Source organism: Musca domestica, unplaced genomic scaffold, assembly GCF_030504385.1.
Source record: "Musca domestica strain aabys unplaced genomic scaffold, Musca_domestica.polishedcontigs.V.1.1 17, whole genome shotgun sequence".
Lineage (NCBI taxonomy): Eukaryota > Metazoa > Arthropoda > Insecta > Diptera > Muscidae > Musca > Musca domestica.
In genome coordinates this window covers 14,101,541-14,389,898 of record NW_026712230.1, presented here as the reverse complement: position 1 = coordinate 14,389,898, position 288,358 = coordinate 14,101,541, and the positions used below count along the sequence as shown (strand labels likewise).

At 35.9% G+C, this 288,358-nt stretch overlaps 8 protein-coding genes across 12 annotated transcripts; 4 read left to right on the top strand and 4 right to left on the bottom strand.

Moving 5' to 3' along the window:
- Window positions 1–32,822: 32,822 nt before the first annotated feature.
- Window positions 32,823–56,042, top strand: LOC131801758 (cilia- and flagella-associated protein 61-like). Its single transcript, XM_059120704.1, has 16 exons — window positions 32,823–33,307; window positions 33,367–33,511; window positions 33,566–33,698; window positions 36,965–37,110; window positions 37,171–37,287; window positions 37,350–37,426; window positions 42,989–43,266; window positions 43,338–43,753; window positions 43,817–44,006; window positions 44,064–44,386; window positions 48,135–48,368; window positions 50,790–51,364; window positions 51,423–51,586; window positions 51,646–51,900; window positions 55,359–55,571; window positions 55,848–56,042. The coding sequence occupies exons 1-16, from the start codon at window positions 32,857–32,859 to the stop codon at window positions 56,019–56,021; spliced, it is 3,891 nt and encodes a 1,296-aa protein (XP_058976687.1). The 5' UTR covers window positions 32,823–32,856; the 3' UTR covers window positions 56,022–56,042.
- Window positions 56,043–56,115: 73 nt separating this feature from the next.
- LOC131801728 (uncharacterized) lies at window positions 56,116–61,644 on the bottom strand. The gene is made up of 4 exons (XM_059120671.1): window positions 61,413–61,644; window positions 61,296–61,343; window positions 56,596–56,712; window positions 56,116–56,529 (listed from the first exon to the last, which is right to left on the bottom strand). The coding sequence occupies exons 1-4, from the start codon at window positions 61,470–61,472 to the stop codon at window positions 56,173–56,175; spliced, it is 582 nt and encodes a 193-aa protein (XP_058976654.1). The 5' UTR covers window positions 61,473–61,644; the 3' UTR covers window positions 56,116–56,172.
- Window positions 61,645–70,931: 9,287 nt separating this feature from the next.
- Window positions 70,932–218,062, top strand: LOC101887337 (protein N-terminal asparagine amidohydrolase). 3 transcript variants are annotated; one of them, XM_059120597.1, is made up of 8 exons: window positions 70,932–71,171; window positions 185,543–185,575; window positions 211,075–211,455; window positions 211,760–211,942; window positions 216,394–216,602; window positions 216,682–216,843; window positions 216,911–217,024; window positions 217,799–218,062. In XM_059120597.1, exons 3-8 carry the CDS (start codon window positions 211,203–211,205, stop codon window positions 217,808–217,810), a joined length of 933 nt encoding a protein of 310 aa, XP_058976580.1. In that variant the 5' UTR covers window positions 70,932–71,171; window positions 185,543–185,575; window positions 211,075–211,202; the 3' UTR covers window positions 217,811–218,062. The 3 variants fall into 3 exon arrangements, with proteins under 3 accessions (XP_058976580.1, XP_058976581.1, XP_058976579.1); XM_059120598.1 differs by having other exon boundaries at window positions 70,932–71,176; window positions 216,911–218,062; XM_059120596.1 differs by lacking the exon at window positions 70,932–71,171 and adding an exon at window positions 163,881–163,938 and having other exon boundaries at window positions 216,911–218,062.
- Window positions 218,063–218,317: 255 nt separating this feature from the next.
- Window positions 218,318–220,557, bottom strand: LOC131800395 (uncharacterized). Of its 2 annotated transcripts, none has more exons than XM_059120670.1 (2): window positions 220,400–220,557; window positions 218,318–220,341 (listed from the first exon to the last, which is right to left on the bottom strand). In XM_059120670.1, exons 1-2 carry the CDS (start codon window positions 220,426–220,428, stop codon window positions 219,348–219,350), a joined length of 1,023 nt encoding a protein of 340 aa, XP_058976653.1. In that variant the 5' UTR covers window positions 220,429–220,557; the 3' UTR covers window positions 218,318–219,347. The 2 variants fall into 2 exon arrangements, with proteins under 2 accessions (XP_058976653.1, XP_058976652.1); XM_059120669.1 differs by having other exon boundaries at window positions 218,319–220,324; window positions 220,400–220,556.
- A 388-nt stretch (window positions 220,558–220,945) lies between these two features.
- Window positions 220,946–222,838, top strand: LOC101901694 (CDK5RAP3-like protein). 2 transcript variants are annotated; one of them, XM_005183209.4, is made up of 3 exons: window positions 220,946–221,024; window positions 221,091–221,265; window positions 221,329–222,838. In XM_005183209.4, exons 1-3 carry the CDS (start codon window positions 221,019–221,021, stop codon window positions 222,693–222,695), a joined length of 1,548 nt encoding a protein of 515 aa, XP_005183266.1. In that variant the 5' UTR covers window positions 220,946–221,018; the 3' UTR covers window positions 222,696–222,838. The 2 variants fall into 2 exon arrangements, with proteins under 2 accessions (XP_005183266.1, XP_005183267.1); XM_005183210.4 differs by lacking the exon at window positions 220,946–221,024 and having other exon boundaries at window positions 221,085–221,265.
- A 5,057-nt stretch (window positions 222,839–227,895) lies between these two features.
- Window positions 227,896–259,702, bottom strand: LOC101888706 (uncharacterized). The gene is made up of 8 exons (XM_011294099.3): window positions 257,867–259,702; window positions 232,230–234,869; window positions 232,036–232,168; window positions 231,555–231,820; window positions 231,284–231,475; window positions 230,921–231,020; window positions 229,264–230,765; window positions 227,896–229,188 (listed from the first exon to the last, which is right to left on the bottom strand). Exons 1-8 carry the CDS (start codon window positions 257,951–257,953, stop codon window positions 228,310–228,312), a joined length of 5,799 nt encoding a protein of 1,932 aa, XP_011292401.2. The 5' UTR covers window positions 257,954–259,702; the 3' UTR covers window positions 227,896–228,309.
- Window positions 259,703–263,068: 3,366 nt separating this feature from the next.
- LOC131801672 (proteasome subunit alpha type-4) lies at window positions 263,069–264,263 on the bottom strand. Its single transcript, XM_059120595.1, has 2 exons — window positions 264,107–264,263; window positions 263,069–263,956 (listed from the first exon to the last, which is right to left on the bottom strand). Exons 1-2 carry the CDS (start codon window positions 264,107–264,109, stop codon window positions 263,174–263,176), a joined length of 786 nt encoding a protein of 261 aa, XP_058976578.1. The 5' UTR covers window positions 264,110–264,263; the 3' UTR covers window positions 263,069–263,173.
- Window positions 264,264–266,703: 2,440 nt separating this feature from the next.
- LOC131801671 (augmin complex subunit dgt3-like) lies at window positions 266,704–270,607 on the top strand. The gene is made up of 7 exons (XM_059120594.1): window positions 266,704–266,837; window positions 266,908–267,236; window positions 267,297–267,474; window positions 267,538–267,722; window positions 269,249–269,902; window positions 269,991–270,168; window positions 270,280–270,607. Exons 1-7 carry the CDS (start codon window positions 266,820–266,822, stop codon window positions 270,436–270,438), a joined length of 1,701 nt encoding a protein of 566 aa, XP_058976577.1. The 5' UTR covers window positions 266,704–266,819; the 3' UTR covers window positions 270,439–270,607.
- Window positions 270,608–288,358: the final 17,751 nt, after the last annotated feature.

Sequence of the window (288,358 nt, the reverse complement as noted above, 5' to 3'; positions counted from 1 at the left end):
CCCCCATATACTCACCGGAATTGTTTCAATCGTCAATCGACATTATTCACCGGAATTGTTTCTAATTTCCTATTTGAAGTTATAATTGGTACAACAACGTAAGACGAAAACTTTTCTATGCAGGTCCACGTCTATGTAAAGCCGGTCCACGTTGCCGGCCAGTACTTTAAGTCTTTAATGCTTATTTTTTGAAGCATAACAAACAGATCTGACTTATGTAAGCGGCACAATTTTTATTATAAATAATGACTCCATAGAAATTTCTAATATAAATAAAAAATCATGGCAAAAATTATAATAGATGTTCACCTATAGTCGGTTTCAGATATTTTGAATAGCCTGATCTTATTTTTCAGCCATAGGCTTCAAATTGATTGTTAAAAAGCTATATGATATAGAACATCTATAATAGCCTCAGGTTCTCACCTGAGCTCAATTTTTGGTATTGTTAAGAGCTTAACAACAATTTCAATTGAAATGAGCTGTAATGTGGAATTGTATTTCCAATGTCTAGAATACAGTGCTGCGTGGTATTTAGTTTTGTCCGCCTCATAAGTGAGGGCAGAATGATTTAAGAATAGTCAAAGATAATTACTCTTTACACTCAATGCCGCAAGATGGGAATTAATAGTTTTGTCAATTAAATTGTGAGTTGGAGACCGCATAATGTCCATATGTTTAATCATAGAATAATTCAATAACGATTAAACAAATGTTCGGTCCCGTGTTTCTTTCTAATATTCGTAATTTTTTCCATGTTTCTGCCACAATTTCTGACTGAATGAGTCCCAGTTTGACATTTCGGAGTTTATTTCATATAGACGTGCATCTCAAATCTAAGTTCCCAACCAATATTCCTTTGAGGATAACAAATTCAATAGAATACAAAATGTTCTTTTCTGACCACACATTGGTCACCAAAGTGGACTTGGGTGTACATATAATGTGGGGACTATACATAAATAAATGCCTATGTGGACAATTATCTGTAAGATGGTTCTCTAACTCAGAATTAGCCTAAATACAATTTTTAGCCAACGAATGTGGTCAAAACCAAATTAGGCCCTACTCCAGAAATTGAAAATTGTATGCTAAGAGGTTTTCTACCCCTTTAGAAGCTAAGATGCCAAATAAGGGCCAAAAAATGAAAAAAGTTGCCAATCCCCGGAAATTGCTTAAATCATATGATAATTATATAAAATGGATCAGTTTTCTCAAGGATGGTTTCTCCCCGAATTACCAACATTTGTCGAAATTGGTATGAAAATATGGTTATGGATGTAAAATATACTTGAAATCGGGTTGTACCCTTATCCGAGGTTTATGACCCATATCATGACCTGCAAAAGCGATTTAAGTTATCTGAAAGTTTATGAAAATTTTCTAAAGGATGGAAATCATTTTCTTACTACTATTTTGCGCCTTTATATTCGGTATTTCACTGATTGCAGTCCCAATGAATTTAGCATTTTGAGTTCTCATTGGACGGATTATTGTCATGTGGAAGATGTAGGACCACGTTTTGAAATGAACCCCATAGCGCTTGGTCATTTTTGTTTGTTTAAATGTGTTGGCATTTTTCAGCTGAAGCACAGTGTAGGTCCTGAAGTTACAAGCTAAATGCCAATTTTAGACATCAAAATCGACATTTAACATCGAATTGCGCACTATTTCATTTTTGGTATTATTCATTAAGAATTCAAGACAATAAAAAATAAAAAAAATACCAAGATGCCATTCGGAAATTGTATGAATTGTCAAAATCCGTCAAGCCGTTCTTGAGTTATTAGCATAGTAACTAATATAACATTCTTTGATATGGTGGAAAAAATTCTTTATTTTGTTCGCACAAAAAAAAAAAACGATTCAATTACAGAAATTTTACAGAAAAAAAAAACAAATTGAAACCAGTAAAAAAAGTCGGGTGGGGCCGACTTTATGATACCCTACACCACTTTGCTAATTTAGTAGAGCTGCGCATAACAATTAAAAGTTTTTATGGGAGAATTCAATCATACACGATATGACTATAATTATAATTTAAAGTTCAAAGGACTGAATATGCCGAAGCATTTGTATCTTTTAAATTAGGACTTGTATTACCCATTTGGTGGACAATTAACTTGAAATCGGACAAAGATATATATGGGAGCTATATCCAAATTGAACCAATCTCGATAAAATTTGGCAAAGATATTTCTGAGCTGTATTTGATATATTTCCCTGAAAATCGTCGCTACGGAGTGCATATTACAGCTGTGGGTAACAAATATATCAAATCGGATGAAGAGTATATAGGGAGGACGGACAGACGGATGGACGGACATGCATAAATCGACACAGAATGTGATTCTATGCAGATCATCAAAAGGAACTATGGGTCTATCTCGTTTCCTTTTACCTGTTACAAACAAATGCACAAAGACATAATACCCTACCACCTTGTGGTGTAGGGTATAAAAATTGTGCCGCTTACATAAGTCAGATCTGTGATTTATTATGCTTTAAAAAATAAGCATTAAAGACTTACGTTGTAGTACCAACTATAACTTCAAATAGGAAATTTGAAACAATTCCGGTGAATATGTGGGGGCTACACGATATCGTAGACCGTTATAAACCATCTTCGGACTTGTCCTGCCTGCAGACAAAAGACAGATCTGTGCAAAATTTTAGCATTCTATCTTAATTCGTTTTGACTGTAGCGTGATTACAACAGACGGACGGACGGACAGGGCTAAATCATCTGAGAATTTTACGCTGATCAAGAATAAGAATACTTTGGTGGGTCTGAAATTATTATTTCGATGACGAAATTAATATAGTCTCCATACTTGCATGGCGATATCGTATAGCTCCCATACAACGGTACCCTCCGATATTCGATATTTTGATGATTTTAGCCACATTTTTCAATAGCATTGTCTGAAATTCTACACAAGGAGTTCTTTATGAGTACTTCACTCCCTTGTCTATCTATACTCCCTATATATAGGTCTCTATAGGGATATAGTATATCCTCCATATAACGGTACCCCCTATATTCGGCATTTTAATGACTTTAGAAGAGTATTATCTAGATAGGTCCACGTAGACGTTTGGTGCACAATCAAAGGCAGCCGTAATATGCACTCTGCAACAACAATATTTGGGGATATATATCAAATACAGCTCAGAAATATCTTAGCCAAATTTTATCGAGATCGGTTCAGATTTGGATATAGCTCCCATATATAACTTCGTCCGAGTTACCTTTGATTGTGCACCAAACGTCTAATATTTGTCTAAATGGGATGAAATTTGGCACTTATGACCGAATTGAGTCTAGAAGCTAGTGTGTTAAATTTTGTGAAGATCGGTTCAGATATAGCTATAGCTTCGACATATATATTTCATCCGATTTGTTATACTTGTTACCCACAACCGTAATATGCACTCCGTAACAACGATATTCGGGGAAATATATCAAATACAGCTCAGAAATATCTTTGCCTAATTTTGTCGAGATCGGTTGAGATTTGGATATAGCTCCCATATATCTATCTTTATCTGATTTCAAATTAATTTTGCACCAAATGGGCAATACAAGTCCGAATTTAAAAGATACAAATGCTTCGGCATATTTACTCCTTTGAATTTTAAATTACAATTAAAATCATAGCGTATATGATTAAATTCTCCCATAAAATTGTTATGTGGAGCTCTACTAAATTAGCAAAGTTGTGTAGGGTATGATAAAGTCGGCCCCGTCCGACTATAGGACTTTCTTTATTGGTCTATCATTTTGAAAATAGATTCCATTGAAAAAAATTCTCGTTTTTTCCCGATTTTAAAATTTTTGCAATGCTCTTTTTGATTTTTGAGCGATTTGGAAAAAGTAATTATCTTTTAACTTTAATTTGACTGCGTTCAATTATTTTGACATTATAAATTCAGGTTCGCCACGTCGGTTTATATTCCCCAAAAAGACTACACTTCATATTAAAATTCAAAAGGAAAAAAACGCTATAAATTGTCTAAATCGTTAAAATCAGTTCAGCGGTTCTTGAGTTATAAGCGTAGTAACTAACACAATTATTCACCGGAATTGTTTCAGATTTCGTATTTGAAGTTCGGAATCGTAACTACAGCCTATGACAAAAAATTACTGATGCAGAACCAGGTTTTCGTATAACCCCCATATAATGGTTTTTGAAATTTTCAATTTTCTTTTCCGAATGGTGGAGGGTATAAAAAGTTCAACCCGGCAGAATTTAGCTGCTTTTTTACTTGTTATATTTCATTAATAATTACTATTCTATTCAGTTGATATTATCTAGAAACGTTGCTACCAAAAAAGTATCAATATATAGGTCCATGTACAACCCTTATACAAAGACCCTTATTTCCGATTTCAGATATTGAGGGGGTCTTGGCATTTGTGAACTATTCAGTGTATATACCAATGAATTACACCATATTTAAAATTGGACTGCATGTTGTTCACATTAAACAAAAATTGTTTTTTTATTCCCCCAATTTTGCAGACACTTCCTGCCCTTATCGAGAAAACATTCTTTTTCCAAAAATTTATGGTTCTTAATGTAAAACCTTTCACTCCATCTGTGCTGCCAAAATTCCACCAACAAACATTTTCGATTATTAACAAACCAATAAAGCCGTCAACACTTAGGGTCGTTATTACATTTTCTTGCTTCCGTTCTATGGAATTTGACTTGTTTTATCTTAAGAAAGTGTTCTTGGGTCTTCTTCTCTTGGTTAGGGAATTTTATATTTTTTATTCTATTTTGGTTAAGCTGTTGTTATTGCCGTGGCCCAAAAAAAAAATTATTGCATAAAAGTACACGTGTGAACTTCCAACATCGGGGAGTCACAACTTATAAACTCACACCCACAAAATTTTGTATTTATGTGTTAGTATGTGTTTAAGTACTCTCAGATAACTCCAGGTTCCTGGCTAAATCCTGTTCGCTTAAAAGCCATTAAAACTACTGCGAACAAAAAATAACAAAAATTTATGCATTCCACCCGGCTACAACTCCGGCAAATACCAAAAATTCCTAGACTTGAAGTGCATTTGGTATTGGTGCAGTTGGATATTGCTGCTACTGCATTCCACCTATTCCAGGCATACAAGCTGGGATGATAGCACTCTCTTTCGTACTTTATTAATGGCAAAACTGTTGGAAATACTTAAATCCTTTATAAATGCCATTGTTTTTACCTCCTGCTAATGTCGTTCGCCTCGATTTTACAGAAAGAGCAACAACAAAAAGAATCGTTTGTGGTTACTCCATTCGAGCATTTTCAACAGCTGCTTAAGGTGCTTCATCTAAATGTTACTTCACAAATGCTTGGACCATGATTGTTTGTAGCCATTTTTATGGAAACGATAATCGTTTCGTTTAAGCTAAATGTGTCTAGTGCAAACAAAAATAAAAAACGCATAAAAATATTTTTAAACTTCCCACCCTCGTAGCACTATAGATTGGAGAGCATAATATACTTATTGTAATTTTTGTGACAAATTAAAGGAAACCGGGACCGCTGAGTGAAGAAAGAATTGCCCGTTAATATAGACTGCAACAATATGTCGTGTTTTTATTGTGTATGTAATCTGGCTATGCTTCTAACACCAAGTTCAGAAACGAAGTGACCTGTATCAGTTTGGCTCGGCAAATAAACAACAAGCAGATGTTCGGCGCTCTGCTGTAAATTCAGGCGACTTGTTTATAGAGGCTGATCAATATTCATGTTAAGAAATTCTTCTATCAATATTATTGACATAAGCTTCAGCTCTCCCTCTAGATCGTTGTTGTTGTTTATATATTGTTTGACTGGTCTTGATTCAATATTCATGTTAAGAAAGTCTGCTATCAATATTATTGACATAAGCTTCAGCTCGTTGTGCCTCCTGTTTTTCCGGTTTCTCTAGGGCTTGCTGTTCACAGGAGTTCGGCTGGCTGTTCCAAAGTACATCCATTTCGCTATCTTAAAACAAACTTCGACTCATTTCAACCGAAATTTATAGTTGTGACGTAGAGGTAATCATAGAATGTAGAATAACCCGACAAACTGACTTGCGTAAACTTTCGAAGATCGCAATCCTTGATCACCCGACGTCCATTCAACAGAGTTCTCGATTATCAGAACAGTGTTGGCTTGTTTGTTCGGGATACCATAGTATTTTGTTGTGGCAAAATGGTCAGGCCTTAATCCCTTTATTGTTGTTTTTATAAAAACAACGTTTGTTTATTAGTGGAGAACGATGGTAATGTTAGGTTTTGGAAAGAGCCACCAATCCTCATCAAATCCCTTGTTTTTATACCCTACACCACAAGGTGGTCAGGGTATTATGTCTTTCTGAGTTGATTTATGCATGTCAGTCCGTCTGTCCGTCCGTCTGTCCATGTATTCTTGTGAACAAAATGCAGGTCGCATTTATTATCCGATTGAGATGAAATTTTGCAAACAACATTTGTTTGGCCCAAGGACGAACCCTATTGAAATTGGAGATAATCGGTAAAAATTTAGATATAGCTCACATATATATCTTCGTCCGATTTGCCTTTTATTGTGCACCAAACGTGTAATATCAGCCCAGCTATAGCTCCCATATATATTGTTCATCCGATTTGTTATTTTTGTCCTCCGCAGCCGTAATATGCACTCTATGACAACAATATTTGGGGAAATAAATTTTATCGAGATCAGTTCAGATTTGGATATAGCTCCCATATATAACTTCGTCCGATTTACCATTTATTGTGCACCAAACGTCTAATATTTGTGGGATGGAATGGAATTTATGGGATGGAATTTGGCACATACGACCGAATTTAGTCTAGAAGGTAGTATGCCAAATTTGGTGAAGATCGATTCAGATAGAGTTATAGCTCACATATATATTGTTCATCCGATTTATTGTATTTGTTACCCACAGCCGTAATATGCACTCCGTAACAACGATATTCAGGGAAATATATCAAATACAGCTCAGAAATATTTTTGCCAAATTTTATCGAGATCGGTTCCGATTTGGATATAGCTCCCATATATATCTTTATCCGATTTCAAGTTAATTGTGCACCAAATGGGCAATACAATTCCGAATTTAAAAGATACAAATGCTTCGGCATATTTAGTCCTTTGAACTTTAAATTACAATTATAATCATAGCGTGTATGATTGAATTCTCCCATAAAAACTTTTAATTGTTATGCGGAGCTCTACTAAATTAGCAAATTGGTGTAGGGTATCATAAAGTTGGCCCCGCCCTACTTTAAGACTTTCTTTACTGGTTTTTGTCTTGGATATTCTCCTCTCTCTGATATTGGTATCGGTAAACAAACAAACACTTCCCTCCATACATCTTTTCTTCTCCTATTCGCTTCTTTATCTCTCTTATCACCAATTTTTTCCATTTCTTTCTAGGATTAACACATTGGAGCAAAGGTCACTGAGTAAAGCAGTTGCCGAAAAAAGTCGAAAAAGTCGAAAATCGAGAAAACTCAATTTTTCGATTTCGCACGAATAGGAGTGAGCCTATTTTCTTCTATTTTGAGTGGGAGCAAAATTCGTTAAAAATCGAGCAGATTCTACTCTTGCCGAGCACTCTTTTAGTTTTGGTTATGGTATTGTTGAGTTTTCATGTACGTGTATTGTTTTTTTTTTTTTTATACAAGATTGCCTCCCCACCTAAAAGGATCAAATCCTCCCCCTCTTCCTCCTGCAGAACACAGCAAAATCAAAACCCGTTTGCTATTAAACACACACAAAAGTCATTATTTATGTTATCCACTCCTTTAAACTCTTAGAAACGCTTGTTCTATTTTGAGCAATTCTACTCTCACTCTATTTTTTCATACAGGAGTGACTCGGGAGTAGTCCCACACAAAACAAAGGATTGAAAAATAGACTCCCACTTTTCGAACAATTCTGCTCGCGAGCAAGTTTTACTCTCGAGTGAAAATAAGCAAATCTCTGCACTTGAAAAAAAATTAGGTCATGTGCAAGAATTGACAATTTCGACTCACTTACTCCTTCGGTACCTCCCCTATAAAGGGTCAAAAGCTGTTGTATGGAATCAACAGAACGTTGCTGCCGGCTACTCTTCTACGTAACATTAGTTTTAGCCAATGCAAATGTATTTTGGCCTACCCTACCTTAGAAATTATATGAACCTAAATCCCATTGAAGCATATGTCGGATGGTAATTTAAAAACTTTACCGACTTCCTATCTAATAATAAGTAACTATGTAATTTTAGCATATTCGTAACTGTTTTACAGGGATTTATAGTTAGAATGACGTTTTCTATTTCACTCAAATGTTCTTTTATAATCCAGCAAAAAATGCACACATTTTAAAGTGTAGCAAGATTAAGTTATTCAGCGGTTAGTTAGGTATGTGGGTAGGCGACCACGAGATAAAAGGCATTTGATAGGAATTGCCTTACAATTTTAGACACAATCGTGCCCATTCTACTTGAAATTAACCAATACAGTACCCCTACCCTTAGAATTTTCTTTCACCATCTTCCACTGCGTCAAATAACTCGTTAAAGTACCGAAAATAATAATAATATCTACCAGATTTAAATACACCAGTGGGAATAATTCTCACAGACTTGGGGGCGGAGAGTTGGTTCAGAAGACATGTTAGTGTAGGCGTATTCTATAGACTACAAAAACTACAAACTTTCAAAACTAATCATAAATTATTGTCTCGTTAGAATGCTGTTGTCTAACAAATGCCAGAATATGCGTTTGCTGGAATGCTCAAGTGGCATGGCAGGCAGTCTTATGGGAGAACGAAAGCAAAAAATAGTTTAGATTCATAAAAGTTTTTAATATTTCAAATAACTCCAGAGATTAGAATAACGACGAGCAGTGCTTAGAAGCAGGGTAATAATGGCAAAAAGATGCAAATTCGAAAACATTCATTGAAATTGTAGTTATGCTGCGATAACTATTGTCAGGAATTAAGACAAATGGATGAACGAAGTTATGTTGTGATGGGGGAGGAGGTTAAAAGGCACACTATTTTAGATAGATAAATTGTGCTTTAACTGAAACGAAGTAAAAACCAGTAAAGAAAGTCTTAAAGTCGGGCGGGACCGACTTTATGATACCCTACACCAATTTGCTAATTTAGTAGAGCTCCACATAACAATTAAAAGTTTTTATGGGAGAATTCAGTCATACACGCTATGATTATAATTATAATTTAAAGTTCAAAGGACTAAATATGCCGAAGCATTTGTATCTTCTAAATTCGGACTTGTATTGCCCATTATGTGCACAATTAATTTGAAATCGGATAAAAATATATATGGGAGCTATATCCAAATCGGAATGGACTTCGATAAAATTTGGCAAAGATATTTCTGAGCTGTATTTGATATATTTCCCGGAATATCGTTGTTACGGAGTGCATATTACGGTTGTGGGTAACAAATATAACTAATCGGATGAAGTATATATATGGAAGCTATAGCTATATCTGAACCGATCTTCACCAAATTTGACAAACTAGCTTCTAGACTCAATTCGGTCGTAAGCGCCAAATTTCATCCCATTTGGACAAATATTAGACGTTTGGTGCAAAATAAAAGGTAAATCGGACGAAGTTATATATGGGCGCTATATCCAAATCTGAACCGATCTCGATAAAATTTAGCAAAGGCATTTCTGAGCTGTATTTGATACATTTTCCCAAATATTGTTGTTGCAGAGTGCATATTACGGCTGCGGTGGATAAAAATAACAAATCGGATGAACAATATATATGGGAGCTATAGGTATATCTGAACCGATTTCGATAAAATTTGTCACACATATTTTCAGGCCTAATATGAGTGTATATGCAAAATTCCATACAATTCGGGCTGATATTACACGTTTGGTGCACAATAAAAGGCAAATCGGACGAAAATATATATGGGAGCTATATCTAAATTTTGACCGATTATCTCCAATTTCAATAGGGTTCGTCCTTGGGTCAAACAAATGATCTGTGCAAAATTTCATCTGGATCGGGCAATAAATGCGACCTGTACTTTGTTTACAAAAATACATGGACAGACGGACAAACGGACGGACGGACATGCATAAATCGACTCAGAATGTGATTCTATGCAGATCATCAAAAGGAACTATGGGTCTATCTCGTTTCCTTCTGCTTGTTACAAACAAATGCACAAATACATAATGCCCTGACCACCTTGTGGTGTAGGGTATAATTATAAATTGGATTTTTCCAAAAGAATATCTGACACTAGTGTGGTATTTTGTCCTGAATCATCAGAGTTTAGCGGAAAAAAATTTCTTAACAAAAGGGGGAATTTGTTGATTAAATATTAAAAAAGAGTAATTTTGCTAAAGGCTGATCATTTCCATAAGGAACCGCTATTTTATTCAACTTCCAATAATGGAGTAAGAGAGACACACTTCTCTACTAAACATAAATGGCAAAAACGAGGACGCCTTGAAGAACAAAAAAACAATGCAATAGTATTGACACTTCTTCTTAAGACAAGTTAAAAAATATCAGTTGTTTTTGACGACAGATGTAAACCCTCAGCCAAGGTTTGATTATCTAAATATTTTATTATTGTTATGATTATTCAATAGATGACCGTCTATGGACTAGGTTCGGAAGGAATATTATCCATTTCGTATCGGACCTAAATAAGTATATAAATATTGCGACGTACTGGGTTGGTATATATTGGTTACCTCCTTCACTTTATAATTTAAAAAAAAAAAAATTAAATTGAGCGTGCGGTACCAGATGCAAAAGTATACAATTTTCATGCTTTATCTAATACAAATAAGGACATTGGAATGGGCCAAAATACAAGAAAATCGAATATTTATATCCAATTTTATGCGAAACCATAAATTCTACATTCATCTCAGGTTGCTAGTTGTGAGAAATATTTAGTTATACCAAGTTGTAAAGAATCACTGACTTGACTCGCAAGTTATTACAGATAAAAGAATTGAAAATTGTGACCCTTTGTGGATGAAGTACCTGAACGGGGTTGTCTGTACGTGTGAAATTTGAAGATAGTTGGATGGTTATTTCGCGTTTTGTTTTCCAAAATCTGGATCCTAATGTGGGGGAGTCAGAGAAATTATACGATCTCTACCATCTTGTGTTGATAGAAATATTGAGATTCACCAAGTCTGAACTGAATCGGATGATAATTTTGCGTTTTGTGAGCTATATGGGTACCCCAAATTTTGACCCAGTATTAGGGTAGGTACCACAGGCATCGGACCGATATATTCCATCTTCACACCAGATCTTGGGTTATTAAAAATATTTTAATGTGTGTAATTTGAAGATAATCGGATTCTTACATCACATTTTATAAGAGTTATAATTAATTATTCAAAATTTGACTCTTTGCGGGAAGCACTTGATGGAGTGGATCGATATTATCCATTTTTGCACCTGACAAGAACTGAGGCAAATATTAGGATTTGCAAAGTTGAAGCAAAATCGGATTATTGCTTATCTTTCTGTGGGTATAACAATTCGAAATACAAATGAGAAAATTTCGAATTAAAACTTAAAAGGGTAGGTAATACATTCTCTGATAGAAATTAGTCTATATAGGTGCAGATTTTGGTATATTCTCTATATAAATATACCTCCCCATATTCGGCATTTTGATTATTTGGAATTTTTAAAGGAATTGTAATGTTGATCACCTCCGTTAACAGAATTTTGCCACATTTCTTAGATGAATAGATTCAAAGTTGGCATTTGCAGATCGCAATGGAGAGGCGATACATTAGCATTTGCAGATCGCAAAGGGGGCGGTAAATTACTCTGTGCAACAGCCAATATGGGATGAGAAATTTTAGATAGAGGTGATAATATACGTTTAGTAAATCAAAATCCCAAAAGGTTTTGGATTCCCAGGCAAAACTTTTTAGGGCCTTAGCCTTTACCAACACACAATTGAAAATTGGCCTGAGAATTCTAAACCCTTTAAGGGATTTGCTGTAATTGCCCAATGCGATTGCCTTCACTTAATATTTCCTAGAAAATATTGGTTGGGAACGTGGACCTGGTTTATGTGGGAACTATACCAAAATATATGCCTATGTTGAAATATTTCTATAAAATGGTTCTCTACACCCAATTAAGGCTAAATACGATTTTTCAGCCAAATCGATTTGAAATGTGGACAAGTTTCTGGAAATAGGTAAAATCAGGAGGTATGGGTGCTACTCCAAAACATTAAAGTACAATGAATATTTCCTGCGAAGAGATTTTCTATCCCCCCCCCCCCCCCTTAGAAACCAAGATGCCAATAAGGGCCAAATCAAGTTCCCAGAAATGGCGGAAATCTGGGGATAATTTCATATGATGATTATACCAAAATATATACCGCCGTGACCTATATTTCGTACCAATGATTCTACATGTAAATATTTGAAACTTTTGTGTATAATTAAGGCTATATATAATGGGCCCGAAAAAAAGTTTGAGGGAAACCCGAAACCCTTTTGGGATTCAGATTTACTAACCGAATGCTATCACCTTTATGGGGAATTAACCATTACCCGAATATTTCAGTTTCCATATAGATGTATGTAACTGTACCTCCTGATATCTAATAAATGGTATGACATGCAGCTGAAAATTGCCAGCAAACACGACTTCAAACGGTGCAACAAAATTCAATATTTTCAATAATTACAGAAACAAGTAAAAAAAACATAAAGTTCGGCCAGGCCAAACTTTTAATACCCTCCACCTTAGGGTAAAGGAAGAAATGTGGCAAAAACCATTCAAATGCCGAATATCGGAAGGTATCGTTATATGGGGGCTATACCAAATCGTGGACATATACATGTAATGTTTTGCCAAAGTAGCTAGAACCCATTATGACCTACAAATAAGTGAAAAATGTTGCAAAAATCATCAAATTACCGAATATCGGGAGGTACCGTTATATGGGGGCTATACCAAAACGTGGACCTATAATTGCAATGACTCGTCATACGAACTGGGACTCATTATGATCTACAACTACCAATTTTCAAACAAATTCGTGAAAAAATGTGTCAAAAATCATCAAAATACCGAATATTGGGAGGCACCGTTATATGGGGACTATACCAAAACGTGGACCTATGCATACAATGTTTCGCCACACAAATTAGGACCCATTATGACCCACAAATGCCAATTTTTAGACAAATCAGTTAAAGAATGTGGCAAAAACCATCAAAATACCGAATATCGGGAGGTACCGTTATATGGGGGCTATACCAAATCGTGGACCCATACATGCAATGTTTCGCTACCGAAGCTGAAACCCATTATGACCAACAAATACCAATTTTAGACAAATCCGTGAAAAAAAATGTGGCAACATTAATCAAAATATCGAATATCAGGAGGTACCTTGTTTTTCCACACGTACAGGGACCCATTATGACCTACAAATACCAATTTTTAGACAAATCCGTGAAAAAATGTGGCATAAATCATTAAAATACCGAATATCGGGAGGTACCGTTATATGGGGACAATACCAGAACGTAAACCGATATATCTCATTTTCAATACCAACCATCCTAGACACAATACAAATTGCTCTGCTAAATTTTGGCGCTCTACGTCAAATAATGTGGGCTGTATCGTGATTTCAACAGACAGACGGACAGACAGACAGACGGACATAGTTCAATTGACTTAGAATTTTATGATGATTATGAATATATATATACTTTATGGGGTCTACGACGAATATTTAAGGATGTTACAAACGGAATGACAAAGTTAATATACCCTCCTTTCCAAGGTGAAGGGTATAAAAATAGAAGACACGTGTGTCGGTGTTTTGAAAATTTACTAGCCTCACTATTTTGATTAATGTTTACAATGTAAACTTTCAAAGCGCCATTCTAAGACAATCTAGTGATGTATTTCTGTCTGTCTGTCCGTCTGTTGTAATCACGCTATCTTTCGAACGAATCGAGGTAGAAAGCTAAAATTTTGAATTCATGCATAGTTTACCAGTTCGTAAATGGGCCATGTCGGTCCACGCCTTCGTATAGCCCCCATATAACGGTAACTCCCGATACTCGGTGTTTTGATGATTTCAGCAACATTACTAACCGGAATCGTTTCAAATTTCGTGTACGAAGTTCGCAATGGGTATTACAAACTAGGGCACAAAAAATTTGTATGCAGGTTCACGTCTTCGTATAGCTCCCATTTAACTGTACTTTCCGATGGTCGGTATTTCGAGATTTCAGCAACATAATTCACCGGAATCGTTTCAAATTTCGGATTTGAAGTTCGTAATGGGTTCATGGTCCATGTCTTCGTATAGCCCCAATTTAACTGTACCTCCCGATATTCTGTATTTTCATGATTTTGGCGACATTAATTACCGGAATTATCAAATTTCGTATTGGAAGATCTTAATGGGTACTACAACCTAGGGCAAAAAAAATCGTATACAGGCCAACGATTTCGTATAGCCCCCATATGACGGTACCTGCCGATACTCGGTATATTTATGATTTTTGCGACATTATTTACTGGAATTATTTCAAATTTCGTATTTGAAGTTCGTAATGAGTACTATAGTCTATGACAAAGATGTTTGTATGCAAGGCCACGTCTTCGTATAGCGCCCATATAAAGGTACCTCCCGATAGTCGGTATTTTGATGATTTCAGTAAAATTAATCACCGCAATCGTTTCAAATTTCGTATTGGAAGATCTTAATGGGTACTACAACCTTCGGCAAAAATTTTCGTATGCAGGTCCACGTCTTCATGTAGCCCCCATGTGACGGTACATCCCGATACTCGGTATTTTCATGATTTTTGCGACATTATTCACCATAATATCGGTTTTCATGTAAGTGGCAGTTTTCGGAATTTTTTGAAATTTTTCAAGTTCCTTCCCCTCCTTGGTGGAGGGTATTAACTTCATTAACTCCGAACTTAGCTGCTTTTTTACTTGCTATTGTATATGAATTCCGGGGGTTTTAGATGAGATTTAGACTTTTGATGTATTCTTTACGACAAATAAACTTGTTGATCATTGATTATCACATAACGGAACTTTTTACCATATTCGGAAAAGAGGACTAAAAATACAACTTTCTTATATCCCTTGAGTGTTAAAAAATTCGACCGAAATATTTTTCGTATTTTTTATTGCAATATTTCCGAATATCTAAAATCAACAGATTCCAAGGATCCTTAAACGGAAAGTTTCAAAAAATAGAAGAGGGGGGATCTTGCTATATAACAAAAAAAAACAATTCCTTAAAAACTAAGTTAAAGACATCTATTCGGTTTCCCACCGAAAAAAAATTAAAATTCGAGGTAAAACTTAGTTGGATATTGTTCTTGCTGTTGTTTGGTAATTTTTCTCTTCCTAGACGCCATAAATAACACTAACACATAGTACTTAGAAGACCGCTGAAAACTACCAGTACCTACAAAGGGTACATTTCTACGATGGAAAGAAAGCAGGCAACAGAGTCTACTGAAGATGAAGTAGAATTGCTTCACATTTGTCTTAACATCACCAAGAAACTACTTACCCACACACACTTTCTCACCCTCAAACCATAGCCTTCGTCTTCTCCAAGGAAAACTCGTTTAAGAAGAATATAAAGAAGTAACGGATATTTGGATGGTTTTCCTAGATTTTCTTTTCGTTTTGTTTATTTCATTTATTTTCACATTTATATTTGCTGGGAAAAAACACACAACACATGTGAAATTGAAAATTGGTTTGGCCAGCACACTTACATACATACACACACACACACACACTCTGAGTGCTGGGAGTATGTCTCCGCCGGAAATGGAATTGTATCAATTTAAGTGATAAATAAATCTGCTGAAGTTTAGAGAAATTGAAAACATAATTCTTGCATCTGTTACGTTTGAAGAATTCGTTATTTCTTGTGTGATTCGCTCACACATGCAAAGCGTGAAATACACACATACGTACTGCTCCAGCTGCTGATGTGCATAGTGAAGTCAAGCAACCAATGGCCACTTGAAAATCTTGATATCCTTAAGATGACAGCCATAAATATCGAGCTTTACTCAGTGGAGTAAACGACGTAACACAAGGAAACAACACTTGCCTTTTGGCAAGACTTACAGTCAATCTCATTGGTTTTACATGTTTTTGTTTTCTTTATTTTTCAATCATTTTCCGTTCCATGCTGGAGTTGAAAAAAAGCTATTCAATTTTATTACCATTAATGTTGAAAATTATTACAAATGTCGAAAATCAAATTTATTGGCAAAATATTTGTATTTCTTTGTTGGCCATTTGTTTTCTATGTTCTTTATGGAGGAGAGTGTGGCAAAATAGCCCCTAAATGTTTGTTGAAAACATTTTTCGAATTGGCTCTTGAGCTCTTGGTCGGTCTTTTGAAATCGACTGGCCCTCTCCTCTATAATCGTTTTTTCGTTTTCTTTATTTGGAAATCTCTTCTCATAAAAATATCCCATTTTCTTATTGAAAAACACTATTCGTTTTTAAAGGTGGTCATTTTGTTTGAACGGCATGCTAGAGTACCTATGGCCTCTGGCCACCAATGCAATGCTTCCAAGTTACATCCAATTTTTTTCTTTTTTGGATTGTTTGCGAAAAATACTTGTATATGACCGACAATAAAATTAAACTCACAGATGTTGCATTCTGATGATAGATGCTACAGTTTTTTGATATGGCATACTTAGTTTTGGCAAAAAGACAAAACAAGTAAAAAAAACATTGAGTACGATACAATGTTCCGCCGCGGAGCTACACCCAATAATAAACGAATGAATCTGAATCGATTTTCACTCAATTTACATTTTAATCTTGTATACCAAATAACATTATTATAGCGTGCATGATATCAATTCGAGAAGGATTATATTAAACCAGTAAAGAAAGTCTTAAAGTCGGGCGGGGCCGACTTTATGATACCCTACACCATTTTGCTAATTTAGTAGAGCTCCACATAACAATTAAAAGTTTTTATGGGAGAATTCAATCATACACGCTATGATTATAATTATAATTTAAAATTCAAAGGACTAAATATGCCGAAGCATTTGTATCTTTTAAATTCGGACTTGTATTGACCATTTGGTGCACAATTAATTTGAAATCGGATAAATATATATATGGGAGCTATATCCAAATCTGAACCGATCTCGATAAAATTTGGCAAAGATATTTCTGAGCTGTATTTGATATATTTCCCTGAATATCGTTGTTACGGAGTGCATATTACGGTTGTGGGTAACAAATATAACAAATCGGATGAATAATATATATGGAGGCTATAGCTATATCTGAACCGATCTTCACCAAATTTGACATACTAGCTTCTAGACTCATTTCGGTCGTATGTGCCAAATTCCATCCCATTTGGACAAATATTAGACGTTTGGTGCACAATAAAAGGTAAATCGGCCGAAGTTATATATGGGAGCTATATCCAAATCTGAACCGATCTCGATAAAATTTTGCAAATGTATTTCTGAGCTGTATTTAATATATTTCCCTGAATATTGTTGTTGCAGAGTGCATATTACGGCAGCGGTGGACAAAAATAACAAATCGGATGAACAATATATATGGGAGCTAAAGCTATATCTGAACCGATTTCGATCAAATTTGGCATACACATTTGGTTGTAAGTGCAAAATTCCATACAATTCGGGCTGATATTACACGTTTGGTGCACAATAAAAGGCAAATCGGACGAAGATATATATGGGAGCTATATCTAAATTTTTACCGATTATCTCCAATTTGAATAGGGTTCGTCCTTGGGCCAAACAAATGATCTGTGCAAAATTTCATCTGGATCGGGCAATAAATGCGACCTGTACTTGGTTTACAAAAATACATGGACAGACGGACGGACGGACATGCATAAATCGACTCAGAATGTGATTCTATGCAGATCATCAAAAGGAACTATGGGTCTATCTCGTTTCCTTTTGCCTGTTACAAACAATGCACAAAGACATAATACCCTGACCACCTTGTGGTGTACGGTATAAAAATATATATCGGAGCCGAGTTCCACAAAATGAAAACGTACGTCCCGGAATTCACTCCATTTGGGCTGATATTAGCCATTATTTGCACAATGAGTTTGAAATTGGATTAAGGATATAAATGAGAGATAAATCTAAATCTTAGCCGTTCTCGATAAAATTTGGCAAAGGTATTTCTGAGCTGTATCTGATATCTGGTACCAAAGATTATTGTTGTCTACTGCATATTAGGCATGTGAGGAACATCAAAACATCAAATCGGATTAAACATATATATGAGAGTTATAGCTATATCTCAACCGATTTTCAACAAATTTGAAGTACTTTTCTCTAAGATGAATTCATTCGGAACTGCCAAAACTCAGTCCATTTGGGTTGATATTAGTCATTTGATGAACAGTAAACCTGAAATCGGTCGAAGATATATATATGGGAGCTATATCGTCATCTAATCCGTTCTCTATAAAATTTGACAGAGATATTTTTGACCTCATCATGTAATCTGGTACCAAAGATCATTGTTGTGGACTGCATATTACGTATGTGAGGGGCTTAAACCCCCAAATCGTATGAAACATTTAAATGGGAGCTATAGCTATATCGAAAACAATTTTCACCAAATTTGACGTACTTGCTTCTAGATTGAATTCTGTCCGATGTGCCAAAATTCATGTCAATTGAACTAACATTTTCCATTTAGTGCACAATTAATCCGAAATCGGTTTAAGATATATATAGGATTTATATCTGAATTTGAACCGATCCTCGCCAATTTCAGTAGGGTTCCTCTTTGGGCCAAAGAAATATTGTTTGGAAAATATTAAAAACACACAATCTACATCGCTTTATCCTAGACACCAATAGTGATCTAAATCTAGTACTATTTAGCACTTTTCGTACAACAATAATACACATTTCAAAAACCACATCCATATCTCAATCCCAGATACCAACAGAGACCCCAATATCAAATTTCGGAATTCCAACCCTATTCCTTAGCCCAATACCAAATGTAGTACTATTTAGTACTTTTCGTACAAATATAGTACATATTTCTAAGATCACCTTCATATCTCAATTCTACATAACCTCAATATTAAGTTAGAGAACTCAAGCCCTTCACCCAATACCAAATTTAGTACCATAAAGTACTATTAATATAGTACGTATTTCTAAACTTCAGACACAGATACCACCAGAAATCTAAAAATAAAATATCAAAATGTTATCTTTATCCCTTCATCTTTATACAAAATATTGTAACATTCAGTACTTTTCATACAATTATTGTACATATTTCCGAATCCACACCCATCGTGAAATATCGGTGTTTTGAAATTTCTAATAGATTTGTGTGAAATTTGGTATTCTATATGTACTTCGTAATGGGTTATACAACCGGTGTCAAAACATTGTCCATATTGGTCTACAGCTTCCATATTACCGTTTGGTATTTGAAATTTGATAAATAGACCGATATTCGGTATTTTAATAATTCTAGTCACATTTACCAACGGAATTATGTCAAATTTCGTATCTAAGACTCGTAATCGATTACAATCTTTGTAGTATAAAATTATCTATATATGCTGCCGTTTTGGTATGGCCCCCATATAACGGCTCCAACCATTATATTGTTTTTTGAAAACTCTAAATGCATTCTCCTACCGATACTACTAAAGTTTGTAATTTAAAGTGGAAAAACGTATTTTTTTATACTTTTTTCTAAAAATGTTTTCTCTGCCTAAAAAAGTTCGGCCCGGCCGAACTTAATGTTTTTTACTTGTTTTTTTCTGTGTTTTGCCAAATTTAACGCAATTTTTACTTGACTATTGAACAAAGTGATGAGATATAAACCAAATAATATAAATTTTCGAATTATTCCCATTTTTATTGCCTAAATATAAGTGCAAGTTAATGTAGGGTATTGCCAACAAATTTCCAGTATTTTCTTTGATTGTTTTTTTTTTTTTTTTTTTTTAAGAAAATTTTCAATTTGCTTTCCTTGGCTCTTATCAAAAGTTATGGTGCGGAAAGTTTACTTTTTCAATTGACCGAATTTATTTCAAAGTATAAAACAAATTTTCTGCATTATATTCAGTAGCAACAAGAACTGTTGCAACAGCAGCAGCAGTTACTCTCTTTATATTGTTTGTCGTCGTAAACTTTATTGCGGAAGTATTAATAAATAAATGAATGAACGAATGAATAAAACGAATGGCAAGGAAGCCAAAACAAAGAGCAGTGAAGAGCGTGCAATGTAAGAAATACTTACGTTCTGAAACAAGAAATTGTGAAATGCATTAAAATATCCCGGGGGATATGCAAAATTAGTGAATACATAGTTGAAATTCAAGGAACGTGGAAGGCAAGGTGATGGAGCGATACCGTGGTTCAGAATTCATTTTTCCTGGTTTTGCACATATTTGTCTTAGTTTTAATGTGTCGACTATACAAAAATAGTAAAAAAGCATAAAGTTCGGCCGGACCGAAATATTAATACCCTCCACCATTGGGTAAAGAAAACATTTTTATATAAAAAGTATCTGAATTCAAACGTGTTCTCCTTTAAACCACAAATACATCCGTTTGGATAATGCTGTTAAAGTTTTCGAAATATTATAAAGTGGGTGAGGCCGTTATATGGGGGCCAGACCAAAACGGGAACCTCTATTGACAATTTTGTACTTCAAGATGACAAATCTACCAAATCTTCTTAAATAAAAACTTTGAAACAATTTCGTGGGTAAATGTGACCAGGATTATCAAAATACCGAATATCGGTGGATAGCGTTATATGTGCTCTATAGGAAAACGTGGAACTAAACATTCAATGTCTGCCACCGGAGATAGAACTCATTATGAACTACAAATACCAATTTTTAGAAAAATCAGTGGAACATGTGGCAAAAATCATCAAAATACTGAATAACATTATGTGGAGCTACACGTGGTATCATTTTCAATACAAACCATCGTAGACACAATGCAAATTGTTCTGCCAAAATTTGAAGGTCTGCATCAATTTTATGCTGCTTAGAATTTTATGCTGAACATGAATATACAGGGTGAGATAAAAAAACTACATCAAAGTCAAATGCCATAATTTTTACATTTTTTTTTTTTAAATTTTATTGAATGAAAACTAAAAACGTCGGAAATAGCAACAAATTTTAGAATAAGTTTAGATTTTTCGTATTGGTCACCTTTGGCACGAATTATGGCCTTCAAACAGCCAATGAAACCGAACATGAATATACAGGGTAAGAATAAAAAAAAAACTACAACAAAGTCAGAAGCCATAATTTTTAATCTTTTTTTATAATTTTATTGAATGAAAGCAAAAGAAATAGAATTTGTTTGAATTGGTCACCTTTGGCAGGAATTATGGCCTTCAAAGGAAAATGAAACCGTCACATGCTGCCCGAATGTTGCTCTGCGGTATCTTGGCCCATTCCCGGCGAAGCGCTTGCTTCAGGTGATCGACACTTTGGTATATTTCAGTGCCAATCTTGCTTTCCAAAATACTCCAGACAAAATAGTTCAATGGATTGGTATCCGGAGATTTTTGTACCCATTGCACTGGAAATGAAGGAAGGAACCTCATTTTGTAATTATTCTTGTGTGGCGCGTGCTGAGTGCGATGGCCCTGTTCGAATGTGCAAGGTCTGCGGCCAAAATTTTTGCGTGCCACAGGCTTAAATACAGTCTCCAGAATATTTAAACGATAATTCATTTATTCTGATGCCACGGTCAATTAATACGAGCGAAGAGCGACCATCGGCAATTATGGCGGCCCATACCATCACCATGGCCGGCGCTTGAGTTCTGGTGGCCAGTAAACATGATCATTTTGTTTGTTTACAAATCAAATTCGCCAGTTCACACTTTCGACCAAGCGAAACAACTTTTTAGCTGTTTGGAGCCTGTTTTCTTTGTGTTGCGGTGTAAGTTCATCTCATTTTTCAATATTTGCCGAATGGTATATTGCGATATGTTCAGCTCACGTGCCATTTTTGGGCCACTGCGACGCGGGTTTCGATCAAGTCGCTTCTTTACTTTTCGAACCATTTCTGCTGATATTGCTGTTTTCTTCCGTCCACTTCTTTGACATCGGGCTACGCTACCAGTATCACGGTAACGAGCGATGGTACGGAATACAAAAGATTTATTCACATTTAAATGCTGGAGTGCTCTAACGATAGCCACTTGTGTTTTTCCAATCAAATAAAATGAAATCATACTATCACGCTTGAATTCCATCACGAATAACTTTTTTGGTGTGTAGATTTCTGGCTACCTCAATTCTTTAATCTTGTTGATCATATTAATGAAATCGCTAATATACCTTCACACCAAATATAACTCCATTTCAATTTCTAAAATTAATTGTGTATATTTACCGGATCTACAACATCCATTTTGATGAGTTACGAAAACATTTTGTGACCACTGTTCCTCAATTTACCTGTTGTCAGAATTTTTTGTTGGCCTCAACGTGAATGAAGAAACATTACAATTCCATTTCGGACTCATTTTGCAATTCGGTTTTGTTGGTGAACCCACGAACCAATTCTCAAGTCGGCGAACTGGCATTGAGTTGAGTCAGTCAGTTAGTCAGCCCCTCCCAAAACTCATTTGATATTCTGACATTTAAAATAGTTTGAATTGTACTTAATTGACCCAAAAATTACTTTCAAGTTTCAAGTAGATACCTGGATGATGATGATGATGATGGTCTGTTGAATGCATGAATGAACGAATGAGTGGATGTTTGGTCGAAATATTGGTCAACCACCGGAACAAAACAAAAACCAATGAATGAGTAAAGTAATTTCTCCAAACAAAAGTTTCATAGGTTTTAATAAATTATTTTATTGTTGTAAACACAATAATGTTATTATTATTTGATTACAATAGTCGTGTTTTGTTGGAGTTACAAAGATAATGTAGGGCGCCAAAAACTTTGCTTAAAAGAATGAAGGTTTTTGTTAGCTTGCACATATCGCCATGGGTTTTCTTCTTTTCCAGTTAGCTTTCGAATAGTCATAGAGAAATAGACCATTAGTAAGTATTTTTCATTTCACTTTTTTATAGAAGACAAGTAAGCAAAGGCTACAGTCGAGCGGGGCCGACCGTTGAATACCCTACAACACTATAATAAACGATACTGTTTATATAGGCGAGATACTCGAAAGAATTCCACAAGATATTGTGACAAATAATAAAAGAAAATCATCAGGGTTCGTTCTCTAATTTTCGAATAATAGCAACTTAAACTAATTTGCTCATTTCCAATTTATTGGTAGATGTTGCACGTAAATGGTCTTCCTAGATCTGGAACCAATATTTCCCAAAGATCTATAATCTCTCAGAAGTGGCAAAAGATTAACATTTATTATTGGTTTTTGACTGAAACGCATCTATATGAGATACAGACATTTGACTATATTCTTCCACGAAATCAGCGTTAACGAAATAGTCAGAAGTGCGTCTTTCCTGTATTTGTGAATTCTCCAAAGAGTCACTGGAATAAACATTTTCGTATTTTGTCTACAAAAGTTGGCAAACTGCTTGGCTTTTGCTATGTCCGGTAACCCCCATTCAAATGTGCGTGAGGATCGATCGATATTTACGACCTGCTGACAATTTTGCAGTTTTTAGGACCATTTCAACCCCTAAATATATTGCGATCATCTCCAAAAAGAGTAGGCTTCTATTCTGACCCTCATCTTATACCCATGCAAAATTTCATAAAGATCGGGCCATAAATGCGATCTGCATATGATATCCTGATATCCTAACTACTTAGTTTTGTTAGCTGTAGAAATATAACCAAATGTTTAATTCAAAATGAAAATATGCCAAAAATATGACAAAATTGAAAAAATATGAGAAAATGTTACAAAATCAATATTTTCATCTTTAGAGCGATATTTTTATGCGATTTTTTAGACGTTTTTTGTTTCCTGCCAAGAGGCCATCCTAAATTAAAGAGAACTGTCGAAATCAGTTCAGCCGTTCTCGACATATAAGAGATCTTTGAAGCATATCTTCTTTGATAGACATATATATATCGCACATATGTTGCTATGTATCCGATTTGTTGGATGTTAACATCAATGTAAAGGTCAGAAGTAACCTTGTCATGGCTTGGTGATTTCGCCGGGATTTAAAATATTCGCGGTTTAATGAAAAATGTTGAATTTTTCCAACACAAAATATATGGTCTACTTTACCCGCTAAATATTATCCGATGACCACCCTAATTGGTAGGCTTCTTCCCCGCCCTTAACTCTAGCTACATACGAAATTCCGCGTCGATTGGTCTATAATTGCGACCTGTATAGCTACTGCAAAATCCGATATATTTTCAGTATTTGGTCCATTTCGACCTAAATATTATGCGATCATTTCCAAAAGAAATAGGGTTCTATTCTGACCCTAGCCCCACCTCCATTTTAATTTTCGTGAAGATCGGACCATATTTGCGACCTGTAGAGTTATTACAAATTAACATGGACAGACGGACGGACGGACATACATAGCTAGATCGACTCAGCTCGACAAGCTAGGAAGATCCATATGTACTTTCCTATATGGGAAATCAATATTTCGAGGTGTTACATAAATTCTGGCCCAATCAAACTTATAATACCCCCAACACATAGTGTTGTAGGGTATAAAAATCCAGAACCTCAATTCTTGTTGTATGAAAATGTGAAATGAAAACTTTTATAAAGGAAAGAAATGTCAAATGATAAATTTTATAAAGAAAATATTTCTCATTTTTTTGGGTTGAATTATTTTAAAATCTCTTACAAAGCGGCTGATGTATCCTATTTCAAAAAGGAAATCAAGTTCAAGGTCTGGTACTTCAGTCCACTCTTTATGGACTTGACATTTTTATATTTCTATCAAACTATGATCAAGTTTGAAAATGAACTTCATCGTTTCAGCTTTTTATACCCTACAACACTATGTGTTGGGGGTATTATAAGTTTGATTGGGCCAAAAATTATGTAACACCTCGAAATATTGGTTTCCCACATAGGAAAGTATATATGGATCTCCCTATCTCGCCGAGCTGAGTCGATCTAGCTATGTATGTCCGTCCGTCCGTCTGTCCATGTTAATTTGTAATCACTCAACAGGTCGCAATTATTAACACGCGCAATTAACACGCGGTTTGATTGATTCTCATTTTTTAACTGGGGAAGTTACTTATAATATTCCTTCTCGTAGAACTCGTCATTTCGAACCTTTAAAGTTATCTCTCGCAAGAACTAACTTCGCAATCAGTAACCCATTGAGATCCTCATGTGTAATTTACAATAGTCTATGTAATAGTATTTGTTTAAGTAATTCGTTGAACTCTATTAAAAGATCTATTCTCCACATGTGATTGTATATGTTCACTTACCTATTTTTTTTTTTTTTTTATTTTAAAAAGCTCATTTTTGCGGCACCTGATCTACATCTCCCTTTGCGGAACCAGTAGACCCAGCTTTTGAGCACTAGTTGTCAGAATCTTTAAGTTCATTTTAACGGCACCTAGTCTACAATTCCCTCTGCGGAAACAATAGACACCAGCCTTTGAACAGTAGTCTTTGTTTAACACATTATTTTCACTGTTATTTGTTTATATTTGTTATATTTGTTATAAATGTTATATGTATTGCTCTAATTCCTTTCTCTTTAGTGTATTTTTACCTATTACTATGCCGGCTGATGTACTAGACTGTAGCTGGCACCACTAACTCACAACTAACCCACCATTCCCGGTCTTTGGTGTGTACGCGCTCCCTACGAATGGGGAGGTCGTCCCCTCGGTCGGCAGGGGTGGGAGTGAGAGGCGTGGGAACGAACGATAAAAAAAAGACATTAATAATGATGTTAATATAGATTTTGTTGAATTTTGTGACATTTTTTTTAAATTTTTCATATTTTTTATCGCATGCGATGTTTTCAATATGACTTATAATATTTTTTCATCTTACATCATAGGTTGGGGATATTATATAAGTATTGCAAATATCGTCCGATCCTTACGAAAATTTTCACAAGGGTAGGATTGGGCTCAGAAGGGCTAGGCCTATTGTTTTCTGAGATGTCCGCAATATATTAGGGGTTGAAATGGACCAACAACTAAAAATGTTCCTGATTTTGCAGCCGTTATAAAGGTCATAAATAGAAGCCAAAGGACACGAAATCTCGCATAAAGTTAGAGTTTTGGACAGCGGGTACAATAGACCACTAATTTTGTGTGAAAAAATACCAGCATTAATTACAGGCAATATCCAAAATACACAAAAGCCGAACTTCTGGCTTTTTATGTTGATTTCGTTGACGAATATAGCCAAATATCGTGGAGAAGCAAATCATATAGATGAGTCTAAATTTGGAGGTACGGAGGGGCTTCTTGCTTTTGGAGATGATTGCAAAATATTTAGGGGTTCAACCAAAAACATAAATGTTTTTCCGATCACACAATTGAATTGAAGAGAGTTAAGGACAGTGAAGAATTCTAACATTTTGGATGACCATTGGATTATATTTAGCTGTAAAATGGACTTCAACAACTAACAGCCCGACGGAGTGCATAAACATTGGGCAAATGTCCCTAGTCAAAATCCTACTTTCAAAAGCGAAATCTTCCAAAATGGATTTGGACATAAGGGGGCTTCTAACATATTGTAGTGTTGTAGGGTAGAACATAGTCGGCCCCGCACGACTATAGCCTTTGCTTACTTGTTTATATTAAGTTCGCCATTCCGTTTGTAACACCTGGAAATATAAATTTTAAACCCCACAAAGTATATATATATATATATATATATATATATATATATATATATATATATATATATATATATATATATATTCTTCATCAGCATAAAATTCTATGTCGATTTAGCGATGTCCGTCCGTCTGCCCGTCTGTGGAAATCACTATAACCTCCGAACGAATTGAAGTAGGTTGATAAACTTTTACTGAAATGTGTGTTTAGTCTGCAGGAGTTCTGTTACTGAAAATGGGCTATATAGGTGATTTTTTAAATATTTTAGCTACATTATTCACCGGAATTGTATCAAATGTGTTATTTGAAGTTCCTTATTGGTACTATAGCTTGTGACAGGTCCAGGTCCATATAACTGTACCTCCCCATATTTTGATGATGTAGCCAACATTATTTTAGAATTTAATGTTCCTAATGGGTACCACAGCCTGTCACTGAAAATTGTCTTTAGCACGTCCACGTCTTCCTAATGGTACCTCTATATATTCGTTATTTTGATGACCTTAGCTACATTATTCACAGGAACTGTTTCAAATGTCGTATTTCAGTAATGGGTACTTCAGTTTGTGAAAGAAAGTTGTCTATGCCGACCCAGGTTCTCATACAGCTCCCAAACAAAATGGTACCTCCAGATATTCGGTATTTTCATGTTTTTGCTACATTATTCATAGAATTTTTTTCATGTTTCGAATTTGAATGTTGCTATTGCCTATGGCAAAACCAACCTATGGAGAGAATTTCCCAGACAAAATATTCGTGAAGAATTCAGGGGCGATAGTGTGATTTCTTTGTAAGAGCACTCTAGGATTTAAATGTGAATAAATTTTTTGTGTCTCGTACCATCGCGTAGCCCGACGTCAACATTTTGGCCGCAGACCTTGGACATTCCAACAGGACTTAACACCATCGCACTCAGCACGCGCCACCCTAGAATGGTTACAAAATGAGGTTCCTCACGCACAGTGGCCACCAACGCACAAGGAGCAAGGTTGGCACTAAAAAATACCAAAGGTTCGATCACATCAAGCAAGCGCTTCGCCGGGAATGGGCCAAAATACCGCAGATCAACATTCGGGCAGCGTGTGACCGTTTCATTGGCCGGCTAAAGGCCATAATTCGTGACAAATATGACCAATTCGAACAAATCTTCATATTTAAAGTTCGTAATGGATGACAAAAACATTTGTATGCAGGTCCACGTCTTCGTATAGCTCCCATATAACGGTACCTCCCGATATTCGGCATTTTCATGATATCAGCGACATTATATACCGGAATTATTTCAAATTCCGTATTTGAAGTTCGTAATGGGTACTACAGCCTATGACAAAAAATTTCGTAAGCAGGTCCACGTCTTCGTACAATCTCCATATAAAAGTTTTCATTTAAGTTGTAGTTTCCGGAAGTTTTTTGAAATTTTTTAAGTTCCTTCCACATGGTAGAGGGTATTAAAATTTTGGCCCGACCGAACTTAGCTGCTTTTTTACTTGTTTGCTTTCATTCAATAAAATTGTTGCTATTTTTTTATCTCACCCTGTATATAATGTTATGATATATTTCACCCGATAAATATTATTCAATGACCATCCAAATTTGTACGTTTCTGCCCAGTCCTAAACTCTAACCACAATCCTTGGATTGGTCTATAATTGTGACCTGTAGAGCAACTGCAATATCAGGATTTTTTCTAATTTTGGTACATTTCAACCCCTAAATATTTTGCGATCATCTCCAAAAGCAATAGGCTTCTATTCAGACCTTAATCCCCCCTCCATAATTGCGGGCTTTATCGTGACGGACAGATATACGGACGGATATACATAGCTAAATGGACTCAGCTCGGCGAGATAGGAAGATACTTGTATAACATATGTGCAGTACCAATATTTCGAGGAGTCAAACCTATAATACCGCCAACACATCGTTTTTAAGGGTATAATGACAGAAAACCGGAAAGAAAAAATACCACCTTAGTAGCGAATAAATATAGTTAGTGTCAATAAAAAACACACCAAATATACATTGCTACTCATAAAATGATAATGCAATCATATAGATGAGTCTAAATTTGGAGGTACGGAGGGGCTTCTTGCTTTTGGAGATGATTGCAAAATATTTAGGGGTTCAACCAAAAACATAAATGTTTTTCCGATCACACAATTGAATTGAAGAGAGTTAAGGACAGTGAAGAATTCTAACATTTTGGATGACCATTGGATTATATTTAGCTGTAAAATGGACTTCAACAACTAACAGCCCGACGGAGTGCATAAACATTGGGCAAATGTCCCTAGTCAAAATCCTACTTTCAAAAGCGAAATCTTCCAAAATGGATTTGGACATAAGGGGGCTTCTAACATATTGTAGTGTTGTAGGGTAGAACATAGTCGGCCCCGCACGACTATAGCCTTTGCTTACTTGTTTATATTAAGTTCGCCATTCCGTTTGTAACACCTGGAAATATAAATTTTAAACCCCACAAAGAATATATATATATATATATATATATATATATATATATATATATATATATATATATATATATATATATATATATATATATTCTTCATCAGCATAAAATTCTATGTCGATTTAGCGATGTCCGTCCGTCTGCCCGTCTGTGGAAATCACTATAACCTCCGAACGAATTGAAGTAGGTTGATAAACTTTTACTGAAATGTGTGTTTAGTCTGCAGGAGTTCTGTTACTGAAAATGGGCTATATAGGTGATTTTTTAAATATTTTAGCTACATTATTCACCGGAATTGTATCAAATGTGTTATTTGAAGTTCCTTATTGGTACTATAGCTTGTGACAGGTCCAGGTCCATATAACTGTACCTCCCCATATTTTGATGATGTAGCCAACATTATTTTAGAATTTAATGTTCCTAATGGGTACCACAGCCTGTCACTGAAAATTGTCTTTAGCACGTCCACGTCTTCCTAATGGTACCTCTATATATTCGTTATTTTGATGACCTTAGCTACATTATTCACAGGAACTGTTTCAAATGTCGTATTTCAGTAATGGGTACTTCAGTCTGTGAAAGAAAGTTGTCTATGCCGACCCAGGTTCTCATACAGCTCCCAAACAAAATGGTACCTCCAGATATTCGGTATTTTCATGTTTTTGCTACATTATTCATAGAAATTTTTTCATGTTTCGAATTTGAATGTTGCTATTGCCTATGGCAAAACCAACCTATGGAGAGAATTTCCCAGAAAAAATATTCGTGAAGAATTCAGGGGCGATAGTGTGATTTCTTTATATTTTGGCTATCGTAAGAGCACTCTAGGATTTAAATGTGAATAAATTTTTTGTGTCTCGTACCATCGCGTAGCCCGACGTCAACATTTTGGCCGCAGACCTTGGACATTCCAACAGGACTTAACACCATCGCACTCAGCACGCGCCACCCTAGAATGGTTACAAAATGAGGTTCCTCACGCACAATGGCCACCAACGCACAAGGAGCAAGGTTGGCATTAAAAAATACCAAAGGTTCGATCACATCAAGCAAGCGCTTCGCCGGGAATGGGCCAAAATACCGCAGATCAACATTCGGGCAGCGTGTGACCGTTTCATTGGCCGGCTAAAGGCCATAATTCGTGACAAATATGACCAATTCGAACAAATCTTCATATTTAAAGTTCGTAATGGATGACAAAAACATTTGTATGCAGGTCCACGTCTTCGTATAGCTCCCATATAACGGTACCTCCCGATATTCGGCATTTTCATGATATCAGCGACATTATATACCGGAATTATTTCAAATTCCGTATTTGAAGTTCGTAATGGGTACTACAGCCTATGACAAAAAATTTCGTAAGCAAGTCCACGTCTTCGTACATTCTCCATATAAAAGTTTTCATTTAAGTTGTAGTTTCCGGAAGTTTTTTGAAATTTTTTAATTTCCTTCCACATGGTAGAGGGTATTAAAATTTTGGCCCGGCCGAACTTAGCTGCTTTTTTACTTGTTTGCTTTCATTCAATAAAATTGTTGCTGTTTTTTTATCTCACCCTGTATATAATGTTATGATATATTTCACCCGATAAATATTATTCAATGACCATCCAAATTTGTACGTTTCTGCCCAGTCCTAAACTCTAACCACAATCCTTGGATTGGTCTATAATTGCAATTGCAATATCAGGATTTTTTCTAATTTTGGTACATTTCAACCCCTAAATATTTTGCGATCATCTCCAAAAGCAATAGGCTTCTATTCAGACCTTAATCCCCCCTCCATAATTGCGGGCTTTATCGTAACAGACAGAAATACGGACGGATATACATAGCTAAATGGACTCAACTCGGCGAGATAGGAAGATACTTGTATAACATATGTGGAGTACCAATATTTCGAGAAGTCAAACCTATAATACCGCCAACACATCGTTTTTAAGGGTATAATGACAGAAAACCGGAAAGAAAAAATACCACCTTAGTAGCGAATAAATATAGTTAGTGTCAATAAAAAACACACCAAATATACATTGCTACTCATAAAATGATAATGCATCCACAATTGCAAATAAGCGATGCATTTCCGGTGAAAACTAAATCCCATATTTATTTGATTGAAACGAATCGGCGGAAATGGAAGTTAGCAAACTCGTTTACAAGTTAATGAATTAATAAATAAAAACATTTTCAAAAATCTGGGTCAATAATTTAAGTGCAGTATTCAACTTTGATATTAATAATAGGGGATAATAATAATGGAATTCAAACCACTAAGCAAACTGTTCATTCGAAACTAGTTGAAGGTATCAAGGGGTTTTCTTGACAGATGCACATGCTCAGCATATAATCATATTTAATTCTACCATATGTGAAGCAAAGATCGCCTAAATTATTGAGATGTGCGAAGTTTGAAAGATTGGGAACTAATTTCACGCTTATTTAGGGATATAATTCAAAATAAAAAAATTATAAGGGTATAGGTACGGGAATGAGTGGATCGATATTTTGAGATAAATAAATATGATCTACAAAAGACGAACATATTTGTATGTTTGTTTACCACCTGGAGATATAGCATCAGAATCGGAGGTACCTCCGATTTAGATTTTATATGCACATATCTATTGATCGATTACAGATACAGTCTCTAAATTTGGAATGAGTAACGGGATTTGATCAGAAAATATGTTTGGCAAATTATATTGAAATCGGTTCAGATTTGGATACAGCTTCCATATATTTTTTCGGCCGATTTCATGTATTTGATGCATTACACACGCTGTATACGCCATATTTAAATGAAATTTGGAATGTGTGATGGAATTTGTCTTAAAAAATTGTTTGGCAAATTATATTGAATTCGGTACAGATTTGGATATTGTTCCCATATATATTTTCGACCGATTTCGTTTATATGATGCTCCTAACATGATATGTATATTTTATTTTAATGATATTTGGAAAGAGTGGAAAATAAATTTTTCGAAACACGATACATAGGTCCGATTTCAATGAAATTTGGCATTAGTGACTAAAAATGGTACAAAAATAGATTTGGCACATTGTATTGAAATCAGATGAGGTTTGGGTATATCTCCCATATATATATTTCCCCCATCTCATGAATGTTATGTACCAAACACGATATATATGTCCAATTCCAAAGAAATTACTTAGAAATCGGCTAGGATTGGGATATAGCTATAGCAGATCAATCTAGAATTCTGAAATTTTGTGGTGGGTTTCCTGTTGGTGGTACGTTTGTGATAAAAAGGTGATTAAGGAAGTGTACGAACATAGTACTATATTTGGTACAATTTATTTAATGTCGCTAAAAAAATGTCAAAGAATGGAATTGAATAATAAAACGTCATATCGAATTTGACAATAGTATTACTAAAGAGTAAAATCAAAACATTTTGAAAACTTAGTTTTTGAAATTTTGAAAACTTAGTTTTTGTTTTTTTCCAATAAAAATAATTTCAATAATTTCATGTATCTGAAAACCACACATGGCTGAGACTTTCTATATAATTGAAGCTATTGCTGATGATTTTCAAAGAATAGTGGGGCTTCTCAACTTGGGGCGAGTTCGTTATTTCGGGGCATCTAAACGGAAAATACGTTCTGCTGAGGAATTCTTTAAAAGTTATGTTACACATCGTTTCCTGGTCGAAGTGCAAGAAACGAAACGTACTATTATTGGTTATGCCGAAGTTAGCAACACGCCCCATATACCCGCATTGCCCGAAGATTGCTGGGAAAATTGGCTGAAACATCACTATTGTTCCCAACTGCCGCTGAGTCAGGGAAATACGTTCTTCTTCAACACCTTCATTTATCACAGGGACTACAATCCACAGCTGCTGCAACACGTCTTGTGTGAAATATTTCAACGTGAAAATAAAATTCGTTATATCATTGCCGTGCAGTGTCCCGAATATGGTGTCAAGTATCCGAAAGGTTTCTATTCAATTTTCGGAATATTGAAAATTTGAAAGAAACAGATAATTTTTTTTTAGATCGTCCTGATTACTATTGCCTGGAACAATTTTCCACGGTCTACTATCCGAAATGTTTCAGTGCCATTACCTGCCCAAATACCGAGCAAATTCATGTGATACGTCGTGATGATGTCATTCCCAAAATGCGTTATCGCAGAGCTTTGTACGGAAAATGTATTTCTATGATCAATTATTTGTTGAAAACTTGTATTTTTAGGCCTGAAGATAATGATGACATTGTTGAGTTGGTGGATCGTAATCGTCCCGATGTCAAGCAACAATTGGGTGAATATTATATAGCCGAAGAGTTGCTATCTGAATCTTCCAATAGTGTAATTGTAATAACTGAAGTAAGTATTAACATATTTAAAAACTCGGATTTGGTACAGTTTGGTCGGTGGCGCTTATTGGCCTCTGTCGCAGAATCAAATAAAAAATTGTCACTAACTTCTTAGCACATTAGATGAACAAACATAGTACTACTCAGGGTAAAATATAATTCAGTCAAGGGTCATGGGCCTCAGACAGAAGTTCTAGTGGGAAGACTTTTCAAACATCCTTTATATTAATTAGATGTCGGAACGATTACCAATTGCTGATGATAGTCATATTGTCCTTGCTAATCTTCTTTGAACGGAAGTCATTGATATCTTACCTGGAGGTCTGGCTAAATTATCTGGGCTTCACTGTTAAAGGTCTTCGCTAGGTAAGCAATGCGTTCTACTCGAGCAATAATCTGAAAGAATATGCAAGGATTCTCCTGCTAAATACCATTATAAATAATCAAGAAAGGTTCTAATCACGGTTACAGAGATTGTATGGATAGATCAGATAAACGGACCCAGATAATGTTGCTCATTAACCGAAGTGCAACTGTTACCACTCGACGTGGGTCAGAAACCTAGACCACTTCAACAAAAACAAGTAAAAAGAAACTAATTTTACCGGGCCGAACTGTTAATACCCTCCACCATTTGGAAAAAAATCCGAAAACTACCACTTATTTGAAAACCGTTATATGGGATCATACGAAGATGTGAACCAGCTTACGAAATTTTTTGTAATATGCTGGAGTATCCATCACGAACTTTAAATATGAAATTTAAAATCAGTTCCAGTGAATAATGTCGCTAAAATCATTAAAATATTGAATATCGGGAGGTACCGTCAAAAGGGTGCAATACGAAGATGTAGACCTGCATATGACATTTTTTTGCCGTAGACTGTGGTACCCATTATGAACTTTAAACACGAAATTATGTTACAATTCCGGTGAATAATGTCGCAAAAGTAATGAAAATACTGAGTACCGTCTTCATATAGCCCCCATATACGAAGACGTAGACCTGCATACGAAATTTTTTGTCTTAGGTTATAGTACCCATTAAAATCTCCCAAAACGAAGTTTGAAATGGTTGCGGTGAATAAAGTTGCTGAAATCACCAAAATACCGAATATTGGGAGGTACCGTTATACGGGGGCTATACGAAGACGAGGACCTGCACAGACAATTTTCTGTCATAGGCTAGAGTATTCATTACGAACTTCAAATACCAAATTTGAAATAGTACCGGTAAATAATGTCGCTAAAATCATCAAAAATACCGAATATCGGGAGCTACCGTTATTTGGGGGCTATACGAAGACTTGGATCTGCACAGACAATTTTCTGTCATAAGCTAGAGTATTCATTACGAACTTCAAATACCAAATTTGAAATAGTACCGGTAAATAATATCGCTAAAATCATCAAAATACCGAATATCGGGAGGTACCGTTATATGGGGCTATACGAAGGCGTGGACCTACATGGCTCATTTTCTGTCTTAGGATGTAGTATCCATTACGAACTTCAAATTCCAAATTTGAAACAATTCCGGACAGACGGACAGACATACATACGGACAGACATATTTTATGCTGATCAAGAATATATATACTTTGTGGGGTCTAAAATGTATATTTCGAGGTGTTACAAAAGGAATGACAAACTTAAGATGTAGTATGAGAATCAAGATTGGAAAGTAAAGTTGATATTTGAAAGTGGTTTTGGAAATGTGTACTAGGTGTGCAACTGTACTAAATTTGGAACAGTTTGGTGAAGCTGTAATTTTGAAATTTTGTCTTGGGTCCCTGTTGGTGGCAGGTTTGTGATAAAGAGTCTAAAACTGCACGGAAAGTACTAAATAGTACTATATTTTGTACAATATAGTATTGGGTGAACAGATGGTGCTTGAAATCTAACATTTGGTAATGCGGTCGCTGTTCATATTTAGCCTGTTCATATATATGGATGTGGTTTTGGAAATGTGTACTATAATTGCACGAAAATTATGGTATGGTACTGTATTTGGTATTTGGTGAAGGGATGAGACAAAAATCTGAAATTTAATACGTAGATGACTGTAGTATCTGTGTTTGAGAATTGGCGGTGGTTTTGGAAATGTGTACCATAATTTTACGAAAAGTACTATGTGGTATTAAACTTATTATTGGGTGAAGGGATAGGGCAGGAATCCTCATATATGATATTGAGATTTCTATTGGTATCTGGAATTGAGATATCGGTACTAAATATTGCCAAATTTGGTATTAAGTGTATGTATAGAGTTGGAAACCCAATATTTGATATTGAGGTCTCTGTTGGCATCTGGTGTTAAGATCTGTTGAGGGTTTTGGAAATGCGTACTATAATCGTTCGAAAGGTAGTAAATAGTAATAAATTTCGTATTAGGTGTAGGGATAGAGCTGAAACTGTGAAATTTTATGCTTAGATTGCTCTTGATTGTTTGAAAATTACTAAATGGTACTAATTTTGGATTACTGTTGGTGTCTTAGATGGGGAGATATAGATTGTTTTGGATATGCCTACTAAATGTTTCTAAATTTGTTATTGGGTAAAGGGATAAAGCTAGAATCCCGAAATTTGATATTAGTCACTATTGGTTTCTAAGGTTTGCATATGGAGACGTTGAAACAGTTTTGTACAGAAAAGTGGACTTGGGCCCATTGTGCCACGGTTTTACTAATATCCTCCTCGGAAAACTTCAAAAGAAAATACTGGAATAATATGTAACACCTTAAAAGTCTGAAAATTTAATATGATGTATGAAGTTTTGATTAAAAAAATGTTTTCAAAGCAAACAAATTGTGCATTTTGAGTACTAAAAAGGCCTAACACGAACTGTTGGAACGAATCCAAAAATTTAAGGTGGACATTTCGCTGATGAAGTATCGAGCACTAGATACTAGATCTCATAAAAAACACTTTTCGATTGTACGACGAATACTCTTTAATAGCAAGTCGATACCTGGCCGCAAATTCATCGATACTTTATAAAAATCTTGTTCATTGTTCGTTGATAGTTTGTGGATAGAACGTGGAAATTTTCTTCAATGCCTGACCGATAGGTCGTCGTTATCTCATCGCCTGTATATTTTTAATAGCACGTTCACAGATAGTCAAAAGCTCATCCAAATATCTGTTATATCTGGCATTTTATTCATTTTATGAAAATATGTCCTCTATGGAAAGTATATTTGATATCAATCATCTGTCTAAGCTCGCAATTCCGATGGATATCTTATCGCAAAATTTCTTTTTTTTATCCTAAAGATTTCCCACATGACTGCCGGTTTTATTTGGTTAAATGGTCATGTGGATATTTTGCCTCTGCTGGAAAACTATGAACTTGATGCGTTTGGTAATTTGCTAAAATTCAATTCCAATGAAATATTCAGAGAAAAACAAATCATTGTAAAGTAAGACATTCTCCGCAATTTATTTTAATTTCAATAATAATGTTTTAAACCAAACTATAGCTCGATACGCCGACACCCAATAAATAAACTTTTTATTCACAAAGAAATCGATGAAGTATTTAAAAATTTGGATGAGAAAATTTCCAATAACGTAACAGATGAAATTAATTCTCAATGGTAAGACAAACTAGAGTATATTCAAGGAATCTTCAAATAAAAATGTAATTTTGTTATTACAGCAGATCAACAGATGAAACGAATGAGTTTTATGGAGGGCCAATGAAATGCTTCGAGAAACTGGAGAAATTCGCGGAAGGTATGAAACGAAATATTAAGAAAATCTCTCTGAACACATGACAGGTTCTGTATTTTTTATACCCTCCACCTTGCAAAGGAGGGTATATTTATAACATCTCTAAATATTCGTCGTAGACCCCATAAAGTATATATATTCATAATCAGCATTAAATTCTAAGTCGATTTAACGATGTCCGTATGTCTGTTGAAATCATGATACAGCCCATATTATTTGACGTAGAGCGTAAAAATTTAGAAAAACAATTTGTATTGTGTCTAGGATGGTTGGTATTGAAAATGAGATATATCGGTCCACGTTTTGGTCCCCATATAACGCTACCTCCCGATATACGGTATTTTGACGATTTTTGCCACATATTTTCACGGATTTGTCTCAAAATTGGTATTTGTAGGTGATAATGGGTCCTAGTTCGTGAGGCGAAACAATGTATGAATAGGTCCACGCTTTGGTATAGCTCCCATATAACGGTACTTCCCGATATTCGGTATTTTGATTATTTTTGCCACATGTTTTCACAGATTTGGGTCCACGATTTGGTATAGCCGCCATATAACGGTACCTCCTTATATTGGTATTTTTAGGTCATAATGGGTTCTTGTTCGTGTGGTGAAACATTGCATGTATATGTCCACGTTTTGGTATAACTCCCATATAACGGTACCTCCCGATATTCGGTATTTTGATGATTTTTGGCACATTTTCCAATGAATATGTCTTAAAATTGGTATTTGTGGGTCATAATGGGTTACAAATGTTTCCTTTACCCTAAGGTAGAGGGTATTAAACTTTCGGCCCGGCCGAACTTGATATTTTTTACTTGTTTTTTAAAGCAAAGTATAGATCACATTTATTTTTCGATTATGATGAAATTTTGCACAAATCATTTGCTTTGCCTATGTCTGAGCCCCATTGCAATTTGAGATAATCGGTAATATTTATATATATCTCCCACATACAGGGTGAGATAAAAAAACTGCAACAAAGTCAAACGCGATAATTTTTACATTTTGTTTTTAACATTTATTGAATGAAAGAAAAAAATGTCGGAAAAAGGGTTTCGATCAAGTCGTTTCTTTAATTTTCGAACCATTTCTGCTGATGTTGCTGTTTTCTTCCGTGCACTTCCTTGACGTCGGGCTATGCTACCAGTATCACGGTAACGAGCGGTGGTACGAGACATATTTAAATGCTGGAGTCCTCTAACGATATCCACTTATGGTTTTCCAGCCACGAATAACTTTTTTCTGGAAAATTCTCACCAAAATGTTTTTGTGCGCTTGTAAACAATATAATGAGCTGTCCCTGAAATAATTTTAACAACTGTTGGACGGGTGACTTAGAAATGACAGCAGTCTGAAGTTGGTAGCAGTTTTTTTATCACACCCTCTATATATAACTTTATTATGCGCCAATTGGTTAATATTAGCCCAAATAGTTTGGATCTTGACACATGCGACCAAGTCGGTTCAGATAAAGCTATAGCTCAAAACAATACATTTTTCATCAGATTTTTTATTTTTATCCCTCACCGCCGTAATATGAACTCCATTACACTATTCGAAAAAAGTTACTAAATACAGCTCAGAAATACATTTGCTAAATTGTGTCAAAATCAGTTCAGATTTAGATATAGCTCCCATATATTTCTGTATCTGATTTTAAGTTTATTGTGCACCAAATATAGTTATAATAAATACTTAACACTAAAAAACACTTCACAACAATGATATTTGATACCGGACATCAGATACAGCTCGAAAATAATGTTGCCAAATTTTATCGAGATCGGCTCTGATTTTTATATACCTTTGATATACATCTTTATCCGATTTCACCGTTATTGTGCACCAACTATGAAATATCCGCTTAAATTGGATGGATTTTTGCACATCCACCGAATTTTTCCAGTTGATGAAACTCGGTTCCCATCTTGACCTATCTTTACTTTTTAGGATAATTTTTGCTACAAATTCCATGTAGTCTGACGTTCTTGACTCCTTTACACGGGAAGTTGTAATTACAGAAACCCGGAAGGTACCGTTAAATGGGGCTGTACCAAAAAGTGGACCTACAATGTTCATTTTTTTTCGAAGGGCTAAAAAACCTGAGTTATGTTTTTGTGCTGATCAAGAATATATAAAATTTATGGACTCTCTGATGAAAACTTTAGAAATTTCGAACGGATAGTATATGTCAATCTATCTTATGGTGGAGTCTATAAAATTAATGATTTATTAGCAAGTGTCCGCTGTTTGGTTTCTAATTTTTCTGTCTAAATTTTTTTAACGCCTCATTAATAAACCATAGAAATCAACAGTGACCTAAATAAAAAATTTCAAGATTTCAGTTCTGTAATTTCCTTTTTTACCAAATGCAGTACAATTATTGAACGCAAATCCAACCACAGACACCAACAGTGAGATCCAAATCAAATTTCAGGATTTCTGCTCTATTCTTTCATTCAATACCAAGTTTAGCAATATTTAATACTTTTCGTACGATTAAAGTACACATTTCCAAAAACAAGTCCATATCTCAATACCAGATACCAACAGATACGTTAGTATCACATTTCGGGATTCCAGCTCTATCCCTCACCTAATACTCGATTTCCCTTTAGTGCTTTTCGAAAAATTATAGTATACATTACTAATACCACCTCCATACCTCAATTCCAGATACCATATCAAATTTGAGGATTCCAGACCCATCCCTACACCCAATACAAAATATAATACTATTTAGTACTTTTCGTTCACTTGTGGTGCACATTACCAAAACCAACTTTAATTATCAAATCTACCACTAGCAGGGATCTCATTACCATATATTTCTGTATCTGATTTTAAGTTTATTGTGCACCAAATATAGTTATAATAAATACTTAACACTAAAAAACACTTCACAACAATGATATTTGATACCGGACATCAGATACAGCTCGAAAATAATGTTGCCAAATTTTATCGAGATCGGCTCTGATTTTTATATACCTTTGATATACATCTTTATCCGATTTCACCGTTATTGTGCACCAACTATGAAATATCCGCTTAAATTGGATGGATTTTTGCACATCCACCGAATTTTTCCAGTTGATGAAACTCGGTTCCCATCTTGACCTATCTTTACTTTTTAGGATAATTTTTGCTACAAATTCCATGTAGTCTGACGTTCTTGACTCCTTTACACGGGAAGTTGTAATTACAGAAACCCGGAAGGTACCGTTAAATGGGGCTGTACCAAAAAGTGGACCTACAATGTTCATTTTTTTTCGAAGGGCTAAAAAACCTGAGTTATGTTTTTGTGCTGATCAAGAATATATAAAATTTATGGACTCTCTGATGAAAACTTTAGAAATTTCGAACGGATAGTATATGTCAATCTATCTTATGGTGGAGTCTATAAAATTAATGATTTATTAGCAAGTGTCCGCTGTTTGGTTTCTAATTTTTCTGTCTAAATTTTTTTAACGCCTCATTAATAAACCATAGAAATCAACAGTGACCTAAATAAAAAATTTCAAGATTTCAGTTCTGTAATTTCCTTTTTTACCAAATGCAGTACAATTATTGAACGCAAATCCAACCACAGACACCAACAGTGAGATCCAAATCAAATTTCAGGATTTCTGCTCTATTCTTTCATTCAATACCAAGTTTAGCAATATTTAATACTTTTCGTACGATTAAAGTACACATTTCCAAAAACAAGTCCATATCTCAATACCAGATACCAACAGATACGTTAGTATCACATTTCGGGATTCCAGCTCTATCCCTCACCTAATACTCGATTTCCCTTTAGTGCTTTTCGAAAAATTATAGTATACATTACTAATACCACCTCCATACCTCAATTCCAGATACCATATCAAATTTGAGGATTCCAGACCCATCCCTACACCCAATACAAAATATAATACTATTTAGTACTTTTCGTTCACTTGTGGTGCACATTACCAAAACCAACTTTAATTATCAAATCTACCACTAGCAGGGATCTCATTACCAAATCTTCGAAATTCCAGCTCCATCCGTTCACCCTAAACTTAACTATTCCAAGATGAGTACCAATTATAGTTTACATTTCCAAAACCACCTCCATATTTTAATTCCAGATACGAAAAGTACTAAATGGTACGAAATTTGGTATTGAGTGGTTAGGCAGGAATTGTCACATTTGATATTGAAGTCTATTTCAATTCTATTAAGTCTATTTCAATATCAAATGTGACAATTCCTGCCTATCCACTCAATACCAAATTTCGTACCATTTAGTACTTTTCTTTAACATATAGAGTGAATTTCCAAACCACCGATAAATCTCATACACAAATATCATCAGTAAACTAAATATCAAATTTCAGAATTTTATTACTATCCCTCAACCCCATTCGAAATTTTGTACCATTTAGTAGTTTATGTACAAATTTGGGACACAATAGGGGCCCCAAAACAAAATTTCCAAATTCTAACTGTTCCAAATTTAGTACCATTTAATACAGTTCGCACATTTAGTACACATTTTCTAAGCCATATATATGAATCAAACTTACCTTGCAACCTTGATTCTCATACCAAATTTCACATAAAACCAAATGGTACCTTTTTAGAAAGTTTCGTAACCTTAACTTCAAATTTCCAAAAAATATCCTATGCTAATTAAATTAAATTTTTAGTACATTATAGTTCTTTTCGTACTCCTTTAATTTTCGAGATTATAGCTTCAGCAGCTTTGTCTGGGCGTTGATCCTCGGTCAGTTAGTAAGTCAGTTATTTCACCACGTTTTATATTTTATAAACAAAAAGTAACTTTTATCTGATCTTTACAACAATTTAAATATTGTACTTAATTTTTATATCCTCCACCTTGAAAAGGAACGCTTATCTCTCTGTTCGTATGTTGAAATCACCATAAAGCCCACATTATTTGACGTAGAGCTTCAAAAATTGGCAGAACAATTTGAATTGTGTCTAGTATGGTTGGTATTGAAAATGAGATACATCGGTCCACCGATCCAGGTACCGCTATATGGCGGTTTTTAGTATAGCCGGTACCGCTACCTTCCGATATCCGGATTTTGATGATTTTTGCCACATTTTCATACGGAGTCTTCTATAAATTGGTATTTGTAAGTCATAATGTGTTTGGTATTTAAAAGATTTGGTAAATGACAATCATTGATGTATAAAATTGTCTGTGGAGGTTCCCGTTTTGATACGGCCTTCATTTAACAGCCTCACCCACTTTATTTATTTATTTATTTATTTATTTTTTTTTTTTTTTTTTTTTTTTTTTGGAAAATTTAACATCATTATCTGAACGGTCTTTCTGTTATTTGTAAGTGGAACTCGTTTGAATTCGGATACTCTTATATAAAAATGTATTCTTAACCCAAGCTGGAGGGCATTAAAAATTAGGCCTGGCCGAACCTAATGCTTTTTTAATTGTTATGCATATAAAATATTTACAAATGAAATTGATATAGACATCCAACATTCAGTCAAGACGATCTGTACGCCACTCTGAAAACTTTAAAACAATTTGCTTTTCCAGAACTCAGAAGTTACGATTTCTATGTGAAACTACGCAAACGGCGCAAAAACATTCTCTACAATGTTAAAAATGAACACCCAACCATGGACTTGAATAGTCAGTCAAATGTGTTTGTTATACACCTATTTGGTTTGATGCAGCCGCATGATTTACGCAGACTATTTCGTTATCTGTTGACTGGTTTTGCTGCATTTCCAGAACGCAACTATTGTCTACTGTCCATATCTGTTGCCCAGCCGATGGTACCGATCTTATTTGAAATGTTGAAATATTTTATTGTAAGTTACACACTCACACTCCTACAACTAGAGTTTCAAACCTGAAGATACATAATCTAAACATTTTTTAGCCTGTCGTACCACGGCCAGGTTGTAAAATCGATGAGCATCTGTATATAACACATCGAAGTGCCATTTATGGTGATCTTACACTCTACCGCGTGGAGCCCGAAGATGTTGACGCTATTAAGCAGCTGCTAAATGATGAAGTGCCCACCATTATGGCCATACCAAGAAGGACACAACAAACCAGGCGTTCAACCATAGCGTCCAAAATTACTTTCGCCATATCGGCCACGGATACTTCGCATACTTCTCTCATTGCCGATGATGAGGATCAATTGCAATATGATTTAAGAATTGTTACGGCCATTTTGCAAAATATTTTATCTGATCCATTTAGTAAATATCAATGTTTTACCATCAAGTGCGGCGACTCGACCCAGCCAAAGGAAAAAAATGTCCTTGTGGGTTTTGTTATATTGAGGTGAGGATATGTAGTTTAGTTTAAAAAAATATTCATGTTTTGTGTCGTCCCTGCCAATTCAAGACCCTTTACCTCCAATTCCAATTTGGAAAAGCATTTCCTTGTCCCCAAACTCAAAGAAGACCCAACCTACAACATAGCCGAGGTGATGATATTAAAATTACATCCCCTTTTTCATTTTCAATCGGATGTTGTGTTTCGTGAGCTGGCCCGTCAATCCAACTTTTGGCATTTTTATTATTTTCGACCCACGGTAAATATAAACGAATCAGAAGCGATTTAGTAAAAACTAACACCAGACGTGTTTTAGTTATATCACTGCCTATCTAATGACTTAATATTGAATATGCAACCCTTGGAACCGCGCCGTAACAAAAAATTATGGTTTGATAAATCAATAGAGGAACTTTCTCGGTCGCAATCATCCATTTCACAGGGAAAATATCAAACATTTTCAATGCATGACCTGGACATACATCCAATTGATTTTTCCCAGGATCACTTTGCAGCATATCAAAATAATTTATCGCATTCCTCATATTTTGGCCATACCATGAATATCGTAATTTTGGGTTTTACCGATATCTGTAAAGCCTTTTTGCGATTAATGATATTCAGCTGGCATGGAATGAGGTAAGTATTATACGTAAAAGTTAGGAGGACATAGAAATCTGTTTCGCAAACCAATAATGAAGTTGAGTTATTTTTAATCAGACTTCAAGTTCAATATCGAATTTTTACCGAACCAGATTCCAGATAAGACCCCAAAAAGTCTTATTAATTGCATAGAACAATAAAACTTTGTTCTTCGTATCTTCGATTTGCATCGGGCGATTTGTATGGAAACAAATTAAAAAGTATCAGTCGATTTTGCCATAGATGTATACCCTCAGCAATTGTTCGATTGTTTAAGTATATTTTGACTTCTGTTGCAATTATTGAAACTGTAGTTCCGAAGGAATGTGCCAGTATCCATTTCGTATGGGACCTAAATAAATATGATATAAATATTGCGATGTGCCAGGTTTGGACTACAACGACTTCTTCCTTCACTTTATATGAAATTTGTAATAGTTTTTAGAAAATGTTACAAAGTGCGTGCGGTACCAGATATAGACGATCGATGTATTCCATTTTCATACTTCATCTAATACAGATATGAACAAAATTACAAGAAATGGACCATTTATACTTAATTTTATGCGAAATTATTCCATATTCATCTCAGGTAACTGGTTGAGAGAAATATTTAGATGTAGCAAGTTGTCAAGAATTGCTGACTTGTTTCGCAAGTTGTGGGTGAGTTATCAGAAAGGGTTCGCAGATATATATCATCTTCACAACATATCTTGGGTTAGCAAAAATGTTTGTATGTGTGAAATTTGAAGAGAGTTGGATGCTTATTTCATTTTCTTTGAGCATTTTGTTTTTAAAAACTTGAACTCTATGTGAGCCCTTATGAGCTTTATAGATATTCAAAATGTTAACCCTTTGCGGGGGAGGTACCAGAAGGAGTGCGCCGATACATCCCATCTTCACAGCAGATCTTGTGTTAGTAGTAATAATGGGATGTGTGAAACTTAAAGAGAACCGGATGCTTATTTCGGATTTTATAATAGTTTTGGTTATTCAAAATTTTGACCCTTTGAGAGGGAGATACCAGAAGGAATCCGATTTCTACCATTTTTATAACAGATCCTGCGTTGATAGTAATATTGAGATATGTAAAGTCTGAATGGAATCTTATGTTAATTTCGCGTTTAATGAGCTTCATGGATATTCAAAATGTTGACCCTTTGTGGGGAAGGTACCAAAAGGAGTAGACCGTTTTTCCATCTACACATCAGACCTATTGCTAGTATTGTGATGTGCGTAATTTGGAGACAATCGGACTTTTACATCACATTTTATAAGAGTTATAATTATTCCAAATGTTTATCCTTTGTGGGAAAGGTACTTGATGGAGTGAACCGATATTTTCCATTTTCTCACCTGGCCTAGCACTGATGCAAATATTAGGATTTGCAAAGTTGGAGCAAAATCGGATTATATTTTCTCTTTCTGTGCAGTAAAATATTTTTTTGAAAATGTTGACCTTTTTGGCGTAGTTACCATTGCCCGATTTAAGTTTGACAACAATATTACGATGTACCAAGTTTGAACCTATCGGATACTCCCTTCGAGAGTTATCGTGCGCACCAGACAGACAGACGGACATCGCAAGATCGACACCAAAGGTCCTGAAACCGTTATTTATATGAGGCACCTTTTGGCCGTCTTTTCTTAGATCCTTTGGTCTATAACCAGCCCAAAACACTTTTTATACCCTCCCTCATACATAGTATGGAGGGTATATTAAGTTCGTCATTCCAATTGTAACTCATCGAAATAATAGTTTTAGACATATATTCTTGATCAGGGTAAAATTCTAAGAATGTTTAGCCCTTCCCGTCCGTCCGTCAGTTGCAATCACTCAAAAGTCAAAACAAATTAAGATAGGAAGTTAATATTTTGCACAGATAAGACTTTTATCTGCAAGCAGGTCAAGTCGTATTTAAAGTTCCTAATGGGTACTACGTCTTCATATAGCACCCATATAACGGTTTTCCTTTAAACGGCATTTTTCGACGTAATTTTTTGGAAATATTTTCAGTCTGATACAAATATTATCACGAACAAAGTTTGTACCATGTACATTTCGTTTTATATGCATGTGCCGACTACTTCGTCGGCGAAAAGTCAACAATTTGGATTCGTTCCAACAATTCGCATTAGGCATTTTTAGCACTCAAAATATACAATTTTTTCACCTTGACGACATTTTTCTTACTTTTACGGTTTTACATATTTTTTAGAGTTTTTCCTTTTTCGGAAAGAATAAAAGAAAAATGTTTACATTTTGTAGCAACAATTCTTCAAATCTTAATTTTTTAAGTTTATCGATGAGAATATTAGTAAAACCACAATAGACCCACATCCATTTAATCTTCTCCTTATGTAAATGTATGCAGGTCCACATCTTCATATATCCTCCATGTGACGGTACCTCCCGATACTCCATATTTTCATGATTTTTGCGACATTATTCTCCCTAATTGTAACAAATTTTTTTCGTTTTCGTATTTGAAATTCGTAATGGGCACTACAGCCTTTGACAAAAAAAAAATCGTATGTAGGTCCACGTCTTCGTATAGTCCCCATATAACGGTTTTCATTTAAGTGGTAGTTTTCGGATTTTTTTTTTTTTTTTTTTTTTTTGAAATTCTTCAATTTCCTTCAAAATGGTGGAGGGTATTAAAAGTTCGGCTCGGCCGAACTTAGCTGCTTTATTTCTTGTTTACAATTGCTCTAGTTTTGTAAAAACTCTCCAATTGTTTTGATATCTTTTCTAGAGGTAGATATACCACAATATCTCTGGATCCAGGAAAGATAGTAACACATATTGAACATTATAGAAAGGTTAGGAAAGGTTAGTGGCGCCTATTTTGTCAACACTTATTCGACTTTTGGCTTTATAACAAACATTCGGTTCAAAAATAATTTTGCTAAAACTTCCAAACCGTTACCATCATGTGTTTTGTTTTCCTTTAATAGAGTTATTATTGATTGAATTTTGGATGAAGAAGGTACAAAACTGAGTGCACCAATATTGTCGATTTCCGTACCTTAACTAAGTCTTATCTTAAAATAGCTATGTACTATGAGCTCAATGTGGGATTTTTATATTTTTGCAAAAATTATAATCTTTAACGGGAAGGTACCAACAAGAGTGGGCCCATAAATTCCGTATTCACACTTGACCATATGTAAGCAAAAACAAGAAGCACAAGGACATTGGTTGTGAGTAGTTTTCTTCATTAAAAATTGTACTTTATGTTTGTGGAGTAACAATAAGGAGTTAACCGGTACTGACTAAGTTTATTACAAATATTCCGATGCACAAAAATTTGGATCAAATCGAACACTCCATCAAACAGCAGACAGACGGACATGGATAGATCGACATCAAATGTCAAATGTCAAATGAAATGGATTTCGTCCATAGAATAAAAATGAAATGTGTCCTCTGGAGCCATAAGGCTGTAGGTATAACAATCTTTACAAAAATTGTTAAATGGTCACCAAAGGTCACCACTTTGGAATAGCTCTCATGTAATATTATACCCCAAGTATGGGAATCTTGAAGGTCCTAACCAAACCTATCAACTAAATGGACCGCAATCAGTCCAGTTTTTTCGGCATATGACTCAAGACCCTACATTTTTGGGAATGAACGACTACTGACATCACAAATAATTTAGTTTCTACTCAAGTTTAGATAAGTTTCCAGCTTTTTCTTGCTATTTACTAACTACTTTTCTTAAATTTGTATCCTTTGTAGAAATATTTCTAATAATTGCAATTGTTTGCCTCATGTACGGCTAACTGTGATCTGTAGTCCCGGTGTAATGGAGGCCGAATATGAAAACGCTTTTCGATGCGACTGCTGTGAAAATGACGAAGATTGCTGGGTGAATTATCGCAATTGTGATGCTTTTGCACGGGATGTTACCGAACGTATGGATCTTAGGAACTGGGTGAGATTTGTGAGCGGTAACGTTAAGGCAGTTGATACGTGAGTTGTAAAATTTTACCAAGGTCAAAAATTGCATTCTGTTGTGGATATCATTCGTAACATTTCAAAATTCGAGGAATCAAATTTTAATACCAAACATTTCAAGCGTAATTCGAGAATTCAAATTATAATTCCAAACATATCAAATGTTTGTAGAGACATTTCAATTTGAAATTCCAACTATTTATTTTAATGTAATTCTATTAATAATAAGATTATTTTTTAATTCGAAAAAGCAAATACGAAGGCAACAAAAAAATGTTACAAGCTTTTTCTAAAAATTTTGCAAATATAGCAGTTATATCGAAGACGTGGACCTGCACATGAAAGTTGTGTCATATGCCATTACAATATTCAAATACGAAACTTAAAAACAAATCCGGTGAATAATGTAGCTAAAATCATCAAAATACCGAATATAGGGAGGGGGCTATACGAAGACTTGGACCAGCATAGACAATTTTCTGTCATAGGCTGTAGTACCCATTAGGAACTGTAAATACGAAATTTGAAACAACTCCTGGTACCATATAACGGTAGTTTCCGATTCGGTATTTTGATGATTTTAGCCACATTTTTCTTTGGAATTGGCTTAAAATCCACACTAGGAGTTCCTTCTGAGCACTTTACACACTGCAAAAGAATTGCCTATGTAGATCCACATTTTTCAATGGAACTGTCAAAATATCCATACCCAAAGTTCCCAATATTTGGTATTTTGATGATTTTAGCGACATTATTCACTGGAGTTGTTTAAAATTTCGTTCATAAAATTTATGCAGGTCCAGGTCTTCGTATAGGCCCCATATAGCAGTACCTCCCTATATTCAGTATTTTGACGATTTTAGGTACAATATTCACAGATATTGTTTGAAATTTCGTATTTGAAGTCCTTAATAGGTACTACAGCCTGCGGCGGAAAATTGTCTATGCAGATCCAGGTCTTCGTATAGCCCCGATATAACGATACCTCCCTATATTCGGAATTTTGATGATTTTAGCTACATTATTACTAAATCCGTTCAAAATTGTGCCGAACTTACTGTTTTTATACCCTACACCACAAGGTGGTCAGGGTATTATGTCTTTGTGCATTTGTTTGCAACAGGCAAAAGGAAACGAGATAGACCCATAGTTTCTTTTGATGATCTGCATAGAATCACATTCTGAGTTGATTTATGCATGTCCGTCCGTCTGTCTGTCCATGTATTTTTGTAAACAAAGTACAGGTCGCATTTATTGCCCGATCCAGACGAAATTTTTCACAAATCATTTGTTTGGCCCAAGGACGAACTCTATTGAAATTGGAGATAATCGGTCAAAATTTAGATATAGCTCCCATATATATCTTCGTCCGATTTACCTTTTATTGTGCACCAAACGTGTAATATCAGCCCGAATTGTATGGAATTTTGCATATACACCTTAATTATTCCTGAAAATTTGATCGAAATCGGTTCAGATATAGCTATAGCTCCCACATATATTGTTCATCCGATTTGTTATTTTTGTCCTCAGCAGCCGTAGTATGCACTCTGCAAAAACAATATTTGGGGAAATATATCAAATACAGCTCAGAAATACATTTGCTAAATTTTATCGAGATCGGTTCATATTTGGATATAGCTCCCATATATAACTTTGTCCGATTTACCTTTTATTGTGCACCAAACGTATAATATTTGTCTAAATGGGATGGAATTTGACACTTACGACCCAATTGAGTCTAGAAGCTACTATGTCAAATTTGGTGAAGATCGGTTCAGATATAGCTTTAGCTCCCATATATACTGTTCATCCGATTTGTTATATTTGTTACCCACAGCCGTAATATGCACTCCGTAACAACGATATTCAGGGAAATATATCAAGTACAGCTCAGAAATATTTTTGCCAAATTTTATCGAGATCGGTTCCGATTTGGATATATCTCCCATATATATTTTTATCCGATTTCAAATTAATTGTGCACCAAATGGGCAATAGAAGTCCGAATTTAAAGTATACAAATGCTTCGTCATATTTAGTCCTTTGAATTTTAAATTATAATTATAATCATAGCTTGTATGATTGAATTCTCCCATAAAAACGTTTAATTGTTATGTGCAGCTCTACTAAATTAGCAAAGTGGTGTAGGGTATCATAAAGTCGGCCCGCCCGACTTTAAGAATTTCTTTACTGGTTTTTTACTTGAATATGGATTACAATAGTTACGACATACAAACGAAGCTCTAAAAATACAAATAAAATTATTCGATTTTCAAAAGAACTTGAAATTACAATTGAGAAGATTTTAACCACAAACGATTTTCCCGTATTACATTTGAAATGTTCAGAATTTGTAATAGGATTCTCGAATTACAAATGAAATGCTTTGAATTACATCGGGAAATGTTGTAAATAATCTGGTACTTTTTTCAGCGATAATCACCTTGTCAAATTGGAAACGGAATGTGAAATCTATTATGAAACTTTGTTGCTAATGTGTCACACGGAATATGGGGTACCCAGAGGAATGTTTGATCCCCATCCGTTACCAGCAAATTATATAGAAATCAATAGTCGTTTCGACAAGCTCTTATTTTATCATCAGCTGAGATTTTTCCAACAAAACATTACTCATCGTTGCACCATTGTGGTCTATGGTCTTCACATTAGGGCCTTTGAATTTATAAACTTTTTAATACAACATGGTGTAGAGTCGAAATCAATATCTCTTGTAATGCCACATGAGGTGGCCAATTTACAAATGGGTCTGATGTTAAATGATTCCAGTATTGATGTTCGTATAGAGACAATTCTTCGCGAAATGGTTGAAGATTTGGGGATACAAATTTACGAACGAATGAATTTAGAGGAATTCGAATATCGCAAAGATTCGAAAATTATAAAAACGGTGGTATTTCAAAGTTTTCTGGGTGAAGAAAAACTGTCCTTGGATTGTGATTTCTTTGCAAGTTTTTGGGAGAAATACATTTCTGATGATATGTTGGAGGGTAATTCTTTAAATTGATAAATTAATAATTAATTAAGAAAAAATTTGTTTCTATTTAGTTATCGAAGAAGCTGACCTGGATACTGAGGGCTCCAGTGTGCTGATAAATGAAAATTATCAAACATCCGACCCGTGGGTCTATGCAATTGGCAATTTTGTCAAGCATCGCAATGAACCCAATCACCAGTATCGTTTTGTTTGTCCCCAGGAAGCAGCTGAAAAGGTTTTTGTTTATCGATACTCACTAATATTCGAATAATTATGTTTTGAATTATCTTCCAGATAATATACTCAATGGGTCTCCAAACACAGGATGCTTCACTTAAGGAAGAGAAATTTTCCAAACCCTACTTATTTCAAGCTCAGCTGCCCATGGATCATTATCTTTTTAAAGTAACCACACCCAAACGTTATTTGGCCAACCACTTGGATAATGAATATGGATTCCCTTTGGTAACTTATTCCAATGGCGATTTTAGTCGGGTCCGACTCAATAAACATGGAATGGTCGAAGAAATTGTCATTGTAACAAAAAAGGTAGGTCGCCCTGAGGTAGAGCCCACTACACAAAATATTAATTAGCTTTATGAAAAGGGATAGTGCTGTGGAAGGTCATGAAAGAGGTTTCTTTACCCAGCAAAAATATTCATAAAAAAAACAAGATGGGTTACTATGTAACTCGATTCGAAAGTTCTAGTAAGCCGAAGGTTTCATTCGATTCGAACTTAAACTCTTGCTATGTAACCGTTTCGAATCGAGTAAAAAGTGACAGTACTAAATGTTGGCAGAACTTTTGAGTGTATTAATCATTCATCGATGGATGTATACCATCAGCCAATGTTCGATTATTTAAATATAAATTGGCATCCGTATTTCTTATTTATCATGTTAAGCCTTTATGGGGGAGTTTCCAAAAGACTTGTCAAATATTGTGATGTGGGGGAGGTACCAGTAGGAATAGATCTTTATATCTCATCTTCACTCCAGATTTTGTGTTAATAAACATATTTGGATGCTTGAAATTTTAAGATAGTCGGATATTTTTTACTTTGTATGAGAGATATAATTATTCAAAATTTTAATCCCTTTGTGGGGGAGGTGCCAGAAGTAGTGCGCCGATACATTTCATCTTCATACCAGATCTTGTGTTAGTAATAATAATGGGATGTGTGAAATTTAAAGAGAACCGGATGCTTATTTCTGATTTTATCTTCTTTTTGGTTATTCAAAATTTTGACTCGTTGTGGGAGAGGTACCAAAAGGTGTGATCCAATCTTTACCATCTTTATAACAGATCTTTTGTTGATGGAAATATTGAGATGTGTCAAGTCTAAATGGAATCGAATGGTTATTTCGCGTTTTATGAGCTTCAAGTTGACCCTTTTGGGGGAGGTACCAGAAGCAGTCTATCTTCACAGCGGATCTTGGTTTAATAAAAATATTGTGAAGTGTGTAATTTGAAGATAATGGGAGTCTTACTTAAAATTTTGTAAGACTTATAATTATTCAAAATGTTGACCCCTTGCGGGGAGGTACTTGATGGAGTGGTCTGATATTGTCCGTTTTGTTCGCAGCTGACTTAGCACTGATGTAAATATTAGGATTTGTAAAGTTGAAGCAAAACTGGATTATCCTTTCTCTGCCTGTACAGTAAAATTCTTTTGTTAAAAATGTCTACCTTTTTTGTGGGGGAGGTGTCAGAGGGAGTGGACCGATATTGCCCATCTCCGAACTCAATCTTAGTTTGATAATAACATTACGATGTACCAAGTTTGGACCCAATCGGATACCCCCTTCGAAAGTTATCGTACGCATCAGCCAGCCAGACAAACGGACGGATGGAATGCCCTAAAACGGATTTGGTCCAAATCGTTATTTTGATCACGCACGTTTTGACCGCATCAAATGATATGTACCTTCTGTAGGCATATGCCTGACGGTATAAAAATTTGCCATCAATATATCTAAATACTAGAAACCAACAGTGACCTCAAAGTCAAATTTCAGAATTCAAGCTCTATCCATTCACTCAACGGTAAATTTTGTACCATTTAATACATTTCAAACAATCATAGTACGCATTCCCAAATCCACCTCCTTCTCTCAAAACTATATGCCATCAATGGCCTGTATATCAAATTTGAGAATTTCAACTCTATCCTAAAACCCAATCCCAAATATATAACCGTACTTTTCGCACAGTTTTACTAGGCATGCCCAAACCAACTTCTTTCCACCCTAAACACTAACAGTCACCGCGATACCAACTTTCCCAATTCCATCTCTATCCCAACACTCAATGACCCATTTTGAACACTCATAGTACCCATTTCCAAAACCACCTCCTCAACAAACACCAACAGTGAGTGACATCCATACCAAATTTCAGGGTTTCAATACCAACTCTAGCGGCATTTAGTACCTGTCGTACAATTAAAGTACAAATTTTCCAAACAATCTTCATATCTCAACCTCAGATACTAACAGTGACGTTAACATCAAATTTCGGCTCTGTAATTATCCCTTTTCCAAATTTAGTAGCAAATTTGATTATTTCAGCACTATCCCTTCACCCAGTACCAAGATAGCACCTTTTAGTACTTTTCTTACAATAATAGTACTCATTTCTACCTCCATATGTCCAGGCTACACATGAACAGTGGCAGCAAGAGCAAATTTCAGATTTCAAATACTATCTGTTCACACTAAGCCAAACTGTTCCAAATTTAGTACCATTTAGTACAATTCGAAAACTTAACACACATTTTTTCAAAATCACCATTGTTTGTCAAAATTACTTTCCAATCCGTTCACATAATACCAAATGGTACAATTTTAAATGTTTAGTACCAATTTAGAACTTTTCGTAACCTTAAAGTTCGAATTTCTAAAAATACTTTGGCACATCAATCCTGCACTCTATGAGTGACTCTCGAACAATCATTATAAATTTCAGTATTCTAGCTCATTCCATTTGTCCAATACAAAGTATTCAATTTTTAGTACCCTTTTAGTACGAAAATTGCTCTCTCTATTTAGGTTACTTTGAGATGTAAACTATCACTATACCCTCCAACAACAATAGTATGGAGGATATATTGAATTCGTCATTTCGTTTGTAACTCAACGAAATAATAATTTTAGACCTAACAAAGGACATATATTCTTGATCAACGTAAATTTCTAAGACGATTTAGCCCTGCCGTCCGTCCATCTGTTATAATCACGCTAGAGTCAAAACAAATTAAGATAGAAACCTAAAATTTGCACAGATCACTCTTTTTTTATAGGCAGGTCAAGTTCGAAGATAGGCTATATCGGTCCACGAAATAATATAGACTCCAAATAACGGTACCCCCGATATTCGGTGTTTTGATGATTATAGCCAAATTCTGAAAATCCACACAAGGATTTCCCTCAGAGTACTTTACCCCCTGAAAGAGAATTATCTATATAGGCCCACGATATCGTAAAGCCCCCATATAACAATTCCCACCGACATTCGACAATTTGACTATTTTATCCTTCTATTGTCTATATTGGGTATTTTAATGATTGTAGCCAAATTTATCAATAGAATTATCTGAAAATCCACACAAGGAGTTCCTTCTGAGTACTTTACCCCCTAAAAGAGAATATATAGGTCCACGATATCGTATAGCTCCCCCCCCCCCCCCCCATTCGGTATTTGGATGATGTTAGCGATATTTTTAACCGGAATTGTTTCAAATGTTTTTGAAATTCCTAATGGGTATCACAGGCTGTGACAAAAAAAGTTGTCTGTGCAGGTCGAAATCTTCGTATATCCCCGATATAACTGTTCTCAAAATGGCTTATGAGAAAAGTTGCCTATGCCGGTCCACGTACTCATATATACCCCAATATAACATCTATTTTTTTAAGATTTTAATCGAATTTTTAATGGATTTTATTTTTTGAAAATTTCAAAATTCCTTCCAAATGGTGGAAGGTATTCAAAGTTTTTCTCATTTCAGAACAAAGACTATGACTTTTTGAAATTCTTTTGTGGCCGCCATGAATTACTGCTGAATAATTTGCGGTCGCGTTGGTATCTCAAGGACATTGAAAGTTTTCTCGACTTTTTTCAAGAACCCTGGGTGGAGCTTATAATGAACGATCATTTCGGAGAATTGCAAAATTTGAATAAACTGTTAATAACTCCCTCTGCCCAGAAAGTTATGAAAATGGTAAGGCAAGCTGTAAATAAAAGAAAAAAAAAATAATAAACTATACAAAATTTTGATATTTTCCAATTATAAAAATTGCAGCTTTAGGATTTTCTACAATGTTCATGTCAGTACACAATAATAAGTTATCACAGACAGTTATTGGGTATTTTTATGGCCATTTATGAAAATCCTAAAGATGCAGTTACAATAAATCCAGACCTCGAACCTGAACAAAATTGTTTAGTTTAATGTCAAACAATAAAAAAATTTAATTTATATTCATTACTTCGCCAGAATGCCGATCGTGAATCACGTCACAAAATTATGCGTAGCTATTGTCAAGATCTGGGCATTACAAATCAATTGGAATATGCAGCATTGGAGTTTCTAAAAAAATATCGTTGTGAATTCTCCACCGACATAGCCTTGCCGGAAGATTTTCCAAAGCCACCCAGGAAAACATTGTAGAAATATTAATAAAAACTTCTATGAGACATTTTTTTTTAATTTTCAATTTTTTAAATAAAAAAAAAAACACTTTTGAATGAAATCAACTTAAAAAAATGCAATCTCTGCTCTTTGTTCCCCCTTTTTTCTCCTTCCATCAATCGATGTTCACCTAAGCACCCAGCGAACATTGTGTCACAAACTGCTTGGCCAGCGAACATTCAGCACTCTCAGTCCATCGATGGGCTGGACAATTTTTAAAGTACTCCATGTAGGTGCAGCCCAACAACATGCCCGCAAATGGACTGCATCCTCGTTGCAAAATGCTGCGACCCATCGGCAACTGTTTGAATGCCTGCAGTTTCCTTTCTGTATTGGGTTGACACTTACGGAATGCTTCGAACATAACATTGGCATATTCCGAATCGTTGGAGAATTTCGTTTGTAAATCAGTGCGAATTGCTGTGAGATCAATGCTATCGGCTGTGTTCATGTACTTCGATTCGGTTAGAATGCATTGGGCCAAACACTGAAATTGGTTGTTAGATTTATTTAGAAAAACTTTTCGGATGCTAGGAGATTCCTTCCAACTTACTGTGGCTGTAGCAACACTGGGCTGTGGATCTGTGGGCTGACCTGTAATACCCATGCGCAGAGCACATTTTTCAGATACATCATCGCGTCCGCCATCTTTGCAGCATGTTGCAGGATCCTGAAATTGAGAAACCAAAAACATTTTAATTGATATTAAGTTGGCAAAGTTATGAGTAGATAAGTCTTTTTCCAACTGGGCATAGCAGTATGCAACACCAAAAATAATTAAAAGAAAAACTAAGTTGATTACACTGTGCAACAAAATGCATTTTTTCTCAATAATTACAGGGATAATCCCCTAAAAAATCCAGATTATGAAAATAGAGCTAAAAATAGAAGACATGTTTATCGGCATTTTGAAGATAACATCGTAAAATGAAGGGGGCAAGATCCCCCTTTATCCACTCGTTTGGAAATTTTCGGATTTTCCGTGCATTTTAGGTATATAGTGTATGCGGCAATATTTCAGATAAAAATACGAAGAAAATTTTGGCCGAACCAAACTAATAAAGAAATCTTTTTGGTCCTCTTTATAAAATATAATAAAAAATTAAATTTAAACGAGATCGAAAGAAGCCAAAATATCCAACCAATTTATTTATAAAAAATTTATTTATAAAAATTTTAAAAAAATTCTATATGAGGCTGTATTAAAAAGTAAAACATTTTCAATACCAAAAGTCTTACAGATCCAAAACACATCTGACTTAAATTGTGCCTCAATTTCGTTCGAAAGCTAGAGTGATTTCCGCAGACGTATAGACAGGCAAACGGACATCTCTAAATCGACATAGAATTTTATTCTGATCCAGAATATGTATATCTTGTGGGGTCTATTAGAGCCGTGTCAAGTTCAGATCATAGTTCAGTACAACAGTTCCTAAACGTGTAAGTGATTTCATAAATTGCATATGACTCACACGCAGAATTTTCATACAAACGATCGGAGTCTACGAAACTAGATATGGATCTAATTCGTTGGATTGAACTAGGTTGGCACAACTCAACCCACCATACTATGGTGGAGGGTATAGAAAGGCCAATACCCACATCCTCCGTTGTAAGCTCTTCTTATATAATCTACTGAGCTTTTTCTGCAATTATTTTTGGGTAACAAAATGCTATAAAACTTCGAATGTGTGAAGTTACCAACAAAATCAAAAGACTTAAGCTACAAACTTTAATCCCTAACGATCCCATGAAAGTTTTTTCTTAAGTCTTTTATTAGAATGAACTGCAAAAGAGATGTGTATTTCTCACTACGTTATGTTTGCTCTAAGTATCTCTTTAAATGAAGTGAGACAGGGAGTGAGAATTCAGACTGCTGACATTTCTAAGCCACTCGTCCAAAAGCCGTTAAAATTATTCCAGTGACAGCTCATTATATTGTTTAAAGGCTTACAAAAAGCGTTTGTGAGAATTTTTCAGAAAAAAATTTACCGTGCGTAGCCCGACGTCAAGCAAGTGGACGGAAGAAAACAGTAACATCAGAAAAAATGGTTCGAAAAGTAAAGAAGTACTAGATCAAAACCCGCGTCGCAGTGGCGGAAAAATGGCTCGTGAGCTGAACATATCGCAATATTCCATTCGGCAAATATTGAAAAATGAGCTCGGGGTATAGCCATTGAAATTCCAGAGAAAAATAGAGTCATAAGAACTAAAGAGTTGAATCCATTAGCCGAAAGTGGTGAACTGCCGAATTTGGGTTTCTCCGATGAGAAAACATTCGTTGTCCAGCAGTTTGTAAACAAATAAAATGATTTACTTGCCAAAGCGGTCAGCTGAAAATGTGCACCTTCGGTTGGCCACCAGAACTCAAGCGCCGGCCATGGTGATGGTGTGGGCCGCCATAACAGCCGATGGTCGCTCTCCGCTCGTATTATTCGACCGAATATTATCGCGAAAATACTCTGGAGGGTGTATTAAAGCCTTGGGCACGCAAACATTTTGGCCGCAGACCTTGGATATTCCAACAGGACTCAGCACCATCGCACTTAGCACGCACCACCCAAGAATGGTTACAAAATGAGGTTCCTCTCTTCATTTCCAGCGCACGTTGGACTATTGTGTCTGGAGTATATTGGAAAGCAAGATTGGCACTAAAAATACCAAAGTGTCGTCGGAAATGGATCAAAATAGCGCTAAGCAACATTCGGGCAGCGTGTGATGGTTCCATTGGCCGTTTAAAGGCCATAATTCGTGCCAAAAATTTGATGCTATTTCTAATAATTTTAGCATTCATTCAATAAAATTAAAAACCAGTAAAGAAAGCCGACTTTATGATACCCTACACCACTTTGCTAATTTAGTAAAGCTCCGCATAACAATTAAAAGTTTTTATGGGAGAATTCAATCATACACTCTATGATTATAAGTATAATTTAAAGTTCAAAGGACTAAATATACCGAATCATATGTATCTTTTAAATTTGGACATGTATTGCCCCTTTGGTGCAAAATTAATTTGAAATCAGAAAAAATATATTTGGGAGCTATATCCAAATCGGAACGGACCTCGATAAAATTTGGCAAAGATATTTCTGAGCTGTATTTGATATATTTCCCGGAATATCGTTGTTACGGAGTGCATATTACGGCTGTGGGTAACAAATATAACAAATCGGATGAACAATATATATGGAAGCTATAGCTATGTCGAAACCGATCTTCACCAAATTTGACTTCTAGACTCAATTCGGTCGTAAGTGCCAAATTTCATCCAATTTGGGCAAATATTAGACGTTTGGTGCACAATAAAAGGTAAATCGAACGAAGTTATATATGGGAGCTATATCCAAATCTGAACCGATCTCGATAAAATATAGAAAATGTATTTCTGAACTGTATTTAATATATTTCCCCAAATATTGTTGTTACAGAGAGGACAAAAATAACAAATCGGATAAAACATATATATGGGAGCTATAACTATATCGGAACCGATTTCGATCAAATTTGGCATACTTATTTCCAGGCCTAATTTGGTTGTATGTGTAAAATTCCATACTATTCGTGCTGATATTACACGTTTGGTGCACAATAAAAGGCAAATCGGACGAATATATAAATGGAGCTATATCTAAATTTTGACCGATTATCTTCAATTTCAATAGGGTTCGTCCTTGGGTCAAACAAATGATTTTTGCAAAATTTCATCTCAATCGGATAATAAATGCGACCTGCATTTTGTTCACAAGAATACATGGACAGACGGACGGACTGACATGCACAAATCAACTCAGAAAGTGATTCTATGAAGGTTCTCAAAAGTAACTATGGGTCTATCTCGTTTCCTTCTCCATGTTACAAACAAATGCACAAAGACATAATACCCTTACCACTATGTGGTGTAGGGTATAAAAATGTAAAAATTATGGCGTTTGCCTTTGTTGCATTTTTATACCCTACACCACATAGTGGTAAGGGTATTATGTCTTTGTCAAATTTGGAGAAAATCGGTTCAGATATAGCTATAGCTCTCATATATATCTTTCATCCGATTTGATCTTGAAGTCCCTCACATTCCTACTATGCACTCCACAACCGTTATATTCGGTACCAGGTATTAGATGGAGCACAGAAATAGCTGTTTTAAATTTTATCGAAATCGGTTCAGATTTGGATATAGCTCCCATATATATCTTCATCCGATTTCGGGTTAATTGACCACCAAATGGCCAATATCAGCCCAAATGGCCCGAATTTTGGCATATGTGACCGAGATTAGCCTTAAAGCAAATACAACAAATTTGGAGAAAATCGGTTCAGAGACAGCTATAGCTCCCATATATATGTTTTATCCGATTTGGTGTTTAAGCCTCTCACATTCGTAATATGCACTCCACAAGAATGATATTTGGTACCAGATATAAGATACAGCCCAGAAATAGCTGTTTGTAATTTTATTGAAATCGGTTCAGATTTGGATATAGCTCCCATATATATCTTCATCCGATTTCGTGTTAATTATGCACCAAATGGCCGATATAAGTCCAAATGGACTGAATTTTAGTACATCGAACCAAATTCAGCCTAGAAGCAAGTATATCAAATTTAGTGAAAATCGGTTCAGATTTAGATATAGCAACCATATATATGTTTCATCTGATTTAGTGTTTTAGACCTTTACATTCGTAATATTCACTCCACAACCGTGATATTTGGTACCAGGTATTAGATGGAGCACATGAATAGCTGTTTTAAATTTTATCGAAATCGGTTCAGATTTGGACATAGCTCCCATACATATCTTCATCCGATTTCGGGTTAAATGTGCACTAAATGGTTAATATCAGCCCAAGTCACCCGAATTTTCGTACATAAGACCGAATTCAGTCTAGAAGCTAATACGTCAAATTTGGAGAAACCCGGTTCACAGATAGTTATAGTTCGTAAAATGCACGATAGAATTAGATAGATTTTGATTTTGTACCAAATATCTCATAGAGCTCTGAAATGCCCTGTATAAACCTTTTTACGAGAGCTCTACTAAATATGCATAGTGGTGTAGGGTATCATATAGTCGGCCCCGCCCGACTTTTGAGCTTTCCTTACTGGTTTATATCTCACTCTGTATTTCTCTCTACGATATATTTGCTCTAATTATCTCTTCAAATGAAATGAGACAGGGGCAGTATAAATACGACGAGGTTTGTGTCTTAAGTCTTTTCACGAAGAGAATCAATAATTAACGATACTCACCACTAATTGAGGCGGTCGCTGGCAATCTATGACGGCCGAGAGTACCAACTATAATGAAATAAGAAACGATTAAGATTAAGATCCTTTCTCGTTTTTAGAACGTATATCACAACTCACTTGATGACAACAACTGAGAATAACAACAAAGGATATAACACTTTTTTTATGGGATAACATTTTGTTTATTTTTTTTAATTTCTTCCCAACACTTTCAAAATAACGAAACTTCAATTGTGATTGTCGGATTAACGAATTTCCCAAAACACAAACCTGCACCGTTTGTCGTTGTGGCCGTTTCAATGGAGATCCAAACGAGTAATAATACGATAATGTTTTAGTTTTTTGAATTTATACGCAGCCGGTCAAATGGAAATTTATGTGATTGGCAGTTGACATCTAAATATGTTTTCCCCAACAAATGTCACACTCATGCACACGCACACTTACGGCATACCTTCATATGACCAGCGAGCGATACAGAGACCATCAAGTGGAAAATGTTATAGAAATTGTTAATTTAAGCATTTAGCAGAAACCCATCACCGGTAGAATGTTAGTTATACAGTATTGTATGTGTTTAGCAAAACATTAACTTCGGCAACAAAACAAAAGCAACAAAAATATAAATCGATGAAAAACACATCTGAGTGAAAACATCAGTGACCATCGCACCACCATTTAATTGCTTTAGCTTTGACCATTGCGCCAGAAATGACGCATTGTCGCTTCGCAACATTACCATCAACTAGCCATAATCATAATTATGACCACGTTAACATTTCAAACAAACACATCCCCACGCACAGCAAACAAATTTCACTTAAATGACATGTGCAGAATTTAGTTTCCTATTTGCCATAGCTATTCCCCAACTCTTTTTCACCCATGTTGGGGGTGAGATAATTGAGGAATATCTAAAAAATTATTATTTTTATTAAAAGTTGATTAATTTAGTACCGCCATCGGCAATGACTGCAATGGAAAATCATAATTTTTAATAAGTCTTCAACGAAATGAAAACTTATTTGGGTGCAGTACGGTTAGATTGTAATTCGTGGATAATTTGTTTGTTTTGAGGATTAAATATTTTAATCATTCCATTTGTCTGTCTGGCTTGGTGGTTGTCGGTATAACTTTTCATGGGATTATACACTTTACACGACGAAATTCAAAGATGAGTCGTACCAGTTTACTCCTTCTGATAAACCCAGAAAGCTAAATTATCATCCGATTAATTTGAAGCTATGTAAATCGTACAATGCCTCTTCCACAAGAGAATATAACAAACAAAATGATGTGTGTACATGGTGATGTGTATAATTGGTAAAAATGGAAATTCGTACTAAAAGGTGCATAATAGTACTTAACTATACTCAGCAATGAGACCTGAATCTGGAAAAGTAAGGACTCTAAATTTTTGCATATATATCTGAACAAAACATTTATGTTGTCTTAGAAATCTACAAGTAAAAACCCGCGAGTTCGGCCGGGTCGAACTTTGAAAACCCTCCACCATTTGGAACCAATTTGTAAATTTTCACGAAAATAAAATTCGTTAAAAACTATTTTAAAATCATAATAATTCCGAATTTAGAAAGTCGCCGTTATATTGGGGTCTATGCGAAGACTTGGACTAGCATAGGAAACTTTTGTCATAGGCCATTTCAATATTCAAATACGAAACTTGAAAAAAAATCCGGTGAATAATGCACCTGAATATACAATTTCATGTTACATGCTTTAGTACATATTTGGAACTACAAATACGAAATTTGAAACAATTCCATTGGTCCTGCATACACAATTTTTATACCCTCCACCATTGTAGGGAGGGTATATTAAGTTTGTCATTCGTCTATTCGTCTGTGCCTGTGGAATTCACTCTAGCTTCCAAACGAAATGAAGTAGGCTGATAAAATTTTACTCAAATATGTATTATGTCCGCAGGACTTTTTGTATTGAAAATGGGTCAGGTAGGTCAACGTTTTGGTATAGCCCCCATATCCATATACCTCCCTTTTTTCGGTATTTTGGTGATTTAAGCGACATTGTTCTCCGGAATTGTTTCAAATTTGATATTTGAAGTTCGTAATGGATAGTACTTCCCAACACAGAAAATGTTCTGTGCAGGTCCACGTCTTCGTATAGCCCCCATGCAACGGTACCTCCCGACATTCGGTATTTTGATAATTTTAGCGACATAATTTACTGGAATTGTTTCAAATTTGATATTTGAAGTTCGTAACGGATACTACAGCCTATGACAGAAAAATGTCTGTACAGGTCCACGTCTTCGTATAGCCCCCATATAACAGTACCTCCCAATATTCGGTATTTTGGAGATTATTCACCAATTTTTTTTCAAGTTTAGCATTTGAATATTGTAATGGCTTATTAAAAAAGTTGCCTATGCAGGTCCACGTCGTCGTATAGACCCTAATATAACGGCTATATTCTGTATTTTTAAGATTTTAACAGAATTTTTAACGGATTTAACAGCTTATTTACAGCTTTTTTACTTGTTTCTCATAGACTTTAATACTCATTACGAACTCTAAGTACGAAATTTGAAACAATTCCGGTGAATAATGTCCCTAAAATCATAAAAATACCGAATTTTGGGGGTATCGTTGTATAAGGGCTATACAAAGATCTGTGCCTGCATATACAATTTTCTGTCATAGAGTGTAGTAACGTTTAGAAACTTCAAATACGATATATGAAGTAATTCCGGTAAATAATGTTGCTAAAATCGTCAAAATACGGATTATAGGGAGGTATCTTTATATGGAGGCTTGTACACAGGCTGTATTACATGTTAGAAACTTCAATTCCAGTGAATAATAAAATCCTCAAAATGCCGAATATTAGGGGTACCGTTGCATTGGCGATCTACGATATCGTGGACCTATATAGACAATTCTCTTCCAGGGGGCAAAGTGCTTAGAAAAATCACCTTGGTAGATTTTCAGATTTTGTGGATTTGGATCATCATCGTCTGATATGTGCAAAATGTTAGCTTCCTATCTTAATTGGAGGTCCAATCTAAAATTGAAGAAATCAAACATTTAGCCTGAAACATTCAAACAAACATTCTGTATCAGATGTTTTCGAAATGAGAACAATTCTTTGTGCAGGGTAGGTACGCAAAGTAACAAAATGTACTAAAAATCTAGTAATTGGTTAGTGCGTTCGCCAAAAGCTGGATCTCTGAATTTTTATACCCTCCACCAAAAAAGGTATGGAGGGTATATTAACTTCGTCATTCCGTTTGTAACTCATCGAAATAATCATTTTAGACCCAACAAAGTATATATATTCTTGATCAGCGTAAAATTCTAAGAAGATTTAGCCCTGTCCGTCCGTCTGTCCGTCTGTTGTAATCACGCTACAGTCTAAACGAATTAAGATAGGAAGCTAAAATTTTGCACAGATCTCTCTTTTATCTGCAGGCAGGTCAAGTTCGAAGATGGGGTATATCGGTCCACGATATCGTATAGCCCCCATATAACGGTACCCCCGATATTCGGTATTTTGATGATTTTCCCACATCTTTCAACGGAATTGTCTGAAAATCCACACAAGGAGTACCTTGTGGGTACTTTATACCTCGGCAGAGAATTATCTATGTAGGTCCACGATATCGTATAGCCCCATATAACGGAACCTCCGACATTTGGTATTTTGATGATTTTAGCTATATATTCCAATGGTATTCTCTGAAAATCCACACAAGGATTTTTTGTGAGCATTGTAACCCCTGAAAGGTATTTGTCTATATAGGTCCACAATATCGTATATCCCCCATATAACGGTACCGCCGATATTCGGGGTTTTGATGATTTTAGCCAAATTTCCCAATGGAATTATCTGAAAATCCACACAAGGAGTTCCTGGTGAGTACTTTACCCCCAGACATAGATTTGTCTATATAGGTCCACAATAGCGTATATCCCCCCATATATTGGCACCTTCCGATATTAGGTATTTTAAAGATTTTAACAGAATTTTCAATGGATTTTATTTTTTTGAATATTTTCTAGTTCGTTCCAAATGGTGGAGGGTATTCAAAGTTCGGCCCGGCCGAACTTACTGCTTTTTTACTTGTTATGTGTCGATTTGTCTGTATAATCTCATATAAGGGTAAACAATTTAGAGATTTAGAGCCTTTACATAACCCAACGTTCTGAACTATAATTCGCTGCAATGTTTCATAATTTCGAAGGGTTGGACAAAAATTTGCAGCGAATGTGGTAAAGTGTTAATTACACTGTGCAACACAAAAAATAATTAGGGGAAATCCTCCAGATAATGAAAGTAAACCTAAGAAAAGAAGACATTAGTATTGGCGTTTTGAACGTTTGTATCGCAAAATAACCTAAAGTTCCCCCCTCTTCAACATTTTTGGAAATTTTCGGATTAAGATTCCTCGAAATCCTTGCATTTTAGATATATAGACAATATTGCAGATAAAAATATCAAGTGGAATTTTAATCCTCAAGCGATTCAAAAAAGGGTATTTTTGGTCCTTTTTAGAATGTGGTTAAAAACTCCCTTCTTTGTGTGAATTTGTGCAAAAATCTCCAACAAAGCATCATTTTAGAAGCATCACGCCAAAGACAAAAATATTATTCAATCTCCATTTCCATTGTATGGCCAAATATTAATATTTGCATCAATTTCCCAAATAAAATCCGAAAATATTTGATAATTTTTTGGGACTTTTTACGATCAAACGCTGAAAGTTTCATAAAAATTTGATTTAGGTGTAAGGTTTCTTAGAATATACAATATATCTAGGAACAATAGTTTTTAAGAAAAATACATTAAAAATTTATGTACTCAAAAGAGAAAATTATGTCTTTGCTTTTTTGCACTGTTAATTTAGCACATACCCAATCCGAGTCAAAATCTCCCTTTATACTTGATTTTTTAGGGAAAGTGTCAAAGGGAAAACTAATCTAGATCGAATTTCATTGTGAGTCTCCAAACAAAAGAAATTTGTATACTTAATATGTGCCATAAAAATTGCATCCGTTTTTGTAGATAAAAAAAAAAACAAGTTAAAAAGTTTCAGTCGGTTTTGTTGACAGAGTTATCCCCTTAGACAATGTTCCATTATTTAATATATATTTTGACTTCTGTTATGATTATTCAAATTGTTGACCGTCTTTGGGATAGGCTCCGAAGGAATGGTCCAATTTTGTCTTGTCTAAATATGATATAAATATTGCGACATGCAGAGTCTGAACTACATATATCGACTACTTCCTTCATTTGTTATGAGATATGTGATAATTTTTGTAAAATGTTAAAATGAGCGTGAGTTATGGGCAAAATTACAAGAAAATCGAACATTTATGCGAAATTATAAATTCCGAAAAATTCCAGTTTCATCTCAGGTTTCTCTTTGAGGGAAATATTTAGAAATCACAAGTTGTAAAGCATAGCTGAATTGTTTCGCAAGTTATGACAGATAAAATTATTGAAAATTGTAATCCTTTGTGGGTGAGGTACCAGAATTGGTTCGCAAATGTACATGATCTTCGAAACGGATCTTGTATTAGCAAAACTGTTTGTATATGTGAAATTTGAAGAGAGTTGGATGCTTATTTTGCTTTCTTTGAGAGTTTTGTTTTTCAAAATATTGAAGCCTATGTGAGACAGGTACGAGAAGAAGTGGTCCGATCTCTATCATATTTAGAACAGATCTTATGTTGATAGAAATACTCAGACGTGCCAAGTCTAAGTGGAATCGGATGTTAATTTCGCATTTTATGGATATTCAAAATTTCGATCTTTTGTGGGGGAGGTACCAGAAGGAGTGAACTGATATATTCCATCTTAATACCAGATCTTGGGTTTATTTTATTTATAATATTGGGGTGTGTAAGATTTTAAGACAATCTTTATAAAAGTTATAATTATTCAAAAAATTTACCCTTTATGGTTGAGGCACTTGATGGAGGGGACCGATATTATTTATGTTGGCACCTGACCTAGAACTGACGAAAATATTAGGCTTTGCAAAGTTGGAGCAAAATTGGATTATTGCTCCTCTTTCTGTGCAGAAAATATATTTTTTTAAAATTTCGTCTTTTTGTGGGGGAAGTACCAGAAGGGGCGGACCTATATTGCCCATCTCCGAACTCGATCTAAGTTTGACTAAGATATTACGATGTACCAAGTTTAGACCAAATCGGATACTCCCCTCGAGAATTATCGTACGCACAAGCCAACCAGCCAGACAGACAGACGGATGAACGGACGTACATAGCTAGATCGACTCCAAATTTTCCTGAAATGGATTTGGTCCAAAGATACCTAGGGTCTAAAACCGTTATTTCGACTAGGCACCGTATTAAATGATATATACCCTCAGTAGCCATATGGCTGAGAGTATAAAAATAGCATTTTTTCCAATTCTCATAATTTTACTGCACAATAGATTTTAAGATCAAAATCTTTTATAGAATTTATCATATATAATGGTACCCCTTTATTATACCCTCAGCCATATGGCTACAGAGGGTAGTTGTTCGGGCCGAACTTTTAATGTCCTCCACCATTTCAAAGGAACTTGAAAAATTAAAAAAAAATCCGAAAACTACCACTTAAATGAAAACCGTTGCATGGGGAATATACAAAGACGTGGACCTGCATACGAAATTTTCTGTCATAGGCTGTAGTACCCATTAGGATCTTGCAGTACGAAATTTGAAATGAATCCGGTGAATAATGTTGCTGATTTCATCAAAATGCCGAATATCGAGAGCTACGATACGAAAACGTGGCCGACATGGCCCATTTACGAACTTAAGCTGCCTACTGCTAAACTATGCATGTATGCAAAATTTAGCCTTCTATCTCAATTTGTTCGAAAGATAGCGTGATTACAACAGACAGACAAACGGACAGACGGACATCGCTAGATCGTCTTAGAATTTTACGCTGATCCAGAATATATACACTTTGTAGGGTCTATTATAAATATTTCGAGGAGTAACAAACGTAATGACAAACTTAATATATCCTCTATAGAACGGTGGAGGGTATAATACGAGGACGGATGGACATACATAAATCGACTCTGAATGTGATTTCATGCAAATCACCAAAAGGAACTATAAGTCTACCTCCCTCCTTTTGCCCTGTGCAGCAATTAGGTGTGAAATATAAGCATAATCTCGATAGTAATTTTCAAGAAATAAGTAATTATATAAATGTTTGTGCTAGCAAAAAATATATGTTTTTGGGAGGAAAATCTAGTTCTGAATTACTGTGCCCGAAAAAAACCCATAGCATTTATCAACAATTATTTCCAATAATTGTTTTTTAGTAACAAAAAATTTATAACAAAATTGAGTCAATTCCATCCAATTAAATATTACAAAAAAATGTTTACTTATGAACCCATTTTTTCAGGAAGCATATTAGTAACCCTGGCCTATATTTGTATATAATTTTTATAATTTTTTTACCCCGTAAAAAAATCGTTGCAATTTAGTTGTCAATTGGCGGCAACGGGTGCGTTTAGGGTGGTTACTTGAAATAACATTTGACCATCTCATAATGCAGCAGCATAAAACATTATTTAACAACCAAAAACAAAAAAAAAACACCATAAACCCTTCCATGTGTAACGACGTTGACAACTCTGTATCACTGAAGCGCAAATAATTATGAATGAAACCATAGAAAAATACACAAATGTTTAAAGGGGGAAACTCCGTGGTAACGCTTGTGATCAAGTTCACAACTCAATGAAGGTTGTAGTTATGATTACCACAACGCATACCTTCATGGTTCATCCACGGGTTCAGAGATGAACGTTTGCTAAACACTAATTTCAGCGAAAGTTGAAAAAACTCTGACACGCATGACATTGGCTGGCGGGTGGGGCAGTAGGATAACCTTTGTGGTGGTTTGCTTTTTCCAATCATGCATGATAACTAAAATTAATATGAAAAGTATTATATTGAGGCAGGTGTTTTTTTTTTTTTTTTTTTTTTTTTTTTGGGAGGCTGCATCACTATTTAAAGTGATTTTATTATTAGAATAGAATATAGGAAGACAGAATACACATGTGTATATAGAAAATCTCGTCACTATATCGCAAACATCCAGATGCTCATCTCTGTACAGAAGACTCCCAATAGGAATTCCATATTTTTAAAAACTTAGAAAAAGATTGTCTGTACCAAAAGCCCCCAGACATCCAGAGAACATTTTAAATGTCCTGCATGCATAACAGATTTTCAGAAAGCACTAATGAGTAATTCAAAAATCATTTAACATTATAAGTCTTAAATATGGAACATACATGTTAAAAGCTGTAATTCGGCCGGGCGGAACTTTGAATACCCTCCACCGTTATGAAACGAATTTGGCAATTTAAAAAAAGAGAAAACCGTAATAAGTTCTGTTAAAATCTTAAAAAACCGAATGTAGCCGTCATATTAGGGTTTCAAATGCGAAACTTAAAAAAAAATCGGTGAATAATGTAGCTAAAATCATCAAAATACCGAATATAGGAAGGTACCATTATATGAGGGATATACAAAAACGTGGATCTGCACAGACAATTTTCTGTCATAGGCTGTAATATCCGTTACGAACTTCAAGTACCACATTTGAAAGAATTCCGGTGAATTATGTCGCCAAAGTCATCAAAATACCGAATATCGGGAGGTGCCGTTATATGGGGACTATGCGATGACTTAGAACTGCACAGACAATTTTCTGTCTTAGGCAGTAGTATCCATTACGAACATCAAATACCAAATTTGAAACATTTCCGGTGAATAATGTCGCTTAAATCATCAAAATACCGAAAATATGGAGATACCAATTTACAATACCAATTTTTAATACCAGAAGTCCTGCAGACATAATATACATTTGAGTAAAATTTTATCAATCAACTTCATTTCATTCGGAAACTAGAGTGATTTACACAGACGGACGGACATCGCTAAATGGGAATAGAATTTTATGCTGATCAAGAATATATATACTTTGTGGGGATTAAAATGTATATTTCGAGGTGTTACAAACGGAATGACAAACTTAATATACCCTCCATACTATGGTGGAGGGTATAAAAATCCCATTAGTTGTACGTCCAATAACTGACATCGTAAAACTCAAATTTAAGTTTCCATGTCAATTAGCCTTAGTTTAAAAACTGGCTAATGTTTAAATCATGCACAGCGCCATCTTTTGGATTGTATATATCATTGTTATTGCAGTGAACGTCATTATCGACAGTCATTTGTTGTACTCACTAAACACAGCTACCGTTGATAGCAAAGCCAATAACCCGCTGCAATGTCATCATTCCTCATGGATTAAATATTTCTTTGGTGTTATCAATCCGTTTTGAATGCAGCAGAATCTTGCGTTGTTGGATTTTTTATTTTGATTCTCAACATTCATCGGATGTTCCCTTTCGCACCTTCTTTCATGTGTTTCGTGCTATCTGGCAACTCTCTTGAAACACTTCCAATTGTCTCAATACGGTAACTCTTCTATATCAGCAGAATCTTGTGCTGTTGGTCGTTTTGTTTTGATTCTCAACATTTATCGTAAGTTTTCCTTCGCTCCATCTTTCTTTTGTTTATTTTGTTTTTTGTTCAAGAAAAGAAAACACTAAAAAAATAACAAAAAAATCCAAAAATAAGCATATTTTAATCAAATTAAAAGAGAAAAGAAGTTTAACGGAACAAGTGTTTTGTTGTTATTTTTGTTCTAAAGAAAATCCAATTGAAATTGTGCTGTGACAATTGAAAATTTAGTGTGAATTTAAGAGAAAATTAATTAAATCGACGGATCTGCTGTTTGGGGCTGGCTGTTTACAAAGGAATTTACATCGTTGTAAGGTCAGTTGTAAGTTTCCCAACCAAAAAGACTAAAATGTTAATATTTTTATTTGTTTTTTTTAGGTTAGTATTCGATGCGTGTCAACAATATTACCATGGAAATGATGGAAATGCTCTCTAATACAGTACCGGAGTACCGGTAACAATAATAATTTGAAAAGCATTTTTGGGTAGGAATGTAAAACAGACAACGCAATGGTGTGACAACAAATCAAGAAATATGTTGACCATATTGCCCAATGTAAAAAATCCTATGGAAAAGAATAGCTCAGTAACCACCAGAAAGGAATATACAAAAGACGGACAAGACCGACTATTTGATACTTTACACAATCTATTTTAACCGAGCCTTCCCTCATAAATGTACTTCTATATTGTGGACTTTTTACAGTGTATCTTAGGTCCAGTTTATATCTGTCGGAAGAAAAACACCAATTCCTTATTTTTTACCCTCCACAATAGTATGGAGTATATATTAAGTTTGTCATTCCGTTTGTAACACCTAGAAATATACATTTCTATGTCGATTTAGCGATGTCCGTCCGTCCGTCCGTCTGTGGAAATCGCTCTAGCTTCCAACAAAATGAAGTGTATGTTACATATAGCCCAATATAACGGTACCTCTCGATAATCGGTACTTTGATGATTTTAGCGACATTATTCACCGAAATTGTTTCAAATTTGGTATTTGAAGTTCGTCATGGGAACTACATCCTAAGACTGAAAATTGTCTGTGCAGGTTCACGTCTTCGTATATCCCCCATATAGCGGTACCTCCCGATATTCGGTATTTTGATGATATTAGCGACATTATTCACCGAAATTGTTTCAAATTTGGTATTTGAAGTTCGTCATGGGCACTACAGCCTATGACAGAGAATTGTCTGTGCAGGCCTACGTCTTCGTATAGACCCGATATTCGATATTTTGATGATTTTAGCAACATTACTCAACGGAATTTTCAAATTTTGTATTTGAAGTACGTAAAGGATACTACAGCCTACGAAAGAAGATTTTCTGTTTTGGTATAGCTCCCATATTATGGTACCTCCCTATATTCGGTATTTTGATGATTTTAGCTACATTATTCACCGAATTTTTGTTTTAAGTTTCGCATTTGAATATTGTAATGGCTTATGACAAAAGTTGCCTATGCAGGTACACGTCGTCGTATAGACCCTAACATAACGGCTACATTCGGTATTTTTAAGATTTTAACAGATTTTTTTATCTTATTTTATTTTTTTTAATTGCCAGATTCCTCCCACATGGCGGAGGGTATTCAAATTCGGTCCCGCCAAACTTACAGCTTTTTTACTAGTTTATTTATTGTTTTTCTGTAATAGAAATCAACAATATAAAAAACTCACATATAATTGGCGTGTTTCTTTCTCATTCCTTCGAAACCCCTTACTCTGAATCAATTTCCACAACATTTTGCAGATGTCTGTTTATGATCTCTTGCACCAAAATATGTAATTATTGAAAACGTTTAAATATAGAATCCAATGAAACATAAGTAGAGGAGCCTAGACTTTAATACTAGCCAAAACTTCATCATAGAATGAAAATCTTATATTAGTTGGACAACCGTTGCGTGTTTCGTACGTACTTTTAATTGAATGTGTGAGAACAATGTATGAGAGCTTATTTAAACCTAAACCGATTTCGAACAAAGTTGGTAGGTAGAAATGTTATACAATTTCCATTAAATTTGGATATCATGATCATTATTTCAATAGAACGCTTATTGCAACGTTGAGTGACCTTGAACTTTAAATCGTAAAAAACTGAAATAAAAATCGCGAAATGAAGATCATTTCCAAACATTGTAAGAATTTTGTTGCAAAAAAGCCTAAGTGTTTTTCTGAGTGAACAATATATAGACACTTATATTGACATTTTTAAGGCTAACGCCTGGTTGTAACAAATCCGATGAATATATATACCTTACACCATTTAGTAATAAGGGTTTATGTCTTTGTACATTTGTTTGTAACATTGAGAAGGAAGCGAGATAGACCCATATGTACTTTATGTCCGTCTGTCTATGAATTTTTATGAACAAAATTTATTATCCGATTGAGATTAAATTTTCCCAACAATATTTGTTTGGTCCAAGTACGAACCCTGTTGAAATTGGTGATAATCGGATCAGATTTAGATATAGATCCCATATGTCTTCAACCGATTTCTGATAATTGAGCACCAAATGGCCAATATATGTCCAAATGGATTTTGGCACATCCAACCGAATTCAGTGTAGAAACAAGTATATAAAATATGATGAAAATTGGTTCAGATATAGCTATAGCACCCATATACATGGTTCATCCGAATTAGTGTTTAAGTCCCTCACATTTGCAATATGCATTCGACAACAATGATATTGGGTACCAGATATCTTATAGAGAAATACATTTGCCAAATTTCATCAAGATCGGTTCAGATTTGGATATAGCTCCCAAACATATCTTCAACCGATTTCGGGGTAATTGTGCACTAATTGGTTATACCTTCCACCTTGAAAAAGAGCATATATTAACTTTGTCATTTCGTTTGTAACATCCATAAATATTCGTCGTAGACCCCATTAAGTATTTATATTCATAATGAACAAAAATTCTAAGACGAGCTAACGGTGGAACTTCAAAAGTTGGCAGAAAAATATGTATTGTGTATATAGTAGGTTGGTTCGGTCCACGTTTTGTTATAGCTGCAATATAAGGGTACCTCCCGATGTTCGGAATTTTGATGATATTCGCCAAATTTTTTCACGGATTTGTAAATTTGTATTTGTAGGTCATACTGGGTTCTGCTGGTGAAAAATTGTATGTATAGGTCCACTTTTTTGTATAGCCCCCACAAAATTGTACCTCCAGATATTCAGTATTTTGATGATTTTTGCCAAATTTTTCCACGGTTTTATCTAAAAACGTGTATTTGTAGTTCGTAATGGGTTCCAGTCTGGGCGGCCGAATATTGAATATTTAGGAACGATACCCACCGACATTCGGTATTTTGATAATCCTAGTCACAATTACCCACGAAATTGTTCCAAATTTGGCATTTAAGAAGATTTGGTAGATGACAAACCTTGAAGTATAAATTTGTCTATGGAGTTTTCCGTTTTGGTATGACCTCTATACAACGGCCTCACCTCTCTCCTTTTTGAAAAGCTTAACAGCATTATCCTAACGGTCTTACTGGTATTTGTAGTTGAAAGTGGAACACGTTTGAATTCAGATACTTTATATAAAAATGTTTTCTTTACCCAATGGTAGAAGGTATTAAAAGTTCAGCCCGGCTTAACTTAATGTTTTTACTTGTTTATTTTTGCCTATATTAGAGTACGTTTGAAAATTGAACATTCATTCCATTACATCTATTTTTCTGGTACCTCCCCTACAAAAGTTCAGCAATATTCAAAAACAAAAACATAAAAATCTCATAACTGATAAAGTATACAAATAGAAGTGAAGTGGTATAGAAATAAAAACTCCCTTAAAGTGGGAAATCAATGGCCAATTTTTTTTAATATATCGATCTAGTCTTTTTGGTACCTTCCCCAAAAAAAACTTTGAATTTTTGAAAATCGTATACAAAGCTCGATCTTCACTAAATTTGACAGAGACATTTTAATCTTTTATACCAGAAAGATCATTGTTGTGGAATGTATATTACGCTTGTGACTTTAAACCCCAAATCGGATAAAACATATATATGGGAGCTATAGCTATATCGGAACCGATTTACAACAAATTTAAAGTACTGGTTTCTAGGTTGAATTCAGTCGTAACTGAAAAAATGCATTCCAAAAACCTGAAATCGGTTGTAGATATATGCGAGCTATATCCAAATCTGAACCGATCTTGATAAAATTTGGCAGATGTATTTCCAATATCTATATGATATCTGGTACCAGATATCATTGCTGTCAAATGCATATTACGAATGTGAGGGACTTAAAGCCCCAAATCTGATGAAACATGTATGTATATGGGAGCTATAGCTATATCTGAACCGATTTTATCCAAATTTAATGTACTTGCTTCTAGATTGAATTCGGTGTGGTGTGCCAAAATGTAGGTCATTTGGACTTATATTGGTCATTTGGTACACAATTAACGCGAAATCGGTTGAAGATATATAGGAGCTATATGTAAATCTGATCCGATTATCGCCAATTTCAATAGGGTTCGTCCTTGGGCCAAACAAATATTATTTGGAAAATTTCAGCTCAATCGGATAAAAAATCCGACCTGTATTTTGTTCACAAGTATACATGGACTGACGTACTGACATGCATAAATCAACTCAGAAAGTGATTCTTTGAAGATTGAAGTATCTATGGGCCTATCTCGCTTCCTTTTCCATGTTACAAACAAATGCACAAAGACATAATGCCATAACCACTATGAGGAGTGGGGTATAAAAATTAACAACATTTAGCGTAAATTTCGGTCTTAACAATTTTGACATTTTAATGGATAGGGCCTGGATTTGGTAGACTCCAATTCGTACGAAGGGGAATCGTCCTGTATCCAGTACGTATATAGATTTACCGTAATTTTAAAGCCAAGTCCATATATAAGGTTAACAAAACTATAAGTGTTCAAAAGCTAAGGAGATGTTGTTTTCGAAGTCGATTCCAATTCGTTTTCAAAGACATTGAAAAAAAATAATGAAAAAAATTCTTGATTCTAAATATCTCATTGCATGACACTTTTGTTTCGGTCCAAGAAAATAGGTCATTGAAGGAATTGAGTTGTAAAGGTGAAATGTTTCACAAAAATATTCCTCATCCGCTTTGATTCGTACCATTAATCACTTTCATCCGATATACAAACCCATGTCCCGCCATACCTCCAAATTTCGACTAAAATGTCCACCACCCAAAAATTGTGGTCACAGTGTTACTAATGTTCCATAAATACGTTTTAAATTTCAATTTTCCATTTTTTAAAATAATAATCAATTAGAGAGCTGAATGCCATTAACAGTGACTCACCACACATTACCAACACCACATTGACGAGGGTTAGAAGGGGGTAATGGTCATTCACCGGACATCCAACACACGCTTGTCAATAGAAGTGTTAATTATAAGGGTACTTAGAAGAAGATTTTCCATCGACAAACGGGTGTTAACAATGCCCATTCAGACACTTTTATTAATTTATTAATTACACCCAGCAAGAATTACAATTAAAAATCTCTTGTTAACATGGAAAAAGAGAGAAAAAGGTCGAACTGGACGAGGGGAGGGAGGGAAAGTCGATTCAATGTCTGCCACTCAAATTTAATTCATATTAACTTTGTTTCGTTTTTCCACAGTGATCATCCCCATTCAAAAGTCATAGAAATTAAAAGACATTTGATGGAAATTTCATGGTGGTTAAACATTGTGGTTAGTAGCAAACCAAGCGATCTCGTGAAGTGTTCTTAGGAATGTAATAGATCATTGTTGTTTTGAGATGGTATGGTATTTTTCCTTTACTTAGGTTAGAGGACGTGGAAATAGAATACATTTTTTGTTACTCCACTCGAAGACATTTAGATCATGAAGAAGATTAGCGAATATTAAAAAAAATAAATAAATAAACTGTCGTGTAAAAAAGAAAATAAATTATATACGAACAAGTAAAAAGCAGAATAAGTAATACCCTCCACCATTTGGAAGGTAAATTTCAAAAAACTTCCGGAAACTACCACTTAAATTAAGACTATTGTATGGAGACTATACCCATTACGAACTTCAAATGCCAAATTTGAAACAATTCCGGTATATGGGGAATATACGAAAACGTGAACCTACATACGATTTTTTTCTCACAGGCTGTAGTACCCATTACGAAGTTAAAATTCGAAATTTGTTACAATTCCGCTGAACAATGTCGCACAAATCATAAAAACACCGTGTATTGGGAGGTACCATCATATAGGGCTATACGAAACGTGGACCTGCATACAAAAACTTTCGTCATAGACTGTAGCACCAATACAAATTTCAAATACGAAATTTTAAATAATTCCAGTAAATAATGTCGCTAAGATCATGAAAATACCGAATATCGGGAGGTACCGTTATATGGGGGCTATATGAAGACGTTAACATGCATACAAATTTTTGTCATAGGCTGTAGTACGAACTTTAATTATGAACTTTGAAATAATCCTGGTAAATACTGCCGCTAAAGTCATGAAAATACCAAATATCGGGAGGTAAGGTTATATGGGGGCTATACGAAAACATACTTTTAGGGTCTTTCATAAATATTTCGAGAAGTTACAAACGTAATGACAAAGCTAATATAACCTCCATAGAATGGTGGAGGGCATAAAAAGGATGCCAGACCAACGGGTGATGTTTCAAATATTCTGCAAATTTCAGTTTATTAAAAGTCCCTATTGACCTATTTAAAAACTTGAGCCCTGAGTTCCTAAATCATTTGAAAATTTAAGAGATGTATCCCTTCATTATATGTTCAAATTTTTATACTCTCAGTCATATGGCAAGAGAAATAATGGTTTCAGACCTTTTGTCTCTTTGGACTAAATCCGTTTCAGGACATTTGGAGTCGATCTAGCGATGTTCGTCCGTCTGTCTGTCTGGCTGGTGCGCAAGATAATTCTCCAAGGGAGTATCCTATTTGGGCCAAACTTGGTACATCGTAATACTGTAGTCAAACTTAAATCGAGTTCGGAGATGGGCAATATCGGTCCACTCCTTCTGGTACATACCGCACAAAAGGTCAAAATTTTTAAAGAAAAACGAGTAAAGAAATTCTTAACGTCGGGCGGGGCCGACTTTATGATACCCTACACCACTTTGTTCTTATGGGAGAATTCAATCATACACGCTATGATTATAATTATAATTTAATGTTCAAAGGACTTAATATGCCGAAGCATTTTTATCTTTTAAATTCGGACTTGTATTTGATATATATGGGAGCTATATCCGATCTCGATAAAATTTGGCAAAGATATTTCTGAGCTGTATTTGATATAATTCCCTGAATATCGTTGTTACGGAGTGCATATTACGGCTGTGGAGGACAAATACAACAAATTGGATGAACAATATATATGGGAGCTACAGCTATATCTGAACCGATCTTCACCAAAGTTGGCATACTAGCTTCTAGACCCAATTCGGTCATATGTGCGAAATTCCATCCAATTTGGACAAATATTAGTCGTTTGGTGCACAATAAAAAGTAAACCGTACGAAGTTATATATGGGAGCTATATCCAAATCTGAACCGATCTCGATAAAATTTAGCAAATGTATTTCTGAGCTGTATTTGATATATTTCCCCAAATATTGTTGTTACAGAGTGCATATTACGGCTGTGGAGGACAAAAATAACAAATCGGATGAACGATATATATGGGAGCTATAGCTATATCTAAACGGAATTTGGCATACTTATTTTCAGGCATAATTTGGTTGTATGTGCGAATTTCCATACAATTCGGGCTGATATTACACATTTGGTGCGCAATAAAAGACAGACAGACAGACGGACGGACGGACTTGCATAAATCGAGTCAGAATGTGATTCTATGTAGATCATCAAAAGGAACTATGGGTCTATCTCGTTCCCTTTTGCCTGTTACAAACCAATGCACAAATACATAATATCCTGACCACCTTGTGGTGTAGAGTATAAATAGTTTAGTGCACAGAAAGAGAAAGGATAATCCGATTTTGATCCATCTTTGCGAATCCTAATATTTGAATCAGTGCTAGGTCAGGTGCGATAATAGACAATATTGGTCCACTCCATTAAGGACCTTCCCCACAAAGGATCAAATTTTTGAATTATTGTAACTCTTATAAAATGTGACATAAGAGTTCGATTGTCTTCAAATTTCGCACATCTGTATATTATTATTAACCCAAACTGCAGCCAACTTCAGACTGCTGTCATTTCTAAGCCACTCGTCCCGCTGATATTAAAATTATTCCAGTGACAGCTCATTATATTGTTTACAAGCTTACAAAAGCATTTGAGAATTTTCCAGAAAAAGTTATTCGTGATGGAATTCAATTGTGATAGTGTGATTTCTTTATATTTGGCTGGAAAAGCACTCCAGCATTTAAATGTGAATTAATCTTTTGTGTCTCGAAAAATGGCTCATGAGCTGAATATATCGCAATTTTCCATTCGACAAACATTGAAAAATGAGCTCGGGGTAAAACCATGGAGATTCCAAAAAGTGCAAGAACTTACACCGCAACAGGAAGAAAATAGACTCAAAAGAGCTAAATAGTTGCTTGACTTGCACAGTGGTCGCTGTCATTGACCAAAATTCAAAAAATGAAAATCAGATATTTATTTTCAAATGTGTACACATGAACTCTTAAGAGGTTAAGCTTTTTAGAAAACATAATAATCTTGGCTTCATTCTAACGGGACACTTCGAAAAGAGCATCAAAAAAGAGAAAATGTAGTTAGTTGCTTTTTTCACTGGGATTAGCGAAAAAGTGGAGTAAAAATAGAACTGTATTACAAAATTAAATACATTTTAAAATGACAAATCTTGGCATAATTATTAAAAGGCAAGGTATTGACTTATTTTTAGTGCAGTAATTTGTGTGTTTAGTAGTTGTGTATAATATAGACGATGTAAGTGTTCTGAGTTGTCTTTAAGATTAATTTTGAAAATAAAATTGGATTTCAGTTAAAGTTTTAATTGTTTTCCCCCCTGAATCCTCCAATATGATTTTTTTCACGCCATTAGTAATGGTCCTAAGATTCTAGAAGTGCTAATTTAACTTTCAGATTTTGTCAGATTTGTATGTTATGCCCAATATACTGAAGTCACTTCGCGCCAATTTTGTCAGTTCTATAGCACCATAGAAATAGTGACATAGAATATGTTTTTGTTGTTTGGGATCGATAAGGATATAATTGAGGGGTATTCAATAATGTTGCCTGCATTATCTTCTGGGTATAATATTAATGTCGAAAAATTTAAGGCCCTTGCACTGGAAACGGCTAAAGAGTTAACAAATAGATTTCCATGGCACTATCTTCCACCCGCAGCTCATAAAATTTTAATACATGCACCCGACATTATAAATTTGTCATTGTATCGATTGGAGAATTATAGGAGGTGGCCGTGGGGTCTAGAAACAGAGATATAAGAAAATTTTCGACTAAATCATACCCGAAAAAATTCTCGTGTTTCAACAAACACAGATCTTATTAACTGTCTTCTTCTGAGCTCTGACCCTGACCCTTTTATAACGGGACAGCGAACGTTACCAAACAATAAAAAATATGTTATTAAAATCTGCATTTGATGTACTTGAATAACACTGAAATTTATAAATATCCATTAGTAACTTTGATTTAATTTTATATTGAATTGTTTATTTTGTTTACAAAAAAATGTCTATTTTGTTTATAAAAAAAATAATAAAATTTGGAATTGATTTGTATAAAAAACTTCTATTTTTGGAGGTACCTTTACAGGGGGACTCTACCTGAAGGCGGGCCGTTCCAAATAATTTTCAGTAAGACTATTTTCCGCTCGTATTAATGGACCTTGGCATCAGAAAAAATGCCGAATATTATCGCGAAAATATTCTGGAGGGTGTATTAAAGACTTTGGCAGACAAACTCTTGGCCGCAGACCTTGGACATTTCAACAGGACTCAGCACCATCGCACTCAGCACGCGTCACCCAGTTTCGTCGCTTCATTTCCACCGCAAATCTCCAGATACCATTCCTTTTTATTATTGTGTCTGAAGTATTTTGGAAAAAATACCAAAGTGTCGATCACCTCAAGCTAGCGCTTCGCCGGGAATGGACCAAAATACCGTAGAGCAACATTCGGGCAGCGTGTGATGGTTTAATTGGCCATTTGAAGGCCATAATTCGTGCCAAAGGTGACCAATTCGAACAAATCTACATTTATATCTAAAATTTTACAAATTATGGCGTTTGACTTTGTTGCAGTTTTTTGATCTCACTCTGTATTTAAATAATCGAACATTGGCTGAGGGTATACATCCGTCGCAAAAACCGACTGATGCATTTTAACTTGTTTAAAATAAATTCAATCATTAAACGGTATTTGTTCGATAGCATGATTGGTGCTACAGGCCAAGCAAAAAATATAATAAATTTTCAACAATTTAGTTTTTATTAATTTTTATTATGATGGCCTCGAAGGGATTGTTCATAATTTTGTATATTTTTATTTTAAATTTGTGGTTTAGAGGAAACCTTTACTCCTACAACAAAGTACATCGTAATTGCTTTGTGGTTTATTTCCAACATTATATCTTCCATGAAATTATTCTATTAAGGGAAATTTATTTTTATTATAGAAACACGTTTTCCAATCCTAAGTAAATAAACTTTTGTTTGGCCAAGAAAAATTATTATTATTATATTTTGTAACCATAAAAAGAAGAAGAAAAAGTCGACGGCGAAAAATAATAATCCTTTTTACAAAACAAACATTGTAATCTCTGTCTTCGTCTATTGCCTCAATTGGTCAATAATTTAGTTGGAGTTGTTAAGCTTTGATCGAAGATATTTTGTGACCAATTTCCTTCTAAAGCCATCCCAAACAAAGTTTTAACGAAGTCAAAAACTGGTTGTAACCAATGTCTGATCACATCTAACACCCGATACATTTAATGAATTTTTTCGGCGCTGACCGACAAAATTGGCAAAAACTAAAACTTATTATTGTTGTGTCTGGTCGTCACCACTGCATTGGTGTGGTGGTAGGATCGACTCGGCTCATCGTAATTGGTTTGAAGCGTTTGCAGCACAACCTCACCCCTTATTTTAGGTAGAAGTTTGAAAGAATGCTTTCTATACTCACATACAACGGAGGGTATATTAAAATTTGGCATTCCGTATTTATATTGAAATCTACAAATATTCGTCGGAGAACGCCGAAAGGATATATATAGTCGATATCAGCATGAAATTAGTAGTCAATTTAATTATAGCCTACCTGTCTGTTTGTAGAAAAAAATAGTAGTTAGAGTTCTTAGTAGGTTCTACTTCCTGTGACATATTCTATTTAAGTCCAAGTGACCTTCCGACATGCAAATTTTTCAAATTTGCTATTTTAAAGTTGTAACGTGAGTCTTTCGTCGGCTGGTGAGGAAATTATAGTCGCAACCATACATCGGGAAACTAGTGTTGATATTCAGTTTCCTGACGGTTTGTATATACAGGGTGAAATAAAAAAACTGCAACAAAATCAAACGCCATTAGTTTTAAATTTTTTTTAAATTTTATTGAATGAAAGCAAATAATCGGAAAAAGCATACAATTTTTGAATAAGTTTAGATTTGTTCGAATTTGTCACCTTTAACACGAATTATGACCTTCTATCGGCCAATGAAGCCGTCACACGCTGCCCGAATGTTGCTCTGCGGTATTTTGTCCCATTCCGGCGAAGCGCTTGCATGAGGTGATCCACTCTTTGGTATTTTTTAGGGCCAATCTTGCTTTCCAACGGATTGGTATCCGGAGGAACCTCTTTTTGTAACCATTCTTGGGTTGCGCGTGCTGAGTGCGATGGTGCTGTGTCTGTTGGAATGTCCAAGGTCTGTGGCCCTCCAGAATATTTTCGCGATAATATTCAGCATTTATTTTGATGCAACGGTCGATTAACTCGAGCGGAGAGTGACCATCGGCTGTTATGGCGGACAACCCCATCACCATGGCCGACGCTTGAGTTCTGGTGGCCAACCGAAGGTTCACATTTTCAACTGACCTCTTTGGCAAGTAAACACGATCATTTTGTTTGATTACAAACTGCTGGACAAAGAATGTTTTCTCAACGAAGAAAACCAAGCAAAGCAACTCTTTAGCTCTTTTGAGTCGATTTTCTTTCTGTTGCGGTGTAAGTTCTTGCACTTTTTGGAATTTCAATGGCTTTACCCCGTGCTCATTTTTCAATATTTGCCGAATGGAATATTGCAATATGTTCACCACACGAGCCATTTTTCGGCCACTGCGACGCGGGTTTCGATCAAGTTGCTTCTTTACTTTTAAAACTTCTAGTTTTTCTTTTCTTCCGTCCACTTCCCTGACGTTGCTTCTGGACTGGACCATGGACCAAAATTCAGGTCATTTCGACTATATTGCCATTTGGTGCACAATAAACCTGATATCGGATAGAGTTATGTATGGGAGCTAAATCCAAATTGATTCGGTCTCAGAATATTTGAGAGAGCTAATTCTGTGCTGTATATAATATCTGGTACCAAATATTTTTTTTTTTTTTTTTTTGGTGGAGTGCATATTATGCATGTGAGGGACTTAAAACCCCAAATCGGATGAAAGATATATATGGAAGCTATAGCTTTATCTGAACCGATTTTCACCAAATTGGATGTACTTGCATCTGTGCTGAATTCCTTCGGAAGTGCCAAAATTTAGTTCATTTGGGCTGATATTAGCCATTTGGGGCACAATAAACCTGATTTCGGATAATGATATGTGTGGAAGCTATATCTAAATTTGTACCGATTCTCACCAATTTCATCTCAATCGGATAAAAAATGCGACCTGCATTTTTTTTCACAAAAATTCATAAACAGACGGATGGACGGACTGGCATGCCGAAATCGACTCGGGAAGTGACTTCAATTTTTTCGCCAAATTTTCGACTTTTGTGGGAGAGGTACCAGAAGAATTGGACCGATATTTCTTATCTCCGAACAAGAGCTGACTTCGAGAGTTATTTTGCGCAAAAACATCAAATGATGTATATATATATCCTCTGTGGCCATAAGTCTGAGGCTATAAACATAATGTTTGGTTGTGTTGTTGTACGTTGTACGTGTTCGCCCTGAAAACCTATTTGTATTTATTTTGAAAGTCATTAAAAATCATTCAATTCCTTTAGAGTACTGTCTTCCATTGAATTCCTCCTTTTTGTCTTTTTCTCTTTTCTTTTTTCTTTCATTGTTTGGCCTATAAAAATACTAAGCTTTAAGTTGGTTTTGTTTTCTCTTAGACCAATACTACTCCCCCAAATTGGCAACAATGTGCGTGAGATATGCATTATTTATCTTTAAAAGATTTTTCTTTGTTGCCTTCTCATTTTTTGAGGGGCAATTTCGATATTTTCCACCAGACACGAATTGAAATTTCTCTACTGAGTTTCGTTCAGCTAAAAAAAAAATCTTCCTGGTTTCAATAAGACGAAATAATAGAGTATCATCAATTGCCTCATCAAATGGGGAATGAGTATCAATATCAGGCACTCTTCCTCCGCCATCATCAACAGCATCATCACCATTACACTGTGAAACAAAAAAAAAAAAAAAAAACAATAATTACAAGAAAAACTCAGTAGACTATAAAGGTATAGCTAGAAGAGGAGATAGAAGCCGCATGTGGCTAAATTTATTTTCTCGATATATTTTAGAAAATATTTTCTCGATATATAATAAAAAAATACTTCTCTTGTTTGGTAACATATAAGTTTTCTGAGACTTATAGCAAAATGTCAACACATACAATAATTATGTGGAATATTTTGCCTTCTAATCTTGTCTAAGGAGAGTTTTTAACACTTTTTGGATGACTCGGTTAAAGGCCAAACAAATCACCAAATTTTAGAATAAGTTTAGATTTGTTCGAATTGGTCACCTTTGGCACGAATTATGGCCTTCAAACGGCCAATGAAACCGTCACAATCTGCCCGAATGTTGCTCTGCGGTATTTTGGCCCATTCCCGACGAAGCGCTTCTTTGATGTGATCGACACTTTGGTATTTTTTAGTCCAACGGATTGGTATCCGGAGATTTTGGTGGCCATTGTACGCTGGACATGAAGCGATGAACTTCACTTTATAACCATTCTTGGGTGACGCGTGCTGAGTGCGATGGCACTGAGTCCTGTTGGAATGTCCAAATTCTGCGGCATGCCCAAGGCTTTTATACACCCTAGAAGAATATTTTCGCGATAATATTCGGCAATTATTCTGATGCCATGGTCGATTAATACGAGCGGAGAGCGACCATCGGCTGTTATGGCGGACCACACCATCACCATGGCCGACGCTTGAGTTCTGGTGACCAACTGAAGGTGCACATTTTCAGCTGGCCTCTTTGGCAAGTAAACACGATCATTTTGTTTGTTTACAAACTGTTGTACAACGAATGTTTTCGGCAAACTCGGCAGTTCACCACTTTCGGCCAAGCGAAGCAACTCTTTAGCTATTTTTAGTCTATTTTCTTTCTGTTATTGTGTAAGTTCTTGCACTTTTTAGAATTTCAATGGCTTTACCCCAAGCTCATTTTTCAATATTTGTGATATGTTCAGCTCACGAGCCATTTTCGGACACTGCGATGCGGGTTTCGATCAAGTCGCGTCTTTACTTTTCGAACCATTTCTGCTGATGTTGCTGTTTTCCACTTCCTTGACGTCGGGCTACGCTACCAGTATCACGGTAACGAACGATGGTACGAGACACAAAAGATTTATTCACATTTAAATGCTGGAGTGTGGTTTTCCAGCCAAATATAAGAAATCACACTATCACGCTTGAATTCCATCACCCATAACTTTTTTCGGGAAAATACTCACCAAAATGCTTTTGTACGCTTGTAAACATTATAATGAGCTGTCACTGGAAAAAATTAAAAGCTGTCAGACGAGTGACTTTAAAAAGACAGCAGCCTGAAGATGGTTGCAGTTTTTTCATCTCACTCTGTATATAAAACCTTGAAAGTCTGAAAGTTTAGTACGATATATGAAATTTTGGCTAACAAATTTTGTCAAACTGAACAAATTGTGCATTTTAAATATTTTAAAGACCTACGCCGAACTGTAGGAACTAATCTACAATGTTAAGGCGGACTTTTCGTTGACGAAGTAGCCGGCACTTGCTAGTTAGTAACATTGTCGAAGACACCATTTTTCCAAAGAATCGTATTGCGAAAATTTCGAAAATGTGCCCCCTCTGCTTAGGTTGCTTTGTAAGATATTGGGTTTTATGTCATTTTGTTGGACAGTGTTATGAAGATCATCTACTCCAAAGGTGGCTCTAAAGACACATGGCTGCTGGCTAGTTATTGGCAATTGAACGACCAACTTTGTTGCTGTTATTTTGGGTTATTGCCGGAGAAAGATTTTGGAAAATGTTTGCAAAAATTTATGAAATTTCCTTCTATTGTTTAATGGCCAAATCTAGCATTTCATTTTGTTTCTCATTTTTTACCTTGTTAATTTATACTATCATGAATTTTGCCATAAAGATATTGAGCATTTTAATGAAATATTTTCGATTACTTCCTTTCCCCTTTTTATCTCTTATTGGGCAATAGCATGTTTATCTCTGAGTTGCCTTGTGACCGAATAACAAACAACGGAACTGAAGAATTTTAACGACATCATTTTGAATGACTTTACAAGAGGAACTTTTGTTGGCTGGGCATCGGCAAGGGTTAGCGGTGATGGTGGTGATGAAGATGACGACGTCGATGACCACTGCACAACTGTTAGTTGGGAACTGTGTCGCATTTACGTTATTTTATTTTTTGTATATCTTTGCTTTAATTAATGTTTTTTTTTTTGGGTCCATTTTTTCCCACACACATAGGTGCCCATTTGCCGTCACACACATATTTGCATGCTTTGTTATGTATCCTGTTCATGTTCTGATAGAGTGGAGTGGAGTGTTGGTTCCCTTCTTTTTCTTCTGTTTTGAAATGCATTTCCTTTTCTTTGTGCGACGGCGAGGAAAAGTAGTGATTATTTATTCACTAAATAGCGATTAAACCCATCATTCGCATGTTAATTTATGCAAAACCCGTTAATGAAATTCATTTGTATCGATTTCCCCTATTTTGGTGCCTGTCAGTTTTGAAAAAGACGAGGGTGCCATTAATAGATGAGGTAACTTTTTATGAGGCATTCTGATTGGAAATTTTGAGCCAAAGAAAAGGTAGTAATATTTATTTTTTCAAGTGTCCTTAACAATTTTGTTTCTTAAACAAACTCAGTAATATTTTGAACAAAGAAAATTATCTTATTTTTTTAAAGAACGCGGAATATTTACAAATATTTTTTTCAAGCATTTCAAGGAAGGTCGATCTTTTTTAAAAAAAATGTATGCAAGAATTTGTGGATTCATATATAGAAAAAAAGTCTTCCTAAAGAAGACCTTTGGGAGGTTATCTAACAACAGAAGACCTGAAGAAGATCTTATAACTATGAAGAACCTGAAAAAGTTCTACCATCCATAGAAGATCTGGAGTATGTCTCATGTCCATGGAAACCAGGAGAAGACCTTACAAAACTGGAGAACAAGACAGTCTTTAATCCATAGACAACCAGCTGTAATTATTTTATCAAACCTAACCAAGGCCTGCTGAAGGTATTTTTTCGTAAAGGTTCTGGAGAAAGTCTTCTAAACATAAATGACTTGCAGAAGGAGATATATCTATAGAAGAGCTGGACGAAATCTTCTACCTATTCATAGAAGCTCTGTTTATGGAATTCTATCTAGAGAATATCTGGAGTACTTCTTTTATCTATAGAAAACTTGCACAAAATTGTCTATTATAAAAAACCTGCAAAGGGTTTTCCATCCATAGAAGATTTGCCGGTATCGCCACCTTTATAAGATACCTCTAAATGGTTTTCTCTCCACAGAAGTCCTAGAAAAAAGCTTTTATCCGTCAAAGAACTGTAATAGGCCTTGTAGCCATAAAAAACCTGAAGAAGGTGTTTTATCCATTGAAATCTGGTGCAGATCTTCCCATAGAAGACCTGAAGAAGGTTTTCAATCCATGGTAGACTAGAATAAGGTCTTTTCTCAGTGGAATACCTAGAGGGGTCTAAAATCCGCAGAAGTCTTTCTATTTACAAGATACCTGGGAGGGGGCTAGCACTTAAAATAGACCTTCAGATCCATATCCATATAAGAACTCCCAAGTTTTTTATACCCTCCCCTATAGAATGGAAAGTATATTAAGTTTTTCATTCATATTTGATATTTGAAGTTCGTAATGGATACTATAGCCTATGACAGAAAATTTTCCGTGCAAGTCCACGTCTTCGTACAGCCCCCATATAGCGGCACCTCCCGATGATCGGTTTTTTTTGGTGATTTTAGCGATATTTTTCACCGGAATTGTTTCAAATTCGGTATTTGAAGTTCGTAATGCATACTACAGCCTATGACAGAAAATTGTTGGTGCAGGTCCACGTTTTGGTATAGTCCTCATATAATGGTATCCCCTATATTCGGTATTTTGTGATTTTAGCTACATTATTCACCGATTTTAAGATTTTAACAGAATTTTTAACGGATTCTATTTTTTTTTTTTTTTTTTTTTGAAAAATGCAAAATTCGTTTCATATGGTGGAGGGTATTGATAGTTTGGCCCGGTCGACTAGCTAGTCACTTGCTAGCTAGTGACAGTAGACTAGCAAGTGCCCGCTTCAGCGAAATGTCCATCTTCAAATTTTTGATTCGTTCCGTCACACAGTTTGTTCAGTTTGACAAATTTCATTCTAAATTTTCAGACGTTCAATATCTTATATATTATACAAGTTTTTCTTTTTCAGAAAGAATAATAGGAAAATGTTTACCTCTTACACCAATCTTTCATTTTGAAGTTCACATAAGAGGATATTAGTAAAACCATTGCTCAATGGACCCACATCCATTTTTTCTGTACAAAACTATTTCAAGGTCTCTAGATGTAAACCCTAGAAACTGAAAGTTATCTCAATATTAGACTTCAAAATTTAGCTCTATCTCTTCACCTAATACCAAATTAACAAACCAAGTTATCAACATTGATCAAAAATTAGTACAATTTAGTACTTTGCAAAACCACCACAAAATATCAACAGGGGCATGTATATAAAGTTTACGAATTTCACCTTTATCCCTTCACTTAATAACCAATTTAGTACCATTCACTACTTTTCGTACAATTATAGTATACATTTCCAAACCACCTTGATATATTAACCACATCTATATCACATTTCAGGATTTCAGCTATATTTTTTCTACCAATACCAAACTTAATACTATTTATTACTTTTCGTACAATTATTGTACACATTTCCAAAATCACCTCTATATCTCGATTCCAGATAGCAACAGTGACCTCAATATCAAATTTCAGGATACCATCCCTTCACCCAATTTACTACCATTCACTACTTTTCCTACAATTAAAGTACACATTTCCGAAACTACCTCCAGATCTTAACCAACGACAACAACAGTAAAATTTATAGAAAATTTCAGGATTTCAGGTATATTCCTTCACACAATACCAAATTTAGTACTTTTCGTACAATTATTGTACATATTTCCAAAAACACCTCCATATCTCAATATCAGATAGCAACAGTGACCTTAATATCAAATATCGGGATTTCACCTCTATCCCTTCACCCAATTTAGTACCAATCACTACTTTGCGTACAATTACAGTACACTTTTCCAAAACCATTTCCATATCTTAACCACCGACACCAACAGTAAAGACTATATCAAATTTCAGGATTTTAGGTATATTCCTCCACCTATTCCTTAACCTAATACCAAACTTTGCACTATATAGTACTTTTCGTAAAATTCTTGTACAAATATCAAAAATCACTTCTTTAACACCAACCTAGCACCAACCCCAATACAACTGTTCCAAGTTTAGTACTATTTCGTACAGTTCGCACACCTTGTACACACATTTTCAAAACCACCTCCATGTATGAAACTTACATTCCAACCTTGATTCTCATACCAAATTTCAAGTTTTCAGATCTATTCGTTTACATTATACCGAATGGTATAATTTTAGAAGTCTAGTATCATTTTAGAACTTTTCGTAACTTTAAAGTTCGAATTTCAAAAAACCATTTGGTACATCTATTATGCACTCCATCAGTGACTCTCATTCCAATTTTCAGAATTCTAGTTCATTCCGTTTGTCTCATAATTTCTTATTCCGTGTGTCCAATACAAAGTAATAAATTTTTAGTACATTTCGTATCCTTTTAGTACGAATTTCCAAAAATCTAGCCTTATCGCACCTCTACACAACAAGACGGTACTTCATACAATTTCAAGATTCTAGCTGGTTCTCGGTCAGTCATTCCACTACTCTTTTATAAAGATAGAAGACCTAGAGAACGTCTTATATCCTTTCAAGATATATATATAGGCAAGTGGGCCTATACAGGGTGAGATAAAATAACTGTAACAAAATAAAGCGCTATAATTTTTACATTTTTTTTTAATATTTATTGAATGAAAGCAAAAATGTCGGAGATAGCATCAAATTTTAGAATAAGTTTAGATTGGTCACCTTTGGCCTTCAAACGGCCAATGAAACCGTCACACGCTTAACGAATGCTGCTCCGTGGTATTTTGTCCCATTCCCGGCGAAGCGCTTGCTTGGGGTGATCGACACTTTGGTATTTTTTAGTGCCAACCTTGCTTTCCAAAATTCATCAGACATAATAGTCCAATGGATTGGTATCCCGAGATTTTGGTGGCCATTGTGCGCTGGAAATGAAGCGAGGAACCTTATTTTGCAACCATTCTTGAGTGGCGCGTGCTGAGTGCGATGGTGTTGAGTCCTGTTGGAATGTCCAAGGTTTGCGGCCAAAATGTTTGCGTTTCCAAGGCAAATTTTTTCCAGAATATTTTTGCGATAATATTCGGCATTTAATCTGATGCCACGGTCGATTAATACGAGCGGAGAGCAACCATCGGCCACACCATCACCATGGCCGGCGCTTGAGTTCTGGTGGCCAACCGTAGGTGCACATTTTAAGCTGACCTCTTTGGCAAGTAAACACGATCACTTTGTTAGTTTACAAACTGCTGAACAACGAATGTTTTCTCATCGGAGAAAACCAAATTCTGCAGTTCACCACTTTCGGCCAAGCGAAGCAACTCTTTAGTTCTTTTGAGTCTATTTTCTTTCTGTTGCGGTGTAAATTCTTGCACTTTTTGGAATCCCAATGGCTTTACCCCGTGCTCATTTTTTAATATTTGCCGAATGGAATATTGTGATATGTTCAGCTCACGAGCCATTGCTTCGTCACTGCGACGCGGGTTTCGATCAAGTCGCTTCTATACTTTTCGAAATATTTCTGCTGATGTTGCTGTTTTCTTCCGCCCACAGTAACGAGCAATGGTACGAGACACAAAAGATTTATTCACATTTAAATGCTGGAGTGATCTAACGATAGCCGCTTGTGGTTTTCCAGCCAAATAGTCTGAATTTGGTTGCAGTTTTTTCATCTCACCCTGTAAAGGTTATTTTGCTTAATGAATGCATAGAAAAGGTCTTATGTCCATAGATTAAATTTGAAACTTGTAAAAGATCTGTCATACGGTAAACTCCTAAAGTGTCTTCTTTGCATAGATGAACTTCTTTCTACGGCAGATCAGCAAAAGGTAATCTTATAAAAAAAACCTTTAGAAACCTCAGAATGTAAATTTGTTAAACAAAATCTGTTTTTATTGTGAACCGTTATTCGTTTGGATTCTGGTGTGATTACAACATACAAACGATAGGTTAACACCTTTTTCGCTCATAAACGCTTGAGCAGCTAACCCTCAACCTAACCCCCCAAAATCCGTCACTTTGCAAAAATTTCACAACAATAAAAAAAGGAAAATCAATAAGAAAAAACCTTAAAGCCCATCCCATAAATTAGTTAAAATTCAATCAATACCAAGTTCAAAACAAATTGAACTGAATCTAAAGCAGCCCAGCTAAGTAGCAGAAGAAACAACAGGATTATCAAACAATTTAACACCAATTTGCCACCAAAAGCAGCCAAGAACAAAACTAAAGGAAATCGAAAAACGAGACGGGAAGATTAGCAGTCAGCAGTGGCACAATCGATGGCAACTTAAATGTGGCAGTTGCATTGCCAGTGAATCAAAGATCAGCAACAGCCAAGACCCAACTTCTAAGTTGATGAAATTGAAGGCTAAGAAAGATCAAATTGAAGTTTGCCAAAGAGAAAACCAAATCAAGTTCCAAATGTTAATGGAGATGCCAAAGTCAAGTTAAAGTGTTAAAACGGTTCGGGGCCACAGAGTGAAGCCCTCCAAATTGTCTGTTTGCATATTCTAAATAGACATCCTGAGGAGGAACGAGAGAAGAGCGGGAGATTGGCAAAATTGCAAGCGGAGCAAAGGTGTCGATTTGGATTTACAAATAAGATTCGATACAGTAATTTTGCAATCAACTTCAGTAACACCAACAACAATAACGATTATCGGGTAATTTGCCACAAAATAACACATTTATTGTTTCTTGATTTGTTTTTGTGGTCTACCTTTGGGCCACATGCAAAACAACACCCGAAGAAGAAGAAAAAAAGATGAAGAAGAGGTTGGGTTAGCTGACTTTTCAAACATTGACACCCATACAAATGATGAAGTACTGAATGTGATTTGTTGTTTGAATTGCAGGGAGACCTAATAAATGCCAAATACCAAACAAATTTTAACAAAACATCCAAAGTAGCCAGGATCTGTGCCAATTGCAAGGTGTTAAAATCAACAAATATGTTTTTATGGGTACGTGTTGGGCGCCAAAAGCAATGCACTCACGGCAGCAATACATGGTGATCGGGAGGGGGTGTTTATGTCTGTTGGATGATAATGTGTTTTCTTTTGGATTTGGTATTAAATTCAAAGGCAAAGGTAGAGGTTGCCACCGCAAAAACCAACTAAAGTTATTGCGTGTAATACGTGCTGGGGCGTCTAGAGCCTATTATATTTTGCATTCTGGTATTTTTGGAAATTTAAAATTGAAGAAGTTGTTGTTTTGGGGTCACTTGGGCGTAAGGCAAGGAAGCTAATCTTAACGGAATTGTACAGTACATCTTTGGCAAGAATTTTTGTTTTACTTATTTTAGCTTTAAAGGGGATGGGGAAATTTGCCTCAACTGTTACAATATTATTAAGTGCATGTATTTCCAATGTTTCTATTTTGAGAAGACAATGAAATATGTAATTATTTCTATTTTAGTTAGTAAGAGGATAGGACAAGACGGCGGTACACGGTTGTTCAGTCATCCGTCTTCTTTTGTCTTCGATTTCTTATTTCTATATGGTATTTGATAGAAAATATATTAAAACTAAGTCCAGATTAAGACCAGGCAATTATAATTTCCGCAATACTACGTTTGTTGTTGTAAAGAGAGCTGTCTTCATTTACTTTACCTCTCTCATCGACAAGTGAGTATGTGATAATTTTTAGAAAATGTTAAAATATAGGCGACCGAAGTATTTCATTTTCATAATTTATCTAATACAGACCATGAAGAAAATCGATATGTCAGATAAAAGTATTGAGAACTGTGACCCTCTGTGGGTCACCCCAAACGGGGTTCGAAGATATAAATCATCTTCACAACCGATCATGTGTTAACAAAAATGTTTGTATGTGTGAAATTTGACGAAATATGAATTCTTATTTCGCTTTCTTTGAGCGTTTTATTTTTCAAATCTTGAACCCTATTTGGGGGAGATATCAGAATAAATGGTCCGATCCCTTCCATCTTTATAACAGATCTTTTGTTGATGGAAATATTGAGATGTACCAAGTCTGAATGGAATCGGATGTTAATTTTGCGTAGTATGAGCTTCAAGGATATTCAAAATGTTAACCCTTTGTGGGGCAGGTACCAGAAGGAGTGGACCTATATATTCCGTCTTCACACCACAATTTGAAGACAATCGGACTCTTACATCACATTTTATAAGAGTCATAATTATTCAAAATTTCGACCCTTTGTGGGGGAAATACTAATGGACCGATATTGTTAATTTTGGCATTTGACCTTGCCTGGTGCAAGTAATATGATTTGCAAAGTTGGAGCCAAATCTAATTATCCTTTCTCTTTCTGTGCGGAAAAATATTTTTTTTTAATTTTTGACTTTTTATGGGGGGTAACAGAAGAAGTGACATATATGGAAGCTTTAGCTATATCTGAACGGATTTGATGTAATTGCTTCTACGCGGAATTCGGTCGGATGTGCCAAAATTCAGGTCATTTGGACTGATATTGGCCATTTGGTGCACGATTTACCCGAAATTGGTTAAAAGATATAAATATGTGAGCTATACCCAAATCTGCTGGAGCCAAATCCAATTATCCTTTCTCTTTCTGTGCGGTAAAATATTTTTTTTTTTAATTTTTGACTTTTTATGGGGGATAACAGAAGGAGTGACATATATGGGAGCTATAGCTATATCCGAACCGATTTTATGTATTTGCTTCTACGCGGAATTCGGTCGGATGTGCCAAAATTCAGGTCATTTGGACTGATATTGGCCATTTGGTGCACGATTTACCCGAAATCGGTTAAAAGATATAAATATGTGAGCTATACCCAAATCTGATCCGATCTCGATAAAATTTGACAGAGGTATTTTTAGCTCCATAAGTTATCTGATACCAAATATCATTCTTGAAGAGTGCATATTACGCATGTGAGGGACATTAAACTCCAAATTGGATGATACATACAGGGTGAGATGAAAAAACTGCAACCAACTTCAGACTGCTGTCATTTCTAAGCCACTCGTCCGACAGCTGTTAAAATTATTCCAGCAACACCGCAGAGGAACATTCAGGCAGCGTGTGACGGTTTCATTGGCGATTTGAAGGCCATAATTCGTGCCAAAGGTGACCAATTCGAACAAATCTAAACTTTTTCTAAAATTTAATGCTATTTCCGACATGTTTGTTTTCATTCAATAAATTAAAAAAAAATGTGAAAATTAAGGCGTTTGACTTTGTTTCAGTTTTTTAATTAACCCTGTATATGGGAGCTATATCTGAACCTATTTGATGTGCTTGCAAAATGCAGGTCATTTTGACTGATATTGGCCATTTGGTGCACAATTAACCCGAAATCTATTGATGATATGTATGGTAACATATCTAAATTTCAATCGATTCTCACCAATTTCAATAGGTTTCGCCCTTGGGCCAAACAAAAATTGTTTGGAAAATTTCTTCTCAATCGGAAAATAAATGCGAACAGCATTTTGTTCAGAAACATACATGGAGAGACGGACTGAAATGCATAAATCCAATTAGAAAGTGATAAGTAACTATGGATCTAACTCGCTTTTTTCTTTCATAATACCCTTACCTGGTGGTAAGTGTGTGGTGTAGGGTATAATGATAATTATATAAAAATAAATCTAACCGAATTTTGAAAACCGATTCTGAACCACTGTGCGCTACACTGCCTCTACCCACCGAAAAGACAAATTAACTAAATCCTAAATGTGTACTAAATGTCATTTAAGAGAATTGTCCCATTAATAAATTGCCTCCTGATGACCTTATAAGGAAAAAATACATCCTGGTAACCAAAAAATTCGATGAATATGTTTAAATGCGTGAGCTTAACTTTCTTTTAAAGACGAACATTTTTGCTTCTTATGAAACAAAACGTGCTTTCTCGAAAATTGAATGTCGGCCACAAAGAAATATCCCTGCAAAAACTTTATTTATCAAGTTATGGGGTTTCTAATACAGATTGGAGAGTCGCCACTACCCACAAATCAATCTACTAATCCATTACTTTTACAAGGGCATACCTTACCAAATAATACCTTATGTGTTAATGCAGATGGTAATATGTATACATTACTGCAATGTAGCTTCCAATTTTTTGCTGAAATGTTGATGAGAGATATAAAACATTTTATCCCTTTTAACACACGAAATTATCATTTATATGAAACTGCCCATAATCTGCAAAACAAAGTGCCACTAATTTAAATTATAATTTATAAAATGTACAACAGAAATCCGCCCATTTTCCTCACTCGTCCGACAATTAGTACATGACAAATTACTCTTTACAGTTTTTTTTTCTTTCAACATGCAATTGTTTTCGCACACAAAGTAACCCTTCATTTTCACGAGTCTCCCTTGAAATGGGACCCTTTCTTTTGTTGCATAGCTTCACTCATCAATTTGTTGCATTCGCTTAAAAAATAATTATTCAAAATTGTTAATTTGACATACACTTCTACACTCGTTTACAAATTGTCAATAATCATAATTTCGAGATCATAATCGCGACTAAATGATGATTGTCTGCATTTGTCTTTTTCTTTGTATTGTAAGGCCCGCAGCAGCAGCAGCAACATTTATTTTAGATGAGGGGAGCGCAACACTCACACACAGTAGTCCAAAATGAATACTCAAAACCGTCGTACGCTTGCGTGTCTAATAAACATAAATTGTAAACCTCTTGTTTTCTGCTCGTTTCATTTTGTGACTTTGTCTTATTTGGAAATACCTACCTCCTTCCATTTAGATGTTCTTTTTCACAACCTTTTAGATGTTTGTGTGCATGTGTTCAGCCACAAAAACTAGTATTGTATATGTGATACAAATGATATCCCGTCACCGAAAAAACTGCAAAAGAAAATGCGAACGTCATGTCATTGATTGTTTAAAGTGTGATCAACAATTTGTTCTTGCGGTTAATTATAGACTAACTAAGAAACAAGTCATTTGACCTATTGCTTTACACCATTCCCTATGAGACAACAAAGATATTCAATAGACGGAGCTATTTTAGACCTGATACAGGTCTCTCTATTAACATGAAGTCCATACAGTTCTTATTTAGGCAGAAGTCTTCATAAAGGTTCTAAGGACCGGCGACGAATAGTTGATTCAAAAAGGACTTCTATTGACATGTGATCATTCATTCATAAGTTTCCATATAGGTCGTATAGAGACGAAAGACTTGCTACAACTATTTTGGCGCCAGAAGACCCGTTACAGCTCTTCTGGGGACCAAAGGCCAATTACTGCCCTTTTGAGACCAGAAGACCAGTTATAGCTCTTCTGGGCCAGAAAACCAGTTATAGCTCTTCTGGGCCAGAAAACCAGTTATAGCTCTTTTGGAGCCAGAAGACCAGTTATCGCTCTTCTGGAGCCAAAAGACCAGTTATAGCTCTTCTGGGCCAGAATACCAGTTATAGCTCTTCTGGGGCCACAGAAGACCAGTTACAGCTCTTCTGGGGCCACAGAAGACCAGTTATAGCTCTTCTGGGGCCACAGAAGACCAGTTATAGCTCTTCTGGGGCCACAGAAGACCAGTTATAGCTCTTCTGGGGCCACAGAAGACCAGTTATAGCTCTTCTGGGGCCACAGAAAACCAGTTATAGCTCTTCTGGGGCCAGAAGACTAGTTACAGCTCTTCTGGGGCCAGAAGACTAGTTACAGCTCTTCTGGGGCCAGAAGACTAGTTACAGCTCTTCTGGGGCCAGAAGACTAGTTACAGCTCTTCTGGGGCCAGAAGACCAGTTACAGCTCTTCTGGCGCCAGAAGACCAGTTACAGCTCTTCTGGGGGCAGAAGACCAATTAAAGCTGTTCCACGAACCAAAGACATTTTTCATCACATTTATGTATTTTTGTATCAATGCTTTTATATCCTAAACCACAAGGTGGTCAGGGTATTGTCTTTGTGCATTTGTTTGTAATGGGCAAAAGGAAACAAGATAGACCCATAGTTCCTTTTCATGATTTGCATAGAATCACTTTTTGAGTTGATTTATGCATGTCAGTCCGTCCGTCTGTACATGTATTCTTGTGAACAAAATGCGGGTCGCATTTATTATCCGATTGAGATGAAATTTTCCAAACAACATTTGTTTAGATATAGCTCCCATATATATCTTCGTCCGATTTGCCTTTTATTGTGCACCAAACGTGTAATACCAGTCCGAATAGTATGGAATTTTGCACATACAACCAAATAAGTATGCCAAATTTGATCGAAATCGGTTCAGATATATTTATAGCTCCCATACATATTGTTCATCCGATTTGTTATTTTTGTCCTCCGCAGCCGTAATATGCACTCTGAACAACAATATTTGGGGAAATATATCAAATGCAGCTCAGAAATACCTTTGCTAAATTTTATCGAGATCAGATTTGGATATAGCTCCCATATAAAACTTCGTCCGATTTACCTTTTATTGTGCACCAAACGTCTAATATTTGCACAAATGGGATGGGATTTGGCACATACGACCGAATTGAGTCTAGCACGTAGTATGGCAAATTTGGTGAAGATCTGTTCAGATATAGCTATAGCTCCCATATATATTGTTCATCCGATTTGTTGTATTTGTTACCTAAGCCGTAATATGCACTCCGTAACAACGATATTAAGGAAAATATATCAAATACAGCTCAGAAATATCCTTGCCAAATTTTATCGAGATTCCATCTTTATCTGATTTTAAATTAATTTTGCACCAAATGGACAATACACGTCCGAATTTAAAAGATACAAATGCTTCGGCATATTTAGTCCTTTGAATTTTAAATTATAATTATAATCATAGCGTGTATGAATGAGTTCTCCCATAAAAACTTTAATTTGTTACGTGGAGCTCTACTAAATTAGCAAAGTGGTGTAGGGTATCAAGAAGTCGGCCCCGCCCGACTTTAATACTTTCTTTACTGTTTTTTTTTATTATTTTTTTTGGCAACTGTGTTCATTCAATGTCGGCAATAGATTTGGTAAGTTTATAAGCCAATGGTGGCAGGTAGCAAGTGTAACTTCGGCTCTCTTCTCATCTTCGTACTCAGCCAAACAACAAATCCTCCGCTAAAACAACACAAGATTTTCTTAGATTTTCATTTTAAGCTGTCCCCCAAGTTTATGCTGATTGTACGCTTTCGAAATGTCTTTGCGATCAACGCAGTTGTCATTATCTGCCAAGAACACCACCACCATCATCGAATCGAATTACAATTCGATTTTGCAATACGTCTTAAGTTTATCTCTGGCTAATATCTCTGAGTTGGCACTTTGTGGTTTTCAATTTCAGGCTATTTGTGGCCAACGATGTTTTGCTAATTGCATATTGACGTTTTTCATGGTTAGCTTTATTGGACCGCCTTTGCGGCTGCCATACATTTGTTCGTCCGTCATTCATGAGCAATCATTGAAATTATCTGCTTCGTCTTCTTCTGTTGAGGTATTAATTAAATGCCACCTCTGATATGGCAACAAAATTGCATTTAATTTGTATTCGAAATGAGATAATTTAAATGAAGCTGATGATGTTGACGATGATGATGAGGTGCGGATACGAATTGCTCATCTATTGTGGAAGATTACCCTTCATTTTTTATTATGTCTTAATTTTTTTCGATTCAGTTTTATTGAATGGTGAAGTTAACAAGTAAAAGTATTAACAAGTAAAAGTATTAGTCAGTTTTGCCGACAGATGCATACCCTCAGTCAATGTTCAATTATTTAAAAATAATTTGTCTTCTGTTATAATTATTCAAATGTTTAACCCAGCATAGGTTCTGAAGGAATTGGCCATTTCGTATCGGACCTAAATAAATATGATATAAATATTGCGACGTGCTAGGTTTAGACTGTGTTGTGTTAATGGAAATTTTGGAATGTACCAAGTCTTGAATAGAATCGGATGTCAATTTCGCATTTTATGAGCTTCATGGATATTCAAAATATTGAGCCTTTGTGGGGGAGGTTGTTTGTGGAAATAATGGGATGTGTGAAATATAAAGAGAATCAGGTGCTTATTTCGAATTTTATAAGAGTTTTGGTTATTAAAAAATGAGATCCTTTGTGGGGTAGGTGCCAGGAGGAATGGTCCGACCTCTACTGTTTTTTTTAACAAATCCTGTGTTGATAGAAATATACAGATGGATTCCGATGTTAATTTCGCGTATTATGAACTTAATGGATATTCAAAATTTCGACCTTTTGTGGGGGAGGTACCAGAAGAGTGGACCGATATATCATCATCATCTTAACACCAGACCTTGCGTTAATATAAATATTGGGATGTGTGAAATTTGAAGACAATCGGACTCGTACTTCACATTTTATGAGAGTTGCAATTATTCAAAATTTTGACCATTTATGGGGGAGGTACTTGATGGAGTGGACCGATATTGACCATTTTCACACCTGACCTAGCACTGGCGCAAATATTAGGATTTGCAAAGTTGGAGCAAAATCAGATTTTCCTTTCTCTTTCTGTGCAAAAAATATAAATTTCAACCTTTTGTGGGGAAGGTACCAGAAGGAGTGGACCGATATTGCCTATTTCCGAACTCGATTTAAGTTTGACAAAAATATTACGATTTACCATGTTTGGACTCCCTTTGAGAGTTATCGTGCGCACTAGCCAGCCAGACAGACAGGCGGACGGACATCGCTAAATGGACTCCAAATGTTCTGAAACGGATTTGGCCCAAAGAGACCTAGGATCTAAAACTTTTATTTCGACTAGGCACGTTTTGACCGTATCAAATGATATATACCCTACCTAGCCATATGGCTGAGGGTATAAAAAAAGGATCTGTCAATGGCCTTCTCTTCGTAATAGAGCTGCTCAAAGTAAAGAAGCGACTTGATCGCGTCGCAATGGCCGAAAAATGGCTCGTGAGCTGAACATATCGCAATTGAGTTTTGCCTTGTTAAGGCGAAGATCATATGTTTTATGATTTATGTGTTTGTTTTCTCTTTCGAGACGAGCTTAATGATCTGAAATTTGCAGTGAAAAGGAAAGCCAGATAGACACTATCACACACTCACCACTATGCGACGCGTTTCGCCGTTGGTTAAGCGGCTCATCAGGCATATTTGGTGTGGATGATGGCTTACAAGGGCCGTTCTCTGGAAAGTAGTATATATTTCGAACTTATTGCAAATTAGCATATGCGAATTATACACTAGAAACTCTCCAGGTTCGACTCAAGTTCTATTGGCAGATCTTTTTCACAGCAAAGTTTTGTTTTTGTAGTGATGGATTTTTTGTCCACAACAACTACATTGCTTCCAATGCATACACTTGTTTTAGTGCTGCTTTAGGAAGACGGGTTAATGGCTCTGAACGTAGAGACGGCAACTTCTAGTTGGCTGCACACCGAGGTCCGCGGTTCAAATCCCACAGCCAGGCTCGGCTGAATTTTTGAGTTTTGCCTTGTTAAGGCGAAGATCATATGTTTTATGATTTATGTGTTTGTTTTCTCTTTCGAGACGAGCTTAATGATCTGAAATTTGCAGTGAAAAAGAAAGCCAGATAGACACTATCACACACTCACCACTATGCGACGCGTTTCGCCGTTGGTTAAGCGGCTCATCAGACATATTTGGTGTGGATGATGGCTTACAAGGGCCGTTCTCTGGAAAGTAGTATATATTTCGAACTTATTGCAAATTAGCATATGCGAATTATACACTAGAAACTCTCCAGGTTCGACTCAAGTTCTATTGGCAGATCTTTTTCACAGCAAAGTTTTGTTTTTGTAGTGATGGATTTTTTGTCCACAACAACTACATTGCTTCCAATGCATACACTTGTTTTAGTGCTGCTTTAGGAAGACGGGTTAATGGCTCTGAACGTAGAGACGGCAACTTCTAGTTGGCTGCACACCGAGGTCCGCGGTTCAAATCCCACAGCCAGGCTCGGCTGAACTTTTGAGTTTTGCCTTGTTAAGGCGAAAATCATATGTTTTATGATTTATGTGTTTGTTTTCTCTTTCGAGACGAGCTTAATGATCTGAAATTTGCAGTGAAAAGGAAAGCCAGATAGACACTATCACACACTCACCACTATGCGACGCGTTTCGCCGTTGGTTAAGCGGCTCATCAGGCATATTTGGTGTGGATGATGGCTTACAAGGGCCGTTCTCTGGAAAGTAGTATATATTTCGAACTTATTGCAAATTAGCATATGCGAATTATACACTAGGAACTCTCCAGGTTCGACTCAAGTTCTATTGGCAGATCTTTTTCACAGCAAAGTTTTGTTGTTGTAGTGATGGATTTTTTGTCCACAACAACTACATTGCTTCCAATGCATACACTTGTTTTAGTGCTGCTTTAGGAAGACGGGTTAATGGCTCTGAACGTAGAGACGGCAACTTCTAGTTGGCTGCACACCGAGGTCCGCGGTTCAAATCCCACAGCCAGGCTCGGCTGAATTTTTGAGTTTTGCCTTATTAAGGCGAAGATCATATGTTTTATGATTTATGTGTTTGTTTTCTCTTTCGAGACGAGCTTAATGATCTGAAATTTGCAGTGAAAAGGAAAGCCAGATAGACACTATCACACACTCACCACTATGCGACGCGTTTCGCCGTTGGTTAAGCGGCTCATCAGGCATATTTGGTGTGGATGATGGCTTACATTCGGAAAAAATTGAAAAATGAGCTCGGGGTAAACCCATTGAAATTCCAAAGAGGTCAACTGAAACTGTGCACCTTCGCTTGGCCACCAGAACTCAAGTGCCAGCCATGGTGATGGTGTGGGCCGCCATAACAGCCGATGGTCGCTCTCCGCTCCTATTAATCGACCGTGGCATCAGAATAAATGCCGAACATTACAGCGAAAATATTCTGGAGGTTGTATTAAAGCCTTGGGCACGCAAATATTTTGTCCACAGACCTTGGACATTCCAACAGGACTCAACACCATCCCATTCAGCACGCGCCACAGAAGAATGGTTACAAATTGAGGTTCCTCGCTTCATTTCCAGCGCACAATCGCCACCAAAATTTCCAGATACAAATCCGTTGGACTATTATGTCTGGAGTATTTTGGAAAGCAAGATTGGCGCTAAAATGTACCAAAGTGCCGATCACCTCAAGCAAGCGCTTCGCCGGGAATGGGCCAAAATACCGCAGAACAACACTCGGGCAGCATGTGACGGTTTCATTGGCCGTTTGAAGGCCATAAATCGTGCCAAAGGTGACCAATTCGAACAAATTTAAACTTATTTTAAAATTGGATGCTTTCCCCGACATTTTTTGCTTTCATTCCATAAAAATAAAAAAAAATGTAAAAATTATGGCTTTTGACTTTGTTGCAGTTTTTTATCTCACCCTGTCGAGATCTTATAGGACATATATTAATGAAAGATCTGTAATATTATTAAATCGTAGATTTTTTATAAATATTTGTTAATAATGAATTTTTTACAAATATTTATTAAATGTTGATTTAAAATCTAATTGTTTAAACATAATTTAATAATAAAACATTACCCCGTACCAATCCCATTCCTAAGTCGGCTGCTCACTTTTGCTGTGGTAAATTGTTCTAAATTTTCCATGCTCGGATCAATGTTTTACATGAAAGAATACCTTCAATACAAATATTCCAATACCATAGCGGCCATAGTTGAATCAACATCTACTAATTTGACAAATGGACACAATTTGTAATATCATTTTTCAAATGCTGTAAGAAAATCTCATTTGATGGCGGTATAAAGCCACCACATAGCAGCAGCTCCCAAACTTATTGTAATTGTGCTGGTAATACCACATTATATAACATAATAATCCTTTAGTTGCGACCATTCAAATGCCATGCGAAGAGATATTTGTTCTCATTCCTCCTTCCATCCTCATCACTACTAAGCCAGACATTCCCAAGGTTTATTTGTGGTCGGCCACTACTTTAAAATGAAAACCTTATCATACTCCGTTTGTGGCCGGCCAGTCTTCACATTGTAAAATCTTCCTTCCAACACACTGAGAGTAGTCTGCGTACGTTTGTCCACCCATTCTACTTCTTCTCTACTCCTTTTGTGGCATCATCATGACAACAAATTAGATTCTTTGACCACCGGTCATTAAGGCGTATTTACTACGCACCCAGCCAGCTCAGCCATTTGGTCGGTTGGTGGACACATGTTGAGATTGAGACAAACCTGCAAAATAGTTTACATGGGATAGAGATGAGAATGTCCATGTTACAACGATTCACATTACAAGTGGTGTGGTGTCCTATTCTCCCAGCCCCTCATTTGGATATCTATGTGTGGCTGACTGACTGCTTGGTCTTCTAGAAGAGCTTTGCATTTCTCCGGCATTTGCTATTCGTTGGTAAATTTATATTGATGGCAAATTGATCGAAACATAAGTTAAATTAATTTATCTTGTCGTTGGACAACATCCAAATGTGATGTTAACATTTTTGGCCATAGTTGGACACATCGATGTCGGTAAATTTTGCCAAACTGTGTATAGGTGCCAAGGCAATGAAACGGGTTTTCGGACCATTATTGATTGGATGGGTGGGGGAGGGGTGGAAAAGGAGAATTTCAAATGAATTTGAAAGTGGAATAAATATAAAAAACTGTCTCTGAGAAGAGTATTTGAAAAAGGGATGATAAGGGTATTCTTTCTCTGAAGGTATTCTATTTATAACAGATCTGTTAAAGCAGAGAAGAGCTATTATAAATCTTCTTTTTATAACAGAGCCTTTAAAAATATTCTATTTACAGACGAACTGTTAAAGGTTTTCTATTAAGAACAGAGCTGTTAAAGGTCTTTTTTCGTAAAAGGGCTGTTAAGGATCTTCTATTCATAGCAGAACTGTTAAAGATCTTCTATTTATAGAAGAGCTGTTAAAAGTTTTCCATTCATATAAGTGCTGTTGATGGTCTTTGTTTATAACAGAGCTATTAAAGTTCTGCTATTCATAGAAGATCCGTTAAGACCTCTATTCATAGAAGTTTTGTTAAAGGACTTCTATCCATAGAAGAGCTGTTAACGGCATTTGTTCATAACAGAGCTGTTAAAGGTCTTCTACCTGTAGAAGAGATGTTAAAGGTGTGCTATTTATAGAAGATCTGTTAATGGTCTTCTATCCATAGAAGAGCTGTTAAAGGTCTTCTATTCATAGAAGAACTGTTAAAGGTCTTCTATTTATAGAAGAGCCGTTAAAGGTCTTCTATACATAGAAGAGCTGTTAAAGGTCTTCTATTCATAGAAGAGCTGTTAAAGGTCTTCTATTCATAGAAGTGCTGTTGATGGTCTTTGTTCATAACAGAGCTATTAAAGTTCTGCTATTCATAGAAGAGCTGTTAAGGATCTGCTTTCCATAGAAAAGCTATTAAAGGTCTGCTATGCATAGAAGAGCTGTTAAGGGTCTGCTATTCATAGAAGAGCTGTTAAATGTCTTCTATTCATTGAAGAGCTGTTAAAGGTCTTCTATTCATAGAAGAGCTGTTAAAGGCCTTCTATTCTTAGAAGAGCTGTTAAAGGCCTTCTATTCATAGAAGAGCTGTTAAAGGTCTTCTATTCATAGAAGAGCTGTTAAAGGTCTTCTATTCATAGAAGAGCTGTTAAAGGTCTTCTATTCATAGAAGAGCTGTTAAAGGTCTTCCATTCATAGAAGAGCTGTTAAAGGACTTCTATTCATAGAATTTTAGACGAGGTATTAAAGGTCTTCTATTTATAGAAGATCTGTTATAAGGGGTTTTTAAAGTCATCTCTTCATAACAGATCGGTTAAAAACCTTCTTTTCTTTACAGATCTGTAAGAGGTCTTAATTTAATAGAAGAGATATTTGAGGTCAACTATCCATACAAGACCAATATTCAACGACGACTTTTACAAAATCTCCTTTCAATAGAAAATCGATGGAAGGTCTTCTATCTATAAACCCTTTAAAATAGGGTCTCCATATAGAAGACTTGCTAGTTTTCTGTCTATAGATTTTCTATCTACAAAATATCCCTTCAAGATCATAAAATTCGTGCTGGGAAACATATCGTCTTCCCCGTTAACCGTTTCACATTTCAAATCTGAATTTTCGTAATAAATATGAAAATTGTTATTGTTACATGTTTTTGGGTCATTTAACTGCGACAGGTGCCACAAGGTCTTCGGAAATGAAAAAATGGGGGGGAAACATAAAGTAACATAAAAAGATGTTAATATTTGTGACAAGAAGACATTTGAATTTAACATTTTATTGCGTTGATAATTGCCACATTAACCGACACCAAAAACATTTGAGATGAAACAACAAGACGCTTGCAAATGCCGATGGTGGTGTTGATGATGATGATGTTCACCCTGATGGATTCCAACAACAACGGCATCTCAGTAACACATAAGAAAAAAATAACTAAGCACTAAAGGAGACTCACAAGCTGCCCATGAGGTGCTGTTGGCTAATGTGGCACAGCTAATGAACATTTTTTTTGGCCACAATGCCGGCCGGCATCGTCTAGAGTACTTCTTTTAACTTTTCATTATTTTCTTGTGGCTGAGGTGTAAAAAAAGATCATAAAAACCAGATCGTAAACAATCTCTCAAGATGAGTTTCAAAATGATGGTAATAATTAAGAATTTAACAAAACACTCTTGACGACAACTCTTCAACGAAATGAAATGTGGATACCTTGTCTGGTCTTTAAAATTATGGCCAACATGCTGGCAAGCATCAAAAGTTAAAAATAATTTTTTGTTTTCTAAAATTTATTTTCTAATTTTCCCTTACATTAACACTTTGACCGGCATTTTGAAGAATTGTAATTGTCTAAAATTACTCTCCTTTCTACCCCTTCCGTACAGTTTCTATGAATTGCAGAAAACAAAGGAAACATAAAATTGGAGATTCAAAGTAAAAGTGCAATTAAATGAAAACTTCCGGTCATTGTAGATTTTTTTTAATCGTTGCTACTGGCATCAATCCCAGCAGCAATTACCCCAGGATGGATTCCATTATTGTAGAAAACGGAATCCAACTGACCATGGTGGCCACGACAAAAGTAAAAACAATTCCAACTTTTATGAATGAATTGGAAGTGCGCAACTTAAAGGAGCAGAGGGAAATGTTTGATGCAGCACGCACTTGGCATCAATCATAAATGCACGGAAAGGAATATACATATAAAATTATATATCATATCTAAAGTGCGAGATGAAAAAACTGCTACCAACTTCAGGCTCCTGTAATTTCTAAGCCACTCGTCCGACAGCTGTTAAAATTATTCCAGTGACAGCTCAGTATATTGTTTACAAGCTTACAAAATCATTTTGGTGAGAATTTTCCAGAAAAAGTATGATTTCTTTATATTTGGCTGGAAAACCACAAGTGGCTATCGTTAGAGCACTCCAGCATTTAAATTTGAATAAATCTTTTGTGTCTCGTACCGCACTCGTTTCCGATCGGTGTGAAGGAAGTAGACGGACGTCAAGTAAGTGGACGGAAGAAAACAGCAACATCAGCAGAAATGGTTCAAAAAGTAAAGAAGCGACTTAATCGAAATCCGCGTCGCAGTGGCCGAAAAATGGCTCGTGAGCTGAACATATCGCAATATTCCATTCAGCCAATATTAAAAAATGAGCTCGGAGTAAAGCACCGCAACAGGAAGAAAATAGATTCAAAAGAACTAAAGAATTGCTTGGCTTGGCCGAAAGTGGTGAACTGCCGAATTTGGTTTTCTCCGATAAGAAAACATTCGTTGTCCAGCAGTTTGTAAACAAACAAAATGATCGTGTTTACCTGCCAAAGAGATCAGCTGAAAATATGCACCTTCGGTTGGCCACCAGAACACAAGCGCCGGCCATTGTGATGGTGTGAGCCGATGGTCACTCTCTGCTCGTATTAACCGACCGTGGCATCAGAATAAATGCCGAATATTATTGCGAAAATATTCTGGAGGGTGAATTAAAGCCTTGGGCACGCAAACATTTGGCCGCAGACCTTGGACATTCCAACAGGACTCAGCATTCACCACACACATCGCATTCAGTACGCGCCATCCAAGAATGGTTACAAAATGAGGTTCCGCAGAGCTACAGTCGGGTAGGGTGTAACGGTTTCATTGGCCGTTTAGAGACCATAATTCGTGTCACAGGTGACCAATTCGAACAAATCCAAACTTATTCTAAAAGTTGATTCTATTTCCAACATTTTTTGCCTTCATTCGATAAAATTAAAAAAAAAAAATTAAAAAGTATGGCGTTTGACTTTGTTGCAGTTTTTTTATTCCACCCTGTATATATCATATGTATACCTAAAAGTCCTTTTAAATCCTGTTGGCCTTTTATAGATTTCCTAAACAAAACAATACCTCCAATCTTATACCGATACAATGCCCTTTGCGAATCCTCCGTGGATTCAATACTTTTTACAGATCTTCTAAGACACCAATACGGGTCTTCCAGAAATAAAGTGGATATCGATTCAGATTAAGATATACCTCCCCCATTATTAGTTCCATCCAATTTCAAAATTCAACCACTCTAATGCGCATTGTGGCATTCCACAAAACTGCATAAAAAATCTGCTAAATTTGGATTGTAGTGTAGGGCGTATATGATGCCAGTCAATCCCGTCCGACTTTTGTCCTTTCATAGAGTCCTTGACAAACCTTCAATCCTTTACTATTCTACCTCTTGGAAAACATTTTTTTCAGTGTCTTACCGGGTTATTATTCTAATCAAACACTTTCGTGTCTTGATGACTAGTTTGATCATAGTAAAGACATCATCCTCCATGGTGCATGGATGCACACTCAGCCTCCTTACCAGCCTGCCTGGCATCACATTTTACGCAAGAAAAAAAAAACGCCGCCATAGTAAACTTATGTCGGCTGCCCCAACTAATTGACTTCATTTAAGTTTCTTTTTTTTACCCATTCAGTTTCTGTTCTTTGTTTTAAACTGGAACCAAATCTTTTTTCTTCTTCTGCATAAATTTTTCGTTTCCCTACTCCCTTCGCCCTACTCTTGTTGTTGTGCAAATAATTACAAATAATCAAAGATGGGGCGAATAAGAAAGATTGACTTAAATTGCCCGAGGTTATTTGCGGTGCAAACCCGAACTGGGCTGGGCGGGAAACAAGAAGTGTCCGTTTGGTTTGTTTAATAATCCATAATTATTTTTAAAGTGCAAATGATTAATTGAAATCGTGGTCTTAAAATTCAAAAGCTAAAGGAGAGGAAATTGCGACTGACATCTACTTCCGCAGCAATGACGGGCGTAAATAAAAAGGGGGTTTTCTGGGAAAATTCTGAGCAGAGTTTACTGGTTATTTAGAAGAAGGAGACGTTATTTTTTTGCGAATCTTAAATCATTGGTGGAATACTTGATGGTATATGTAGTCTAACGGGGGCCGTCAATGTGAAATATAAACGATTCAGCAGATATTCCCTGAATTAAATATGAGTCTATTAAAATCGTTAACAACTTTATCGTCTACAATTATTTCAAATATTACGTTCAGCATTATTAAAATGCCAGCCTTGTGCATACAGAGAGTATATTATATTTCTCAACCGAAATCCGTTTTAGGACATTTAAAATCGAACTAGCTGGGTCGGAGCTCACAAAAAATTTAGAAGGATCAATTTGGTTCAAACTTGAAATATCGTGACATTTGTGTGAAATATACATCCAGTTCGAAGGTGGCCATCATAAATAACATATTTATATTATTTAAAGAATCAAGTATCAATGCCCGGACTAAACGGCTGATATTAAAATCTTGAAATTTTGGGCGAGGATGACTCCTGGTCACTAATGGAGATGGATAGTTGTACTAGAGGGCTTTTTGGAAATTTACACTTAAAGTGTGCGAAAAGTACTAAAATATCCTACTTTTGGTACCAATTCGTATCATGTGAACGGTTTGACTTAAGAACTTAAGATCTAAAATGGGAATATAGGTTGAGGAGTAGAGTCGATACAAGGAGGTAGTTTTGAAAGTATATGAAAAGTACTAAACCGTACTAAATTTAGTACAATTTGAATTTGAACGAACGGATGAAGCTGGAATCCCGACATTTAAAATTAACATTACTGGGATTGGGATATTACTGGTATCACAGGATTGGGATATGGAGAATCTTTTCGAAATTTATACTAAATTGTACTAAATTTTGTACAATTTCGATTTGGGTGAACCCATAGGGCTAGAATTCTGAAATCATGTAATGAGATTTCTATGGGATTGAACGAATTTAGTTTTGGAAATTTGGAGCATAGGATTAGGGTATGAGGAAGATTTGGAGATTCGTACTTATGTGTAGTAAATGTGGTACAATATGGATTTGTATAAACCGATGGAGGTGGGATCCTGAAATTTGGAAAAGACTTTGTCTACAAAATCCCCCTTTATAAATGAGAATTATTTTCGGGTTGCTCATAAAGAGAGTTGTATTACTATCAATAAAATGTTTTTTTTTTTTTCAAGTATTTAGAGAAGCAATATTCTTAGCACAATGTTTTACTTTTTAGTACAAACTAATTAAAAATTCGTTAATTTGAACAGGGTTAATTATTTTAAAATCTCCCCTTGACTTAAATCCGTTCCAGTAATGTTTTTTTTTAATATGGCCAGGATCTTCTTAATACCAATAATATCAGTTAATTTCAAAAACTGCATTAAAAAATTTTGTGATGAATTTATGGCTTCCAAAAAAAAATTTCTGTCGTCCGAACTATTGTTGCAGCGAAGTTTTTGTCAACTATTATCCCAAACTATTTAATTTCTTCATAATATTCGAACATTTCAGTCACAATCTCCAACCGAATTTACATTACTTTGTTTATTTGCCTTACCAAAAATAGTTTGTATTGGTCCACGTTTTAACATATACTTTATATAGGGAGTCGATTTTATCGCTTTCTAAGGCTAATGATATTATAAAACAGTCATTAGCTGAAAATATTACTGTGATTTTAGAATACCTCACCTCACAGGTCAGCTGTTTGAACTATAATTCAGTATTTTAATAGGTTTTAACACAGTATTCAGTACAAATTTTCAAAAAGGACTTTACTGATGTCTCGCACCTATGCTGTCCTTCTGAGTACAATTCAGTCTTTTAATATGTTTTGACCAAAGATTTTTAGGGGTTTTTAGAAAAGCAATTATGCAGTAATTGAAGCTACCTATAAAAAGTTTGAGCCTTTCCACCACCTCCACCGTGAAGAGGAGGGTATATTAAATTTGTCATTCCGTTTGTAACATTCCTAAATATTCGTCGTAGACCCCATAAGGCATATGTATTCAAAGTCAGCATAAAATTTAACGGTGTCCGTCTGTCTGTTGAAATCACGATACAGCCCACATTATTTTACGTAGAGCTTCACAACAATTTGTACTGCGTCTAGGATGGTTGGTATAGAAAATGAGACACATTTGTCAAAAAGTTGGTATTTGTAGCTCATGATAGGTTCTAGCTCCGGTTGCAAAACATTGTATGTATAGGTCCACATTTGTGTATAACCCCCATATAACGGTACCTTCCGATATTCGGTATTTTAATGATTTTTGCCAAATTTTTCCACGGATTTGTCTAAAAATTGGTACTTGTTGTTCATAATGGGTTCTAGCTCCGGTGGCGAAACATTGCATGTAAAGGTCTACGTTTTCGTATAGCCCCCATATAACAGTATTTCCCGATATTCGGTATTTTTATGTTTTTTGCCAAATTTTTTTCACGGATTTTTTACCAAATTGGTCCACGTTTTTGTATAGCCCCCACATAAAGGTACCTTTCCATTTGCCACATTTTTCCACAGATTTGTCCAAAAATTGGTATTTGTAGTTCCCAATGGGTTCTAGCTCCTGTGGCGGAATATAGCATGTATAGGTCCAAGTTTTCATTAGCACAAAACCAACCCACCCCCCCCCACCTAACGGTACTTCCGGATATTCAATACTTTGATTAATTTGCCACATTTTTCCACGGATTTGTTTAAAAATTAGTATTTGCAGTGCATAATGGGCTCTAACTCCGGCGGCAGAACATTTTAGATCCACGTTTCCCACCGATACTCGGTATTTTGAAAATCCTAGTCATATTTACCCACAAAATTGTTTGAAATTTGGTATTTAAGAAGATTTGGTGTATATGTAAATCCTTGAAGTGTAAAATTGTCTATGGAGGTTCCCGTTTTGGTATGGCCCCCATGCAACGGCCTCACCCATTTTATGGATTCTTCAAAAATTTAACAACATTAGCCAAACGGTCTACTGGTATTTTAAATTGGAACAATTTTGAATTCAGATACTTTTTATATAAAAATGTTTTATTTACCACAAGGTGTAGAGTATTAAAATTTCGGCACGGCCAAACTTAATGTTTTTTTTTACTTGTTATTCCTTAGAATTTTCAAATGAAATTTTAAGACGTGTGTACTTACCTGTAGTTTTATACATATGGTATTATACAAAGACAACACTTTTTTTTCAATCAATAACTTACTTATACTTACTCGTACCTTAGATAACAACAAAATACTCTGATTGACCAATTGGAGCAAATCACTCATTGATAGTCATGCTCATATACATTTATTGTACTTAATTTATACGACAAACATGCACACACACATCTACAGATGAATAAACAACTGAATGTATGGGCCCTTATTCAGGCCTTTTTAGTTGTTAACAAATCTAAATACAATATTATTACGAGAATAATGTACCTAGGTTGAGTTGACTTCAAAATTGGCATTGCTGCTGAGTTAATTTTCTCTCTACATCTCTTTTGCTTCTCTGCACTCGAGTAGTTGTTTTCAACTCAATTACCCCTTCGTGATGTCTAACAAATATACACATGTATTAAATGATTGAAGTGACAAGAAACGTGTGGCGATAGGAGGGCATCATAAGATAAAGACTCAACTAAACAGAGACCACAACATGTTTGTGGCCAGTATCTAAATTCAATAACCAACCCCTATGTGATTAAACAACATTCACACAACTATTCGTAGAGTGGCAGATAGTCAAAGAAGCGTTACGAGGTCAGGTAGATAATAAACAGTCGAACAATGTATTAATAATGTATATGTGATAAATATAATTTCACAGTCATGTTGAGCTTTGTGTTCGCGTACATTTTTAAAGGTAAAACTGTGAAAGAAAGACTTTTTTAATTTCTTTCGGAGAACGGCGGAAATTTCAAAATTGTGTGGGAAAATTAATTCTGAATTATTTCTGCAAAAATTTTGTACATTTGTAAATATCTTTAAAACATAAATAAGTAAAAACGCATTAAGTTCGGCCGGGCCGTAAGGATAAAGAAAATATTTAAAATAAAAATAATAGGATCGGAATATTAGGAATATTGGGTCCACTTCCATTTTTTCTAGTGAAGTCGGTTGGTAAAAAGAGCCCATTAGTAACTCTACGTACAGATAAAATAACAAAATATAGGGAAGTACTGAAACATGGGGGCTTAGAAACCATTATAAAATTGGTGAACCGTATTGTCGTCAATTCTCTTTAAAAGTTTGGTTTAAATTCCTAAATTACCGAATGTCGTGACGTACATTTATATGGGAGCTATAAGAAAACATATATGTAAAATTTTCTGTGCAAAATAGGTCCACTCCTTCTGTGACCTTCCCCACTAAAGGTAAAAATTATAGCAAAAAAAAAAATTTCCGCATAGAACAAGAAAGGATCGTACAATTTTGTACGGATCCCAAGATTTGTATCAGAACTATGTGAGGTGCGAAAATGGACAATATCGACCTACTAATTGTAAATCTTATAAATTTCACACATCCCAAAGGGGTCAACATTTTGAATAACGCTCATATATGGGAAGTAAGCATACGATTTCCTTCAAATTTAATACAAGATCTGGTGTGAAGATGATATATAACGGCCCACCCCAGATGGTACTTCCCCCACAAAGGATCACAATTTTTATACCCTCCACCAAACTATGGAGGGTATATTAATTTTGTCATTCCGTTTGTAACTCCTCGAAATACTCATGTCAGACCCAACAAAGTATATATATTCTTGATCAGCGTAAAATTCTAAGTCGATTTAGCGATTTCCGTCTGTCTGACTGTTGTAATCACGCTATCTTTCGAACGAATTGAGATACAAAGCTAAAATTTTGCACACAGGTTTATTTTTACAGTAGGCAGGTTAAGTTCGTAAATGGGCCATGTAGGTCCACGTTTTCATATAGCCCCCATATAACGGTACCTCCCGATATTCGGTATTTTGATGATTTTAGCGACATTATTCACCGGAATTGTTTCAAATTTGGTATTTGAAGTTCGAATTGGATACTACAGCCTAAGACAGAAAATTGTCTGAGCAGGTCCACGTCTTCGTATAGCCCCCATATAACGGTACCTCCCGATATTCGGTATTTCGATGATTTTAGCGACATTATTCACCGGAATAGTTGTAAATTTAGTATTTGAAGTTCAAAATGGATACTACAGCCTAAAACAAAAAATTGTCTATGCAGGTCCACGTCTTCGTATAGCCCCATATAACTGTACCTCCCGATATTTGGTATTTTGATGATTTTAGCGTCTTTATTCACCAACATTTTTTCAAGTTACGCATTTAGAGTTCGTAATGGAAACTCCAGCCTAAAACAGAAAATTGTCTATGCAGGTCCACGTCTTCGTATAGCCCCATATAACTGTACCTCCCTATATTCGGTATTTTGACGAGTTTAGGTACAATACTCACCGAAATTGTTTGAAATGTCTTTTTTAAAGTTCGTAATGGATGCTACAGAATATGACGAAAAATTGTCTACGCAGGTTCAGGTCTTCGCACAGCTCCGATATAACGGTACCTCCCTATATTCAACATTTTGATGATTTTAGCTACATTATTCACCGTTTATTTCAAGTTCCGAATTTGAATTTGGTAATGACTTATGACAAATAATGCCTGTGTGGGTCCACGTCGTATTGGCACCAATATAATGGCAATTTTCGGTATTTTTTTAAATTTTACCATAGTTTTTTTTTAGGATTTTATTTCCAAATTTGTTCCAAATGGTGGAGGGTATTCAAAGTTCGAACTTACTGCTTTTTAACTTGTTAATAATTATATCTCTTACAATTGCGAATGTCGCCAATTCCTTTGAAACTTAGTAACCAGATATCTGAAATGAATATAGAATTCATCGGTTCACCCCTTCTGGTATCTGTATAAATGTTAAATTTTCTTTTCACTTTGCTCAACCCAATATGTTTTCAAGTATAGGATCCATTATATCTGGCACCTCACGCACATTTCTACATTTTCCAAAAATGATGACATAGCTCATATTAAGGTGAGTGAAGTAGTCACTATAGTCCAAATCTGGCTCATTTATATTAGAATTTGGTCAGATACGATATGGATAACATTAGCCCCTTCTTCGGAACCTCCCCATAAAGAGTCAATAGTTTGAATAATCACAACACAAGTCAATCGAACAGTGGCTAAGGTATGCATCTGTCGACAGATACTTTTTAACATGTTTTTGGCCATTTAATAATTTGGTATGTCAAACTGTCACAAGTTTTGGGTGAAAATGCTTTCTAACCCTTTCACTAAAATATTTTTTTTTTTTGACTGCTTTAAAAATATATTAATGTACTGTTACCATTGACCCTCAATAGAAAAATTTTAAATTTTTTACACAATTTTTTTTTTTTTTTTTTTTTTTTTGGCAATCGTAAATAAAATCAAAATGTCTGAACCATATCAGCATCTGAATGTAATTTTTACACCAAAGCATTGTTTCCATTAAAAAATTCTTCGACTTTTTGAATTTTACAACTTTTAGTATGGAATGCATAATAATTAAGATTTTTGTAGCCACTTGATACGATATCATAAAAGAAAATTTAATATATGTAAAAAAAACAACAATATTTTTTTTTAATATTTTTTCTATAAACATATAATTAATCTTTTAAAAGAAAATTATTAATTACTAGCTGGCCCTGTCCGCGTTGCCGGCCCATAGTTTTAGTCTTTAATGCAAAATTTGTATAGAATATTTCACAAATCTGACTCATAAAGGTGAACAAATTTTAATATAAATATTGATCCGACTAAATAGAAATAAATACCTATGGATGGATGGCAAAATAATTTCTGAATAGTCAAAGTTAATTAAGCTTTTACACCTATTACCATAGCTCCTCAAATTGCGCATAAAATTCAACGACGATTAGACAATGCCCGTGTTGTTAAATCACTATAGATCTCTTGGGGGTTACAAATTCAATAGAATACAAAATTTTCTTTTCTGACCACACATTAGATGTGGGAGTGGACTTGGAGATACTCCAATGTGGGGATTTTACTTAAATAAATTCCTATGTGGCAATTATCTGTATGATGGTTCCCTACCCCAGGGTAGCATAAATACAATTTTTAGCTAAATTGATGAATGTGGTAAAGACCAAAATGGGTCCTACTCTGAAAATTTCAAATTTTATGCGAAGAGGTTCTCTACCCCCTTAGAAACAAAGATGGCAAATAAGGGCCAAAATAGGGAAAAAGTGGACCAAAAATAGCTTAAATCATACGATGGTTATATAAATATGAAATCCGTGAGTCCACGCTTTGAAAATTTTTGCAATGAGATCACTTTTTCGTGCTTTTTAAGTGATTTTGAAAAAGTAATTATCTTTTAACTTTGGTGTGACCGCGTTAAATTATTTCGATATAATCTAATCCGTTTCGCCACCACATAATTCGGTACTACACTTCAATGTGACCCGCCTTCAATTTCAGTTCTCAAGAAATCAAGTCAATTAAATAAATTGGTATAAATATTCGAATTCAAAAATAAAATATAAAAAACACTACAAATGTACATTAGAAAGAAGTAAGTCAAAATGGAAAAAAATCATGCGAAATAAAACATTACTATTGTACATTTCAAAAGTCAAAATGAAAATGTTAATATATCACATTTTTACGCGATTTTTTTGGATATTATCCTTTTCGGAGAGGAGACAACTCCGAATTTGTGTGAATCGTTAAAATCAGATCAGCGATTCTTGAGTTATAAGCGTAGTAACTAACACAACTTTCTTTTATATATATAGATTGAGAATGTTTAAAAATAAAAAAATATGTATATTGTTTTTGCATAAGTTTCAAAAACTACCGCATCCATTTCGAGAACAGTCCTTACATTTTCAAATACGACTCAATTGATAATCCGCATGTGAATAGTTGTAGTATTTCTTTATATGATTCACTCAATTCAAGCCCCTCTTCTGCATGTTAAAATTCCCAACAAGTCTCGGTCTTTAACTCATTCTCAATGGTCTATCTCTACAATTTCCCCTTTGGAAATGCACTCAATAGAGCGAAATATCCTCTGACAGCTAAGACAACTGTTGATTTTGTTAAATATGTATGAGTAAAAGAGAACAGCGTTCATATTATCCACATAAGATGTTTTAGTTGGCTCTCCCATTTGTTAGTGTCATATTACTTGTGTGGCCCTGTCCACCTCTCCACTCGACGAACAAAACATCACTTCATTCCCCTTTGTCTAAGGCTCTGTGATGGGCGCTCTCCCAATCAGAACTAAAACAGGCATCAATGGAAGAGCCAAGCAACAGGAGCGCCATGAGTACAAAGCAATATATAATTCTAAAAACCTCAAAATATACAAACATTACCTTAACTTAATAAATACCTTAAGAAAATGGCAATTACGACAATAAAAGTGTTGCCAGATGTTTATTAAATATAATTCAATAAAATATCTTTTAAAATACATTAATCTATGTACATAACATATATTTTCCTTTTCCCATTTCAGGTATGGTTCGATATTTTCAGATAAATAATAAAAAGGTAGGTCCACTCCAGTGTTATTAGATATTTTTCTAATATATCGCCAAATCAAGTATGAGAAATCGCCAAACCAAAAATTACCCTAGTTTATCTTAAAAATTATACCACATTTTCATTTCTTTAAAATTATATTATATTTAATTTATTAAAGGGAAATATATATGTAATATAAACTAGTAAGAAGCAAGTACATCAAAGTTGGTGAAAATCGGTTCATTTAAAGCTATGGTACCCATATAAATTGTTTATCCTATTTAAATTTGTCCTCCACAACCGTAATATGTACTCCGTAATAATGATATTTAAAATACAGCTCAGAAATACCTTCGATAAATTTTATCGGGATCGGTTCAGATTTGGATATAGCTCCCATATATGTTTTATCCGATTTCAAGTTAATTGTGCACCAAATGGGTAATACAAGCCCGAATTGAAAAGGAACAAATGCCTAAACACATTTTGTAGAACTCGATTCAGAGGAGGATATTCCTCTCATATATTAGTTTCGTTGGACTTAAAATTATAACTTTAATAATAGTTGGTATGATTTAATTTTCACCAATTACCCATTAAAACTTTTACTTGTTATGTGAAGCTCTACTAAATATGCGAACAAAGACATCAAATGGTAAAGACTAAACAAAATGCGTTCTGATCAAATGGTTTTTATCTATACTATCTTAAATAAAAGCTCATGACCGAGGCATGTTAATACAAAAAAAACGCATTTATAGAATGTAATGACAAATAAAAATTTGGTTTCAAAATTGTATTACATAAACCTTTCCAATTAAATGCGTATTGCCTTAGCGATTTAAATTGCTTAACATTGGGAACTATGTTGTTGTGGTACCGTAACAACAGAGGTATTTACACCTGGTGACAATGTTTTGACTCTGTCTTGTCCCATTTTTATACTTTAATGCAAAGGGGTGTAGGGTATCATAAAGCCCGACTTTAAGACTTTCTTTACAGGTTTTTTTTTTCAGTTTGTTCATATTATTGTTTCCTTTAGTCGTACATGTTTTGAGTTGGCGTAAAAGAGCTACATCATATTTTATGTGTATTAAAATGATTGATTACTCGCAAAAGAGCATCCAAAACCTCAGATTGCACCTTATTCCACAACCTTGTTTTAGTGTTAATTATAATGAGAAATACCCTTCCAAATCAGGCATAACTAGTTGAAATAACCAACCTATTCAGAACAGCTAGCATATTTCTTTGGTATGTATCTGCCGCATCACGGTAATCCCAAACTATCGGCTAAAATATAAATTGTAATTGCCCTGATGAGTAATAATTGAGTGTCACATGTTAAAACTGATAATTGTGCATTACCTAAAAAATATTAATATTTTCCGGTAATCTTCTTATCATCTCTTAAAAGTTTTTTTAATTATGCAAAATAATTTTTTCAGTATACGTATTTCTTTTACACCCATTTACATCTTGTTTAGTTAGAATTCAAAATCTAATCTAAAATCCATAGCGTCTATATGCAGAAAACAATTGGATTTGTCAATGGCAGTGCTTAGTTCATCTATCTTCAGCTTTAGCATTTTGGCTTTTATCTGAAACCAAAGGTTTAACAAATTTGGATACAAATAAAAGATGCGTAGAATACAATTTTTAGTGAATATTTCCTACATCCGTGTTGTCAGATTTAAATTTCAAATTTAAATGATTCATTTAGTGCTTGCAAATATTAAAAAAATCTGTTTTTGTTTTTATTGAAGAATTAATTATAAATATTTTGGGTCGTTATGCCCTTTTCGTAGGAAGATATTAATGAGCAATCGTACTTCAGCCGTACTCACTACTCCAAAATCTAAAATTGTGCTATCATTCCAGTGTCATGCTCCGAATGTTCAATCCTACCTTTTTATACCCTCAGCCATATGGCTAGAGAGGTTATATATAATTTGATACGGCCAAAACGTGCCTCATCGGAATAAAGGTTCTGGTCCAAACTTAGTAAATCGAAATTTTATTATCAAACTTACATCGAGTTCGGAGGCAATGAGAGCCACTCATATTCAAAATTTTGATTCTTTGTAGGGGAGGTACCAGAAAGAATGTTCCGATCTCTATAACAGATCTTGTGTTGGTAGAAATATTAAGATATGCCAAGTCCGAAAGTTAATTTCGCGTTTTATGAGCACCATGGGTATTCAAAAATTTGACCCTTTATGGGGGAGGTATCACAGGGAATGGACCGATACATCCCATCTACATAGCACATCTTATGTTAGTAGAAATAATGGGATGTGTGAAATATGAAGAGAACCGGATACTTATTTCGAATTTTACGATCGTTTTCATTATTCAAAATTTGTACCCTTTGTGAGGGTATCTTCACACCAGACCTTGGATCAATAAAAATATTGTGATAAGTGATATATTTTTTTACATTTACGCATTTTACAATCGTTTTGGTTATTCAAAATGTTGACCCTTTGTGAAGGAGGTACAACGATGAATAGTTCGATCTCTACCATCTTTATAACAGATCTTTTGTTGATAGAAATATTGAGATGTACCAAGTCTGAATGCAATCGGATGTTAATTTCGCCACCTGGGCTTAGTGAAAATATTGTAATATGTGTAATTTGAAGACAATCGGAGTTAAAATAATTCAAAATTTTGACCCTTTGTGGGGGAGGTACTTGATTGAGTGGACCGACGTTGTCCATTTTCTCACTTGACTTTGCACTGATGCAAATATTAGGACTTTAATCGGATTATTCTTTCACTTTCCGTGAAGCAAAATATTTTTTTTTTTAAAATTAGACTTTTTGTGGGGGAGGTACCAAAAGGAGTTTACCGATATTGCCCATCTCCGAACTCGATCTAAGTTTGACAATAATATTACAATGTACTTTGGACCAAATCGGATACTCCCTTCGAGAGTTATAGTGTGCACCAGCCAGACGGACAGACATCGGACGGACGCACACCGCGAGATCGATGGTAAGAGTTCCCTGCCCTTGTGGGGCAGTTAAGTTACATTTAAGATATCTGCATAGATCCAAAGCTAAGCGAGTTCACACTTACTGTATTTTGGAGAGGCAATAACTAATAAATCCACTTGGATTTGAAGTCTTTAGTTGAGTATGGAATCCCAATTATCCCCTTACACACTGGCAACGCCACAATCATCCATTCATTTGTTGGTTCATTTAACTCGCACTTCATTGTTGTTGTTGTTGGTGGTGATTTTGTGGCGCGCGTGTGTTGTTTTTGGTTTGTTGTTGAATGAGAATGAATCTCAGAATGTAGTGGTATTGGTGTATTTCCACTTCTCCTTCAGTATCTGTGTGTGAGGAGATTAGCTATCGTTGGTGTCCGAGCGCTTGCTGGCTTGCTTGCCAGCTTAGCTCGACGACTCAATGTTCAATGTGCGCCTGCTACTCATTTTCAGTCCGGTTTTGGATTTGTCAACGATCGCAGCCAGGCTGTCCAACCAGAAAAATTAAACTGTTTGTTGTGTGTCGCGGTTTTACGCTCGTCGTTCCCTAGCAGGCTGCCTTGTCGGTTACGTTTATTTGTTCGGCGATTTTTGTTGTCAACAGTTATCTTGCTCTGGCGGTTGGTTTTTCACGCAGTCACTCCGTCAGCCAGTCCCTTGCGAAGAAAACTCAAGTTTTAATAGAACGTCGATTTTTACCGCCGTTTGTTGCATTGCGCGATAGGTAACAGCTACAACGTTTGTGAGCGGTGTGTGCAATTTTATTTTCAAATATCACCTACCGACGGCCAATGTTTTTGTTTTGATATTTCCTAGATTATCCCAGTGTGGTTTAAAATAAATCTAATTGAATTTCGGAATTGGTAGCGAATTAGAAAACCCACCAAGTGTTCGGAGTTGTTTTTATTTTTCGATTATCAAGGCTTGACAACAGAATTGTGCAGTGGTGTATTCTGAGTGGACTTTGAATATTTTTATATTTCTTTGCCATCCACCCGTATGATAAAGAAAATTGAATAAAAAAGGTGACAACGAAGAAGAAGCTGCATAAATTATTTAAATTGAAATAATTATTAATGCATATGTGACACATCTTTGGCGAAAATATATTTCAACGTGCAGATACGACATACATACCTATTACCTATCCGATAATTCTTATTTTGAAATTACTGAAAAAAAGAGAATGAAAACATTCAGCCCTGCTCTGCCAATGTGATAAGAAATTAAACGTAAATAAATTTGTGGAAAAAGAACAACAACAAAAGCAATATAAACATTTGACGATTACGATCGATTGGAAGACAAGCACATCGATCCAACAAAAAACAACAACAGCCAGCTAGCCAGCAAGTAAGACTTTAAATTAATTTACTTGGATTTTTTACATTTTATTTACGACAGCAAATGTACATGTTCTCGGAATTTCGCAACGTAATATTGAATAACACAATGTCTAAAACTATTTTTATTTTCAATGTCAAAATAGTTTGGTCATTTTCATTTATTCAATTCGAACAATCTGCAAATCGCTGAAATGATTTGTTATAAAAATGAATAAATTTATAATATTGATGTTCCTATATTTGAAGCATTTGGACCCAATAAAATCGGTCTTTCAATGTTGTGATTGGTGACATTATTACCATACCGAAGTCGACTAAATTAAGACAGCGATCCTTAATCAGTAATTCAAAATAATTTTTACGATCGTTCTACCTCCCACTGTGGAAAATTCCTCCCGTTTAGAAAGTATTAACAGGTACAGGGTGAGATGAAAAACTACAACAAAGTCAGACGCCATAATTTTTACATTTTTTTTTGAAATTTTATTGAATGAAAGCAAAATATGTCGGAAATAGCATTTAATTTTAGAGTAAGTTTAGATTTGTTCGAATTGGCCCATTTCCGGCGAAGCGCTTGCTTGAGGTGATCGATACTTTGGTATTTTTTAGTGCCAACCTTGCTTTCTGAAATATTCCAGACACAATAGTCCAACGGATTGGTATCCGGAGATTTTGGTGGCCATTGTGCACTGGAAATGAAGCGACTTACCTCATTTTGTAACCATTCTTGGGTGGCGCGTGCTGAGTGCGAGGGTGCTGAGTCCTGTTGGAATGTCCAAGGTCTGCGGCCAAGTGTTTGTGTGCCAAAGTCTTTAATACACCCTCTAGAATGTTATCGCGATAATATTCGGCATTTATTCTGATGCCACGGCCGATTAATACGAGCGGAGAGCGACCATCGGCTGTTATGACGGCCCACACCATCACCATGGCCAGCGCTTGAGTTCTGGTGGCCAACCGAAGGTGCACATTTTTAACTGACCTCTTTGGCAAGTAAACACGATCATTTTGTTTGTTTACAAACTACTGGACAACAAATGTTTTCTTATCGGAGAAAACCAAATTCGCAGTTCATTACATTCAGCCAAGCGAAACACTCCTTAGCTCATTTGAGTCTATTTTCTTTCTGTTGCGGCGTAAGTTCTTGCACTGTTTGGAATTTCAATGGCTTTGTCCCGAGCTCATTTTTCAATATTTGCCGAATGGAATATTGCGATATGTTCAGCTCACGAGCCATTTTTTGGCCACTACGTTTGGATCAAGTTGCTTCTTTACTTTTCGAACCATGTAACGAGCGATGATACGAGACAACAGAAAACATTTATTTACATTTAAATGCTGGAGTGCTCTAACGATAGCCACTTGTGGATTTCCAGCCAAATATAAAGATATCACACTAACGCGCTTAAATTCCATCACGAATAACTTTTTTCTGGGAAATAGCATCTAATGGCTTTCAAACATATCAGATATAGTCGATCAAAGAATTCCGATCTTGTACATCATCTTATGCATTTTTATCCAATTTTATGCAAAACCATAAATCCATACTCATCTCAGGTTTCTGCTTAAGAGAAATTTCAGATGTAGCACGTTGTAAAAAATCGCTGACTTATTTCGCTAGTTATGACAAATAAAAATATTGATCCTTTATGGTTAAGTTACCAGAAGGGGTTCGCAGATGTGTATTATCTTCACAAGAGATCTTGTGTTAGGAAAAATATTTGCATGTGTGAAATTTTAAGAGAGTTGGATGATTATTAATCTTGAATTTTATGTAGGGGAGCTACCAGGAGAAATTATCCGATCTCTACCATCTTTAAAACTAATCTTGTGTTGTTGGAAATATTGAGATGTACCAAATCTGAATGGAATTGGATATTAATTTCGCGTTTTATGAGCTTCATGTTCATGTTTATTCAAAATGTTGACCCTTTGTGGAGAGGTATCAGAAGGAATGGACAGATATATTCCATCTTCATGGTTAGACTTTGAGTTAATTAAAATATTGTGATATGTGTAATTTGAAGACAATCGGACTCTTACATCACATTTTATAAGAGCTATAATTATTCAAAATTTTGACCCTTTGTAGGGAGGTACTTTATGGAGTGGACCTATATTGACCATTTCGCACCTAACCTAGCAGTAATACAAATATTAGGGAGGGTATTAAAAGTTCGGGCCGCCCGAACTTAGCTGCTTTTTTATACCCTCCACCTTGGAAAGGAGGGTATATTAACTTTGTCATTCCGTTTGTAACATCCTTAAATATTCGCCGTAGACCCCATAAAGTATATATATTCATAATCAGCATAAAATTCTAAGTCGATTTAACGGTGTCCGTCTGTCTGTCTGTTGAAATCTCGATACAGCCCACATTATTTGACGTAGAGCGCCAAAATTTAGCAGAGCTATTTGTATTGTGTCTAGGATGGTTGGTATTGTGCGTGTGGCAAAACATTGCATGTATGGGTCCACGTTTTGGTATAGCCCCCATATAAAGGTAACTCCCGATATTCGGTATTTTAATTTGTTTGCCACATTTTTTCACGGATTTGTCTAAGAATTGGTATTTGTTGGTTATAATGGGTTCCATCTCCGGTGGCGAAACATTGCATGTATGGGTCCATGATTTGGTGTAGCCCCCATATAACGGTATTTTGATGGTTTTTGCCACATTTTTTCACTGATTTGTCTAAAAATTGGTATTTGTGGGTCATAATGGGTTCTAGTTCGTGTGGCGGAACATTGTATGTTAGGTCCACGTTTTGATATAGTTCCCATATAACGGTACCTCCCAATATTCGGTATTTTGATGATTTTTGACACATTTTTTCAAGAATTACTCTGAAAATTGGTAGTTGTAGAACATAATGGGTCCCAGTTCGTGTGGGGAGTCATTGTAATTATAGGTCCACGTTTTGGTATAGCCCCATATAACGGTACCTCCCGACATTCGGTAATTTGATGATTTTTGCCACATTTTTTCACGGATCTGTCTGAAAAAATTGGTATTTGTAGTCATGATGGGTTCTAGCTCCGTTGGCGAAACATTGTATGTATAGGTCCATGATTTGATATAGCCCCCATATAACGGTACCTGCCGATATTCGGTATTTTGATGGTTTTTGCCACATTTCTTCTAATTTTTCCTTTACCCAAAGGTGGAGGGTATTAAAAGTTTGGCCCGCCCGAACTTAACTGCTTTTTTACTTATTTTATTTGTATCGACTACTGTTACAAAACCTCAAACTGCCTCATCTTGCAATTATAAGTCGTAAAAAAACATTCCATTTTCTTATAATCCCCGCAATATATAACCTATTTTTCCTTCCATCTTTATTTTCATAATTCTTTTTTTTTTTTCTTCTTTGGCGGACAGCTTATGTCTGTGCCTCAATTATTTTCATAAATCGATTTATAATGTGTCATATTTCCCGCTCTCTCCGCCTTCCCGCGCTTCTTACATAATTAATGTAAACACCAACTTCTTTGGACTGATAAGAAGCGTCGTTCTTTCACAAATTTTCCATTTTATTTAAATTCAAATCTCAAGTGGTTTTGTGTTGAAGCCGTAAAATACATATTTCACAGATGATGATGATGATGCAAACATGCAACTGCATTGGACGATCACTGCTCAACGTGTTAACCCATAAAGGGAAATCTTCTTATCAGCAACTCAACATCGTTGCAACTCAAAATTATCGATGCAGTAGTTCAACATTTCTATTGGCATCTCCAAAATAAAATAAAAAAATTATGAGATAATTTTTTTTTGTTCATTGTTTGTCGTGGACAAAAAAAAAGTGAAGAAATATGGCAACTATAATCGAATATAGACATAGATTATCAGTGGATTCTGATGGTTTGTTAATACACAATGTTTAGCATTCTGAATGTAATTCTGATAGAGTTAGATAAAGATGTATTTAGTGATCATTTTTTCGACAAATCGGATCCCCATTATTTTTTTATACCCTCAGCCATATAGAGAGGGTATACATCATTTGATACGGCCAAAACGTGTCTTATCGTAATAACGGTTTTAGACCATAAGTCTCTTGGAATCAATTCCGTTTCAGGGCATTTGGAATCGATCTAGCGATATCCGTCCGCTGCTGCGCACGATAACACTCGTAGTGAGTATCCGATTTGGCCCAAAACTTGGTACATTGCAATATTATTCACAAACTTAGGTCGAAATTTCAAAAAAAAAAAAAAAAATTTATTTATATTTTACTAAACAAAATTTTACTATAAATCTCAGAATAAACCACAATAATTATTATGAAACATACATTTTAAACTTTTGTGTTAAAAATGTAAATTATGTGTTTGCTTTTTTATTGTTAATGCATGGGGCTAGAGCTCAGGACTGGGCAGAAGTCTTCCAATTTTGATGGTCATCGGGTAATATTTAATTGGTGAAATAGACCATAACATTTGTGTTAAATAAAAGTAAAATTTTCCATTAAACTGCGAATATTTTTAATCCCGGCGAAATCACAATTAGACTAACAAGTCAATTCTGACCGTTACGTAGATGCCGATAGTAAATATATAGCGAAATACATAAAATGTGTATAAACAAAGGAAGGGGATGTTAGCTAAAATGTTTATATCTCAAGAATGGCTGGACCGATTTTGACAAATTTTGTCGATTCAGAATGCCCTCCTGGCATAAAAGTATAAAATCGCATAAAAATATGCAAATAATGATGTTAATATACATTTTGTGACATTTTTTTATTTTTTCATATTTTTATCGCATGCGATTTTTTCAATTTGACTTGATTGAAGTGTATATTTTGTAATATTTTTTCACCTTACAACACAGGTTGGGGTTATTATCTACATATTGTAATTATTGTCCGATCCTTACGAAAATTATCACAAGTGTAGGGTTAGGCTCAGAAGGGCTAGGCCTATTGTTTTCAAAGATGCCCGCAATATATTTAGGGGTTGAAATAAACCAACAACTAAAAATATTCCTGATTTTACAGCCGTTATAAAGGTCACAAATAGATAAAAAAGAACACAAATTCTAGCATGAAATTAGAGTTTAGGACAGCGGGTTGAATGGACCACTACTTTTATGTGAAAAAATACCAACATTTCCATTCTATCGAATCGCTGAAAAAACTTACAGGCGATATCCAAAATACACAAAAAGGCGAACTTCTGGCTTTTTATGCGGATTCATTGACGAATATAGCCAAATATCGTAAATATAGATGAGTCTAAAATTGATAGGGGTTCAAATGAACCAAAAACAGAAAAAAACTTCTGATCACACAGTTGAAGCCAATCGACACGCCAGAGACGAGAATTAAGGACGGTGAAGAATTTCAGCATTTTTTATGACCATTGGGTTATATTTAGGTGTAAAATGGACCACAACAGCTAACAGCGCGACGTACTGCAAATGTCCCAGGTCAAAATGCTAGGGGAAATATCTGGGCAGTGCTCTATGACATAATTTTAAAAGCCAAATCTTCCAAAATGGATTTGGACATAAAGGGACTTTTAACATATTGCAGTGCTGTAGGGTATCACATAGTCGGCCCCGCACAACTATAGCCTTTGCTTACTTGTTTTTATACGCTCCACCTCGGAAAGGAGGGTATATTAACTTTGTCATTCCGTTTGTAACATCCTTAAATATTCGTCGTAGCCCCCATAAAGTATATATATTCATAATCAGCATAAAAGTCAATCTAAGTCGATTTAACGATGTCCGTCTTTCTGTTGAAATCACGATACAGCCCACATTATTTGACGTAGGGCGCCAAAATTTAGCAGAACAATTTGTGTCTAGGATGGTTGGTATTGAAAATGAGATACATCGGTCCACGTTCTGGCATAGTCTTCATATAACGATACCTCCCGATATTGGGTATTTTGATGATTTTTGCCACATTTTTTCACGGATTTGTCTAAAAATTGGTATTTGTTGGTCATAATGGGTTCCAGCTCCGGTGGCGAAACATTGCATGTGTGGGTCCACGATTTGGTATAGCCCCCATATAACGGTACCACCCGATATTCGGTATTTTGATGGTTTTTACCACATTTTTTCACTGATTTGTCTTAAAAATGGTATTTGTTTGCCGGAATGGCGAAACATTGTATGTATAGGTCCACGTTTTGGTATAGTCCTCATATAACAGTACCTCCCAATATTCGGTATTTTGATGATTTTTGACACATTTCTTCACGGATATGTCTAAAAATTGGAAGTTGTAGATCGTAATGGGTCCCAGTTCGTTGTGACGAGTTATTGTAATTATAGGTCCATGTTTTGGTATAGCCCCCATATAACGGTACCTCCCGATATTCGGCATTTTAATGGTTTTTGCCACATTTCTTCTAATGTTTCCTTTACCCTAAGGTGGAGGGTATTAAAAGTTTGGCCCGGCCGAACTTAATGTTTTTTTAATTGTTTTTTTTTTTTTTTTTAATTTTTTTCCAATTCCCTGCAAATTTTCTTATAATTTCAGTATGAAATATGGAATATGCTAAGTGTACTTGATAACACTCGGTTTTAGATCAAAACTTCAAAGTTTCTCAGGGTTCTTAGACCAAATGTTGTTAAGGTTTTTATATAGCCACATACAGAGCGACGCTAATATTTTGATACATATTCCGCAACATTAATTAATATAAGGGTAAACTTCGCTTTCAAGTATATTTTAAGTTTTCGTACCATTCTTGTTTAAATTTATGCCCTGATTTTTATACTCTACACCACATATGGGTAAGAGTATTATGTCTATGTGCATTTGTTTTTAACATGGAGAAGGAAGCGAAATAGACCCATATTTAATTTTAAGGATCTTCATAGAATCACTTTCTGAGTCGATTTATCTCAGTCCATCTGTCCATGTATTTTTGTGAACAAAATTTATTACCCGATTCAGATGAAATTTTCAAAACAATTTTTGTTTGGCCCAAGGACAAACCCTATTGAAATTGTTGAGAATCGGTTCAAATTCAGTCTAGAATCAAGTACATGAAATTTGGTGAACATCGGTTCAGATATAACTCTAGCTCCCATTTAAATGTTTCATCCGATTTGGTGTCAAAGTCCCTTTACAAGAATAATATTTGATATTAGGTATCAGATAGAGCCCAGAAATACATCTGTCAAATCGAGATCGGACCAGATTTGGATATAGGTCCCATACATATGTCTATCCGATATCAGATTTATTATGTACGAAATGGCTAGTATCATTCCAAATGAACTGAATTTCGGAATTTCTTAGAAGCAAGTACATCTAATTTAATGCGAATCGGTTCAGATATAGATCCCATATATATATTTTATCCAATTTGATGTCAAAGTCCCTCACATGCGTAATGTTCACTCCACAACAATCATATTTGATACCGGCAAAATTTTATCGAGATGGGTTCAGATTTTTATATACCTTCGATATACATCTTTATCTGATTTTACGGTTAATGACCACCATATATGTATATTAGCCAGAATTGGATAGATTTTCAACCGAATTTTTCCATTTGGTGAAACACGATTCTTATCGATGTCATATAATAGCCTTCGTCAAATTTGTTGAAAATCGATTCAGAGTTGGATATAGTACCCAGTTTGTGACTGCTCTAACGATCTACTTCACATAAATCCCCAAATAGTTTTTTTTTTTGTTACGGGAGCTCTGCTATATAAGCATAGTAATGTCGGGTATCATATAGTCGGCCCCACCCGACTTTTGACCTTTCATTACTGGTTTATGTTGAGGATTTTGGTCATACTTTCCCTCTATTTCCATTAGATAATATTGATTATAGTTTAAAAAAGGATTATTTCTTTAATGACAAATTCATAAAGTTTTTTTTTTTTGAAAAATAATATATTTTGACAAAAAAATTATGTAAAGTTGCTTCTAATTATAAATAATCCAATCAATATTTTTCGAGTCAATACTGAAAAAGCTGTTTAAGCAAAGATACAGACCATCGACATTTTGCCCGGGTTCAGAAATGTTTAATGAAGAGAAAGAGAGGTGGAGAGGGAGTGAGTGATTGGAAATTACATTTAACTCGTTATAAACAAATTATTTATTATTATAAAAATGTATTGATAAAGTCACAATATATTTAAAAAAATAGCAATATCTGTAATTTCCCTTAGAAAATGCCTTTCATTCAGTAGCTTTCATTTTATTTAGATATTTTATATCGTTTTAATTATTATATTTTGTTTATCGATGTTTATGTTAATCTATAATTTGTGTTGCTTTGGCTGCAAATTTATTCTAAAATGTCTTAAATTTCCCTCCCGATCACTCTCTCCTCTCCCAAGTAAACTTCGAGAGGTTTTCCCTCTGTATGAAAAACTTGCTATTTAGGGAGGGAAATCAAATTTTGAATCACTGTGCGTTCCTGTTAATAATCTTCTCATATTTAGTAATATTTCCGCACAACATCCTTATTTTCAATATCTCAAGGTATGCCAAGCCAATGAAAAGTTTAAATTAGGCCCCTTTCAATCATGTTATATTTGAATTCTTTTCATACTTGAACATGCACTTCCCAAAGGCCAACAAAAATGCTATAGATTCTTAAGTAAGATTTTTACGATCATTCTTGCTTCTTGTTAGGCGATAATTTTTTGAATGGTTTATATTTTGTCATAACTTAAAAGGCAATTAAAAAAGTGATATTCCCTCTTTACTTAGGCGGCAGCGCAACATTCGGGTATTTAACGATCTTCATTATCATCAGTTGTAGCGGCTCAAACATTGATGGACACGATGCCATGAAACTAACTCTGGGGACAACAATGATGAAGAACAAAAAACCGATTATCTGTACAAACACTCCAGAGAAGGTTGAGAATATATCGCGGTTGCGGCGGCATCATTATGCCACAACTCTTCATCATCATCATCTGCATCGTTATCGTCCTCGTCTTCAACGAACGCATTCAGTTCGCCGTTTTTTTGTTGTTTTTATTCAGTTGGAAATTTATGCGTTTAATGAACTGCAAATGCATATCATCGACAGGGAGGAGGAGCAGGCCTGTAGCGGCAATGTTTAGCATTTAGGCCCATCATCTTAGATATGTCGCCAATGATAAGAGTTTGAGGAAATCCACGCTTAACTGAAAATAAACTCCTCTAAACGGCTACTTAAAAACCAAAGTGAGGGTATTAATGCATCAGTTAACTGGCCACCGACTACAACACAAAATATTATGAATGCCCGGTCTTTATTCGCCGGTTTGTACGTTCAGTGGTCGGAGACACACACACGAGGTTGTTGTTGCTGCCACATAAAATTCACAATAACTTGCAAATATTCAGTGAGCCTTAGCGGGGCATCAAAAGTCGGGATGGAATAAACTTTTTTGAAATCGAGCTTGGATACTTGACAAAGTTGTCCATTGTTGTTGGTATTGTTGCAAAGGAAAATTTCCCCTGTTTGGAAATCATTGTCTCTTCTCACACCAAATTCAAAGCGACAGTTGAGTAGTTGTGTTGTCTTCGATGCAACTGGTTCTAGAAATTTGCGAATGCAATGAGTGAATGACAAACTGACTTAATGTCCATCCATATATCTGTCGGCCGACTCTGTTTTATTTTTCTCCGACGCCTGTTGTTTTTGTGACCGACAGACCGCCAGTCGCCCAGCCAGCCAGGCAGTTAACATTTTTGCCGAAACCGTGTTAACATTGTTAGCAATATCTACACACAACAACAACTAAAACTACACAAGATGATGTTTTTAACTTCTAGAAACATGATGTTGTTGCTGCTGCTGCTGCTGCGGCTGCCGTTGATATTGATGTTGGAGTTGTTGTTGTTGTTGCTTCCTTGTAAAGTTTGCCTTTTTTATAATTTTTGAAAAATTAATGTCGTAAAAACAAATTTCATGCTTACTTTCCCGCTGCTATATGTCTCTACAGAATAGGGGGACTTTCATTGGGTTTCCTATGGATAGAAGAGCATAAGGAAATCTCTTATAGGAAGGAAAATTTATGTGAATAAAAAAAATCTTCAATAAAATACCTTCCAGAGGTCTTTTTCGATAGACGACCTTTGAGATGTCTTCTACTGGAAGTAACGTTTTAAAAGGTCTTCTATTAATAGAATACAGTCAAAGGATATTTTATAAACAGGAGATCTTCGTAAACGTAACACCTTCAAAAGTTCAGGGATAAAAGGTTTTCAAAAAATTATCTTCATGTAATAGGCTTTAAAAAGGCCTTCCTTGGATAGAAGAACTCCAGATGTCTTCTCTATATGAAAGACCTTCAATAAGTTTCCTATGGATGTGTTCTTGTACATGAGAGCTGCAAATGAAATACTTCTACGGATGTATAGGAGCTTCTTAAATTTACTCTGCATACAGGGTGAGATGTAAAAACTGCAAGCAACTTCAGACTGCTGTCATTTCTAAGCCACTCGTCCGACAACTGTTACAATTATTCCAGTGACAGCTCATTATATTGTTTTCAAGCGTACAAAAGCATTTTGGTGAGAATTTTCCAGGAAAAAAAATATTCGTGATGGAATTCAAGCGTGATAGTGTGATTTCTTATATATTTGGCTGTCGTAAGAGCACTCCAGCATATGAATGTGAATAAATCTTTTGTGCCTCGTATCATCGTTCGTTACCGTGATACTGGTGGCGTACCCCGACGTCAAAGAAATGGACGAAAGAAAAGAGCAATATCAGCAGAAATGGTTCGAAAAGTAAAGAAGCGACTTGATCGAAACCCGCGTCGCAGAGGCCGAAAAATGGCTCGTGAGCTGAACATATCGCATTCAACCGATGGTCGCTCTCCGCTCGTATTAATTGAGAATCGGGAAAATATTCTGGAGGGTGTATTAAAGTCTTGGGCACGCAAACATTTTGGCCGCAGACCTTGGACATTCCATCAGGACTCAGCACGCGCCACCCAAGAATGAGGTTCCTTGCTTTATTTCCAGCGCACAATGGCCACCAAAATCTCCGGACACCAATCTGTTGGACTATTGTGTCTGGAGTATTTTGGAAAGCACTAAAAAATGACGGTTTCATTGGCCGTTTGAAGGCCATAATTCGTGCCAAGGTGACCAATTCGAACAAATCTAAACTTATTCTAAAATTTGATGATATTTCTGACATTAAAAAAAAAAGTTACAAATTATGGCGTTTGACTTTGTTACATTTTTTATCTCACCCTGTAAATTCTTAATCAGCAGAAAATTACTTATCGAATTAGCGCTTTCCGTCCGTCTGTCTGTTTTCCGTCTTTGGAAATCACTCTAGCTTCCAAACGAAATTAAGTAAGTTGATAAAATTTTATTCCAATGTCTAGAGGACTTTTGGTATAGAAAATAGGCTATATAGGTCCAGGTTTTGGTATAAACCCACAGTAGCAACAGATTTAAGGTTGTTGGGTGTTTCAGTCACTATTTCAAACCTATAGGTCATAGTTTTTGATAGTTTCTATAGTTATAGTTTTGGTATTGAGCCCATGTAACTGTACTTCCAGATGTACAGTATTTTGTTCATTTGTGTCACAGTTTTTAACGGAATTGTTTCAAATTTCAAAAATTTCAAATACCTCCTATGACAGAAAATCTTCTGTACAGATCCCAGCCTTCGTATAGCCCTCATATAAAGGTGCCTCCCAATATGCGATGCCTGTAATGATTAATTTTAAAATATAATAGCAAAGACACACATCACTTGCATTTTGTGTTGGTGCACAAGGGGTTAGTTGAAAAATAGTTTTTTATAATTAGTTTTTTTTTTTTTTGATAAATCAACGTATTGAAATAAAAAAACAATACTCCTAAATTAATTTAACTGAAAAATGTCACAAAATTTCACTGAAAAATTCACAAAGAAATGCCAGACGGATGAATTGCACAAAAACTTTGATTATCTGATATCATATAGGATTACCTGAAGGCATATATTCTCAAAAAGTACTCCTCGAGAGTACTTATTACTGGGTACACTTAAAGTTGTCTTTAATGTTGTCCAACTTATTTATTTTTTTTTTTTTTTTGTTATTGTAGTTATTTTCTTGTCTCGGTGATGAGTTTGAACTTGGGATCTTTTGATTGGTAGTTGGGCACATCGTACAGTCAGCCACTGCTACGTTTAAAGATTTAAGGCGTCGAAAAACATTTAGTTTCTTTCTGACGGGGATGTTTCAACTACAGTTCCCACAATACTTCCGTGCCGCCGTTACACATTACTTGGTAATTTGAAAGGATGTAGTTTTGCCTTTTAAGTATTGCATGAACAATTAATTATTTTTTTCTCTTTTTTGCGATACACGTCTGTCTGTCCGTCCATTGTGATTGTGTGCTATTTTTTCGAAGGAACTGAGATAGAAAACTAAAGTTTTGCACAAATGTGTATTTTTCCAGTAGGCAGTTTAAGTTCGTAAATGGACCATTTAGCCCTCTCAATAGTCGGTATTTTAATAATTTCAACATTTCAAATTTCGTATTTAAAGTCGACAATAGGTACTTCAGCCTATGACTAAAAATCGCTTATGCAGATCCAAGTCTTCGTATAGTCCTCATATAACGATGCCTCCCGATATTCGGTATTTTAAAGATTTTAGCAAAAACATTAAACGGAATTCTTTCAAATTTCGTAAATGAAGTTCGTAAGGGCTCTACAGCCTATGTCAAAAAATTACTTATGAAGGAAAACGTCTTCGTATACCCTCCGTATAAGGTGTTTCATTTGAGAAGTATTTTTTACGGACTTTTTTTTTTTTTTTTTTTGAAAAATTCAGTTCAGCCCAACCGAACTTAACTGCCTTTTTACTGGTTCGTGTTTATAAATGTTTTCCATATGGGAAATATTTCCAGACCCGAGATTTCAAACAATATCACCCAACGTTTAGTTTCCTTTTCGTTGAGGTAGGTATAAGGGGCCAGTTGTGTAAAAAAGATCCAACAAAGAAAGTGGACAACCTAAAAAAAGAACATCAAGTTTTGTCATTTACAAACGACAACAACAACATGGAACATGGCAAATCTTTTTGCGGTTTTCTTCGTTTCGTTGCTGACTTTTTTTTTACATTTCCACAGAACGTGAACTAAGAAATTTACAGAAAACCGCTGCGAAAGACCACAAAAAAAAACTACAAAACATTTTTTATGTTTGGATTGTAGCAATTTTTTATTTGCATTCAAGCTACGAAATATTTACACAAATAACAGCAAAAAAACAGATCCCCAAAACAACAACATGACAATGACAAAGAAAACACCAGAAGAAACTACCAAAAGGAAATGAACACCAAACATTCAGTCAAGCAGCCAAACAGCCCAAACAGCCCGATCCCGACAACAACACTCCGAACCAATGCAAAAAGTCCCGAGTTAAACAAGAACTGACAAATCCCTGGATTTCTTCAAGATAGAGTCAAATAACGTTGGTGTTACTGTTTGTTGTCATTGTCCGCGTCGTTGTCGTCATCGCGGTGATGCTGATGGAGGTGGCGGCGGTGGTGCTGGTGTTGTTGTCCTCGTCTCTCGCCTGCAACGTTGGAAGCTCCGGCAAAATAATAAAAAAGTCAACATTGATACATATGTGCAACACGTAGCACAAGGTCCAAAACTTTACCTATCCCACAACCAACGGCAACAACAACTACAACACCACCACCACCACTAGGCCAAAAGGAAATCAGTTTTGCGACAGCAGCCAACAGCACTTAACAAACAAGCCAACCAACTAACTACACATAAAGGCAACAACAAGAACAACAACCCCAACAAAAACATCAACTCCAAAGACAACAATTCGGCAGTCTCTGGAGGGAAAATTACGCAAAAGCGCAGGCGCAACATGGTGCTGCCGTCGTTAAGTTGGAGCGCGCATTCAAATCCAAATTACTGCCGCTTGTTGTGGCATTTGCAAACTTACCTCGCTCCCCCCTCTTACCAGGCTCGCGGTTTGTCGTCTCTTTTCCGATGTTAGATCTGAATGCTAAGGAGTTTTTTCGGTTCGTTTCAGTGTTTTTCTGGAAGTTGGAAGTTGTTTAATGTTGTCGTTGTTCCTTTATTTTTTCTGTGTTTCGCTTACGGATTCTTTGTTGATGACTTGTAGTTATTTGAAAATCTGTTCATTTTTCTCTGCAGACAGACGCAAACACACTCATTTTTGTACACTCTCTTGCCTGGGCTGATTTCCCTAACTAAGCATTTAAATTTAAAACCAATGAGGCCTTAGGAAGATGTCGATTGCTACCCCACTCCTTCGGAGAAAAATCCACTTAAATAAGTGGTTTGGTATAAAAACAAACTCAAATTAACCTCATCGCCGAATAAAACGTTTACACGCAGAATATTATTATAGGGCTTTTACAAATTCATTACGATTGTTGGTATATTCCCTGGGGCCTTAAGTGGAATAACTGTTCCATATTTTCGAAGTAAGGATGTTAGACCCAACAAAATTACAATTTTTTGTTCTCGTCGTTTTCTAATTTTGTACCCTCATCCATATGGCTAGAGAGGATATACAGGGTGAGATAAAAAAACAGCAACAAAGTCAAACGCCATAATTTTTACATTTTTTTTTTAATTTTATTGAATGAAAGCAAAAATGTCGGAAATGGCATCAAATTTTAGAATAAGTTTAGATTTATTCGAATTGGCCACCTTTGGCACGATGTATTGCCTTCGAAAACGGCCAATGAAACCGTCACACGCTGCCCGAATGTTGCTCTGCGGTATTTTGGAATATTCCCGGCGAAGTGCTTGCTGGAGGTGATCGAAACTTTGGTATTTTTTATTGCCAACCTTGCTTTCCAAAATACTCCAGACACAATAGTCTAAAGGATTGGTATCCGGAGATTTTGGTGGCCATTGTGTGCTGGAAATGGAGCTAGGAGCCTCATTTTGTACCCATTCTTGGCTGTCGCGTGCTGAGTGCGATGGTGCTGAGTCCTGTCGGAATGTCCAAGGTCTGCGTCCAAAATGTTCGCGTGCCCGAGGCTTTAATACACCCTCCAGAATATTTTAGCGATAATATTCGGCATTTATGCTGATGCCACGGTCGATTAATACGAGCGAAGAGCGACCATCGGCTATTAAGACGGCCCACACCATCACCACGGTCGGCGCTTGAGTTCTGGTGGTGGTACATTTTCGAAGGTGTACATTTTCAGCTGACCTCTTTGGCAAGTAAACACGATCATTTTGCTTGTTTATATACTGCTGGACAACGAATGTTTTCTCATCAGCTTGGCCATTTCGGCCAAGCGAAGCAACTCTTTGCGGTTGCGGTGTAAGTACTTGCACTTTTTGGAATTTCAATGGCTTTACCCTGAGCTCATTTTGCAATATTTGCCTAATGGAATATTGCGATATGTTCAGCTCACGAGCCATTTTCGGCCACTGCGACGCGGGTTTCAATCAAGTTTTTTCTTTACTTTTCGAGACATTTCTGCTGATGTTGCTGTTTTCTTCCGTCCAGTTCTTTGACGTCGGGCTACGCTACCAGTATCACGGTAACGAGCGATGGTACGAGACTCAAAAGATTTATTCACATTTAAATGCTGGAGTGCTCTAACGATAGCCACTTGTGGTTTTCCAGCCAAATATAAAGAAATCACACTATCATGCTTGAATTCCATCACGAAAAAATTTTTTTTCGGAAAATTCTCACCAGAATGCTTTTGTACGCTTGTAAACAATATAATGAGCTGTCACTGGAATAATTTTAACAGTTGTCGGGCGAGTGGCTTAGAACTGACAGAAGTCTAAAGTTGGTTGCAGTTTTTCATCTCACCCTACAGGTGTGTGGTTTATTCTGAGATTTACAGTGAAATTTTGTGTAGAATTTTTCATATTTTGACACCTACTTTGAGTCGTCAAAAAGACCAAGAAAAAATTGGTCAAAAACAAGTACTTTCTAACTTGTTTTTGACCAATTTTTTCTGTCTTTTTTGATGTCGGTTTTGCCGACGGACAAATACCCTCCGCCAATTGCGTTAATATTATAGACATGATTACCCTTTATTGGGTTTGTACCGAGGAAGTGGAGTGGTTGTATGAGATATGTGATCATTTTTGAAAAGTCTTAAAATGTGAGTGAGGTAATAAAAATTTGAAGAAAATGAATATTTATTTCCATTTTCATGCGAATAGTTGTTAATGAAAAATGTATCCATTTGTAGTGAAGGAACTAGGAGAGTGGCGTTTTTGGTTGAGAGACATATTTTAAAACTCGAATAATCAATGAAGTTTTTCATAAGTTATGAAAAATAGAACTATTGAAAATTGTGACCCTTTGTGGGGGAGGTACCAGAGGGAGTGGGCCGAAATATCCAATCTTCACACTGGACCTGGTTAATAAAGATATTGAGATTTGTGCAATTTTATCGGATGCTTATTTGGGATTTTATGAGAGACATAATTTTTTAAAATTTTGACCCGTTATGGAGGTGGAACCAGAAGGAGTGTGTCGATATCTACCATCTGCACAACATGTCTTGTGTTCATAGATATACTGAGATGTGACAAGCCTGAATTGAATTGGATGTTAATTTCGTGTTTTATGAGCATCACTGATATTCAAAATGTTGACCCTTTGTTGAAGAGGTACCAGAAAAAGTGGACCTTATGGCTTCGTTATAAAAAATCACGTAAATTTTTTTCTACTCCGGTCTAATGAAATTTTTGTCCCACATTTTATTACCGTTTTTTTCTTCCTATATCATGAGTTTGATGTTAAGATATGTGTATTTTTTTCTTTCCGTGTATGCCTGACATCATTGTCATTGTATCAGGAAGAAAGAATCTCTATTCAAACTCCCCACACTCACACCCTCCCTCCACATCTTCTCTTCAACAAATCTCCTCTTTCGTTTTGTAGGTCATGCAATTTGCGTTTGTCTGTAACTTCTTCCTCTTCGCCTTTTTTCGCCGTTCGGCTTCACATGAAAACTGATCAGCATTTTCATTTATGTCAAGAATTTTTAAAACAACTCCAAGAATGGCAATTTCTGAAGACATATTAATGCCTGGAGCTAAAGTCAGGCAATTTTATTTGAATGTCTGTTTTGGGATACGCAAAGGAAAATAACGTAAAACCAGCAACAAAAACTTAGGGGAAATATGTCTTTCCTGAAAGATGTTGACAACTTATTTTGTTGTCAAATTGGGGGGAAATAATGTAGTTGTTGTTGTTATTGTTTTGTAAATTTTGGATGCTGGTCGAAAATCATTCCCATGTCCTATAATTTGATGAATCTTTTAGGAAGTCGGTGGGAATAGTTTGTATGTTTTTTTTTTTTTTTTAAATCTCGAACGAAAGACATTTTTTCGAAAATTGGCCATGAGTGATAGCTTTTTTTGTCAAAAATTGTGCTGCCAAAGCCCTTACAGAAATTTGTATAGCAATTTTGTCCTTGGTTAAACACCTAGAGAAGGTTTATTTATATTTTAACCAAAATTTTATCAGAAGTAAAAATATGTTTCCTTCCACATATGAATTTATGTTTACATGTCCTGTAAATTTAGACTCCTAGAGCGCTAAACTCTTCTTAGAGAATTTCGTTGTTCTTATCTGAAACTCAATGGAAAAGACAGTTGGCCCCTTTCTTTCTTCAACTCATTAAAAAAACATGGATTTCCTTGCTCTTCCTTGAAGTTCTTCTTTTTTCATTTAACTAAAAGTTACTTTTTCAGACAAATAATTGATTAAGAAAAAGTGAAACTTCACATCAGTCAATTGAAAATCAATAATTTCCCATTGAAGACCCATTCCAGTGATATCCTTTAAAATAATGGCATTCCGTTTCGAAATTTCCGAACTTTGCCCACAACGATATCAAAAACATCAAATTCACCTTCTTAAATTAAATCACAAATTAATTCAAATCGAGTTGATATCACCTGAAAAGGGCCATAAACGCCATCAGGATATAGACTTGATTTACTAAACCCTTGCCTGCAATGCCGACACACATCCACGGCTATTGAGATAATTAATGATGCGTTCGGCTGCACAAAGAGGTAGGCGAGAGAAACTAAACATAAATATTCGCTGGTTAAGCCATCACATAATTACGCTTTTTAGCTTCGGGTTTGAAAATATACTGGTCTGTAACCAACACAAAAATCTTTGAACAATCGCACTCCAGCATCAACATCATCTTCCACTTCATTACAATTATCATCATTATCATCAATGTGGACGACAACGTGGAAAACGACAACAACTCTACTAGACGATCAATCTTTGGCAGTTTGGAATTGCAGCCGCTTCGCCAACATAACCATCTCCGTCGTCATCATCAATAAATTGGTTATGGTCACTGTTATTTTATCCTTATTATCATTACATGGTACCAGATATCCAAAGCATGGCAGATCAAATAGGAAATTCTCTCTCTCCCTCTTTGCCTGGCTTCAAAAAAAATGTTTTTAAGCCACCTCACGTATTTGGGTTTCATCTAAGCAGCGGATCGATTCAACCAAGTGGTCTTTAATATATTTTTCTTGGGTTCCTTAGTTGTTGTTGCACTACAATAACAACAACAGCCACAAGAGACATGGGGTGTTCTGTGCGTGTTACAACAATATATTTTCAAAGCCATTTAAGTCAAAACTAGACAATAATCTAAAAAGACACAGCTTAGAACAGTGGATACCAACAGCTTAAACGAGAACCTATAAAGGGGCATTTTTCGGGGGCTAATCAGAAACTATCAGGTCATCTTATATGAGAAGATCAAAGTGATCTATAAGAAGATCAAGTGATCTATGAGAAGATTAAGAGATCCATGAGAAGATAAAGTGATCTTCTGTGAGAAAATCAAGTGATCTTCTATCAGAATATCCAGTGATCTTCTATGAGAAGATCAAGTGATCTTCTATGAGAAGATCAGGTGATCTTCTACGAAAAGATTAAGTGATCTTTCGTAAGAGGATCAAGTGATCTTCTCACAGAAGATCACTTGATCTTCTGTGAGAAGATCAGGTGATCTTCCATGAGAAGATCAAGTGATCTTCTGTGAGAAGATCAAGTGATCTTCTATGAGAAGATCAAGTGATCTATCAGAATATCCAGTGATCTTCTATGAGAAAATCAAGTGATCTTCTATGAGAAGATCAAGTGATCTTCTATGAGAAGATCAAGTGATCTTCTATGAGAAGATCAAGTGATCTTCTATCTGAAGATCAAGTGATCTTCTATGAGAAGATCAAGTGATCTTCTATCTGAAGATCAAGTGATCTTCTATCTGAAGATCAAGTGATCTTCTATCTGAAGATCAAGTGAGGAGATCAAGTGATCTTCTACGAGATGATCAAGTGATCTTCTATGAGAAGATCAAGTGATCTTCTATGAGAAGATCAAGTGATCTTCTATGAGAAGATCAAGTGATCTTCTATGAGAAGATCAAGTGATCTTCTATGAGAAGATCAAGTGATCTTCTATGAGAAGATCAAGTGATCTTCTATGAGAAGATCAAGTGATCTTCTATGAGAGGATCAAGTGATCTTCTATGAGAAGATCAAGTGATCTTCTATGAGAGGATCAAGTGATCTTCTATGAGAAGATCAAGTGATCTTCTATGAGAGGATCAAGTGATCTTCTATGAGAAGTTCAAGTGATTTTTTTATGAGAATATCAAGTGATCTGTTGTGAGAAGATCAAGTGATCTTCTATGAGAAGATCAAGTGGTCTTCCAACTCGTCTGTAAAAAGACGGTCTTTCAACTTATCTGCAAAAAGGCGTTCGTCGATGGAGACTCTCTTTGCAGGTCGTATAAAGACTCCCCGTGGCTCGTCTGTGGGAAGTTTCTTCCAGCTCGTCAATGAGGACACCCATGTCAGTTTGTCTTTATAAAAAATCGATCCGGCACGTCTATTAAGACTCGCTTTAAATCAACCACAAATAAAAACAAACAGTTCGTTTTCAATTCTTCGCCGTGTCGTTTGCCTCTTTCAGCTTCTCAAGAAAGACTTCGCTCCCTTATAATACCACCATCCAATGCGACAATAAGGATAATTTTTACCCCTTCAAATCGTGTCCTCACATATGAACCAGCCTAATGGACGACATATACAAGTTATAACATTCTCTATACACGTTCATCATTCTTCTCTGGCCAAGCTTAGCAGTTGTCCAACGTAGATGAAAAAAAAAAAATACTGATCCATGGAATGACGGTAATGCGTTACAATCCATACATTATCCATGACGATCAATCAATTTGATCTTAGATTGTTGTTGTGGCTGTTGTCGTCGTCCGAAAGACTGGCCATCATTATGCCAGCCGTTGTGCCATTCTTCGCCCATGGTTGGATGGTTGCTGAAATTAAGCTTAAATACGCCATTGCACCTTACCACCGCCATTCGTCGCCCAGCACGCTGACAGCTGACATATGTTTGGCTTGTGCAAAGTCAAAGCTTCTGCTGCCAGGATTACCTGACTGACTGACATCATGATGCCCATCATGCCATCTCATAGGATGGTGTTGGCCAAGCTATCGATCAGTGCCAGTCGGCTGGCGTCGTTCTAGACGCTCATGTGGCGCACACGTTTAAAAATAAAAGTATTTCAAATCGATTGTTGTTGTAATTTGAAATATGTTTTGTTTCTGGTCCTCCATGGCCATATTGATTTCTGTTCCAGATGCCGGTCGGATGGTTGGTTGTTCGGGGTCCATGTTGTTGATAATGATGTTGCTTTCGATCGAACGTGAAACAATTGCTAGATAATTTAATATTGTCCTCTTTGCAATTTCAAATTACTGTAATTTTCTGCAACATTTTTTTTTTGCCGTTGTAGTTGTTATCGGATGACTGACTATCTGTGGCATCTTCTTATGAATGAATTCATCATTGAACGTTTTAATCTTGATCTTTTAATACTCAATACTCCATTGGAAATTATAGTCTATCATGGAATATAGCCGGCAATTACTGTCATCCTTAGCAGATTCCAAAGCTTTATTTTTGTATCTTTCACAACTTTCAGCGTGTCTTTAGTGGCAATTATGAGATTTAAGACAATTTATTTTCTTTAAATGATCTGGAATGAAGTTTTCATTGGATGGAATATTTTTTTTCATTGGATATAGATAAGGTGAAGGCCGAGCTTTAAAGAGAGTCTCCATTAGCCAGCTTCAGGGAGTAGAGGAGGAGAGTCTCTTATACATAGAGAGTCTCTATAGACGAGCTGAAAGGGAGTCTCTATAAACGAGCAGAAAGGGAGTCTCTATAGACGAGCAGAAAGGGAGTCTCTGTAGACGAGCAAAAAGGGAGTCTCTATAGAGGAGCAGAAAGGGAGTCTCTATAGACAAGCGGAAAGGAAGTGTCTATAGACGAGCGGAAAGGAAGTGTCTTTAGACGAGCGGAAAGGAAGTCTCTATAGACGAGCGGAAAGGAAGTCTCTATAGACGAGCGGAAAGGAAGTCTCTATAGACTAGCTGAAAGGGAGTCTATATAGACGAGCTGAAAGGGAGTCTATATAGACGAGCTTAAAAGGAGACAAGCGGAAAGGAAGTATATATAGACGAGCTGAAAGGGAGTCTATTTAGGAGTCCATATAGAGTCTATATAGACGAGCTGAAAGGGAGTCTATATAGACGAGCTGAAAGGGAGTCTCTATAGACGAGCTGAAAGGGAGTCTTTATAGACGAGCTGAAAGGGAGTCTCTATAGACGAGCTGAAAGGGAGTCTTTATAGACGAGCTGAAAGGGAGTCTCTATAGACGAGCGAAGGGGGGTCTCTATAGACGAGCTGAAAGGGTGTCTTTATAGACGAGCTGAAAGGGAGTCTCTATAGACGAGCTGAAAGGGAGTCTCTATAGACGAGCTGAAAGGGAGTCTCTATAGACGAGCTGAAAGGGAGTCTCTATAGACGAGCTGAAAGGAAGTCTCTATAGACGAGCTGAAAGGGAGTCTCTATAGACGAGCTGAAAGGGAGTCTCTATAGACGAGCTGAAAGGGAGTCTCTATAGACGAGCTGAAAGGGAGTCTCTATAGACGAGCTGAAAGGGAGTCTCTATAGACGAGCTGAAATGGAGTCTCTATAGACGAGCTGAAAGGGAGTCTCTATAGACGAGCTGAAAGGGAGTCTCTATAGACGAGGTGAAAGGGAGTCTCTATAGACGAGGTGAAAGGGAGTCTCTATAGACGAGGTGAAAGAGAGTCTCTATAGACGAGGTGAAAGGGAGTCTCTATAGACGAGCTGAAAGGGAGTCTTTATAGACGAGCTGAAAGGGAGTCTTTATAGACGAGCTGAAAGGGAGTCTCTATAGACGAGCTGAAAGGGAGTCTTTATAGACGAGCTGAAAGGGAGTCTTTATAGACGAGCTGAAAGGGAGTCTCTATAGACGAGCTGAAAGGGAGTCTCTATAGACGAGCTGAAAGGGAGTCTCTATAGACGAGCTGAAAGGGAGTCTCTATAGACGAGCTGAAAGGGAGTCTCTATAGACGAGCTGAAAGGGAGTCTCTATAGACGAGGTGAAAGGGAGTCTCTATAGACGAGCTGAAAGGGAGTCTCTATAGACGAGCTGAAAGGGAGTCTCTATAGACGAGCTGAAAGGGAGTCTCTATAGACGAGCTGAAAGGGAGTCTCTATAGACGAGCTGAAAGGGAGTCTCTATAGACGAGCTGAAAGGGAGTCTCTATAGACGAGCTGAAAGGGAGTCTCTATAGACGAACGGAGGGGAAGTCTCTATAGACGAACGGAGGGGAAGTCTCTATAGACGAGCTGAAAGGGAGTCTCTATAGACAAGCTAAAAGGGAGTCTCAATAGACGAACAGAGAGGGAGGTCCAATAGACGGGCTGAAAGGGAGTGTCAATAGAGGAGCTGAAAGAGAGTCTCTGTAGACGAGCCGAAAGGGTGTCTCTATAGACGAGCTGAAAGGGTGTCTCTATAGACGAGCCGAAAGAGGATTCTCTATAGACGAGCTAAAAGGGAGTCTCAATAGATGAACTGAAAGAGAGTCTCAAAAGACGAGCTGAAAGTGAGACTTAATAGACCAGCTGAAATTTAGCCTATTTTTATAGACGACATCAGAGGGAGTTTGTTTTGTTAGACGAGCTCAAACAGAGTCTGCTTCTATAGATGAGCTCAGGAGAAGTCTTTTTGTAAATGATGTATGAGTGCGCGATCTTCAAGCGAATCTGTTTATAGATGAGCTCAAAGGAAGTCTCTTAAAAAAACTTTGGAACATTTGTCTCTTTATGCAGCTCCTTTACGCATTTGATCCATAATTTTATTGAATAAATATACTTTACGAATCTGTTTCTAAAATTAAATTTAAATTTTATTGCAATCACAGATTGAAACAAATAAATAAAATATTGCTTGTGCAGAAAGTAAAATTGTTGCTTGCATCCGGTGCTACAGTTTATTTCATTTTTTTTATTTTAAATTATTTTCATTTAACAATTTTTGTTTCTTTTTTTTTTTGTCAATTAACATACAAAGTTCTTTTGCTGTGATTTATTTTATTTAATTATGATAATTAAGGCGATTTGTTTATTTTTTTCACTGAGCCATGATAAGACGGCAAAAAGTCAACAATTCTCAATACTTAGAAGACGCCTTCTGCTTGTGCAAAATACAGATAATCAGCAAATCATTTCTAAAATTGTATTTTATTCAATTGTAGATTAAAGTCTATTGAAACGGATTAGAAGATTTCTTGCCTTTGATATTCTCTCTACGAAATGAATACGCATTTTTAATTAGAAAAACTGTTTAGGTTTCGTATTTGAATTAGGAAATAAACAAAACTTAAAATTTGTATTTTTTTACAAATTTGCATCTTTGAACAATGTGTGTTGAGATATATAAACTGGCCAGACAGGTTTGTAATAGAACCCTCTTCTCTGAAACAGTGTTATATCTGCTACGATGACAAAATTATGATATTACAATAAGATCAAGTGCTAGAAATCAAGCTATTGTAGATGTAGTGGTGGTCGGAGTGTTCATTTAAGACACCATTTGCAATGCCAACTTCGAAGTCCAGATTACGTGATATGCTCCAACTGACCAAAATGGTTAAGTTTAACAAACATAACTAAGTCGGAATCATTTCTTAGACTGAATGCAATTGCAATTGTCGCCATAACTTTGCTTGTGATGCCGTGATAAAAAAACACACTTTTAAAGAAAAGTCGAAATTGAAATATAGATGGCGCCAATTTTTGCCTTAGCTGATAAACAAACACTCCACTTTGGAACAATGTTATATCAGCTATTATAAAATTATGATATTACAATAGGCTCAAACCAAGCGTTAGAAATCGAGCTATTATAGCCGAAATCGTGTTTATGCCAGAAGCCGGGCCGAAATTAATTCTCTTGGCATGGTAACTTCGAAGTTCAGATGGCGGTATAGGCGAAAATGTTGGACTAAAGACTTTAGCCTCACTTTCCTCATGATGTCAATTTCAAAAAACACTTATAAAGAGCGACCAAAATTGGAAGTATGGGCCAAAATGTTAATACCTCGATCTTTAGGGCAAAATACTTCGATTTTAATTTGGATTCAGTAATTGTTAAAAAAAATTGATAAAAATCTATGAATTTAGGTATCACTTGCAATTCGGTTAAAAATGTGACGAAACCCCATAGTGACACTTATCGTCCATAGGATTAGCTTTTTTAGAAATTTAAAACGACATAATTCACAAAATTCGGTTTACAAATGAGACAAAACCCCGAAATCCATTTAAAAATGTGGCAAAAGCAACGAAAATCCAGAAAATGGGGTCAACCAAAATATGAACGGGATATAGCCCTTATATCCCATTTTTATACCCTCTGCCAAATGGCTAGAGAGGGTATATATCTAGGTCTCCTTGGATCAAATCCTTTTCAGGACATTTGGAATCGATCTAGCGATGTCCGACCGTCCCTCTGTCTGGCTGGCTGGTGCGCATGATAACTCTCGAAGGGAGTATCCGATTTGGTCCAAACTTGGTACATCGTAATATTATTATCAAACTTATATCGAATTTGGAGATAGGCAATATCGGTCAACTCCTTCTGTTACCTTTCCCACAAAAGGTCGAAATTTAAAAAAAAAACTATATATATGTTTTACTGCACCCAATTTTGCTTGAACTTTGCAAATCCTTGAACTTGCTTGAATTTTGCAAATCCTAATATTTTCATTAGTGATTGGTCATGTGCAAAAATAAACAATATCAATCTTATCCTTCAAGTACCGCCCACACAAATTGTCAACATTTTGAATAATTATTACTCTTATAAAATCTGATGTATGAGTCCCATTGTCTTTTCAACACAAGATCTGTTTTAAAGGTATTATGGAATAGTACTGTGGAATATGTGTCGTCGATCTATCAGTCATCACATAAATCTTACATATCATTATACCCTCAGCCATATGGCTAGAGAGGGTATGTAGCATTGGATACGGTCAAAACGTGCTTAGTCAAAATAGCGGTTTTAGACCCTAGGTCTCTTTGGACCAAATCCGTTTCAGGACATTTGGAGTCGGTCTAGCGATGTCCGACCGTCCCTCTGTCTGGCTGGTGCGCACGATAACTCTCGAAGGGAGTATCCGATTTGGTCCAAACTTGGTACATCGTAATATTATTATCAAACTTATATCGAATTTGGAGATAGGCAATATCGGTCAACTCCTTCTGTTACCTTTCCCACAAAAGGTCGAAATTTTAAAAAAAAAACTATATATATATTTTACTGCACACAATTTTTGCTTGAACTTTGCAAATTCTTGAACTTGCTTGAATTTTGCAAATCCTAATATTTTCATTAGTGATTGGTCATGTGCAAAAATAAACAATATCAATCTTATCCTTCAAGTACCGCCCACACAAATTGTCAACATTTTGAATAATTATTACTCTTATAAAATCTGATGTATGAGTCCCATTGTCTTTTCAACACAAGATCTGTTTTAAAGGTATTATGGAATAGTACTGTGGAATATGTGTCGTCGATCTATCAGTCATCACATAAATCTTACATATCATTATACCCTCAGCCATATGGCTAGAGAGGGTATGTAGCATTGGATACGGTCAAAACGTGCTTAGTCAAAATAGCGGTTTTAGACCCTAGGTCTCTTTGGACCAAATCCGTTTCAGGACATTTGGAGTCGGTCTAGCGATGTCCGACCGTCCCTCTGTCTGGCTGGTGCGCACGATAACTCTCGAAGGGAGTATCCGATTTGGTCCAAACTTGGTCCATCGTAATATTTTCGTCAAGCTTACATCGATTTCGGAGATGGGCAATATCGGTTCACTCCTTTTGGTACCTCCCAACAACAGGTGCAAATTTTCAAAAAAAAATATTTTCTGCACAGAAAGAGAAACGATATTTCGATTTTACCCCAACTTTGCAAATTTTAATATTTGCGTCAGTGCTATGTCAGGTGAAAAATGGACAATATCAAGTATCTTCCCCACAGAGGGTCAAAATTTTGAATAATTACAACTCTTATAAAAATCCTAATATTTGCGTTAGTGCTAGGTTAGATGTAAAAATGAATAATATCGACCCACTTCATCAATTGCCTCTTCCACAAACGGTCACAATTTTTAATAATTATAACTCTTATAAAATATGATGTACGAGTCCGATTGTCTTCAAATTTCACACATCCTAATATTTTTATGAACCCAAGAGCTGGTATTAATTTTGAATATCCAAGAAGCTCATAAAAAGCGAAATCAACATCCGATTTCATTCCAGACTTGGTACATCTCAATATTTCCATCAACACAAGATGTGGTATAAAAATGGTAGAGATCTGACCATTTATTTTGCTACTTACCCCACATAGAATTCAAGATTTTGAAAAACAAAACGTGCGAAGCAGGCGATATAAGCATCCAACTCTCTTCAAATGTCACACAAACAAACATTTTTGGTAATACAATATTTTTTGTGCAAATGATATACATCTGTGAACCCAATACTTTTATCTATTATAACTTGCGAAACAAGTCAGCGATTCTTTACAACTTAATATATCTAAATATACCTCTCTTTACCAGAAACCTGAGATAAATATAGAATCTATGATTTTCCAAAAATTGGATATAAATGTTCGATTTTCTTGTAATATTGCCCATACCAATATTTTTATCTGTATTAGATGAAGTATGAAAATGGAATACTTCGATCGACTATATCTGGTACTTCACGCACATTTTAACATTTACTAAAAATTATCATATATGTCACGTAAAGTAAAGGAAGTTACCAAACCTGGCACGTCGCAATATTTATATAATATTTGCCCATTAATTTGGAACCAACTCCATAATGGGTTAAACATTTGAATAATCATAACAGAAGTCAAAATATTTCAAATTTAAATTTACTAAAATTGAGCTCGAGGTCTTTGTTGTCTTTTTTTATAATATTTATTTATTATTTTCGATATTTCGTCCTCCGACGGAAGACATCATCAGGAACAATATTTAAACATATAACAAAAATATAAAATCTTAGCTGAAAGTTTACATCTGTTGGTAAAACCGACAGATACTTTTTAATTTGTTTAGTTGTATCTTAGCCTTAACTACGTACTCTGGACATTAAAGACCAAACAGACATCACATAATCCATGGAGGATTATATTATTGATCACGCTCCATGGAGGATTATGTAATCACGCAAGAGTCAAAACTAATTAAGATAGGAAGCTAAAATTTTGTACAGATCTGCTGTTTGTCTGCAGGCATGACAAGTTCGAAGATGGACTAAATCGGTTCACGATATCGTATAGGCCCCATACAACGGTACACTCGATATTCGCTACCAATGCACAGTGGTCGAGGTCGTATGTGAACAGCGGCCAAAAATACTTTCAGTGCACATATCAATATGAATCTTTGGTTATGGTACCTTGATGGGATAAAAATGGATATGGTCGATGCATGTTTTGGCATGGTCCCCTTACAACGTACCTCCCGAATAAGGGTTATTTGCCCAATTCTTGTCACATTTCTACACCAGATTGTAATGTGATTTGACATTTTATGTTCTAAGGAGTTAAAAAATAATCTTACTGAAAATTATTTGGAACGACCCGCCTCTACCTGCGGGTCCCCCTGTAAAGATACCTCCAACAATAGAAGTATTTTTTACATAAATCAATTCCAAATTTGATTTTTTGTAAACAATATAATATAAAATTCAATCAAAGTTAAATTTTGCAAAAATAATTTTTTTGACCCAAGGCCCGATTGAAATTGTAGATAATCGGTCAAAATTTAGGTATAGCTCCCACATATATTTTCATCCGTTTTGCCTTATATTGTACACCAAACTTGTATCAGCCCAAATAGTATGCAATATACGTACGATCAGATTGGACCTGAAATTAAGTATGTTCATCCGATTTGTTATTTTTGTCCTCCGCAGCCGTAATATGAACTCTGTAACAACGATATTTAGGGAAATATATCAAATATAACTCAGAAATACCCTTGCTAAATTTTATCGAGATCGGTTAATATTTGGATATGGCTCCCATATCTTCGTCCGATTTGCCTTTTATTGTGCACCAAACGTGTAATATTAGCCCAAATGGAATGGAATTTGGTACTGACGACCAAATTGAGTTTAGAAGCTAGTATGTCAAATTTGGTAAAGATCGGTTCAGATATAGCTACAGCTCCCATACATATTGTTCATCCGATTTGTTGAATTTGCTTTGCATAGCCGTAATGTGGACTCCGTAGTAACGATATTCGGGGCAATATATCAAATACAGCTCAGAAATACCTTTGTCAAATTTTATCGAGTTCGGTTCAGATTAAGATATAGCTCTCATATATATCTATCTGATTTCAAGATAATTCTGCACCAAATGGATAATACAAGTCCGAATTGAAAAGGCGCAAATGTCTCGACAAATTTAGTAGAAATCGATTCAGAGGAGGATATTCCTCCCATATATTAGTTCCTTTGGATTTTTATTATTACTATAATCATAGTTGGTATGATTTAATTCTCACAAATTCCCCATTAAAACCTTTATTTGTTATGTGAGGCTCTACGAAATATGCAAAGTCGTGTAGGGTAACATGAGGTCGGCCCCGCCCATCTTTAAGACCTTCTTTACTGGTTATTGTTTGGTAACGTTCGCTGTCCCGTTATAAAAGGGTCAGAGCTCAGAAGAAGACGGTTACTAAAATCTGTGTTTGTTGAAACACGAGACTTTTTTCGGGTATGATTTAGTCGAAACTCTTTTATATCTTTGTTTCTAGACTCCACGGCCTCCTCCTATAATTATCTAATCTATAAAATGACAAATTTCTAAAGTCGGGTGCATGTATTAAAATTTTATGAACTGTGGGTGGAAGATAGTGCCATGGACATATATTTGTTAACTCTTTAGCCGTTTCCAGTGCAAAGGCCTTAATTTTTTTGTCATTAATCAGAAGACAATGCTTGCAACATTATTGAACACCCCTCAGTTACATCCTTATCAATCCCAAACAACAACAAAATATTCTATGTCGCTAGCACCATAGAACTGACAAAATTGCAGCGAGGTAACATACAAATCTGACAAAATCTGAAAGTTAAATTAGCACTTTTAGAATCTTAGGGCCATTACTAATGGCGTGAAAAAAATCACATTGGAGGATTCAGGGGGGGAAACAATTAAAATTTTACCTGAAATCCAATTTTATTTTCAAAATTAATCTTAAAGGCAACTCAGATCACTCACATCTTCTTTATTATACACAACTACTAAACACATAAATTAATGCACTAAAAATAAGTCAATACCTTGATTTTCAATAATAATGCCAAGATTTGTCGTTTTAAAATGTATTTAATTTTGTAATACAGTTCTATTTTTACTCCACTTTTTCAAGATAATTATGTTTTCTAAAAAGCTTAACCCCTTAAGAGTTCTGGTGTACACATTTGACAATGAATATCTGATTTTCATTTTTTGAATTTTGGCCAATGGCAGCGACCACTGTGCAATGGAATTGACTGAAAATCACAAGGAATTTCTTTTGAGAAGAGAAATGTTTCGTGGAAGAGAATTGTTTATATACGTCCACAATACTGTATAGCCCCAAACAACGATACCACCTGATATTCCGAATTTTTACCGTAATAGTTTCAAATTTTGTATTTAAAGTTCGTAATGGGTACTACAGCCTAGGAAAAAAATACTTATGCAGGACCACGTCTTCGTATTTCTTTGAGTGATATTTTCGAAGGCTTTTTCTGGAAAATTTTCAAGTTTCTTCAACATGGTGAAGGGTATTAAAAGTTTGGCCCGCCGAACTTATCTGCGTTCTTACTTGTTTATATTTACAAACCTCTTTAAGGATGCACCATTATTGAGTAAATAATGTATTTCTATCTCAGGCAAGGCTTTTTTAGTCTCTGTTTACCTATAAAATATAGATATATAAAGTTTAAAATTTCATTTCAAACTCGCAACTCCGCAGAGACATTGCCTTCCCAATTTTATGGCAACCTATTTCAGTACCGTTCTCCGTTTCCTAAAATCTAGGTAATTTATTTTAGAATTAACATTTTATTTTATAAATTGTGATATTCAAATAAAAAAAAAGCCAAACATCTTTGCAATATTTTATTTCATCTCTTTGGACTCATCTCCAGCTAAATTTGATTAAAGAAAAGCCAAACAAATGTTTGGACATCAATATGTCTTGATGGCATTACAACTACAAATTGGATGGACAATGTAAATGTCTCCACCCACCCATATCGATTAGATTGCCAAGATATGTAAAAGTGTCCTGAAATTTTAATTTTTCAAATGTGTGTGCGTGTGTAACAGATTGGACATGTTCTACAACTGGTAGCGAAATCAATGAATGACAGACATTTAACACAAGTTGGACACAAGCTTCAACACAGCAACAACAACAAAGGAACCAACAAATATTTTGCATAACTAAAATTAAGACCAACTCCAACTCCCACCTCACCTTTTCCTTTGAAATTAATAGCAAAATTTGGAAGAGTTGATGTTGGAAATTGGTTCTTGAGTCTCTCAATGGTTGATTAGCCTTCAATACAAATCTCTTTGTCTCAAAATAGGAAATAAAAATATTATTTCAAAGTCGTCATTTAATTAAGTTTTAACAAAATTTACACACTGATATTTACCTGGCCAGATAATAGGTTGACGTTCTTTGTCGCTGCATTGTCCTCTGTTCGATTTGTGCTATAAAAATGATTTTGACACAAAACCTGAAAAGGGAGGTCTATTTGATTATTGAATGTGTATGGCTTTGTTTTGTTTGAGCTTTCCCAAAATATACGTCACATTATATGTGAGTTGTTTAAAAATACAAATTAAATAAAGATAATTGGAAGAGGTAAACATGTCTCGTATTTTCTTGACAGAAAATTTGCTTGCAGAAATTTATGAGTGCAAAGTCACATTACATTTTTCAGAAGAGTTTTTGTGGATAGAAGAGTCTTCTGCAGCCATTTCACGTATTCTGTGTCCACAGAAGAGAGGCCATCTTCTGCAGACACAGAAAAGAGGTCCTATTCTGTAGACACAGATGAGAGGTCTTCTTCTGTAGACACAGATGGGAGGTCCCTCCAGAAGAGAAATCCTCTCCTGTAGACACAGAAGAGAGATCCTCTCCTGTACATAGGACATAGGATCTTTCCTGTACACAGAAGTGAGATCGTCTTCTGTGGACACAGAAAAGAAGTCCTCCTCTATACACAGAAAAGAGGTTCTCCTCTGTTCACAGAAGAGAGGTAAATTCCTTTGTAAATTACAAACCAAGAAGACCTCTCTTCTCTACGCGGAAGAAGAATACCTCTCTTCAGAAGACCTCTCTTCTTCGTACAGCAGAAGACTTCTCTTCTTCGTACAGCAGAAGATCTCTCTTCTTCGTACAGCAGAAGATCTCTCTTCTGCGTACAGCAGAAGACCTCTTTTCTGCGTACAGCAGAATATCTCCCTTCTGCGTACAGCAGAAGATCTCTTTTCTGCAGAAGACCTCTCTTCTGCGTACAGCAGAAGACCTTTCGTCTGCGTACAGCGGAAGACCTCTCTTCTGCGTACAGCAGAAGACCTCTCTTCTGCGTACAGTAGAAGACCTCTCTATGCTGCGTACAGCAGAAGACCTCTCTATGCTGCGTACAGCAGAAGACCTCTTTATGCTGCGTACAGCAGAAGATCTCTCTATGCTGCGTACAGCAGAAGACCTCTCTTATGCGTACAGCAGAAGACTTCTCTATGCTGCGTATAGCAGAAGACCTTTCTTTTGTGTACAGCAGAAGACCTCTCCTCTTCTGTGTACAGCAGAAGAGATCTCTTCTGTGTACAGCAGACGACCGCTCTGCTTCTGTGTACAGCAGAAGAACACTCTTCTTTTGTGTACAGTAGAATACCTCTCTTATGTGTACAGATGAAGACCTTTCTACAAAATCTCACTATATATAATACTTTTCTACCTTTAGCTAGTGGTATTAGCTACCAAGTTATGCCATCAACAATTACGTTCCCCTGTACTCAAAATCATATCCCCTCCCATGTATACATGTATGTGTATAAGACAAAGACATCTTAACTTGCTTCTGCAACATTTTTATTGGACAACTTCGACCAGGGGCCAATTAAAATTTCAGACCAATGAAAATCTTGAAATATCTTCCATCTCAGTTTGTCATTTTGCGCATATTTGGAGTAATTTGTTTGGAATGAATGGCTGGACAATTACCACTGCTCTTCCCCCACCCGTCATCACTTGTTTTTCCCATCCCCATGCATTCGCATATAACTTGATTTAATAAACGATTTTTTTTACGTCTGGTTTTTTGGTCTCAGTATTTTTATAGCAATGTTGCTGGGAGTAATTTAAATGGAATTAGATATCAACATTTATTCATTACTGTCATTACGAGACAGTCGTCAGCGCCAATAATTGTCATATAATGAGGTTATAATAAATGTCTAACAACAAACAGCAGCGGTGAGATTAGACAACAGAGAGTGATGGATGGCAAGTCATTTTTTTATTGTTTCAATTACCAGAAAAAAATAATATACTGTTATTTTAATCTTCATTGATTTAGATGTTGCTTGTATGCTTCTCTTTTTTGTATTAGATTTCAAGTCCAAAGACTTGGTAATTCTTGATAAGCTGGAAAGCTGAAATTTAAGACTCATCACATTTCTGATATTTCGATTTTTTAACTTAATTTCCATGCACTGAAGGTGTGACTTTCTCACTTCCCATCTATGTGTCTGAAAAATGTCCCACCTCCATTGTTACAACTTTAATTTCCCTACAGGAAGTGTAACTTATATCCGTTGAAAATATTGCATATTCTATACTTCCAACTTATAAACCTCTTCCAAAACGTTGGTGTTTCCCTTCCATATGAATTATTTATAAATGAAACGACCAGAAGACATGTCCATCAATTGATTCGCTTTTCGATATTTTGCTTTGTCCCTTGTTGTTCTCAATTTGTATAAACTTGTTAAGCCACATACTGTTCTTGTTGTTTTCTGTAACGTTTCTGTTTTTTTTTTTTTTTTTTTTTTTTTGCTCATAATACTTTGACTTTATTTCAAAACCCTTTCATTAATTTATTTTTTATCTCTTTATTTTAATCTATTTTCAGTATCAACAGGAGGTGGCATTTGAATATTTGTTGGTAGTTTTAGATTGCCAAATAAGCTGAGCAAAAAACACAACATTTTGTGCTGCCAAACTAAAACCAAGAGTTAATATTGGATACCTGCTAAGAGAGTTCGGTGTTCATTGATGAATTGTGTTTATTAATATTAATTAAAGCAGATATACACAACACTTGAATTGTGTAACCTTGGTATGTTTACAATTTCTTGTAATCTACCAAGAATATTTATTTTTGCTTTCTATTTATACATTTTTGAATTCATTAAAACTAGCATTTAAAGTTAACTAAGCAATAAATTACTTCAGCCAATAACCCATGCAATGTGAAACCAATCGAGGTGTTTCTTTATTTAGGCTATTGGCCTGCATAAGGCAAACAATAATTATATAGGTCAGTTATATGCTGACATAGAATAAAATAATAATAAAAACAAAATTAAAAAATGTGTTAGTAAAATATGTTCTTTTGAACATTCTCCCCCACGTTGAACGAGGAACGTTCAAGAAACTGTCTGGTCAATGACGTATGATGATGAGACTGACTGCCGAGGGGTAGGTGTTGGGTTCATGTTATTGTTGGAAGTTCTGTGGTGGCGAAACTTGACAATGACGTATATGGCTACTCCAATTCCAATGCAAAGAGCTAGATAGCTGATGGTATGATGGTGAATGGCCGTCGATTTCATTAATTGTGGAAGGCGTCCGATTTCAATAGTTTTTAGCTGTTGGTGTAAGGTGACGAGTTCAGCAGCATGTGTTTCATAGGTGCTGTTTAATGTTTTGTTGAGCAAGACAAGCTTACTGCTTGAGATTATGGAATCCAGTGGCTTAAGTCTCAGATATGATGTGTGCACTGTTGTTTTGTTTTCGTAGTGACCGTATATTGTAAATGTGTTGTCTTTGAAAATGCAGCCTGGCCCAATTTCTAAAGTTCCAGCTCCTTGCACCTCCAGGTGTGTCATTTTTGTACCACAAACAAAGGACAATTCTGTTAAATTGGCTAGAGTAAACATCCATTTATTCTTTTGTGCCATTTGTCTCCAAGTTTGGTGGTGCATGGTCGATTGCAAGTCGCACGCTTCTGACGATTTGTTCAATAAGAAAATCACCTCGCATAAATGTGATCGATCGCCTTTGCTAAATTTCGCTTGGTTGTCGCAAATAAAAACGTCATTTGTGGTATGTATGCAGCTGTTCATTTCTTCTGCGGTTAGCGATATGAACTCATCCCGATGGACGTTAGCTGCCAATAATGTTGATTTCAAAGCTATTGAAATAAATCGACCGGATCGTAGCATAGGTACGGGGATCATTTTGAATAAATCATACTGCTGGAGATCCACTAATGGAAGGCGAATCTCGAATATGATATGGTTCTTAATAACCCTTCCCTTACTCTTCATTAATTTGAAGAAATCCGAAACATTATCTTCGCGAACGGGTAGAGCACGAGATGGAGGAATGTGAGCCTTGATGGTTTGGAGCTCTTGTAGCAATTGATGTGGCGTAAGTAGCAACGGACTTATCCGACCATGATGAGCATCCGTTAAAACGTCGATTAAGTTATCTTCTATATGTTTCAACCTTGATGAAAGTAGCATGAGCTGTGAAGTGAGAAACATAATTGATTGTGTTGTCTTTACAACATCTTCTTCTTTCTTCACCTTATTTGCCAAAAGGTTCAATTCCACTTGCATGTTGCCGAAGTTCCTTTGGCTCGTATCTTCGTCCTTTCTAATTATGTTGATTGTTGAATCAATAATAGATGTCTGATTTTTTAGAAGATCCAACAAATGTTGCTTGTCTTCATTTGCCTTCTCAATTGTCACAGTCATTTGCTCCGCATATTCCGAATCCAAGACACCAAATAACGAGTGTGCGAGGTTCCCGACTATGTTTAGAGCTCCTCTCCTGATGCGCCTGGGGAATATGTTCAGTGTATTTGATTCCAACTGCTTTTGTACTTGAATAAGATTTTCTGAAAGTATCTCACAGCTTCTGTTCTCAACTGCTATCTTACACAACTTCTGAAGGGTTCCTATCCCGGTAGAAAAGCCATCCATATCTGCCCAAAATGGGGAAAGATCATAATAAGTGATCAGTTTCCACTCTGCTGTTACTACTTTTGTGATTCCAATTCCTTCAAAATAGATGCCGGGCTTATTCTCAAACTTGTGTATGTTGAACGAATGACACAAGCATAGAGGTAAAAATAGTAAAGCCACAAGCATCATCGATACTAGCATGCTGCTTGACGTCTTCAATCGCTTTGGAGATGGCTCTTCACTCCTACTCTTGGTCTCTATAGGCGGAAGAGGTTCCTTTTCCTTTTTCCATAAAGGAGCTAATCTGGTTATAGCTCTTTTAATTTCGCCGTTTTGTGTCTTTACGTCGACTACACGAACGGCTCCATCGTTGCCCTTATATGTTCGGGTTATTCTGCCTAGCGGCCACTGCATTACAGGCATGTTATCTTCCTTAATAATGACCAATTGACCAGGTTCCACGTTTGGAGATGGTGTACTCCATTTCCTTCTTTCTTGCAGAGTATTTAAGTACTCCGTGGACCAACGTTTCCAGAACTCATGTCTAATTTGAGATACGACCTTCCATCTGCTTGTCAATGATGTTGACCATTGGTTCGCTGATGGGTCAACCTGTGCCGTTAACGGTTCTCCCACAAGAAAATGACCAGGTGTTAATGCAGCTAGATCATTTGGATCGTCAGAAATAGGAGTCAACGGTCTGGAATTCAGGATTGCTTCTATTTCAATAACAACTGTTTCCAACTCTTCGTGGGTTAATGATGCACTATTAGTGGTGCGAAGCAACAGTTGCTTGGCTGACTTCACCGCGGCTTCCCATAAGCCACCAAAATGTGGTGCTCTTGGGGGAATAAACTGGAAATCGATCCCTTCTCTTGAACACGTCTCCGCTATTATTTTTTTGCCTTTCTCCCCAAAGACAGCCTTATTGAATTCATCGAGCTGATTTTTAGCACCTACAAAGTTAGTCGCGTTGTCTGAATATAGGGTTTGACATTTTCCTCGCCGAGAGATAAATCTCTTCAATGCTCCAATGAATGCTTCCGTTGTTAGGTCTGTAACTACTTCCAAATGTACAGCCTTTGTTGCGAAGCAGACAAAGACAGCGATGTAAACCTTGTGTGGTCTCTTGCCTCGTATTTTGTAGTGGACCCATAACGGTCCGCAATAGTCAACGCCGGAGACAATAAACGGCCTTGCTGGTGTGACTCTGCTCGGTGGGAGATTTCCCATGATTTGGTTGTATAACTTTGGCTTCGCCCGGGTGCACCTTACGCAATTTTGCACAATGTTGCGAGCCATAGCCTTCCCCTTGATTATCCAATATTTTTGTCTTGATGTTGCCAGTAATAGTTGTGAGCCACAGTGGCTATTCTCTAAATGGATCATGCTAAGAATGAGTTTCACAATTGGATCGTTGTATGGTAACAACATCGGGTGTTTTGTGTCGTATGCTAAGGTTGCCTCTTCCAACCTGCCACCGACTCTAAGTATTCCTCTGTCATCAAGAAACGGAGTTAAACTATGTATGGAGCTTGATTTGTCCAATGCTCCATGTTTCCTCAATTGCTGAATTTCTTTCGCAAAATCTGCCACCTGTACGGTCTTGACTATTAGTTGCATCGCCTGATTCAACTCCATAGGTGTCAATACATCTGTCGAACTTCCATGCTTGCGTCCCTTTATCCTTTCTGAAAATCGCAGGACATAACCGACAATACGTTGTAATCGTCTAAATGAACCCTTGTGGTTGATTCCATAGATCATATCCTGTAACCCACTCTGTGAGGCAATTGCTGATACTGTAGATTTTGTCTTGAATTCAAGATCGGATTGATTTTCTCTATTCTTTGAGAAGGGCCCCGGCCAGAGAGATTCATTTCCATGTAGATACGTGGGTCCATAAAACCACATCAGACATCCCGACAGACGATCTGGTTTCATACCTCTGGATATATAATCGGCAGGATTATCCTTCGTCCCCACATGTCGCCATTGAGTGTTTATCGATCTGCCTTGTATATTTTTTACTTTGTTGGCAACGAACGTCTTTAGAGCTGATGGTTCTGAATTGATCCAGTACAATGTAATCTCTGAGTCTGACCAATAAATAGTCCTTAGATCTTCGTAACCCAATTCGGCTTTGACCTTAGCAGTAAGTTTTGTTCCCAATTCAGCGGCACAAAGCTCTAACCGTGGCAGCGTGATCTCCTTTATTGGTGCTATTTTTGATTTTGAACAAAGAAGTCTGACTATATGCCTGCCGTCTGGCAGCATAGCTCGAAGATACACCACAGCACCATATGCCTTTTCTGACGCGTCCACGAAAGTATGTATCTCAATTTTTGTTGGTTTCTCTCCATCAAACATGTGTCTGGGTAACCTGAAATCATTTAACATCTTCAGACCTTCTCGGAACGATAGCCAATATGCTGCCCTTTCTGCTGGCAGTTCCTCGTCCCAGCCAAGTTTATTCTTCCACAGTTGCTGAATAAAGATCTTAGCTGCTGACACCACAGGACCCGCAATTCCTAAGGGGTCAAACAATCTTGCCAAATCAGATGTGACCTTCCGCTTGGTGACCTTGGTGCATTCGTTCACATCACTCTTCAAACAAAATCGGTCTGCTTGAGGAATCCATGTTAATCCCAAAACCTTGGTTGATGATTTGTCAAAATTGAGATCTACTTCTCTATCTTCTGGAGGAATTCCATGCAGCAGTTTTAAGTGGTTAGCACACCATTTTCGTAGTCTAAATCCAGCTTCCAGTAGTAACATATTAACTTGTTTCTGCATCTCAATTGCCGTTGTTAAACTGTCAGACCCGCACATGCAATCGTCAACGTAAAAATTCTTTTGCAATACCATCGCCCCCAATGGATATCTTTGTATGTTCGTATCTGCTAGCCTTTTCAGACATCTTGTAGCAAGATATGGGGCACACGTCGTACCATATGTTAACGTATTCAACATGTAATGTTCGAGTTCCTTGTCTGGAGTGTTTCTCCATACGATTAGTTGATATTTGCGATCTCTTTTGTCGACTAGCACTTGTCTGTACATCTTTTCAATGTCTGTTGTAAACACAAATCTCGGCAGTCTAAACCGCAACAGCATTCCAAACAGATCTCCTTGAACCCTGGGACCTGAATGCAAAATATCATTGAGTGACCATCCAGATGATGACTTGCAAGACGCATCGAACACAACCCTCAGTTTTGTTGTGCTGCTATTTGGGCGTAGGACACAATGATGCGGGATATAGTAATGATTACCACGCACCTCTCTTGATTGTATTTTCGTCATATGTCCCAGATCCTCATACTCCTTCATAAATTTAGCATACTGCTCGTGAAGACTTGCATCCTTAGATAAGCGACGTTCCAACGCAAAGAATCTTGATGCTGCAATATTCAAGGATTCAGAAATTTTCTCAGGGCCGTCTGCAAACGGTAATCGCACCACAAACCGACCATTCTCATTCACTGTTGTATTTTGGTTGAAGTGATTTTCACACTGTTCCTCTGCTATTGTCAACTTCTGGTCTTCACAAACATCGTCTTGTTCCCAGAACATCTTTAATAAATCTTCTAAAGCATGTTCATCTTCTCCGAAAACGGCGCATGTCACAGTTTCTGATTCAGCCTGAACTCTTCCACTAGCAACCCATCCTAGTTTTGAGTTCTTCAATATAGGAAGCTCTTTGGACATTCGAAGTTCTTGTGAGAGAATCAGGTTGAAGTAGAACTCTGCTCCAAGTAGTACGTCAATCCTGGTCGTTTGATAAAAATAGGGATCTGCTAGTTTTATGTTTTCTGGAATAGGCCATGATGTGATGTCGATCTCAGTGCTTGGTTGGGGTGGCACTATATTTGGTAACACAAAGGCTTCTAGGCGTGTTCTGAATTTGCTGGTGAGTGACTTAAGCTCCACGTTGACCCTGTGGTTTGCGGTTCTTGATCTACCTCCAACACCTTCGATACAGAGAGATGTTTGAATGGGTTCGATACCCAATCTCTGCACTAGTCGCTCTGACACCAGATTAATTTGTGAACCGGAATCCAGAATCGCCTTAAACTCATAGCTTCTTCCATTATTTGCCTTGATCGCAACACGTGCGGTTGCAAGAAGTACGTATGATTGGGATCTATTCGCCGATGCTACTGTTGGCGGCTGTTGAACCGACAAATCTGCTGACTTGTTCTCTACTTGTGGCCTCGTTGAAAAATGCAAAAGTGTATTGTGTTTTTGTTGACACTTCCTGCACTTCCCACTTGTACACGTTTTTGCCTGATGGTCATCCTTGAAGCAATTTAGACACATCTTGTGTCTAGCAACCCATTTCTGTCTTTCGGGCACTGTCATTGCCAAGAACTGTTTGCAGTAATATAGGGGGTGGTCACCTTTGCACATGTGACATCTACGGATCGTGGTGGAAGCAGTCGTCGCTGACGGTTTGCTCTTCTGAATCCCATTGACAGCTTCTAATGATTCGAAACGACTCCTCAAACATTTCATGAAATGATCCATCGTTTGGAGTTCTTTCGAATCTACAATCGACTGCTCATACAACACATGAGTAGTCTTGTCCATCCTCTTTGTTAGGATGTGGATTAAGAGTGGATCCCATTCCTTTGGCCTTACTCCAAGACCCTCCAATGCCAATAACGATTCATGAAGACTATCATGAAAGTCCTTCACTGATCTGCTATCGCCAGACATGTTGGGCAGGTTTAGCATTCTCTCAAGTATAGTTGACACTTGAGCTCTCTTGTTATTGTACCTGTCTTGGAGTGTCTTCCAGGCAATGTCGTAATTCGCCTCGGTCAACTCGAGGTGCCTTATGAGTTTCTCGGCTTCCCCAGTCACGTTGGCCTTGAGATACCACATTTTTTGCACTTGTGGCAAGGCTTGCTCGTTGATCATTTTCCCAAAAATGTCAGCAAACGTCTGCCACTTCGAATAATCCCCATTAAATTGAGGGATTGTAATTTTTGGCAGATTAACTTGATTTGCCAAGTTTCCGCCTGATCTCTGCTGAGACGACGAATGATCGACCTGTGTTAGCGTCGATATTTTTTCTTTGAACTTTAACGTCTCTTCCTCTAAGAGAACGTAGGCTGATGCATCGTACCCCACCAACGTTGGGTCATCAAAGTCCTCGAACATTTTGAAGTGGATATCTTCCACGTGTGTCCACAGTTTTTCAATTGCAGCCACTGTCTGACAGGGAGCAGCTTGGCCTGAATTGCCCCTTATTAACGTTTGTATGGACTGCATTAGAGCCCTCTGACGTCTCACTAATGCAGTCACGCTGCTGGTTGCAGTAAACTGGCCTGATTGTTTTTGCACCCCCTCCCTTGTTGCGGGAAGCGGTTTCTGAGGCATTTGTTCTTTGCCCCTTTTGATGTCTGCCTCGATGTTGTCGATTGCAGCTCTGTACTCTTCACCAATGACTTGGTATTCGTTATTGGTGATATGGAGATGTGACTCTGCCGCAGGATCTGCACGAATTTTGTTTTCATTGCGATCGATCTCTGCCCAGAGTGCTTCCATTTCCTTGAGCTTTTTGCTGTAGAACTCCACCGTTCTTCTTTCCAATGGAGCCTTTTTTACGTTCGCAATTGCCTTCCTCAACTCGGCAATTGCTGCTTGTTGTTGCTCGATTACTGTAGCTAGATCCATACTGTATCCGCCTTACGGTGATTAGCTATCAGTTGATTCAGATTCTTGATGTAGGTACTGGCTTCTTCTCCAGATGTTTCTGGCTCTTAGATGGTGCTACTAGTTGTACGTAACTAGCTCCTTTCACAAATAAATATTTCAAATTCCTTACCACTGGTGGGGGGAAATTCGAAATTTATGAGTGAATCAAGTAATCCTTGTCAGGATCACGTCGGGGTCACCAAAAAATGTTTATTAATATTAATTAAAGCAGATATACACAACACTTGAATTGTGTAACCTTGGTATGTTTACAATTTCTTGTAATCTACCAAGAATATTTATTTTTGCTTTCTATTTATACATTTTTGAATTCATTAAAACTAGCATTTAAAGTTAACTAAGCAATAAATTACTTCAGCCAATAACCCATGCAATGTGAAACCAATCGAGGTGTTTCTTTATTTAGGCTATTGGCCTGCATAAGGCAAACAATAATTATATAGGTCAGTTATATGCTGACATAGAATAAAATAATAATAAAAACAAAATTAAAAAATGTGTTAGTAAAATATGTTCTTTTGAACAAATTGCATAGAGGTTTGAAGAAATTAACAATCATTTACTGAAATCGTAATAGAAAAGGTAAAATATGGAGTTTTTTATTAATCTAAACACATATTCATATACTGTGGAATTTTAGAAAAGCTAATCTTATTCTACCCTCCATCGTTTGAAAAAAAAAGTGAACCTTCATATGAATTTTTTGTCATAGGTTGCAATACCCATTAGGAACTTTAAATACAAAATTTGTTACAATTCCGGTGAATAATGTCGCAAAAATCATGAAAATACCAAGTATCGGGAGTTATCGTCATATGGGGGCTATACGAAGACGTGCATACGAAAATTTTTGCCATAGGTTGTAGTACCCATTAAGATCTTCCAATACGAAATTTGAAACGAGTCCGGTGAATAATGTTACTGAAATCATCAATATACCGACTATCAAGAGGTACCGTTATATAGCCCCCATAGACGTGGAACCGCATACGAAACTTTTTGCCAGAGTTTGTAGTACCCATTCCAATGCGAAAATTGAAACGATTCCGGTGAATAATGTGTCTTAAATCATTCAAATACCGACCATCGGGAGGTACCGTTATATAGGGGCTGTACGAAGATGTGGACCTGCATACAAACATTTTTGCCATAGGCTGTAGTTCCCACTACGAACTTCCAATACGAAATTTGGAATAATTTCGCTAAAAACATGAAAATACCGAATATGAGGAGGTTACGTTATATGGGGGCTATACGAAAACGTGGACCGACATGACCCTTTACAAACATAACCTGCCAACTGCTAAATGTTAGACTTCTATCTCAATGCATTCGAAAGATAGCGTGATTACAACAGACAGGCGTACAGACAACCTTGCTTCCCAAAATACTCCAGACACCAACGGATTGGTATCCGGAGATTTTGTTGGCCATTGTGCGCTAGAAATGAAGCGAGGAACCTCACTTTGTAACCATTCTTGGGTGGTGCCTGCTGACGGCGATTGTGCTAAGTCCTCTTGGAATGTCCAAGGTCTGCGGCCAAAATGTTTGCGTGCCTAAGGCTTTAATACACCCTCCAGAATATTTTCGCGATAATATTCGGCATTTATTCTGATGCCACGGTCGATTAATACGAGCGGAGAGCAACCATCGGCTGTTATGGCGGCCCACACCATCACCATGGCCGGCGCTTGAGTTCTGGTGGCCAACCGAAGGTGCACATTTTCAGCTGACCTCTTTGGCAGGTAAACGCGATCAATTTGTTTGTTTACAAACTGCTAGACAACGAATGTTTTCCCATCGGAGAAAACCAAATTCGGCAGCTCAACACTTTCGGCCAAGCGAAACAACTTTTTAGCTCTTTTGAGTCTATTTACTTTCTGTTGCGATTCAAGTACTTGTTCTTTTTGGAATTTCAATGGCTTTACCCCGAGCTCATTTTTCAATATTTGCCGAATGGAATATTGCGATATGTTCAGCTCACGATCCATTTTTCGGCAACTGCGACGATCAAGTCGCTTCTTTACTTTTCGAACCATTTCTGCAGATGTTGCTGTTTTCTTTAGTCCACTTCCTTGACGTCGGGATACGTTACCAGTAACGAGCGATGGAACGAGACACAAAGATAGCCACTTGTGGTTTTCCAGCCAAATATAAAGAAATCACACTATCATGCTTGAATTCCATTAGGAATATCTTGGTTTCTGGAAAATTCTCTCCGAAATGCTTTTGTACGCTTGTAAACAATATGATGAGCTGTCACTGGAATAATTTTAACAGCTGTCGGACGAGTGGCTTAGAAATGACAGCTGTCTGAAGTTGGCTGCAGTGTTTTCATCTCACCCTGTATATTCATTGATCAGCTGTCTGTCCGTCTTTGGAAATCACTCCAGTTTCCGAACGAAATGAAGTAGTTGATAAATTTTTACTCAAATGTATATTATGTCTGCAGGGCTTTTGGTATTGAAAATGGGCCATGTAGGTCCACGTTTTAATATAGCCCCATAAAATGGTAACTCCCTACTTTCGGTATTTTGATGATTTTAGCGACATTATTCACCGAAAATGTTTAAAATTTGGTATTTGAAGTCCGTAATGGACATTACGGCCTATGACAGAAAATTGTCTGTGCAGGTCCAAGTTTTGGAATAGCCACCATATAATGGTACCTCCCAATATCCGGTATTTTGATGAATTTATTGACATTGTTCACCGAAATTGTTTCAAATTTGGCATTTGAAGTCCGTAATGGACACTACGGCCTATGACAGAAAATTGTCTACATCCGGATGATTGATTTTAGCGACATTATGCACCGATTTTTTTTTCAAATTTCGCATTTGAATGTTTTAATGGCTTATGACAAAAGTTGTCAATGCAGGTCAACGTCGTCGTATAGACGCTTATATAATGGCTACATTCGGTATTTTTAAGATTTTAAAAGAATTTTTTACGGATTTTATTTTTTTTTTTTTTTTTTTTTTTTTGGAAAATTACCAAATTCGTTCCAAATGGTGGAGGGTATTCAAAGTTCGGCACGGCCGAACTTACAGCTTCTTTACTTATTTTACTTGTGTTTATATATGGCTGCTATACCAAAACTCAATTTCAATACCAACCATCCTAGACACAATACAAATTGTTCTGCTAAATTTATGGGGTCTACGACGTACATTTAGGGATTTTACAAACGGAATGAGTGGAGTGTATAAAAATATTTTTCAAATTGTCCCTCATATAACGGCACTAAACTGTGTGTGTGATAAAAAATATGTTCTCTAGTTGGGTCTTCAGACATATTTTGATGTTGCGAAAAATCTTTTCTCTCTCTCTTCTTGAATTGGAAAATTCCGGAAGTTTTACAAGCATACAGACGTGTGTTGCTTGCTTTACTTCCAAATTAAATTATTTTCTTCCTCCAGTCCGGGTACCATAATAATATTCTAGCTTAGTACTGCCTTCCTTGCCAACCAATTATACTACAATGTGAAATCAATTCCAGATATTTGCTTTTCTTCTCGCCACCCTTCATTTAAAATCTTCGCCAAAGCAACAACCAACTCTGGTCCCTGGACAAACAATGAATTTCGTATTCCGCCCTGCCATTCAAGCTCTACAATAATTCTCTAATAACGGTTATTTGTGCAATGCTGTGGCGTTGCTGGTAATGATGAAACTGCAATGACTGGCTGGCTGGCTGGCTGGCTGTGCGTTTGCGCAACTTTGCTAAATCTGCCAGCTAAACGTATTTAGTTGCTATTGTTTTCTCAACAACGAAGCCTAGATATGATACGATTTTTGTTACAAAGGGACGCGGTGTGAAGGATAACAAAATTAAATCCAAACGTTTAAAGAAAATCAGTTTTTAGGACGTTTTTTTTCAATTTTACCTTGGGCAAGCATTTAGGCCCAGAGTTAAATAATGCGGCATAATTTATACGCCTGTATTAGAGAGGTATATCCGAAAAAGGGGGAATACTTCATTCAATGTGAAGGGAGGTTGAACCCAAATCCAAGAAAAAAATCATCGACTTCAATTGAAAATCCCTCTCGAAAGGTTTTAAACGTTTTTCTTTCAGTTCATGGCGTAGCAAAGTCTCTTCGATTTTAGTTGTAACCTTTTTTTTCGAAACGAAATCAAACCAATTGAATGTGGTCCCAAAGTGTGTTAGGATATCCTATGCAATGTTGCTTCAGAGAAAGCCCATCTATCTCCTAGGCTATTGCAATTATTATTGTTGTGGTGGCGGCGTATCTCAAAATTTTCCTAGCTACAGTTGATTTTATTTTGTTGTTGTTGTTGTTCCTGCTATGTGCTTTTATTGGACGTAATACCAACACGTACAAAGCTTTAGCCAAGAGGCACGCCTCTATCTCTAGTGTGCGATCTAGTTTAACGGCATGGCTTTGAACGGCTAGGATGACTGACGAAGACCAAGTCTACGTCCACAATTCCAGCTATGTTGTGGTGGAAAAGCTAAGCTTACAATTGTTTTCGGAGGGATTTATTTTAAGCCAACATAGCAAAAGAAACAGAATTCGGCGTAAAGACTAAGATATTACAGAATGGAAGGTGGTTCGAAAATGCTGGTGTTGCAAAATTTCTATGAAAGTTGTTTAAAAACTGGTATATGCCCAAACAATGCTCAAAGTCGTCACAGGTGGTAAAATATCGAGACACGAAGACGGACTAACCATTGCCAGGAAGACTGGAGAGAGACTGTATGTTTAAGCTTACTATCATGACTGATTGGCAAGTAATATACAGGATACTGGGCCTTCCAACGCCACTCCTTCAGACGGCTTAGTGGAGACCGCTCTAACTGGTGGCTCAGATCTAGAGTAGGCCAACGCCTACATATCAAGATCCAGCAGTCCTGGAATTTACCTCCTTTACTCATGTCCCCATAATTATCAACGCCGACAGAGCAATATAAACACCCTTATAACCTAGTAAGCACAGACTAGATTGTTCTCATTATCCAGAAAATTGTGAAGTGGCCATTTGCAAAACGTCCTCAGCTGTATAACAGTTTTCTCAAACTGTTCTGCACTCGAAAAATAATCTTCTTAATAATTATAATGTTAGTGTTTGTATAACAATTTTTAAACCATTTTTTCATTGGTTGTAGCAAATGTAAATAAATTTGACACGTATAACTGTATGTATAACAGTTTAATTTGATCATTTAATATTAAGAAAAATAAACTCGTTTCTTCAAACAAACACAAAAGTTATTATTATGACAGTTTGTATAACAGTTTTTATAACTGTTATACAAACTGTCTAACATTTGTTTTCGAAGTCTTTGCCATAATTACGATACTTAAAGCATTTGAGTGTTTAAAAATTCAGCTTAATAAGGAAAGATTTTGAAATTTCTTTCTACAGGGTGAGATGAAAAAACTGCAACCGACTTCAGACTGCTGTCATTCTTGCGCCACTCGTCCGACAGGTGTTAAAATTATTCCAGTGACATCTCATTATATTGTTTACAAGCGTACAAAAGCATTTTGGAGAGAATTTTCCAGAAACCAATTATTCGTGATGAAATTCAAGCCCGACGTCAAGGAAGTGTACGGAAGAAAACAGCAACATCAGCAGAAATTATTCGAAAAGTAAAGAAGCGTCTTGATCGAAACACGCGTCGCAGTGCCGAAAAATGGCTCGTGAGCTGAATATATTGCAATAGTCCATTCGGCTAATATTGAAAAATGAGCTCGGCGTTAAGCCATTCAAATATCAAAAAATGCAAGAACTTACACCGCAACAGATCAAAAGAGCAAAAGAGTTGCTTCGCTTTGTCGAAAGTGGTGATCTGCCGGTTTTATTGGCCGTTTGAAGGCCATAATTCGTGCCAAAGGTGACCAATTCGAAAAAATCTAAACTAATTCTAAAATTTGATGCCATTTCCAACGTTTTTTGCTTTCATTTAATAAATTTGAAAAAAACATGTAAAAATGATGGCGTTAAACTTTGTTGCAGTTTTTTATCTCACTTTGTATATAATTATTTTTTTTTTTTTTTTTTGGTATTTGTAATTTTAAAATTTTTTAAAATTTGTATTTTAATTTTTTTTAGCATACTCTCAAATTTTCTGATGCTTTTCAAAATCAGTTTACAATTTTTGTTTTAATATTAGCAGTAAAATTTCATATGTTACAGTTATAGCAGTATGTATAACAGTTTTATTTACCTTTTAAAATCCTTCAAAGTTTGTTAAAATGTATTGGACAAATTTCACATTGCAGTTTTTTGACGAGTTTTTATTGAAATACCTAATTTATTCCTATAACAGTTTAATATAACTGTTTCTCACCGTTTCACCATTGTAGAAATTAAATATAACAGTTATTGATTTTTGTACAAAAGTTTATTTGACTTCTGGGATCCCTTTAAAGTTTAGAAAATAGCAGTCTTGCATAACTGTTATACTGATCATTTAAGGTTATTTTTTCGACATCTATGCCATGTTTATGACACTTTAAGCTGATGAACATTTCAAAGCCCTCCTCGTAACAAGATCTACAATGTATAACACCCGCCTTCCTTCGTTTCGGGTTTTTTTCATTTTTGGGTTTCATATTATTTGGCCATCTTTCTTCTTGTTTCGGCTTTGGTGGAAGCCCAGCCATAGCAGCACTTTAAAAGATTGATCGTTGCGATGAAGTGTCTATTTGACTGTTGCAAGCAGCGGTATTTCTAGCGAACCTATTTCTTACGTTTTGTTGTATAGTTTTTGCCTAACTTCGATTTTCAGCGGAATTTTCAAAAAAAAAAGAAGCACAAATGGAAAAACAGTCTGAGGATTTGTTTTTTCTTTTTTTCTTCATTTTATTTTTTTTTTCTTTCATCTCAATTTTTTGGAAAAGTTTCGCTTTGATTTTCTTTTTACGCCAGTTTCAGAGCCCTGTTTGTTTCGTTTTGTTGAAATCGGCGTTGTTTCTTCGTTTTGCTTGGATTTCTCGTTTGCTTTTATGTTGAAATGTTTGCAAAGGCTATCTCTGGAAAAGCTTAAAATAATCGCGTAGTGTTGAAAGGTGGTAGGCGTTGTAAATTACAATAAAATGAATATAATTGATGTAACTCATTGTAGAGACGATGACGGCAAAGAATGATGATGATGGTGGCGGCTGGTGACGCTGACGAGTCTTTCTACCACCATGAATGATAGATAATCTGATGGTTTTTTTTGCATTTCAAACGAAATTTAAGAATAAATAATGGCCATTAAAATAGTTTTGAGGTAAAAAAAAAACATTGTAAGCAGGTGCTGGCTGGTTTTTGAGGAAGTCATTTTCATATTTTATTGTGCAAGAAATTCTCTAAAGAGTAAGAAATTCTATATGTGAGAGACCTGTGAAAGGTATTCAAAGTAATCCTGTCAAAGGCCTTATTACTGTAAGAGACATATGAAAGAGTTTATTCTGTAGAAGACGTCTTGAAGAACTTCTTTTTGTTTAAGACCTTTGGCAGATCTGGGACCTCTGAAAAGTTGTTGAAAGGTATACCGAGTGGTTTTTTATAAGTCTGAATAAAGCGCACACTCAGGGTGAACTTAAGGACCCACAAACATTTTTTACAACCAAGATTGCAGACTCGGACACGGAGTCTAAGAGTCGCAGTCGAACAATTTGAAAAAAAAATATCTCGACTCAAACAAGCTTTCCCATTACACAGTGCGACAAAAATGAATTTTTATTTTCAAAAATTACGGAGATATCCGACAGTATCGGACAGTAACCAACCATCGAAAAGTAACCAAAATAGGGGGGGGCAAGTTTCCCCCTCTTCCACACTTTTGGAAATTTTCAGATAAAAATTCCTAAGAATCTGTGCATTTTTTGGTATACAGTGTCTTCGTCAATATTGCTTTTAAAAATTCAAGGATCGAAATTTGGTCGAAAATTTTAGCCTTCAAGCGTTTTGTTTTTTGAATCTTGACTCATGTTGGGGAGGTACCAGAAAAAATGGTACGATTTCTACCATCTTTATAGCAGATCTTTTGTTGATGGAAACATTGAGCTGTACCAAGTCTGAATGAAATCGGATCGTTTTGGTTATTAAAAACGTTGACCCTTTGTGGGAGAGGTAGCAGAAGGAGTGGACCGATATATCCCATATGCATGGGATGTGTGAAATATGAAGGCAACCGGATTTCGGAATTCGAATTTTATAATCGTTTTGGTTATACAAAACTTTGACCCTCTGTAAGGGAGGTACCAGAAGGAATGGTCCGATTTCTACCATATTTATAACAGATCTTATGTTGATGGAAATATTGAGATGTACCAAGTCTGAAAGGAATCGAATGTTAATTTCGTGTTTTATGAGACACATGGATATTCAAAATGTTGACCCTTTGTGGAGAGGTACCAGATGGAGTGGACCGATATATTCTATCTTCACACCAGCCCATGGGTTAATAAAAATATTGTGATGCATGTAATTCGAAGACAATCGGACTCTTACATAACATTTTATAAGAGTTATAAGTATTCAAAGTTTTGACTCTTTGTGGGGGAGATGCTTGATGGACCAATATTGTCCGCACCTGACCTAGCACTTATTGCAAGTATTAGGATTTGCAAAGTTGGAGCAAAATCGGATTACCTTTCTCCTTCTGTGCAGTAAAATATATTTTTGAAAATTTGACCTTTTGTGGGGGCCGAAATTGCCCATCTCCGAGCACCATCTAAGTTTGTAATAATATTACGCTGTACCAAGTTTGGACCAAATCGGATACTCTCTTCGAGAGTTCCTTCGAGACAGACAGACGAACGGACGGACATCACTAGATCGACTCCAAATGTCCTAAAACCGATTTGGTCCAACCCGTCAAAAACTTTATTTCGATGAGGCACGTTTTGACCGTATCAAGTGATATATACCCATTTTTTGATCATTTTTTCGCCGGACTTTTTTTGAGTTGACGCTTGAAAATACAATGAAATTTCATTTTAGGTGGAAGGTGTTAAAACAAGAACATTCTACACAAATGTTCACTAAAAATCTCAGAATAAACCATGTACCTAATTACAATAGCACAGACCTGAAGTTCTTTTCAAAACCCTTTTCAAATTTTCTACACATGCAAGATATACCGAAGCTCTGCTGGACATCGAATTACAGTAATATTCTCTCTTTAAAAGGCCTGTATAAAATACTTCTTTTATAGGAGAACTTCTGGTTTCTATACCTTGTACCTATAAGGATGGGATAAAAATGTTATTCATCTTTGATTATCCCGTGAGTTTTTACATCCCAAAAACAAATTCGAAATATACCTTGTTATGTGTAAAAACAAATTTTTTCTCTGAAAAAAAGAAAATTCGCTAATCGATGAATACAGGCAATGAATAATTCTAAAATATACCGCATTGTCACAAATTTAAAAGTAAAATTCAAAATGATCTTTTTATTTCTGCGACTCTTCAAATATTCGACCATCGAATAACAGGGGGTAAACAACGATCATGTATAAATATGAGAATTTGCAACAAAAGGCCTCAGACCTTTCCCTGTGTGTCTGGGTACAAAGAGAGGAAACAAAATTCTTCAACAATTTATGACTTAGAAATGCCATTGGAAAAACAAAACGCCACAAATAATCCATAGACACTCACATTTTGGTTTCAAAGTTCCGGAAACACCTATTTTTTGTCCAATTCTTTGCTTTGTAGGCATGCAATTACCTTTGGCACCTTGGAAGACAAACGATCTATATACACATCTATGTATATGAAAGTATGTCTGCGGTAAACAAAAGCTCGGAACAATAAACGTGTCTTTCTACCTCATTGTAAAACAGTTTTTTTTCTGCCGCTTTAGTTTTTCCATTGTGAAAAATTTGCTTTCCTTTTGTTTCGTTATTCGTTGATTCAATCAATAAACGCTGAATTACCAGCGATCCGATACGAAACTCGTAGGAATAGATGTCCGAACAAATCGTCGCCATGCCAACCATACACGCAAAACATATGTATGTATGTCGTCCATGGTGAGAGTCAATAGCGTAAAAACGGTCACATGCGGCTGACTGAGCTTTGAAAGACCAATAACAAGACTATGGCAGCTAAAGCCACTCCCCATAAAATGATCTGTAGAAAAGTGTTATACTGGATACAGTCATTAAAAATTATAGGAAGTATCAAAGTAATGCCAAAGAAAGAAAATATTTCCATCATATTTTGGAAACGATATTCAATGAAGATTGTGGATGAAGAAAGAACGTCTTCTAACTATGAAAGATCTACCACTCTACAGAAGAACTATTTGAGATATTGTGACTATAATAGATCTTATATCGAGACAAAATTTATAGAAGACATTTAATGTGTAGAAGACCTCTACGAGATCTCCTACAATTTGAGGGCCTTTACAAATCCGATTGAAGATCTTCCATCGATGGAAAACCTGTACCGAGAGCAACATTCGGGCAGCGTGTGACGGCTTCATTAGCCGTTTGAAGCCATAATTCGTGCCAAAGGTGAACAATTCGAACAAATCTAAACTTATTCTAAAATTTGATGTTATTTCAGACCTTTGTTGCTTTCATTCAATAATATTAGAAAAAAATGTAAAAATTATGGCATTTGACTTTGTTGCACTTTTTGTTATCTCACATTGTATATTGTCTTCCAATCAGAGCATAGACTTGCTTATTTTTACTCGGGAGTGAAACATGCCTTGTCATAATTTCAATTGCCATAATCCCCATTACAATTATGGGGATTATAACCGATTTATTTCGGTCATAGCCCCCATAATGGTATGTTCAAGAAATAAATCGGGTTTGTCAAAAAGAACGGCGGACATAAACGGGTGTGCGAAAAAATTGAGATTTTCTCCTCTGGGTGCCGGACACACCCAAAGGCTATCGCGAACCAAGGTTTTTTAAATTTTAAACTTTTTTCTCTTCTAGGTATGTCTGGGGTGTGTCTGGCTTCCGCGAACCAAAGTTTTCTAAATTTTAAACCATTTGTAAGTAGCCGGCCTAAGGCCGGGGGCTTCAAACTTTCTCCTCTGGGTAGGTCCCGAACCGGCTAACGCGAACCCAATTTACTACGTTTAATCAATTTTTAACTTTTTCTAAGCAGCCGGCCTTGGTCCAATGTTTTCTAAATTTGAGACTTTCGGGGTTGGAGACTTTCACCTCTAGGTATATCTCCCTACGGCCAACGCGAACCCAAGTTTACTACATTTAAACATTTTTGTAAGTAGTCCACACAGCAAACCGTCAGACTCCTTGCTTCCTCAACGGACATAATCCCCAATTTATTATGGGGGCTATATTGAAAAAACCGGTAATATTCCCCATAATTGCAATGGGAATTGCGATTGATCTTGTACGAAAAATTACACATATATAGAAATACAACAACGGTATGACAAAAACTAAAAGAGTGCTCGGCAAGTGTAGAATCTGCTTTGTTAAAAAAATGTTACTCATATCCGAGCGACATCGAAAAAATTAATTTGCTAGTTTTTTTCTGATCCCACGAACGTACTTTCTCGAGTTCCAGTGAGGTTCGCTCTTTGTATAAATTTAAACAAGTTTTTCAGAGGTCTGCATCCAATGCGTCAATTAAAGAGGGTTTATTTGTATAGACATGAGCTTTAGCATGGCCACCACAAAAAGCCAATTGAACGCTGTCGAACGTAAAATAAAATGCTCACCGAACTCTCCTCTCAAGAAGTCCATTGTTAGGTGTGCTGTGGCATGTGACACCGTCTTGTTGAAACTACATGTTATGCAAATCAAGCTCTTGTTGTTGGATATCATCTCACTGTAGCGCTCACCATTAACAGCCACATAAGGATTCACAGCATCTAAAATCTATTTTTATACCCTCCACCTTGGAAAGGAGGGTATATTAACTTTGTCATTCCGTTTGTATCATCCTTAAATATTCGTCGTAGACCCCACAAAGTATATATATATTCATAATCAGTATAAAATTCTAAGTCGATTTAACGATGTCCGTCTGTCTGTCTGTCTGTCCGTCTGTTGAAATCGCGATACAGCCCACATTATTTGACGTAGGGTGCCAAAATTTAGCAGAGCAATTTGTATTGTGTCTAGGATGGTTGGTATTAAAAATGAGATATATCGGTCCACGTTCTGGTACAGTCCCCATATAACGGTACCTCCCGATATTCGGTATTTTGATGATTTATGCCACATTTTTTCACGGATTTGTCTGAAAATTGGTATTTGTAGGTCATAACGGGTCCCTGTGCGTGTGGCAAAACATTGCAAGTATGGGTTCACGTTTTGCTATAGCCCCCATATAAAGATACCTTCCGATATTCGGTATTTTAATTTTTTTTGGCACATTTTTCCTCGGGATTTGTCTATAAATTGGTATTTGTTGGTCATAATGGGTTCCAGCTCCGGTGGCGAAACATTGCATGTATGGGTCCATGATTTGGTATAGCCCCCAAGTAACGGTACCTCCCGATATTCGGTATTTTGATGGTTTTTGCCACATTTTTTCACTGATTTGTCTAAAAATTGTTATTTGTGGGTCATAATGGCTCCTAGTTCGTGTGGCGAAACATTGTATGTATAGGTCCACGTTTTGATATAGTCCCCATATAACGGTACCTCCCAACATTCGGTATTTTGATAACTTTTGACACATTTTTTTCAAGAATTTCTCTGAAAATTGGTAGTTGTAGATCATAATGGGTCCTAGTTCGTGTGGTGAGTCATTGTAATTATAGGTCCACGTTTTGGTATAGCCAAATATTCGATATGCGGTAATTTGATGATTTTTGCCACATTTTTTCACGGATTTGTCTGAAAATTGGTTTTTGTAGGTCATAATGGGTTCTAGCTCCTTTGGCGAAACATTGTATGTGTAGGTCCACGGTTTGGTATAGACCCAATATAACGGTACCTGCCGATATTCGGCATTTTAATGGTTTTTGCCACATTTCTTCTAATGTTTACTTTACCCTAAGGTGGAGGGTATTAAAAGTTTGGCCCCACCGAACTTAATGTTTTTTTTTTTTTTTACTTGTTTCTTTTTCAATGCTTCTGGCTGATTGTAACTCCAAAATCGAAATTTTTGACAGTAAAGCAAAACACAAAAAGTGTGTAAGCTGTTTGTAAGCCAAAGCTTCACCCTTTAAAACATCTAAATATCAAATGCAAAATTCTAAATTTTAAAGTTCTAAATTTCAAAGTGAATATCTAAACTTCAACTGGAATTCCCAAAATCTGAATATTAAATTCAAAAGAAATGTGTGAATTTCAATTGGAATATTCAAATAAAATTGATGAATTTCAAATGAATTTTCTATAAAACATATGGAATTGCTGAATTCCAAATGGTATTCTGTGAATTTTAGTTGAAAATGATTGTGTAGCATATTTCTAGGAATCTACATCTACACATTCACATACCAATCTCCAGAAGATGTTCTACGATAAAATACATAGAATTCATGTACTTTCTAAAAAAATCACCGCCACTAGAATACAATAACTTTTCGACAAAAAAAGAGGAGCATTTTACAGTCATTAACTCCTTTGTGAAGACACTCCACCATTCCTAACATACTCCCTTACTAATTTTATTCCTTTAAAAAATTGTAGTTATGGCTAAGCATTAAATGTTTCCTCCTTTTCTTATTCTCTTGAAACGAAAAAGTCAACAAGAAGCAAACTCCTCCATTGAACACCAAACGACGGCAAATGGAAGTCTCGTGACTTTTTGCGCCACATTGAAGAAACATTGTAGCTCGTAAAGCAGAAAACAAAAACGTAACAACAAACAACAATTAAATGTTTTGTTGTCGCCAATATTTGTTCAACGTCAGAAAACAATTTCAACAACAACGAAGACGACGACGTCGTCTCGTTGGCTACAACAAATTGTAGGACAACTGCAACAATTTTATTTTATTTTCCCCCTTAACATAGGTTAGGTCTGTTTTCGGTGTCCCTTTAAAGGGTTATGAGCTATGCGTTAATAATATTGCCAGGTGTCGGGCATAAAATCGACAGTGGAAGAAAATTCGACGAGTGAACTTATATGTGTTGGCTTTGAATCAGTGGGCTTATAGAAATTCATACTAACAAGTTAAAAGGTATCAATGTTTAAATATATTTTGACTTCTGTTATAATTATTCAAATTATTTACCCTCTATGGTGTAGGTTCCCAATGAATGGGCCATTATTGTGTAATTCGTATCGGACCTAAATAAATTTGATATAAATATTGCGACGTGCCAGGTTTGGACTATATCCACTATTTCCTTCACATTATATGAGATATGCGATAATTTTTAGAAAATGTTAAAAAGACATTGTCGACCGACGTCGAAGATATAGTCGATCGACGTATTTCATTTTAATACTTCAACTAATACAGATAAAAATATTGGTATAGGCAAAATTTCAAAAAATCGAACATTTACATGGGAATATAAAAAAACTGCAACAAAATCAAACCCCATTCCCGACGAAGCGCTTGCATGAGATGATCGACGCTTTGATATTTTTTAGTGCCAACCTTGCTTTCCAAAATACTCCAGACACAATAGTCCAACGGATTGGTATCCGGAGATTTTGATGGCCATTGTGCCCTGGAAATGGAGCTAGGGGCCTCATTTTGTATCCATTCTTGGGTGTCGCGTGCTGAGTGTGATGGTGCTGAGTCCTGTTGGAATGTCCAAGGTCTGCGTCCAAAATGTTTGCGTGCCCGAGGCTTTTCGCGACAATATTCGGCATTTATGCTGATGCTGATCGGCTGTTATAGCGGCCCACACCATCATCATGGCCGGCGCTTGAGTTCTGGTGGCTAACCGAAGCTGCACATTTTCAGCTGACCTCTTTGGCAAGTAAACACGATCATTTTGTTTGTTTACAAACTGCTGGACAAGGAATGTTTTCTCATCGGAGAAAACCAATTTAGGCAGTTCACCACTTTTGGCCAAGCGAAGCAACTCTTTAGCTCTTTTGAGTCTTTTTTCTTTCTGTTGCGGTGTAAGTTCTTGCACTTTTTGAAATGTAAATGGCTTTACCCCAAGCTCATTTTTCAATATTTAGCGAATGGAATATTGCGATATGTTCAGCTCACGAACCATTTTTCGGCCACTGCGATGCGGTTTTCGATCAAGTCCCTTCTTCACTTTTCGAATCATTTCTGCTGATGGTACTGTTTTCTTCCGTCCACTTCCTTGACGTCGGGCTACGCTACCAGTATCACGGTAACGAGCGATCGTACGAGACACCAAAGATATATTCACATTTAAATACTGGAGTGCTCTAACAATAGCCACTTGTGGTTTTCCAGCCAAAAATAAAGAAATCACACTATCACGCTTGAATTCCATCACGAATAACTTTTTTTCTGGAAAAATCTCACCAGAATGCTTTTGTACGCTTGTAAACAATATAATGAGCTGTAACTGGAATAATTTTTGTGGAACGAGTGGCTTAGAAATGACAGCAGTCTGAAGTTGGTTGCAGTTTTTCATCTCACCCTGTACAGGTAAAAATATTGGTATGGGCAAAATTCTAAGAAAATCGAACATTTATATCCAATTTTCTTTCTTCTGGTGGAGAGAAATATTGGGATATAGCAAGTTGTAAAGAATCGCTTACTTATTTCACAAGTTATTCAGATAAAAGTACTGACTTTGGTGGGTGAGGTACAAGAAGGGGTTCGAAGATATATGTATCACCTTCACAACAGGTCATGTGTTATCAAAAATGTTTGTATGTGTGAAATCTAAAGAGAGTTGGATGCCTATTTCGCTTTTTTGTGCATTTTGTTTTTCAAAATCTTGAACCCTATATGGGGAAGGTACCAGAAGAAATGGTCCGATCTCTACCATCTTTAGAACAGATCTTGTGTTGATGGAAATATTGAGATGTACCTAGTCTGAATGAAATCAGATGATAATTTTACGTTTTATGAGCATCATCGATTTCCAAATTTTGACCCTTTGTGGGGGAGGTACCAGATGGAGTGCAACGATTTACCCCTTATTCACAGCAGATCTTGTGTTAGTAGAAATAATAAAATATGTGAAATATGAAGAGAACCGGATGCTTATATCGGATTTTATAATCATTTTGGTTATTCAAAACTTTGACTCTTTGTGGCGGAGGTACCAGAAGATATGGTCCGATCTCTATCATCTTTACAACAGATATTGTGTTGATGGAAATATACTGAATGGAATCGGATGTTAATTTCGCATTTTATAAGCTTCATGGATATTTAAAAAGTTGACCCTTTGTGGGGGGAGGTACCAGAAGGAGGATTTTCACACCAGACCTTGGGTTAATAAAATTATTGTAATATGTGTAATCTGAAGACAATCGGATTCTTACTTCAAATTTTATAAAAGTTATTATTATTCAAAATTTTGACCTTTTGTGGGAATGGTACCAGAAGGAGTGGACCAATCTGGTCCATCTTATAACTCGATCTAAGTTTGACAATAATATTACGATGTACCATGTTTGGATCAAATCGGATAATTCCTTTGAGAGTTATTGTCCGCACCAGCCAGCAAACAGACGGAAGGACGGACGGGCATCGCTAAATCGACTCCAAATGCCCTGAAACGGATTTGGAGGTCCAAAACCGTTATTTCGATGAGACACGCCTTGGCCGTATCAAATGATATATACCCTCTCTAGCCATATAGCTGAGGGTATAATAGTAGGTTAGAAGATTGGTTTCTAAGTAGCTTTGATTGCCAAAACGTTGTCATTCTACTCCATTGGGTCACAAATCTAAAATGTTTGAATAATCATTTCTTTCGAAAAATGTAAAATTATTGCCTGTTTTTTAGACTTTGAAATTTGTTCAGCATTAGATATAGTAGTGAATATGAGGTAAATTTAGTCATATGCTGATGGCATAAATATATCTGTCGGTTTAAATGTAGAAGTAGGTTAATGAAAAAATTGACTTTGGAAATAAACTTGAACGTGTTTTTTTTATTATTTTTTGCTACGACTAGAATAATATCAGCAGTGCTCTGTTGTCTAGCATTCTCCTCATACCTAGATTTAACAACTGGATTTTCGTCTCCAAACCCGTCAGGGAATTGATTCCATCGAACTTTACCTGTATTTGTAACCCTAACATTATAACCCTTCCACTAAAAAATTGTCATAAGAAAAACTCGGGTAAACTTTAATTGCAACAGTTTTTTTTCAAATGTTTGTTGTCGTCGTTGTCATCATCATCGAGGACATGTCCATGTTTTTGTTGCTCCGCTTCTTGTTGTTGCTGTAAAAATTGATCTTCATTCATTAGACAAAACGTGATAGTGTTTTACAAGCAGCCAAATCAAATGGCCCTTTAGGGTATTGGAAACCCGAAAAAAGGGAGAGGATAAATAACGCTACTTCAAGCCTTCTAACGAAGAGAAATATCAAAAAAGCTATCGCTTTTTCTGCAATGACATTTGGATTCGTTGGCAAATAGCTATCATTAAGAATTGAATGTCTTAAGAGCTATTCATTAGTGCGGCTCAAAAGAAGTCCGGTCCATAATAATCAACTATTTTCTTCTATTATGATCACAAAATTGACTTATAATGTGTTGAAATTATTGTAATTGTTTAATTCGCCATAGCACCACTTTTCGCTCTCTCTCCTTACCCCTTTTACCCTCTCAATAGATGAAATGATTAATAATAGTTCCCATTTGACATGAAAGAGATCACTTGTTGAAAGAACTTTTTTCTCTTTCCTCTTCTGTTTCTTGATAAAAAAAAGATGTTAATCCCAGGAAAAACAACTCCATTGATCGAAGCTACTTCTCTTCTTAGACCGTAATTTTCAATAGAATAATGAATAGCGAATGAAGTATTCTTTCGAACAATACCTGTCATTCTTGGCACGAAGGAATTGAATGGCTGGCCCAAAGAAAAGTAGAAATATTTTGATGTCGATTGAATGTGTTAATGGCCCAAACTGATTGAATGAGATGACTAACTGACTGCCGCTGCTGTTGCCGATGAAGTTATTGGCCTATGTCGGCAATGAAAAGAACAACAGGAATTCCAAATCAATGGAATGGTAATAATAATGGTCATTATATTACAATAACAACACAGGAAAATATTCTATGGTATTTGAAGGAGAATCAGATGTTCAATGGATGGGGTACTAGAAATAATACAATTTAAAGGAGATGAAGAAAGATTGAGTTTCTGTGAAAAGATCGATAGATTTCCATGAAAAAATCTACAGAGCATGCACGATAAGATCTGCTTCTACGACTGATCTTCTTTGAGAAGATCTACATATTTTTTACGAGACGATGTACTGATCTTCTATGATATCATCTTGTCTTCTATGAGAGGGCCTTCTGATTTTCAGTGAGAAGATCTACCAATCTTCTATGAGACGATCTACTGATCTTCTGGTCTTCTATGAAAATATACTCTATATGAAGATCTTCTGTGAGAAGATCTACTGATTTTCTGTGAGAAGATCAACTGATCTTTTATGAGAAGATCAACTGACCTTCTATGAGAAGATCAACTGATGTTCTATGAGAAGATCAACTGATGTTCTATGAGAAGATCAACTGATCTTCTATGAGAAGATCAACTGATCTTCTATGAGATCTTCTGTGAGAACAACATCTGATCTTCTATGAGAAGATCAACTCATCTTCTATGAGAAGACCAACTGATCTTCTATGAGATCAACTGATCTTCTATGAGAAGATCAACTGATTTTCTATGAGAAGATTAACTGATCTTCTATGAGAAGATTAACTGATCTTCTATGAGAAGATCAACTGATCTTCTATGAGAAGATCAACTGATCTTCTATGAGAAGATCAACTGATCTTCTATGAGAAGATCAACTGATCTTCTATGAGAAGATCAACTGATCTTCTATGAGATAATCAACTGATCTTCTATGAGAAGATCAACTGATCTTCTATGAGAATATCAACTGATCTTCTATGAGAAGATCAACTGATCTTCTATGAGAAGATCAACTGATCTTCTATGAGAATATCAACTGATCCTCTATGAGAATATCCACTGATCCTCTATGAGAAGATCAACTGATCTTATGTGGGAACAACATCTGATCTATGAGAAGATCAACTGATCTTCTATGAGAAGATCAACTGATCTTCTATGAGAAGATCAACTGATCTTCTATGAGAAGATCAACTGATCTTCTATGAGAAGATCAACTGATCTTCTATGAGAAGATCAACTGATCTTCTATGAGAATATCAACTGATCTTCCATGAGTAGTAGATAATGATCATCTGTGAGAAGATCCACTGATCTTCTGTGAGAACAACATCTGATCTTATATGAGAAGATCAACTGATCTTCTATGAGAAGATCAACTGATCTTCTATGAGAATATCAACTGATCTTCCATGAGTAGATATAATGATCATCTGTGAAACAATCAACTGATCTTCTGTGAGAACAACATCTGATCTATGAGAAGATCAACTGATCTTCTATGAGAAGATCAACTGATCTTCTATGAGAAGATCAACTGATTTGCTATGAGAATATCAACTGATCTTCCATGAGTAGATATAATGATCATCTGTGAGAAGATCCACTGATCATCTGTGAGAACAACATCTGATCTTCTATGAGAAGATCAACTGATCTTCTTCTATTAGAAGATCAACTGATCTTCTATGAAAAGATCAATTGATCTTCTATGAAAGATCAATCAATCTTCTATGTGAAGATCAACCGATCTTTCTATAGAATCGTTCATATTTTCCTAATAGAAGACCTTTTAATGGGATTTTATCTGCGAAAAGCCTTCTTTTCACAGAAAACTCCGATGTCCAAAAACTAGAACATGTCATCTGATTGCCTTCAACATCGCTGAGTCACAGTTTTTTCTGTATTGCTCAAAATCTATGCCACATCTTTCGGTCGTTTGGTCAATTGTTGAAATGATATTTTTATTAAATTAAACCAAAAATTGACGATCATTTTTCCCATTGACTTGTGGGTTTTGATCTTTCAACCAATTAATTTTTCCCCGTTACGATGGGAGCCACCACACAATTCATTCATGTTCGTATTAGACATGTGTTTAGTTTCCAATAGCAAATGCGAGCGACCGAACAACCGACCATTCGATGGCAATCAGCCGGTAGTGTCATCGTTAATTTACGGCAATTAACCAGAAACAAGAGATCTATGAAATAAAAATTTAATTCATTTAATTGGTGACAAACATGATCGAGTTGTTATGATATTAATTTAATAAGAAGAAAATCGGTCTATGGGTGTTGGGGCTTTTGAAAGAACAAAAAAAAAACAAGATAATTTTGCAATTGGGAAAGAAAAGTTAATCACGAGAAAGCCTATATGTTGGGGTATTTCAAAATCCAAAGCCTATCCTTTTTGCTAAGATTTACAAGTCGCTTAGTTTTTATCTGCCTTTTGATAATTGGGATCTTAAAGATCTCCATTGAGTCTTTGTCCAAAATTACAGTAGCTTATGGAATAAAGCTTCAATGACAGGAGTGTACCCTCACCCAATGTTCGATTATTTTATTATATTTCAACTTCTGTTACGATTATTGGAACTCGTACTCGTACATCACATTTTACAAAAGTTAGAATTATTCAGAATTTTGACCCTTTGTGTGGGAGGTACTTGATGGGCCGATATTGTCCATTTTCGCACCAGACCTAGCACTGTAGGTAATATTAGGACTTGCACAGTTTATCCTTTATCCTTTCTCTCTCTGTGCAGTAAAACATTTTTTTTTTTTTTTTTTTTTGAAAATGTCAACCTTTTGTGTGGGAGGTATTAGAAGGAGTGGACCGATATTGCCTTACTCCGAACTCTATCTCGGGCGAACGGGCAGACGGACGGACATCGCTAGATCGACTCCTAATGTCCTGAAACGGATTTGGCACAAGAGACCTAGTGTCTAAAATTGTTATTTCGATTAGGCACTTTTTGAGTATAGCAAATGATATACAGGGTGAGATAAAATCACTGCAACAAAGCCAAACACAATAATTTTTACTTTTCTTTTTTAAATTTTATTGAATGAAAGCAAAAAATTTTAGAATAAGTTTAGATTTGTTCAAATTGGTCACCTTTGACACGAATTATGGCCTTCAAACGGCCAATGAAACCGTCACACGCTGCCCGAATGTTGCTCTGCGGTATTTTGGCCCATTCCCGCCGAAGCGATTACTTGAGTTGATCTACACTTTGGTATTTTTTAGTGCCAACCTTACTTTCAAAAAAAACTCCAGACACAATAGTCCAACGGATTGGTATCCGGAGATTATGGTGGCCATTGGGCGCTGGAAATGAAGCGAGGAACCCCATTTTGTGGCGCGTGTTGAGTGCGATGGTACCGAGTCCTTTTGGAATGTCCAAGGTTTGCTACACCCTCCAGAATATTTTCGCGATAATATTCGACATTTATTCTGATGCCACGTTCGATTAATACGAGCGGAGAGCGACCATCGGCTGTTACGGCGGCCCACACCATCACCATGGCCGGCGCTTGAGTTTTGGTGGCCAACCGAAGGTGCACATTTTGAGCTGCCCTCTTTGGCAAGTAAACACATTTTGTTTGTTTACAAACTTGTGGACAACAAATGTTTTGTCATCGGAGAAAACCAAATTCGGCAGCTCACCAACTCGGCCAAGCTGAGCAACTCTTTAGCTCTTTTGAGTATATTTTCTTTCTGTTGCGGTGTAAGTTCTTGCACATTTTGGAATTTCAATGGCTTTACCCCATTGTTACGGGACACAAAAGATTTATTCAAATTTAAATGCTGGAGTGCTCTAAAGATAGCCACTTGTGGTTTTCCTGTCAAATATAAAGAAATCACACTATCACGCTTGATTTCCATCGCGCATAACTTTTTTCCTGGAAAATTCTCACAAAAATGCTTTTGTAGGTTTGTAAACAATACAATAATTTTAACAGTTGTCGGACGAGTGGCTTAGAAATGACAGCAGTCTAAAGTGGGTTGCAGTTTTTTCATCTGACCCTGTATACCCTCTCTAGTCATATGGCTGGGGGTATAAAAAGCCACCTTTCGAAAGTATCGAATGTAGCGACCGTCAGCATCTTTCCATCTCAAACTATAAGCATATATCCATTAATAAATCCAAAAATATCTAAATAAATAATTTCCCATTTTTTCCCATTGTTTTACAGATAAACGGCCCCCCTCTCGCTCCCAATTCGAAGGTAGGTGGCAATAAAGCTATTAAAATCAAACAAACAAATAAAAAATGATATCAACTCAACCATTTAACAAACCAATCCAATCTAGTTTATTATGTTGTTGCATTTTTAATGGCCATGGACGTGGAATATGACTTAAAGTATTCCATGCATGTGCAACCGTCGTTGCTTGGCACACGTATTAACCCAAAACTCCTTACTCGGGCAGATCGAATAGAAATTATCATCAACGACAAAAAAAGAGACATATCAATTGTTTAACAACAACGGCTACAATTTCGCCAAGCATAACAAGGCGAAACAAAAATATTCTCCAGAAATTGGAAAAAAAATAGAAATCATGATTTTCTTTGTTTTAGCAAAAATAAAAACAACAACAACAAAAGAAATGTTAGATCCCCCAAAAAACAAACAGCTAGCTATCCGTACAACGAACGATCGAACGATCCAAAACGAACCAACCAACCAACAACAATAAAATCTAAAATCATGGATGTGCAGCAGCAGCAGCAGCCACAGCAATTTAGCAAGGGATCATGCATGAATCTCGATTAGATATTCTACGAGAAATAATTTGAAAATGATGACAGTTAACGATATAAAGACGACAAAACCAAACAAACAAAAAAAAGCTGCAACAATTGTTGTTGCTGCCCCCTAGAAAAATAGTAACAACAATAAAAACAAACAAAATATCGGTACGAGCTGAAGAGAACGCCACCGCATTGCTAACCTAACAGTAGATACAGTAAATAAATTATTTTTGGAAGAGTTTTGTCTGATATCGGAATACAGTAGCGTAGGTGGTGGCATTGATCAAATAACCTGACACCCCTGACACACTTAAACGGATTGAAGGATCACCAGTTCGATATGAGTTATTTAGAAACTGGGAAATAATCGAATTCCCCACCCACCTAGAGTTAGATGATTCGCATCACCAAATTTTTGCGCCAAAAGTTGATCAGATTTCTGACGCCTGACAAGAAATCTATTCTGTCCATCCAACGTTTTTCTAACAAAGCGAGGTTCAAGATTTGAAAATTTTATAAGCTGAATCCATAAAACTAAAATCACTGGATTCTTACGGGAGAAATTTATCAGCAGCTAACTTAAAGATTCTGTCAAATGTGACCCCCAGAACTTTGGGTAATTAGTGGATGGAATTAACTGTCTAACGCCGACCAGAATATTTTGTTGAATTAGTGAAACACATGAGATCGTCCTCAACGAAAGACCAGACGATCATAATTAATGTCTGTGCAACATGTCAAAGCTTTACCTTTAATATAGCGTTTTGTTTCATATTCCAGTTTCGAGGGAGATTTCATCATTGCCCACTATTCACTCCTATCGGTTGGACTTTTGCCCATCGACCAACTTTTAATTCCCCCATTTCAGTTCGCAAACTCTGGGATCAGTAAGATTGTCTGACGAGGAAGTTCGCTATGATCTTGATATTATCCCACTGTGGCGATGTCTTCAAAAATGATATCTGATAACCTGAACGTTAGAAGACTCGGGCGAGCCACAGATGACAAACTCTGTAAATTTAAACTAATAAGTTTTTCCTGGTGCTTCTAAAGGATCAGAAAGGGGAAATTATGCTTAATTGTGCTAGGTTTGTGCTCTATTGTTCCGATTCGAAAAAGTATTATATACGAAAAACGATTTTTTCTAAAAAATATTTTTTGCAACTTTCGAATTTTGAAAAAATAAAAGTTGTGCTGAATTTTATTCGGTTTGTGCTCATTCGTGTTCTTAATACTTTTTTCGATATCTCCGACTATTTACGAAAAAAAAATATTTTCGAAAGTATGCCAGATTTTGAAATTTCGAATTTCGAAAAAATAAAAAAGCAAAAAATTTAGCACAACCTTCCTCCTTCGAAATCCAAACGGACAACACATCAGAATATCGCCGCTCATCTGAGTCAAAAATTTTACTTAGTTCAAACCAGGGTTGTTTTAAGTCGTTTTCACGAGGCCTGTAAGTCTTTACATATCCTGTCCCACACTGTGATATAGGGTATTACTTCTTTCTGCGTTTAATATATGTCCGCCTTTCCATCTGCATGTATGTTTATTTTGATGGAAATCGGTGCAGACATAGCTATAGCTTCCATATACATGTTGCATCCGAACCCAATCCAGTAATCTGCACTACATTAGAATGATACTCGGTACAAGATAGGATTATGACCCGAATTTTGGCACATCCGACCGAATTAAGTCTAAAAGTGAGTTTGTCAAGATCGGTTCAGTTATGGATATAGCTCCCATATAATCTTTATCTGATTTCAGGTTTATCGTGAACCAAATCATCCGGTTTGGTGTTAAAGTCCCTCACATGCAGCTCGAAAATACCTCTGCCAAATTTTATCAAGATCGGTTCAGATTTGGATATAGCTGCTATACATATCTTTATACAGGGTGAAATGAAAAAACTGCAACCAATTTCAGACTACTGTCATTTCTAAGCCACTCGTCCGACAGCTGTTAAAATTATTCCAGTGTCAGCTCATTATATTGTTTACAAAGCGTACAAATTTTGGTGAGAATTGTCCAAAAAAAAGTTATTCGTAGGCCGACGTCAAGGCAGAAAATAGCAACATCAGCAGAAATGGTTCGAAAATTAAAGAAGCGATTTGATCGAAACCCGCGTAAGCGAACATATCGCAATATTCCATTCGGCAAATATTGATAAATGAGCTCGGGGTAAAGCCATTGAAGCCATTCCAAAAAGTGCAAGAACTTACACCGCAACAGAAAGAAAATAGAATCAAGAGAGCTAAAGAGTTGCTTCGCTTGGCCGAAAGTGGTGAACTGCCGAATTTGGTTTTCTCCGATGAGAAAACATTCGTTGTCCAACAGTTTGTAAACAAACAAAATGATTATGTTTACTTGCCAAAGAGGTCAGCTGAAAATGTACACCTTCGGTTGGCCACCAGAACTCAAGCGTCGGCCATGATGATAGTGTGGGCAGCCATAACAGCCGATTGTCGCTCTCCGCTCGTATTAATCAACCGTGGCATCAGAATAAATGCCGAATATTATCGCGAAAAAAATTCTGGAGGGTGTTTTAAAGCCTTAGACACGCAAACATTTTGGCAGCAGACCTTGGAAATTCCAACAGGACTCAGCACCATCGTACTCAGCACGTTACAAAATGAGATTCCTCGCTTCATTTCCAGCGTACAATAGCCACCAAAATCTCCGGATACCAATTCGTAGGACTATTGTTTCTGGAGTATTTTGGAAAACAAGGTTGGCACAAAAACATACCAAAGTGTCGATCGCCTCAAGCAAGAGCTTCGCCGGAAATGGCCCAAAATACCGCAGAGCTACATTCGGGCAGCGTGTGACGGTTTCATTGGCCGTTTGAAGGCCATAATTCGTGTCAATGGTGACCAATTCGAACAAATCTAAACTTATTCTGAAATTTGATGCTATTTCCGAAATTTTTGCTTCAATTCAATAAAATTTAAAAAAAAATGTAAAAATTATGGCGTTTGACATTGTTGCAGTTTTTTCATCTCACCCTGTATATGTTTCATCCAATTTGGGGTTTTAAGTCCCTCACGTACATAATATGCACTCCGCAACAGTGATCTTTGGTACCAGGTACATCTCAGGAATAAGTCCATAGAATGAAAATGTACACCAAATGATTAATATAAGCCCAAATGGACTGAATTTTGTCACTTTCGACCAAATTCAGTGCAGAAGCAAGTACATCAAATTTTTATGAAAATCAGTTCAGATATAGCTATAGCTCCAATGTATATATTTTTCATCCTGTTTGGTATTAAAGTCTTTTACATGCGTAATATCCACTCCACAATAAGAATATTTGATACCGGACTTTAGATACAGCTCGAAAATACCTCTGACAAACTTAATCGAGATCGGTTCAGATTTTTATGTACCTTCAATATACATCTTCATCCGATTTCTCGATTAGTGTCCACCATATACTATGTAATATCTAACCAAATTGGATAGATTTTTTCATATTTAACCGAAGTTTTCCATTTAGTGAAATTCGGTCTGGTATATCTATTGTTCCAACAAAAATTTGTTAATACAATTCTTATAGAAGGTACAAATCCTCTGTCAAATTTGTTAAAAATCGATTTATAGTTGGATATAGTTCCCAATTGTCACTACTCTGAAGCCATAAAACGCATTCTAATAAGATTCATAGTTGGTATGATCTTCTTCAGATAAATTCCCAATATAAACTTTTTTGTTATGGGAACTCTACTAAATACCCATAGTGGTGTAAGGTGTCGTATAGTTTGCCCCGCCCGACTTTTGACTTTCATTACTGGTTTCTTCTTAGTTTTTAACTTTTTGATACAGCTTCTCTATTCTTCTTCTTTTAACACGAATTTTCCAACTGGAAAAAATTCCCTGATGACTATCGAAAATAGTCAAAATATCGGAAAAATAAATAGGAATACAAAAAAAATAAATTGGAAAAATAAATTGAAATCGAGCTCTTAAGTCAAACTTTGTTAAGACCTCTATTCTTCCCTATTTTATTTCCAGTCTCTCATTAGGGTAATAGAGAGACTGGAGGAATTAAGGATATAGTATGCTTCTCTATTTAGAAACGATCATACCCCTCCATTGTCAATAACCTGCATACCTATCCCCTTTAGAATATTCCAATAAATATGAAAATTTCACAATTGACTGACAATTTCATGACTTTATTCTTAGTATCCCCTTTGACCACACCTCTGCTGACCAATTGTGAGTGTGTGATGTGTTTTACTTCTAGATTTTTTTGGTTGGCGTTCATTGCGCTACATAACAACGACGACATACATTCAAGCCGACCGTTCGTCTGTCGCTGTTTTTTTTTTTTTTTTTTTTTTTTTTTTTTGGAATAAATTTGGTAGGTACTATTTTTATAGTAAATCGTGCATTTTATTTGCCACAAAACTAGCAACCGAAATCAATAAAGGCAAAGCTTCAATGATCGGGAGGAAAAAATCTCCCCCAACAACAGCAGCCGCAACAGCAAAAACAACAGGAAAAAACTGCAATTCAAAGATTCAATACATTTGATATGACTTGATGATGCCTAAAACTGCAGTGGAGAGGCATAAGCTGAGGAGATGTAACGGGCAAAAATTGTATCTAAAATCTAAGTATGATTGTAAATATTTCCTTTTTTGGCTATGCTGGCCAGCTAGCAAACCAAGTTGCTAATGCTGATGTTTTATGAGGAATTGTATGTACGTGGCATGCCGCCATCATCATCGTCGTCATCGTGCAGCGCATAAAATGCCGAAATGAAAACAAAAAAAAATAAAAGAAACCAACTCGCCGCTCCATTCAGATGATCAGAAGTGAACGATTGCCACGATGCACTCGCTCAACGCCAAATCGAGCTATGCTAGGCTCGAAATCAAGAGATATTTTAATAGTCTTGTTGTTCTGGTGGCCGATTTTTTGCTTTTTTTTTTTTTGTTGGCCACCAGGAGGTGGGGGTTTTTCGTATTCATGACAATGATTAATTGATAGTAACGAAAGTTAAGCCGTCGTACTGAACCGTTTGCAGATTCAAGAAATTGATATTTTATTTAGCAAAGCACAAGCAAAAAAATGCTAAAAAATAGCTCGCAACTGGTTATTTCAAATTTTACAAAACCAACAATCAACCACCTCCTCCTTCTGCTTAATCATCCTTGCAATTCAAAAGAAGGCATTCCTGTTTATGATGAAATAATTTAAAAATCACTAGTCTTAGTAGTCGCAGGCTAGCTAGACGACAGCTGGAGAAAAAACATCCATTTAAATTAATTGACAACATGTATGCCTGCCCGCTAGCCAGCCAGTAAGCCAGCCATCCAAACCTACCAGACACCTAGCCTGTCTGTCCAGTTGGCTGACAGTTAGTTATACATATGTCAACATGGTAATTTGACATTTAATGACATGCTTTTCTATGTTCGAATCGTCCGAAAACCAAACAAGCAACCAGGTTACAACTTTGTGAACGGATGTCAAATGATGTTTGATTTCCCGAATAGAGAGGGGGAGGGGTTTAACATCTCTATATAATTATCGTACAATCTAAGTGTGTATGATTGAAGATATTGCGGATTTTAGAACGGAATTACATGCGCAAGTCATGAAATCCTTTAATTAAGAATTCCGCCACATAAAAAACACAATTAGCATGAGGAAGATATAAAAAGCTTTAAGAGAAATTATGAAGTAAAAATAAGGATGTAAAACTGGAGAGATCGTGCAAATTCGAACAGCACTTTTGATGCACGGTTGATGTACAGGGTAAGATAAATAACTGCAACAAAGTCAAACGCCATAATTTTAACATTTTTTATAATTTTATTGACTGAAATCAAAAAATGTCGGAAATAGCATCACATTATAGAATAAGTTTAGATTTGTTCGAAATGGTCACCTTTGGCACGAATTATAGCCTTCAAACGGCCAATGAAACCGTCACACGCTGCCCGTATGTTACCCTGCGGTGGCCAAAAGGTTTGCGTGCCCAAGGCTTTAATACACATAATACATTTTTGCGATAATATTCGGCATTTATTCCGATGCCACGGTCGATTAATACGAGCGGAGAGCGACCATCGGCTGTTATGTCGGCCCACACCATCACCATAGCCGGCGCTTGAGTTCTGGTGGCCAATCGAAAGTGCACATTTTCAGCTGACCTCTTTAGCAAGTAAACACGATCATTTTGTTTGCTTGCAAACAGCTGGACGACGAATGTTTTGTCATCGAAGAAAACCAAATTCGGCAGTTCACCATTTTCGGGAAAGCGAAGCAACACTTAGCTCTTTTAAGTTCCTTTTGCTTTCAGTTGCGGTGTAAGTTCTTGCACTTTTTGGAATTTCAATGGTTTACCCCGAGCTCATTTTTCAATATTTGTCGAATGGAATATTGCGATATGTTCAGCTCACGAGCCATTTTTCGACCACTGCGGCGCGGGTTTCGTTCAAGTCTCTGCTTTACTTTTCGAACCATTTCTGCCGATGTTGCTGTTTTCTTCCGTCCACTTCCTTGACGTCGGGCTACGCTACCAGTATCACGGTTACGAGCGATGGTACGAGCCACAAAAGATTTATTCACATTTAAATACTGGAGTCCTCTAACGGTAGCCACTTGTGGTTTTCCAGCCAAATATAAAGAAATCACACTATCAGGCTTGAATTCCATCACGAATAACCTTTTTTTTTTTCTGGAAAATACTCACCAAAATGCTTTTTTACGCTTGTAAACAATACAATGACCTGTCACTGGAATAATTTTAACAGCTGTCGAACGAGTGATCGAGCTTAAAAATGACAGCAGTCTGAAGTTGGATGCAGTTTTTTCATCTCTCCCTGTACACCAAGAATACCAGAAAGATATGAAAACCTTCTACGATTTTCCGACATCACTACCAAATGCGTAAAAATGCTGATTTCTTTCGCACCTCCGCCTTATGAGATCCTCATGTAGACTCAATCCTCAGTTCCTGAGGACACAGACAGATAAAGTGAAAAAAAGACCCTAAGGAACCGGAGGTTTTTTTTTCGAAACTTAAGGCTTTTTTTGCTCGAGGCTCGATTATGTTCTAAAGAACAAATGCTTCAGATTTTTGGGGCTCGATTTTTTTCTATAAAAAATGCATCAGGCACGTGAGGCTTGGTTTTTTCTATAGCAAAAATGTCTCAGGCTCTTGAGGCTAGATTTGTTTCTATAGAAAAAAATGCCTCAGGCTTTTGAGACATAAAAAAAATTACCCAGGTTCCTGAGGATCGATTTTTTACTAAAGAAAAAAATATTCATGTTACTGAAGCTCTATTTTTTAGTAGAAAAAGATATCTCAGATTTCAGCTATTTTTTCTATAGAAACCAGTACAGATATTATACCCCAATGCATATTTAGTAGAGCTACACGTACAAATAAACGTTCATATTGGAAATTTACGTAAAGTAGATCATACCAACTATGAACCTTTTTTAACTGCGGATTATGACTTCGAGGAGTTATAATTTGGAATCAGGGGGAACTTTGAATCGATTTCCACCAAATTTGTACCTCTAGCTCTAAATAACATTGCTAGACATTTTTGATACTAATTGATACTAACATTTTGCTAATAGTTTTGCTATACCTCAAGGCCCTCTTTTATTAGAAAAAAACTTTTACTAAAAAAAATTCTCACTTACTGAAAAAAAAATATATTTTTCAGTTCCTGAGGACACAGACAAATAAAGTGAAAAAAATACCCTAAGGAACCGGAGGTTTTTTTTCGAAACTTAAGGCTTTTTTGTGTTAGTTTCAGAGGCTCGATTATGGTCTAAAGAACAAATGCTTCAGATTCTTGAGGCTCGATTTTTTCTATAAGAAATGCATCAGGCACGCGAGGCTTGGTTTTTTTCTATAGCAAAAATGTCTCAGGCTCTTGAGGCTAGATTTGTTTTTATAGAAAAAATGCCTCAGGCTTTTGAGACATGAAAAAAAAAATACTCAAGTTCCTGAGGATCGATTTTTTACTAAAGAAAAAAATATTCATGTTATGCTACAAAATATTCATGTTACTGAGGCTCTATTTTTCAGTAGAAAAAAATATCTCAGATTTCAGCTATTTTTTCTATAGAAACCAGTACAGATCTTATACCCCAATGCATATTTAGTAGAGCTACCCGTACAAATAAATTTACGTAAAGTAGATCATACCGACCAACTATGAACCTTTTTTAAATGCGGATTATGGCTTTAGAGGAGTTAAAATTTGGAATCTGGGGGAACTTTGAATCGATTTCCACCAAACTTGTACCTCTCGCACTAAATAACATTGCTATAGGGTGCATTGAAGTCATATTCAAAAAGGAATATATTGGGAAAAATATATCGGAGCAATATATGTATATATGGGAACCGAGTTTCACAAATGGAAAAATTCGGTTGAACTTAAAAAACTCCATCAAATTTGGACTTATATTATATATTTGGTGCACTATAACTGTGAAATCGGAAGCTATATCCAAATCTGAACCAATCTCAATAAAATTCGCCAGATGTATTTCTGAGCTGTATATTCCGAATGTGAGGAAGTTAAACACCAAGTGGGATGAGCTAAAGCTATATTTTATGAAGCTAAAGCCAAATCTTAACCAAATTTCCAAATTCTAAACTGAATTCAGTAATTCCTGCCAAAATCCACTCCATTTGGAATGATATTATCCATTTGGGTACAAAAAACTTGAAATCGGATAAATGTTTATACGGGAGCTATATCAAAATCTGAACCGATCTTGAAGGAATTTTAGAAGGGTATTTCTGGGCTGTATCTGATATCTGGTATTACATTTCACTGTCGTGGAATGAATATTACAAATGTGGGGGACTGGAACAAATCGGATGAAACATATGAATGGGAGCTATAGCTATATCTGAACCGATTTTTACCAAATTTTAAGTCTTTACTTCCAGGCTGAATTTCGGTCGGAAATGCCCAAATAGATCCTATTTGGACGAATATGAAACATATGTCGCACAATAAAATTGAAATCGGACGACGATATAAATAAGAACAATACCTAAATTTGAATCGATTCTCACCAAGTTCAATGGGGTAGGTCCTTGGTCCAAACGAATGATTTGTGGAAAGTTTCATTTGAATCGGATAATTAAGGCAACCTGTACTTACATGGACGGACTGACATGCAAAAATCGACTAAGAATGTGATTCTATAGAGATCATCAAAATTAACTATGGATCTATTTCGTTTCCTTTTGCTAGTTACAAGCAAATGCACAAAGACATAATACCCTGTAGTGAAGGGTGGCGTAGGGTTTAAAAATGCCTCAGTTGCTTGAGTTTGATTTTTTAGTAGTAAACATTTCTTCAGTCCTTAAGGACTGTTTTGTCTTTTAAAAAACAATTTTTTAAATATTAAATGTTCGACTCGGCTCTTTTGAACAGTTTTTTTTTTTTTTAATAAAAACTGCTCAAATTTTTCGCAACACAATCTACATTTCGGAATTAGCGGAATTAGCATCATTTGACATAGAAGATATTTCATCGTTTAGGGATATTTGGTATCCTCATCATTTGATGCTCCCAAATTGCATTGAATTATGTCTTGGAGTCCAAGTGTCTATATCTCCGTTCCAACTCCTTTTCTGGAAAACTTTTTGACCAACATCCAATCTAGAATGTTGTAAATACTTCACGATCATTTGAGGTTTATAGTGTCTTGCTTAGAATTACATCAACATCAACAAAACATCATTGTTGAAACCAACAAACAACATGTTGCTCCTACAGAATACCACTTAATTTTCCAACCACAATACACTATAATAACAAACAAAAACAACAACATCCAGAGATCATTTGCTCCTTTGTGTAAATCTGTGGAGGAACAAAGAGAAACAACAATTGCGCTTGTCCAGAATGGTAGCGATGATGTTGTTGATGGCTGATGAGTGTCTTGAAAGGAGTTGTGATTGTTGTAACGACAACAACAAAAACAACGCAGCACCAGCCACATAATGATTGATTGCCAATGGCATTTGACAAATGACGTGAATACTACACTTTGAGCTTCAGGTTGCTGATGGCTTGTTGTATACACAGCAGATCATTTCCTAGACTGTTGTTGCCGTTGTTCTTGGTGTTTTCCTAGCCTTCTAACAATGGGTCCGTCCGAACATTACAAATCCATCAGTTGTCTGATGCCAACGAAAGAAAAAGGTAAATAGCTAAACGCGTACTGAAGTAGGAGGTGTTATAGCTGGCGGACGTTTGACTTGATGTAATTTACACCATGGCCAAGTAAAGAAAGAGGCCGACCACAAAAACTTTTTTTGAGAAAAGCCATAATTTTCCCCTGCTTTCTTGCATGGACAAAGGAGTCTGTGAATGGCTTTTTGATTAGATTCTTAGGTTTTCGTTGCATTTTTTGTTGTTTTTTTTTTTTTTTTTTTTTCAAATATTTAATATCTTTATTGTATGGCTAGCTGGCTGGCTGGATGTTTGGGCTCTGGAAGATCACAACCACCACCGTCATCATCAGTGGAAATCAGCATCAGATATACCATACATCATTGCCATGATATGAGATTGCATGCTTTCTCGAGGTAATTGGATGGATGATGGTATTGGTAGCTTGTAGCCAACCATATGTTATTGCTGTTATTTGAGCAACACGCAAAACTATCTTTGAGTAAAAAAGATACCAACACACACACACATTCATACAACCCCAACCCAATGGAGGATAAAGGAAATTATTTATGGTCGACACTTTTATTGACCATTTATGTCAGATATTGTGCATAATTTCTATTAATAATGACAATGCTGGGCACAATTTATGAGATCATATCCCGACTGACTTGACTCTTTGGTTTTATGCTGGCCATGTATGCTGTGGTCCATTTACTTGGTTGGAGTACAGGTATAGGATTGTTTACTCATTGATCCCGATTCGAAAAGCTTGTATTTTAAAGACATTAATCACACTGTATGTTGTGTCGTGTTATTGTCACCATTTGCCTAGAAGCCGCCTGTCCGTCCAGGAAGCCCCCCTTGTTATCTTTCGAAACGTTGTAAACGAAATGAAATGAAAACGTTTGGAGGAGATTATATGACAGGCGGTAACTTTAACAAGTGAAAACATTGATTTTTACCACAGATTTAGCGTGCGTGTCAGGCTTAAGTGTTCCATACGCTATTTTCGATTTTTTGAGATATCGGTGATTTTTAAGGTCTATCGGTCAGTTTTCCGATATATGTTTCAAATGTTACTTTATATGACACATATTCAGGGCATTCCAGTTATTTTAAAAATTGTTTAATAAAATAATGTTCAGTTATTAATGGAGAAAGGTGGAAAGTTTTAAAAGAAATGCTGAAAGAATTTTAGTTTTATTTAATTCTTGGGTTCCTCTTCTGTTGAGCTTACGATCGTAACTTGAATACAAAAAGTTTTTGTCATAGGATTTATTTTTAAACTACTCCATTAGAGAATATCCTCAGACATAGGCCAAGGGGATTGACGACGATCGGTGGCTCTTTTCGAAACCATGGTATTACATGCTTTACCCCTTTCTCCACTTGTAAAAGCCTAACTGTATAATCACAACAAACTAACTACGGTATCCCAAAACAAAATGACAATACAGTTCCAAATATAAAAAAAATAAAAATAAACATTTTTTCGCTTCCATTAACTATGGCGAAAGCGACTGCCGTGATTATTAGAAATCATGCCGTATACGCTATTCAGTCATGCTTAAAACCAGACCTCCTGAAAACTCACTCGAATTTATACAAAGTGTGAAACTCACTCGAATTCCTGCAAGAGCGCTCCTGGTAGCAGAAGAAAAGACAAATTCAATTTTTCGATGTCGCTCGAATATGAGTGAGCACATTTTCCTCGCTCTTGAGTGGGAGCCAAATTCGTTCAAAATCAAGCAGATTCCACTCTTATCGAGCACTCATTTAGTTTTTGTCATACCGTCGTTGAATTTCTATACATGTGTATTTTTCTGTGGAAAATTACACCCACTCTTCCCCCATTCCTTACTCATTTACACTCTTAGAGCAATCTCTTGATTTAGTTTGAGCAATTCTGCTCCCACTCTAATTTTTCAAACACCAGTGCTCCCACACAAAACAAATGAGTCAAGAGTAGACTCCGAAAAAAACTCCCACTTTTCGAGCAATCCTGCTCGCAAGCAAGTTTCGTTCCCTACAGAAAATAAGCAAATCTACTTGAAACTATTGGGGACATGGTTCATTTACTCTAGACGGATGGAAAGCAATATCGATGACAGATGTGACTTCTAAGTCATTTCTGGGATATTTTTTTTTATTGCAGGACTAAAACACTTTCTTGCTCAGCATGTCAATCGGTTTTGCCGACAGATGTATAATTTCAGCCGATATATATCATCTTCACACCAGATCATGTATTTGTAACAGTATTAGGATGTGTGAAGTTTGAAGAGAATCGTATTCCGCTATTTACAAACGTTTCGTTATTCAAAATGTTGACCCATTTGAGGGGGAGCAACCAGAAGTAGTGGGCCGATATATCCCACATTCACCCCAACTTTTGTGTTAATAGAAATAGTGGAATGTCTGAAATTAAAAAAGAATCATATATTTATTCCGCATTTTATGATCATTTTGTTATTTAAAATGTTGACCCCTTTCTAAGGGAGGGAGCAGAAGGAGTGAGCCTATGTATTCCATCTATTGAGTGAGAATCGGATCAGAAGGAGTGGTCCGATTTATTCCATCTTCTCACCAGATCTTGGGTTAGTACAAATGTTGTGATGTGTGAAATTGATCAAGAATCGGATCAGAAGGAGTGGTCCGATTTATTCCACATTCGCACTAGATTTCGTGTTAATAAAAATATTGTCATGTGTCGAGGATGAAAGTAATCGGATGCTAATTTCTCATTTTATGATACTTATAATTATTCTAAATTTTGACCCGCATTGGGGGAATTACCAGAAGAAGTGGTCCGGTCTATCTGTACTTCATACCAGATCTGATTTTATAAGCGTTAATATAATTCAAAATGGTGACCCCTTATGGGGGAGGTATTTAATGGGGTGGAACAATATTGTCAAATTTCGCACCTCACTTTGCACTAATCCAAATATTGGTATTTGCAAAGTTTGCGGAAAATTGAAGGGTCCTTTTATGTTCTAGTAGGAAATTATTTTCTTTCGAAATTTTGAACTAAACTATTACGATGTACCAAGTTTGGACCAAATCGGATACTCCCTTCGAGAGTTATAATACGTATCAGCTAGACAGACAAACAAACGGACGGACGGACACTCTTAAATCGACTCAAAATGTCCTGAAACGAATTTGCCCAGTCTCCAAACCCGTTATTTCGATAAGGCATGTTTTGGCCGTATCAAATGATATATACCCAATGTAGCCATATATGTAGCTGAGAGGATAAAAATGGTAAACATCTTGAAGTCACTGATCACAAAAGCAAAGCATTTTTGAGTCGTCGTAAAGCACTAACCGATCTTCACGTCCTGTCTTTACTGATTGGGTCCTCGGAATGTAAGAAAATGATTCGGAAGTTCGTCGAAAAATCATCTTGACTGATGAGGTCCATTTCCAACTCGGCGGCTATGTCAAAAAAAAAAAATTGTCCCATCCTGAAAATCCCAAGAGATATTGTTGAGAAGCCTCTACATCCTCTCCGTGTGACGATTGGTGCGGTCTAAACTTTCTTTTTCGACAGATGATTATTGATTTTAAATGGTCGCAGTTGGGTGGCTTTGATCTTGGCAACGTTTATCTTTAACGAAACCCTTACACTTTTATAGAATTTTTTTCGGAGCGATCTTGCAACTTTCTCCTTTGTTTTGTCCAAAAACAAAAATTTATTGCGAAAATCGACTTTGCGATTTTTCCTCCGACGAAATTCAATTTCATATTTTTGACTTTTTTCTAACGATGTTTAACGAAATTCGACATACTTACTTATCCCTAGTATGTTGAACTCAGCTACAATGAATCAAGGATCTATTGTGTAATAGTGGAGGTTTTTCTAAATGGAGTGATACCTCGGACATCATACCAAAGTATTTGAGTGGCTACCTTTCCAACAGGCTCCCAGTTATATTCCTATCCTATGTGAAAGAGGCCCCCTTCCTTAAACTTTGTTTAAGTACCCATAAACCCCAATAAATCCTTGCTCCATTAAAACAAGATATTAATCAAACACACAAGTCACAACAACAGCACCAAACTCAGAATAAATTGATAACAACAAAATTTGCGATAAAAATCAACAAATAAAAATTTGTCCAACATCAACCCATTCAATTATGAAGTTCTCCAGAGCAATTGGTCGGTTGTTGGTAAAGTAGTTTAAATCTTTATCTTAATCACTTTTACCGAACATTCAACCAGCTAGCCAGCCAGTCACAGCGTGTGTGTGTTGGCCAAAAAGTAAATTCAATTTATTATAAAAATACAACAACCAACCATAACAACAACAACAAAAATTATAATGACAATAACTGGGGTCAGTCTTTCTAACTTATTACCCAGATTTTTTTTCTCTCTGTGGTTTTTTGCTGGGCTTAGCCGTTAACGCCAACACATCATCAACGAGAACTTTTTGGAGGGAAGCATTTTGCCCGGTTTTTTGTTTTTTCTTTCTTCTCCTGGTGGCCAACAAAACAAAGCAAACGTTGAACAGCAACAACAATCAAATTGAATGAAAAATTTATTAAGAGTTGTTCATATGTTGAGAAAAAGATACAACACTACCAACAACAACTAAAACACACACACTAAAATAACAACAACAAATCACATATAGATTTAAATGTTTGATAATCATTTTTGCAACGACATTTGATTGTTGTACCATAAATTTGGTTGGATGCTCGCTCGCTTGCTGATTTGGTCTGCTCAGATGTGTTGTGCTGTTGGCTGCGGGAAAAACGCTGCCACCTCAATGTTGTGGAGGATCCGTGTACTTCAGCACTCACTCCTCCAATGTCATAACTTTTTGCCACGAATGATGGGAATTACTTAAAGGTGGCCTTCATTTGGCCGGCCGGCTGGCTGGCAATTCGGCTGAATGTCTGTGTCCTCCAACGCAACCATTGTGTCCACAATGAACAAAGACAGCTAACTTCTGCATTGTATGTTCTTTGGCAATGGACAATGCTGTCCTCAAAGCGATAAAGCCATAAGCATATGCATGCGATTGGAATGATTGTGTGTTGTACGTATGCTCTTGAGATGAGATATGTACGAACACATGTCCCGTGTATCCTTTCTTGGTCATATTCACACATACACATGTGTGTGTATCCATACATGGTGGTACAATGATCCTGCTTACATTCTGCTTACTGGCCACATCGTAAATTTGTAATGTCTTCATATTAAAAATTTGTCATATAATGTTTTTTATTGCTTTACAATACATGAACACCTACAACATTGGGGAAAACATAACTATGTACATATAATAAGCATAATATAATTTACAAAAGAGGTATTAGGGTGGGTCGAAGGAAAATTTTACATTTTCGTTAGTTAACTTTGAAAAAATTGCAAGTATAGAGGTCTACCTGTTTGGCTTGTAATGTCAAAATTAGTATCAAAAAAATAAAAAATCAAACAACTTGTTGCATTTATTTTGAATAAATAATTGAAAGCCGCGATAACTGAATGAAAGGTCAACACTTCTTTTCAAAATCATGTACTATATATCTCTAAAGGATTATTTCGCTACAAAAACCCTTGGTTTTTTCGATGCATACGTTGAAATAAACATTTTGAAAACATCCGAATTTGAATATTTTCTGAACAATTTTTTTGTTATTGAAAAGAAAACACATACATAAACAAATAAAGATGACATATTAAGCCTTGAAAATAAAAAAAAATAAAATCATATGGTATCATAGCCCTACCTTGATATCATTGTACCATGGTTGTCCCTTTTGAAATTTGACAAAAATAGAACACTAACAAGTAAAAAAGTATCAGTCGGTTTTGCCTACAGATGTTTACCCTCAGCCAATGTTCGATATAGGTGATCGACACTTTGGTATTTTTCAGTACCAACCTTGGTGGCGTTTGATTTTGGTGGCCATTGTGCGCTGGGAATGAAGCGATAAACCTCATTTTGAAACCATTCTTGGGTGGCGCGTGCTGAGTACGATGGTGCTGAGTCCTGTTGAAATGTCCAAGGTCTGCGAGCAAAATGTTTGCGTGCCCAAGGTTTTAATACACCCTCCAGATTATTTTCGCGAGAATATTTGACATTTATTCTGAAGCCATGGTCGATTAATACGAGCGGAGAGCGACCATCGACGGCCCACACCATCGCCATGGCCAGCGCTTGAGTTCTGGTGGCCAACCGAAGGTGCACATTTTCAGCTGACCTCTTTGGCAAGTAAACACGATCATTTTGTTTGTTTACAAAATTCTAGACAACGAATGTTTTCTCATGGGAGAAAACCAAATTCGGCAGTTCACCACTTTCGGCCAAACTCACCTTGTATGTGTCTGGTTTCGAAAATTTGCATTTTTTGGAGGATGTACCATATATTCCATATTCACACTAGCTACACCATAAATACAAATATTGAGATGTGAAAAATGTAATGGACATTAATTCCCCCTTAAAGGAGCCATTATTATTCAAAATCTTGTAGGTGCAAAATAAGTGGACTAACATTATCCATTTAGGTTGAATAAATATTATGATTTGCAAAGTTTAAACGATATGAGATACTTTCATCGCTCAATATGATACTTGTATTTTATTTATACCTTCAGCCATATGGCTAAATGTGCCTCATCAAAATAACGGTTATAGACGATTGATCTCTTTAGACCAAATTCGTTTCACGACATTTGGAGTCGACCTAGCGATGTCCGTCCGTCCAGGGAGTATACGATTTGGTCCAAACTTGGTACATCATAATACTATGATCAAAGTTAGATCGAGTTCGGAGATTGTCAATATCGGTTCACTACTTCTGGTAGATCCCCCATAAAAGATCGAGAATTTCAAAAAAATATTTTACTGCACAAAAAGAGAAAGGATAATCTGATTTTGCTCCAAATTTCCAAATCCTAATATTTGCATCAGTGCTAGGTCAGGTGCGAAAATTGATACCTGTCCACTACATCAAGCACCTACCCCACAAAAGGTTAACATTTTGAATAATTATAACTCTCATAAAATTTGATATAAGTGTCCGATTGTCTTCAAATTACTCATATCACTATATTTTTATTGATCCAAGGTCTGGTGCGAAGATGAAATATATCGGTCCACTCCTTGGGGTACCTCCCCCACAAAAGGATTAAAATTTTCAATATCTACGAAGCTCATAAAAGCGCGAATTTAACATCCGATTCCATTCAGACTAGACACATCTCAATATTTCTATCAATACAAGATCTGTTATAAAGATGGTAGAGATCGTACCATTTCTTCTGGTACCTCCCCCACAAAGTGTCAAAGTTTTGAATAACCAAAACGATCATAAAATCCGAAATATGCATCCTGTTCTCTTCATATTTCACGCATCCCATTATTTCTACTAACACAAGATCTGCTGCGAAGATGGAATATATCGGTCCACCCCTTCAGGTACCTCCCCCACAAAGGGCCAAAATTTTGATTATCCATGATGCTCATAAAACGCGAAATTAACATCCGATTTTAAGGGAGTCAAATGTAAAGAGATTAATAGATGAATTTGCCGTAACTGGGGACAACGCACCTTCCACCAGTTCAATCGATCGACGGTTCCAAAAACTTCTATACATGACTACTATAAATTAATTATAATATTTTTAATCTTAAAAGTCTTAAAATTAAACATTGAAACAAATTAATAAAAAGGGGCAAAATTAACAATTGATTGACGTCTCCAAAAACTGCTATACATAACTGCTCTTAAATATCAGTTGTAGCAGCCCGTTTATATATGTTTAACATAATCATATCATAGAGCATAATTTAACATAATAACTAACATGAGAGAATGTAATATCAGTATTATGCTAATGCAAGTTACATCGCATGTTATGTTAGGCGGTAGCATTAGCTCAAAGGAGCAATTTAACTATTATTCTCTTGTACTCTTTTGCTGTGCTTCTTCTTGCTTAACGAAGTTTAGTGTATGAATGCTCTCACGTACCCATTAACTTAACGATAGTTAGGGCCATTATGCTACTCTTTTTCTCTCAATAACTCAATGTATATGCAAAATACCTATAATTGCAAAGTAATAAATACTCAATTAGAAGTTAAGTTCTATTTTATGTTATGATTAAACTTATGCTTAGTTGGTCATTGAAATGTCGTTGCATCTTTCTATTCTGATCGAGCAACAGAGTAATAAAGTTGGTAAACGGAAAAACCCCTCTTTTATTTTGGGAAACATAAAATAATTATAAAATTTGCAAACCGCTAAGACTTTGGAAGCCTTAAGGCTACATAAGCAAGCGAACCTGAGGACGAATACTGTTCGATTCGACTTATTCTGTCCCAGAATAAATTAATAAAAATTATAAAATTATTAATAACCCTTACCAAGGAAAGGAATTTTCACCATTTGGAGATTTCCCCCCTTACATCTGGCGCCCATCGTGAATTTTAAGAAGCTGCTAAAAATTTGGAATTGTTTGCCCATAGTTAACGTTGTTGTGTAGGAGAAGTGTTTGTTGTTTGGTTACATCATTTTTAACATTTTTTTAACATTAACATTGCAACCAGAACTGCAGAAACGTGGTGCTGTTGTTGTTGGTTTTAGGAAAAAACGAGTGCTAAAATCTGGAAAATTTGGCAGAGTTTGATAATTGAGGAAAGGTGGTATAGAAACTCAGTTCTTGGCAGAAAATCAATCAATTCAATTCAATAATGCCGAGGACAACAGTGAATTCATTAAGTGCTATGAGCCCTCTTGTAGGATTTGAAGATGCGTCTAATCAATTGAATTCCCCTATAAACCACCCTAATCCCCAATCTACTCCTTCTACTGCACCATCTTGTAGCAGACAAAACACGGCTCCAAACCCAGATATGGCATATCCCCGTCCATCTAGCTCAGCTTCGAGCAATGCCCCTGCGAGTCTTAGTATCTCCGATCTGAATCAGCTATCTTCTCTAATTGGAAATTTGAATGCTCGACAAGAGACAAAAACCAGCTTTAGCTCATCTAGCTCGCGTTTTAATGGAGGTAGGAATACGGCTAAAGTAGAAGATTTCATAGCGACTATACTGATTTTTAAAGAGGCAGAAAATATACCCGACGAAAGAGCCCTTCTTAGCCTACCATTGCTTTTTGAAGGATATGCATCCACTTGGTGGCAAGGTGTTCAATATGAAGCCAAAACTTTCAACGAAGCTATCGAATTACTTCGAAATGCATTTTCACCCCCAAAACCTGATTGGAGGATTTATTCAGAGATCTTTCAGGACAAACAAAGACCAAATGAGTCAACTGATGCATTTGTTTGTCGCAAAAGGAGTCTTTTCGCTCAATTAAAGGAAAGGCTACCAGAAAATACAATCATTAATATGATATTTTCACAGATTTCGATTCCCATTCGTGAGAAAATTCCTAGAGAAAGCGTGAGTTCTTTCCAAGAATTGCTTTATAGAGCTAGGGATATCGAAATGTCAATTTCCGAAAATAAAATGGCCGCAATTTCAACGCCATTTGAAACAAAAGAAAAAGGCCAACTTCGCTGTTCTTACTGTAGAAAGAAGAACCATACGGCTGACGTTTGTTATAAACGTATTGAAATGGAAAAGCGGGGAAAACCTGAAGAAACTAAACTCAGCTGTTATGGATGTGGTACTGTAGGATATTATAGATCCAATTGCCCTACATGCAACAACAGGAATGTAATGGAAAGTCCGAAACTTCTTGATTTCAACAGTGTCCAAACAACTCTCATAGGTCATAACGTTCCCACCGTGGACATCAATGTCAATGGACTGAACGGAGAAGCTTATTTAGACACAGCTGCTAGGACTAGTATTGCCGGTTACCATCTTTTCCAAAAACTTGTTGAAATGAAGGAGGAATTCCAAAAAGTTTACGCCGAAATAACGTTGGCTGATGGAATAGTGCGTAAAGAACTAGTTTGTTCAACAGTCGTGAAGATTATAATTGGAAAAAGATTGAAAAGAATAAGGTTCATATGTCTGCCAAACGCCAGAAATAATAGAACTCTTTTGGGCATCGATTTTCTTGAGCAAGCTGGTATGGTTATGGATCTGGCTCAGAAAACGTGGTATTTTAAAGATGCACCGAAAGAACTTTTTTCATTTAAAGCAAAACCATCGAACATGGACGACATAAGACTCAATCAGACTCTAATTGAAAATAAAACAACAAAAATGGCATGCAATATAAATGATTTTATGGCATGGTTTGAATCCAATTATGATGAAAAACCCCCAACTTTGGGTGAAATGTACTCAAAACCAGAAGATTATTCCCCTGGTGGATTATTGAGAATCTTTTCGGACACATTGCCCAATGATTTTGAAATGCCAAAGCAGTCAAATCTTTTTCCGCCATTGAAAAAATGCCGCAAGGACTCCACAGCTGCTTTTGAATTAAATGTTATTGATTTCAACATATGTAAGGATGAAAAATCTACATTGAAATCAGATGAAAAGAAGATTTTATGGGAGTTTTTAAATGCCAATCAGGAAATATTTGAAAATATATGTACTCCAATAAAGGGCATAGAGCACAAAATTAACACTGGTTCTCATGAGCCAATTTCCAATCCACCATACAGAATTTCACCTGCCATGAAAGAAAAATTGAAGGTCGAAATCACCAATATGTTACAAAAAGGAATTATAGAAGAAGTCGAATCTCCTTGGGCATTTCCAGTGGTGCTCATTCCAAAAAAGGACAATTCTATTCGTTTTTGCGTTGATTATAGAAAATTGAACACCATAACAACCACTGACACATATCCACTGCCACGTATGGAGGATCTTTTGCATTCAGCGAAAACAACCCCGTTTATGTCAACTTTGGACCTAAAATCAGGCTATTGGCAAATAAAAATGTCAGATGAGGATAAATTAAAGACGGCATTCACAACTCCATTCGAAATTTATGCATTTAATAGAATGCCCTTCGGTCTTAAAAATGCTCCAGCCACATTTCAGAGAATTATTGACAAATTTCGGTCCAGTCTGCCGAACATTCTTATTCTGGCTTATTTGGACGATATTATTATTTGTTCAGAAAACTTTAATTCTCATATAAAAGATCTTGATCTAGTATTTCAAAAATTGAAGAACATTGGCTTCCATTTAAACAGCGAAAAATGCTTCTTCTGTAAAGCTGAGGTCAAATATTTGGGCCACATTCTTACGAAAGAAGGGATAAAAGTCGATCCAGACAAATCATCAGCAATTTTAAAGCGTCCAGTCCCCAAAAATATCAAGCAGCTTATGTCTTTCTTGCAAACCTGCTCATGGTTTCGCAGATTCATACCAAATTTTGCAGACATATCAAAACCATTATCTAACCTAACGAAAAAGAATGTTGTGTGGAAATGGTCAGAGGAGGAAAACAACGCATTTGAAAAATTAAAGATAATGTTAACATCTCCGCCAGTCCTTCAGCAAGTGAATGAGAAACAGCCATTTTTTCTAAGAACCGATGCTAGTAATTATGCCATCGGGGCTGTAATACTCCAGGGGGAGAAAGAAAACCAACATCCGATTGAGTATGCAAGCCGTCTCCTTTTACCCGCAGAGAGAAACTACTCCACAACAGAACGTGAAGCTCTCGCTGTAGTATGGGCAGTTCAGAAATTTAGAGGATATATCGAAGGATCTGAAATTAGAGTCCTTACAGATCACCAACCTCTTAAATGGCTTTTTTCTATAAAATCACCAACCGGCAGATTAGCAAGATGGTCATTATTGCTACAGAGTTACGATATAACTTTCGATTATACACCAGGCAAACAAAATATCATAGCTGATACTTTATCACGACCACCATGTGGAAACGAACTTTGTACTGAATTCTGTGCGTGTTTCACTATATACATTGATTTTCCAAGAGAGGGATTAGAAGATTTTCGTAAGGCTCAGTTGGAAGACGACAAGTTGAAAGATATAATAATGTCATTCGAGAACGACGACGAAAATGTCACAAGGCACACAAATCGCGGCTACATAATGATAGATGGAATTCTTTACAGATATTGTTCGGAGCAAGACTCAGAAAATGGTCAATTGGTGCTGCCGAAATCTCTTCATAATCAGATTTTAGATAAATATCACAAAGACCCACTATCAGGACATTATGGTATAGACAAAACGACGAATAGAATTACTCCAATATTTTACTGGTCAGGTATGCGTTCGGATATTGCGAATTATGTGAAAGACTGTGAGGAATGTAAACGCTACAAGGCATCGAATCTGAAGCCATGTGGATTACTGCAAACTATAAGCACCAACAAACGATTTGAAATTTTGGCGGTCGATCTCTTTGGACCTTTACCTAAAACAGTAGAAGGTCACCAATGGATATTAATAGTGGAAGATATCTGTAGTAGATGGGTGGAGTTATTTGCACTAAAACAAGGTTCTGCAGAAAATTGTGCACTAACATTGTTAAATGAAATTATTCTAAGATACGGAGTTCCCCGCAGGATACACACAGACAATGGGACACAATTCATTTCGGCCTTGATGCAAAAATTAACGTACTGTCTTGGAATAAAACAGACTTTTACCCCCATATATCATCCACAATCAAATCCAGTAGAAAGAAGAAACCGTGATCTAAAAACCCAATTAAGTATTTACGTAGGTAAGGATCACAGAACTTGGAACGCATTTTTACCAACAGTTAGATTTGCTATGAATACTGCCAAATGCGATAGCACAGGCCAAACACCAGCTTATCTAACGTTTGGAAGGGAGCTGAGGACGCCAACCGAAGTACACTTTGATTTTAAAGCCACCGTTTTGGCAGAAAACTTCGTTCCACAAATTACTCCTCATCTCATAAAACTAGCAAATATATTGGAAGTTGCAAATGATTTACAAATTAAGATGCAGGATAAGAATAAGAACTTTGTGATTAAGAAACGAAGAAAGCAGCCAGATTTTAAAATTGGTTGTAAAGTTTTGATTGATACACACATGCTAAGCAAGGCCAAGGATGGAATAACTTCCAAATTCGCGCCTCGTAGAGACGGTCCGTACATCATTAAGGAAAAAAAAGGATCCAACTGCTACGTCATAGCTACAACAACTGATCCCAATACCCCAATAGCAACAGTACATTCATCGGCATTAACTCAATATAAAGGCGAGCAAGAAATTGCAATATATCCGAAACAAAAAAGAGGTCGCCCATCTAAGACCAATATGAATCAGCAACAACAAAACCAACAGCAACATAATCTGCAACAACATAGCCAACAACGAAATTACCAGCAACAAGACGGACAACGTCATCAACAACAACATAACCAACAACGAAATTGCCAGCAACAAGACGGGCAACGTCATCAACAACAACATAACCAACAACGAAGTAACCAACAGCAACACAAACAACATAGCCAACAACGAAATCACCAGCAACAAGACGTACGATGTAATCAGCAACAACAAAACGATCGTGACTCGGAACCGACAGTATTAAGAAGATCCTTACGTTTGAAAAATAAGAATTGATGGTATCCTGTTCGCATCATCGAGACGATTAATGCAACAGAGGGGGAGATTGTAGCAGCCCGTTTATATATGTTTAACATAATCATATCATAGAGCATAATTTAACATAATAACTAACATGAGAGAATGTAATATCAGTATTATGCTAATGCAAGTTACATCGCATGTTATGTTAGGCGGTAGCATTAGCTCAAAGGAGCAATTTAACTATTATTCTCTTGTACTCTTTTGCTGTGCTTCTTCTTGCTTAACGAAGTTTAGTGTATGAATGCTCTCACGTACCCATTAACTTAACGATAGTTAGGGCCATTATGCTACTCTTTTTCTCTCAATAACTCAATGTATATGCAAAATACCTATAATTGCAAAGTAATAAATACTCAATTAGAAGTTAAGTTCTATTTTATGTTATGATTAAACTTATGCTTAGTTGGTCATTGAAATGTCGTTGCATCTTTCTATTCTGATCGAGCAACAGAGTAATAAAGTTGGTAAACGGAAAAACCCCTCTTTTATTTTGGGAAACATAAAATAATTATAAAATTTGCAAACCGCTAAGACTTTGGAAGCCTTAAGGCTACATAAGCAAGCGAACCTGAGGACGAATACTGTTCGATTCGACTTATTCTGTCCCAGAATAAATTAATAAAAATTATAAAATTATTAATAACCCTTACCAAGGAAAGGAATTTTCACCATTTGGAGATTTCCCCCCTTACACAGTATTTTATTTAAAATTTAAAAATGGCGTTCTAGTGGAGATGCTAGTAGTTTAGGCGACTTCAAAAAAGTCTAGTAGCTGTAAATGAAGATTTTGTAAGAGGAAGATAATATTTTAATATAAAATAAAGAACAGAATGCAGGCTGATACTAACTCATCGGGTCATATGTTTTTATTTAAATGTAATTAAGGCCTATCACAGTCTAAGAAAAATGTAGCGTAGTAAACTATTATTTTCCTCACAAAAATATAATTTAAAAAGAAAAACTATTTTAATTCTCTCCTATCCAAGCTTCCTTTATAAAAATCCACAATATTCTTTCCACATAGTCTAACTCTTTTCTATGGGAATAACTTTAAACTCTGAGTTCGACTTTATTCCATAGAAACAATTTTAGTGCCTCAACTCCATTACGACCATATATTACAGAAAACATTACCCTAATTTATCTTATGAAAGTATATTTTTTTAATAATCTTAATAAAATTTCAATTATTTTTCATTTCCTTCTTTGCAGATAAACTTACAACATTAACGCCCTGCTTTGTTATAACTTAACAAAACCAAAAGAAAATAAAGGACAGCCACAAATAAAAATATCAACAAGAAGACGTCGGTATCCTTTGGCATAGCCTTGTTAACAAAATGGTTTTGGTATTGAATGGTGTCCTGCAGGACGATTGTCCGATGGACACGACCAGTCTGTTCATGCAACATCCTGTCTACAGAGATTATGCCCAGCAATTGTTATCGATACCCACAAAGTCGGTAGGTCCGGTGGGTCTTCTGTACGTAGGTCAACGTGAAATGGCTGCTGCAGCACCGCATGATAAAAATATCAATATAATTGGTACAGATGATGCTACCACCTGTATTATTGTGGTGGTAAGGCATTCAGGTGAGTCGGATGAACACATGCACGCACGCACACACACAAAGAGATGAAAGGATTATGTTTTCTTAAGGAATATTTCTTTTGTGTTTCTTATTTCTTTATGTTCCTGGGCCTTAAATTGGCTTCATTTTACTTTTGCTTATGTTAATATACAAAGAAAGCTCGTCCTTAAGAAAGTATAAAAATATCCTTGTTTTAATTGAAGTTTTAAAAACATTTTGTTGTTTGCGGTTGTATGTGATATCGCAATTATTGTTATTCTTGTTGCTGTTTTACATTACTAATTTTCATGTTATCCTTATTGTAGGTTCTGGTGCTGTAGCATTGGCCCACTTTGACGGCACTGGCGTCGATGAAGCTGTCTGCACTATGGTGGCCCGTGTCCAAGAGTTGGCCTTAGGTTATCCGGAGGGCCGCATTGAATTGCAATTAATTGGTGGCTATCGTGATCCACAGAGTTATGGCGAAGAGGTTTTCTACAGTATAATGCGTAAGTTGAATTCGCAAAGACATATTTAAATTTTAAAAGAAAACTAAGAAACATTTTGAGATTTTTCATATTGAAATGTTGTTTTAGAAAAAAAAAACTAAGAAAGTTCTGGAGATGACTGTAAGGAGTTCCAATAAACGTCATTAGAAGAAGATCATATGAGGGCTCTAAATATGTCTTAATATACGATTTGAAATTAGATTCAATAGACTTATTGAAAGCTATTTAATGGCGGAGTCGTGACTCACGACTTAAAATGATTTTTAATAGAAAATCTAAATAGATGACGTTATTGACTCTACAGACAACATTAAAGTAGTCTCAACAATATCAAAGAAGTCTTAAGGATGATTTTAAAAAAAGAACTTAAAAGAATCTCAATAGATTTGATTTAAATTGTCTCAATAGGCGACTTTATAGGAGCCTCAGTTATCGACCTTAAATAAGTTTCAGTAGAATGCAACTATAAAAGGCTAATGAGAGCGATTTAAATGTGCCTTAATTGTTTTTAAACTAAGGTAACTATTTAAATATTGTCAATACAGGATGAGATAAAAAACCTGCAACAAAGTCAAACACCATAATTTTTATTTTTTTTTTTTAATTTTTTTTTTTAATGAAAGCAAAAAATGTCGGGCATAGCATGGAATTTAAGAATAAGTTTAGATTTGTTTGAATTAGTCACCTTTGGCACGACTTATGGCCTTCAAACGGCCAATGAAAGCGTCACACGCTGCCCGAATGTTGCTCTGCGATATTTTGGCCCATTCTCGGCAAATCTCTTGATTGAGATGATCGACACTTTGGTATTTTTTAGTGCCAACCTTGCTTCCCAAAATACTGCAGACACAATAGTTCAACGGATTGGTTTTCGGAGATTTTGGTGGCCATTGTGCACTGGAAATGAAGCGAGGTGCGTGCTGAGTCCTGTTGGAATATCCAAGGTCTGCGGCCAAAATGTTTGAGTACCCAAGGCTTTAATACACCCTCCAGAATATGCTATAATATTAGGAATTTATTCTGATGCCACGGTCGATTAATACGAGCGGAGAGCGACCATCGGCTATTATGGCAGCCCATACCATCACCAAGGCCGGCGCTTGAGTTCTGATGGCCAACCGAAGGTGCACATTTCTAGCTGACCTCTTTGGCAAGTAAACACGATCATTTTGTTTGTTTACAAACAGCTGGACAACGATTTTTGGAATTCGAACTCGTTTTTCAATATTTGCCAAATGGAATATTGCGATATGTTCAGCTCACGAGCCATTTTTCGGCCACTGCGACGCAGGTATCGATGAAGTCGCTTCTTCACTTTTCGAACCATTTCTGCCGATATTGCTGTTTTCTTCCGTCCACTTCATAAACGTCTACGGGGCTACGCTACCAGTATCACGGTAACGAGCGATGGTACGAAACAAAATATATTTATTTACATTTAAATGCTGGAGTGCTCTAACGATAGCCACTTGTGGTTTTCCAGCCAAATATAAAGAAATCACACTATCACGCTTGAATTCCATCACATATAACATTTTTTCTTTAAAATTCTCACCAAAATGTTTATATACGCTTGTAAACAATATAATGAGCTGTTACTGGAATAATTTTAACAACTGTCGGACGAGTGGCTTAGAAATTACAGCAGTCTGAAGTTGGTTGCAGTTTCTTCATCTCACCCTGTATATCAAAATGTTTTGATATACTTTTGATGTTACTTTTGTTTTTTTCGACATATATATGTTGATCCTTTGAAGAAAAGTTAACAGAAAGAAGTAGGTATAGTAATTTTTTTAATTAATTATGAATACGTGGATTCTTTGTTTATTTGAGATTTATATTTATTTCATTTTTGACATTTTGTGGAAATGTTGACCCATCTTGGGTACTCTGATGAACTATTTGGAATAGAAGATCGAAAATCGTCAACTGAAAATGGTAGTTTCTAAAATTGTACAACCAGTTTGAGCGTGCCAGTTGGGACAGGCATTTTCAAGATAGACCAACACTAGGTGAGATTACTTCATCACTTATCGCCTATGTTGTTGATCGATTTAAAATTTCGGAGTCCCCTAAAGCTTTATGTAATTTCAGCTTTGGCAATTATTTATTTAATTTGAAACACATCAATTCAACAAGCAAGTGGCCTGGCAGCATGAACTTATCATTACACTTGGCTGGGTATGGAAGTTTCAGACTATTATATAAACACATCCATTCTGTATTCCATCTTTTAGGTGTTTAAATAGTTGAACTTAATATGCCGCAGGTCTAGTCATTCTTGTCAAATCTTACTGTCCCAAATTTGCTCAAAGCTCACGATTACTATAATGTAGTTTCTTACTGGTGCATTATTCTCTGCTGAAGATATAAAAAAGATTTTGAGGTTTGATTTTTTAAAATAACATTCAATTAAGTTGATGTAGAAATTAAATACTCAGTAGTTATTTATCATTTTTAGAAAACGAAAAAGGTAGATTTCTTTGTTTCGCCTAAAAATATGCAGTTATTTTATTTTTGTTTAAAAAAACGGTGATGGATCTCGATTTGAACAAACAGACGGAAATCGATAAATGGACTTTGAATTTTTTACTAACCATGAATACATATAATTTATGGAGTGTCCGCATTTCTATGGTGGTGGGTTTAAAATTGCTCTTTTTAGTGCTCTGTAAAATATAAAATTTGGTCTTCGAATAACCATTTTGTTTCAGGAAAGTCCTACTTAATAGTTTTCTATTCTTTGAGAAAGGTGTGCTAGATGGAAATATGTTAATAACCTTATTCTAATTTGATTGCTTTGGGCTTGAAACATTTAAATAATGTCAATTTTGTTGACACTGTTGATCTCCAAAACCTTACTTCTTGCAAATATATTTGATAAAATGTTCGTATCAAAGTAATTAATGTATCACAGCTGAAATTTCCATAACCAAATAATGAGTTCTCTAATTAATTTTTGGCAGTCGTAAATACTTACAAATCAATCTTCTATTATGTTACTACTATTATGTCGCCCGAAATAATTAGTTATTTTTTGGCTATTAAAGCTGAAAAATAGAAAAAAGTATTTGTTTTTCACATTTTTATTTCGTCCGCTGCTGGTGTTTTGAACTTGTAATGTTTTGCGCCACGGTTTGGAATATTGAGGGTTGTTTGAAATCTTACATTGGCATTTTGAAATATTTTTCGAAGCCGATAACTTTCGTTACTCCTTACTTGGTAATGATAAAAGTAAATTATAACACATGAATTTCAACCTACTTATGGTTTGTTGGCTTGGTTTAAGGATGCTCAGCTACACGGGAGTCGACAACTGCTACACTCGGAGACCTTTGGTCCATTGTACGAGCGAGTGCTAGCACGTGATTTCCGACTGCTGTCATTTCTAAGCCACTCGTCCGACAGCTGTTAAAATTATTCCAGTGACAGCTCATTATATTGTTTACAAGCGTACGAAAGCATTTTGGCGAGAATTTTCAAGAAAAAAGTTGGAATTCAAGTGAACGGAAGAAAACAGCAACATCAGCAGAAATGGTTCGAAAAGCAAAGAAGCGACTTGATGAAGCGACCAAAAAATGGCTCGTGAGCTGAACATATCGCAATATTCCATTCAGAAAATATTGAAAAATGAGCTCGGGACAAAGCCATTGAAATTCCAAAAAGGGCAAGAACTTACACCGCAGCAGAAAGAAAATAGACTAAAAAGAGCTAAAGAGTTGCTTCGCTTGGCCGGAAGTAGTGAACTGCCGAATTTGGTTTTCTCCGATGGGAAAACATTCGTTGTCCAGCAGTTTGTAAACAAACAAAATGATCGTGTTTACTTGCCAAGGAGGTCAGCTGAAAATGTGCAGTTTCGGTTGGCCACCAGAACTCAAGCGCCGGCCATGGTGATGGTGACCAATTCGAGCAAATCTAAACTTATTCTAAAATTCGATGCTGTTTCCGAAATTTTTAGCTTTCATTCAATAATATTTAAAAAAATGTAAAAGTTATGGCCTTTGACTTTGTTGCAGTTTGTTTTTATCTCACCCTGTATTCAGGATAAATGTTACAGTTTATATCTCCCACCTACCAAATAGCCTATCTCTCTTGTTAGATGGCATGGGACATTTGCGTATTAAGTTTTTTAACCTCTTCTTCCTCTTCACAAGTCTAGAGTAGTCAGGAACACTATTATCTCATTATGAGGTTAGATATCAACTCCCAAATTGTTGATGAGCACTCCGATATTTATTTCTCTTTGAAAATATGATATGCACCCAGATCTCCTACTTTTCCTTGAAAGTTTTATCTTTTAATACTCTTCAAATGTATAATGCCTTGTTATTGTGGACATTTCTTGCAAGTTACAATCTCCCACTCTCTCTCTCTCTCTCTCTCTCTCTCTATCTCCATTGTTTTAACTAATAAATTATCTATTTGGTTTCGTTTTTCTTTTCTACTTCCAGAATCATTCCACAAACATCATCTTGAAATTGATTTAACACAAGCCTGCGTTGGGGAATTAAATACAATTTTACGTGGCGATATCAATTGCCCCATTATATACGGCGTGGGAGTAAATATAAAAACTGGGGAAATATTTCCAGCCACATTTCCCGAGCGGGGACCAGATAGGGAATTACGTGATGCTCGTAACTTTATGGGAGCACAAACGGTAAGAAAATTCGCTTACAACACACACACAAGCAATGCGATTTTTTAATTGTTTCTACTGCCGTTACTTGTAATTGCAGGTTCTTGATATATATGACGCCTCTTTGGGTCTATTACGCATCGGACCCTTTAATTATGATCCCTTAAGGGGTGCCGATTTGTGGCTGGCACAAACCGATGAATTTCTATTGCAACATTTATCCACAAGTCCTGATGTGGAACCACCACATTTTACACATCATGTAAGTAAAATCCTTCAAGAGATTTCGGGGATTATTTACTAATTCTCTCTCTCTATCTTTCCAACAGATGAGGGCAACCATTAAATTCATACAAGAAAACCAATTTCCTGCTATTACTGTTTTCCGAGACAATCGACCTCGCTATTATAGACGCGATGAAACTACGGGTTGCTGGACACTGGTTAGATATTAATAAATGTTTGCTTTATATAACTGTTTTTTATGTTTCGTTTATGCGTTTCCTAATTGAAATTATAGTTTTCCTAAAGTATGTATATGTGTGTTTGTATGTATGCATAGTCGTCCTATATTATTTGCTTTTTAATTGATTTTACACATATATTTTTTATGCTTTTTTTAATGCAGACAGAAGGATTTTATGAGCAAGAAACATTTTATGTCTTATTATTTTAGACCGAGTATACGGTGTTACAAATCTTTTCTTACTTTGTAATTTTAAAGTAGCTAGCATCACAAACTGATGTTCGAACCAAAACACTTATAGGCAACTTATACGTATACTTGCCGCAAGCGAATTATTTATAAAAAAAGACATCTGAGCTACAGTAAAACTGTTAATTGACACTATATGCCCATGCTTAGATTGGTCGAACGTGTGTCTTTATGGTTCCTTTAAATACTTATTCTCCACCTGGTCTTAATGTTCGGTTTTACTAATTTTTGTTGGCTTCATAGCTTTCTTCTATTGATAATAAAACTTTTAGTTTTGTTTGTTCTAGTTATTGTTCGTATACTTTTTCCTTAAAATTGTTACCCAAATCAATGTTGTAACAATTCCCCGACTATTATTTGATTTGTAAATACATTTCTCTTTTATTGTTTATTTTTGATTTCAAGTTTATCACCTACTTGTTTTGTATTGTTACAATGAAAATCCATGATAAATAACAAATATATTTTAATCTTTTCCCCATTTTTCTTGTCTATTTCAAAGATTTTAGATTGAAAATTTCTTAAAAAGAAATTTCTAACATGAAAACTGTTTATTTCGGTATGCGCCTTATTAAAGAAAGTAAACAAAAAATGGATTTAAGTGAAAAAATCTTTAAAGCAAAACACACACACAAACATAAACTCTCTTTTAATAATAAAGAAATTGTTTAATTTTATTGAAATTATTTAGTAAAATGTATGAGAATTTAAAACAGATGACATTGTACTCTAAATATAACAAAAAATAAATATATATATATAACAATGCTGGCAAATTTATATACCATAAAAATGATTTAATATTAAATAAAATATCAAAACAAATCAATAATGTATTTGTAGTTTTACTTAAAATGTAATAAGAATTTAATAATCAATATTTAAATCATTAATAGGAGGACAATTTTTGGGGAAGTTTCTAGTTTTTTTTAAATTGCATCCCCTTACGCGTGTTATACTGTCACATGCTGCAGAGTGGTGGAAAAATTCCCTCTTTCGATGTTTCTTCTCTTACTTTGATCCTTGTAGTTAAGTAGGTCCTTAGTCTGGTATTACCCTGGTTACATTGAAAAGAGCTTCTAAAATATCGATGTAGATAACCGATGCATACCTTCCTAGTCAAAGATGTTTTCAAGGTGATAGTACATCACCACGGTTTAAAATGCTAAAGGCAAATTAGCATTTGCAGCGAAAATTTTCAGTCTTGTCTGCTAAAAATACTTCAGCTAAGACACAATAGCAGTGAACGGCTGAAACTAAAATGAAATAAGCCTTAACGAAATAGCTCAGCACCAAAAAGGCAGCACGACTGCTACTGCTACGACAGATCAACTTTTTGTTACGACCCGTGTTCTACTCGGCCATGGATGGTCAACACAGCGAAAGCTGCATCGACTGAAACTGTTTTTTGCTTCAGGGTCATATTTTTTAATGATTAAAAGAGGTCATCTGAAGCCCATTTAGACCGATACTCCCAAAGTAACCATGAAATTGGGTTTCCCTAAAAAATCTTGTCAGTTTTCTTGGTATCATACCACACCCTAATGACCCAACTAGTGAGTTCCTAAAACAACTATTGCTTGTTTAAAACTCTTCAACTTTTCTGATATTTTTTTTTTAGGTACAGTTTCTTTTGTGCTGACTAGGAGACAGACCTTGGGACTAAATGATGCCTAATACAAGTCAATCCCTGTGTTGATACCCACATAATTTCTATCAGTGTTGGAGTTTTGCAGTCAGTTGATACCCTCATAAGATATTAGCCTCCATACTAATTCCTTGCTATGGTATGGAGACTACACCATGGTCATGGAAGCCACTTCATGAAAACAAAAGAATTTAACTCCCCACTCATGCTACGCCAAGCCTCAGCTATAATTGAAGAAAGTTTTTGCAATTGATCTGCATCCTTCATCATTTTTTTAAGACTACGTTCATTCCAGCTGTATTTTATTATTTACACAAGGTATATATTTTTTAGCATTCTATAAATAAATTCCAAACTATTACACTCCTAACAAAACTCAAAAAAAAACATATTTGATGTTCAGTCACAATTCACATTTATTGAATTTACTAAAATCTGGATGCCACCACGGCAGTACTTTATATTTTTGTATGTGCTGATATTTCCATGTGATTCGTTGGTCTCCTGTCAAGGATACAAAATCCAATTCTAAATTTGTCGATCTCATATCGGTAGACAGCAGTTCCCTTGTATCCTTTAACCGTATTGTGGAAGATGAGTTTGTACAAAGAAAATCAGACGGAAATGGTATGAAACGATCACAGCATATTATCAAAAGTTTCAGGCCATTGCAATTATCTACAGAAGAGGGCGCAGTACTTAATGCCTTCGTAGTTTTTGTATTATTATTCCTCTCAGTGTGTTCTTCATTTTCGGCTAAAGATTCCCAATCATTGACAACTGTATCAACCTGTTCATTATTCGTTGATGATGAATTCTTTGTAGACTCTGCATTATGTTTAATTGTGACAGCAGCATTATCCCGAAATTTGTAAACCATTATCCAAACGCATTGCACGGTCAGATGCCATGATGATTGGTATGTTTTTCCAACCAAAGATTCCAACTTGTAATTGTCTTTAAGGCGATCAACAAACGGAGGATGACAGAAGAATAGCGCCTTAATAACTTGTTGCCTCAATATGTTGATATCACACTGCGTTATCTGATGCATTTGTAAATGGGATGGTAATTGTAATATCCACTTATTTCTATCTTTGGATTTTTGACAATGCTTCCTATACAGCTGTATCCAAAAGTGTCTTGATTTTAAGCATTCAGCTGATTGTGTACAAATCATGGCGAATCTTTGAACATCTTCAGGTGCAATATAGTTAGCCAAATGGAACCATATGTCATTGCCGATATATGAGTACTCTGTTGTAGACGATTCGTTGTCACGCATTACTTCTTCTAAAGCTTCTATGGCAGCTCCTAAACATTTGCCCCTACGTGCCCTTGGCTTGAGTTCCAAATAATCTGATTGTAACAAGAATGTTTCTGAAAGAAAATATGATCTTGTTTAAAAAGTGATTCTGTACAATAAGCAGGAAATTCTTCACATATTAAACTTACGACATTTGCCTCTGGTCCTTAGCTTCCATTGAAGTTGCTCCTCGTCTAAATCCATATCAATAGGCTCCTATTAGGTATAGGTAAGTCCGATTAATCGAATAATCGACTTTTTGTACTCAAAGTTCTGAAACTCGAGCACTATTCATTGTCGATTGTTCGACAAATGCCACAGCTGATATTATATGAAAGAGTTGCCACATGTTAGCTTTAACATTCTTATTGGGATTTAATTGCATTCTCTTCAAAAACTTTTATAACTGCAAAAAATTTCTCATTCAGTATTTTAAGTCGGCACAAATGCTGATGCAAACATACAACTTCAGCATGATTGTATTAGAGCTCTTTGCACGTTCAATCTGCTTCATGAGGATTTATTTGACGTATATACAATGGAACTGACAATAGTAAATTCTAAAATCCGTTTTTTTACTAAATCCATTCACACACATTCCGGGTGAATCATATGTCCGGCATTCACTAATTTCATTCACATTGTTATCATTCCTATATACACATATTTTGTGTAAGAAGAAGAGGGCTATCATTCTTTTGCACATTATTGGTTAAGTAAGAAGAAGGGTGTTAATATTTTGTTTGCGTGGACATTTACTCTGGAAAAATGAATGTGAGTTTTTTTCAAATATTTCCCATAAATAGTAAATAATTCAATTCTACCTATATCGCCATGCAGGAGGCTGACATTCCCATTGATATACATACGCTTAAGCTACAAGATTGGCTTGTGAGCAGGCGTATTGTACCCAAAAACATACAATCCAATTTGAAAGACATTCGTTCCAAAATAACTGCAGCCTTGCAAGATATGCCATCCCATGAAAAACTCATTGAGCTCCTAAAGGGTACAAGTAAGTACAAACATGAATGCTTTCCAATTTATGGGAATTGGTATAATATGGAACTCTTTACAGACATCAACTATTTCCATTGCAAGGAAATCATTGAGATTCTAAAGCAAACGGAAAAGGATACCAAGGGTCTCTTTGGCAGCTATGGCAGTCAGCGAATGAAAGATTGGCAAGAAATTGTGCGCCTTTATGAAAAGGATAATGTGTACTTGGCGGAAAGTGCTCAACTCTATGTGCGTAATGTTAACTATGAAGTCCCCAACGTTAAGAAACAAATGACAAAATTCGAACAACAAAGTGATGAATGCTTAAAACGCAGCAATGATTTGGGTAAACCGGAAGCACAACTTCTGGCCGAACATGCTGCTTTGCTACAGCAGATTGGCGTAAAAGGTGAAAATCTACGTGAGGAGTTTACTCAGGTCCTTTCTGGGCTGCCTGAAATTTATGCGAAAAGTATAAAGCAAATAGGAACCTTGGATGAGGCTTTACAACTGTATGCCACGACTACGGGTCAAACCAAACAACAGTGTTTACCAATTACCAGGCATTTAATTGATTTTGGCAATACAACAGTTTACCAATATATTCACAAGGAAGCACCTCTCTCTGTCGAGGAGCCACCAATTAAATTGAATTTGAGTGCAGAAAATGAAATGAAAAGCAATGATAATGAAATAGATTTCGGCGATGATAATAACGGGGCTTCCTCCACCATTTCTGGTGAAATGATTGATTTTGGTGAATTGAATTTGGAAACTGGTGGTGAAGGCGGCATCGATTTCGGAGATGCTGGGGATACTGGTGACATTGATTGGGGTATTGAAAGTGCACCCACTGAAGGTGTGGAAATCAACTTCGACATACCCATCGAGGAGTATGGTATCGTTGTGGAAGGAGCTGGCATGGATGGTGGTGTTGCCAAGGGTGATCAAGCTTATACACTTCTTGATTCGCCTTCCTATCGTGAACGTTTTATTGATGAGTTATATGAACTCGAGGCCTTCTTACGTATGCGTTGCTATGAACTGCGTCAGGTTACTGCCAGCAGTAATGTTATGTTTTCTCTCATGGAGTCCATTTCAACCCACGATGAAGAGTCTTTGCGTAAAATGTTGACCAACCTTGATGTTATCCTAACAGAGATGAGCAGCGAACAAACTCGCCATCTTTTCCAATTGAAACACTCGCCCAAATATGCTGATCTCTTAGCATCAAAATTGAAGCAAATGCTTAAAGCTGTAGAGAAAATACGTACCACCAAACAGGTGTTAAAAGATCGTTCTGTGGAATTGAAGGAACAACGAGTTGCACTAACACCGGTCCTGGAGAAATTAATAGCCCAAACAAAAGATTTGCAGGGCAAGATTGAACAGGACATATCGAAACGTTATAAGAATCGTATAGTTAATTTATTGGGTGGTGTTTAGATAATTTGCGGGGATGGAACTTGTATGTTATTGTTATATCATTTGCAATATATATTGTATGTTTGTAATTTAATTTGGCTGCAGAATAAATTGTACCTACATGCCTTTACTTTTTTAAATAAAACTTTTTGTTAAAACAATAAGTATTTTTAATTTAAAAAATATTGTGTAATAAAAAGCTCGTACATAAAAACATATTAATAACGCCTTTAGCGAAATCCTATAAATCTTATGCTGGACGGCTTTTATTAGAAGAGCTTTAACAAGTTTTCTGTAGAAAGAAGAACTACTAAAGACATGGTACACAAAAAAATATGATATAAAGTTATATTAGAGGTAGAGACTTTTAGTAGTTCATCTATGCAGCGACTACTTTTGCAGATGTTGTAGATATGAAATGCCTTTAATAGATAAAAAAAACTTCCAAAGGGCCTTTATGCATAAAATTTCTTCAGGTCTCCTTTAGATCGACTTTTCCATTCTACTCATATAAAGCAGCAGATTGTTATGGTATGATTGCAGACGCGTTCAAAGGTAAGAGAGGTAAAGCCTAATAGTTAAATTTATAATAACACAATGCTCAAATCTTTTCAAACCATATGCATACTCTGTGGATATTCTGACAAACATCACAGTTTCCCACAGTAAATACCCTACGAAACGCAGAGACACTAATACTTTATGAACATTGCCTTTACAACGACGGCAAAACTGCAGCGCGATGAGCAGACGAAAGGAATAAGAAAAGATCCCACGTTCAGTGTAAGTGCCTCCTCCTTGATGAAGTTAAACTTGATTTCAAAGTTTGTTGAGAAGCAGAACATTTGAATTGATCGTTAGGTTGGTTTGGCTACACGGGAGTCGGCAACTGCTGTACTCGGACATCTGCATAGTAGGTGTTCAATCGTCTCTACCTCACCCTCATTTTCACATAATCTACAAAAGTTAGAAACACTGTAATCTCATGTTGGGGTCAGATACCCGATACTGCAATGGCCAGTCAGTATGTTTAACTGATTGCAAGATCAGATCCACTTGTACATGTCTTTAAGGATAAAAAAACTTTTTTAAACTCTTTCAGTTTGCAGTCCAATAGTACCACAAGTTAATGGCACGAGCCCTCTGTTTCTGAATTTCATCATTACCATTCAAATAAAAACTCCATATAATTAAATTATTTTTCTTTTTTATTTAATATACAAACGTTTTTTTTTTTTTTTTTTTCTTTAATTTTATAATTACAATTTTAGGTATATTTCTCCGTTTTTAGGTATTATTATTATTATTTATTAAAATCTGGGTGTGTGGTGTATTTATTTTTTATCCTTCTAGCATACTTTTTAAGATGTATTTTTTTTTTTTTGTTTATTGAATTTTAACGCTAAACGTTTTGTTTTCTTATATAATGTGTTTGTTTTTGTTGTAAGTTAATATTATTATTGTAATTTGATATATTTATAACTTTATTTTTTGTATTGTTTTTAATATGTAAAACTCTCACTTTTTTATTATAAATAAAAAATTGCTTAAACAATAAAAACAATATATAGCAAAATATATATATTTATATATAAAATACACAAAAATATGTAAACAAAAATAGTTTGTAAAAATTAAAACAAAATTTATACTTATAGAATTGTGTTTTAATTAATTGGTATTGATTAACGAGTATACATTAGTATGGGTGTTGTGAGACAGAAAGAGAGACAGAGAGATAGAGGGATCGAAAGAGACACAGTGGAAGAAAAACTAAGACATTAGTAAATAATGCATGCAAAGTTTGAAAGAGGTGGGTTGGTTTATTTGAGGGGAGATTTATTGTATTGTTGTCTCTGTCGTTTATTTTAAGACAAATTAGGCAATATATTTATATATTATTTGTTTTTTGTATTTTTTATATAAATAATAAACACTTGTACTAATTTTAAAAATATATGAGTTTCTTTCAAATTATTTTGCTTATATTTAAGTATTATATTTTATGTATTTATAAACTAAAATTTGTTCTTTTTTAAAGAGAAAAAGAGGAAAAAGAGAGTATGTTAGAGAAAAAAAGAGAAGAGTATAGCATTTTTTTGTTAAAGTTGATTAGGGGAACAATACAAATTAGGAGATTTTTTTCATTTAAGAAATTACAAATTTAAAATCAATAATATTTTTTTATTAATATACACTCTTTTCTTTTATTATTTTACAATATGGATAATATCTAAAGTCTAATTTTTATTGCTTATTTTTAATTTTTTTATCTTCTGCTTTTGTATTTTCTATATAGTTTATGATAAAAATTATTCTTAAGTTATGTATATTGTTTTTTTTTTTTTTTTTTTTTTTGTTTTACTTGAAGTATATGATTTACATTATTAAAAGAATTATATTTGTTTATATAAAAACAAAACTAACTGGCTTTTATTTTGATAATAGGAGGTGACATTTGACCTCCATATAGTTATGTTATGTTGTTATTCTCTTCTCCTGTTATTAGAAAAATTTTAAAAGCCTTAAATAAAAACTAAATAAAATTTGTTCATTTTTTCATAAAAGTTTTGAGATATATATCTAAAAAATGAGAAGCATGTGGATGGGTGGGCTAGGCTATTTATAATGAAAAAAAAGAAACAAAAAATAAATTAAACATAAATTCTTGTAATCGAGTCGTGAAGATGTTTATTATTTCCATTTATTTTTTTTATTTATAAATACAAAATAATTTTTGAACAAAAAAGAAACTCGGTGTTACCAAATAAAAAAATACTTCCAATATGACCTTCTCTCTCAACTAAGCCTATGAGTTTTCATCAAATCTCAGCAATAAACTCCATTAATACATCTTTGAAAGGCGAGTTTTTTGGACATAAGCTAGATTCCATATTACAATTGTTAATGTCATATGTGGTGAGATATTATTTTCTATGTGTGAAGTACCACTTACAGATCTTTTGTAGGTAGACATCTATTCGCAAGCCATATATCAATGAATGACTTTTGCCGATAGATGCCCTGAAATTTCGATAGATACAGTTCACATAGAAAGTCTGCTTTTAGACTATCTCCTAACAAAGAATATGGAAATCTGCGACTTTTCGTCAACAGATGTGCTTTTAAAGCCCTTAAAATCTTCTTCTTCCAAGAAGATTTCCTAGTAAAATAATATGAAAATCAAAAGGTTTTCTATCTATAGAATACAAAATATTATATTTTATAAATATAAGGTAAATAGAAAAGTTAAGAGGGTTGATGTTTATATTTCAAGTAAAACCAGAGAATGGAAATGTTCCAACATTTTTCGGCCAATCTTTTGGGAATTTTACCAAAAGGGTTTTGAATTCGGACAATAATTATCCGTTACTAAACTTTGGTCCTGCTGATATTATAATTTCTGAAATAGAACAATAGTAATGGGGCAGACAAGTAAATTCCATCCGAGCTGCGTTTCCTATAAGGAGCTGGATATTCAAAACGAATTAAGCGGGATACAAGTCAAAATTAAAGTAGGAATTACACATATGTCGCCATGGGTGCCTAGTCCATCCAAAAGAGGAAACATTCATTTGAATAGAATGGAATGGACGTAATGTTTCTTTCCATGTTATGCCCACGTTCTTGTCATATATTCTCGGGTAAAATCCATACTTACTTACATAGTTTCCTTTACTAGTCTTACGGCTTATGTCAAATATTCTAAAGCTGTAAATGGCTATGGAAAAGGTCTAATCACTATTTTCCATATAATCTTCTACACTTTTCTCACTACATCTTGGGACGTAGTTCTCCGAATGTATAAAATTTCTTACGATAACTGTCATATGCACATACGAAACATCAAGTATTCTTTGCTCTGCCCCCTTTCAATTGGTAAAACGAGTAAAAACGATCATGTTCCTTCTCTTATTCTGCCAAATTCGATAAGTAAAAGTTTTTTAAATAGAGGACCATTCCTGGGTTCTCTTAAAATTGCCTGAAACTTATATTTTTCAGTTAGATCAGCTTCTTTAGTCCCCAAAAAACTAGTCAGTCGGAGCTGTGGATATCCAAAATATCAAACTTATCCATGAAAATTACCAGAATTCCAGAATACGAAATATGAATAGCAACCCTCTTATATTAATACGGTTGCAATTACTATTTAGACAAATATCAAAACTCCATTCTAAATGAATAGTACCATAGTTAAGACTCGTATAAAGATGGGTGGTAATAACTTCGCATTTTAAAGATGTATATTGAATTTATGAAAACAAATTGATTTAAAATCTACTTGCAATGGGGAAGCTACATCTAAGAACGGGTCACTTTGCAAGTATTATCTTATTTTGGTGTGACATAATCTATTAAAAAAATGTATCCTATTTGCTACTCCTTATTTTTTCGTCTTCTTAAATATGTAAAGTATTATTGATTACACTGTGGGGAGACATTTAAAAATGTATCTATAACAAGAAATCCTTCAACATTTACTTCCAAAATTAACCAACAAAAATGGCTGTAATTTAGATGGGGATTTCTTGGATTTTCTTGTTAAACATACATTATCTTTACCACATATACCACTCAATGCTGTTTTATGTTATTAAAAATAATTGTCGCATTTTATTTAGCAGAAATGTAATTTATAGAATTTTTTTGTCTGTTTCTTATTGTTGTTTCAATCTATTTGTAATTTAGTTTTTATCGTGATTTTACTACATACAAAATGTATTTGTTTTTTCTTATTTTGTGTTATTAAATTTCTTGTTGTTGTTATTTTTATACCTAAATTTCCACACGTGATTGGAATTATCTACACCTAGAGATTACAAACCTTATTCACCAATTGAATTAACAACAAACAATGTAAAATACGGAAGCTTTTTGTTGGGTTTGGCTTCAAACCTTTTTGCAATAAGGCAAGATGCAGTCGTTTTAGTTGAATAGAAAAACCATAGTTAAAAAAGTAATTAAAGCTTCCGTTCTTTTGGTTCAAAAACAAAATAGAATGGGGTTTCTCCTGTGTTGGGATGTGTTTTGGATGTTTGTTGTAAGTGTGTGTGTGTGTGTGTTTTTAGAAAAATTTACAAGCTACACTAATTGTTTAAAAAATAATATAAACAAAACAACTTAAAAGTAATTAACTTACGGATTAATATGAAACATCGCCTCTCTTAGTTTTTGTATTTGTTGATGATGATGTCGCCGCCGCTACAGCTGCTGCTGCGGATGGGTTTGATGAAGTTGCCGAATTGCTGGCTGTTACAGATGCTGTTGTTGATGGTTGTGATGGTGTCATTGCCGGTGGAGGTGGTGGCCACCAATGCAGCAAATCACTTTGCGAATGGGCCGCTCCCGCATGGCCCGGATGATGATGGGTAGGATGCGTTCCCGCTGTTTTAGCACGCTGATGGTGGTGATACTGTTGCTGCATGTGATGGTGATGATGGTGGTGATATGGATACTGGGGAGGTGTTTGTGCATGCTGATAATGATGGTGGTGGTGGTGTGCTGCTGCCGCTGCAAGTCCCTGATGATAGACTTGTGCTGCTGTTCTTGTCGTACTGGTATTATTACTACCGCTACTACTCGAATTTCCGCCGCCGCCTCCAGCCCCACCGCTGGGCATGACCTATTTTAAATGTCAGTCATTTTTCACAGAATAGTACAATAAATCGGGCTGCTGTACATGTTGCTGTTGCATGTGATGCATATAATCGCTTATTGGAGGCAGTACGGCCTTACCATCATCACCGCCCAGAACTGAATAGCCACCGCGATCGTATACATGTGGATGGCTGGCATGCGGAGGTGGTGGTGGCAATAGGTGGGATGCAGCAGCTAGAGGATGATGGGCGGTGGGTGCCAAAGGATGCCCACCCAAGGCGTGAGCATGCGTTTGTAACGCATGTGGATGATATGGTTGAAAGCTATTCTTTTGCTGTTCACCCATGTCAGCCAAACTGGAGGCATGATGGGCAGCTGCATGATGGTGGGGATCATAGAGCGAGCCTGGTGCTCCATATACCCCAGCGTGGCGTATCAAGCCACTAGCTCCGGCAGTAGGCTGCAAGCCATACGCTGATGCAGCACTGGCCGCTTGATGTTGCTGCTGCTGTTGTTGATGATGCACACCCAAAGCACTTTGTTGCTGCTGTTGGCTTTGCGCTGCCGCCGCAGCAGCTGCTGCCGATGTAGCTGTTGTACCACCTGCCACAGGCACCGATCCTTGCTGCATTAATTCGAAATTGTATTCCATTGGATTGGGATTGTTGTCAATGAGATTCGTCAAAATACTGCCAATATTGTTATAGCTATGGGGATCGGTTGTACCACCAACATTGGCAACACCGCCAGCTGCCTGCTGACTAGCAGCGGCTTGTTGTTGAGCCTGTTGAGCTTGAGGCTGCTGAGTTTGTTGTTGCTGAACCTGCTGTTGTTGCTGGGCGGTGGTCTGTTGTTGGCCACCATTGGCACTGTAGGCCATTTGGTTGGGTGTCTGGTTCGCCTGGGGCCACATGTTCTACAAAAATAAAAAAGGAAAGAAATTTGAATCCTCCTCTCATCCCCCTGTAACACAATTTACTTTTAGACTTACCTGAAAACTCATCAAATCCTGTTCCTGGTGTTGCTGCTGAGGCGTTTTGTTTGCCACCATTGGTGACTGTGGCTGTTGAGCGCTGCTCAACTGATTTGTTTCTGCACCCGGTGTACTGCTGCCAGAAACGTTAATTGGAAGACCCATGAATTCGGAAGAATCGACGATGTAAAACTTATTTGGATTATCTTTATCGGATGCTGATAGATTGCTTGCATTCGTCTGTTGCTGTTGTTGTTGCTGCTGCTGCTGTTGTTGTTGGGGATGTGCGCCAGCACCACTTGCTCCATGTCCAACAAAGTTGATGTTACCCCAGGCATCTGTGGTGTATTGCTGCTGCTGTTGTTGCTGATGATTGACGGCAACACCTGGCTGTTGTTGTTGTGGTGTGGCCTGTGGCTGCGGCGTATGAGCCTGAGGCGATTGCAAACGTGTATGTTGTGGCGAATGCATTGGTTGCTGATGCTGCTGTTGCAGCTGTTGTGCTGGTGTTTGATGGGGATGAGGCGATCTTTGTTGATTGTGTCTCTGGTGAGCGGTGGCTTGTTGATGCTGCAATTGTTGTTGCATCATGTGTTGGTGGTGATGCATTTGTTGTTGATGTTGCTGCTGCTGTTGGGCGGCACTCTGCAAATGTTGCTGATGTGGCGACGAAAAGTGCGGGTGCTGTTGCGGAACATGACTGTGGGGATGTGGACTCTGGGGTGTATGACTGCGCATATGTGCCTGCTGTTGTTGTTGTTGCTGTTGCGGCGGTGGTGGTGGCTGTTGAGTAGTTTGCATTTGTTGTTGATGATGTTGCTGTTGGTATTGATTAATGATTTGATGTTGTGGATAAGCACCAGGATTAGTGATGGTTGATGTTGGGCCGCCAGCGGCACTTTGATCGAAATGAAATTGTGTCTCCGGTTGTGTGGGCCCACCGCCACCAAAACTATTAATACGGGGCAAGTTATTGTCCGGCGTGTGACTATTATTAGGTGTGTGACGATGATGCTGTTGTTGCTGGTGCGGAGGTGGTGTTGGTCTTTGCTGTTGTTGCGGATGCGGATGCTGACTGTGTGGGGTTAACATGGGCTGTGCTTGCTGCTGTTGTTGTTGTTGCTGTTGTGGTGCCAGTGCCGTTTGTGGTCCCTGTGATGTTGGATGTGGTTGCTGTTGCTGCTGCTGACCCAACAGCTTTTCAGCACTAAAGTTTTGACTGTACATGGAATTCGGTTGAGATTCGCTAGACTGCAATGAATGCTGTGATGTCGAAGCAGTTGACGATTGTGAACTATTGTTACTTATGATGGCAGCATTGAAGGGATCTTGTTGTGAGGATGACGAAGTTCCGGGTGTTGTTGATAGAGGTGGTGGTGTGGCAACAGCCCCCATTTTTTGTTGTTGTTGCTGTTGTTGAACCGTTTGTTGTTGTGCCTGTTGTTTTGGTTTACTAGCATTCGATTTCTTGGCAACTTTAGCCGGTGGCGGGCCGGGAACATCAGACATTGGAACTAATTCTATGAATAGTGGAATATAGTTGGTGGATAGAGAAATAAAACGAAAATATGTTAGAGAAAACATAACCAAATCAATGTTAATATTATTTCAAGCTAAAAAAAATAAATAAAAACAAACACAAACTACGTAAGTTTTAATTTAACAAAATAGTTACCATCACCTTCCTTTGCGAACCGTTTAACCTTTTTGGGGGACGGCTGGTTACCATGCACGGTTTGTTTGTGGCGTACAAGATGAGTTTTCCATTTAAATGTCTTAAAGAAGATAAAGGAAAATATTAATTAGAATTAAACAAATAATAAAGACCTTCGAGTTCGAGTGTCCAAAATAAAAGGAACTCTACAACAGAAACGCTTAAAAGAAAAATAAAACTGAGCCTAAACTCTTTTGCCATTACATCTAAATCATAATTTCAGTCGAGACTAGAAAACGAACTGCAATCCTGACCGTTTTAATTGTGTAGGACGTAAATAATCATTCGTTTTCATTCAATTTCAAATTCGTAATCTTTACATACCTGTTCACAATAACAGCAACTATGTGGTCGCTCTTCCGAATGTGATGGTAAATGACGTTGCAACGATTTAACTGAACCAAAACGTTTTCCACACAATGGACATTTGCATTCGGAGGAATCTGTATGAGCGTTGCTGTAATGATCTTTTAAAGCTGGATATGTAAAATACGAAGAGTTGCAAATATCACAGACCTGCGAAAAAAAGGCAAACAAAATATATATTAATATAAATTATAAAGAAAAAAGTATTTTTCTCTCAATTTAAACTTACATATGTCCTTTTAATCTCAGTATGTAACTGGACATGACGTTCTAGATTGGCTTTTAGCGTAAAACGATTTTGACATATGTGGCACTCAAACAAATTATCCTTTTTATGAACACGAACGATATGTTGATACAGAGCATTCTTCGAGGGAAATTCATCGCCGCACACTTCGCAAATAGCACCATCAGCCTTGTGGCCCGTATCATCTAAATGTTGTTGATGTAGTTTTTTGTGAGAGAACTTTTGACCGCATTCAATACAAGAGTAAGCTAAATGGGATTGGGGACAAAAACCAAATGGTATGATATTTACTTAAGTGTTTATTCTAATGACAACTTATGGAATCAAAAAACAAGTTACTACTTTTATTTACGAATACGACATTGGGTTAGAAGAAGCAAGCTTTAGTTTGGTTAAATGCAATGAAATTTACTCTCAATACTATGTTAGTCATCGATTGTTATGATTCTTGACACAAACTCACTTTTGAATTCCTTCTTATTGTGAGATTCAACATGGGCATGGAATTGTTGACGCCTTGAATAAGATTCACCACAAGTCTCACAGACAAATGGAAAGTCCTTGGCATGTACCGTGCGATTATGATGGATAATTTCCTGCAATGGACAAAAATAAACTTAATCAGTGGAAATTTACAAGAATTTCATTTGTCCTCACCTCCAAAGAAGTACCATTGGCTTTGCCACAATCATGACAATATCCTGGATGTATTTTATAGTGATCCAGTAGAGATTTTCGTTTGCGATATGACTTGGGACACAACAAACAATTGTAGATGGGCTTCTCCTTTTTCGAGCCGCCACCGGAAGCATTTGTACCGCCGGGCGTTGCCTGCAATGAGGTACTACTACTGCTGCCACCATCAATGAGCTGCTGCTTCGGTTCCATGCCATCATTTGTATCATTTTCATGATCCTCATCATCTTCATCGTGTGACATATCTGGATCATCATGATCAAATGATGCATTGGCCGATGAATTATTACCCGTGGGGGTATGAGGATTGGCTAATATACCACCACTCTGTGAATTAGTTGAGGCCATGGAACCGGAGCCTGTCAAAAATGAAGTATGATCGGGTTGCTGTTGTTGTTGTTGCATCATCATGTGTGTTGGCATAGTTTGCATATGAGGAGGCATCTGTTGCGTTTGTTGCTGCTGCTGTTGCATATATTGCAAATTGTCTGGAGTGGTTGGTGGTTTGGGACCAACACCAACACCTGCCGAACCACCACCACCACCTCCGGCACCGCCAACACCCAATATATTATCTATGCTATTGATGGCATTATTGGTGGCATTAATTTGCATGCGTTGTTGTTGCATTTGTTGGTGTTGTTGATTGGCGGACTCCATCATACCACCCATCATTGCCAATGGATGATTTTGGGCCGGCATATGCTGCTGTGAATTGTAAGGCCCAGCTTGTTGATGCATTTGCTGTTGTTGTTGCTGCTGCTGTTGCATTAGATAACGCTGTTGCGGGGTTTGCTGTTGATGACCTCCTTGGAAATGCTGTTGTTGTTGCTGTTGTTGACCCAAATTGTTATTCATAAGATTGGCAATATTGTGTTGCTGCTGTTGTTGCAGTTGGTGTGGTTGTTGTGGTGGCTTTCCCCCTGGCATTTGTGCCATATTTGGAGCACCCACTTTCATACCATCTTCCGACAATTGTTGATTATGCATCACATGCTGCTGCTGCTGTTGATGATGATAGATTTGTTGCTGTTGATCCTTGGGCATCATATTATGATTACCCGGTCCCATGGCCATGCCATGTGACTGTTGTTGATTTAAATTATTGGGGATAAGGTTATTTTGTGGGATATTACCCGCCGTAGGTGTAAGACCATTCATAAGAAGATTTCCGGTGTTGGAATTTGGTTGTTGTTGCTGCTGCTGGGATAGGTGATTTTTGAAATTTGTTGCACCGATATCATTACCCACACCCCCGCCAATACTTCCAACCCCACTTCCACCAATAAACGGTGATGTCAAGGTGGAAGCACTATCTGTTGTTACCATATCATTGGGCAGGGTATCCATACCATTACCGCTATTACTACTGCCACCGCTTACACTAACACTGGCTCCACTGCCGCTACGTTCAATAACATCTTCGATTTCGGGTTCCATAACCAAACCATCAATCAGCCGTCCCGGTCCCATGCCCTCATCAATGATCTCTTCGAATTTCATTATTTCTTGGGAAGCTGAGGATAACTGAGATTCTGATTCTAGCTCGAAATCCATTTCAGAATCGTAAGCATTGCCCACCGCACTGCTGGACGCTGCTAGAATACGTCTCCTCTGTTGCATAAGCAACATTTGTTGTTGTTGCTGTTGTTGTTTTCGTATTTTCTGTTGACGCCACTCCTCTTCGTGCTCTAGGCGCAACGACTCCAGTACATGTTTTGGTGGTGTCGTGCCCAATAGACGTCCCGTGAATACGAAGTCTTGTTGAAACTGTCGCAGGAATTCTTTGTTACGTTCTTTCAGGGCTATCTTTAGATGTAAACGAAATTGTTCTTGGAACACACGTATACTCAGTTCTTCCGATCTCCAATGGAAATGAATTGTAAACTCATTGTCCGGATGGAAGACATAACCTTCACCCAAATGGGAGACACGTTGTAGTTTTTCAAACAACAAACGCGACTGATGCAATTTACCAAGACTGCTTTTACCACCGTAGGCAAAGCCTGCTCGTCTTCGTGTTCTCTTGAGGCTATCTGTGGGGACAAGGGCATCTAAACTATTACTTTCATCACCATCCGCTGTTGTGGCTATGCGACCAAGACGTCGGGCGTGTATTACGGAAGAGGGTATCAAATCCAAAGGATCTCTACTATTCGCTTTCAGAGAATTAACAACTCCGCCAGATGCTAATGCGGCTGCTGCTGCTCCTTGGGGATAACGCCGTATTCTTTTATTGTGGAAATTTGAATTTTCGTTATCCGCATCATCGGCATAATCACCGTCGTCTTCATCCAGGCACATAAATTCCTCTTTACATAGGATTTTTTCAAAATTCTGATTTAAATCTGTCGACGAGGCATTCTCATCCTCGTTCTTGATATCCTCCTTTTTGGTGGCTAGCAACAGTTGTAATTGTTTCTTCGAGACTCCTTTGGTAGTACTCGCATAGTCACGATCTAAAAGATATGCAAAGACGCTGGGCACAACTTTTTCGCAGGTTTCGGAATATTTAAATTTTAGATTTTGTAGCAGATAATGAAGAGCATCACAACGGGATACAGGATCAAAGCCATTCAATGAATTAAGTGTTTGATCCACCTGGAAAAAGAGAGGGAGAGAGTGTTTAGACTTTGTTTAATGGGTATTCAACAAAAATAGAGAAAGTTGCAATAGAAAGAAAACAACAGTGTTGCCAATGTGCGAGTTGTGTTAGAACAAAAAAACGTAATTAATGGAGAGAATGAAAAACGCCAAATAAGGAAATTTTTGAATTACAATTGCCTTAATAAACAAAAATTTGGGGAATAAGAATTATCATAGCTTTAACTAAGATGTAACTGCAATTTATATTTCTAAGACAAAAATTCCTATGCGCTTTATGGTAAGACTTTAAAAGGTGTCACAATTTAATATTTTCAGATAATAAAAATAACCATTTAAAAGTAATATTTTCAGTTTATACATAAATAAAACTTAAAAAAATTGTATCTTGCACTGCGGTAAAAATTGTATCTTGCTCTGCGGTATCTTGTAATTTGCTCTGATTTGGGCCTTTATGAATACAGACTCCCATGCAAACACATATTTTGCCACCCCAAAAACCAAAAACACAAAATTTTCTCAGAGGGAAGAAAACACAATAATGTTTTTTTTCGTTTCTGGACTACTATTTGATACTTTTCTACTTTTTTGTCCAGATTTAATGTTTTTCTTTCAAGTTTCGGCCAATTTATAGTTGGAAATGATCAGCCCTACTTTGCAGCGATTTAAACATTCTAAGGAATTAAGAAGTTTTTGGTCTTTATGAGTAAGTCAAGCAAAACCCTGGTTTTTACCCTTGTTTTAAAGTCGTTGTCTCTTTTTTAGAGCGATATTCCTTTTCATACTGACTTCATTTCACTATTTTTAACATTTATATTTAAATAATGGACAGTTATAAAATTTGCTCTGATGAGCCACATGTCACAGTTAGTTTTAATAATAATTAATTGAAAAAAATATTAAATTTAAATAATTTTCACTTCAAGTTAAATACGAGTCTCACATCCACATAGTTGTATTTACATATTGCGATTACATAGCGCTTTTTCCGCTAACAATCACATTGACAACACTAAAAAACACACGTCAGTTTTAATTATCTCAGAGCCCTACTTAAAGAAGAGCGCAAGCAAATACCAATGCGAAGTTTTTAATTACTCCCAATGACACAAATATACAATACCACGAAAAAGAAGAAGAAGAAAAAACAACAATGACGATGATGATGATAACATATGTATGTTAACAACAACACCACCAACAATTAGTTACAAACTAAATGGATGCTCTTATTAAAAATGAACTCTCAACGGAAAATGGGGGAGGGAGAGTGTGAGAGAGTTTGTTTAAAATAGAGTGGAGAGTTTTACCTATATGATCGTTTGCAAAAGATGGTGTTCCCTCACTTCTTTTGATAGATTCAAATTTTATTTAATTTCTTTGGTAAATAGTTACTTCCAATAAGCAGATTATTACATTATGGCGCGCACAATATCTGAAGGTCTCTTAATTTATCACTTTAAACAACGACCACTACACCAAATACGGATGTAAGTAATCACTCAATGATAACGGCAATGAAAACTTCCAAATTAAAACAAAAAAAGACCCCGAAACAAACAAAAAATATCAGCACCGAATTGATATTAGTTTTGTATTTTTTTATTTTTTTTATTTCTTGTTCCTACAATGAAGTGGCTGTGTCAGTTTGTATTTTACTAGATATTTTGTAAAATTAAAAAAGAAACGACAAATACTAAGCGCACACACCACACCGACCCGAAATTCACTTGTTTATCTTCCGCCGCAGATTTAAAAACTATTTTCAAACACCAAAAAGAAAAAAATGTACGAAAAAAAAACGCAAAATACAAAAATACGACAAAAACTGAAGAGAGAACACCACACAAAACAAACAGCAACAACACGAACGAAGCAAAACTAAAATTTAATTTGTGCCACTTTTCCCCCATATATCAATCTATTAAACCGTTTTTGTTGTGGTAGTTGTTGTCGTTGCTGTTCGTATAACGCTGAGAAGTTGAAGTCAAGCTTAGAAGAGCGCGCAACAGCCAGCCAGTCAGCCAGCCATCCAACCCAACTAACCAATACAACTAAACCCCAAAATGGGGGCAGAGACGTTGGCTGTGGCATACAAACTGCGCCGTCAAGTCAGACAGAAGTCGTTTGATTTGTAGTTTACAATAGTAGTTGTTATCTGTGTGTGTGATGATCGTTGTTGTTACCGCTGTCGCTGCCGCCGTTGTCGTTTTCGATATTTTGTAGTTCTGCTAGTCGTGTTGCTTGCTTGGTAATCAACGAAGAATGCATACCTACTACACACAGATGTTTCTATGGATATTATGTTGTTCGAAGTGTTATTACTGCCTAGTCGTCTCATTCGTTTTCCCCAACTACTACGAAGAGCAGCTATAGCTCGGTTTTATCTAGTTCCGCTTGCCACCACCAATACAAACAAATGTTCTTCAAACGTTGTTGCCATTATTTATCGTGTTATTAACTGCAGATGTTTTTCTCTTATCTTTTTCTCTATGTCCCTCTCAGTCTCTCTCAAAAAAAGAGTGAAACAATTGTTGGTTGTGTTGCTGCTGTTGTGTACTCATTGTTTCTTATGTTGTATTTTCGTATTTCAAGCCAAGCGAAAACGCCACCCACCCACAGAAATACATGCACTAAACAGCACATGCATGCATCCCTGAACTTGTTACGAGGTTGGTATGAAAGTCCTTTTAAATAACTTACCAAAGGTCTTTTATGGGTAGAATGTAACAACAACTTACCTAGGAATTCATATTGAAGCCATTTTGGCAGGCCCAAGTAGCTAAAAATTAACCTTTACATATGCAAATGCATTCAAAAGATTAGAAAATATACCATATGGGATGGTGTATAAGGCCCAGGCCTTGGAAGGAACTGCCTGGGCTTTTGGCCTTTCAAGGTCTTGCAGAGATAAATTTCTTCCATAAGTCCCATAGAAATTGAGGACATATATCGTTTGAAAGTTATTATAAAGACATCCTTCGAAAGATCTCCAATGGCAACCTGACCTATTGGACTCATTTAGGTCCTCCAAGGAAGGTGACATAGAGTTCTTCTAGGTTATGCAAATCTCTCAAAGATCTTCCATGAAGTTGAGACCTTTTAGAGCTCTTTTTTAAGATATATTTTAAGATCGTTTGTTGTAAAAGAAGGTATTTTCTATGAGTAGAAGACAATATAAAGATCTTCTATTGCCAGAGCACCATGAAACACCTTTAGGGTTAAAAGACCTGTTATACTCTTCTGAGGGTAGAAACATTTTTTAATCGTTTTTGAAAATATAATTTATTGTTATGCTTTAAGGTGGACAAAAGAGGTTTGGAATGCTCTTCTTGACTGGGATTGAAAAGTCGTTCAAGCTTGTCAATGGGCCTAAGGCCTTCTATTAAGATAAGACCATTTAATGTATGTCTTATCTTAATAGAAGACCTTAGAAAGATCTTCTATATATAGTACACACTCTAAAGCTCGTTTGCGGATAGGACATTTTTAAAGCTCTTAGTGTATAGAAGTGTTTTAAAGTTGTCTTTTAACAGATAGAAGACGTTTAAATCATTTTACGGATAGGAAATTTTTCAAGTCCTCTGTGTATGGAAGTGATTTTAAAGCTGTGTTAATGAAAGATCTTTTTAAGCCCTTCATTCCATAGGGAATACCTTTTGCAAACATTCTTCCATAGCCAATCTTTTGATATTCGTGCATTCCAAAATATATATTTTATAGTTCTCTTATGCATAAAATACACTTTAAAGCTCTGTTATGCTTGGAAACATTTAAAAGCCCTTCTACCCCAAAAAGACTCTTCTACGTTAAAAAGGTATTTTAAAGATCTCATAGGTATGTATGAGATACATTTAGAGCTCTTCTTCGTGCAGAAGACCTTTTAAAGCTCTTATAAGGGCGATAGACCATTTGAATCTATTCTGCATTCTATACAACGACGTCCTTTAAAGCTCTTCTATTAAAAAAAGAACACATTTTAAAGCTCGGCTATACAAAAAATTCATTAAATTTCTACAGCTTTTAAGATTACTCTATATAGCAGACCTTTTAGAGTTCATCTTTGTGTACAACTTTTATTCTATCAACAGAAAACTTTCCAACGAAGATATTTCAATTTTTTTTTTGTTTGCTATAAGATATTCTATAGAACACTTCAAAAGATTCTTCCCTCAGGGATAAACAGTTTCGAACGGGAACAGGAAACTTCCATACGGTCATCTGTTGCTAAAAAAGCCCTCCTCACGATCTTCTATTGGTGTAAGACCCTCCAAATGGGATTCTATTGTCAAAAGGCCTCCACAGATATGAGGTCTTCAACGCACATAAGCTCTTTATAAAGTTGCTGAAAACAGAAAACGTATTCTTGGCAAGAGGATCTCTTAGGAAAATTCTATGGGTAGATCGTGGTCTCGCAAGGTCCTTCTAGAAAAAATACCTTTGAGATGAAATAGGTACCTATATAAAGTTACTGCCTATTGTAATTTTCTCAGTGTAAAGCTAAGATTGTTGTAGTTTTTCCTTTTTGTACAATTTTCATGTTCTTTCTGTTACTAGCCCCAATAATATCCCCCTCCATCGAGCAGCGACAAAAGAACAATGTCAATATGCATGTACAATACAATGTACATACCAACACACCATCATACATTCGGCTACATCTTTCTCTGATGTTAGGTAGGTAGGTATATAAAGAACAACTGTGCAACGTTGCGACCAACCGAACGACCCCCTAACAACACCTTACCCGCACACACAACAACATCATGTTTTTGTTGCCCACTGTTTGTTGGATTTGGTGGTATGTACGTATGGTGGTATATGTGTGTGTAACAACTACATGACCATCGTTGCATGGGTATTGTATTGAGTTGTTGCTGTTGGCATTGCCATCATTGCTGTTGTTGTTATTTTTGGTTTTACTATGAAAACAAATACACACGCAAGTGCACATGTAAAAGAATGGTGTGTACTTGTTTTTATTATTACAGCAAGTTGTTGTACTTGTTTTTTTTTTTTTTTTGTTTCTTTCTTACATCGTCTACCTCTTCACTTGCTTTGTTACTACACACATATTAACGTCGTCATCATCATCGTGATGGTGTATCGTTCTTTTTTGCCGTTGTTCTTCTTACTTCTGCTCATTGTAAAATTGTATAGCCACACTCAAACAAACAAGTCGTACACAGAGCTACACTCCTACATCACAAATAAGAACAAGAACATGACGCTGACTGCAGCCGTCAACGTTGAAATTCAGCGACAGAGCACAGCGTACTGATACATAACAAAGACACAGTGGGTTTGTGTAAGTAGAAAGTGCATTTTAGAAGTCGGCAACATAAGTATATACAAACATAAGTAAATATTCAAGAAATATCTACACAAACTTATGGTCAAAACGTCAGGAGGAACGGACACACTGACAGTGGACGTAAAATTTGTCAGACAGATAGGTGAACAATACAAATAAAAATAAAGTTAAATCGCGATGCCTTAAAATTGGCCAACACACACACTCTCTTTCTGAATATTAACAGCAGAGTGAGAGTGTAATTTAAATAACGTCATTATCAATGCCCATAGAGAAAACAATAAACACTTGCATTCACTGTATTGCATGGGTACCCACAGACACGCACACACATACACTGTTGTTACCAGATTTGTAGTTCTATTCTTCTTCAATTTTAATTTAATTGAATGCAATGTTTTTGATCTATTTTTATTACAACTTTTAGCTCTTTATTGGACTTTCTACAAAAAAAGAAACGAACGAACGAGCGCACATACACACCCTCATACACACCTTACGCATTGTTGATGTGCTACAGAGAGTGAGAGATAAAGGAAAAAAGGCAATAGCAATATTCCATTAGAGAGGTAAGGCCCACAAGAGAGAAGAGAAGATCCATAATCTGAGGGGTTCATTTGTACTTGTTCTTGCTTATAGTGGTATATTTCACAAAAAATAAAAATCTTTTAATGAGAATATTATTGATTCATAAAATACAATAACAATAGCAACAACAACGTGTGTAGCAGGCAAACACGCAAGATTATAATTTTTCCTGTCAAAGGTAGTGGGGTATTTTTTCTTAGCCGGTTTTAATTTGTTTATATTTTCATTGCGTGCACATGGGCGCGTGAGTGTTAGTGTTTGTGCGGTTGTGGTTTTGATTCATTCATTCACTCATTCATTAAGATGTCATTTTTGTTGTTTTTCAATGTTTTATTATATAAATGTTAATTATAAAATTAAATATTTAAATTAATTTTATAAGGGGGATATGTGTTTGCATTAAATATTTATTGAGGTGGTTTTGATTGCTTTTTGTAATGTTGAAAACAGTGAAACCTTTAACAAATGGAAAAGCTATATTAAGCTGATTTATTCTATTTTCTCAAAACAGACCTTTTTGTATTTCGAAAAAGGCTGATTGTTTTCTATAAGAATATCATGGGACCCTCTATAAGGAGACGATGCTTATTCTTGACACAAAAATAATAGAATTAATTGGTCCTTTGTGAAGAAGACCGATTGAGCCTTTATAAAAAGACCGCTAGATATTCAATAAGAAGAACTGTTAAAATTCTATAAGAAACCGATTGTTATCCTATAGTAAGGCACAATTTCTTCTATTCGTTGAAAAACTCGTCTATTCACATAAGAAACTTGTTCCATCCATAGAAGACCTCATCTACCAATATAAGGTCTTACCTATCAATAGAAAAACATAGAAGAACCCTTCTATCCATAGGAGCCCTGTATTTACTGTAAAAGATCTTTAAAAAAAAAAAACTTTTCTTTCCATAAAAGACGTCTTCTTTCCTTTCGTAGAATACAACTTCTATCTTCTGAAGATCTCTTCTAATCACAGAAGAACACTTCTACTTTTGAAAGAACTAGGTCATATGCAATTACTTCTACCCTACGTTAAAAACTAACTAAACAACCATTATTACCAGCTGACATTGATGCATTAACTAAAGGCCGTAATAATAACACTCATGCTCTCTCTCTCTCTCACACACACGCACATGAGAAATGCGAGTAGAGTAAATAACAGTCGTTGTTTATTGCCATAAAACATGCTAAAAATACGATTATATTTTATTTTTCACTTTTTTATTTTCTCTTATTTTTTATATTTATATTAAAGCAAATTAAATTTATTGCTGCGGGCTATGTTGCGTGCGTGTATGTGTGTGCGCGCTCAGAGTTGTAACGTTGAAACGAGTGAGTGGGGGAGGAAGTGGCCGAGGAAGAGGGAAAGAGAGTGTGGTGGGGAAACACAACAACACGAACGACGGCCATAATGCTCTTGTGGATGAATACCATGTAGTGTTAGGAAATCAGGGACGGGGGAGTTGGGGAGCAACACAAGCACACGGTGTGGAAACTAGTTGGGCGAAAGATAAAAGAAGCTTAAGAATAAAAAGGAAAAAAAATAACAACGAAATTCAGCAGCTGTACGTTGGGTAGAGTATGTCTAAGAGTAGATACCTCTATGTATGTAGGAATGTGCTTTTGGTCTGTATATACAATGGATGGGTATGAATTGAATGGATGGCTGGTTGGTTGGCCGGCTGGTTTGGTTGCTTGTTTCGTTAGGGAATGAAGAAAGAGGCAAGGGGTGTTCGTGGGGTTTCGTCCCCACCAGGCACAGGCCAGCCAGCTTTGTAAGAAGAAACAAGAAAACAAAACAGTAATGTACAATATGTGTTGCGTTGAGCGGCACTACAACACTGGGAGAGTAAATAGACAGAGAGAACGAGAGAGCAATATTAGCAGAGAACACTACGTTGAAAGAGCAACATAATCAACAACAGAGCACATTGCTGCTGGTGGCTGCAGCTGTAAATAAATAATAAAAATAGGAGGATATGAAGAAAACTTGCTTATCAAGAAGAGAAAGCACTCAAATAGAAAATGTATTATTTGTTGTTATTTATTATTATTTTTTCCTTATTAAATACTGTTCGTTGCTGTTGTTGTTGCTACCGCTACTGTCACTATTATTATTATTAGTGTTGTGTTTAGTAGAGACGACAATTATTTGCCCGTGTCTCTGTGTATGCGTGTTGTGTTGCCAATGTGTGGCATGTATTAGAATATGTTGAGGGGGCATTGTTTTTACTGATGTGCTTGTGTGACGACTGGCTGAGTGCAGTTGTTGTTGGTATTGCAATTCATGTTGTTGTTATTATTGTAATGACTCTGAGTGGGAAGTGGGACAAATGCATTTTTAGAAGCTGTCATACGACTATTTGGTAAAGAGGTACAAGAAGCAGCAGCAGAAGACGAAGAAAAAAGCAATAACAACGTCGTTTTATCCACACAAAAATAAAGACGACTAGGGAAAACTAAGAAAAAAGGCAATCTTGAATAAAAACACCAACAACAACAAATCTTTCACACATTCACAAATTGCCGTAAATAACAAACCAAAAAATGAAAACTAGTGCAAATACATATTTTAACAATTAAGTTTAAAGACATGTAGGAATGTGTAGAAATATGCGTGTGTGTTTGTTTATCTTCTCTACAGTTGAGATGAAACGAATTTACTACTGCTGACATGTTAACACACAAAAACTAATGAATAACTTAAGAAATCCATCCATAAAAACAATAACAAATTACCGAAAAATAATTGAATAAAAATGCAACTCTCTCTTTTGTTGTTAGAATCTAGTGTTTACGGTTTAATTGTTTTATGGCAAGAAAATGTCTAAAGGACTGGTTAATCAAAAAATCTAAAAACTGCTCAATTGATAGCTTTAGGGAAACTCTTCCAAAGAAATACCAGATTTTTATTTTCAAAAAAAAAAAAAAAGGATAAAAACATCGGTTTTTGAGGCCCGGATGAAATATATTTCAGGGAGTCCTTTCAGAATGTAAATTTCATATAATCAGATTTTCGAAAATCTATTGAATTTTTCGGAAAGCTTTGGATTTTCTTTGAATTTATTGATTTCGGGTAAGTATTTTTTCTAGGCGATGCAACCGGACCCGTTACTAACCCGTGAACCTTAGTTCGTAACCCAAAAAAATTGCTCGAAAGGTTAATTTGAGCACTTTCGGATCCATCAATAATTGGAACATTTCATTTGAGAAATTAAAAAAAAATCGTAAGATCAAGTCAGACCGGCCGAATATTTAACAATTGAATAATTAATATCAATCGATGGCTATCTCATATATTTCTCGTACCAAAATCCTTCATATCTGAATTGATCTTCAGTTAATTCGACTGACTTATATACCGAATTCGGATTCATGTGTAAAAATTCATCGCAGTTGGGCATAAAATATGCCTTTGGTTCACAATGAACCTGGAATCGGATGAATATGTATACGAGACCGATATCTAAATCTGAACAGAGTTTGACAAAATTTAGCAATGGTATATCTAGGTTACCAAATATAATTGTTATAGTGAAGACATGACGGCTTTCAAATTTGTTAAAAGCGGAATCTAATGCAATATTTATATGGGAAATATAACTATATCTGAAGCTTATTTTTTTAAAATTTGTCCGACGGACGGACATGCATGAAAATCACCAAATTCTGTCACGTTTCCCAATAACAGAAAACCATAGCGTGGTGTAGATCAAATTTTCGCTATATTAGGGGAATCTGACAATATTCCATGCCATACATCTACGCCCTACGACACAGTGACAATGGCTATATTTCCCCCCAAGATTTCCCTTTTTATCCCTTTCGTATAAATTTTTATCCACCTGGATCGAATTATTGAATCTTGGATCAGCCATTAGAACATACATTTACACATAGGTAGGGTACATAAATTACCAAATGATTTATGATTCACACGGGAGGACCTTTGCAAAGTAAAAAAAAAAAACAGAATATAACTCAACACATACGAGATTTTATGATCGATTTCTATTACAGAGGCTCGCAGACACAGTAACACACACACATACTCACATCCAAGCAGTGTGTTGCCGTCGGTGTCTGTTGCTGTTAATGTCAACGCTACAGCTAGGACGGTTTTTCCTTTCCCACATATATGACCCCTAAACCCCCTCACCATCTCATTTTCACGAATACACCATAAATTCAATTCACCTACACCACTGCTTAGCAAAATGTAAATGATGAGAAAAGGGGGGAACAAACAGCAGCTCTGGCCTTTTTATATACACTGCCAATGTGCTCGTATGTGTGTGTTTACATTGTATATATCATCGCTGTTATACCTTCTATTTTTTATTGCCTCAATAAAACAATAAAAACACAGCAAGAACAACAATAACAACAACAACTAAATCTAACTAAAACAATATAAGCAAATTCAGTATGCATTTTTCCACTCTCCATCTCACACACTCACTCTCTTTCTCACAATTTTCGTTTTTTGTTCTTTTTAAACTCAATTAAAAGTGATAAAAAAATACAGAAAACTTAAATTGCCGAACACATTAAAAACAAACTTCAGGGGAATTAATTAAGATGAAATAACAATAAAGCAGGACAAACAACAACAATAAAAGCAATAATAACAACAAACAAACGAGGTTTCGAAGAAGTCATGTTGGATGTTGGGTTGTCATGTTGGATAAAGATGTGTAGAACCCAGAACTTGCATCTATTCATATGCAGTTGTCTGCAAAGTAATACATTTGGGATTTTCAAGAAAGTGAAATCAGGAGGCTCTCCTCCTGAAGATTCGGTTCTGAAGACATTTGTTCTATGAGAAGGCCACTTTGACTTGTATGAGAAGGCCCCTTTGTCTTCTATGAGAAGACCACTTTGTCATCTATGAGAATACCACTTTGTCTTCTCTGAGAGGACCACTTGGTCTTCTGTGAGAAGATCACTTTGTCTTCAATTAGAAGACCCCTTTGTCTTCTATGAGAAAACCACTTTGTCTTCTCTGAGAGGACCACTTGGTCTTCTGTGAAAAGACCACTTTGTCTTCTGTGAGAAGACCACTTTGTCTTCTGTGAGAAGACCACTTCTTCTTCTGTGAGAAGGCCACTTCTTCTTCTGTGAGAAGACCACTTGGTCTTCTATGAGAAAACCACTTGGTCTTCTATGAGAAGACCACTTGGTCTTCTATGAAAAGACCACTTGGTCTTCTATGAGAAGACCACTGGGTCTTCTGTAAGTCTTCTATGAGAATACCACTGTGAAAAGACAACTTGGTCTTCTCTGAGAAAACTACTTTGTCCTCTATAAAAAACCACTTGATCTTCTATGAGATCACTTGGTTTTAAAGGGGAAGACCACTTGGTCTTCTGTGAGAAGACCTCTTGATCTTCTATGAGATCACTTGGTTTTAAAGGGGAAGACCACTTGGTCTTCTGTGAGAAGACCTCTTGGTCTTCTATGAGAAGACCATTTGGTCTTCTATGAGAAGACCATTTGGTCTTCTATGAGAAGACCACTTGGTCTTCTATGAGAAAACCACTTGGTTTTCTATGAGAAAACCACTTGGTCTTCTATGAGAAGACCACTTGGTCTTCTATGAGAAGACCACTGGGTCTTCTGTAAGTCTTCTATGAGAATACCACTGTGAAAAGACAACTTGGTCTTCTATGAGAAGACCACTTGGTCTTCTGTGAGACGACCACTTGGTCTTCTGTGAGACGACCACTTGGTCTTCTGTGAGAAGACCTCTTGGTCTCCTCCTGTTGTTCCGCAGCTATTTTAATGTTTTATGTAAAAGCTTGAGTAAACAAGCATTATTATTCATATCCTAGTCTAATACATAAATATTTATTATCTTTCATATACGTAGTGGATATGTTCGTATGTATGTATGATTATGTTAACATGAATAGCAATAAAAAAACATAAAAGTAAATATTTTCTTAACACAACAAAAAGCAAATAGCAATTTTAGAAATTGAAAATAACAACAACCAACACAATTGAAATAACAGCGAGATACAGGGGGATAACAGTGAAGCAAGAATTTGATGAATTCCATCCATCCGAACTTTAAATTCCCTTCACCATTTGGAACGAATTTGGAAAATTTCAAAAGATAAATTCCGCTAAAAATTATGTTAGAATCTTAAGAACACCGAATATAGGAAGTCGCCGTTGTATTGGAGTCTGTACGAAAACGTGGACCTGCGTAGGCAATCTTTTCATACGCCATTACAATATTAAAATACGAAACTTTGAACAATGTAGCTAAAATGATCAAAATACCAAATATAGGGAAGTACCGATATAAGAGGGGCAATACACAATGCAATACGCGGTCCTCCATACCCAGAGGCAATTGAAACAATTTTGGTTAATAATGTCTTTAAAATCATTAAAATACCTAATAACGGGGGGATCTGTTGAATGGGGGCTATACGATATCGTGGCCTAATATAAACAATTCTCTGGCAGGGGTAAAGTACTTAGAAAATTTTAGATGATTTGTAGCTAAAATCATCAAAATACCGTATTTCGGAGATAACGTTAACGTTAAGAGATACTGCAAATTTCATCCGGAGCACATAGTCAACAAAACTTTGGGTTCGAAAGAAATCAGATATCTTCCTTACTTCCCCATATATACCCTTACCCTACTTAAGCTATTCAAGAACACTGTTTAAATCTTACAGGACTGAAGTCAAGTTTTAATATTGTTTTCATTAAAGGAGTCGGCAGCTGCTTTACTCGGAGACCTGTGAAACATTGTTCTTATCCTAGAAGGAATTTGGGATATGATAGATCAGAGATATATAAGCAAGAAAGAAAGGCTTAGTAGAATGGTGTGCATAACCAGCAGATCTCCTTCCATTTTGAGGTCTGATGTTTGGCCCGTCAATATGTTCACCGCGACTCTTGGATCTCAGGTACTAATTGATAGAAGAGAGCAGGTTCTTCTCGAGATTGCCAGCCAGATGTCCCTAGAATTCCATCTATCGCAAATTGCTTCGATGAGATAATCCTAAAACGGCTGACATAATAGTCAGCAAATTTGGTGATTTGTCGACTGAAAACGACCCCGATCTAACCCTTCTGCCATTTTCCCCATTATATTACTATGGCCTGAGATCCAATAAAGCATTATGAAGACTAGTATTTTCAAGAGGGCATTCTTACAATTAAGAATTAATCTCGATTTGTTGACAGGGCCGCTCGACTTCCAAAATTTATAGCCACTGGTCTTATTATGATATTTCTACGTTATCTTACCATTTCGGCTGCCTTAACGATTTTAAAAATCTCAGCCTGAAATACGCTATTGTATAGTTGGATTACCGAAGAAAATAAAAATGTCTACGCTCGCTCAGATTGTAAAAAAGAAAGTAAGCTTGCGCAGGGAGGACTTTGCCAAGCAACTATTTGAGTAAACTCAAAACAAAATATCTATTACCGAAAGGGTAAGATTTTTCTGAGAATATGGATGGAAATGTACAATGTGTAATTTGCATCGTATTACCTTGAATTTGAATTGCTACTGTTGTCATTAAAATTTGAGAGTATAAGGGGAGCAGATCGAATACTTAATAGGCTGACCGTCCAGCGAAGTTCACCAGTAACCCAAGCGTCCCTATCAGGTATTATAACATTCATGTAGTTGAAGCCGGAAAAGGTGTTCCTTTAATCATTAATTCAGGATTAATGCGTGATCAAAATGAGAAAAGTGTCGTCCGTCCTGTTGCTGCTTGAAACCGAGACCGAATATCCAGTGACTGGAAATTTTTCAATGCAAATTGTGGAGTTTTCTTTAGAGGTCCGGTTGTTAGTTGGTTGGTTGGTAAGCTTGGACGTAGACAATCACAAAATCGCGTGCCACCAGCCGAGGCACCCATAGGACAGAACATTCATTTTTTGGTGAATGGTCCTAGTTCAGTCTCAGCAGAGCCCAATATCATGGCCCGAACTGGACGGCTGTACTGCTGCATTTTTCATCGAACCTAAAATAGTTCTAAGGAATCTTCCACTACATCATTAGAAAACCAAACTAAGGATAAAGAGTGGCTTAAATGAAAGGTATCAAGGAATACTTTCTAAATTATATGAACCTTATAAAACAAATTTTAATTTAGACACCTTCTTATTCTAAGTTTTTGGGCAGTGGTATGTAATTTGCTAAAATTGATCGAAAAATTTTTCAGAAAATTATAAAATCCCTAAGTCCAAAATTATGTATATCTTTATTGTCTGTATATTTGGAAAAAACTCAGTGTAAAGTTTCATTTAGCCCGAGTCTCAACATTGCTTCAATTCAGTATATTCCGGCATAAAATTAGTTCCAACTTTTCCTATATATAATTTTCTTCCTCCTCTCTTTCACTCACTCTTTCTCTCTCTTAATTAACCGCTTATTAACCCTTTCTGAACTCAAGAAAAAATGTTTTTAAGGGACATGGCCTATTGTAGGTTCCATATATGCCAAATTTAAGTTAACTGCACAAAAAGGGAAAGGATAATTCAATTTTGCTTCAACTTATATTAGCATTAGTGCTATTTCAGGTGCAAAAATGGAAATCTCTGTCCACTCCCCCACGAAGGGTCAACCTTTTTAATAACTTTAACTCTTATGAAATATCACATTTCATAAGAGTTAAAGTTATTATTATATTAGAGCCGATTTTCTTTACATATATCACACATATCACCATATTTTTATTAACCCAAGGTCGATTGACATGCAACCACCAACTTCCATATTTAACTCGTGTTCACTCCAACATAGTTCCACTGTAATCCAAGTAAAAAAAAAATTAATATTACATCTCTTAAAACGACGTTGGCAACGACAAACAAAATAAAAACAACAACAAGAAAATTACATAAAAAAAAATAAAAACAATATTACTTTTTTGCGAGAGTGGGAATATGGCTTTAGTCTGCTAGTGCTGCTGGTACCACTAAGGCATCCCATTGGACGGACTGACAGCAGCCAACCCGGCAAATCAAATAGCGAAATGTCGTTGTGACTATATATATTTTTTTGCTGCTGCCTTGCCGGCATTTTAGGCAGACTGTCTGTCTGACGGACAGGCCAATAACTACTCCTACCACTAACCACACTTTCATCTCCTACTAAACAGCCTGGCTGCCTGACTGTATGGTTGGTTAGCTGAACGTCTGTAGATTGTAGGATTTTTTATTTTGGATATGGAAAAAAAGAGTCCTCGAAATCACCCAAATTGTGTGTAAAGGAATAACCCAGCAAACAATAACATAATGTGAGTTGTACCCATCACAACATTCTAGTGTCAAGCAAATGAAATTTTGAATGTTTTTAGAATAAAACAAGAAAAGAGAACAAGAGTTGGGGAGAAATTTTGCGTTTTTCTGGCATGCCAAAAACAACAACAACAAAACCCAACTGCGGTGGTATGGGGAAAATGGGGGAGGTGTGCAGGGGGGTCTAAGACAAGCCATGGTAGTTGTTGTTTAGTCAGCCATTTATAACGGAAGTAAAGAAAGGTATATGTGTTTGTGTGTTTCAGAGAATACTGAATGAGTGAGTGTGGCCGTTATTGGTATCTAGTTAGTTAGTTGGTTGGGTGGGAAGGTAGCGCTACGTTGTTTTCTATGAATGGTTTGTGGGTCGTACAAATTTTAAAGTGGAGTTCGGGGGAGGTTGGAAGGCACGGAATCCCATTCATACTGTAAAATGTGAAGTGCGAGCGGGAAGGGGTGCGGCAAATATGCATATTACATTATTATGAAACAAGAGAGAATGAACGAACCTAACAAACAATTTGTGTGTAGTTGTGGTGGGTGGGGGTTTTTTTGTCGATGGCAGATTGTAGGGTGGCATGGGTGGCTATACAAAAAATTACATACACACACTCACACAAATCCAAATTTACTTTCATGCAAATACACACACAGACAGACAAACACCATCATCTATGTTGTAGATATGTATAGACCATGTACATTATGTCTGTATGTAGTATGTTGCTATGCTGTATAAAATGCCAGGAAGGTTATGTTAAGCCCGCCGCCAGAGTATTGAGAGTAATGTGGTTGGGGTTACCCGGTGGAGAGTAAAACACACACTCACAAACCAGCCATCCAAAACATAGAAAAATTGGATTTTAAAAGGCTTTAATTTTGAGTCGAGGAAAAGCTTTATACATAAATTTCAAAATAACAAAAAAAAAAAAGAAAATAACAAAAATTAAAAAAAAAAAACAGTAACGACAACAGCAGCGAAGGAACATACAACAAAGGAGGAAGTTAATTTAAATTGAAAAGGGGAGTTGGTAGGATAAAAGTCTTTAAGCTTTAAAGAAATTGAATTTTATAGAAAAGAGTAGGATTAGGGAATAAATACGGTAAAATTAGAAGAAAAAATACAGCAGGCGGGACCTACGACTTTGACTAAAATATATAATAAATAATAATAGGAATCCACACTTAAAAAACCATTAAAATATATCTATATCTGTCCATGGGGAAGCAAAAGGTTAAGCCGCAATCGAATGTCATGTTTTTCTGCCAAAATATATTTTATGTTTAAGTGTATGTTTAAACATTTTCGAAATTCCGCATTGTTGTTCTTTAGTTTTAAGCGTAGATTGTATAGTTAGTGCAAAAATCCTTTTGATGGAGGGAACAATTTCTCTCAAATGAAAAATGCCAAATTTGAAACAATTCCGGTGAATAATGTCGCTAAAATCATCAAAATACCGAATATCGGGAGGTACCATTATATGGGGGCTATATGAAAACGTGGACCTACATGACCCATTTCCGGACTAAACCTGCCTACTGGCAAAATAAACATGTGTGCAAAATTTTAGCTTTCTATCTCAATTCGTTCGAAAGATAGCTTGATTACAACAGACAGAAGGACAGACAGACACATAGACAGATAGACGGACATGGTTAAATCGTCTTAAAATTCTACGCTGATCAAGAATATATATACTTTGTTGGGACAAAAATCATTATTTCGATGAGTTACGAACGGAATGACAAAATGAATATACCCTCCATAGTATGGTGGAGGGTATAATAGACTCAAAAGAGCTAAGGAGTTGCTTCGCTTGACCGTTTTGACCGCAGACCTTGGACATTCCAACAGTACTCAGCACCATCGCACTCAGCATGCGCCAACCAAGAATGGTTACAAAATGAGGTTCCTTGCTTCATTTCCAGAGAACAATGGCCACAAAAATCTCCGGATACCAATCCGTTGGACTAATATATCTGGAGTATTTTGGAAAGCAAGATTGGCAGTAAAAAATACCAAGCAAACACTTGGCCGGGAATGGGCCAAAATACCGCAGAGCAACATTCGGCAGCGTGTGACGGTTTCATTGGCCGTTTGAAGGCCATAATTCGTGCCAAAGATGACCAATTCGAACAAATCTAAACATATTCTAAAATTTAATGCCATTTCCGACAATTTTTGCTTTCATTCAATAAAATTTAAAAGAAATGCAAAAATTATGGCGTTTGACTTTAAAGCAGTTTTTTATCTCACACTGTATATATACTTCGTTCAGGTCTTACATGAGTATTTCGAGGAGTTACAAATGGAATGATAAAGTTAATATACCCTCCCTAGTATGGTGGAGCATACAATAACACAGCAATTTCGTCCGATTTTAAACATTTTTATCATATTATGGAGGGTATATTAAGTTAGTCATTTCATTTGTAACTTATCGAAGTAGCTATTTAAGAACCAACAAAGTACACATATTCTTCATAAAAGTAAAAAAAAGTTTAAGACGATGTCAACGTGTCCGTCTGTAGTAATCACTCTAAGGGTTCGACCAAAATGGCTAAAATGTTACGCCTGAAATGTTAATTGTATTAAAAAAATAGGCTATAAATGACCAGGTTTTCTTATACCTCCTTATTCTGATGATTGTTGCAAAATTGTCCACCGCATTTTTTTTTTTTTTCTTTTAATTTTGCCATTTGATATTCTTAATGTATGCAAACCACTTAGCCACGTATTTGTATTAGCCCATGTAGTGGTAGCCCTTTACATTTGGTATTTTGATGATAAGTAGCTACATTTTCAACGGAATTGTTAGAAATTTGATTTCTAGTATCCTTTGAATCAAAAATTGCAGGTTATTTTGAGAACTAAACGGTTCCAGAGTTGTACCTATATAATCGGTTATTTGGTACCAATTTTTTTAAACGACGAAAAAGAGTTTAATTCGATCTTTGTCACAATATTTCGGTAAGTATTATGAATAATTCAAGCGTTTCCGACACCCAGTCGTTTGAATTTTGCATCCTCAAACATTTTCAGTGTACCAAGATACCTATATCAATTATTTGGCAGCCGTCAAATTACTTTGTCAGAGAAAATAGGCAATCCGACATTTCGGGCCAAATAGGGAGGGTAACTTGATTGAATCTCTTCTCCTTAAAAACTTCAGTATAGATCCACTATTTTAAGGATTTAAAGACAAAGAAAATAGAAATTAAATTACCAGGTCCATTCTGCAAACACTAAAATACCTAGATGCTTACTAACCTCCGTTTTTTTTTTTCAACCAGATCCACTTTCTCCTAGCAAAGTTTTAAAAATTCCTGTAAAACATAAAACATTTAATAAAATGTCATAGTTGTTTGTTTACATTTTCGCCATGGCCATCGCGTAAAAACAACAATATTTTCTTTATTCAACATTAACAACAACGACAACAAAACAAGTATTTTCTCATATCCAATAAAAAAAGCGCAACGAATAAAAATACTGGTTCTAAACGATGTCCCAAATACCAGCTATCGTAAAATAAAGAGTAAATTAGATAAACGCTGTAAACAAAAAAAAAAAAACAATAATAAAATAGTGGCAACGAATGGAGGGACGTAGGAACGGGCGAGCAAGCTAACGGACGGACGGACGAACAAATGCGATCCATTTAATTAAGATTTGTTTCTTCTTTTGTTCTTGTTTTTTTTTTTTTTTTGTTTTTGTTGTTTTCAACAACATTTATCTTAACTGTACTCCTCCTCTTTCCACTAACATACATACAAGCGCGCCACACACACACGCACCGATGCTATGTTGCCCGAAAACACACATTCGCATGCACACCAAAAACAACAAACACATACACGCTACTCGCTGACTACTCTGTGCCCCGTTCCCATCACATAGCAATACACAATGAAACGAATAGAAAAAAGAAAACAAAATAAATAAAAAACACACAGTGCAAGTAGAGCGCGCCTCAAATAACCCCCCAACCGACAACAACGACAACGATGTCGACGATGAAGAAGAAGAGCAGCAAAATTGGAATTAAGGTATCAACAACGCCGTCAGATAGACAAACCACCAACCGGGCAAACGGAATGAATGCCTGACTGACTGACTGACGAACAAACACAAACATATCATCATCGTCATCATACCCACCAACCATGATGTTGAATAATTTACAATGTATTATAGCGATTACTTCCTTAATTATGTTTAATTAAATACAACTCAATTATATAAAATAAAAAAACAGGCAACGGTATAGTGAACGAAGAAGAAGCAAAGATTTCAAAGCCGATACCGAAAGTGAAGAATCGTAAGCCGCCGATAAATACGCCCATCCGTATATTCTGTGTGTTTCAAAACATAAAAAATTGTGCTAGTTAGTACTAAACTTTTTTGATGTCATAAAGGAAAAATCGGTAATCGTAGAAAAATTTTTAGATTTTTTGAAATATTGGAACAGAGCTACTTTGTGAAATTTGTAAAGTGGAGGTAGGTAGTCTGAACTTCACTAATTCATAATAGCATCCTTTGTCAGACCGTTTGCAACTGTCCTAAATCTTCATGTTAGAGTACACATAGGTATTCTGTTCTACGTAAAATTTTAAGATGATTTACAAATGCTGAAAATGTGTCTGATGGTTTTAAGGATTTGAAAATGGACCGACTATTGGTATAAAACCCATCTAACGGTACGTTCGATATTGATTATTGATTCAAGTTTCTCCAAACCCAATTCCACTCTAGGTTTCTGATGACCATTATCTCTTCTTAGAACAATTATCAGCTTATGTCAAGTTTTTTGTATAGTTTCCGTTTAAGGTGCTTCCCATTTTTGTATAATTTGAAGTGTTTGACGACAATTGGTTACAGATTTGCAAATAATTTGTTTTCTGATATTCATAAAAAGGCCGGCAAAAAAAACTATTAATATAGCCAAGTTTTGAGTATTTAAAGGGGACGTTACCCTTTTGCAAAAAAAAAATCTTGAGAATTTTCTTAAGATCTGTGTAAGTTCCTCGAAAAACTCAAGCTTTCGAAATAGTGCGCTTTGCTTGAAGAAAGTAAAGCTTTGTCATGTTCCATTGATGAAATGAACTACAAAAAAGGATATGAATAACAAAAAACATCAATCATGGAACGCCAACAATTGATAACTAATGAAAATTGGAAAATATGCCTCTTCCTAGGTACATATTGCAATCATTATAATTCATAAGGTTTCGTTTACAAAAGGTTTAAATAAATAAACAAATCCTCGAAGATACCTTAAATCGTATAAATCCGTTATATACTAGAATCAATGGTCTCCAGTGTAGCTGCGCCTCCTGTAACATAACTCATATACCAGAACGTGGACATACTTTAAATACATTTGTCCATATTTTATTCAGTTTTTAGGCTACAAAGGTTTACATAGACGGCGGACATTGCTAAATCGATCATCAACACTCGGCAAAATATTTAAAACTAATACGTAGGTGTACAGTCATTGCTTCTGTTGTGTTGCATTTTTGCAATGATGTATAGAGTAGTTGATTTTATGAATCTGAGGAATATTATGGGCTTTCCGTATAACGTGGTGGTAGTTACAACGTACATGTTGCGCCAAAAGCAGAGGAAGAGTTTAGCCCTAGTCTCGAGTGATCCATACATGGAATGTGTAACAGTCAAGTGCAAAGTTGCAGTCGTTGTGCCTCGCTGATCGACAGACATCGACTGTATAATTTGACCATTTTTGACACTCTTTTGAAGGCAACAACTGTCCGTGACATTGCCCCTTTGTAGTAATCGATCCTTAAACGCAGACCACCCCAACCCAATACGGTAACCAAAAGTCCCTTTTCTGCAGATCTACGGATTTCATATACTAGGAACGCTCCATTTTCTTTCAAGTTGGCCTTAATTCAAATGTTTGGGTATCAGAGAAATTTTTAGAGACATCTTCATATAATATTGGTAAAACAACTGGATGGACCGCTATTCCGCAAGGCAATCATAGCGTTCTCGAAGCCTAGCAAATGGGCATGGTTGCTCCACTACTAGGGACGGTTTGCTGTTTACTCCTTTGTCCTTTGGACGACATTATATTTTTTTCTTGGGGAAGTCCACATTTCCTGTGTTTTAATTAGCCGCTTTTGTATTGGTGCTTGAAATTTTCTTTTCTGGGTCCAACACCGGCTACGCCACCTAAGGCTTTCTTAGATTGATATTTTAAGACTATCACTTTTGAACTGATCCCAACTCTGGTTATAAAATAACTCTGATTATAAAACAAAGATTTAGTGAGTAGCTGGGAATTTAAGACTTTCACCTATGGACAGTTGTTAACAGAATGATTGTTAGCGTTAAATACCATAACGAGGCATATTATATATAGTATATTTAATACCATTTTTGTACGAATCTGCACATTCTTATCCTTATATCCTTAATAATATAGAACAAGGAAAAATACCCCCTACTGAATACCTATCCAACAAGTGGTTACAAGATGAAACTATCAACACATACCATCGCACAATAAAAATCAATTTTTAAAAAGCGCCTGAAAATGGATCCGACTTTCTTTGTTAAGCCGAAAATGTGGACCTAGCTGCGATTTTTACCATTATTTACGATAGATCTTTTATTCTGGTGTTGTAACAACAAGAAAGTTATTCCGTAGATTCATAATTAATATTCCAGTGATTAGGATTAATTTACACTTGAACCTTTAGGTGGATTCGTTTTTGTGTTAATGATTTTTCTTGATCTAGGATGTGTACCAAGTAGACTTAAATATGTGAAAGCGTAAACGCTTTTTTGGTCCAAAACAACGGTTGAGTTATATAAAAAAATCGGGCGGATAGGGTAAGTGTACCAGTAGTCGGCACTTTTAGGATTTTCGCGTTTTTAATCGCTCACCATACTGAGTGGAACTTTTCAATTATTACAAAGTTAATTTATTCAGATTCGAAATTTTGTATAGTTTTTGTAATAATAAATAAAGTTTTAATAACATTTTATTAAATTTCATAAATTTGTAGTTTTATTAAAACAATGCTTTTTTGCCAGTAGTCGGCACCACTTTCTAATTGTCGGTATGGTATATTCCAACAATCGGCATACTTTTTTTTTTGTAAGAATAATTAATAATAATAATAAATTTATTCATTAAAATATAATATTTTTGTTTAGTTAAACTGATTCGACGTCTTTATTGTACTTTTCTTAAGAATATGGATTGTTGAGGACCTTCACAGACAAAAATTTAATTTTTATTTGAATAATGTATCTTTTCTTAGTAAAATTGTGCACAAAGATAGCCGACAATATATTTGAAGAAAACAAAATACATTTAGTTATAATAGTTTCATTTATTTGGGCTTAAAAAACAAAGTGCCGACTACTGGGACATGCCGAACTTAGGCACACTTACCCTACATCCATTTCTATAACCAAAGATAAAGTCATTTCTATAAAAAAGTCATATAATATAAACACATCATCGCTCGTTGGATAGATATTTTCATTACTCCAGTTTCATTCGTTTTTCATTATTTTGAATAAATATTTCCCCAATGAAGAACGAAGAAAGCCGCATCTTAAATAACGCCGGCCTTAAAAAAGAAACATTTGACTTTGTTGTCTTCCAAAGGTTTTGAGCGAGCCAACGAATGGAACAATGAACGAATATGGTAAAAATACAAACCAAAAAAACACGAAACGAAAAAATTTAATGAAAATGAATGGTTGTTAGCGTTTTTTCTGTTTCTGTTGTTTTTTCATTATGCCATTCGTATAAGTTTTAATTACCAGTATTTTAAAATCCAATTGTTTTGCTTTTGTTGTTGCTGCTACATCGGCGGCAGACGCCGTAGCCGCAGTATTTGTTGTATCCATTTTGTGTGTGTGTCGGTCGGATTGATTTGTTTGATTTCTTTTATGAATTTGAGAATTTCTTTCTTTACTTTATTTTACTTCTTACATTCTTCTCGTTTTTTTTTGTAATGTTTTGTTGTTGCTGTTACTATTTATTGCATGAATTTGGTAGTGTTGTGTGTGCAATGCTCTTTGTTATTTATTATTTGCTTCTTTACTACTATATATTAATTTTAGCATTTGTAGTTGTTTTAATTTATAGCTTTTCTTTTTTGTTTTCTTTATTTAGCACTATGCTGTTTATTCCTTTTTGTTTTTTAATGCCCACATCACCACACATTTTCTTATTTATTTGTTCGTTTATGGAGAGTAGAAGAACACACAAATAAACTCGCATCTTTTTTATTCTTCTTTTGCTTTTTTATTGTTGGTGTTGTTGTTATAAGCACACACCAGCGCACATGCACTCACACTCGCCGTATTTGTAGCGTACCATCACTTCACATTCTATCACTGTATCTCACTTGCTCTCTCACACACATAGCAAATTGTTGTCATCGTCGCCGTTGTGCAGAGCTCGCTCTGCTACTTTTTTTGTATTCTTATTTCGTATTTCTTTTTTTTTTGTTTTTTATTTTCTTGCTTTCCACTACTATTTTTTCATTCGTACTGCTATGTGATGTCGTTGTCGACGATGGGGTACGTTAACCGCCGATTGCGCGCTATTCTTTCTCTTTCACATTCGTTTTGTACAAGTAAATGTGTGTCTGTGAATATCTCTTCTTCTTCTTTCTCTTATTAGTAGCTCGTCGTCGTTGTCGACGATTTAATATACTATTTTTCTTATTATTGACTTTTCTTATGAATTATGTGTTTTTCTTATACTTTTATCTTGGATTTCCTTTTACACGCGTTATCCTCTCTTCTCGGGTAGTAGATTCTCTTGTTTCCTTTCGCAATTTTCACATTTCTAAATTAAAAATATTTCCAATTTAATTCCAGTCGTCGTTTTTAGATGTACACACATTTTTTGGGCAACATGCAATGAATTTTTCACTTTTTGCTGTTGATTTTTGATTTCTTTATAGAACACCACATTTACACAATAGTAGCAGCAGCTATTTTCACGTTTCTTTTTTGTTTTATTTTCTTTTTTCTGGTTACAAATATACCACCACCACTACGACTATCTCTTTGGTATTTTGTGAATTATTTTTTGTATTTCAGGGGGCTTCTCAAACTATTAACAATTTTTTTTCTTTCTACATCATCATCATCTACACTACCACCACACCACACAATTCACTACTGACTGCTGCTGCACTACTGCCACACATGATTTGTGTGTGTGCGGTTGGATGTGTGTTTCGAGTTGCATAAATTGTGTTGGGGCCCAAAGCTTTTTGTTGCTATTTTTCACTTGTTTTTGACATAAAATATATGAATTTCTGCTCGATATTTTCTTTTAATTCTTCTTGCCACCTTTGCTTGCATCGCTATTGTGCGCTGTGGCACTATTTTTTAAAAAAGACCAGAGCGAAAACGGCCATTCGTCGATTGGATTTCTTCGTGTTTTTTTGCAGAACCGTCGCGTTGTAGCAATGATTTGGCTATTTCGCAGCGATTTTCTTGTAATACACATGCATTTTTATGTGTTCCGCACACTCTCGGTTATATATTTCATTGAAATATATTTATTTAAATTGTATTTATTAAAATAACTATGATTTATCGAGAAATTTACGCGCTTTTAATGATTGCACACACGAATTCAATTCTCCTTTACTATTCTTCTTCGTCGTTCGTTTTTTAGGGATACCGAAGTCGACTTTGAGACAACCGATTAATCGCCTCTTTCTATAAACTAAAATGTCGTTAAAGAAAATCTAGCTATCGATTTTTACGTTGTTTTTGGATGATGAAAATTATTACTGTACATTTGCAAAATTTGCTGGGTTCCTATAAAAACTAATGTACACCAGAGTGTAATGCCATGTTTACGTTAGAAGTTTTTGTAGGGTTAACCTACTTTGAGAGGATTTATTTGAAGTATAAGTAATGGATATGACAATTTTAATCCAAATCCAGTCGGTTAACCCATTTATATATAAACGTACTGTAAAGGAAACTAATTATAAGAAGAATTAATACATTTAAAAAGAACCACAATCCCTTTATAATATCGGAAAAAATTGCAAAACTAGTAGATTCTTGCAGGTTCTGGAACAGATCATAAAGAAGCTATTAAAACTTGCAGGCAAAATAAAGAAAACAAATACTAACATGAGATCCCTTTTACTGCTACTTAGTAGACAAACTTGGCTGAGTAAAAATCACTTTTCTTTCCGTTTTGTTCTCCCGCCCTGTTACCGGATTGGAAAAAATTGTACATTAATATAATTTAACGTCAAAATTATAGCAATACTTTTTTATCATCTCAAAAAATATGGTTTTTATGGTAAAACCATGGTACAATAAGGAGGTAGAACAGCTTTGTAAAACTACCAAAATGCAGCTCTGAGGCTATGCCCGCTGGCTGTAAGTATAATTCAAAATTATATGCAACAAGTTTTTTTTCATTTATTTTGTATTTTCCCTCAATTTTAGAATGAGTTAAAAAGCGCGAAAAATGAATGAAATTACAATATTTTTTCAAAGATATGGTACAATGAAATCAAGGTAGGGCACTTATACTAATCGATTTTACATTTTTTTATTTGCCTGGCCTAAACATGCCAAATTAATTTGTGCATGTGGATATGAAAATTATTGAGAAAATATTCAAATTCAGTTGTAATCATGGCACAATTACGGAAAGTAGAACAAATCTACCCTTTAAATACAATTTATTTTGGTGCCCCTAGTCAAGTTGTGTATTGCTTTGACTTAAAAAGAAGATAATTTTAAATTTAGATGCAACAAAAATGCATATTTCCCACGTTATCGGACAACAAAATGTATTATTTTGGGATGAAACAACATTGTCTCTCTATCTTGGATTCAATTTTGTGGAGAAAATCCAATATTTCATTTATATTTTTCTCCAATATAGTAATTTTGTAAAAAAAGAAAAATAAACAAAACAATTTGTTGCATGTTTAGAAATATATTTGACACTATAAGACTCCGGAACAGAGCTGCATTTTCCTTGTTTCTTCGAAGTTGAGCTTTGTGTTGTGATTGTGTCATGGTTGTAATGAAAATGCGGATTTCAACGTATGTATGGACAAAAATTAAGCTTTTTGTAGCGAACTAAATCTTTAGAAAAATATAGAACATAATTCTGAAGAGAAACGTAGAACTTTCATTCTTTTCTATCTTTTCATTGTACAATGAATTTCTGCAGGTTCTGGAACAAAAACAACCAAAACGTTTTTACTACCATGGTACAATGATATCAAGGTAGGGCTATGATACCATATGATTTTAATTTTTTTATTTTCTTGGCCTAATATGTCATCTTTTTTCTTTATGTATGTGTTTTCTTTTCAATAAACAAAAAGTTGTTCAGAAAACATTCAAATTCAGGTGTTTTCAAAATGTTCATTTCAACGCATGCATCGACAAAATCTAGAGTTTTTGTAGCGAAATAATCCTTTAGAGATATATAGTACATGATTTTGAAAAGAAGTGTTGACCTTTCATTCAGTTATCGCGGTTTTCAATTATTTATTCAAAATAAATGCAACAAGTTGTTTGATTTTTTTATTGTTTTGATACTAATTCTGACATTACAAGCCAAACAGGTAGACCTCTATACTTGCAATTTTTTCAAAGTTGACCTACCTTCTCTTCATTGTACCATGTTTACTACGATAATCGAATTTTTCTATGTGGTATTGAAGGAAGTAACCCTAATTAGCAGGTTCTGGAACACAATCACTGAAAATTCTTCAATGTGGACACGGGTTATTAAAACGAGCTATACAAGCCCTCGATAGTCGATAAAAAATTATTATCAATCTCGACTATAGATTCCTAAAAAATTGCTGTAACGGCGTTCACAATTTATAATTCAAGACTCTGACACATCACTACAACAGAAGATTGGAAGGAATGATCGCACATTGTGATAGAATTCAATTCGCTTTTTAGAAAAAAAAAATAAGGAGTATTCAAATGTATTATTTATATAAAAAATGTCTCCCGTCTATACAGATGTTTTTAAGACCTTTGGTCTATAGAATAACAAATCTGCAAAATACCTCTTTACTATTTTTCATGTACAGAGATCCTTTCAAATATTTTTTTATCTCCAGAAATACATCTCAATTACAGATTTGCAGAAGCTGATTGAATATTTTGAAATGGTCATAAATCCTTAAATATTGACTTTTCAGTTTTTTAAACTATATTTTGTGATCAGTGTTTTAAAGTTTAATTGTTGAATACTTTAAAATGACAACAGTCCTAATTCAATGGTAAAAATACTTATTTTTGCTTCCACAGCGTCTGCTTATAGAAGAAATATTAGATGTTCTATACCTACAATACTATGCATGGATATGAATGTCTTCTATTTATAAAGTGCCTTTTGTAGGCCATCTTACCCTAGACCAAGGTCTTAAAGAACTTCTACCTTTAAAATCCCAATTAAAGGTATTCTATATAAAATAACTTTTTATAACATATTTATGCCCGGAAAAATTGTCCACCTGTTAGGCAGTTAAAAAATCTATATTTCCAGAGCCATGCTCATACAAGGTTAGTTGTTGTAAAGCTCTATTTAAAGTACAGGATGCTTGATTTGTAACAACAATCGAGGAAATATTGTTTCTACTGTAAAACCTCTGAGTATACTTTTCTTTTTAAATTAAATCCTTTTCCGGATTCTACATTTTGTGGCAATGATAAATTTTCAACAAAATATATCAGCAATCTCAAATTACTAACTCCGTCTCAGACAATTTATTTCCCCCAAAAGAAAATCTCTTAAAATAATGTAGAAGTCCTACTAATATCACAGGATACCTGAGGAATGTGGAACGCTTTTGTTCCGATTTATAACATCAAGCGAGGATTTGTTGATTCCACAGTAAATCCTATGAGATCCTGACTAAGCAAGAGACCTTTTTTGTTTAAAGTAAACCTTTTCTGGGAACTTTCGAATTATCTCAAAATTCTAAATCCATTCCATAACATTTTACAGAAATTTTATTTCCTTTAAAGAAAATCTCTTAAAATTAAAATCCCATATAGAAAAATTACAAAATTATAATTTACTTTTCCGACATTTACAATTTAGGGTTTTTGGGCAGCTTGTTTTTCCTTCTTGGCAGCCTCGGCCTCAGCTTCTAATTTGTTGTATTTCTCAATTAGCTTTTCAACATCAGGTTTAGTGAGAATTTTAATTTCTGTCTTGTCGTTTACCCTCTGAAGCGTGGCCATTTCAATTTTCTCTGAAGTCAATTTGGTGGTATCCAAAGTTTTACTCAAAACCTTAACGGCCAAATCTTTAGCCTGATCCAAAGTGATTTTTTCATTTTCGCTCAGTTCCTGCTTCAGTTGTGAAATGGCTGCACCGAAATTATTACCAATACATGTGGCCTTCCAGCCACCATAGTTACCACTGGGATCCGATTGATACAACTGATAACCATAGTGTTTATCCCAACCCATATAAAGAATGGATACACCGAATGGTCGTTTGCCACCGTACTGGGTATAGGCCTGTTTGATGTCACATAAATAAGATACCAATTGTTCACAGGGCATGGATTCGCCGTAACTGAATTGATAACGTTGAGCAATGATGCGCAATTCATTGGTCAAGACATTGGCATCCGATGTAATACCAGCTACGGAACATACCATGTTATCGTTTAGCTTATAGATTTTCTCAGCAAAGATACTGGGATCCAGTAGTTTGTTGGTGTTACGACATTCGGCGGCCAAGAGGATACCATCCTCAGCCAAAATACCCAAACAGGTGCCGGCATGTGAAATAGCCTCCATAGCATATTCTACTTGGTACAAACGGCCCTCGGGCGAGAAGATGGTGGTACGGGAATCATAACGACGTGCCTTGATAAGAGGAAAACAAAAATTAATGTCAATATTTTTTTTAGCAAATCATCATTGGCAACAAATTTGCAAAACAAAAAAACATAGCAAATATGCCATACTTTTTATAACAAAAACACATCTGGTGCAGTAAATAGCTCCAATACTTACCATATTTGTTTATTTTAATTCTTTGAAGGCTATTTCAGTAAATTAATGCAGCTTATTAAAAAATCGGCAAAAACAGTTTGGACTGACTTTTGCTGAAAATTACTTGTCATTGCACGGATTGTTTGTGTAGGGTTGTATAATTTAGTACTTCTTTACGCCGCCTTTTTTAAATAACCAAACAATCATATGTTTGGTGTAATATCGGCCACATAAACGATATAAAGTTATACAATGTTCTCACATGAACGGTTTTAGAAATATCAGGTTGTCAAACAAGCAAAAATGCAACAAGTCAAGTTATTCTGTTTGGCGCCCTATTTTGTCTAATCATACACACAGTTTTTATAAATCTGTTCATTGCTTTCAATAATATAGAAAACAGTTATTTCTGAAGAAAGGTTGACATATCAAAGTTCACAAGTGATGATAGGCCTACCTGTATTCTTGCACCATGGTTGCAACAAAAATTTGATGGCAATATTATACAAGGTAATCTCATACTAAGAGCGCGTTTAGATACAACATTGGCACGACCGTTTTAATTCTTAATCCGGTGTGGAATCTACATACCATGGTAGAGCATCAACACTTGGGAACATTGATATGTATGTCAAAAAAATTTAAATGTGTTTTCAAATATATGTAGATTTTTATATGTTATCTTATACGACGTCATTCGGAAGTTATTATAATACGCTTTTTCAACAATTTTTGACCATGCCATGGCGGAAGAATACAGCTAGTCGCATCAATGGAAAAATAATTCAAATCATTCAATTTTTTAAAAATTGTAGAAAAATGCATGTCATAACAATCTCCGATTGGTGTCGTATATAAAAACTTAAAAAAATTACTTATTTTTAAAAATTGTGACGTATCAATATTCCCAAACGTTGTTGCATCTACCTGTATTTTCTTATTGTTCAGACAAAAATTAGATTTTTTGGCGTTTTAAAGACTGCAGATCGGTTTTAGAGGCAAAAACCGAAGAAAAAATTACCTAGTGCAGAATTATTTTTCCTTACAAGAAAAAATGTTGGCCAACTTTCCACGCATACAGGGTGACATAAAAAACTGCAACCAACTTCAGACTGCTGTCATTTCTAAGCCACTCGTCCGACAGCTGTTAAAATTATTCCAGTGACAGCTCCTTGTATTGTTTACAAACGTACAAAAGTATTTTGGTGAGTAATTTCCAGAAAAAAGTTATTCGTGATGGAATTCAAGCGTGATAGTGTAAGGGTGCAAGTACATAAAAAGCTTGAAGTCGTGGCTAGGCATCTAATGTCAAATTATAATGGAAAACGACGGCAGGATTTTAGTGCGGCTCTGTAGTCTCTTTGTGAAATGTCACAAAATATGCCTAGCCATGACTTCAAGCTTCTTATGTACTTAGCACTTAATTTCTTTATATTTGGTAGGAAAACCACAAGTGGCTATCGTTAGAGCACTCCAGCATTTAAATGTGAATAAATCTTTTGTGTCTCGTACCATCGCTCGTTACCGCGATAGTGGACGGAAGAAAACAGCAACATCAGCAGAAATGGTTCGAAAAGTAAAGAAACGACTTGATCGAAACCCGCGTCGCAGTGGCCAATAAATGGCTAGTGAGCTGAACATATCGCAATATTCCATTCGGCAAATATTAAAAAATGAACTCGGGGTAAAGCCATTGAATTCAAAAAAGTGCAAGAACTTACACCGCAGCAGAAAGAAAATAGACTCAAAAGAGCTAAAGAGTTGCTTCGCTTGGCCGAAAGTGGTGAACTGCCGAATTTGGTTTTCTCCGATGAGAAAATGAGTCCACCAGTTTTAAAACAAACAAAATTATCGTTTTTACTTGCCAATAAGGTCAGCTATGGTGATGGTGTGGGCTGCCATAACAGCCGATGGTCGCCGAATATGCAGAATATTTTCGCGAAAATATTCTGTAGGGTGTATTAAAGCCTTGGGCACGCAAACATTTTGGGCGCAGACCTTGGACATTCCAACAGAACTCAGCACCATCGCACTCAGCACGAGCCACCCAAGAATGGTTACAAAATGAGGTTCCTCACTTCATTTCCAGTGCACAATGGCCACCAAAATCTCCGGATACCATTACGTTGGACTATTGTGTCTGGAGTATGTTGGAAAGCAAGGTTGGCACTAAAAAATACCAAAGTGTCGATCACCTCAAACAAGCGCATTGCCAGAAATGAACCAAAATACCGTAGAGCAATATTTGGACAGCGTGTGGTGGTTTCATTGGCCGTTTAAAGGTGACCAATTTGAACAAATCTAAACTTATTCAGTTTTTTTTTTATCTCACCCTAAAGTCATTTCAAAAAAGACTATCCATCTCTGAATTTTCTGTTATTTACCTTGCCAAATTTCATTGAATAAAAAACAGGTTCCCATCTCTGATTTTGATCATGAGTTTATGATAATATAAAATTTAATTGACGTTTAATAAAAGGATTCTTGACGCTTTTTATTGAAACTGGTTCGGTATTAATATGAATACTACCGTGAATATAGCCGTGTAAACAATCTATAAATAGGCGATATTACACATGCATACCTCAGTTGAGGAAAGTGGCATCACTGAGATCAAATGTAAACAACAACTGACATTTGACAATTGGGTTTGATGTTTTGTTTTTAAATTTTCAGCGCACCGCGCCACCCAATTTTGCACTTTTTCAAACAAAGTTAATATATTTATATAAAAATGGGTGATATTATAAATGTAAACACAATAAATAAAGAAAATACAACTTTATATTTAAATAACCGAGTTAATATTCTGTGTTTTTTAGAATATGGAAGTTTTTAAAAAGCTGGACTTTGACTCTTCCAATCAGTGGATATTCTACGATGAACGTTTCCACAAATTCTTTGATTTCTTTGCAAATAATATTACGGATTCAAATATTCTATTGGAGACTGAGATTTTGGATCACGAAGAATATGTGAAGCGCAATGAGTATTTGGGAGCGGTGGAAAGGAAGCCACGTTTGGATGATTTGGAAAAGGAATATATGGGATTGTTTTCGCACACCAAGGATGAGGTGGATAATTTGCAACAGGACTATGACATTATGGAAATGGCATTCAACGATTACAATACTATGGTGGAGGATATGAGGTAGGGAGAGCTTTAAAATAATGTATTTTTGAAATAAATTCATTAATATCCTTTTTTTAGAGAAACAAAACATCTTTTAAATTGTGAATTTAGCCGCTTGGAAGAGCGTTTTAATACGTTGAAAAACAAAGAAAAAGACTTATTGTCACAATGCCAGGCAAAGGCCAAACAACTGGAAGACATGGAAATGGAAAATCATAAGAAATGTGAAGAGGTCTTGAAGACATTTTCAAAAATGGTAAATAATTCGAAGTTTTTGCAATGTTCTGATTACTAACTTCAAACTGTTCAACACGTCTAGCAATCCCCACCTTTGTTCATGCACCAGCTGCCTTTGGATCAATACTTTTTGAAGTGTGAATCATTTACCCAATACTTTTCCCTTTACATTAAGGAAAATTTCAAAATCCAAGAATTTATCGAACTCGAAACAAGTCTAACAGAAAACCAAGAAACGATCGAGAAGTTGGGGAAATTAAAGAAAGGGTGAGTCTAAGGCAGAGAAGTAAATGTCTATTTCCAGATCGCCAATACTGCAAAAAAGTAAATGATGATGCTGAATGTAAAAGTCGTCCGCATGTGTCACAGCTATCTGTGATAATTTAAAAAGTAGGAACAAAGTCCTAAAGGCGCTAGGAGGCAGAACTTGGGGCGCAAACAAGGAAACATAGTTTTATAACGCTATAGGTCGGTCTGTGATGGGATATGCGTACCCAGTGTGGTCTGCGAATATAAGAGCTACGCAGTGGAGAAATATCTAGATCTGTCAGAATGCAGCCCTGAGAACTGAAGCAGGGTGCCTCCTTATTATATCGGTGGACCATCCACATGAGAAGGCAAAGGTTCTCCCCGTACGTCAGCATAATAATATGCTTTTGTTCTAGTTCTAACACCTCCTTGGAGTTTGAAGCCATTCAAACCACGTTCAAAGCTATAGGAGATAGCCTGTAGATCAAGAAGCCTATCGGGCAGATGAGTGGCATTGGTACTGATGCATCTATAATATAAATGTCGTCGTCTGTGTCCACCACCATCCATTGCCTTGACAAAGCAGGGTAGTTTTGGCCCAACTACATTCCGGTTGTGCAGCCGTCTCAATCAGTATATGACACGATTTGATGGAGATGTGTCCAGTGTGCGATACAGGCCCGCAGAATACGGTGCCGATCTTCAATTGCCATCCCAAATATACCCGACTCACTTCTATAGATATTTGGCTGCAGTCAGCAAAGTTATCTGAATTCTTGGACTTGGAGTTGGAGCCAGGTTAGCAGAGAGGATGCAAAATATATCTCTGTTTCAACAACAACCACAATGTTCATGGACGATCTCCTTTTAGAACTTGGAGTTAGAAGCCGAACCAGATTACAGAAAATATAATCACAATGAACATAGCAGTACGGGTTGCTACAACAATAACAATCTTAATTAAAATGTTGATCTGGCAGTTCTAATACTGGCAAATAAACTGGGTTGGTCCCACTTCTTTAAGCAGCCAAGGTTGTTATAGATGATCGAAACGGCCTGAATTTTTTTTTTTTTTTTTGAAAGGAAAGGTTTAACCAATTACTCCTCCTAGCTTTAGATATAGTCCCCGTCCTTTATAATTAATAAACAAAAAACGTTGCAATTGTCGTATCACAGTATGTGTGAGGAATATTCACCGCTTGAAAATGTATCTGAATGTGCAGATTGATGGATAAAGAATCTCAAGCACTACTTACACCAAAATCTTAGGGTCATTGTCAAATATGTCTAGTCCGCAATATTGCAACAGTTCGAACTGGGGTACATCCAAGGGATACATACAAATTATTATATACTTCGTAGACCATTGCGGAGATGCTTGTCAGGAAGAATTCACTTGATCTATGAATTAAGTTCCAAATATATAAAACTTGAAGCTTTGAATATTATTGAAACTATTTTACAGATGTTATATCTCTTGTCAGATATTATTTGAAAAACTCAAAATATATTTTATTCACATGCTTCCCTTTTTTTCTTTGCAGCATTGAACAATATACTCTAGCCTATGTAATGGAAAAGGCCAAAAGTCATGCCCTGAGATGTGCCATTGATGCCTTGAATCTCACACAAATCCATGTCATCAGTCTTTCCGATATGGAAAAAGAAACTCATGAATTGGCACAGGCCAAATCTCGTTTGGAAATTGCCCATCAAACGTTAATGGTTGATCTACAACACCAGGTGCAGCAGAAGGCTCAACAAACTGTCGAGTTGATACTCTACGAAAATACAAAACAAAAATTGGAGAGGGCACTAAAACGCCACGAAAATGATCGTAATCTTAGAAAAATTATTTCCGAAGCATTGTCTAATGCTGAGTTAATATGGATGACCATACAAATGGATATGGAAAAGAAACGTAATCGTTTCGACAATACAGAACAATTAACCAGTGATTCACAACGCTGTGCCATGCGTATACAATATATGAAAAATTCCCAATCTCAAGGTTTAACAACTGAATTTATCCAGCAACTGAGCCAAATGTTGGCTCAACATTTGCAACAGCAGCTACGTTGTGAGGTGAAGGCATGCCTCTATGAATATGAAAAGTTTAAACGTTTAATGGCTTATGCACTACAAGGATTATTGAATCGTAAACCATATTCTTCGGCCATGGAAAAGTTTAAAGAAATGTATGTAGTTGTATTTGTTTATTGCAAATGCTTTTAGTGCTATTAATTATGTTAATGTATTGGGTTTTTGTCGTCTTTTTGTTTTTAGTAATCGCATTGAAAGCATTTTACGTCCTTTTGTTTATGACAGTCCGGTTAATGCCCCCATGTTTGAAAATGTCCACTATTTAAGACCAATTTTTAATGTTAAAACTCAACAATATCGTATCGAGAAACATTTAAGGCAATTGCGTACAGAATTTCATGACAATGTAACCGAACGTTTGGTAAGTTTGGGAAGTGGGAAGGATGAAAAATGGCATCATTCCTTATAAATTAAAAAAAAGAAAAGACGTTTCATTGATCTCTATTTACTTTTGTTTCCTTTTGAATATCAGGAAAAGGACAAATTGTGGCGTTATAGCCAATTGCTGTGGATCTGGTTTTTAACCGAGCCGCGTCGTGTCTTACATGCCATTGAAGAAGCCAAAAAGGCAGCCGCAAAAGTTCCCCAAATGACTGGCATTAAAACCTTGGGTGGCATAAAACGTAAATAAAATTGAAAAAAGAAAACAAAAATGGAAATGCAATTTTAATTAAATATTTATATTATTAATACAATTCTTAAAATCTTCCGGTTTATAATTGTTAAGACTAGTCTTCAATTGTTTAAGTCTAAAAATAAAGAATATTTAAAATGACTTTAGCTAACAGCAAGTAATCAAATACAGACATTGTTTTTAATTGGTACCCAGAAAAGTATTTGGTCATGTCAGGTCCCACTGCTATGATTTTCATCCACTGATGGGCGAATTCACAGGTTGTGGATACTAAAAGCTCAAAATATAATTCAAAGATGCGAGTTAAAGAAATGTTTCAATGTCAGGGAAGCCTAAGAGAATTGAAGCTTGGGAGATGCCGAAGAATATAGAGGAGCACTCAGCTATTGGAACAAATTTGTTGGGAAAAACTATAACAGGGCAGCAGATGCGGAAGTGAGGAAGATTTGGTTAAATTAAAAGAGTTCGAGAAAGTTTGGAAAAGGCTATATCGAATGATTCTTTCTTTATTGGAAAGGAATTTACTCCCACATTACTCTTCCAAATTGGAAAAGGTAAGAGCATGTAATGTATCTAGGAAAGGAAAGGAAATGAAAATATTCATAAACTTTTTCATGTTGGAAGTTACTTGCAGTGTAGTGGAATATGCAACTCGTACCTGAGAAAATTATAGCAGCAAAGGAAAGCTAGATTAAGTACCTAGCAAGGATTCAAGATATTTGCTTATCAGGAAGACTTAAAGTAACGCATGGGCTGGTTTTGTTGAGTAGATAGAAAGAGCTGACGTGCCTGTTTCGTAATAAGATCAGAAAGGATCTGATGTCCAATGGAAGCTTTAAGCGAAGAGATGGCACTAACTCTCGTCTAGAAACTCTTGACTTTTTGTCAGCCCTCTAATGTTCGAAGTGAGAGAATGCAGGTTCGGATTCAACTCGCACTCGGATCGCAACGATACAGATGAAGTCGGAACGATGTTCAGAGTCAAATTCCAAGAAAATACAGGGTGAGATAAAAAAACTGCAACAAAGTCAAACGCCATAATTTCTACATTTTGTTTTAAATTTTATTGAATGAAAGCAAAAAATGTCGGAAATAGCATAAAATTTTCGAATAAGTTTAGATTTGTTTAAATTGGTAACCTTTGCCGCGAATTATGGCCTTCAAACGGCCAATGAATCCGTCACACTCTGCCCGAATGTTGCTTTGCGGTATTTTGGCCCATTCCCGGCGAAGCACTTTCCTGAGGTGGTCGATACTTTGGTATTTTTTAGTGCTAACCTGCCTTTCCAAAATACTCCAGACACAATAGTCCAACGGATTGGTATCCGGAGATTTTGGTGGCCATTGTGCTCTGGAAATGAAGCAAGGAACCTCATTTTGTAACCATTCTTGGGTGGCGCGTGCTGAGTGCGATGGTGCTGAGTCCTGTTGGAATGTCCAAGATCGCGGCCAAAATGTTTGTGTGCCCAAGGCTTTAATACACCCTCCAGAATATTTTCGCGATAATATTCGGTATTTATTCTGCTGCCACGGTACGAGCGGATAGCGACCATCGGCTGTTATGGCGGCCCACACCATTTCTGATGTCCAACCGAAGGTGCACATTTTCAGCTGTCCTCTTTGGCAAGTAAACACGATCATTTTGTTCGTTTACAAACTGCTGGACGACGAATGTTTTCTCATCGGAGAAAACTAATTTTTTTAGCTCTTTTGAGTCTATTATCTTTCTGTTGTGGTGTAAGTTTTCGATCTTTTTGGAATTTCAATGGCTTTACCCCGAGCTGCTTTTAAAATATTTTCCGAATGGAATATTGCGATATGTTCAGCTCATGAGCCATTTTTCGGCCACTGCTACGCGGGTTTCGATCAAGTAGATTCTTTACATTTCGAACCATTTCTGCCGATGTTGCTGCTTTTTTTCCGTCCACATCCTTGACGTCGGGCAACGCTACCAGTATCACGGTAACGAGCGATAGTATGAGGCACAAAAGATTTATTCACATTTAAATGCTATAGTGTTCTAATGTTTCCAGCCAAATATAAAGAAATCATACTTTTACGCTTGAATTCCATTACGAATAACTTTTTTCTGGAAAATTCTCACCAAAATGCTTTTGTGCGCTTGTAAACAATATAATGAGCTGTCACTGGAATAATTTTAACAGCTGTCGGACGAGTGGTTTAAAAATGACAGAAGTCTGAAGTTTGTTGCAGTTTTTTCATCTCACCCTGTAGTGTGATTGCTGAAAAATAGGTGTGTCTGGTTATCCTAAAATTTGTAACAATTGTTACAAATTGTTACTGGAAGTCGTCTGTTAACCCGAAAGTTTGCAAAAGCGAGCGGTTGGAGAGAGAAATTTTGACAGTTCTTTCAATGAGATGAATTTCTTCTTGCTGGATGAATTTCTTCTTGCAATCACTTGTAACTCGTCTTCTTCTTCTTATTCAACGACATTCAATCAGATGTTTTCAATTGTTTGTTTATTTCTTTTTGTTGTTTTTGTTTTTAGAGAATTAATTTAAATGTAAACAAGTAAAAAAGCTGTAAGTTCGGCCGTGCCGAACTTTTAATACCCTCCACCATTTGGTACAAATTTGGCAATTTCAAAAAAAAAAAAAAAAAAAAAAAAAATCCGTTGTAGCTAAAATCATCAAAATACCGAATATAGTGGGTACCGTTATATGGGGGCTATACGAAGGCGTGGACCTGCACAGACAATTTTCTGACATGTGCTGAAGTTTCCATTACGAACTTCACATGCGAAATTTGAAACAATCCCTGTATATAATGTCGCTAAAATCATCAAAATAGCGAATGTCGGGGGGTACGGTATATGGGGGCTATACGAATACCTGGACCTACATGGCTCATTTTTTAACTTAGGATGTCGTATCCATTACGAACTTCAAATACCAAATTTGAAACGATTCCGGTAAATAATGTCGTTAAAATCATCAAAATACCGAATATCGGGGGGTACCGTTATATGGGGGCTATACGAAGACGTGGACCTGTACAGATAATTTTCTGTCTTAGGCTGTAGTCTCCACTACGAACTTCAAATGCCACATTGGAAACAATTCCGGTGAATAATGTCGCTAAAATCATCAAAATACCGAATATCGGGAGGTACCGTTATATGGGGGCTATATGATAACATGGACCTACATGGCCCATTTACGAACTTAACCTGCCTACTGACGAAATATACATGTGTGCACAATTTTAGCCTTCTATCTCAATTTGTTGGAAAGATAGCGTGACTACAACAGACAGACAGACAGACGGACAGACAGACGGACAGAAAGACAGACAGACAGACGGACATGGCTAAATCGTCTTAGAATTTTACGCTGATCAAGAATATATATACTTTGTTGGGTCTGACATGAGTATTTCGAGGAGTTACAAACGGAATGACAAAATTAATATACCCTCCATAGTATGGTGGAGGGTATAAAAACGTAAATATTAATATGTAATAAGAAAATAAAAGACTATTTTCAACATTTTTAGACAAGCGCCATTAGCAACACGTTTAAAGGATTCCGGGGAACACATAAAATCTATCTTTCTTTCGTTGCTCATATTTTTATTTTATTGCTAATTTCTTTTTATTTATAAAACTTGTAAAATTGGTGGTGCTTCCTTTCTTTTAATTCTTTTAATTGGGGACAAATTTGTTTGTTTTGACAAATCAGCTGATTAGTTACAAGCTTCTGCAGGAATGCCGTCTATTTGCTGGACAATTCCTGCAGGAAAAGTAACCAGACACACCTAATATTGGAGACCTGTCCACTGCATGCTGAAAAATAGAAGAATAAATTAATTCCTTTAATTTTTTGTCATTGATAAAGCTGACTTCGTTAGACCCATGGTATAATTACAGGGCCATGGGTAGACCTTCTATACCCAATGGTGTTTGAGGTTCTTAATTGGCAGGATAAGGAATCAAAAATCTCAATATGGTCATGTTCGGGAAATACTACAGAAATCAGCTAATTAGATTAGAAATATGGAATGTTTGGCTAACTCCGCATAGCTTTCTAAATTCAACAGAGCAATAAATAAATAAATAAATAAATTCGCAAAACTCAATACTAGAATATTGCTAATCTTATCGATTCAATAGTGCTACGATTGATGTATTTTCCTAGTAGAAAAAAAAAAAAAAAAAAAAACAATCAAACCCCATAAATTCTCAAGTGAATCAAAATACCCCAACCATTTCACATTTTTTACATGTAAATCTAGAAATGTAATTTCTTGCCAATGAAATACAATTGACCTTTTTTGGAGAGTTTCTATTTTTCTATTGAATTTTTATTTGTTATCGTTTTTCCCCCCAAAAATACAAATGAATTTTCATGGAAATGTAACGATAGAATGTGTTTTGTCCCACAAAAGAATATGAAGCCAGACGATATGAACACCGACACCGAAATGCCTGACAAAAAGGACATTAAATAGCGACATCAGCATCAGCCACACACACACAAGCAAACACACACATAGTAGCGTAGAAACATCAATGGAAAATCCTGAAAAGAAGACGGAGATTTTAATTATGCAGCAACAGTCACAGCATCGTCATTATTAACACTAGATCTTCGACCTATGGACCGAGTGACTGACTGAACTTACTAACCACAGTGACAATGTTGTTGTGCTCAGAGATTTACCATAACTTAACCCTGAACTGCTCCTCCACGCCCCGGCACACGCACCAACCGTTACGGTTGTAAACAAATGAAGTGATGAAAACCATTCATGAAAATCGAAAGGATACGCAAATGTATGTGACAACGCACAAAGACACATACACACGCAAATGTGTACTCACGATGACAGTGACACACCTACATAAACAACAAAAATACACTTTGGCACGAGACTATGACATTGATGAACATTATTTCTACGGGTAAATATATTATGACAAATTTGGACAACATAAATGAATGGGACCGGCAAGTGGCCAACAATGCGAGGGGAAGTATGAGCATTGTAGCATTTACAATTTTACTAAAATTATAAAAATTATGATGATAGCCAAGTACTCACTCACAGTGACAGGCAGCTCAATTTCTTGAGGATCCTCATTACGATTATGGACTGGAACCAATCTGTATCCGACAATGTATAGACATCTGCGGAAGGGTGCGGGATCTTGTACAAAATCCAGGAAGAAAAAAGTTGAAAAATCAGTAAGTTCGGCCGGTCCGAACTTTAAATACCCTCCACCAAATGGAACGTACTTTTTAAATTTCCATAAAGAACTTAAAATACCACATTTTAAACAATTTTGGTGAATAGTAGTAGCTAAAATCATGAAAATACCGAATATAAGGAAAACCCGATATATAGGGGCTATACAAAGACATGGACCTGCATAGGTAATTTTTTGTCACAGGTTGTAGTACCCATTGCGAACATTAAATACGAAATTTGAAATAATTCCGGTAAATACTGTCGCTAAAATCATGAAAATACAGAATATCCGGATGTACCGTTATATGGGGCCGACATGGCCCATTTACGAACTTAACCTGCCTTCTGGCAGACACGGCCCAAACGGAATGACAACGTTAATATACCCCCCATTGAATGGTGGAGGGTATAAAGAATAACGAGTATATTCCATTTTTCTGTGTCTCTCGAAAATTTGGAGTAAAATACGTTAGAAGCTGAGAAGGTTCTACTTGTGTCGAGTATTTTTTTTAGTTTTCGTCATTCCTTTGCCTTATTTGTAGGTATGGGGTTTTTATCCACTGCTGCAGACAAAACAAAAACTATTTCAGAGTTCAGCAAAAAAAAAAAAAAAAAAAAAAAAACACTGTAAAAATACGAACTATGAACTTCAGTTTATCCACACAAACCCAAGTTCGCGAAGAAGTTCGTGGATAACAAATGTTTCCCAGCTGTAAGAAAACTCCGAACTCAAGAAGTCTCATCGATCAAAGGCAGGAGATTTTTTTTTGAAAAAAAGATAACATGTGTATCTTTATATAGATCGACTCCAAATGTCCTCAAAACGGATTTAGCCCAAAGAGACCTAGGGTCTGAATCCGATATTTCGATGAGGCAGATTTTGGCCGTATCTAATAATATATACCCTCTCTAGCCATATGACTGAGGGTATAAGAGAAACAAGTTAAAAAAGCAGTAAGTTCGGCCTGGCCGAACTTTGAATAGCCTCCACCATTTGAACGAATTTGAAAATTTTCAAAAAAAAACCGTTAAAAATTCTGTTAAAATCTTAAAAATACCGAACATAGCCGTTATATTGGGGTCTATACGACGTGGACCTACATATCCATTGTTCTCATAAGCCATTACCATATTAAAATTTGAAACTTGATATAAACGGTGAATAATGTAGCTAAAATCATCAAAATACCGTTCATAGGGAGGTAACGTTACATCGGAGCTATACGAAGACAGGGACCATACAAAAAAATGACAGACAATAGACAATTTTATACTTCAAGGATTGCCATCTACCAAATATTCTTAAATACCAATAATATTATGAAAATACCGAATATCGGTGGGTATCGTTGTAAGTGGGCTATACCACAACGTGATCCTACGTATACTATGTTCCGCCGCCGGAGCTAGAACCCATCACGAACTACAAATACCAATTTTTAGACAAATCCGTGCAAAAATGTGGCAAAAAATCAGCAAAATACTGAATATCAGAAGATATGATAATGTAAGGGCTATACGAAAACGTGGACCTATACATACAATGTTTCACCACCGGAGCTAGAACCCATTGCGAACAAAAATACCAATTTTTAGACAAATCCGTGAAAAAATGTGGCAACAATCATCAAAATACCGAAAATCGGGAGGTACAGTTATGTGGCGGCTATACCAAAACGTGGACCAATATATCTCGTTTTAAATACCAACCATCCTACACACAATACAAATTGTTTTGTCAAATTTTATTGTCGGACATCGTTAAATCGACTTAGAATTTTATGGTGATTATAAATATATACCTTATGTGGTCTACGACGAATATTTAAGGATGTTACAAACGGTATGACAAAGTTATTATACCCTCCTTTTCAAGCTGGAGGGTATGCAAACAATAGAAATTTCTCAGGAATAACATATATTGCTCACAAAAACTTATTTTGAAATTCTCTTTTGCTCCCAATTTCTTATTAACATATGTTTATAGCAATGTAAATACAAGTAAAAAAAGCTGTAAGTTCGGTCGGGCCGAATCGGCGTGGACCTGCATAGGCAACTTTTGTAATAAGCCATTACAATTTCTAATGCGAAACATGAAAAAAAGAACGATGAATAATATAGTAATAATGTAATGTGACGAATGTAGCTAAAATTATCAAAATACTGAATATATGGAGGCAATACCAAAACGTGGGTCTACGTGGCCCATTTTCAATACCGAAAGTCCTGCAGACATAATATAAAACAAGTAAGCAAAGGCTACAGTCGAGCGGGGCCGACCGTTGAATACCCTACAACACTATAATAAATGATACAGTTTATATAGGCGAGATACTCGAAAGAATTCCACAAGATATTGTGCCAAATAATAAAGAAACCATCAGGTTTCGTTCTATAATTTTCGAGAATTAGCAACTTAAACTAATTTGCTCATTTCCAATTTATTGGTAGATGTTGCACGTAAATGGTCTTCCTAGATCTGGAACCAATATTTCCCAAATACCTATAATCTCTCAGAAGTGGCAAAAGATTAACATTTATTATTGGTTTTTGACTGAAACGCATCTATATGAGATACAGACATTTGACTATATTCGTTAACGAAAAGTTAGAAGTGCGTCTTTCCTGTATTTGTGAATTCTCCAAATAGTCACTGGAATGGACATTTTCGTATTTTGTCTACAAAAGTTGGCAAACTATTTCACACATTGAATAGTTTTGGATGGCCATCCAAAACTGCTTGGCTTTTGCAATGCCCGATAACCCCCATTCAAATGTGCGTGAAGATCGGGCGATAATTACGACCTGCTGACAATTTTGCAGTTTCTTGGTCCATTTCAACCCCTAAATATATGGCGATCATCTCCAAAAAGAGTAGGCTTCTATTCTGACCCTCATCTTATCTCCATGCAAAATTTCATAAAGATCGGGCCATAAATGCGATCAGTATATGATATCCTGATATCCTAACTACTTAGTTTTGTTAGCTGTAAAAATATTACCAAATGTTTAATTCAAAATGAAAATATGCCAAAAATATGACAAAATTGAAAAAATATGAGAACATTTTACAAAATCAATATTTTCATCTTTAGAGAGATATTTTTATGCGATTTTTTTAGACGTTTTTTCTTTTCTGCCAAGAGGACATTCTGAATTAATGAGAACTGTCGAAATCAGTTCAGTCGTTCTCGACATATAAGAGATCTTTCAAGCATATCTTCTTTGATAGACATATATATTGCACATATTTTACTATATATCCGATTTGTTGGATGTTAACATCAATGTAAAGATCAGAAGTAATCTTGTCATGGCTTTGTGATTTCGCCGGGATTTAAAATGTTCGCGGTTTAATGAAAATTTTTGAATTTTTTCAACACAAAAGATATGGTCTATTTTACCCGCTTAATATTATCCGATGACCACCCAAATTGGTAGGCTTCTTCCCCGCCCTAAACTCTAGCTACATGCTAAATTCCGCGTCGATTTCTCTATAATTGCGACCTGTATAGCTACTGCAAAATCCGAAATTTTTTCAGTATTTGGTCCATTTTAACCCCTAAACATTTGGCGATCATCTTCAAAAGAAATAGGCTTCTATTCTGACCCTAACCCCACCTCCATTCTAAATTTCGTGAAGATCGGACCATAATTGCGACCTGTAGAGTGATTACAAATTAACATGGACAGACGGACAGACGGACGGACGGACATACATAGCTAGATCGACTCAGCTCGGCGAGCTAGGAAGATCCATATATACTTTCCTATATGGGAAACCAATATTTCGAGGTGTTACATAAATTCTGGCCCAATCAAACTTATAATACCCCCAACACATAGTGTTGTAGGGTATAAATATTATCAATCAATGAGTAAATTTTTACCAATCTACTTCATTTTGTTCGGAAGCTTCCACAGACGGACAGACGGACGGACATTGCTAAATGGACATAGAATTTAATGCTGATCAAAAATATATATACTTTGTGGGGTCTAGAATGTATATTCCGAAGTGTCACAAACGGAATGACAAACTTAATATACCCTCCATTCCAAGGTGGAGGATATAAAAAAGTAGTAGACAAAATAAATTACAATCGAATGCGGGATCCAAAAATTTACAGCAATCGAAACATTTCTCTATACGAAACAGAACTCGATGACGAATACGGTGATATGGTCCCAGTAGAGAGAGCTCCTTAAGAACTTTCTTCTGTGTTAAAAATTGTATCATAAATGTTATGTGTAGAATACCTCTCAAATGTCTTTTAGCCCTATAAATAACCCTTCAAGTGTATGACTTCAATGTAGAACAGACCTTTTTAAGACTTTCTGACAAGGAAAAACTCCTTAAGGTCTGAGTACATGGCTTCTCAAATATCTTAAATGTGTATAAGGCCTTTCTTTGAATAGCAGAGCTCTTAAATATATTCTATTCATTCACTAAATTCTCCTATCTATAGAAGACTTCTTAAACCTTACGTTTCCTGCCTCGTAACCAAATTTTCTTGAAACTGAGCAACAGGCGGTGTTGAAAAGAACAACAACAATAAATACCTTGCTCTTGTAAACAAAACAACAAATGGTAAATCATCCAAGACGCCCAATATAAGTATGCTGTGATGTGATGTCTTTGTTAGTATTAAAGCTATGATGTATCCGAATGTGTATCCGTACTTGTGTGTATGTATGGGTGTGTGTTTGTGGGAAAGTACCAAAGTTCGTATCCAAAACAAACCGAAGATGCCGAATGACTTTAATGTTAAACGAAAACTTCATGATGTTTGTTTTGGCATATGTAAACGCAGGATGAAGTATGTGTGAGAGAGTCCTAGTGTCGTTTGTTTCAGTGTGTGTGTACGTGAGAGAGTGTGCTTGTCAAACAAATGCTACGTTGTGTTGAGCTGTGTGACTTCTTTAGCTATTTTGCATAATTGTTATGGCCAAGACAACATGCTTGCTTAACACCCTGTCCCACACACCAATCCAAGCAACCAACCACCCACCCATCGACTCTAGGCAAGAGATATCCTTAGACATAGTTACGACTTTTATGGTCGTTTTATGCCGAAGCAGTATGGTCTGTGCTTTGATCCTGGTGGATATTTTTTGCTATAAAAGCCGCATCAGGATATGCAACAGTTTCATTCGTTTATCATCAGTCGAATCGGTTGGAACTCTATTATTGGGACTACTCTGGAAATTTGTTCAAGGATTACTCACAACGGCGCTAGAAAAACACTGAAACACTTGAGGAATATTGACATGGATTAAGGATTAAATTTGTGCAATAAGTGAATTTTAAGAAAATTAAAGTATTAAAACAGAAAGTAAACATAGCCTGTGAGAGAAAAATACGACGAAGAGCAAGTAAATGGATATCAAGTGAAACGAAATGTGTTCAAGTTTATGCATAAGAATCCTTGAATCCTAGAATAAAAGTAATAACAAATATGGTGAAATGTGTGAATTGCTTGGTGTGAAATGGCCAAACATTGGAATTTATAATTGAAAGGAAATGTTATTTTGTTTGAATTTCAAACATTGTTTAACGGCAAAGGAATGAATTAATGAAGTGCGTCGGATAAGACAAGACGGCAAGCGAAATAGCTGTGAGTGAATGAATGAGGAAAAAATTACAGTTTTCAAAAGTGTTGGAAAAAATAAATTTAAGATTACCAGTTTAAGAAAACATTGTCAAAGCAACAAACAAACAAATAAGCAGAAAAAGTGTTACAAATAAGATTCAATTCGAGGAATTATCAATGGTGAGTATAATCGCTGTACACGTAGACGTATGATTTACGTCGATTCCACGAACAATTATACGCAAATAAATTTGTCATGGATTGTGATTTTTATGGCAATTTTGTATTTAAGAAGATATATGTATTTCAATTTTTTTTTGGAAAATTGGATGTAAAAAGATTTTGAATTAAATCATATGAATGTGTAATGAGATTAAGAACATGTTAATAATCATGTCCAAAGAGCTTAAAAAGAAGATTCTAAAAAAATATTTTTTGGGGGATATTTTAATAATGTATTTTCTAGGATTATGAAAGCTATAAATAAAAATAGAATTTAAAAATACCCTACAGAGAGTATCTTACAAAAAATTTCAAATCATATTTTCTAAAAAACCAAAGAATATAAATTCATATTTTAAATATGTTATTTGGCTCATAAATTGAGTCATTGTTCTGGTTACTTAAAATTTTTTTGAAGCGCTATGCAAATTTAATTCCGGGAGAAACTTAAAAACCGAGAAAGGGATAATATATATAATAATATATTTTAAAGTAGTTCCGAAAATAGAGTTTTAAATTCCATTATTGTTTATACCTCCATAGGGCTTTAAGAAATATTAATAAATATACAGAGTGATATGTAAAAACTGCAACCAACTTTAGACTGCCTTAATTTCTAAGCCACTCGTCCGATAGCTTTTAAAATTATTCCAGTGACAGCTCATTATATTGTTTACAGGCTTACAAAAGCATTTTGGTGAGAATTTTCCAGAAAAAAAAGTAATTGGTGATGGAATTCAAGCGCGATAGTGTGATTTCTTTATATTTGGCTGGAAAACCACAAGTGGTTATCGTTGGAGCACTCCAGCATTTAAATGTGAATAAATCTTTAGTGTCCCATACCATCGCCCGTGATACTGGTAGCGTAGCTCGACATCAAGGAAGTGGATGGAAGAAAACAGCAACATCTGCAGAAATGGTTTGAAAAATAAAGAATAGACTTGATCGAACCCGCGCCGCAGAGGCCAAAAAATGGCTCGGAGCTGAACTTACCGCAATATTCCATTCGACAAATATTGAAAAATGAGCTCGGGGTAAAGCCATTAAAATCCCAACAAATGTAAGAACTTACATCGCAACAGAAAGAAAATAGACTCAAAAGTGCTAAAGAGTTGCTTCGCTTTTCCGAAAGTGATGAACTGCCGAATTTGATTTTCTCCGGTGAGAAAACATTCCTTGTTCAGCAGTTTGTAAACAAACAAAATGATCGTGTTTTCGTGTTGCCAGAGAGGTCAGCTGAAAATATGCACCTTCGGTTGCCCACCAGAATTCAAGCGCCGGCCATGGTTATGGTGTGGGCCGCGATAACAGCCGATGGTCACTCTCCACTCATTTTAATCGACCGTGGCATCAAAATAAATGCCGAATATTATCGCGAAAATATTCTGGAGGGTATATTAAAGCCTTGGGCACGCAAACATTTTGGCCGCCGACCTTGGACATTCCAACAGGACTCAGCCACATCGCACTTAGCACGCGTCACCCAAGAATGGTTACAAAATGAGGTTCCACGCTTCATTTCCACCGCACAATGACCACCAAAATCTCCGAATACCAATCCGTTGGACTTTTGTGTATGGAGTATTTTGGAAAGCAAGGTTGGCACTAAAAATACCAAAGTACCGATCCCCTCAAGCAAGCGCTTCGCCGGGAATGGACCAAAATACCGCAGAGTAACATTCGGGTAACGTGTGACGGATTCATTGGCCGTTTGAAGGCCATAATCCGTGCCAAAGGTGACCAATTCCAACAAATCTAAATTTATTCTAAAATGTCATGCTATTTCCGACATTTTTTGCTTTCATTCAATAAAATTTGAAAAAAAAAATGTAAAAATTATGGCGTTTGACTTTGTTGCAGTTTTTATATCTCACCCTGCATACATTCACTCAAACCCAAATTTAATAACATTTAGTACTTTTCGCACTAAACTAGGACGCATTTCCAAACCACCACCAAATCTCAGACACAGATACCATCAGTAATCTTAATATCAAATTTCAGAATTGTATCTCTATCCCTTCAACAAATATCAAATTTAGTACTATTTACAATCCGGTTCTCTTCAAATTTCACACATGCCATTATTTTTACTAACAAAGTATCTGCTGTGAAAATGGGATATATCGGCGCACTATTTGTGGTACTTCCCCCACAAAGCGTTTACAATTTTGAAAAACAAAACGTTAATAAAACTTGAAATAAGTATCCAACCGTCTTCAAATTTCACAAATCCAAACATTTTTTCCATTTCCCTTAGCCAGAAATCTGATATGAATATATAATCAATTGGAATTTATGGTTTCCTATAAAATTGAATATAAATGTTCGATTTCCTCTAAATTTTGCACGTACAAATATTTTTATCTGTATTGGATGAAGTGGAATATTCCGGTCCTCTGTATCTGGTACCTCACGCATATTTCCACATTTTCCAAAAATTTGCACATATCTCATATAAAGTATAGGAGGTTGGACAATATTGGTCAACTCCTTCGGAACCAGCCCCATAAAGGGTCAACAATTAGAATAATCATAACTCAAGGCTGGGGGTATATATCTGTCGGCAAAACCGATTAATACTATTTTACTTGTTTATATATAATCCGGGAGCTTTTTGGAGTACACCCTGTAGGAATTCTCGATTTAAGCTTGAAAATCCTTAAATCCTCGATCCTTTGAAAATCGTCTTAAAAATCAACATTAAAATATGTCTGTTCTTCTACAATTTTTTTTTCAACAATCGTCGATTTTACATTTTTCAAGAATTATCTTTAAATATCAGCGATAAAAGTTCAGTTTAGAGTTCTCAAAATATTCTTAAACTATGTCTTCAGTTACGACTGACCTTTTAAAAATGTTCCCTTGCAAAATATTTAAAACTCTACGAATATAACGCTGATGATTCGTTGAAAAAAAAATAGCCCTTGATAACATTAAACATTTATTTTTATTTTTCTTTAAACGGAAAATTTTTAAAGAACTAAACGCTTGAATTATTGCCTTACTGGAGTATTTTTGTTTATACCAAATATTACGTGATCCATAGGAAGAAAAGGTATTCTTGGAATTAGCTTAAAATGCTGGCAATAAAAAGCTTAAGGTTACAAATTGTCCTGTTAAATTCTTGTTAACATTTACGACAAATACACTTTGCTTTGATGTGTGTGCGTGTGTGTTTTGGCATACAACACAATACAGATGTAAGTGTTAAAGTTTCGCTCCTATCATATGTTCCAGCGTATGTGAGACATATTTTATATTTAAATTATACTACTTATATATGGTTGATATAAAATTTAAAATTTCCCTCTACCGAAAATTCTTAACATGTTAATATTTCAAAATAAATATCTTAAAGGCTATTATTATGTTATCATGTTATGCTGTTTTGTTTTCAATAAATATTTTGTAGCTTTAACATTTTTCAAAGACTTCGTGACCATAAAATATTTACGATTTTCCGTTTAATGTGTATGTGGCTTTGTTCGAAAAAATCCTTTTGTTATTTTTCTGTTATCTCTTGTCGGCTATTATTTGGCGTGTCATTTTTCTGTAAGTGGGAATTGAAAGTTTAAATGTGGAATTTGTTTAATATTTTAATCCACTAGAACATGGATTATTTAGGACGAAAAGAGATATTTTTGCGATTATTAGAATAATATTTTTCAAAGAATAACCAAAGCTATAGTGGTTCATTTATTTTCAGATTATAATGTTTAGGAAAATCAGGGCTATAGTCATCAATTTTTGAAGAGTATTTGCCAAAAGGGACATGTCAGTGGATATTAAAATAATATTTTCATGGGCAATCAGAGCAATATAACCGAAATTACTGTTGTGGAAACATGTTCAGTCACTGTTATTTTAAGAGTATTTTCAAAGGACAGCTAGAACTTAGGAGACTTTAATCATATTTTTAGAAATAAAACCAGAGCCATGGATATTTTAAGAATAACTATTTAAAAAAGGCACAAGTAATGTAAACAAGTAAAAAACATTAAGTTCGGCCGGGCCAAACTTTTAATACCCTCAACCTTAGGGTAAAGGAAACATTAGAAGAAATGTGGCAAAAACCATTAAAATGCCGAATATCGGGAGGTGCCGTTATATGGGGGCTATACCAAATCGTGGACCTATACATACAATGTTTCGCCAAAGGAGCTAGAACCCATTATGACCTAGAAATACCAATTTTCAGACAAATCCGTGTAAAAATGTGGCAAAAATCATCAAATTACCGAATATCGGGAGGTGCCATTATATGGGGGCTATACCAAAACGTGGACCTATACATACAATGTTTCGCCACACGAACTAGGACCCATTATGACCCACAAATACCTATTTTTAGACAAATCAGTGAAAAAATGTGGCAAAAACCATCAAAATACCGAATATCGGGAGGTACCGTTATATGGGGCTGTACCAAATCGTGGACCCATACATGTAATGTTTCGCCACCGGAGCTGGAACCCATTATGACCAACAAATACCAATTTTTAGACAAATCCGTGAAAAAATGTGGCAAAAATAATCAAAATACCGAATATCGGAAGGTACCTTTATATGGGGGCTATACCAAAACGTGGATCTATACATGCCATGTTTTGCCACACGTACAGGGACCCGTTATGACCTACAAATAGCAATTTTTAAATAAATCAGTGAAAAAATGTGGCATAAATCATCAAAATACCGAATATCGGGAGGTACCGTTATATGGGGACTATACCAGAACGTGCACCGATATATCTCATTTTCAATACCAACCATCCTAGACACAACACAAATTGCTTTGCTAAATTTTGGCACCCTACGTCAAATAATGTGGGCTGTATCGTGATTTCAACAGACAGACGGACAGACAGACGGACATCGTTAAATCGACTTAGAATTTTATGCTGATCATGAATATATACTTTATGGGGTCTACGACGAATATTTAAGGATGTTGCAAACGGAATGACAAAGTAAATATACCCTCCTTTCCAAGGTGGAGGGAATAAAAAGCAGTAAATTCGGCCGGGCCGAACTTTGAGTACCCTCCAACATTTCAAACTAATTTGGAAAAAAGAAATAAAAAGAAAAAAAAAAAAAAAACAAATAAAAGAAAAATTAAATCTTTTAAAAATTCGGTTAAAATCTTGAAGATACCGAATGTAGCCGTTATATTGGGGTCTAAACGAAGACGTAGACATGCTTATGCAACTTTTTTCATAAGCCATTACAATATTCAAATACTAAACTTGAAAAAAATCCGGTGAATAATTTAACGAAAATCAGCAAAATACCGAATATAGGGAGGTAACGTGGCGCTATAGGAAGTCCTGGGCCAGCATATACAATTTTCTTTCACAGGCTGTAGTACATATTAGGAACATTAAATACGAAATTTCAAACAATTTCAGTGAATATTGTACCTAAATCGTCCAAATACCGAATATATGGAGGTACTGGTATTTGGGCCTTTACGAAGATCTGGATCTTCATAGACAATTTTCTGTCATAGGCTGTAGTACCTATTACGAATTCTAAATATGAAATTTGAAACAACTCCGGTGAATAATGTCCTTAAAATCATCAAAATATCGAATATAGGGTGTACCGTTGTATATGGGCTATATAGACATTTCTTTTCCAGGGGGTAAAGTGTTTAGAAGGAGCTTCTAGTATGGATTTTTAGACAATCCCTTTGAAAAATGTATCTAAAACTATCAAAATACAAGATATTGGGAGGTACCGTTACATGACAATACAGAGTGAGATGAAAAAACTGCAATCAATTTTAGACTGCTGTCATTTGTAAGCCACTCATCCGACAGCTGTTAAAATTATTCCAGTGACAGCTCAGCTAGTGTGATTTCTTTATATTTGGCTGGAAAACCACAAGTAGCTATCATTAGAGCACTCCAGCATTTAAATGTGAATAAATCGTTTGTGTCTTGTACCATCGCTCGTTACCGTGATACTGGTAGCGTAGTCCGACATCAAGGAAGTGGACGGAAGAAAACAGCAGCATCAGCAGAAATGGTTCGAAAAGTAAAGAAGCAACTTGATCGAAACCCGCGTCGCAATGGCCGAAAAATGGCTCGTGAGCTGAACATATCGCAATATTACATTCCGCAAATATTGAAAAATGAGCTCGGGGTAAAGCCATTGAAATTCCACCAAATGTAAGAACTTACACCGCAGCAGAAAGACAATAGACTCAAAAGAGGTAAAGAGTTAATTCGCTTGGCCAAAAGTGGTAAACTGCCGAATTTGGTTTTCTCCGATGAGAAAAAATTCGTTGTCCAGCAGTTTGTTAACAAACAAAATGACCGTGTTTACTTGCCAAAGAGTTCAGCTGAACATGTGCACTTTCGGTTGGCCACCAGAACTCGAGCACCGGCCACCAGAAGTGGTGTGGGCCGCCATAACAGCTGATGGTCACTCTCCGCTATTATAAATCGATCGTGGTATCAGCCACCGATGGAGTGTATGGTAAATGTACTACAATATTTTTGAAAATTCCTAATAAATACTAAAGTGTACTACAATTGGTACCGTTTCGTATCATGTGAACGGTTTGAAATTTGCAACGGTAATCGAGGTTAAGGAGTAGGGTCGATGTAAGGTGGTCATTTTGGAAGTGTGTACTTATGTACACAAAAAATCCAAAATAAACAATTTGAATGACTTGATTTGGAATATTTTTCAAAAGACAAACAGATCTTATGGCGGAGATTTTAGGGATATTTTTATCAAAGAATAACATTGATAATTTAGGATTATTTTTTAGAGGACAACCAGAATGATAGTTTTTAATTTTTGAAAATATAGTTTTCAAAGAAAAACTTGAGTTATTGTCCTGAATGTTTTTTTTTTTTTAAGGACAAACACAACT

What these genes read in the sequence shown, in the direction of transcription:
- LOC131801758 (XM_059120704.1), top strand. Translation starts at nt 32,857, where the DNA reads ATGGCTGAGACTTTCTATATAATTGAAGCTATTGCTGATGATTTTCAA. An exon ending in GATGAAATTAATTCTCAATG is followed by an intron (nt 37,288 to 37,349) that starts GTAAGACAAACT and finishes TTGTTATTACAG; the next exon opens with CAGATCAACAGATGAAACGA. An exon ending in AAATGTTGAAATATTTTATT is followed by an intron (nt 43,267 to 43,337) that starts GTAAGTTACACA and finishes AACATTTTTTAG; the next exon opens with CCTGTCGTACCACGGCCAGG.
- LOC131801728 (XM_059120671.1), bottom strand. Translation starts at nt 61,472, where the DNA reads ATGTTATCCCATAAAAAAAGTGTTATATCCTTTGTTGTTATTCTCAGT. An exon ending in TTCTCAGTTGTTGTCATCAA is followed by an intron (nt 61,344 to 61,412) that starts GTGAGTTGTGAT and finishes ATTTCATTATAG; the next exon opens with TTGGTACTCTCGGCCGTCAT. An exon ending in AGCGACCGCCTCAATTAGTG is followed by an intron (nt 56,713 to 61,295) that starts GTGAGTATCGTT and finishes TCTCAATTTCAG; the next exon opens with GATCCTGCAACATGCTGCAA.
- LOC101887337 (XM_059120597.1), top strand. Translation starts at nt 211,203, where the DNA reads ATGGTTTTGGTATTGAATGGTGTCCTGCAGGACGATTGTCCGATGGAC. An exon ending in ACTTTATGGGAGCACAAACG is followed by an intron (nt 216,603 to 216,681) that starts GTAAGAAAATTC and finishes TTGTAATTGCAG; the next exon opens with GTTCTTGATATATATGACGC. An exon ending in CACCACATTTTACACATCAT is followed by an intron (nt 216,844 to 216,910) that starts GTAAGTAAAATC and finishes TCTTTCCAACAG; the next exon opens with ATGAGGGCAACCATTAAATT.
- LOC131800395 (XM_059120669.1), bottom strand. Translation starts at nt 220,454, where the DNA reads ATGGATTTAGACGAGGAGCAACTTCAATGGAAGCTAAGGACCAGAGGC. An exon ending in AAGGACCAGAGGCAAATGTC is followed by an intron (nt 220,325 to 220,399) that starts GTAAGTTTAATA and finishes ATTTTCTTTCAG; the next exon opens with AAACATTCTTGTTACAATCA.
- LOC101901694 (XM_005183209.4), top strand. An exon ending in TGAGCTCCTAAAGGGTACAA is followed by an intron (nt 221,266 to 221,328) that starts GTAAGTACAAAC and finishes AACTCTTTACAG; the next exon opens with ACATCAACTATTTCCATTGC.
- LOC101888706 (XM_011294099.3), bottom strand. Translation starts at nt 257,953, where the DNA reads ATGGATACAACAAATACTGCGGCTACGGCGTCTGCCGCCGATGTAGCA. An exon ending in AATTGGATTTTAAAATACTG is followed by an intron (nt 234,870 to 257,866) that starts GTAATTAAAACT and finishes CTCTTTTTCCAG; the next exon opens with GTGGATCAAACACTTAATTC. An exon ending in AGGATTTGATGAGTTTTCAG is followed by an intron (nt 229,189 to 229,263) that starts GTAAGTCTAAAA and finishes TTATTTTTGTAG; the next exon opens with AACATGTGGCCCCAGGCGAA.
- LOC131801671 (XM_059120594.1), top strand. An exon ending in ACTATGGTGGAGGATATGAG is followed by an intron (nt 267,237 to 267,296) that starts GTAGGGAGAGCT and finishes TCCTTTTTTTAG; the next exon opens with AGAAACAAAACATCTTTTAA. An exon ending in ATGGAAAAGTTTAAAGAAAT is followed by an intron (nt 269,903 to 269,990) that starts GTATGTAGTTGT and finishes TTTTGTTTTTAG; the next exon opens with TAATCGCATTGAAAGCATTT.